General features: G+C 38.5%; 17 protein-coding genes, 3 long non-coding RNA genes, 5 other non-coding genes and 1 pseudogene across 34 annotated transcripts; 12 read left to right on the top strand and 14 right to left on the bottom strand.

Moving 5' to 3' along the window:
* Positions 1-22100: 22100 nt before the first annotated feature.
* caln2 (calneuron 2) lies at positions 22101-53607 on the top strand. Its single transcript, XM_020923152.2, has 5 exons — positions 22101-22218; positions 34456-34599; positions 37014-37126; positions 43893-44046; positions 53425-53607. The coding sequence occupies exons 1-5, from the start codon at positions 22101-22103 to the stop codon at positions 53550-53552; spliced, it is 657 nt and encodes a 218-aa protein (XP_020778811.1). The 3' UTR covers positions 53553-53607.
* An 8857-nt stretch (positions 53608-62464) lies between these two features.
* LOC129407422 (uncharacterized) lies at positions 62465-63297 on the bottom strand. Its single transcript, XR_008631530.1, has 4 exons — positions 63182-63297; positions 62862-62995; positions 62706-62781; positions 62465-62567 (listed from the first exon to the last, which is right to left on the bottom strand). It is a non-coding gene; the product is annotated as an uncharacterized LOC129407422 (long non-coding RNA).
* Positions 63298-63774: 477 nt separating this feature from the next.
* Positions 63775-68331, bottom strand: sdf2 (stromal cell-derived factor 2). Its single transcript, XM_020922803.2, has 3 exons — positions 68095-68331; positions 67293-67489; positions 63775-65141 (listed from the first exon to the last, which is right to left on the bottom strand). Exons 1-3 carry the CDS (start codon positions 68276-68278, stop codon positions 64848-64850), a joined length of 675 nt encoding a protein of 224 aa, XP_020778462.1. The 5' UTR covers positions 68279-68331; the 3' UTR covers positions 63775-64847.
* A 1601-nt stretch (positions 68332-69932) lies between these two features.
* On the top strand, positions 69933-85675 carry supt6h (SPT6 homolog, histone chaperone and transcription elongation factor). Of its 2 annotated transcripts, none has more exons than XM_020922802.2 (37): positions 69933-70071; positions 70831-70931; positions 70991-71158; positions 71472-71545; positions 71664-71844; positions 72145-72226; positions 72320-72575; positions 72694-72795; positions 72885-72998; positions 73186-73275; positions 73355-73497; positions 73702-73847; positions 73926-74033; positions 74200-74480; positions 75641-75795; positions 76449-76644; positions 76847-76986; positions 77069-77186; positions 77463-77539; positions 77613-77748; positions 77819-77956; positions 78232-78399; positions 78669-78796; positions 78875-79082; positions 79376-79523; positions 79609-79751; positions 80346-80486; positions 80608-80803; positions 81137-81282; positions 81383-81475; positions 81564-81677; positions 81888-82012; positions 82093-82205; positions 82274-82351; positions 83310-83485; positions 83728-83981; positions 84189-85675. In XM_020922802.2, the coding sequence occupies exons 2-37, from the start codon at positions 70835-70837 to the stop codon at positions 84376-84378; spliced, it is 5223 nt and encodes a 1740-aa protein (XP_020778461.1). In that variant the 5' UTR covers positions 69933-70071; positions 70831-70834; the 3' UTR covers positions 84379-85675. The 2 variants fall into 2 exon arrangements, with proteins under 2 accessions (XP_020778461.1, XP_055004341.1); XM_055148366.1 differs by having other exon boundaries at positions 70016-70153.
* A 400-nt stretch (positions 85676-86075) lies between these two features.
* rab34b (RAB34, member RAS oncogene family b) lies at positions 86076-89926 on the bottom strand. Its single transcript, XM_020923046.2, has 11 exons — positions 89816-89926; positions 89272-89357; positions 89117-89208; positions 88528-88593; positions 88165-88266; positions 87884-87948; positions 87763-87814; positions 87598-87679; positions 87147-87237; positions 86965-87072; positions 86076-86691 (listed from the first exon to the last, which is right to left on the bottom strand). The coding sequence occupies exons 2-11, from the start codon at positions 89317-89319 to the stop codon at positions 86642-86644; spliced, it is 756 nt and encodes a 251-aa protein (XP_020778705.2). The 5' UTR covers positions 89320-89357; positions 89816-89926; the 3' UTR covers positions 86076-86641.
* A 249-nt stretch (positions 89927-90175) lies between these two features.
* LOC110158634 (uncharacterized) lies at positions 90176-98054 on the top strand. Of its 3 annotated transcripts, none has more exons than XR_008631582.1 (8): positions 90176-90258; positions 90343-90427; positions 90617-90668; positions 90850-91235; positions 91421-91462; positions 91731-91776; positions 91961-91990; positions 93327-98054. It is a non-coding gene; the product is annotated as an uncharacterized LOC110158634 (long non-coding RNA). The 3 variants fall into 3 exon arrangements; XR_008631581.1 differs by lacking the exon at positions 93327-98054 and adding an exon at positions 92107-92529; XR_008631580.1 differs by lacking the exon at positions 93327-98054 and having other exon boundaries at positions 91961-92071.
* Positions 90467-90539, top strand: LOC129407564 (small nucleolar RNA SNORD49). Its single transcript, XR_008631608.1, has one exon. It is a non-coding gene; the product is annotated as a small nucleolar RNA SNORD49 (small nucleolar RNA).
* LOC129407572 (small nucleolar RNA SNORD65) lies at positions 90707-90780 on the top strand. Its single transcript, XR_008631615.1, has one exon. It is a non-coding gene; the product is annotated as a small nucleolar RNA SNORD65 (small nucleolar RNA).
* LOC129407571 (small nucleolar RNA SNORD65) lies at positions 91280-91353 on the top strand. Its single transcript, XR_008631614.1, has one exon. It is a non-coding gene; the product is annotated as a small nucleolar RNA SNORD65 (small nucleolar RNA).
* Positions 91584-91655, top strand: LOC129407566 (small nucleolar RNA SNORD49). Its single transcript, XR_008631609.1, has one exon. It is a non-coding gene; the product is annotated as a small nucleolar RNA SNORD49 (small nucleolar RNA).
* Positions 91819-91892, top strand: LOC129407570 (small nucleolar RNA SNORD65). Its single transcript, XR_008631613.1, has one exon. It is a non-coding gene; the product is annotated as a small nucleolar RNA SNORD65 (small nucleolar RNA).
* Positions 98055-104554: 6500 nt separating the features above from the next.
* LOC110158538 (calpain-1 catalytic subunit-like) lies at positions 104555-111990 on the top strand. The gene is made up of 22 exons (XM_055148842.1): positions 104555-104563; positions 104918-105155; positions 105457-105544; positions 105631-105743; positions 105951-106084; positions 106578-106773; positions 107094-107168; positions 107366-107451; positions 107555-107626; positions 107742-107890; positions 108034-108191; positions 108362-108373; positions 109137-109336; positions 109896-110037; positions 110566-110622; positions 110706-110763; positions 110832-110887; positions 110997-111068; positions 111189-111267; positions 111361-111477; positions 111679-111731; positions 111805-111990. The coding sequence occupies exons 2-22, from the start codon at positions 104919-104921 to the stop codon at positions 111829-111831; spliced, it is 2181 nt and encodes a 726-aa protein (XP_055004817.1). The 5' UTR covers positions 104555-104563; position 104918; the 3' UTR covers positions 111832-111990.
* Positions 111991-112237: 247 nt separating this feature from the next.
* nsrp1 (nuclear speckle splicing regulatory protein 1) lies at positions 112238-115556 on the bottom strand. 2 transcript variants are annotated; one of them, XM_055148948.1, is made up of 7 exons: positions 115453-115556; positions 114897-114987; positions 114769-114825; positions 114546-114674; positions 114199-114406; positions 113796-113898; positions 112238-113665 (listed from the first exon to the last, which is right to left on the bottom strand). In XM_055148948.1, the coding sequence occupies exons 1-7, from the start codon at positions 115470-115472 to the stop codon at positions 112726-112728; spliced, it is 1548 nt and encodes a 515-aa protein (XP_055004923.1). In that variant the 5' UTR covers positions 115473-115556; the 3' UTR covers positions 112238-112725. The 2 variants fall into 2 exon arrangements, with proteins under 2 accessions (XP_055004923.1, XP_055004922.1); XM_055148947.1 differs by lacking the exon at positions 115453-115556 and adding an exon at positions 115332-115350.
* A 1394-nt stretch (positions 115557-116950) lies between these two features.
* Positions 116951-121117, bottom strand: LOC110158537 (kelch-like protein 10). The gene is made up of 7 exons (XM_020923044.2): positions 120912-121117; positions 120576-120673; positions 119867-119985; positions 118882-119362; positions 118081-118704; positions 117800-117949; positions 116951-117336 (listed from the first exon to the last, which is right to left on the bottom strand). The coding sequence occupies exons 1-7, from the start codon at positions 121093-121095 to the stop codon at positions 116992-116994; spliced, it is 2001 nt and encodes a 666-aa protein (XP_020778703.2). The 5' UTR covers positions 121096-121117; the 3' UTR covers positions 116951-116991.
* An 821-nt stretch (positions 121118-121938) lies between these two features.
* ssh2b (slingshot protein phosphatase 2b) lies at positions 121939-141163 on the top strand. The gene is made up of 15 exons (XM_020922858.2): positions 121939-122194; positions 125681-125724; positions 134621-134733; positions 135044-135108; positions 135181-135302; positions 135643-135708; positions 135805-135870; positions 136421-136615; positions 137235-137328; positions 137453-137581; positions 137671-137717; positions 137815-137961; positions 138319-138519; positions 138764-139709; positions 139838-141163. Exons 1-15 carry the CDS (start codon positions 122132-122134, stop codon positions 140975-140977), a joined length of 3438 nt encoding a protein of 1145 aa, XP_020778517.1. The 5' UTR covers positions 121939-122131; the 3' UTR covers positions 140978-141163.
* Positions 141164-142722: 1559 nt separating this feature from the next.
* Positions 142723-159121, top strand: coro6 (coronin 6). Its single transcript, XM_055148668.1, has 11 exons — positions 142723-142872; positions 145268-145467; positions 150238-150360; positions 155186-155315; positions 155545-155723; positions 156054-156173; positions 156258-156362; positions 156456-156601; positions 156790-156847; positions 156926-157153; positions 157776-159121. The coding sequence occupies exons 2-11, from the start codon at positions 145270-145272 to the stop codon at positions 157896-157898; spliced, it is 1410 nt and encodes a 469-aa protein (XP_055004643.1). The 5' UTR covers positions 142723-142872; positions 145268-145269; the 3' UTR covers positions 157899-159121.
* On the bottom strand, positions 159116-177038 carry LOC110158445 (von Willebrand factor A domain-containing protein 7-like). 3 transcript variants are annotated; one of them, XM_055148667.1, is made up of 18 exons: positions 176890-177038; positions 172962-173007; positions 171998-172090; positions 171223-171423; positions 169102-169374; positions 168887-168980; positions 168611-168745; positions 167366-167552; positions 166188-166363; positions 165468-165580; positions 165280-165396; positions 164792-164983; positions 164243-164375; positions 163838-163981; positions 162083-162175; positions 161718-161968; positions 160933-161223; positions 159116-159997 (listed from the first exon to the last, which is right to left on the bottom strand). In XM_055148667.1, exons 4-18 carry the CDS (start codon positions 171406-171408, stop codon positions 159599-159601), a joined length of 2784 nt encoding a protein of 927 aa, XP_055004642.1. In that variant the 5' UTR covers positions 171409-171423; positions 171998-172090; positions 172962-173007; positions 176890-177038; the 3' UTR covers positions 159116-159598. The 3 variants fall into 3 exon arrangements, with proteins under 3 accessions (XP_055004642.1, XP_055004641.1, XP_055004640.1); XM_055148666.1 differs by having other exon boundaries at positions 171223-171426; positions 171998-172052; positions 176890-177037; XM_055148665.1 differs by having other exon boundaries at positions 171223-171426; positions 176890-177037.
* Positions 177039-186693: 9655 nt separating this feature from the next.
* LOC110158517 (von Willebrand factor A domain-containing protein 7-like) lies at positions 186694-192930 on the bottom strand. Its single transcript, XM_020923023.2, has 16 exons — positions 192923-192930; positions 191143-191314; positions 190786-191061; positions 190522-190615; positions 190315-190446; positions 190030-190216; positions 189782-189954; positions 189594-189706; positions 189387-189503; positions 189154-189309; positions 188881-189013; positions 188661-188798; positions 188488-188580; positions 188142-188407; positions 187743-188030; positions 186694-187370 (listed from the first exon to the last, which is right to left on the bottom strand). Exons 2-16 carry the CDS (start codon positions 191311-191313, stop codon positions 186936-186938), a joined length of 2772 nt encoding a protein of 923 aa, XP_020778682.2. The 5' UTR covers position 191314; positions 192923-192930; the 3' UTR covers positions 186694-186935.
* Positions 192931-199333: 6403 nt separating this feature from the next.
* On the bottom strand, positions 199334-208786 carry LOC110158435 (von Willebrand factor A domain-containing protein 7-like). Its single transcript, XM_055148865.1, has 18 exons — positions 208682-208786; positions 208214-208305; positions 207557-207789; positions 207224-207490; positions 207053-207146; positions 206848-206979; positions 204255-204447; positions 203849-204012; positions 202888-203000; positions 202670-202786; positions 202483-202601; positions 202069-202249; positions 201792-201924; positions 201343-201492; positions 200949-201041; positions 200600-200880; positions 200188-200478; positions 199334-199861 (listed from the first exon to the last, which is right to left on the bottom strand). The coding sequence occupies exons 3-18, from the start codon at positions 207734-207736 to the stop codon at positions 199334-199336; spliced, it is 3036 nt and encodes a 1011-aa protein (XP_055004840.1). The 5' UTR covers positions 207737-207789; positions 208214-208305; positions 208682-208786.
* A 6143-nt stretch (positions 208787-214929) lies between these two features.
* Positions 214930-222970, bottom strand: LOC110158433 (von Willebrand factor A domain-containing protein 7-like). Its single transcript, XM_020922920.2, has 17 exons — positions 222914-222970; positions 221412-221609; positions 221054-221323; positions 220850-220943; positions 220636-220764; positions 220343-220529; positions 220008-220180; positions 219817-219929; positions 219625-219741; positions 219378-219524; positions 219173-219296; positions 217715-217840; positions 217545-217637; positions 217103-217386; positions 216663-216968; positions 215460-216192; positions 214930-214940 (listed from the first exon to the last, which is right to left on the bottom strand). Exons 2-17 carry the CDS (start codon positions 221592-221594, stop codon positions 214930-214932), a joined length of 3090 nt encoding a protein of 1029 aa, XP_020778579.2. The 5' UTR covers positions 221595-221609; positions 222914-222970.
* Positions 222971-223747: 777 nt separating this feature from the next.
* Positions 223748-226633, top strand: LOC110158535 (protein ABHD15). Its single transcript, XM_055148864.1, has 3 exons — positions 223748-224389; positions 224570-224799; positions 225746-226633. The coding sequence occupies exons 1-3, from the start codon at positions 223748-223750 to the stop codon at positions 226377-226379; spliced, it is 1506 nt and encodes a 501-aa protein (XP_055004839.1). The 3' UTR covers positions 226380-226633.
* A 468-nt stretch (positions 226634-227101) lies between these two features.
* Positions 227102-243898, bottom strand: LOC110158434 (serine/threonine-protein kinase TAO1-like). Of its 4 annotated transcripts, none has more exons than XM_055148860.1 (21): positions 243294-243898; positions 237552-237808; positions 237376-237447; positions 237076-237177; positions 236953-236998; positions 236781-236877; positions 236580-236693; positions 236175-236266; positions 235981-236074; positions 235172-235253; positions 234388-234556; positions 233552-233763; positions 232551-232685; positions 231943-232179; positions 231343-231471; positions 231026-231109; positions 230824-230943; positions 230517-230756; positions 230237-230449; positions 229927-230109; positions 227102-229838 (listed from the first exon to the last, which is right to left on the bottom strand). In XM_055148860.1, the coding sequence occupies exons 2-21, from the start codon at positions 237681-237683 to the stop codon at positions 229413-229415; spliced, it is 2979 nt and encodes a 992-aa protein (XP_055004835.1). In that variant the 5' UTR covers positions 237684-237808; positions 243294-243898; the 3' UTR covers positions 227102-229412. The 4 variants fall into 4 exon arrangements, with proteins under 4 accessions (XP_055004835.1, XP_020778580.1, XP_055004838.1 ...); XM_020922921.2 differs by having other exon boundaries at positions 233552-233758; positions 234389-234556; positions 243294-243895; XM_055148863.1 differs by lacking the exon at positions 243294-243898 and adding an exon at positions 242683-242739.
* A 1330-nt stretch (positions 243899-245228) lies between these two features.
* On the bottom strand, positions 245229-255507 carry smg6 (SMG6 nonsense mediated mRNA decay factor). The gene is made up of 19 exons (XM_020923040.2): positions 255380-255507; positions 251947-254053; positions 250631-250823; positions 250445-250555; positions 250254-250360; positions 250061-250139; positions 249865-249975; positions 249577-249786; positions 249274-249335; positions 249023-249168; positions 248251-248364; positions 248022-248181; positions 247723-247942; positions 247478-247648; positions 247238-247402; positions 247011-247155; positions 246643-246884; positions 246475-246556; positions 245229-246392 (listed from the first exon to the last, which is right to left on the bottom strand). Exons 1-19 carry the CDS (start codon positions 255492-255494, stop codon positions 246262-246264), a joined length of 4671 nt encoding a protein of 1556 aa, XP_020778699.2. The 5' UTR covers positions 255495-255507; the 3' UTR covers positions 245229-246261.
* Positions 255508-266347: 10840 nt separating this feature from the next.
* LOC129407527 (uncharacterized) lies at positions 266348-271505 on the bottom strand. The gene is made up of 2 exons (XR_008631592.1): positions 270684-271505; positions 266348-267262 (listed from the first exon to the last, which is right to left on the bottom strand). It is a non-coding gene; the product is annotated as an uncharacterized LOC129407527 (long non-coding RNA).
* Positions 271506-273848: 2343 nt separating this feature from the next.
* Positions 273849-276103, bottom strand: LOC110158533 (kelch-like protein 10; annotated as a pseudogene).
* A 1986-nt stretch (positions 276104-278089) lies between these two features.
* On the bottom strand, positions 278090-279498 carry ovca2 (OVCA2 serine hydrolase domain containing). The gene is given in 3 exon segments (XM_020923148.2): positions 278090-278443; positions 278445-278791; positions 279227-279498. Coding segments are annotated over 3 exon segments (660 nt in total). The 5' UTR covers positions 279384-279498; the 3' UTR covers positions 278090-278287.
* Positions 279499-286923: the final 7425 nt, after the last annotated feature.

The following is a 286923-nucleotide window of genomic DNA, read 5'->3' on the forward strand; positions in this document are numbered from 1 at the left end:
CCAGTTTCTTTGAAACTATTACCTAAAGTGCAGAGGTTTTGTAGTGCCAGTGAAAAGTTGTAATCTATGGTGTGAGATCCTGTCATGATTAGATGTTGTATTTATTCATTTATGTGTAGAGCCATGAATCTGAACAATCAAATCATTACAGCTCTAGTGTGTCCTGTGAGGAGCTCTGTCAGATTCACCTCAAAGCTGTGGAGACATGGGCGATCTTGTCTGTATACATTATAACATGCATTGTATATTTACAGTTTTTGTCTTCTTTTTTTTATATATACTTACTTACTATGAACCAGATATTATGTCTTCTTAATGAAGACTGAGGTAACAACATTCTAACATGACTTAAAACTGACAAGAGTCAATTTTGTGTAATATATCACCATTAACAATATAAAATTGTTCAATGGTAGCTTATTACATCTTATTATGTAACACTAGCAATGCACCGATGTTCAAGCAAGCATAATTCTTCCACTTTGAAAGCCTAAACTATCATTGCCATTTTAAATAATAATCCCAGGTGACATGATTCATTTGTCAAGTTCTCCCTGTAAGCATTAAACAAACACAGCATAAACCCTGTCTGCAAAATTCAAATGAGACCTTTAATGGCCTATTATTAGATGTTTTGGTATATTTCCTGCCCCCTCCCTTGCTCTCTCTCCCTCCTGTCTGCGTCTTAATTTAAAAAATGCACAGTCTGTCATTTCAGGTTGTATTTCAGTCACGGCCTGGTTAGGGTAATGATGAGGGCCCAGCAGGCAGGATAGACGAGGATCTCTATTAGCGTGCAATAAGAGTGGTGACAGTGTAAACAGAGCAGAGAAAGCCCGGGTGTGAATGCGTGTGATTGCCTGCTATTGATTTACTGTAGGGGTCAGAGTCCATGTTAGCACGTCCCTTTTGGCGGTGGCGTAAACGGTTTCCTCTCGGTGACACCTGTCTTCCTGGAGCTCAGAGGTTGGTTGTTATGTATTGATAATAACTGGGAGGGATCATATTTCGGATTTGCAATAAACCTAGTGCTCAGGGTGAGGAGTATTAGTCAATGAGAAACAACTGCACTGTGAGCCTTGGGTAGCAGCAATGAACTCACTGCTGCTGAGTATCGGCAGGTTGAAAACAACAAGATACTACAAGAATTATTAAGGCTTCGCTCCACAGCACAGTAATAGAATGGTTAAAAAACACATGATTATGCAAACACATTCATTCTGCTTTATTTCATGGTAATATCCTACAAACACAAACACACACATTTGTATTTTCTTCTAAATCATTGTTTCCCAAAGACTGGGTCACAACCCTCAGGTGGGTCACAAGAGATTCTTTTTGGGTTGTCTCGTCACGATCTGCATGTAGGTCTGCAACATACAATTCTGATCTGTGACCTTATCGTCATTTTGGATGAGCACTTTGTCAGAATATCCTGTCCTCAGTAGGGCCAGTATTTCTGTACTTATTCCTTTCACTACTACATGTTTGAATTGGAATTTTCTGTGCTCACCAAAATGACGACAAAGCACAGAAACAGACTGAATGCTAAGAGTAATCTGAATGTTGCGCTCTCCTCCTGCACCCCGGACTGGAACGTGCTGCAAAAACGCAGACAAGCCCGCCTATCTCATTAGAAATGCTGAAATGTTAAGACATGTTTTGTGTAATTTCTAATCTTTTTGTAATTATTTTATTGACTATTTTGTTCCAATATTGCTGGTTCGATTGAATGTTGAAAAAAAAAAAAAAAAAAAAAAAAGGGCTACATTTAATGTTCAAATACACTTCTTATGGATCCTTTTATTTCTGGTTCTGTTACCGTTTTTCATTGGTTAAAACTTGAGTAAGACAAATTGTTCAGAGAGACACTATCATTCAGCCAACAATAAAATATCCTCATTAATGTTCAATAATGTTCAAATCCAGGTTTATTTTGTGATTTACAAATAATGTTTATTGACTTGGGTTTGCGGAGATTTGTAACTTTTAGTTACAAATCTTTTAGTTAGTCTTCTGTCACTGCTTCACTCCTGGAGAAACTGACTGGATCTTAAGTGAATGGTTGAGACCAAGGAGGGGGGCATATTTCTGACTATTGGAGCTTCTTATCCCCCTCTGTCTCACTCCTTCTCTCGCTTTCTTCTTTTCTCTCCATCCCTTTCTCCTCCATCCTCTCTTCAGGTGATCACAGTTTGGTGCAGTCCCATCCTGCTGTGCGTTGTCTGCTTGCACCGACCTCATGTGAACAACCACAAACTTCCATTTCAAGAGTTCAGTTATTTCTGTTGGCAGCGTTTGAACTACTTGATTCTCCAGCTGTGGATTCATTGTTGCTTCTCCTGTGTAAAACGTGATTAGTATGGGTGAGATGAAGCAGACCCGAATTCACAATGCAATTTATTCTGTCTTTCTCCTGATTTTACTTTTGAACCCCTTCGGCAACAGTTCACAAATGTAATTTTGTTTTGCTCCTGTGACCCAGATCCAGCTGCCTCTCAGGGCACCTCATGGAATTTGATATTATAAAATTGAGACGCACACAAGCAGCATCTAAGCAAAATCATTCCATTAAATATTTAGTGATTCTGTTGAAACAAGAAGAACAAAAAAAAACAACTAATTGAACATTTGTCAGTTTCAGTTTTACAGTTTTAACTTCTAATTAGAAAACTATTCCCTAACTTGATTTACAATTATTATATAGTTATTTTGTCAACAAACACACACTGTCCAATTTAAGCTCTTAATAATATAACTAACTAGTCACAGTAGTAGTAGAATAAAATGATCACGCATCTTAAGATATCAATTTAACTCATTTGACAAGTTGAAAACAAAAAAAACATTGAATGTTTTTTGCTGGCATGAATATTGTGGGATTGAATTCCAGCTTCAACAATTTACTTAATGTCTCTCCCCACTCTGCACCCTCATTTGACTGTGCACAGATGTTAGCCCAGACAATGGTATACCTCACCTTTGTTTCAATGATTACTAACTTTAATGGCAGAAGTGTGTGATAAGTGGGACAGTACGGTTGAAGTCCTTTAAAGTCGAAGTTAATTGGGCATGATATATTATGCAGTTTGAGTCCAATAATTAGGTTGGAATATTTTAATTAAGCAGTGTATGTGTCAAGTGGAATCACCGTCGTGGTTTGAAACAGCATTTCTGAGCAGGAGGGTTGCATTCAAAGAACATTGTACATGTACTTGAATATGTGTAGCCTGAAGTGTGAAATATTATAGTGTACTCCTTTTAGTTTAATCTATTAACAGTATTTCTGGCATATATTTGATCTTATTAATGCTTTCTGTCTTTCATTGTTGTACAACTTAACTCAAGTGAAATATGCAATGTGAATTTGACAATTGCTCAGTGTTTATTTGTATTTTTATTATAGTTACAAGTTGGAAGGCGGTGCATCAGTATGAGGTACAGAGCCCTTCACTAAATGAACACTTTCTTACCTCAAGGCCTTTGCCAAAATAAAAGAGTCAAATTAAATGAGACAACACCTGTGCAGAGACGCCGAGGATCACCTGTCCAGACAGTAGCACCACAGCTGGCTGGGCAAAACATCCACCCGGGACAGCAGATGGACTAGTGCAATAGGAGCATTAAGAAAATGGATAGCACCCTGAAAATGTTCCACAGTGAATGCTGAGATGCTACTGTGCCTTTCTTATGATAATCTGCAAACATTTAGATGAGATTAGTAAAGGATTAAGTTGATAAATAGACATTCTCCAGCATCGCGCTTGTTTTGACGGATCAAACTAATGTCCGGAAACACAAAGTCATTGACCTCATTCATATCTCTAATAGTTGTCAATGTCAAACAGTGGAGGAGTGTTTTGTGTTAAAGGTAATGGCCTCAATATCTCCATGAAGACAATCCAAGTGCCACTGAACAAACTGAAATCTCATTTAAAGTCATTGAGGTTACGCTGTTTGCAGATACGTGGCGCCAGCACTTCACCTTCACCCGTCCTGCCTGCGGCAGCAACTAGGAAGTCCTTCAGCACCATAGACAGAGCTACTACCCACTCATACATGAATATTAGTAGGTACACAAAAATGTACACACACGTGTGTGTGCACACACACACAAAACAATATTTCAGACGATATTTCTAGATTTTTGAAAACGTGTTCATGTTATAGGACTTTAGCATCACAGACTGGGTTCACAAAATGTTATAATACCAGTACAAGGGAAGGGAAAACTAGTACAAATTATGGATTAATATTTAAATAGCTTCTGTATTATTATTGCTAAAGTATGTATGTATATATGATTGTAAATGGTCCAATTTAAATGGTGTTTTACAGCCTCTATGACCAGAAGGGGAAGCTGGCATGAGTGAGTTGGCAATAATTACTCTAGTTACCATGTGGCAACACTGGACACTGGGCACACAAGCACCCCCCTCTGCTCATTCTAGAGGAAAAACTACAAAATGATTATTGGTAATTGTGTTAGACATACATCTATGCTGTTTGCGCATATGGCTCCTTAGCACCATGGACAGAGCAGTGAAGTCTACTTGGCAAGCTATTTTACATGAATAGTGTTACAGTGCAACACTGATGTCGTTTTGGCAGTAAGTCTAAGTGACTGTGTTAGAAGAAGACAGATCATGCACATGATCATGCATACTATGGGTGTGTACTGTGATACTTCTGTACCATAGACAGCCAACACAAAATCAATCTTTTGCCAACAGTGAAGTAAAGGTGGCATGAATATGAAATGTGAAATCCATTAATATATTAAGTTATGTGTTGATACATGTTTTGGATATGGATGTATATGAACCATGAAAACAAACACACACACAGTGAAAAGTGCAAATCAGACTAAATGGCCATAGTGTCCTTCAGCACCACAGACAGCTCACACAATAAACATGTCTCAGTTCTATTCAGTATGTTAAGGAAGGTTTCAGAGTCACAAACCGCAAGTGAGTGGGGGGGCACTGCTAAAATTATACTTAAGTTGAAATAAATTAACAAATAGATTCTATTGCCACATGACAGTTCATTACAGAGCAAACAACATCAACCCCTCTGAATCTTGAGTGAAACGAATCAACAATTTGATAATTCTTAGTGTGCATTTTGAGTAGGTTTCATGGCACATTTATGTAAGGTTATCCAGAACCATAGACAGCTCATACAAGACCTCTGCTGTTACATAAATCATCAGAGTAATAGGTCTTAATTACAGAATGTGCGTCTATTGATTACAATTACTACTGAATACAAGCAATCTAGTGGCTGCTTTCTTGCATAAAATCAACCAGGATAAAGTGAAGGGGCTATAGAAACAACTGAAACTATTGAAACTAGGCTTGAAAATCAGTTTAATTTATACATAAGAAAAAAAATATAGAAAAAAAAGGTGGATATGACTCTATATTCTCTACATTGTGTTCCAGATGGCTGATTTTGCAACTGATTTAAAACTGGTAACAAGATGTTTAAATGTAATTAGGTCTTATCTGGGATTTGTGTATTTTACATGCTCTGAAATCCCTTTATCTGCTCCATTAGCTCATGAAGTCAAATGTTCCAGTCCTACTTGTGTTATCCCTAATACCTCTTAGTGAGAAAACCATCCGCCCTCTATAGCCCAACACAAGCTTTATTCATGATGCGTTAACCCTTTAAAGTTAGCGGAAAGGGCAAAAAAGCTAACCACTTTTAATTATAAGTCTTCACAGCAGAGACAGCACTTTTCCGAGAGACAACGGTTTCATCAGTTCGTTTGAGCAGCCTCACAAGGTCCCACAGGCGAAGAACACACGATTCAGATATTGTATAATTAGTATATGAGGGGTGCTTGTAAATGGGGAGAGTACATAGGCTGCTGCAATCACTGGCAGAGAAAGGAAAAGACAGTTTGATCAGCTGATAATAAGAGCAGAGTCCTAAAGGAGAAAGATGACACATAAATGAGCAATGAAGCTATAGCCAGAGTTTAGGATGCCGCTAATGGTGAGGATTATGCATTATTTAATTCAAGTGTTGATGTCATTTTCTATGCCCATAATTGGTCATTAATGAACCTCCTTGAAGAAGAATGGCTGAGTATACACATACACACATATGATGGGCTCTAAGAATTTTGGTTTCTGTTGAATACTGAGAACATTAATTAACTAAATGCTGAAAAAGTGGGGTATCTATATATGGAGACTGTAATTAAATTTGCAATGTGGGAAGCTTTTCTTAGGGTTTAGAGAGAGAAAGCCCAACTGAAGATCTTTTGGTGAGTGCATCTGTTGTGTATAAAACTTGCAAGAGGATGACCATCTATGAGGGCAAAAGCAAGGAAAAATACACAGGTACACATGTGCCAGTGAACCAAGTATTTTTGTTTTTGTGTTTTTGATATTTTTGGGACTCTGCATGGGCATAGAACTAATCATTCCACCTGTGTCTTCTCTTTTACCTCCATTAGTGCTTTCAAGTACCACAAATAAATAAATTTGACCCCCTGAAAACCGTTCCATTAAGAGCTGGTTCCCACCCTCCGGTTTTGAACCTTTTGGCTACATCTATTTTTCAGCACCATGGACAGCTCATAACCAAAAGAAACTGTGCCGCTACAAAGGAATGGTCAGCTAATAATGAGCACTGGTAACATACACCTTTTTTTTAAATTTTTATTTATGGACACTTAAATTATGTGTATGTAATTTCAGCACCATGGACAGCTCACTGTAAACATACCACTACAGCTCCAGCAAGTATGTGATCATAATTGTTGTTACTAGTGATTTATAAGTAGGCGTAAGTGTTCTTAAGACATGCGTCTTACACGCTGTGGAAGTGGGAAAAAAAATCGTAATAAATCACAAATGGCACGGACAAGTATTTTATCCCTCAAAATAATTCTTTCACACAATTGATCGTTTGCAAACGGTTGCTAAATTATACCGAGTTTGATGAAGAGTAGTGGTTTCTTTGCTTCAAAAGTTGAAGCTACTTTTGCTTTAATGTATTTTTTAATGATGAAATGTCTGCATTTTGTGGTGACCCAAATACTCCCATCACCAGAATTCACTCTGAATTGTTTAACGCTCCATACGCCAATGGAACGTTCATATTTTTCGATTTTCTGAGTAAGCTTCTGTAGACGATACATTCAGATTTGGCACGCGGGGATCACATTACCCGAGGGACATGTTGCATCCCTAATTGCTCACACCTCCTCTCTCTCTCTCTCTCTCTCTCTCTCTCTCTCTCTCTCTCTCTCTCTCTCTCCCCCTCTCTCTCGCTATCTCTCCACTCTCTCTCGCGCGCACACCTGAACGCAGGGGAGAGAGGAGCGTTTCCCATTAACGCCGTGGTCCGACCGTCGCATATCCCACATCTACCGCCAGTGGCCCTCGCGCGTGGCCCCTCCCTTACCGGGACTGCACCGATATATGGGTTAACTCCGGGAAAAGCCGTGATAGTGTGTTTAATAGACGCTGGGAGTTTCCTTTCCTTTCGTGTGTTTTCTAAATGACTAATGCGCTCTCAGTCAAACCGGACATCATCACCTCCTCCGCCTTTTTCTTCTTGTTGGCTACTGCTCATATTCTTATGTGCTGTTGATTCGACATAGAAAACTCCACTCAAGCGGTGATTTATGCTTTATATAAGGCGAAGCAACAGAAGCGGATTTTGGGGAGCCAGACCCGTGGGCGGCTGGGTGGCGTCCGTCTGGGTGAGCTAAAAGAGGAGAATTTTAACCACTTAAACCCAAATAAAAAAAAAAAAAAAAAACAAGACATGACGTTTGAAAGTCAGGTATAGCCACACGCATGGACGTTTATACATGGACAGTCAGAACGGCTTCCACCTTTACCTCTCGGACCACTCTCCTCGTCTAACCAGTTGATATTTTTGGGGGGTGGCAAGTCGGTAAAAAGTGAGAAGCGCATGACACAGCGGTGAAGTCCTCGAGGCGCACACTGACTGAATGAGTCCATCTGTAGCCGCGGCTCGCACCCCCGTAAAGCCCCACAGCCCTGCACAGTTGACGCGGACTGCCCGATCAGCGCCTCGGCTGGTGCGTCTCGCCGAGTGAAATATCCGAGCAGCAGCGGAGGAGGAGGAGGCGGCAGGGGCGGCGAGGAGCAGGGCTTTTCACCGCAGCCAGGTAACGCATTGCCGCTACTGCACCTGTTGTGACCGGCGGAGGTGTGAGAAGGCGAGTGCGTGTGCGTAATTGTTATGCCTTTTGCCTACCTACCGCATGAACTCGATCTGTGTTTCAGTAATGGCTGACAACAGTACATTTGGTCATTTGCATTCATAAAACACTGAAATGCCACTGTGTGTTTTGTGCGCATTTGGTGTAAGGACATAACCCTTGTTGATCCGTTTGAATAAGCAGCGTTTGGCGAGACACTTCAAAGTCCCCTAATATGTGTTAAGAGCACTATTGTTGCCTGGACACAATGTGGCAAACGAGCTTATGAAGTGCAAATCTCTGCTGCCATTCTGCTTAAGCACCAGATAGACCTCCCCCAGTCAGTGTAGCTCACAAATACTACCCATTTGAGGGAAATTAAAATACATTTTATTGACTAAGGCCACAGAATTATTTTAAAACTGTAAAAGAACACTATGCCAAGTCTATACGGGGCTATCTGAGAGAGCCCTTGCTGTTACACGGCAGGTGTGCTGTGAGTGGGTGTGATATTGGTGATTATAGGTCCATATCTCACTGCTATAAGTGTAATGACACAGTAATTGGCTCAACACGCAGCAGGAGGCCCGGCTCTCCGTCATCATCGCTGTGATCCTGCATCAAGAGGCAATGTACTGACTATATGTGACATGTGACTTCATAAGCCATAAAATAACTGTTTAGGTTTGTCTAGCAGAGTAATTTTGTTAAAATAAATGTCTATCTACTTAAATAGCAAGTGTTGTTTGAAAAAATATATCATGTACATTAACCACATCTAAACACTTTTCTATAACCTTGGTCCTGATGACTTGGACAGAAATGGGACCCTCATCTTCAACAGGAAGTCATACAGTAACAAATGGGCAAATACTTTACAAGTTATTGCTTTTTTAAAATTTTTATTATTATTTTTTTTAACAATATTTAGGTATATCTGTTATACCTGTTGTAAGCCAATTATAATATATATTAGGTTTGCATTTAATTTATAACATATACATGCAATAATTACATACTATACTGAAATAAAGCTGATATCTGTGCCGACAAGATTAAGATTTAGATAAGATAAGCAGGTTGAGAATCACTTCGCAATTCTCAATATAATAAGATATGGAAATAAAAAAATATTGTATATGAATAATGTCCAACACTGGCCTCTAGTGGTATTTCCATCCCTTCAACTTAAAAAATAAATAAATAAATAAAATTAAATAAAATCTTTGATGAATTGCCTATGCAACTCTCTAAAAGGGATTTATGGGTAAAGTAAAATGTCAAATCCATTGTATGTCTATTATTCATCAGGTAGTTGACCACTTAGAACTCTACTTAGAAGTCTTACATTTACAGTGTTACAATGAAATTTGTATATTTTTAGTGTCTAGGAAGGGCATCTGGTCTAGATACTATGCCAAATTATATGGTGCTTGGTGACAGATGAGTCATGTTGCTGCACCAGATGGGAAAAGCGGAAAGGAAAGAAGGAAATGCTTATGCATAACTCATAATGACAAATTTTAAGATGTTTTATTGTCTAAATTTCAGTCAGTAATATCCAAAGTTTGGAGAAATCCCCAGTAATCCATAAAACCATTCCCCCTGCATTCTGTCCGCTGCAGCAGGGTGCACATTGCACGTTGATAAATGGAATCTGGACTGGTATCAAACCTCGATTGTGTTAACTCTCATTGCCAGATGCTCCGAAACTTCACCGCTATAAACCAATGTCCGACTCGGTGACACACGCACACATACACACACTGCCAAGATCCTCACACACCATTTGAGAGGGAGGCAGCGGTCTGTCTTTGTACAACTAGACAGCGCTAACGTCTCGGATATGTTTATGAGCTTGGGAGCAGCTGTGCGCTCCTCTCCTCTGCAGACATAGACTTCATGGGTGGCCAGTACTTTTCGACAAGCAACGCGAGCTCCTACTAAAACCATTTTTGGACTTTGTGAACCGTTCTGGGAGCATCACCGCTTCACTGATTTCAGATTTTAAGGTGCTGCGACCTGAAGCGACCTCTATGGATGTCCTGGAGGAGTTGTTTTTGGAGTCCAGATGTGCGGGGTAAGGGAGATGTGGGTAGCGGACGGCGGGTGGGGGTGTGTTGTGTGTGTGGTGCCGGTATGTCCAAGGTTACTGAAGCAATGTCACGCTGTCTGAGCTAATATGAAAGGACAGCGGGCTGTTTCAATCAATCTAATAACATGTGTGATTGGTTTAGCCACTAAATTTAATATTACCACATGTGCTGTCCTATTGTTGCTTGTGCGCGTTGATGTATTGAACGAGAAGTGACCTTTTTGCAAATGAAAATGTGTTGGATTTTCTCTATATAACTTGGAGGTGTTTAAATTGAAATATGACAGATTGCTATTGTGGTTACATGGCTGGTGGTGAGGTTGAGTTTCTGTTTGGCAGTGCTGCAACTCCAGTTTGATCCCCCAAAAACAAAAGAATGAATTAATTTGTAGCTTTATCTAGAAGAACCAGATCGTATTCAGGCGGTCTTGGATGAAGTTTAATCATCACAATTTGCATATTTGGATAAGCAGGCAACAATGTGAACATGCTACCTGTTAGAAGTTTTGCACAAAGCTGGGTACTGTTGTTTTATAATGTTTTTTTAATGATATCACTTTTGTTCATATGTGGTTTTTGGGAATAAAAAAAATATAAAGTTGTGACTGTTGGCTGTGCTGTGCTGCTAATGCGTTTGGGTCTGTGGGGACAGAGGGAGGTGAGGAAGCAACACCATCATCCTCTCTTTCTCACAGTTTGTATGGTGTGAGTTCAGTATCCTCTGACAGGGACACAAGCAGGACTACAAAAACGCCTGAATGCAAACGATTGAAAGAAGATAAAACAAGGAATGTAGTCCAGTCCTAAAGCAAATCAATGTAAAGACAACATATAGCTTTAGATTTAAATGCAAAAGTCAGTTACTGAAACAAAAACAAAGGGTACACATGAGAGAAAGCTTTTTGCAACAGTCTCAAGCCTGAATAAATAGATGGAAACACAAAAAAGCTAATGATCTTGTAACATGTAATATTTTGCCCTCAGTAGTTTTTTTTTTCATGTACAGAAAAAAAACCATAAAATAAAGAAATAATAATGACAATAAAAACTGTCCCTCCTCATAAAATGGTTCCACTGACTACTCATAACTCCCTCCTCCATTTGTGGACCTCCTTACTTGAGTAACTGTTTTTCAGCACCATCATCACAGAATATGACACACTTCAGTCACAAAGAAATAATCAGTTTAACAATGCTTAATAGAAAGAGAAATCCATTCCACTCTTTTCACTTATATGAACTTCAGTTGAGTGTATGACATTTCAGCACCATGGACAGCTCATTTCAAATGGTCTAGTATAGTGAAAACACTAAAAGCAAATAGCAGAAATATGTTATCACAATTGTTGTTACTAATGTGTTTGCTGAACAGAATTGCTATAGTGACCTTTCAGCAGAATGGCCAGGACACCAGCTCACACCAAAATCTAACTAAGTATGTGTTTAATTCTCATAAAAAGGGTTATCCTGAATATAAATCTTACACTATGTTATAAAGTTAATAAAAGATAAAAGAAAAACATGTAATAGTCAATTTAAGACTACATTTTATTTACCCTAAAACACTCCATTGCATCTAATGGATTCTGGGTTCCTGCTGCAGTCCCTCTCCCCCCTCCATGGCTTTGGTCCTTTGGCGTTTAATCTGCTGTGATCACCGTGGCATGGACTTTAAACTGGACTCCCTGGAGCCTCTCTGACCCCTGAGTTCAAACAGCAGCAGACTCACCTCTCTCATTCTCTGCTTTCATCTTTCCACCTCTCCTCCACCTCTCCTCCTACTCACTACCTGTCTACCTGTCCATCTGTATATCACTCTATAGCTGTCTACTGCAGTTGCCACGCTGGGTTTCATCACACTGAGTTTTTCTGCAAAAGTCTGTCCTTGTCAGCGCCAATATCAGTCCATTAAGATGACAGATGTTTTTTTTTTTCTTCCCAAATAAGATATACGATGCTGATAGTATATTGGGGATTTTGAACATTGCATTTTTTTGCATTCTTTTTGTTGAAATCTTTACTGACACTTTGTGGCTGAAGTCCATGTCTTTAGCTTCCTCTCACAATAGCACTTATTCAAAGACATAAACAAGAAATCATTTGATGTTTTACGCGTCCTGCAATTCTACTGGGAAAACATGTCAGCAATAATGCGGTGGTTTATGTATTTGTAATAATATATATTGACATTGTGTTTGGACGTTCTTCTGTCTTCCTTAAACCTTCACAGTGATATAAATTAAACTGAACCAAAAACAAAAAAGGGCCCTTTATTACAGGAGCAGAATAACTGAACTAAGTAAAACATTTTAAATAATGTTACAAAAGCTATTATGTACAACAGATAGATAGAAAGATAGATTCAAGGGAAATTCAAGTATAAGTGACAATGTAAATGTACAATAAATGAACAACAACAAGTAGCAAAAATGGGCAAAAATACAACATTTATAACCAGATGAGATATGTGTGTGAATTTGATTAGGTTCTGCTGGTTTTGGCGTGAAGCAAGTGTCTCTCATGGGAACAATTGCATGAGCAGATGGACTGTTAAAATGCGTTCCCGTGTTAATTTTGTATCATATGTCTTATTAATTTCTCTACTGATTCAATAATTGTTAGTTACATTTGTCAGAGTGCAAGAAATTGATGCGTTTCATCCCACTGCAGTCTATTAATTACATCTTAATCAACAATGTGGTCCTGAAATGTATGTATGTGTATCTATAATGCATTCATAATCATTTAGAAAGGAACTGCACGCACGGAAACCGGCATAGATATTTGCATATTCCCTACATGTTTGTCCCAATAATTGTACAAGCATGCATTCCTGTAGGCCCGTGAGCCAATCTAAAATCATTAAAATGCATATAAGGCAGTTGAAAAATAGAAAATGAGACCCAGATGGCCGTCTATAACCTCCCCATAGAAATATACACGCAAATGAAATGTAACAGGTACTCTGAAATTGTATCTCATTACATCAATACAGGCTGTCAGTGAACCGTGACACTATCATTATGTGACAGTTATAACTTCAGTCCCAGTCGAAGCTAGTCATTAAGTCTATTATTAAAATGGCATGCTGCTTCCTGTCTCCTAAATCAGCCCCTTGCAATTTTTGACAACATTTTTTGTCCTTGAATCTTCCTAAAAAGGACAGCAGGAATGTCTTTCAAATCTCACGCTGGGTACAATTATTTATAGAAGAGGTTTATTTTTATGTTATAAAATCTTGGTATTTTCATTGTTATTGATGATGGGATGTGAATGACACTTGCTGCTATTAAATCCACAGTCTCCACTACTCTTCTAGGTAAAGAGTCCATTCATTATGGCATTTCTAGAATGTTCCACAGCATGGCATTAAACTTATTTACCACCCCCCAACTTGCATTTATTTAAGCAGATATCACATAGTGCACCTGTAAGCTACTATAGATTAAAATGCATGGTTTGTTCTTTTCAGACATCTTGAGGTTGAAGCTGCATTATTTGATCTTGTCTTTCAATACTATAAGCCAACATGAAAAAAATACAAAAAAGTCTTTCATAACTCACTATATATCCTTTGAGAACATTTTATCATACCATTCTTGTCAAGCTATTCCCTGATTCACTGAAATTTTATTTCTTGTCCTTGAAAACTGCTAACTGCTGTCATCATTTATTTTGTGAGTCATATTTTAACACAGCAAACACGAAGCCGGTGGTCAGGGTCTAGTTTATTAATGCAGTTTATGTTTCGTTTAGCCTCAGATTGGCTGTTTCTAATAGATTTCCATCAGACTCTTCGAGATTATTAGAACTTGATGTGTGAAAACAGGGAGGCAGAATCACAGCAATCTGTGCTCTGTGATGTTGAAAGACATGTAATTTTCATTTAGTAAGAGCTTTTGGTCGAGCCTCACATCTCAGTAACAGCATGCTTCAGTCGCAATATCTATTCAGGTCTAGTAAAAGGAAGATTTTTGTTCAGAAAATTATGTTCACCAAAGCCAATTAACTTAATGATTTGTTGTGGACCACACACAGGCTTTTACAAAAAAAATGACATTTTGATGAGACCAAAATCTGTTTTAATCTAATTAAGACCTGGCTTAAAGTGGTTTTAGTCTTAGGGTGTGTTTACACTTGTCTTGATTTGGTCCTGGTTTGACCTCAGTTTAGTTCTGATCATAGACTGTATAAAGAAGCAGACTAAGGGAGTGTTCACTCCTATAAGCAGTTATAGCAGCAAATTTGGAGCCAGGTCTATATCAGGAATAGAAATGTACTTATGTTCAAAATAGTGAAATAAAAACACCTGGATCATGTAGAGTGGGTTAATACGAACATTAGAAAGCCAAAATGAAGATGCTCACTGCAGCAGTTACAGAGAGAGACGTGACATTTCTCAGTGTAAAGTCAATTGGAAACAAAGTCAATTGAGCCAGAAGCACCCCCATACTTACTTCCTATTTGGAACATCTGTGGTTCTGATGAAGATTTGTTTTGGTCCCATTCTAGTCCTGCATAGTCTTTGTTTAGTCGCACTCTAGTCCCATTTGTGAATGTGGTTTGTATTCGAGTGAGAATGCAGCCTTCGTTTGGATCTAGTTTAGTGTTATTCTGTTTTAACTCTGTTTTTAAACCTGCTTCTGACCCTAGCCCAATCGCATTTTGATGTATTGGTTTCATTTTTTTTATTTATTTTTTTTCTTACTTAGAATTTTGATGATTTATGAAATACTGTTACTTATTTTTCTTCCTTTGTTCGGTACCAAGCTGGTATGCACTTATAGTTTCTTAAAACAGACAGGTTCAATAAAGTGTGAAAAGATTAATGATTTATTTTCCATCTAGCAATGTTTTCTTTCCAGTGTCATTGTCTCATTCTGAGCACACCAATATTATATACTATTCCTTTCTCTGTTGGTAGAAATGACTGAACGTTGCTATGGTAACATCAATAGAAGTTTTGAGTTTGCCCAGAGGTTAGTATGCATCTATACACCTGCAATGATGTGAGGTTTTTGGCAATATTTAAGGAGAAAAGAGCTCTCTTAATGGTATCCCCAAGGTTTGTTTTGTGTGTTGTATTGTGTTTTTACATTTACATACAGTATATGGACTAACATGTATGATAGGAAAGGTAGGTCCCAGCCTTTTTCACAAATGGCATAAAACTGCAGTCCTCTCCACAGAAAATGACCAATGAGTAGATCATTTTGTAGACAGATATAACTCTGCTGGTGAGCATTTGATTGGAGTGCAGTAGGTAGAGGGTTATTCTGATCCTGTCTCTAGATACTCAGCCACAGTAATTTGTCTGTTTGTGATAGGAAGGGCATCTGGTACTCCCTTAATGGTTGGCGGTTCAATTTCCACTGCCAGCAACAGTCATTGTGCCCTTGGTCAATGTGTTGTGTTAAGAATGCTTAAAAAAAAAGATTAAACCAGGCGAATCTTATAGTTCCAGTAGATGCATTTTAAGCATAGACTGTGTATATAAACATAGCTGGTGAGTGAACATGGTGCACTTCTGGCTCAGTCAACTCTGTCTCCAACTCTTTACACTGAAAAGCTGCTGCTGAAAACCTCGTCATTTTGACCTTAGAATTTTCATATTAAAGGGACAATTCAGAAATTTTGACATAGAGCCTCATTTCCTAGTGAGCCAGAGTGCTGTAGATGTGTGGAGACACTTTTGAAATAATCCATTCAGTTCATGGCCATAGTTGGTCTGTCACTAAAAACAGTCTTACCCACTCCACAAAGCACCCGAGGCAAATCTATTATTACGCCAGACTGTCGATGTAAATGCCTGTGTCGATAGAATAATTTTAGAAGTAAAACCAACCTTGCATTTGAAGGAATTATGTCTGAGCAGCAGCAGCAAATTGTACTTCCTGATAGAAAGGTTGGCAGCGTCGGACTGATATCATCTAGCACCAGTGTTGTACCTGATCGCATTTATTGAACAATTTGAACGATGAACGATGAATGCTCATATGTTGGGTGAACGTGATCAGAATGCACTGTATTACTGCCTGATCAACAACTGTGAACGTGTTAATTCTGGTGTCTGTGAACGACATGCGCTTCTATTTACCTTTCGTTCAATAGAGTGCCAGATTTCTTTAGTGTTCCAGGCGAAAACCCGGCTAAACACACCATAAAGAGCCTTTACTATTTAGAGGAAAAACATTCAATCTGGCAACAGCCACCACCATCGCATTGCTGCATGAATCATTGAAACAAGACAAAACTCTTGGCTCTCTTCTGCGCATGGCTCCTGCAAAGAGCCACTGTCCTGTCTGGTACATGGACCAGTTTGATCTCATACTGAACAATGCACTTTTGGAGACAGAACCAATGGGACGGCAGATAGAGGAAACTCTGCTTCTGTCCTCTGGAGAAGGAAAGAGGCTTGTTTTTGTTAGTTTGGGGCAAATCTGAGGGCGGAACCTCATTGGTAAATAGTGCGTAAATGAATTTGTGGGTGCGACGGAGCTGCTCTGGTGTTTTGTCTAGTGCTGTAGGAGCGGCGCTGATGCTGTGTGTTTGTGTTGTGACCGTAGCCTTTTATTGTAGTTCTGACATTATTGTGAGCGGTGGATCAGGTTGTGCTGCTGCGTAAACTGCGCTTGGCTGTGCGTTGTGCTCTGCTAAACTTTGTGAACTGAACTTTGAACTAGTTCATGTAGAAAATTAACTTTCCCAACACCGCTTAGCACCAATCTTACTGGCAAAGTAAAATTCCACTGCTGCTGAGAAAATAGTCCCTCAACATGCGACAATTCATTCGATGTAAGATTAGTTTTATTTCAAACATTATTCTATCAACACAGACATTTACATTAATAGTCTGGTGTAATAATAGATTTGCTTCAGGTGCTTTGTGGAGTGGGTAAGAATTTTTTTTAGTAGCAGACCAACTATGGCCATTGACATGCACTAGCCTAGCACCAGCGACCTCTGGAAAAACAAGGACTGGATGGATTATTTCAAAAAGTGTCTCCACACATCTCCAACACTCTGGCTCACTAGGAAATTAGGCCCTAGGTCCAAAATTCCGAACTGCCCCTTCAACCAACTCTACATGATCCTGTTGTTTTTATTTTACTGGTTTGTCTGTAAATAAATTCCTATTCCTATTATGAAACTTGGCTCTAAATTTGCTCATCTAACTGCCAGCCGTGATGAGCTTCATTTGAATGGAGCCGAATGCTATGGGTGAAGTTACACTCACTTAGTCCACTTCTTTATGCAGTCTATGAGTCTGTCGTCCGATCTGTCTTGCTGTGGTGACCTGGGTAATTTGAATGTGCAGGTGGGACGACTTTAGGACCAGTGGCAGATGGGCCAAAGAATACTTTTCCTCTGAGTTTGGCACGTACACACTGCTTCTGTTTGCTCTCATCTGTCTCTACAGCACACACGCACACACACAACCATTTTCACATCTGATATCCCTCGCAGATCACTGAAACAGAGCTACTTCATCCCCAAGGCCCCTAACCTTTTAAACTGCCTTTTCCCTTGGCACCGCTCTCACCAAGGACTCAGATCTCAAATTTAAGAGGGGGGCGTTGATTAGTTTCAGCCTTGACAGAAAGGTGCAAACTTCTGTCCCTCTAGGTCACAGCAAAACAGCAAATGATCTATTAAGTTTGGTGCAGAGTTATGGCTGCAAGTTCCCAGTATCTGAAGTGATATAAAGTAGTTCTCACAGGAGGGTGCCATTGAAGAAGGTCACAGGAGTAATCAGAATCCACTGGTGCATGTAGAGATGTCAATTATGGTCAGTTATTTCATTAGTCAGACCATTATGAAATCACATGCATGGAATTATCTTAGTGTGACCAACAGGGGGAACATGTAAAGCACTTAGACACGGACTACACATACATAATCGCTTATTCCTTAATATATACAGCAGCGGCCCCATCCTAATTCTGTTTTCTCATCTGCTCGACTCCCTGATTCCTTGATTCCTCAGCTGTCAATCATGTGCACTGAGTCGAGAGAGCCAATTAGAAATGTCTCTCTTTTATATGACCCTCTCTCCACAACGGGCAGGATTTACTACTGAGGAATTGAGAAGTCAAGGAGACTAGGAGGCGAGGAGACGAGGAAACAGAATTGGGATGGGGCCAATATGAGTCAAAACTATAAACAGTAGCACCTGTACGACGTGATTGTAGAATACCATCTGTGTTTATGTAGCCTACAGGTGGGGAATAATAACACGCTATTGCTGTGTTGTGGTGGACACCAGGTGCAAGTCCTTCACCTGTGGGTTTCAATGGAGGCTTTTTCCATTCATTCAAATAAAGAAAATATCTTGAAATACATGAATTGTTAGATGAGTTTAATGGTTGTTACCTATGGTATAATGTTGTTTCCTCATCAAAACATACCTGGAGTTGTGTTTTGTTTCATTCACAAATGTTTAAAACACAAATTCTGTATATTTAGGCAGACTTCTTCTCTCAAACAGAAAACACCCTGTTCCACCTTGTGATGTCATGTGTTAATACAGGAAGTACGCCACTGTGTTTTTAAACTCCATACACCTTCACTGGAATCATTTGGATTTGCCTATGTCTACTGAACTATAGGAAAAAGCTAGTTGTTAACTTAAAAACTACCAGTTCATGACATCACAAGTTGGAACAGAGCAGTTTGAGCTTTGGAGATGAACACAGACTAATAAAAGAGGGTTACTCAAACATATGTGAATGAAACAAAACACAACTCCAGGTATGTTTTTGAGGAGCTAACAACATCATAACATTGCTTAAGGCTCAGAAGAGTCAATTTTGTGTAGTAGGGGACCTTTAAGGATGGCCCCTTGAGCTAATCCATCTCTTTCTATGAAGCAAAGCAAATATTTCTATAGAAACAACCAAGTGGCTTTCCAACAAAAAGGTACACAATGACAATATTAAGCAGAAAAGCAGTTACAGTATTCAAATAACCACAAAATTTGGGAGATTGTGACTACTACTATTTTAGCAAAGGCGCTTGTTGCAGATTTTGTTGGTTAAACTATTGGAGTTTCCTGTTCTCATTTTGTGTAGCGTTCCTGAAGCACTTTATTCAATGTTTATTAGAACAACTACTGGCTTTCTAATCAGTAAAACGACCATTGAATTGGATTTCATTTGCAGTCATTTGTTGCTCTCTCTAAAAATCAAACTCAAATCGACAAAAAGTAACCAAATTGTGCAAAAGCAGCATCAGTATTCCCATCTGGTCCATTTAAACCACGTACAATAAAATGTTACACCTTGCCTCTTACTGTGAATGCTTCAAGAAACATCCATATATATTATTTTCTTTTTCCTTCCACTCGCTCAGCACAGTGCTCCAGGGATCTCCTCTGCTGTCTCTATCTCTTCACCTCAGCTCACCTCAGCTCATTCCACACCAAAGGCATCAATACTGAAGACTTTTGACCAGAAAAAAAAAAAAAATCTGACAACTGATCTGTATCTATAAATGTGATGATGCCATAGATCTTTATCCCGGTGTTTTGTTAATGATGATGAAGAATAATGTGTCCAGATGGACCACAAAACGTTTCCTAAGGAGGAATGAACTCTGACTGTGGGAATGCAGATACAAAACAAAAAAACAAAAAAAAGATTGTTTTGGAACAGAAAAACAATAGGCATGAGCTATAAACAAAAATGATCTTAGAGACATTCAAGTGAGTCCATTTTTAAAATTAAGTTACAGAATGTGCATACAGTCTAAGAATAGTAACATTATATAACCATAATAATAAAAGACCACTTCCATACGGATAGAAGAGCACAAGAATGAATAAAACACATCAGATTTGTAAATGTATTTTTATGTAAGTCTTCTGAGTTGCCCTATGCCCACTTGGGATGGGGGACTTCACTTATTCACGGATTATTTTATTTATTGAGTTGTAAAACACAGATTCTTATGTGAAAGAGCTCATTTCTCCTGATTTGGTGGTGTCAGCTGCTTGTCTTCATAAAGATTCATTTTTAGTGTCATATTGAGGAACATTCTAAGTCAAGCAATACAATCCATGGTAACAAGCAGGTGGTGGATGCTCCAACTTTGTTTTTCTAGTGTAATCCTGTCCTTTCCTGGTGATGGTTTGGTTATGAGTTTAGTCTCACTCTGATCCCAGTTTTGATTGCCTGGCAAATTCAGAATGACTTCTCTCTGTATTTTATACAGGATATCAGTCTGGTCACCACACCCTCTGTTGTGTCTCGAGCCAGAACCAAATGTTAGTGCATGTGACGCATCTGAAATGAAGGAGCTCATTGGACACCCATCATTTTGGCTAAAATCACACTTTTCTCACCTCAGACAGAGTTTAGAGCTTTGCTCATTGATTACTGCAGAAATCTGTGATGTTTTTTCTATCCCCTATGATATATATATTTTTTCATTTTTCCCCTCATAAGCACCCAAATTTGTTTTGAAATGGACAGACCATGCATTGGTTAATCCACTTGTCAATCACGCCCATCTGAACTCAAGGAAATTCACCGGACACTCCGATCTTTGTAAAGTGTTGGAAAAGAATATTTTCTAGGTCCCAGGCAAAATTTTGTAGTGTGTGCAAAACTGAATGTATCCTTAATCTTTACGAATTATGTAGTAACGTAATTCAATTAGGTTATCTTAAAACCTTTTAACATATAAAGAAACATGCTTTTTGTATTATTATTTGCTCCCTTGTACATGTATTAAATAAACCTGGGTGGATAGGTCTCAGTAGGACAGGCTTTATTGATGGCCAATATTTGCTCTTCTTGACACAACACATGTCCGTAGATACAGCCCGATGAAGCGCTGACAGCTGCCCCATATCAAGACAGAAACCACAAGAAAGATCGCTCGATAAAACCTCATGATTGAACGGCCTGCTATTTATCTGAACAATAACAGTGGAATATATTTTTATGAGACAGCCTTGAATTATGGAGAGATTACATAATTTGTCAGTGTGGCACGAGGAGACAGCAGCAGATTCTCCAGAAATGAAAGGAAGAAAGACTGAGATACAATGTGCGGGTTTCTAAATGGGGCTTCAGACAGCACCAGGGATTTAACACACGCACATGGGCCTCACTTAGCATCCCAGTTAATGTAGAGACACTAACACTGTGTTACAGAGAGGACACTGTAAGGATGAAACATATTCAGTTTTAATGATGTTTAGGTGTATTGTCAAGGGATTAACACACTTCATTTAAGATACAAGACTGCTATATATGTATGGCACATAATAAAATTGTAAAATGTCATCTTATATGTAACTTACTCCTCATTCTGTTCCAGTGTTGCTATAATAAATCATTTGTCAGTACAAACAAGATTAGGTGTGTAAGTCTTAGCAATGAATATCCTCCCTGACTCAGCCCTGTCTTTTATATTGTGTCCATAGGGAAATTTGTTCTCTGCATTTAACCATTTCATTTGAAGTCACACGCAAACCTGTCAGTGGTGACCCATCTTAAGTAAGTCAGTGGGAAAAAATGTGCATTGTTATTTTCTACATTGTTTATTTTGTGCAATTTAAGTTATACTCTGTAGAGGCACTGTGTACACTTTCTAGGGGAAGGTCTGCCACTTGCCTGTCTCTATGAACAATAACAGCGTTGCCTGGAATGTTCCACAGTATGGCATTCTACTTATCCTGCATGCATTTGTACAGTGATTGTTTTTATGAGTCCCCCCCCAAAAAAAACAAAAAAAAAACAAAAAACTTGAAAAATATTGTTGGTGGACTCACCTTCATGTTTGTATTTTGTCTTTAGGGAGAAGATGCCGTTCCACCATGTGCGGGCGGGCCTGCTCTATCCAGACAACTACCTGAGCAACTCCCTGGCCGAGGGCAACGAATCCTTCCAGCTCACCAGTATCTCCACTGAGGAGCTGAAAGGTGAGTACACAGGTCTTTCCCCCCTCTCCCAAAAATACTGTCCTGTGTGAAGAAGTGAGAGGGAGGGAGGGAGGAAGTCATAGAAAAAGAAAAGAGAGAGAGAGGAGGGAGGGGGGTATGAAGTGGGAGGTACTGGCAATTAATGTTACATTGCTAGAACAATGCAGTTACAATGCAATTCTCATGGGGAGAGGTTTTCCCATTTAGCTGATCACTCAATGCTTGACTGGCTGCATTGCTTTCCAATTATGTTTCTAAGGAAATCAAATCAGCAGCATGACTTAAAACGACTTCAGGAGGTAAAGTATAGCTTAGGCACTGGTTGAGTAAAACAACAGTGTATTTAAAGTTTAAGCATATAGCTACATCTGTATTTGCATATCATTACTGTTCTTTTCTTTTCTTTTTTTTTTTTTTTTTTTTTTTGTCAAGCTGCTTGTCAATTTCTCATTAAAAACACATTAGATTGCAAACGATGAACAATGAAATCACACTGACCCTCTTCTAAGGCCATGTTTATCACCAGATGCTGCTACAAATATTTCAGACCCGTAATATTCTGCTCAGAACAAAACACACATCCATATTCAGGAAGGTTCTGTTTGTCTGAAAGAGCCTGTAGCTGAATTTTCCCATGTATTTGAGCAAATATTGTTTTACCCCAGTACAGATATATTGTATAAGCAGTTGTTGAGGTCAAAATAATTCCACTGTGCACTGTCTGCATCTAACTGGAAAGCATTGTATTATCCAATAGTCAGGAAGTGTGTGTTTGCATGTTAGTTGTCTTTAGCTTTACTCAGGGCAAAACTTTGGTCTCTGAGAGTTGTGAAAAGCACTAAGGAGGAGAAGTGAAGTGAGGGATAACTTTGGACCACTGCAACCCATTTAAAATGAACTAGTTTTCATGTTTTTAAGACAATAAAAATCAAGTACAGCGCCTTTTTTTTTCTATTGATCTCTAGATTTGAAAAGAAATAGCCTGAATTCTGAGTGCAGTATGATAGAAATGATTTGCGATGATCTGATGCACAAATGTGTTGGTGTCATACTCTCAGATGGAGGGAAGGAATGAGTAATCTTGTATTGATTTAAATGGACTCAAGAGTTCAAAAGGATTATTCACAAATGCACAAGCTCCATTATCTCGCTATGACCAACTGCTACAAACACTACATATTAAACATTCACCACTGCTCTGTATTAAATAATAATGCTATGAATGCTGCATGATCAGAAATGTTCAAGGATGGTTCTTGTTACATTTTTTCATTACTGTACACTTGATTTCTATAAAACGTACATTATGTAACTTTTTCTGGTAGGGAGCGTCCATGAAGATGTTACTGCTTTGCCTGGAGTGTTCACAGTTTCACATTAAGCATAAATACACAAACCTGACCTGTAACTTGGTCTGGTGGCATCACCTATTGTGTAGATAATAAGTTTAATTCCATGTGGTGGAACATTCTAGGCAATGACAATATCTCTACGAAGACAAGCAGGTGGCAGACTGTTCACAAAAAGCTATATAAAGAACATTTTCTTTTATTATGATGAAAGTGCTCGGGTGGTAAAGACAGAGCTTATCTAGTGTCTGTGTTGAGCTAGTTATCTTGTGTTTCTAACTGGAGTCGCTCTCTTGTGTTCAAATGTGCGGCCCATTGTCGTTTGCTCGAATGCACTTAAGTATGCAGTACTTTGTAGCATAAATCTTTTAATCCAGTGTCCCTTATGCTCGGCTCGCCTCAGCCTGGTGCATGCAGAGAGTGGAGGAAATGTCTCTTCAGCTCATCAGTCTGTTGTTGTTTTGAAGGACACGGCGAAGGTGGTTAAGATAGAGTTACATAAGCTTTCATTATGAAGCATTGGCACCAAAGCAACAAACGAACTACATGTTTGCTTTTTTCATGTATCTGGGATGGCCATGTCAAATGCACTCGCTCTGTGTGCACAGTCAATTGCACATTTGTATATGCTAATTACAATGTTTGCATATTTGGCAACGGTTTAAGCCAAATGGCCTGCCAGGCATAACCCCCTGCAATTATAAAGACTTGGGAATGACATAAAATCTACTAATTAAAAGAATTTATAGGAGCAAAGCAAAGTTTTAAGTAACAGTAGTTGTAAAATGTGATTAATAGTTTAGGATTAAAGAACACTTTCTGTAAGACCAGCTGTTGTTAATAGGTGTACTTCAGTGTCCCTGTAAATAAATTTGTAATCTGCATATTGGCAGGACTTTTTTTCCAGATCGTATTCCAGAATGCTTCATGAGTTCCTGGATGATTAAAGGGCCTTTATTTTCTGATCTACGTTTTAATATTGTTTCCTCATCAAAAACATACCAACCCTGCATATTTAGGCTGAGGCTACGTTTATATGATGACGCTCTGAACAGAAGACGCAAAAGTGGCGGCGCGTCTTCACTTTTTATTCCACGTTTAGACAAGATTTTAGATGAGCGTTTTTGGGAGGAAATCTGCGTGTATACAGTGACGCAAAAGTGTGTGGAATTCGATTGGGAATGCATGCCAGGCGGCTAGGTGGTGATTTTAGGCGGTGATGTATGTGACGTAAACGAGTACGCAAGGTGAGCAGATCAAACCAGAGTTTTGCATCTTGGGCAGCGTAGACTGAAACACTACAGCGGAGCATATTCAACTTTTCCACTCTGGAGGGTGGTTTCAGATTTGTGTATTTTTAAGACTCCAAAGCGTTGTCACCAGCACCTCCAATAAAATATTTTGTAGTTTTTACCTGCAAGCGTTCTTTTGTAAACAGGCCCTGAGTTCTTTTCTCACATGGAAAACACTCTGTTCCACCTTGTGATGTCATGTGGAAATATTGGAAGAACCCCACTGTGTTTTTAAATCATCAGAATCATTTGGATTATTTTATCCCTTGAATTGCCAATTTCTTCTGAACTAAAGGTAAATGGTAGCTGTTAACTTGAAAACTACTGCTTCATGACATCACAAGGTGAAACAGAACATTTTGAACTCTGGGGATGTGGACAGATTAATAATAAAGGGTTATTCAAACATGTATGAAAGAAACAAAACACAACTGCAGGTATGTTTTTGAGGAGGGAAAAACGTTATAAGAATGAATGTTATGTAATATGGGAATTTTAAGCCTTTACATGTATGGTGCATGTATAAAAATGGGAAAAATAGTATAGCCAGAGGAAACCTCAAAATATAAGAAGTGGTAGATATAGTAATTATAGCCATTCTAATGAGAGCCGTGATTAGACATTATTCCTTTCACTTCTTGTACCCACGGGGAGCACTAGATGGACAGACGATCGGTGGCAACGTGAGCCTCTCCTAATCCCCTTTACAGAGACGCCTTGGGTCGGTCGGTCTTGGATGATTTGTTCCAACAGATAGAAGACAGAAAGAGAGTTAATCACCATGGCGATTGGTCTTTCTCTGTTCTTTTCTCCTGAAGTTTTGAGGTGTTTCATCCATCACTGAAAGAGCTAGTCTGGTCCTGGGGGGGGGCTCTGTGGGTCCACACAAGGAGGCACGTTCATCACAGAGAGGCCCATTCGAATCAGCTCTCGTGCTGCATACAAATATTTTTCGCTGTGTTTTGGAGAGACAGAGAGCTTGATATTTCCACTTCCCCGACAGCCGCTCATTCACACTTTATTTAGCGAGAGGAGAAAATGAGAGCTCTGTAGTGGCACCAGCCTGGTTATCATCAGCCTCAGAGGAGATTCGGAGCATTGGATAGAAAAGAGGAGAGTGGACTTGTAACGCTTTGGTTTGTGAATATTACCAATCTTTATGTGAGGTGGAGAGTTAGAACTGCTCTGTTGGTCTCTCTGCAGATTTTAGCATTTTATTTTAGATTACACTCCATCCATCAAAACCATGATAAAGTACAATATTACCCGAATGTAACATAAGCATATCAATAACAACTTGTAGCCCAAACCCTCTAACACTTGTACAATGTAATGGATGGTGTATTGTATAACTTTTCTGGTTGTCCCCATGAAGCTTTGCCTGGAATATTTCACAGTTTGGCAAGCCTTAACCTTATCTATTTTGATGGAGGCAGCAGGTAGCCCCACAAGAATGAAAGACTCAGTTAAATTAAACCATTACTGATAATTTGCAGCTCTTGTCATCAATATTTTCTGGGGATGTGATGCTTATCTGTAAGCATTGCTCTATTTGAGCCTAGTTAGATTTTAATCTGATCTTTGCTTTAGTTGGACATTAGTTGGAACTACAACAGATGAGATTATTTGTGCTGTGAAACAAGTCAATCCCACAGAAAAGTCCCTCTCACCTTTTTGTTGAAAATCAAACACCTTAACAGGACCATGAGTGCTCGTATTGATCACAGGCTCCTGAAAATGTGCTGTTTAAATCAATTTTGTATTTTCTCTTGAGTTTTTGGACAATCTTAAAACGTATGTAGAACATTTCCAGCTTGATGTTACTTCAAAGTATCGATATACATAATAATATATATCCTCTCCCCTAATATGCCACTTCATAGACAGTGACGTGATTCACTGTCCAGTTTAATTGATTTCACTCAGGCACTATATGTCAGATCAGGCAGCATGGGTCAGTCTTCACCTCGCTATTCCTTTTTTGGACCAATTTTGCTTCAGACTGACCACTGGAAGAAAAAGTCCAGTTTTGGAGATGTTTGGACCTACTTGACAAGCCATCACAATTAGGCTCCCACCAAACTCAAATCCGTGTACAGTATTTGTCAGTTTTTCCTTCTTCTTACACATCAAGTCTGTGGACAAAATGTACACTTGCCGCTTTATATATTGCAGGTGCTGACGTGTGTTCTCCACCTCACCTGCATGTCACTATGTTATGGTTGATTTTTTTTTGTTAAAGGTACAATGCTCAAGTTGGAGAGTCCATCACTTGCTTGTCTCATGAAAATGTTATTGCTTATGTTACTGCACAGTATAAATGCATCCATCTGTCAATTATTTCCTCAGTCATTTTTATTGCCAAAAAATACTTGGTTGGGTGGTGTTAACTGCTAAGTTTTATACCATCTAAATCCAGGCAAAATAATAATATTTCCCTGGAGAAAAGAGAAGTTTAGTTTGGGACCCTTCAGCTAAAAACAAAAACAATTCCCTTTTAATTGTAATGATTATTCAGTAGCAAGAATGAGAATCAAGTTCTCAAGATCAGAGGACATTTAGAGGTCTGAACAAAGGGAATGAACTTTTCACGGGACTCTCCCAGAGCCCAGATAGCCCTATTACACTGTAAGAGATGTGATAAGAATAATAATGAAGCAGAGACGCAGATGAACTTCATGTAAAATTCATTGTTTTGAGTTCAGAAAAAAGGATTTAGGCAAAGTAAGATTTGTCCACCCTCTGTCTCCTCCCAATTATGTGACTGCAGAGGAGACTTGACACCATCGCCCACCAACAGAAACACACAGAGCAGAGTGGAGCTGTGAAAAGAGTAATAAAATCTGACTCTTCACTAGTGCTTCTCAAACTGTGGTGCAGGGATCAGTGGGGAGATCTTTTTCTCAGGATACTTTGGGAGTTTAAGGCTAGGTGTTGGTTATTAATATATAAAGTCCAGTTGTGGTTATGTTTATCTCATATCTGCTCTTATTTCACTTCACTTCACTGTTATCTTTATTTATGGAGGGAGAGCCCAGTGGCAGTAATACAGTCTCTTTTTCATGAGGACCCTGTCAATACAAACAACACAAATAACTGCACACATCCATTTAAACATGTGATTACAAATGTTTATTGCCACATTATAAAAATAGTAGTGCCAGTGTATCCAGTTTTACATGTCATTGAAATATATTCCATTTTGGGAACCCAAAGCTTTTTTTCCCCCCAACTCAGTTCTAGTGTGTCCAGTTTTTAGAAGTAGGCACTCATGACACTGTGTATTAGCTGTTCTTATATCAAAGTTTAAAGGGCCTGTATTATGCTGTATTCTGATCTTTGTTATAATATTGTTTCCTCATCAGAAACATACCTGGAGTTGAGTTTTGTTTCATTCACACATGTTTAACACACAAACCTGCATTTAGGCTGAGTTCTTCTCTTGAGCAGAAAACACTGTTCCAACTTGTGATGTCATGTGGTAATATAGTTGTGATCCACTGTGTTTTTAATCTTCATACACCTTCACTGGAATAATTTGGATGATTTCAACCCTGGAATTCAGTCTCTTCTGAACTGAAGGTAAAGGTACTGTTTAACTTGAACTCTACCACAACATGACATCACAAGGTAGAACACAGCATTTTGACTTTTGGAGACAAACTACTAATAAAGAGTTATTCAAACATGTGTGGTTGAAACAAAACACAACTCCAGGTATGTTTTTAAAGAGGTAACAACATTATGACATAGCTTAAAACTCAAGAATCCATTTTGTGCAATATACATCAAACAACTGAGCTTCAGGCGCCAGTCTATCAAGTCATGATTTATTTGGCTCTCTATCCCCCTCATCTGGTCACAATAGTTTTGACTTGATCACACTTTGTCACACTCACAATCTCAAGTCTGTCCCCATGCAGTCATCTTTGGTTTGAGACCTTTTGTCTTTGCTTAATGATCAGTTAGACATGATTTAAGACCAGTTTTTGCAGTCTCTATTCAGTCACTGGTGATTTACAGTAAGAGTGATTTAAACCTGTTTAGATTTATATAGTCCTCTTTAGTCCTGCTGTCAGACATTAGAAGCCTCTGTTGTATTATCAGAGCTGACACTGCAGAGGCGCACTGGCACTCAGTCTCACATACATTCATCTGGAGAAACTCAAACCCACCACCACCAGTGTTTGGAGGAACAATCTAACACCCACTTTACTTGGAGGCAGAGTATTAATTGTAAGCCACCAAACCCCCAGGACCTGATTTAGTCTCTGCTTTGTAATTAGTGTATTTAGCCCAGCTTTTTATCAGTCTGTTTTACTCCATGTTTTTGTTTGTTTTGTGTGCGGATAGGCTTGTTTTGGACTCATTAGTCTGAGAGAGATACTCCATGCAAATTCAAATATTTTCTGAACAGACATTGTGTGAATAACTTGTATTACAACAATGGGTTTGCTCACCTCTCCTCTTGTAGTAGAGCACACTGAGTGACTGACAGGTAATTAGGTGAGCACTGACTTGAGTGTTTTATAAAATTCTCTTGGGACCATATAGTCTGAATTGGACTTCTGTATTGATTGTTCTTATGTGCAGACCTCTATTTGTTTCATACTTGGACAGTTTCGGCTGTTTAAATCAGATGACCAGCTGACACTTCTGAGGAAAGTGGCAGAGTGCAGACAAAACTGCCAAGGTATGAGAAAAATAGAGGTCTGTACATAAGAATCTAAAGTATCTCTAGGGACCAATTCACTTCCTGTTTTTTTCTTCAAAATGTTAAAGTTAAAGTCATTAACACTGACCTCAGTGCAGTGCGTGTGGGGACATGTGAGGTGCAGGTCTGTGGAAAGAATCCACAAGAAGTCTATTTTTCTTGGACACCACAGAGGTCTGGTGCAGTTTCCAGGTCATTAGCATAAAACCTATGTGTGTGTTATCATGGGAATCCACATGAAACCACGCTGCTTTTGGCAAATATGCACCACAGCTGTCTTAGTTGATGTAACCAGCAATCTGTAAGGAATATCTTCAAAGTACCAGACAGACCAGCCTTACAGTCAGTATAAAATCCAACGTCCAGCTGGGTAAAAACGGCTTTGTAGGTCTATAAAAACAGCACTAATTAAATAGTACATTAAATAAATGTTTTATACTAAGAAACTTTTTGGATGGAGGGTCTGCCACCCATCACAATAACAATGCAAATTTTAATAAAACACTAAGTTCAATGCCATACTGTGGAATATTTCAGGCAAAGTAATAACATCTCCATAGAGACAAGCAGATTGCCCCCACACAATTAGCATTTTAAGTTTTACTACTTAAAATATATACTTTGGAATAGATTGAAAAAGAGGTTGTAAAACATTTATTTCAAATCAGCATTTCCTACTTGTGAGAGGATATATAGAAACAAGAAACAGGCTGAGAAAAAAAAAGGATCATTCATAAGTTTAATTTGTCTGATAACAGCTCTTCTAATGTAATCTCACACATCAATGCACATAATGCTCTAGAGTTATCTGGTATTTGCTGAAGGCACTTATTGAGTCTGAACCGCTTTTAATAGTTCCCATTTATTAAAATCAACAATAAAATGATGAAAGCACTGTTTGTAATCACATGCTGGATACAAGCATTAATCAAGTCATTAGCAACGGCTTTCCCTGTTTTACAATGGAAGCAAAAGCCATTAGTGTCTGTAGATGTGATGCATTGGCAGCAATAAGGAAATCAATGGAAATCAAAGGTTAAAGTGCTGTGCTATTGGAGCAGAGTTTGCCTTAATGGAAAATATTAAGTGTAGGAAGTATTTGAACTCTGAAGAGGCAAACAAGCTCACTATAAGACAAACTGAACAATGACAATTTATGTCACACTGGATTCAAACAAGAATTTAATCAAGGATGTCTACCATTTGATAAAAGCCAAGTATTACAAACTAAATAGCTTTACAGTTAGAAAAGACAGTACATGTACAGGAAATCATTATTGAAGTTGCTGCATAGCTGCCAAATGTAATGGTAAAAAAAAAAAAAGAGGTTATAAGACAACAGAAAACTGTGTTCAATAATTTTTATAACTTTAATATGTATCTCTATGGAGAATGTTCCAGAATATGGGTTTTAACTTTCTATGTCCATGGACTCATACAGGTAATGTGCCACCTCCAGAAAGATGCATACTGTATAAACCAAACTAAATAATCATTACATTTTGTAGTGTAGTTAAAATCTAAGGTTTAATTTTATAATTATACTTATTTATTTTAAGACCACTCAACCACCTCTGTATAGAAGCATTGCAGCTATCTTTACAATTTCCATGAGATGAGTATTCCATGATTTATAGCAAATTCTAAAAGGGACAATTTGATTAAATTGTGAAGTTCAGTTTGAAAATCAGTTGAAACTATGACCACCAGACTGTGGTGTTATTTTGGGCATGTTAATGGGCAGACTCAGTGGAAAATCATGGGAGAGAGAGAGAAAGAGAGAGAGAGAGAAAGAGAGAGATTCACCATGGAGCAAATGACCACAGCCAAAAATCTAATCTGGACTGTTCTTTTTGATGAGGTGAAGCCTGATATCACACAAGTATATTTGATACAAGTCATACAACTTTTGTAGGTAAATGCATTATGACTCTATTCAGAACATAAGGCTCTATCTCCAGGGGCTAAATGTGGCCCTCAGGCTCCTGCTAAATTGGTCTAAATAATCATAAGTACTTTTTACTGCAAATTGAAGTAATTTTACAATCGTAGCTTCAGTGACATTACATCACACTGTGATAACTAAATGTATACTTTCCAAGCCCGAGTAAAGGTGCAGTGGCTCTGTCCAGGTATAGTTAAATGCCTCCATTTTCTCAACTCAATGTACCACAACGGCCACCAGTCTGTGGTCCTCCACTTCAAACATGGTTCAATATTTGGACAGCCCTGCTCTATTTTCGCGAAGAGTAAAGCCCTGTTCTTTGTTCTGTAGCTAACGGGTCATTGTCAGGGAGTATAGTCAGAGGAAGAGGAAGAACATTATTGAATGCTCTGACTTAACTTCAGTAAGTTTTGTGTGACATTTTAAAAGTTCTTCACATTATTTTCTCATATAGATATTTTTTTCCCAATGCTCTAGTGCAATAATCAGCTACAAATACAGTCAGTGTGTAGCTAAATTATTAATAAAAAATAAATAAATCTCATAATATCTCTCAAGTTTACTGTGGTAGTATGTGTTTCTGTAGAGGGATTTGTAGTGTATTGTCAGTTCAATCTTAAACCGATGGAGGTTATAAGATGCTAAATGCTAAATGTAGCATTTGTTCATTCATTTGATATCTCACACTACTTTATATAACATTGACCCAACAGCTTATTGATTTTTAACATTGTTTTGCAGAGCTTTGACATTCAACCTGAGCTCTAATGCTTCTTCAAATGCAGTTTCTTGTATCACTAGTTTAGTATGAGTGTTATTTGTTGGGGTTTATGTTGCTGTTTAATTGTTCATGCCAGTGACCATCATCAATAGGACTTCTCTCATAAAGCATGGACTGAACATTTGTATCCACTTGTCATGTATTCTGGCAGCACTCTTAAATCACAGATAAACTGGTATTTTGGTCAAGTATGTGAACAAAGAGCTGCTGTCCTGCTCTGAACCCATGTTTGATAAATGCAGTAATAATAAGGCCGGAGGAAAGACAAACAAACAGATGATGGGAGCCCACAGTCACAGATAAATGGAGAGTGAAGAGCCTCTTTGTGCAAATAAGTAAACAACATCACAAAGAAAAATGATTTCAACAACAACCTCTGATTTTTATTACATGGATTTGTCACTGGCCCTGGCCCCTAAACTGCACAAGTAACCTTTGGCACAGTCACAGTCATGCTTATGCATTTATTTCAATCTTTTTAAAGTTTTAAAGGCTCAGGTGTTGCTACTTTAAAATAATATTACTAGAGGAGTAAAACTTTATCTCAGAAAATCAACTTTGCATCAGATTTTATTGTTGTTTCTTCTCATAATAAACACACATACACAAGTGCAAGTTTGAGAAATCCCACATTCCCTGGAGCTGAGTGTCTGTAAATCCACAAAACATAACAACAATAGCCAGGTCGGGCAAGAACGTGTATTCTCTTTTTCATACACTTTACAAAGTCCTATATTGCCCAGAATTGATTCTTGTGAGCTTTAATTTAAGCAATGTTAGAACATTGTCCCTTCAAACACATACTGTAACTGGAGTTGTGTTTTGTTTGTGATCCTCTGTACATTTCCAAAGCTCAAAATTCTCTGTTGTGATGCCAAAAAGCTGTAGTTTTCAAGTTATCAGCTACATTTTACCTTTTGTTCAGTAGTGACTGGCAATTCCAGGGCTGAAATGATCCAAATGTTTCTAGTGAAGGTGTATGAAGTTTAAGAACACAGTGGAGCACTTCTTGTATTACTGCATGACATCTTAAGGTGGAACAGAGTGTGAACAGTATTTTTTCCCTGAGAGAAGAACTCAGCTTAAATATGGAGGGTTTGTGTGAATGAAAACAAAACACTTCTGGCACGTTTTTGTTGAGGAAACAACATAATAAAAGAGATCAGAAAATAGCATAATCAAGAGAATTTAAACAGAAAGCTGGCTTACCACGACAACTGACATAATTACATAAAGATAAATTATGTTATCTTCAGTTCAGAAGCAAGGCCACACTTCACACTGTCCCTATACTATGTCCTACCAAAAGCTCCCTTCCTCTCTGCCTTTTTGTTAACAATTTTGTATGACTGTTTTTAATTCCCTGCTGTTTACAACTGTATTATTATATTTTGATTACTCTGCTCTCTGTTGCAACACACCATATGAGATTGCTTTTACACATTTCCATACTGCAGTAAATCATTTACCAGTTGACTCCTTTCAAAATCTGGGTAGCTAAAGCAACCCCACCAGGAAATGTTCTGTAAATGTGCCCAGCTTTACCTTTTATATAGGTTTGATCTTATTTTAAATGTATTTTTTTTTAAAAACAGATGCCTACAACTTCTGTCCATTTATTTGTTTGTGTGGGGTATTGTGCTCTTATCGCCAAGCAGAGAAATTGAAAATTCAATACTTATGCCACCACAAAGGCTGGTTCTGTGTTAACAAGTCTGTGTTCTTTGGCTTTCCTTTCTTTCCAAAAATATGGAGAATTTGTGAGTCAAACATTTACCCACAATGAATGAATGGCAGAGAAATTTCAAAAGCTGAAGGAAATGGATACATTTCAACATTGGCAGGGTCTGGAGCAACTCCTGTATCTACTTCAATTATAAACTACATATCCACATGTGAAGTCAACACAAGAAGCCCACATGTGTATATTATTCCCTCTATTTAAAAAAAAAAAAAAAAAAAAAAAAAATATATATATATATATATATATATATATATATAATATATATATATATATATATATATATATATATATATATATATATATAAATGGAACTGTGGTTACATTTCCAAAACATGCAGAAATATGTTGATATTTTATCTGAGTGTTTCTCATGACATGTGCTGTGATGCATGTGTTTGTGTGCATGTTGCAGAGATTCGTGAGGCGTTCAGGGTCCTGGATCGTGATGGGAATGGTTTCATCTCCAAACAGGAGCTGGGGATGGCCATGCGCTCGCTGGGATACATGCCCTCAGAGGTGGAGCTGGCCATCATCATGCAGCGGCTGGACATGGACGGTGAGAAACTCCCTCCTCAGTGTACCTCATGTTGACCTTTATGTTTTAGTTCAAAACTACACACATTTTTGTAAGACCAGTTTGTTTCAGTTTAAAGTTTCCCTGCAAAATAGAGGCGAGACCACAGGGACGTGTATATTCCTTGATCCCTCTTTCAAACACATTCTCATTTTCAGATCTTGAACAAAGATCTGAGGAGCTTCTTGTTCATGTTCATCCAAAAAGACAGACCAAAACTATGCCCATGATACAAATGCTAATGTGAAATACAGTACATTAAGTGATGCCAAATAGCAGTGTGAGTTTCCTCCAAATATCTCCACAAAGCACTTATGCAGCAGGTGGGCCCAGTCTCAGATAAATTCCCCAGAGACAGTGAGGCGCAACCTTTTGTCAAACGACACTTATAAATCTGCAGAGAGCAGCGATTACACAAACAGCTCCTGCATCACAACCTCATCTTATCTGCCTCCTCACTCAGCTCTGCATGGAGCTGTTGCACAAAGGTCACATAAAAAGGCTTTTTCCAGCTTAAACTCTCATCTGACTCAAAGGGTCCTATTAGTGATATTTTAGGTTTTCTGAGAAGAGAAAAAAAAAAAAAAACTTTTTCAATGTTACTTGTAGAATTGTTGTTGTACAATTGTTGCCAATTTAATATGGTGGTCCAAACAGAAGAGAAATTATTATTTTTGTATTAGTAAGGACAAATTTAGATCTGTGGTCCTGTTCACAGTAAGATTTTTTACAACAACAATAACAACAACTATAAATGGGTAAGATGCTTAATGTCATATTTCAGGCAAAATAAGTTGCAAGTGGTACAAGTAATAAAAGGTTACAAATGGTACCCACCATTAGAATTAGGGGTACTACTTGCAATTTTTTATTTATTTAACAGGGACATTTTTCAGAAGCACATATTAGGATATATTTAGGCTTATATCATAAGCCTAAAATGGTGAGTCAGATGCCATTATTATGAGGATGAACAATTTGATAGTAATTCCCTGCCTTTGTTTACTCCAGACTTTACAAAAGCTTGGTGCAATTAATTAGACGTGAGTGTCAGAGGAGACGCAACAGAGCATCAGCATGGAAGCAACTCCTCTGCACTATACAGTAATCAGCTATACAAGGTCAATACAACAAGGCCCAAATTACTGTACAAATGTAATTAAAAGATTAGACCGACTATTGCTAAATGCAGACAGTCATTAACGTGTTTAGGATGTGCTCCTGACAGAATCATTAGTAGAAGATTTATTCCTTAATTTTGCTGTACTTCTGTTTCGTTGTTGCTTTAAAACCTTTTAATCCAGGCTGAAATCTGGTTCAAATTAAGAAAGCCTGTTTTCTATATATGGTTCCTCTCAAACTCCACCCGTCTGTCTCTTCTCTTACACTCGTATTGCACCATGACGGACACATATCTGTCTGGGAGTCTCAGACAGTTGTTTTCATATGGTCCTCACCCAACAAAGTGCCTCATGATAAATAATTGTCTCTGACGCTTCTTTTTGCCAGCATAGAAGATTTACTTCAGTGCAATTTCTTTCTTTCAAATATCTGCTCTTATTGCACTGGACTATCTGGACTAGAAAGAATAACAATGAGGTGTAGCATCTTTAAGTTTAACCTGGTTTAGTCCTGATTTTGGTATGGTAATCATTCTCTGCTCTCTCTAATAACCAGATAACAAATAACAAATAACCAGATCTGACATTTTTAACATACAAAGTTATATCAGGCTATAATCATAAATCACATTGTACTTCATTGTGCAGTAACTGGTTCATGGTTCTCTGCATCTTGAGCATGTTGAGCGAGTGCTAATTTGGCGGGATGCTGGCTCCTGATTCCTATCTCCGACAACACAGAGCCCCTGAATACATAATGCAAACACTACTCGAGCCTGTTGAATTTGAATTGAGCAGTTATTTCACAATGAGACACGCACAGAGTCCTGGCTTCGATCAAAGGTGAATTCTTTCTCATAAGTGCCTGCTACGGTTGAACGCACCTGCATCTGTCCAAGTTTTTCTATCATTCGGTTGAGAAAATCAGCTTTCACTCCATACTGGGGCCCATGTTTGGGATAGAAAGCAAATCTGTGTAGAGTTTGGGCTGTGAAATGTTGTTTTGAAAATCATTTGAGTGTTACAAGGACCAACATAACTACTAAATATAAAACAGCTTCACACTCTATAACTGCATGATTGTCAGTTTGCTGCCATAACTTTTGCTCATTCATGCTTTGAGCCTAATACGTGTTCTTACATTGAAAATATATGGTCCTAGTTTATTATTCTTGTCTGTTTTCCCACAAAACATTTTCTATGGATCACAAGGAGAACACATAAACAATGTGAATGAAGTTTGAATGAATTTAATGCATTTACTGTTTATTTTAGGGGACGGGCAAGTGGATTTTGAGGAGTTCATGACAATACTTGGTCCCAAACTGCTCTCATCCGACAACAGAGAAGGTTTTCTGGGCAACACCATTGACAACATCTTCTGGCAGGTAAAAGGCATACTTTCTACTACACCAGTTAGCTGCGCCTAAGTTTCACAGTCCCGTGGTTTGATTGTGGAAACCTTATATTTCTCTTTTTTGGTATTCAAGACTCTTTTTTGAGCAATATTCATATACATTCCTCAAAAGTGTATGGCACTATACTTGAGTCACAGTTATGTCAAATTAATAGATAATATATTCTGCAATACAATGATGAAATAAATATGCTAAATAATGAATTGATACAACTCGTATGTTTACATGAAAAGGTAGTTTAAGGTCACTAACCCAGAATCATTCTCATTTGGCACAACAGAGACTAAATAAGCACATTTCAAGTATATATTCTGAAGCACAAACCCATCAAAAGTGCACACAAACACAGACTACTTTTGAACACATATCTAAATCCCCTCTCCAGACCCCGGTCTGCTTCTTCTGACAATACCTCTCTTTCCTTTTAGCTCAAAGAGCGAGTGCATGAGAGGCTTGTTAAGTGTGCTCCTGTATGGAGCAAATACAGACACTATTACCATAATAAAGATTCAGGGAGGCAGGGAAATGGGCATATACATGATTTAGGTTCTTTCAAGTGACCACATTTGGCCAGTTGGTTGATTAAGGCTTGTAGCTCATGGATATTCTTTTGAAGTTGTTTACTTCTGAAAATTGGTTGTTGGGTGCTCTCCAAAAAGATGTTTTTGCCTGGGAGGTAAGACATATGACAATAATAAAAAGTGCAGTTTCCGTTTACTTTGCATGGTGGAGTAAGGATGAGCACAGAAGAAGAAAGAGAGAGGAAATGTTGCAATGAGTCACTGAAAATGAGGAGGTGTGCAGGTTAAAATGTATTTGTATATGGATTGTATCGTGCACACATTTTGTGAATTCAAATCTGAGCAGACAATGGAGAGACAATAGTGGTTACATAGTGGCCAGGCCCATTCATGAAGTGGGTCTCTCCCATTCAGAGCTACCAAGAAGTGGAAAAATTGATGGAAAAATTTATTCTACTGCATAATTTTTAATTGTGTTTTTTTTTTTTTTAATTAATAACTGTAACTACAGAGGTTTTTAAGTCCATATTTACATAGCAAAACTTATTCAGCTTAGGCCTACACTTTTATTGGAGAATTCCACCAATATTTTTCTGTATTACACACAGACAATTTCAAGAGTAAATTATCCAAGTGTCAATTTATGTCCCTCAACAAAGAAAAGAGATTGGCCCAAACAGTTGTTTTATCTCAGCAGAGAATGGCTTTATCTCCAGGCGCTGCAGCTTCATTTGTAATGGAAGGCTGAATGCTTCTCTTTTTTCCAAATCTAATTTACAGACATCAGCAAAAATGTAGCGAGTGGAGTCAGGACTTTTTCAGACGCACATCTCAATCTCTCCATGCGTTCCCCTCAGACGAACAGGAAAACACTGATACACAGATATTTGAACAAAACAAACTGCACTCAACCATTAAGACAGTATTTATTCAGTGTAGGCAAAGATGCTAGCTCTCAATTCCCCCATGAATGAATGTGATGAGAGCCAAATACGCATTTAAAACTATGCAAACTTCATGATTTTCAAGTTTCAGCACAGTAACTAATTTTTTTTTCTGCCCTTCCTGCACTATAAACAAACTACTGTGCTCTCTCTCCTTGTATCTTACATCCCTCCACCACCCCTGTCTGGTCTATAAGGCTAAATATGAAATATTTACTAGTTTTTGCAAGTGAGAAGATTTGTGTAAACTACTGTATTACTCTGGTGTATTCAAATATACATTGTCTACAAGTAAAGAAAGATATCACAATGTCCAATTTTAAAGTCCTGCTGTTGTCACATATTATTCTTGATTTTATTTTATTTTTGGAATATAATTCAGCTACAATTCGGCTAATAATAGACAGAAAATTAAAACTCTTGCCTTTGCATTGATATAATAAGATCTGACTGATAAAATTCAATCCTGAATGTCATCACTTTTTACTAATTATACATTTTGATGATTAATTTTATAAAAGTCTTTTATATATATATGTGTGTGTGTGTGTTGTGGTTTTTTTTTTGTTTTTGTTTTTTTTACAACATTCAGCATAGTTTACCAGTTGTTTCCAATTAAAATGCATTAATACTCAGAGTGTCCTAACTGAAAGCTAATGACTCTCACACTATCACTGTCTCTTCTTTTTCCAGCAGTCCCTGAACTCATCGTCCATGCTTGCCTTTGAATGTTGTGTGTGTTTCTTTGAAGGAGATTTTAAATCACTGGAGATTATAACTGTCTATGACCTTCATGAATTGTTCTTTAGTGATTCTGCCTTTATGATCCTGTATCCTTATCTGGGCCACCCCCTCCTCTTCACCCCTTTGTCCAGCAGCCCACTTAACATTTCTATTGTGCAGCTAGGGCTTTACTGTTCAAAACAAAGCCCACACAAGGTTCTGCTATTGTTTCTTTTTTTCATTTTCCACTTGATGATGGCAAGCTACTACCCCTTACTGTATCTGACCTGAATCTTGAGTTAATGGCTTTCTGACCATCACCAAATAGTCTCTCACGCAACAATCACTCAGCTACAGAGGCTGAAGTGTCTGGGTACTTTGATTTATTTTCCTCAACACTCCAAATCAGGATAGGAACAGTAACTACAACAGAAATATACAGACTACTTTACAGGGGGCTCAAGGTTTGTTTTTATATTGTTATTATGCAACACTGTGCTAAAATGACTCATCTTAATGAGGGGAGAATGCAGACTGGATTATTAGTCCAGAAAGTCACGTAGTGCACATCTAATCAAAAATGTCTGGCCACCACAATTTTGGTGATATTTTCCACCTCATGCAGATTAAACTTCCTAGTGAAAAATGAATAAACAATAAAATGATATTCTGATATGGCATAGCATTCTTGTTTCTGTGCATGAGGTTTGTAAATGATTTGTCCATTTAATACTATTTCAGTATAAGATTAATAGTTGTCCTGATGTTATGTTTGATTCTAGATTTTGAGGTTTCGGGTCTTGTCGGCGTATTATTTGTATGTTTGCAAAGGTTTTGTACTAGCCCCCCACATTTTATTGACACTTTTGTTGTAAATGACACTTCAAAATTCATTAAGTAGACCAAACACCTTCCTTCACCTTTCAGAGCTTTTCAGAAATCAAACTGGATTGCTAACCGGCTGCTGTTCCTTTGTGACTTTTACTTTTTGCACAAACTGACAGGAACATTGTAGGTTTGGGGTGCTCCCATCCTGAGCTGTCATGTCATCTGTCCCAAAGTCCAAAGAGTCTTATTTCTAAGCATCCTTCAGGGCACACACAGAGCACTGGCTGCACAAAGGAAACTTAGCTTTTTATTGACACTGGTTGGGGCGTAAGTCTGCAGTGGAGCCAATGCATCTTTGTCGACACTTAAAGGGCCGCTTCTGTAACCTTTCTGGGGGACGTTGAGTGAGTGTTCATGGAAACTAGCAGGCAATCATCAGAGGTCTTACATCAGATTTGAGGAGAGACCTCCCCACTCAGAATAATAATAATTGTAAAAAAAATAGATTAGTTTCATGTCCTAGAAAGCATTTCAGGCACAAAAGTAACATCTCCATGAAGATAAGCAGGGGACAAACCAGACCACCAGAAAACTTGCATTGTGCACCTTTAAGAGTCTGATTCAAATATCGAATAAAGAAGAATAAAGTATATATTTTGTCAAAACTAACACTATTCCACCAGTAGGACACACTACACAAATTTCTAACCATGTTTGCAAATAATAATCCAGGACCACAAATCAAATAAATGTAATAGTCAAAATAAAATTGTTCCCAGTTGTCCATTTTTGCAGTGTGCTGTCAGACCTAAAACAGCAAAAGTCACCATGAAGCTGATTATTGTCCTTTACTGAAATAGGCATCTCTGTCCATAATAATGTTTTGCACAATCGTCTGTCATCGCTGTCCTCCATCTGGGTTTTCTGCTACTTTCTGATTTTTCATTACCTCAACGTAATGTCATCTTGCCCACTTTTATTTTTCTCTCTCCATTAAACCTCTATTTTGCTCAGAACAGGTCCATCTGCTTTGAAAAAAAAAACTAAACTATCACTGGATTGTATTTAAGGCTGCTTCAGAGACATTTAAGAGACACAGATGCTTACAGAGTTGCTTTATTATGATGCCATACTGTCACTTACAACATAAGTGTATGAGGGGGGAGTGAATTATAGCTGCTGTTAATGTATACTGTCAGACAAGTGGAAAATTCTTAGTAAGAAAAGGGGTTTGACATAGGGGATTGTTATTTAAAGTTGCACTCTGTATTTTTTTTTTTATCTCCATGTTTGATCGGACTCTTTACCCAGATTTTGTGTGGTCCAGTCTTAAACTATATACAAAAGAACAGAACAAGTTAATAATTGTTGTAACAGACAGTGCATCTCTTTGCTGTGAAATGCCCATGCCAATGCTTAAAGGGCCTATACCAAATTGATTCTTCTGAGTTTTAAACCATATTATAATGCTGTTACATCCTCAAAAACCTACCTGGAGTTGTATTTTGTTTCATTTTTATCTATATCCCCAAACCTCAAAATGCTCTGTCCCACCATGTGATGTCATGTAGTGGCATTTTCCAAGTTAAAGGTACCAAAGTTTGGCAGTTCCAGAATTGAAATCATCCAAATGATTCTAGTGAAAGCGTATGGAGTTTAAAAACACAGTGGCGCACTTCTGACCACATGACATCACAAGGTTGAACAGAGAGTTTTCTATGTGAGAGAAGAACTCAGCCTAAATATGCAGTGTTTGTGTGTTGAACATGTGAATGAAACAAAACAAGACGGGTAGTTTTGTGAGGAGGAAACAACATTATAACAGAAAATAGTATAATATGAGCTCTTTAAGTCATACTCTTACACGTGATTGTAGTGGACCAAACACAAACGCAAAAACAGGGTATAAAAATAAGTTTAAATTTCAATCAAGTAAAAAATATATATATAATTTAACAAAGGCTCAAATTAGGCAAATCATTAACAAAAAAAAAGCCAGGCCCAACTGGGGTAACTCAAATCAAACTGAACAGAACAAAACTAACCCAACCAGACAAAGGAACAGGGGTGTTTAATACTTGAGGACCAACTAAAGGAATTACACTAAATAATTAACTAAACTACTAACTTAATCAAAGTAACAAAAAGGTAAATAATTATAATACAGAAAATAATAAGTGATAATAAAGTGACCTTAACACAAAATAATAAACTTAGTAAAACTAACTAAATAGTGCTCCCCCCCTTTGCTGAGTCCTGATAGTCTCTCCCAAGGGTCCTCCGTTCGGTGCTCAAAAAAACCCCCAAAAAAACAAGTGTAAGTAAATCAGAATTATGTTAACTAAAATGTGTGCATTCAAATTAGTATATAAGTCTAAATAAAGGAACTAAATTATGTGTAATGTTTTTAACTTAATGTAAATGAAATTAAATTATACTGACACTATGAAGTGGTGGCAGAGTTATCCACCACAGTGATGATTGGATAACATCAGCATATAAGGTCATGTTCTTTGGGGTGGTCTTTGCGAGAACAATGTCAGTGTGGGCACAGGGGGAGGAGCTGTGCATCTCGGAGGGTCGTCCCTTCACACCGATGATGTTACTGGGGAAGGGCACACAGAAGAGGACAGCTCTTGGCACCTCAGCAGCAGATTGGTCTAAGCTTCATAAATCATTAAAAACATTCGCATACAACCTAATACATCCGTCTACAAGGCAGTGAGTGTTCAAGCTATTTCCATTTTAACGGGCCTGTGCTCTCCACACATTGTGCATGCATACATTTAAGGACCTATAGCCAAGCATGCAGCAGACTGGCATACTGATTTGAGCTCCAGAAATAGCAGCGCTGATGCATATGCAAACACACACTGATATCTCCCCTATTTGATCAACATGTTTAGTTAATGCAATCTTTACTTTGTTTTACGTGATTGTAATACTAATTTTGATTTCTTTTTATCCTAAAACTGAATTGAGTGTATTTGTTCAATTGGTGTTTGGTAAAAATTCTTTAGTGAATCACCATAAAGAAGAAATGTAACTTGTGCACAGGATATCAAAAGGGTTGACTGCTTTGGCTAGAATTTAAACTTAACTACTGCATTGTTCTACTTATTTTACACAATAATTAATTAATATTATAGTCCTATGGTAAATTAAACAATACTCTTTTCTCGTTTATGTGGTGGCAGTAATGTATAATAATATTTGGATAACACTGTAGTAGCACCATCAAAGCCCATACTGTCACTGCATTCCCAATACACACCACGTGGCTCTCAGTTACAATGTGTGTGGTTAGTTGCACTGAATTAGGGGAAACACAGAAAGATCCAAGAACCATAATTTCAGAAAACTCTAGCGTTGTTGTTTTGTTTCTGTCTGACAGTGCCTATGTTTACATGCACACCAGAAATCTCATTACTATCTGATTTCTGCGTTATCAGATTACTGAAATATCATGTAAACAGCCATCTAATGTGAGTAATCTGATTTTTTCAGCTTGTTCACATCTGTTCAGGTTGTGCCTGGGAAAACTGTGCATAAAAGGGCATGCTAATGTGGCAAAGACAAAAGAGAATGTTAGAAATGTACTTATTACTTCATCAATAGTCTGGACAACACTCAGATGTTTCTTGTCTTGTCACGCGAAGATTCAACATTACGTCGATGCCCCCTCTAACCACATGGTGTCTGGTCTATGTCACTTTTCAGTTTGACATGCAGCAGCTGTCTCTGGACGAGCTGAAGCAGGTTCTGTTCCACGCCTTCAGAGACCACCTGACCATGAAGGACATTGAGAACATCATCATCACAGAGGAGGAGAGCCTCAATGAGACGTCAGGGAACTGCCCAGAGTACGAAGGAGGTATGTGGAATCACAAAGAGTGAGTGAGTGAGGTGGGGTGAAGAGTTTTTGTATGGTATTGTCAGCCATACAATGAAGCAAGTAGGGTTTTTCAATCTTTTTTAACTTACTGACAGTATTAGGTTGAAATATTCCACTGTACACCACTTTCTAAAATATAAACAAATCACACCTTGGATTAAAAATAAAGTGGTACATGATGTAGCTATTATCCCTGCCACTGTCATAGCAATTAATTTGCTTGGTGCTTTTTATTAAATGCATTTGTGAATCAGTTAAATCATATTGGAGATTTTGTCAAGGCACACCTGGCAGTCCCTCAAGGCGCTGTTCTCGGGGACACCAGTTGAAAAGCAAGCAGTCATGACTAAGCCGGTAATTAAACATCCAGTATCTGATTTTCTAATGTAGTAAAACCTGCTTGAGAACAGTATATCGTAAAAGCAGCTGTTATTGCACCAAATCAGATCTCTATTAGGTGTCTGGATCTAAATATAAAATGTGTGTAAGGCAGGCAAATGTAGCAGAGATTAGCTAACAATGTGGTAGTAGATTTGAGGCTTCAGTTTTACATGAGACTGTCTCTGGAGTTAACTCATTCAGCACGTTATGGAGCGCATCCTTCATAATTTCTCCCAAGGTGTCAGTAACACCACTATTTGGTGTGATAGCATATTATGATGATTATTACCCTGACTGACATTTTTTTCTATTGTTCCAATTATTTAGCTTTGATTTTTGATAAATTCTCTGTCATTATAAAAATTATTATGTATGTGGCAGATTTTCGTGTGTTCAGCAACAGACATGAGACAATGACAGAGTTGAATGTAGCTCTGAGAGATAAAATTATAATTGCTTTGGTGGATACACATAAAGTAAGTAAGTAAGCTCGACACTACCTAATAAAAGTAGTGCATTTACTTGTATCAGAAAAAAGAAAGTGTGGTGATATTATGAGCTTTAGGCAAAGACAAAAGACACATTACTGGCAAATGGACACGTTAGCACAAATAGCTGCATGGCTATAGCCGCATAAACATTGTCACAGAGATCATTATTTATCACAATCTGAACATTAACGTATAATGTGATGACTATTATCATAAAGCTAAATGGGCATTGTGATTCTCCAAGGCTCAATTTCAAATGCTTTTACAGAGGTAACAATACAATAGCCAACAGCATTATCCAAAACTTATAAAAGTCTCTTAACAGTGACTTAATGCTCCAAAACACACTTAGAACAGCTTTATGGTTTCTTATAATGTACATTATACAATAGAAAATAGAAAAACGTGAACTGAGCTGGGGCTCTGATCATATTTACTCTGTATAAATATTGTAGAAATATAACATTAGTCAAAATAATTACTTTCTTTGTTGTAACTTTATTTTATGAAATGAAAACATGATGACAAAATGTTACAAGAGTAATAATGCATTAGGCTTTCATAGCACTTTTATAGGTGCTCAAACGCTCTTTACTATTTCATGCATTATTCATTCATACTCTCCCAGCACGTGCAACCAGTGTGGCAGGTGAACTGTCTTGCCCAGTGACACAACAACGCTGCAGTGGCTGGTGCTTTGAGGAGTTTCAGCACCATATATATATATATATATATATATATATATATATATATATATATATATATATATATATATATATATGTGTGTGTGTGTGTGTGTGTGTGTGTGTGTGTGTGTGTGTGTGTGTGTGTGTGTGTGTGTGTGTGTGTGTGTGTGTGTGTGTGTGTGCGTGCGTGTGTGTATATGTATACATACACTATAAGCACTCAACTGTACAAAAATGTTTTTTTACATATTACAATGTATGAATGAATGAAAATACATACACATATATGTGAAAATACATATATCTATCTATTTATCTATCTATATCTATCTATATATCTCTATCTATCTATCTATAGATAGATAGAGATATATGTATTTTCACTCATACATATGTGTATGTATTTTCACAGCTCCATGTTAAGCACAGTCTCCTGGAACACAAACTTTCTCTTTGAGCTTGAGTGACTGTTGTAAAACTAATTACCTCTCAAAGTCAAATGTTTCTTTATTTGACTAGTCATTTATTCAGCTTCGTTTAGCAGAATTAAAATGTTTTGTTAAGACTATGATGTGGCCGTCGAGCTGTTGACAAGTCGGAGCACAGTTTGAATAGGGCATTGTCTGTAGAAAGAGGCTGTGAAACGCAGCAGAACAGAAAAATGAATCAAATTAGTTAATAAGGGCAAAATGAATAAAGAAAAACTCAGACTAATGCAAAAATGATATGATCCTACAAGATGCCCTGGAAAATATCCAGTTGTCCTTGTTCAGTTCTGGTTTCTTATTTAGACCATTTATTTGTAGAGATAGATAAGTTTAATGCCATATTGTGGAACATTCTAGCAATAGCAGTGCGACAATAGCTTAGCTGGTAGAATATCTAACCACTGATCTGAAGGTTGGTGGTTTGAATTCCGCTCTTGACATAAACATTGGTTGAGCGGTCAGATCCACTGACCTACAGGTTGGCGGTGCGATTTCAGCTCCTACAGATGAATGCTGTTGTTGTGTCCTTGGCCAAGACACTTAACCCACCTCGCCCCTAGGGTTTGTGCACACTGGTGTATGAATGTGTATGTGAATGGGTGAGTGGGTTCTTGATGTGAAAGTAAATGTAAGGTGGAAAAGTGCTGTATAAAAAATGTGACCATTTACCATTAGCTGAAAGTTAACCAGAAAAGTGGCACAGTGGACCTTTAATTTTGTTGTGCATTTAGGACAGGTTTAGCCTTGAATTTCCCTCAGGATCCATAAAGTATCTCTCTCTCCCTTCCTCTCTCTCTCCCTCTCACCATTTGGTCCTGTGTGTAGTCCAGTTGTGGGTCTGACTTGGAACGGGTATGTTTATTTTCAGCAGTTTAATCCAGTCAATTTTGTAATACATTTAGGATCTTATCATGAAAAAAAGAAACCAGAAGAAGTGCAGACCTTTTGAACTACAACTTCTATAATCTTTTTTAGCTCATTAAAGTGGAAAAGCAAAATAATTCTGCAGCTATCATAAACAACATCATAGTCCATTAAGCATCACAATCCAAGAACATTGCTTTGAATTTCAATGTAATATTTATCAGAGCCGTGTAGCAGTTAAAAGATTAAAAACTGGAATCTGAATTAAATATGCTCGGCCCTGAAAATACCAAAATCATGGCTTTTCTACCTTGAGCAACCCTTGCTGATATTTCCGCAGTTAAAGTAGTATTATTTTTAAACAATGTATAGCAATGATTGTCAAATTGCAGGCTTTTATTATTATTTTTGGTTGATATTGTATCTAGTCTTAGCGTAGACCTGGTTCATATTTCATTATTGGTTTGTCTGCTGTTTTTGTCCTGGTTTACACTGTAGTCTGCTTGATGTAATCCATCATTTGTACAGGAGTGATCCATGGTAGAAAAAGTTTCAAAAGTGGCCATCTGGATAATGTTTTCTTGAAATTGAGATGTTTCAGCCAATTATTTGGAAGCTATTATCAATCTAAAAGTACTGATCTGAAGAGCTATACTGACAAATTTCTTAGAATTATTGGAATAAACAGAATAATTCTTGTTCCTCAGACTAGTACTTTCAGCTTGATAAAGGCTTTTACACGGTTATCTGAAATGCCTCAATTTTAAGAAAACATTGTCCAGATTTGAAACATTTTCTGCCATTCCCTAGCTTTAAATTTTGTCCTGAAATCTCTGGCAAGAGTTACTTTAGTCCAAGTGCAATTTTGTTCAGTCTCAGTTTATATGTTGTATTTTGAAGTCCTAGTGTACTATTGTTGAGAAATAATCTAGTTTGTGTGTCATTTCTTTAGTAAACAACCAAATATTTTTCACACTTGCTGTAAAAAGGCTCTGAAATGCTGTATATCTGATACCTATAGCGATAAGACTAGTATACCTAAAGGTGCAGAGTCAGACTGGACACCTCTCCCCAGGTGTTAGAGGACAGAGGTAAAAGAAACAAACTTATAATGAATCCAGAGGGAAAAGACCCAGGCTGGAGACAGGACAACCAAGAGTTTGGACGAGTGTAACTTTAAGCATTTAGTATTTCAGACACAGCAGATACTCAAATTCTAAATACCCTTAATCATTTTCTCATTGGTCACATTCAACTGTACAATATGATTTTTTTGTTTTACATTTAATTGAAAACAAATAAAAGTATGAACTCTGCTATTAACCACATGCTTTTTCTGACAGAGGATTGGCTGTAGACCACTCAGTTTAAAGGGCCCATATTACTATCACTATTTTCTGATCTTTATAACGTTCCCTCATCTCAAACATATGTGGAGTTTTGTTTCACTCACACATGTTTAACACACAAATCCTGCATATTTAGGCAAAGTTCTTTTCTCAAACAGAAAACACTCTATTCCACCTTGTCATGTGGTAATACAGGAAGTGTTCTGTTCTGCTTTCAAACACCTTACATCTTCATTAGATTTATTTGGATGATTTCAGCCCTGGAATTTTAAATCTCTATTGAACTAAAGGTAAGCTATTAACTTGAAAACTACCACATGACATCACAAGGTGGAACAGAGCAGTTTGAGCTTTGGAGATGTAGACAGACTAATAATAAAGGATTATTCAAACATGTGTGGATTAAACAAAACTGTCAGTACAATTTTCTTTATCTGGACAGTTGTAAAGGCAGCAGATTACGCACGTTCTCCAGCTCAGACACTTCATTCATGGAAATGCAGAGATACCCCTGTGGTTTGTACCAGATGTCTCTAGGGGTGTCCCTCTGCACCCACAGCGGAGGGGGGCAGGGGATACATCAGAATAATGCCTCCTCAGGCTGCTTCTCATGCACACATTTGACCTTTTCTGTAGAACAATGTGCATAGTATTTTTAGAGGTATTTAGATGCTCTCGAATTGCAAAAGAATAACAGTTGCTTTTTTTAAAGTGGAAATGAAAGAAATTATGTGCCAAAAAGGGAACAAAAATTTAATAGTGTATATGTAGGCTACAAGTAAATAAATAAATAAAATATATATACATATGTTATGCAGTGGGCAGGGTATGAGGAAAAGCAGTGCAAATATGAACATGGTAGCTTTGAGATGACATCAGGTCACGGTTCTCTACAGCTTTTGTTCTGTATTGTTTACTGGGGGAATGGAACTGTTGTTTGTTGGAGAAGCTCCTCTGTCCTTGTACTGTCTGGTGGAGACAAAATATACATGCCAACCATTGAATCCTGTGTTGCCAAATTAGTATTAGAATACAAAAATATGTTCTTCTGAAAATGTTTCACACAGACACACTCAAATGTGTAAATAAATAAATAAATCTTACTACTACTGGGTCACCAGTTGAATCTCCCTGAGTTCACATGCGCATGATTGACAGGAGGATTAACCAATCATAAACATATATGGTCCACCTGTATCCAAACAAAATATGTCTGTTTATGAGGATGGAGAAAATCACAGAGGACTCAAAAATATTACACAGGAGGACTGAAAAAATGAATGAAGGTGAGACTAAATAATGGGTGATCAATGAGCTCATTTGTTTGACATGCGTCTCTGATTGCACCATTGTATTTGAACTCAAGGCGTGATGGAGGATCAGACTAATCTATCTGTATAAAAATACAGCAATATTAGGATGGCTTTGAAGCTGGCTATAGTACATTTCTCAAGTAAATAAAATGTAGTCAAGATAAGAGAAAGTGTTGTTCCAAAAAGTGGTGAAACAAATTCTAAATAGTTTCTCTCCATGACTGATATGGGCCTAACTGCAATCTGTAAAACTAAAGCAAGAAGAAGCATTTGACAAAACATCTCTTTACTCTTTTCCAAATGTTTGTAGTTTTGAGGGATGCCTTATTCAGATGCATTCAATGAAACACAAAGCAGAGGAGGGGTACAGATCATCCTTTTCCTGCACTTAACCCAGCTGCCAGTTTCCCACAATCCTTCATGCCTCCTTCCCTCCTCTAGTGGGACCTTCTCTCCTCCCCTCTCTCCTCTCCTCTCTCCTTTCCTCTCTCCTCCTCAGAACCAGGCAGCTCAAACGTGATTTATTGATGCATCGTGTGATTTTAGCAGAGACACAGAGGGGCTGACAGCAGAGGAGAGGCCTGTGCTGTTGTCTTCACTGCAAGGATTATTGAAGGACACATCTGGCTCGGCTCCTATAACCACTTTTCTGAACATTAGGAGCGCTCAGCCTCAAAGTTAACTCATTCAAATCTACTTTTGAAGCAATAATCATTTTTATTTGTTCTGAAAATATTGTGTTATAGATTTTTACTTGGACGGATGTTTTACAAAGCAATGCCAAGAGTAAATGCTTTATTCGATGAACCACAGGGCCATTAAGCAGTATTGCCCCCTGTCTGCTGGAGTTAGTATGTCGATCAATCAAATCAGTTAATTCAGATTCACCTCAAAGGTCATAATTGTCTCATTATCATTCTTTATTTCCTATTATAAAGCAGCCTATATATGTTGCATGTTTTCCTTTTAGTTTTTTGCCTGTCTGGTAAATCCTTACTTTTCTAAAAGAAAAGGTTTCATAGTGCACCTTTAATATTCATACAAATCTCTTTGTCAAAGTAATACCTCTCTAATAACCACACTTTCTGCAAACCATATAGTAATATGGCCCCATTGGCAACACCTGTCCATCACTAGACCTTTCTTTACAAGTGTAAGAATGGGTTTTGTGTCTCTGGCGTGAACAGGGGAGGGCAGATGGTGACTCACCTGGAGCTAGGGTCTGGCTGTTAAAAAAGCAGTTTTTCCTTTCCACTCATGCCAAATGCTTACTCAAGTGGAATATTCTGGTTTACACCCTGAACTACAACTACAGCACGGTCAAAACCTCACACCCTTAAACTGTGCACTGGCATATTGCAATCTGGTTGTTATTTTTTGCCATGTAAAGTATAATAAAATTGTTTTGGGACAAATCTAGAGAAAAGACTGGGTCAGTTCTCTACAAAAAATTAAAAGGTTTTTGTACTTGGTTTTGATTTCTGGTTAACATAAATGCCCTTGTGCAGTACATTGTCAATGCAAAGTATTTGTTGGGTAATAAGTAATAGAAAAGCTACAGGGACACCACTTTCTGTCCAATCAGGAACATTGTTTGCTAAGAATGAGAAAACAACAACCACTATCCCTGACAGTTGATGACAATCATGCAGAAAGAACTGCATGAAACTATTCCAGGTAGTTGTTATGTGTCATGGGCAGAAAACACTAAGTGGGCGGGGTAACAGTTCAAACTAAAACATGTTTCTGACTCATTGTTGAAAATGAAGTACAACTAAATTTGTCAGTGTTTTTGCCCATTCAGTGTTGTCGGAAAGGCTAAAATGATGTGGTTTATATGAATCAGTTATACCAGTGTTTTTCAACCTTTTTTGAGCCACGGCACGTTTTTTACATTGGAAAAATCTTGCGGCACGCCACTAACCAAAATGTTACAAAAATGACACTATATAGTATATTTAATTACAATATAATTTCTACATTAATTTCTACTTACTCAGTGTGAGACCTGCGCCTGTTTAGATGAACACAAAGCTGATATCCTGGCAGGAATAGAAGAAAGACACACACGAAGCTCTTCATCAACAGCTCTCAGTCTCTCTCTGTTTTTAGTTTTTATAGCAGTTAAGCTTGAAAAGCTCTTCTTCTGGGTCAGAATCTTGTCCAGGGCCCATTTCGGAGTTCGCATTCGTCCATTTTAAAAACTTTTCCATGACACCATGCACATGCGTTACTAATTCTTTTAAAGCAGGGATGCTCACACTTTTTCAGCATGCGATCTACTTACAAAATGACCAAGTCATAAAGATCTACCTAATACAAAACCAAGCAAACTGCACTGAAACACTCTGTGCCCCTTTTTTGGACCCTCACCCACAGTTTGAGAACCCCTTCTTCCTCTGGCACTTTACACAAAACTGTGAAAAAAGTGAAGGAAGATTTTTAAACCTGTTTTTTAAAGTTCCAAACTGGAGTTTCATTCTTTTCTGGTTTTGCAGTGATATTTACCAGCCTCTGCACATTTATCAAACCAAACGCACATCGTGACAAACACAGATGCATTTGTGCACTTTTGTTAGACAAACTTCAGCCAAATGTGGCAGTAGGTCTGTTCTGTAGATCTGCTCTATGCTGTAGACCTGCTTTGTGCCAACACTGGAACACAAATTTAGACTGGTTTTTGCTTCACGTTTGGTCTTGCTCTTCTAATCCGCCGCACTGTGGGAGGGGCTTGTGTTCGCTCTACGCAGGAAGGAGCGAGAGCGTGAAAAGGCGAGGGGCGGCGTGCTGACGTGGGCAGATGGACAGGTAGGATGTTTAGGAAGTTTAATCTGCCCTGTGATGCATGCTGGTACACGAGGGCACACGCTGTTGCAGACGAGCCGTGCATAGGGAGCGTGTGTGTTTGTGATGTGCCGTAGAGTCTCTGCGGGCTGCACTGAGACGCCCCACACGCTCTGGCACACCTGTACAAGTTTATTACCAACAGCAGCGGCCGTAATGAAATATGATCGCACTTGTTGAGTGTCAGACCTTGAGTGAGAGACAAGACCGAGTCCAAACGCGAGTCCGAGACGAGACACGGCGATCTACCCACACGACCTTGGCGATCGACTGGTAAATCGGGATCGACATATTGAGCACCACTGGTTTAAAGGAACGAGGCAATTAGCTGCCTGTCGCCACCCGGACGAATATTAGATCACTCTGCCAGTCATTATATACTACACTGTACTACAGCACGGACACTCGACAATGACATAATATTTGCAGGTAATAATTAATACATATTTATTTAAAAAAAAGTGATATTGGATAATTTCTCACGGCACACCTGACGATCTCTCACGGCACACTAGTGTGCCGCGGCACAGTGGTTGAGAATCACTGAGTTATACGTATTATTTTAAGAGAAGTCTCTGACCTGGAGTAGTTAAACCCAAATACCTTGAGTGCGAAAAAGTGCAACTGATGCATCTCTATCTGAAATAAATATGTATTAAAGTGGGACTAAACACCTAAACTCCACCCACAGCCACAGTCTAAATAGTGCCTAGAAGTGCCATCCATCCATCCATCCATCCATTTTCTTCCGCTTATCCGGGGCCGGGTCGTGGGGGCAGCAGTCTAGAACTGCCTGGACGACTAAAAGGGAGAGGAAGGGGAAGATGTGATTGGACAAGTATTCAGTATTCAGTTTACTTGCAATTTAGTATTTAGTCTCAGATAAGATCTAAAAATGGAATATATAATGAAACTGTATTTTGTTCTTGCTTATTTTGCAGTCCATCCCAAGAAGAAGAACCGTCAAACGTGTGTGCGGAAGAGCTTGATCTGCGCCTTTGCCATGGCGTTCATCATCAGTGTCATGCTCATCGCGGCCAATCAGATGCTCCGAAACGGCATGGAGTAGTCCCCATAGTAACCACTTGCACTGTGAGCATAACTGGGACGGGACCTGCAGGAGCCATGAACCTCACCCCCTTGACTCTAAAACAGGCCAAAGCCCGTGCACTTGTCCAACCATCACTGCTGTTTATGTACACTTTGATTTGAACTTCAGCAGCATGTGAAGTCAGTCTGTTTGTGTTCAAGTTTTCTTTCTACAAGGTATAACATTGATGAGTTAGATCACGGTGGAAAAGTTGTTGTTTTTTTCAATAGTTCTGTATAAAGTAATTGCTGAAAATATTATCTGCATACATTTGGCAGTGTTAGTATGTTAGAAGAAAATGATTTGCTGAAAAAAAAGATTGCCTGAAAGATTTGAGAATCCTGATTTCTTTGGTTGGAGCTAGATATTTTGGAATTGTCCAAATGTTATGATCTATAGTGTATAGATATAGTTATGTTTTTGGTATTGATAAGATTTTGAAAATTTTTTGGTCAAAATCTATAATGAAATATTTCCATTGACAAAACATCTTCAAACTGACTAATTTGTTTTTTTGTTTTTTTCTTTCAACGTACATCCTGGCACATCCCATTCTATCCAGGTTTGAGACTGTAGACCTTTTAAACTGCCTATCACCTGAACAACTGAAACAACTAACTTTTCCACCATACGCAATTCATTGATGTAGCTTTGAAAGACAAATATTGTGATCTGAAATAGAAAATGACATTTTGTATAAATATAAGGGGTATAACTTGCTGTTTTTGCTGCAAAGACAGAGACCACCCTTTAACCTTGACTTTTACTCAAAACGTGTCTAACATCAGGTGCTTTGTGCTAATTTCCATAAATCGTGCACACAAACAATTACTCAGCCAAAACTAATCACAAACTGAATATGAGCTTTGAATGTTGAACACAGCGTCGTACTGCATTTGTAACCATCACACCACTTTTCTTTTGAATGTTTGCATCCTTGGATCTGCCCTCTAATAATCTCGGGGCATATGAATTTTTTATGTACAAGGAGCACAAGTTAAAACTCAGAGAGGGACCATTGGAGAATAATCAAATTGTCCCACAAATACATACAAATAGAAACGAGACATACTGTACAGTGCTGTGCCAAAGTTTAGGCAAAACGTGGAAAAAATGTTGAAGCAGTATGTACAATTGTGTCTTCAAACTTAAAGGTGCATAGTGTATCTTTTCTGGTGGAGGACTTGTCACCTGTTTATTTCTGTGGGTATGTTATTGTCATCTGCCTGGAATATTCCATAATAGGACATTATGACATTAAACATCTATACCTACTACATCTATTAAATTATAGCTGGTTTTATAGCTCAAAATACCTAGAAAAACAGGAAGCAGGATTGTCTCTCCAAAGATCTGACCTGTAACTTGGTCTGGTTTGGTTTCCATGAAGATAGAAAGGTTTAATACCGTACTGTGAAATATTCCAGACAAAGCAATAACTTTTCTTTGGAGACAAGCATTTGATAGACCCTCCACCAGAAAAGTTACACAATGCACCTTTAAATTGAAACTGGCGAAGAACACATCTAATTTCATGTGCCCAGTTTGATGCAGGATGGTATTAACAATTTTATACATCTTTAGCTATTGTTAAAAACAGTCATCTCGCTTTTTAATTATTATTATTATTATTTTTTATGTTTTTTTATTTATTTATTTATTTATTTTTGGACTATTGTGAGTATTACTGAACTTTAAAGGTGCACTGCATAACTTTTTCAGTGGAGGATCCGCCACCTGCTTATCTTCATGGAAATGCTATTTCTTTGTCTAGAATGTTCCTCAAATATAGATTACATAACAGGTCAGATCTATGGAGAGGCAAACCCATTCACAGAGAGAATTATTGTATTTTTGAACAATAGAAACACCAGTAATGAATGAATGCTAGATAGGTTTGTTTACTGTCATACCATGGAACATTTCAGGCAAAGCAATAACATCTCCATGGATACAAGCTGCTGACAGACCCCCCCACCAGAAAAGTAGCGCAATGAAGCTTTAAAACAACATCATCAACGCTTTGCCACTGTCGTGAGGTAGAGCCCGTGCCTTGGCGGGGGCTTTCCATGTGTTTTGTGTTTTTCTAGATTTTCATTCACCTAAACCCACTGGAAACTTTTGCACAGTACTCCATCCAATAAGTAATACTGACAGCGCTGTCCATATCAATCACCTCTAGTTTAATATATACTGGGTTATATTACGTGAAATGGTTTGGGGCAATGGGCTAAGGTAAATGACTGCATTTTAACTGTGGTGTGGGGGGTTTGTTTTATTTATATCCCCATTGCAATACTGCCCTTATGTGGTGAATATAGGCCACACGCACACACAAGCATGCCAGAGAACACACTGCCATAGTAAAGCATAGTAATGACACCATTCCTTTGGACCCCATTGTAAATATAGCTCTATTTAGCCTGTGTAATGTATTACTCCTCTTTACGACCGAATGTATAATGAGTAGAAACTAGTGAGATAACGTATTTCAGGGATATAAAGACTGACTGTTGGTGTTGGAGAATGGTGAAGGGCACCGTGTAGTGGCCACCAAAGGGACTGCCATTTTAATGATTGTATTGATAGTGTTTTTAGCTTCGATCAGAAAGGGTTGGACTGGTCACAAATAAATGAATGTTACTTATTAAAAAATATATTTAATGAGAGTAAAAAGTATATGATTAAAATAACCCAAGTGAGTATTTAAAATTGTATATTAAAGTATTAAAGTGTACATAATTGAATAGTGTTTTGAAACATGAAAAAGGAAATTTGATTCACACAATTCAAAAAGTCTTATTTTCTAAACTAAACAGGCCGTAGCAATTAGAGTTATTATAACACTATTGCTAAAATGTTTAATGTTGAAACTGAAATCTCAGCGGGACTGATTAATGGTTAAATAAAAGTAAAAAAAAAAAAAAAAAAAAAGATTTAACATAAAAGATATTGAAAAAGTGATAACTGCGTAACTGGCCCACCACTGGTTTTAATATTTGGTGGTTTGAGTGAAAAGTCCTAAGTTTGAGAGCTGAAGGTGACTGTGAGGAGCCTCCTGTGTGGAGAGCAGCAGCGTTTTACAGGGATGAACAAGTCTGGAGACCTGGGGGTTTATCACACTGCTCTGTTTTCACATAAAATAATAGAAATAGGACACAGTGACTGAAGAGCTGCACAATATTATGATCGTTTGTCTTCAAGAAAACTTTACAAAACGTACCTCACATTTGCATATCTGAGGTGAAGTAAAAATAGGCTGTTACAATTGTGAAAAAGCTTCCTGTGAATACAAATTGAGCACAGTTTGAGAAAAAGCACATTTTTTACCTTGCACCATTTAACATTCTCAAAAACAAAACCATATTCAGTTCAATCTGACTTATTACTGATATTTTACCAAGTACAATTTTACTTATACTAGAGCTTCTATTTGAAGATGGGGAGCAAAAACCAGTTTTTCCAATTGATACTTTGCAGTAACTGATCATGCTGGGGGTGTTCAGCATGTATCTCTTTGGTGGAATGTTCGGTTATGCAAATGCAGTTATCATGGAGACACAATGCACAAATTAACACAGTCAAAAAAGTTTTAAGATGAAAACTCAAGAACAAATACAAAATAGATGTAAACAACACATTTTTAGGAGCCTGTGAACAATATGAGCATTCATGGTTCTGTGTTTGATTTTGAACAACAAAAGATGAGGGGAAAAACTGTTGGCTAATTGTGACAGTGTTGTTATTTGAGAGCTTGCCTGTTGTAGTTCTAATTAAATTGGCTCTTTCTGATCAGATTGTGTTAATATAAAGATCATATCAAGGTCAAAATAAAGCTTCTGACAGAGTACTGCATTCAGATAGCATCATGCCCCCACATGAATGACATCAGCTACAAACTATCACTTGACACTTTGCTTCTTGTCATGAAATATCTGAAAAGTAAATTCATAAATGTTGAATCTGATCATTTTGGTGACATTTTAGTGACTATTTCCAATGCAACAACAGTCTAGAATAGTACAGAATGTGTGATGTCACCTTAAGCCCAGCAATATAGTAAATTCATAAATGTAGATTTGCCATATTCAATAATCTTGGAGTAAAATGCTTGTAAATGAGTTTGTAATATTGTGCAGCTCTGGTTAAAGTAGGTTATCAAAAGCACCAGAGACATTACCTGCAGTATAATGTAAATCCCTTATTGCACGGTGCTCCTTTTGAATATTAATATCTACAATGCATTTCTGTGTCCATCATTGTGTCTGTGCAGGCTTTTCACTGTCCAGGGCTGAGGGAAGAGGCACAAACGCAGAGGGCTTTCTTTAAAAAATAAAAACAAAACTAACCAAAAAAATATCTTTGTATAAGATCAAATACAACAGTGAGATGTAATATACTGTAAATTGCATGTTGTCGTTTCGATTTTCACGTCTGTAATCGGACAGGGAAAATCCATCTACTTTTTTCTTTGCGCTACCCGGACCTTGTATGTATCCTTCACTTTTTAATAGCCATTTTTTCTAGTTTTTACCAGCTAATTATCAAATCAGAGAAAAGCAGGAGAGGGCATTTTCATAAATATGCAAATATCAAATCACACAATTGTCACATGTCAGGTTGAAACTGACAATGAAAACACTAAGCTCTGTGTGTTACAATGTACATGAATGTCCACACTGTCCTGTATAGGCTGTATAATGTATGCTATCCTCATTATTGTATTTCACTGCACATTGACATCTGACCACTGGACCATGTCTCAGTCTATAACCTTTTAAAACCAGCATAGACCACTCCATCTTAACTACTCTCCACTGATTGTGTCATAATTACGTCCCTGCATAGTGCATGTACGGGAACTCATTTGACCTTTTGAAGTTTACATTCAAATACTGTATGTATATTTGGTTTTGTTTTTATTTCTTTTTATGACCCAAGTATGTTTTTACCTTGTAGATTGTATAAAATTTAAATTTAAAACTGATATGTACTACAACCTCGGCATGCTGCTTAGAAAAGGGGAATGAAAAGAGCAATAGTTAACAACTGAATGGATATTTAAAAATGCAAATAACAAAATTTAATCTGTTTAATCTAAAGTATATCCATATATGTTTATGCAATAAAAACTTGTTTTGATAAAAAAAAAAGGTATTGTATTTGTCTTTCATGATTACACTAATTATGGTGATGGCAATTAACTAAAGTAGAGTACTTCAAACTGCATTCATTTAGATAATCTGAAAAAGGGTTCACCATGAAAAGTAACATTCTGGAAGTAGATCTGACTAGTCAAATAAAAGTATTTAATACAGATTTTTTCTTATTTTAAGTACACATGTACACACACTACACTGAATTGTAACTAAACCATGAAACCTGGACTAGATCAAGACTAAATCAGGACTAGAAAAGGACCAAACCAAGTCTACATCAGGACTAAACCAGGATCAGACCAGAACAAGTGTAAATACCCCAATGAATTAATAATTTCCCAAAAACAGACAATAGGCAGATCCCAATTCCTTTGTTTAATTTACCAGGACATCATCTTATGTACGTCAGTAGAGTTATAATTGGACACAGAGAGGACCAGATCACATGTGTTGTCCTGCTGGCATGTTGTACGACAACACACACATTTCTCCAACTGAGTGACAACTTGAATTATTTACAATCAAGGCTCAGCAAATGCTATAATTTAGAAAGCATGGCATTTTTCTTCTCCAAAAAAAAAACCAAAAACTTAAAGATTTTCCTCAGCAAACACTCAATTAAATGCATCTTAAAACACTGGCACTGGGGGCAACATGTTGACATAGAAATTACTTGTTCAAACTTCACTTTTATCTCTCTTCTAACTCATATTTCTGTCATAACAATGCGGGAGAGGCAGATCCTTGGCGACAGTTGCTTTGCGTGCCACGAGCCCCCTTATCAGTCAGGACGAGGCAGGAGTTGTTGCTTTGCTTGTCAGATTTCATTACTGTGCTGGAGTTTGTATAAATACCAAATCTATAAATAGAGTGAGGGACTGATGCAAAGTTTCCAGGTCTCAGAATACTTAAGATCTCACAACACAAATGAGACAAATACATTTCACTTCAAAGTTGAGGGATGTCTTCAGCACATCCTGTCTGTTCAGAATGCCCTACAAATATGACATCTGCATCAACAGGAACCTCGTGGAACAGCAAATGAAAGAAAAAGCTCATACACCTCATAAGCAAACGTGCCCTGTAGATATTCAGTTTTATAAAAGTACAGTCATTGCTATGCTTGACTTCTGCCTAGAATGTTCCACAGCATGACATTAAGCTATCTCCATGGAAACAAGCGAGTAATGCCAACAAGTTACACATCAGATCTGTAACACTGAACAGGTAAACCCAGAGTAAGAAGGTATGTTTTTCAGGGTAGCTATAAGCAATATCACCAGATGTAATTGAGTAAATGCAAGATGTATGTTTTATGTAACATGCCCATGACGACAGGCAGGTGACCCCCCCAGGTCATAAAAGTTACATAAAGTATATACAGTGTTGGGAAAGTTACTTTTAAAATGTATTCCCCTACAGATTACAGATTACATACCCCAAAATGTAGTTTGTAACGTAATCCATTAAATTACTTAACGTAATCTGAATACTTTGGATTACTTGATTTGCTGTAGAGAAGCAAAGACTAAGATATCATAACATAAGATGTTTTGTCTGTTAAAAGACAATGAAAAGCCCAGACTTTACTTCACCGTATTAAAAATATTATTGAAAGAAGAGGGGGAGAGACGGTCCGCACAGCATGGTTTAGTCCTGTTAAATCCTATTTTAATCCTGTTTTAGTCTTGTTTTAGTCCTGTTTTAGTCTTGTTTTAGTCCTGGTTTAGACCTGGTTTAGTCTTGGTTTTAGACCTGTTTTAGACCTGGTTTAGACCTGGTTTAGATCTAGTTTAGATCTAGTTTAGACCTGGTTTCAGTCCTGGTTTAGTTCTGGTTTAGACCTGGTTTAGATCTAGTTTAGACCTGGTTTTAGTTCTGGTTTAGACCTGGTTTTAGTCCTGGTTTAGTCCTGTTTTAGACCTGGTTTTAGACCTAGTTTAGACCTGGTTTAGATCTGGTTTTAGACCTATTTTAGACATGGTTTAGATCTAGATTAGATGTAGTTTAGACCTGGTTTTAGTCCTGGTTTAGTCCTGGTTTAGACCTGGTTTAGATCTAGTTTAGACTTGGTTTAGTTTCTGGCAATGAGTGGAATTACCGAAAAAAAAAAAAAAAAGGGATATAGCCCAAAATGTGAAAACAGGAAAACGGGAAAATACCGCCGTGTAATCCATTTATTTCAACAAAGTAACTGTAATCCAATTACCACTCACTGAAACAGTAACCGAATACAGTTACTCATAATTTGTACTCTGATTACGTAACTCCGGTACATGTAATCTGTTACTCCCCAACACTGAGTATATATGACATAAGTTGCCGTTTTATATAAATAGCAACAGTAAAGCTAGCCCCAAAAGTTGTAACTGTAAGGTATAGTAAAGTTACAGTAGTCATACGCAGTAAAAGTTATGGTGCGGGTGACTGAACTTAAATTGAATAGTTTGTAGACACTTTCATACTATTCTTTGAAAAACAGTGTAGAGGTGTAACAGAGCAAGATCTGGAGGGTGGCCAGTTCAGCTCCCCAAACTGCATTCTTGCTGTGTCCCTGACTTAAAGTCTTCTTTGCCTTTGTCCAGCCGCAGGAAGGTTGGTACCACCTTTGCCTGAATGATAATGCAACATAATTACCCAGTGTCCATGCTAAGTTAAAGGCCCCTCCTGTTGAATGTGATGACGGTGCATTGCCTCTCGCTCATGCTAATTAGTCAGTGGATGCCAGTGACAAATGGTCGATGTGTCTATATAACAGCAGCTCATTTGAATCAGGATTAGTCTTCTGAGCTGACCAATAATGAAACAAAACACTGTTAAATGGACAAAAGGCATTATGCAAAGTGTAATGATCCAAGCAGGCATTTACAACTGGGTTTAGCTATAATCCGTTAAACTGTTTACGTTTTCAATCTCACACAAATACTGAAAGACAGTTTGATGCAATAGAAGAGGGTTCCATCCGGGACTTTAAGGTTAATTAACTTTCTAGGATTTAACGGTCAACAAACATTAATTACATCCCATAAAATTTTGGTAAAAGATGGATAATTAGGCTTACACGAAAGGTCATAATAGCATAATTTGCATCTATCTGCAAAATAGAACAGGGTGTACCAAAATTGTTGCAGCAACTAAAGCAACCTTTAAATGGTCAGATTACTGGATACCAAGTGATGGAATGTAACAAAGTAAAAGTAGAAAAGTACTTAAGTACTTACTTTGCTTAAGTATACATAAAGTATCTGTACTTTACCTTTTACAATACATTTGAGAGCAGGTGCATCTATACTTTTTACTTCACTATATTTTATATCTGGTCTGAAAAGTAAACAAGTGTTTTTTATGATTATAACACCTGCTGAGGAATTTATTTCTTGTAAATATTCATAGATTGAGCAAACAAAAATATACAAAGAAAAACAGCTATCTATTCAGTTCACTGAAAAAAAAGGTTGCTGGATTTGCATAAAAAAATTATGGAAAGCGGTTGCATGCAATAAAATTATGTTTAGCCTTTGAAACTTATTTTGATCCCCTTTACACATATTTTTCTCAGAACATGAATGTCACTTTTTCATGTTGATGAAATTTGATCAAATCATGCTGAATATGCATATTTATATTATGCTACCTTATTGTGAAATGTATAAGTATATATAATTTAATTAAATTTACCTAAATCTGTAAAATAATACAAAAACAGTCTTTAGTTTTCTACAGTTCTGTATTGTCTTAAGGGAATCAAACACAAAGAGAGCACAGGGACAGAGACACACAGTTTGGAGCTGGACAGTGTGAAGATTTATTCCAGTGAAGACGCTCTGGTCTCTGCCTGTGAACACAGGAATAAAATGATTACATTATGATGATCTACTCTGTTGTACATGCTTAAATATATTTAAAGTACCTATAATGGACCAGAACAGAATCAGAAGAACATTAGAACTGTATCTGCAGAAACAAAACTCACCATGTGCTGCTTTTCTTCCTCTAAATGCAGTAACAGGGAGGGCATCTGGTATAAAGTCTCCTAGTGCCACATCACCCTGTAGAAACACGATAACTGTTTCAATAGGAAGTATATTTTGAAAAAGTTGTTTAAAATCATTTTAGTTGAGTTACTTACTTTGTTCATCTGTGCTCTGTGTTTTGTTGGTTCTCAAACATCTTCCTTTTTTCTGAAACATCAGCTGTAACATTCATAAACTTCCCCACAGCTCCAGCAGAGCTCTGGATGTCACTTTTTGTTTGTAGACGACTCTGGAACAAACACATTGAAATCTTAGTACAACTGTCACACTCCTGTAGATGGACAGTCAAATATAATTTGTTTCATAGAAGCAGTCCTTACATTAACTCTAATTTCAAATAAAACACCACAAACATGTTTTAACAATGACGTCATTCTAGGCCGGAGAAGCACATAAAATCTTTAAAAAGTCTCACCTCCAGATCATAATCCTCCTGCTCCACACTGTGTGTCCTCTGCTCCTGGATCTGTCCTGTGTCCTGCTACATTTGAATTTTCCCTCCAAAAGTTTTGGGGAGAATTCCAGAGGGAGGAGCCTCACCAGAGATTATAATAGAGTCATGTTTCCTCAACCTGATAGAAACGTGCAGGTCTAACATCAGCCACAATCAAGCGATCTTTGTAAGATTTAAACATGCTGGACAGAGAAATGTAAAAAAGTCATGTTATTGTTGTCAAATTAGTTTTTGCAATTTGAGCAACCCCTCTTGGACCATTTTTTCAGAGTTGGTTCTGTTGAACAAAGGTCAGTACAAATCTTCAATGTCAAAATCAAAATCACTACATTTGAAGCATTATTAGATCTCAGACTTGAAATACTCAAATAGTTTCTATTCTTTAAATACATACACTTGAGCATTTTTTACTCTGGTATCTGTACTTAAGTATCAAAATTGAGTACTTCTTCCAGCACTAGCAGTGCATCATTATTAGTTATGGGGACTCTTGTTACTTCTGTGTAAATCCCTGCAAAGTAGTATTCTCTTAAAATACACACAACAGTACAACATTGTTCGTATGCATAAAAATCACTTTAATTCGAGGTATTTCTTTTATGTCGGTTGTTCATATAAAACTTGCAACACAAACAGCATTAATGTAAAACACTGTTGTCCAACATATTGTTTAAACAAATTCTGTAGTGAACAAAAATCTTGATGTGCTATGTCCTATGAAAAATACTGATATGCTAGGCTGCTTATTTGCTGTCTGGCTGAAAACAACAAAATAAAAAGTGGTAGAGTGGAATACATTTGAGCCAACCTTCTCTCCACATGAATACTGAAGCAATCGTTAGACAAAAACACAACACACAACAAGAATCGTAAGAAGACGCTCTGAATCAGTGAACAATTGGAGATAACCTGGTGTATTGGTCATAGTGTTAGTCCAGATGTGGCATACTGTATAAATACTGTCAAATACCCTGAAAAGTAAAGGGATAACTCCACTATATGCCTTACAATGAGCTCTGACTCTCTTTTCCAATACAATTACCAACATGTTGATGGTGGAAACCTGAATAGCTGACAGCATTTCTTTTGAGATTGTACATTTTGGCACTTTCTCCTCAGAGGATAGGTGTACAAATAAGAAAAAAATAATCATTTGGTTGAATTTGAAAATGAAATGGCTAAAGCATTTTATTTTAACAGTGAAATCAAATTACATGAAGAAGCTACAACTTAGAATTTGTGATAGTCGCAAACCTGAAGGACTTAAGTTTGTAAAGTCTGAAACAATCATAACTTCAGCTATAATTGCTTAGTGAACTGTACACTATTTGTACCTTAAATTTATATTATGTAACTTTTTTCTGGCAAAGCGATAACAACTCTATGGCAACAAGTAGTTGGCTGACCCACCAGAGAAGTTACATAGTCCATCTTTAATACAGTGACTTTTTTACAGTGGCTTGTTTTAAAAAAAAAAAAAAAAAAAAAAAAAAACATACAAAGGGTTGAGCATGAGGGTAAGGAGGCACAACTGAAGGCTGCTGGTGTAGTTGTAATAAAACTGGACAGAGCAGACCATTGGGGGCAGACAATGACAGTAATAGGTTGGGACAGTGTTAAACATCCACTAAAACTCAGTGTGGATGTGCTCCCCCCTGAACGCTGCACTGTCACTGGGCTTCATGAAGACTCCCTCCATGGCCTTCCACAGACTGTGCTGGCTGGGGCTGGACATGGCATGCACCTCCCTCTGTCCCTGGATGGGTCTCCCATACTGCTCGCCGGTCACGGAGAGCAGGGCATCTGTGGCTCTGTGCCTGAAGCGGACCGCTTCCTCTCTACCCCACACGCTGCCGCCACACTGCACGGTCCACTCATCCAGGTGGTCCCCCTCACCCTCCTCGCCGAACGCACTCACCTCCTGCACATAAGATTTACAATGTTACACACGGAAATGTATGCATGTTTTATAGGCCGGGGCCCAGGTCCTCCACCACAATTATTTTGCTACCGAGTGTGCACCTTACAAGTTCAGGGTCTTTTGTTTTAACTTGGCTCTGTTCGGTCTCAGGGCCCCCAAAACCCCCTTTGTGAGACCCAACTTGTGCAAAATGATATAAGTCTGTTAAAAATAGTGCTATAGTCACAGCCAGTGTCACAGAAACAGAACAAAGCTTACTGACATGATGAGGAATACAACAATATAACCTTATATATATATATATATATATATATATATATATATATATATATATATATATATATATATATATATATATATATATATATATATATATATATATATATAGTCTTTTTTAGACTGTATGTTATAGGAACTAGGAACTAGGACCAAAGCAGGTTCATTATCTCAAATGGCCATCCAGTTTTTGTCAAGAAAAAATATAACAGGCCCAAGCGTAGTGGTATCACCTCAGACAGGTTCAGTGGTATTATTCATTTTAGATTAATAGCGCTACCACACAAAAATAGTCAAATTTCTTCCTCCAAAGTTTGAACTCTGTAGAAATAACATGCATGCACATGTTTGCGAGAATTCATAAGAAATAATTTTAAATGTATGACAGTGGGCACAGCTGGCTTGAAGAAAGGGGGAAAGATCTGTTAATAGGAAGCACGTTTGGGTATGTTTTGCTTATCTAATAGCATGCAAATGAAACAAATCATTAACATTAAATGAATGTTAAGGGAAAAAAAATATACTGTAGTGATAGATATTCTCCATTTCTACTCAAGGGTGGAATGTTCCTGAAACCATTTGAAATATTATCCAGCTTGTACTGAACCTGTACTTGTACCAATGCTATTATGTATTGTAAATGATTCATTCTGAGTATTTCTAAAGCGTAATGAACAGAAACCCATTTCCAATGAGAAGTAGTCTGTGCCAAATAGTGCCAGGCTCTTAGAAAAGCTGCCCAGGCAGGCACACCAGCAAGGAATCAAGCTGTAGAGAGAAATATTAATCACTAAAATGTAACTCATAGGTTTATTTAAAAAAAGAAGAAGAAGGTCGGAGGAAGATTACAGAGCCTTTAAAAACATATGTGTGGAAATTTCTCTAATCAACCATCTACTGTATGAATTTCAAAAAAAATGTAACTTGGTATTCATAACTGAGACAGTTTAATGGTCAGATCTATGGAAGAGCCAGAATCCATGTTTTTAAGGTATTTTTGAGCTATAAAAAACCTGGAATTGCACAAATGCAAGGGAGATATGTTTAATGCCCTTGTGTGGAACATTCAAGGCAAGAAATACCTTCACTCTGTAGCAGACCGTCCACCTTAGAAGTTAGATAGTGCACCTTTAATAAGTTAGATGGCATTTATTGTGGACAAGTGTCAAAAATACACATTCATCATAGGAGTAGTAAGGCAAGTGTAGCAGTAGTGATAGTAGTTCTAGTTGTAGTAACATGTGTTGTTTTTTTTGTAATCACCTTTGGCACTAGTGTTGTGATTGTTGTGATCATTTTATTCAATGGCAACATTACGTGTAAGAATACATTTTGCATTAAAAGTTGTGTCTCCTTGAAACTTGAGCCATGCTCTAAAGTCATCTGTCTGTCTTTCTGTGTTAATTCAGTGGATCTTTGTGTCCTTGCTGAATCTGCACTAAACATGACTAAAGGATTTCTATTGTGGCTCTGACACAGAAACAGATCAGGAAGGCCCAGTAAATCATTAATGCATATTTACCACACCTGTTTGTACTTTTGATGGGGAAAAACAAAGAAACTGTAGTAATTCTGGACTATATGCCAACATTTACATGTACAGATTTTTTTTTCCTCACTCACAACAAAGAACATAAATAGAAGAACATTACTGAAGTCTGTGCCATTTTACACATACACAGAAAAATCACAGAAAAATGAATAATCTGAAAAATGTTTTTCTCAAAAAATCTGTGTAGTAATAATTACACTATTTTAATACTATTGTTTGCCTATATTTGTATAGTTGTGTGAGCATGTATTGAGCAACCATGACCATGAATAAGTTATGTTAATTTCTCTTATGATTTTTGTAGAAGTATGTCTGGTCCTCACCTGATTGGAGGAGAGAGGAGAGGCAAAGTAATGGCTGTGGAGGTTGCGTCCCGTGTTGACGTGAGTGAGGCGAATGGTTTGGCCACATTTGACCGGAGTTCCACGATGGCACACAGCGTCCCTCGTCCCACGAATACTCCAGTAACTGTTACTGTCCTCCACCGCTGTAACCCCGGTAACAGACTGCTGCCCACTACCTGCACACAAATATTTAAACAAAAAGAGGCATATTTAAGGACAAGGTACATTTTAATGTAGAGGACAAATTTCCCTACGGGGCTGTAGAGAAATTTGTCTTCTATATTTTACACATCCTTCAGTAATCTGCTTGATCATTTTTGAGTCAATAATAATTCTCAACCCATAAATTTAAATAACTATGTTAATGTTAGCCATGTTCACAAGTGATCTCTTTTAGATTGACTGCCATCCATTGTGATCTGATATAGTCATTATAATCAATTTCTTCAAAGGTTTGGAGAAGTTTGTCATGTCCAAAAGCTACTTTGGTTCTACAGTACTCGAAATACACGGCATTAAAATTCAGTGTTGTTAGCCGATATAGTTGTCATTTTTATTTATTTGCCTTGCTTGTTTTGATTTTAAAATGATTAATGTGCATTACTAAAATGTTTGACATTAGGATTGTGACGTCGTAGACAGGTCACATCCATCAGTTGTTCTAGACGCTCAGTCTGTCGCAAACAGTGACCCTTACACATACTACTACAGTGTACCATTGGAAAACAACCCTGAGTAAAAATACAATCATTAATGTAATGTAACGTGGTCCAAAACTCACCGGAGCCGTAGCGTACGTCGTGTGAATGGAGTCTCACGTTATGCTTTATGTTTAACAGCTTAATAACTGATCCACATGTCACAAAACTCAGCTCGGAGCCCAAACACAGACCTAATAGACACGATAAGATGAATATAATGGCTGACATTGAGGTATGAAGAATATTACATCTGAAAATGCCCATTCTTTGGCTGATCAGTGCCTCACAAATCTGCTCGATACCGCTACGTCATTGAAAAGGTGTTGTGCTGCTGCAAATAATTTGAAAACAGCACCGCCTATAGAGGCGGAGTGTTTACTGCACGCAGAAAAAAGCATATAAAGACTTTAATTCCATATTGCATTAGTTATATTTATTTATACAATAAACTGATATACCACCATGGGGAGTGTTGATTTGTGCGGAGTGTGTTTTATTTTTTATTTTATTTTGAAAATCCATTAAGCGCATCCTGGAAGCGCCTCAGCATCACGATGCAACACGAGGTAGATTTGCATTTGGTGCTATCCTATAGAAATGAGGGACTGTAGTCACAAGAACCCAGGTGGGTGCACTCATGATGATCATCATGTCATAAGTAGACCTCACAGATGCGAGATTACCGTGGTTGTGAGTTGATGGTCCATACAATATCCAATTTAAGATACTACAATACCCATTTTTATATTACTCCAGAGTTGTCATGTCAGTTATTTTGGCCTGATTAGGTCAGGGTTATGATGTTTAATTAATAGGCCCTAACCTTTAAAAAAATCCTATACATAGAGAGAATGACTTAAAGTGTGAAATCCAAAACAGAATAAAGCAGAGGACCCAAATAAAGTGGATTATTTAAAAATACTCATTGTCAATGGAAATGAAGATGTGGACTTTGAAGAATGTGACTCAGAAAAGAACAGGACATCCAAGAGAGACAATTAATATGTGCATAACAAAATATAAATATATATTTTAAAAATAGATGGATGGGACACAGAATACAGCTTTACAGATTGATGGGGAGATTGTGACAGAGAGATTCTTTTAAAACATCAGAACTTTTACTCAGGAAGGTAAAAGACCCCACAGCATTCAAAACAAGCCTAAAACTAAGCTCAGACAAATGTCAAAGTCTTTGTCTAATTTCTCTGAACCAACTGTAGTTTAATATAGATAAAACCAGAATAAAAAAAGTATTAACCAGTCTTCTGTAAAATGAATTCTACTGGTTGCAATGTGGTTTATATAGGGTACATTTTAAATATGAATTCCTTATTGCTTGGAAAATCACTTGTTATTTTGTGTATAAAATATTTACATCAAGTGCACGGTCTTCAGTTTCTCCTGGCTTATCAAAAATACAGACTACTAACTTTGAGTAATTGTATGTGTATACTGTTATAGGCTACTGTTTAATTTGATACTATTCAGATTACAGTTACTTTGCTAAAAAGGGAATATCCAACATTGTGGTATTTGATCATTAAAAAAATAAAATAAATAAATAAGTAAAAAATCATTCATTATTTATTCTCCAGTGTCTTCTCTAATTGGTGACAAATAATTAGGCTACATGATGAATGCTGCAACAAATTTAATAACCCTATTTTGCAGTTTGTTTTTGTTTTTTTTCCATTATATAATGTAACTGAGTATAAAGGTACCATAAGCATTCAGAATAAGTCTCTCAGATTGGACCAGTTGTATTTGTGTAGTAGGCTGTGTTAAAGGGATTTAAACCTTTCTTGATGTGTTTTTAAACATAGATTGTATAAAGAAGCATGGATAGGCCTGCCCTCTATGGTTTTGAAGCAGCGTTTGATTTATTTTATTTTGAAAACTCATCCACAGGAAATTCTATATGACCATCCCGGAAGTGGCCTCATGTTGCGCATCGCGGCCATTTTTACAAAAACCTCCTCGAAATGACAAAACACAACACAGGGACACATTAATTATTGTAAATATTAACTGGAAATACGGCTGCTGTAAGACCCGTAAGTCAAATGTATCCGTGATCCTTTGTGGTTTCTAGAAGGATAACAAAAGACCTGATAACGACTTAAATCTTGTTGTTTTGTGAGTGTTGTTGTTATTTCTGGTTATGCTAGTTGGGCTAGCGGACACGAAAATTACAGCGAGTTAAGGCCTGCTATCTGATCATCATCTGATCGTCATAAACGATTAATATTATATACGATGAGGGAGATAGGCGTTTAAGTTATTACAAGTTATCTGTAGTATTGCTAAGACGGTGGCCTTGCTCCCATTTCCAAAGCCTACCCGACCTAGCATTTTAAACACAGTTAGCCATGCGAGTCATGGCTAGAAACTAAAAATCCTTTTATTTTTACGAACAATGGCTTGGGCAAGTACGTTTTAATGTTTTATTTTAGCCTAATGAATGTATTGGTTGATGAGCTACCTATGTTGAGATTACTAACAGCTCCTATCTTCACAACAGAAGCACACAAAAAACAACAACGTGGGGAATATGGTAGTTTGGTCAAGCATGAAAAATAGCATTACATGTTATATTTACTGTGTAAGACTCAAGGCTTTGTCAGCTTTAGATGAATGTAAAACTTCCCACTTGTTTTTTTTGTGTGTGTGTGTCAGATTGTCTCTTATAGATCTGTATAATGCATTTTTTGTGTCCTGAAAATAATTTCGTATAATTGTAGAAAATAGTCAAAAGGAATCTAAAAAGCTGTCAATGAAGGCATTTTATTCACAAATTACTTTACATTTTATAGGAACATGTCTCACTTTATTGAAAGCGAGGCTGAGGAGTCAGAGGAAGAGTTTGAGGAGAAAGATTTGAAGCCGAAGAAAAGTCAAAGATTTGCCGAAGATGGTAAGACGTTATTTTTCATAGACATTTGCAGCATACATATGATGGATCTGCTTAAACAGACGATGAGGAGGAGGAGGAAGAGAATACCGAGGACCAGGATGAACAGGGAAACCTTCGAGGACTCATCGATGATGGAGATGAAGAGGAGGAGGAAGAAGTGGAGCGGAGCGCGAGTGGAGGAGGCAGTGACTCCGAGGATGAGGTCATGCATCGGCGGAAAAAACGTGGTGAGTTAGTTTTTCATTAAATTTTCAGAACTATTATTGATATATGTATTTTCTGGAAGTTATTGTGTTTCGGCTGCTTTTGCATATTTATTTTTTCTGTTACTGCAGTTGAGTAGTGTTAATACATTTAATTCTCATGTGCCTTGGTGAACGTAAAGCAAAAGTTTGTGTTATTACCCCACTAGTAAAAGGCATGATAGAAATGAATGACATGAATGACATAAGAGATTTGGAAATGACTTCAAATGAACCTGGACAAGAAAATGTAAAACATAAGTGCATTTAGATTATTTAAAATTGCCCCTCTTGACAGCTTATGATGACTACCTGGATGATGATGACCTTGACCTCATTGAAGAAAACTTGGGAGTTAAAGTCAAAAGAAGGGTAAGGACTTAGTATTTTGTAGAAATGTGTTAAATACTGCACGGTATTAGAATCCTCTGTAAATATCTACAAGTGATATAACAAGTAATGCTAATTGTGCGTATGTTATGTGTTACAGAAGAAGAAATATGACCGCGTGAAAATGATGGATGATGATGAGGATGATGATAAGGACATAATTGCTGATGAGATCTTTCATGGTGATGGAGATGGAGATGCTGAGCTTGAGGAGGGAGACGCTGTTGAGGAACCACTGCCACAGGCCGAGGATGAGGAGGGTGCAGAAGATGAAGAGTCAGGTGGGCATTTTGTTGTTTTTGGAAAAATAAGGATTCATTGACCTTGAACTTACTGAACAGCTTGCTGTTGAAAGCAAGAGCAGCAGTGGTAGTTAAGGGAGAAAAGTTGAATGAATGATTTTATCTCTTGTATCCCTCATAAATCCGACTTGTGTATATATATAAATGATGAATGACTAATTAAAAAACTAAGAAGTGGTTTATATAAATAAGTAAAGTAAATGTGATATGTAATTCTTGCTAATGCAATTTAAATAACTTGGACTTAGATAAACTTTACTGAGATGGTTTATCATTTAGATATTGATGACTTCATTGTGGATGATGATGGCCAACCTATCACAAAGAAGAGGGGAAAGAAGTTCTCTGGATACACAGATGCGTACGTGTCAATAATTTTGCAGTATTGCCCTAGTTGATAGTTATTTGCACATTTGAACAAATTATTAAGTAATAATTGTACCTCTTTTGACAGGGCTCTGCAGGAGGCCCAAGAGATTTTCGGTGGAGATTTTGATTTTGCTGATTTTGACGTTGATGCCTATGATCAGGGTGAGGAAGAGGAGGAAGACCAGGATGAAGAGGGCTGGGACCGTCCAAAGAAACAGACCAAGAGAAGATTAGGACGAAAGAGCATCTTTGAAATCTATGAGCCAAGTGAACTGGAGAGCAGCCACATGACTGACCAGGACAATGAGATTCGGACCACAGACATGCCCGAGCGCTTCCAGGTAAGGACAGCTTGTTCATGAGCAAAAGTATTTTTTATATGTCAATTTAAGTGGAAATGTGCTCTAATCAATATTCGATTTTTTTGGCTTAAATGTATTAAAATGTTTTCACCTCTAGTTAAGGGCAATTCCTGTTAAACCTGCTGAAGATGAAGAGTTAGAAGAGGAAGCAGAGTGGATTTTCAGACACGGCTTTTCAACCCTCACCATCTCTATGCAGGTGCAGCTTTAGATACGTGTTCATAATAACAGTATGTTTCTCTCTATGAGTCTCTTAATGAATGTACGTACCTTTTGTCTTCCAAATAGGAAAGCACAGATTATCTTGACAGAGGGACCACCACAAACTTCAGCAGAAAAGGCCCTAGCACAATAGCTAAAATTAAAGAGGCGCTCAACTTTATGAGGAATCAACAATTTGAGGTAATGTATGAAATAAATACAATTTGAGATTCAGTTTGATTACTGTATGCAGTAACATACAAAAAATAAAACATTTACCTTAATAGTCTTACAGCTTACACCGCAATTTTATATATTTGTTATTTGTTTGCATTGTATTTTTATTTTTCACTTAGAAACAATTAAAACTCTCTCTCCACTGTCTCAGGTTCCATTCATAGCATTTTACAGAAAAGAGTATGTGGAGCCTGAGTTGAACATCAATGACCTCTGGAAAGTGTGGCAATGGGATGAAAAGGTGAGTCTGTTTAGTTTTAACATCAAATTTCAATTTTTAAAACTTAATATTTGACCTTAAATATTTCTGAACCCTCCAGTGGACTCAGCTGAAGACCCGGAAGCAGAATTTGACTCGTCTGTTTCAGAAGATGCAATCATTTCAGTTTGAGCAGATCTCCGCTGACCCCGACAAACCTTTGGCTGACGGCATCCGACCACTGGACACAGCTGACATGGAGAGGTAACTGAACTCAAACATCCGTATTACTTTAGAATCATGTTAGATGAAAATTAAAGTCAAAAGAACATACCACATTGTTTAATTTGCTCAATCTTGCATCAGACAAGTGAACACTAGATCTGTGTTGTTAAATTTCAGTATTTTAACTGTTTCACTATTTTCTGTACTAGTGATTTCTTATGCGAATTGAAATATTATTTCCAGGTTAAAAGATGTTCAAACTCTGGAAGAGCTGGGTGATGTGTACAACCACTTTCTTCTTTATTACGGCCGTGATATCCCTAAAATGCAGAACGCAGCAAAAGCCAACAAGAAGAAGCTCAAAAAGATTAAAGAAGTAAACGAGGATGGTAGGCCAATCTCGAAAGACCAATACATTTTCAACATGGTTAAGTATTTTGTAAATTGTTTTTTTTTGTGGGCTGTAGGTGAGGAGGAGGAACTGGAGGTCGAAGAAGAAGAGGAGCAGAAAGGCCCAGATCTGAAACAGGCCTCTCGCCGAGACATGTACAGCATCTGTCAGAGCGTAGGACTGGGTGAGTAACAATTTTAAGAAAAATATTTAAGAAATTGTATTTGTAAATTACATGTGATGACAAATATAGACTTTTGTAATACATCACACAGCCATTTGAAACCAGTAAAATAAGATAAAGTGTGTTGTTTAATCTGTATTAAAGTTTTTTGTTTTTTTTCCTTCAGATGGGTTGGCAAAGAAGTTTGGTCTTACTCCTGAGCAGTTTGGTGAAAATCTCCGTGACAGTTACCAGCGTCACGAGACGGAGCAGTTTCCTGCGGAGCCGGTGGAGTTGGCCAAAGACTACGTGTGCAGCCAGTTCTCAAACCCTGAGGCTGTGCTGGAGGGGACCCGCTATATGGTGGCGATGCAGATCGCTCGGGAGCCTCTGGTGAGACACGTGCTCCGACAAACCTTCCAGGAGAGAGCCAAGATCAACATTAAACCCACCAAGAAAGGCAAAAAGGTAAAGGCTCTAACCAGTTAAATACTGCTGTAAATACACATGTAGCATTAGGGCTGTCGCGGTTAGGGAATTTCTCTTGCGGTGCGGTATAGCAGCTCAGCACCGCTGTATACAGCGACGATACTGCACCCACTCCCCCACCCCCCATCCCCTAGACTTACAACATTTTAAAACTCTCTCCGATGATGCGCCTGTTGTGCAGATGCATATGTACCTTGGTTGTTGTGCGGATATAGCGTGTGTAGCGTAGGAGAAGTAACATTTGGCTTTGGAACAAGTGCCGCTGCATCTCTCCAGCTCTCACTGTGGCAGCTCGGGTCAGAGTCCTGCACCAGGTCGGGTACCCACGGACTTAAGAGAGAGAGCCCCGAGCATGCGGAGCAGGTGCCCGCAAAGCGTGATCGGGCGACGGCTGCGCTTACGTCTGTGCGGCGCGGAGCTCTACGTGGGTCCTTTCCCCTGCGGTCACCCGATGGTCTACATGGGCGCACCTTAGTCCTGGGTTAGTCCTGGGTTAGTCCTGGGTTAGTCCTGGGTTAGTCCTGGGTTAGTCCTGGGTTAGTCCTGGTTATCACAAGCACGGGCAGTAACAGGTAGAATGTTAACGGGCAGGTGCGGGTCTCTAAAAATGGACCCGTGCATCCGTCTCTGGGTCGGGTCACGTTGGTCATGTGCGGTGATCGCAGTGGCCTAACATGCACTGTGTCTTGGTGCGTCTCTTAGTACCGCGGTGATTCATTTTTGCCGATATCGCGACAGCCCTATGTAGCATTATATATACCACAGCATTGGCAGCTTTTACTCTGCATCTTGTACACACATGAAAACCACCAGATCTGTTTCTTTCAGTCAATTAAGCATATATGATATTGCAACCAGGAATTTAGAGCTTACTTGTACCCAGGGTTTAGCTGAATCCATAAAATGTTATTTCTACTAGACTAAAATGTTCTTTCACTGTTTTACTTTGTGTTAATCTGGTGTTACTTTTTTGATGATAGTCTTTCTTTATGTTCCCCCTACATTTTTTTTTTCCCCTCACAAAATACTCTTTAAAATATAAATCATTAAATCAACAGCCCATCTCCAATTTCATATTTTTAGGTTGCTACACATCATATTTCTCAAGTTCATCTTTGACTTTTACCACCTTTTTGCAGGAAGTAGATGAAGCACATTTTGCCTACTCTTTCAAATATCTGAAAAACAAACCAGTGAAGGAGCTGAATGGGGATCAGTTTCTCAAAATGTGCCTGGCAGAGGACGAGGGGCTGCTCACCATTGATATTTGCATTGACCTCATTGGAGTTAAAGGGTAAAGTGTCTATTAAAATGGCTACAGAAAAATGTTCTAGCTCAATGCTATCTTCCCTTCTGCTAAAGAGAAACAAACAACAGTATTAATCCATCTAAAAAAATTGAATATCATGAAGAAGTTAAATAATTTTTCACTCATTTCAGAAAGCCAACCACATAGAGTCATGATGCATAGCGTGAGACTTGAAAGCTTCACTTTTTTAGATGGACTCGTATATATCAAGGGCATGGCTGAATTTTGAACGGATTTGAGAATTGTGTCTATCTTTTCGGCAGTTCTTACAATTTTACTTCAGTTAATACTGTAACCTTCATAAACACAAAATGTTTCTTAAAGGAACCTGAGGCATAGATGACTACTAAAACATATGCACATTTATTTCAACAAGCTTTATTTCAATTTACTTCAGGTTTCCCACTGTGACTGCCCTAATTTCACATATGCTGCAGTGATTTGATCGTCTATAGCTTGCATGTACCATGGTATATTATTTCTTGTATGTCTTTCTCTTTTGAAAATCTAAGCTTCGATGTTACTACAGCCAACATTAGTAGGGTAGCCCATGTGTGATTACTTTTTTGATTATTCCTATTTTTCTTTCTTGTACCATGTTGATGTCTGAATGCTTTTGCCTTTATTGTTTGATGCAGGTTTGCTGGAGACCAGACATACTTTGACGAGATCAAACAGTTTTACTACAGGGACGAGTTTAGTCACCAGGTGCAGGAGTGGAACAGGCAGCGGACCATGGCCATAGAGAGGGCGCTCAACCAGTTCCTCTATCCACAGATGTCCAAAGAGCTTAAGGCCAAACTCATCGCTGAGGCCAAAGAAAGCATCGTCAGGGTAAGAATACTCTGCATAATATGAATCAGTTTATTATTGTTTAAAAAATTACACAAGAAACCAGTTCTAACTTAGAATTGCGTTTGAAAACGTGAACATGCCAGTATTGCATTTGGAACTTGGACAGGACGAGGACTAGATTTGGACTCATATTCAAACTACTACTATATCCCAAACCGTACTAATGAGGTTTTATCTGCAGTCTTGTTGTCGACGGTTGTACAATTGGCTGAAGGTCGCCCCCTACAGGCCCGATCAACAAATTGAAGAAGACGACGACCTCATGGATGAGAGCCAGGGCAAAGGCATTAGGGTGATGGGAGTAGCATATGCACCCAGTCGGTATGTGTTTTTGTTTTCTGTTGCTGTTTTTGAGGTGAATATTCTTCTTTTTGGATCATAACTCCTTGATTTATATTGCCAGAGACACACCAGTATTTTGTGCACTTATTAATGGTGAGGGAGAGGTGGTAGACTTCCTGCGGCTGCCTTACTTCATGAAGAGGAGAAATGCCTTTCGGGATGATGAACGAGAAAAGAAGGTGCATAGCCTTTAAGCGTTAGGTTTTTACTGCTGTTTTTATGTCATTCAGTGCATGCATCTGTAAGTACATGTCTTAAATTGTTGGGTTTATGTCTGTGTTGTACTTGGTAACATGTAATACATAAAAATATGAATTTTGTAAAAAAAAAAAAAAAATATATATATATATATATATATATATATATATATATATATATATATATATATATTGATTTAAAGTTGTCAGTGTCAGTCTTAATTTTCCTTAATATGAATTTCTTTATTTTAATTTTAGGCTCACGACATGGAAAATCTGAAAAGGTTTTTATCGAGCAAAAAGCCTCATGTGGTAGCTGTAGCAGGGGAAAATAGGTACATTTTGGATTCTGTTACATTTTTTTGAACATTCTTTTAGAAATATTGCTAAACTATAATTTATTTGCAGAGATGCTCAAATGATCATGGAGGACATCAAAAGAGCCATCAGTGAGCTGGAACAGGAGTCGTCGCTGCCCACTGTTGGAGTGGAACTGGTGGACAATGAGCTTGCCACACTTTATATGAACAGCAAGAAATCAGAGGTGAAATCGTGTACAAAAATACCAAGTTAATCTCAATATAGATATGGCTGACTATCTTTCTTCATTATAGACGGACTTCAGAGATTACCCCCCATTACTGCGTCAGGCTGTGTCCATTGCCAGAAAGATCCAGGATCCTCTGGTGGAGTACGCTCAAGTCTGCAGCACTGATGAAGACATTCTCTGCCTCAAACTGCACCCCTATCAGGTTAGTAATAAAATACTTTGTTTGCTCTGGTTTTAGCAACAAACATTTTCTTGTTATTGTGTAATAATATACTTTTTATATTGATAGTAAGGTTATATGTCTGTACGATGTCCTACCGGGTATAATCTTCAGAATTATTCTGAGAACACAAATTCCAAATATTTATCTCCAAGCTTGGGCTGGATTGCTCTTGCGTAAAATGAGTGCATAAAAGCCAACTTCACCACCTATCACAGCAAACAATACAAGTAAAACTACACTGTCATCTTTCTCAGGAGCATGTGGTGAAGGAGGACTTGCTCAACGCACTCTACTGTGAGTTTATAAACCGAGCCAATGAGGTGGGTGTGGACGTGAACAGGGCCATTGCACACCCTCACACTCAGAGCCTGGTGCAGTACGTCTGTGGGCTGGGGCCAAGGAAGGGCTCCCATCTACTTAAGGTAAATACATATGACGCTTGTATAGTAATAATGAAGATAGCACTAATCTAATGCTGGTTGTCGAGGTACACATTTATATGATTAGGTAATACAGAATTTACTATTCAATGCAAAGTTCAATGTTTGGAGTTAGGCCTTTCATGTTAAAATGTAGACACTATAAAGTTACTATAAAGTCTGATTTAGAATTTCAGTTTTTCAATGATCTAGTTTAGTAAAAACTATAAATAGACTTTTTACTGACTCCGAGTATTTATGTTTTGTCTTAGATTTTAAAGCAGAACAACACTCGCCTTGAAAACAGAACCCAGCTTGTTACAATGTGTCACATGGGACCCAAAGTATTTATCAATTGTGCTGGTTTTATAAAAATTGACACTGCTTCATTGGGAGACAGGTAAGTTGAAGCTAAAAAGTTACACCACAAGCTCAGTTAGCTCAGTGTTTAAATAATCTTGTTGCCTAATTCCAACAGCACTGACTCCTACATAGAGGTGCTGGATGGGTCCCGTGTGCACCCGGAGACTTATGAATGGGCGCGTAAAATGGCGGTCGATGCCCTTGAGTATGATGAGTCTGCTGAAGACGCCAACCCTGCAGGAGCTTTGGAGGAAATTCTGGAAAACCCGGAGCGCCTCAAGGATCTGGACCTGGATGCTTTTGCTGAGGAGTTGGAGAGACAGGTCAGTGACTAAATATTGTTTGGTATTAAAACAAATAATCATAATGGAGTTTGTGTTAGCAATGTATAATAGACCTGAATATGCCACACTGTGCTGAAAAGAAAAAGAAAAGAAAAAAAACAACCAATGTATTGTTTACATAATTTTACATTTTATTTAATTTTTTAATTTTATTTTTACAAATGCGACTTGAATACATTGTTACCTTCCATAATAATTCCATGCAACCAAGGTGTACTTAATGTCAGCATCCCTGTACTATTTGTTGTAAAAACAAAGAATTTTCTGTTTAGGGTTATGGAAACAAGGGAATTACACTTTATGACATCCGTGCTGAGCTGAGCTGTCGGTATAAAGACCTGCGAGTCCCATACAGGGTCCCAAACACGGAGGAGGTTTTCAACATGCTCACCAAAGAGACTCCAGAGACCTTCTACATAGGTAAAATACTACCTGACCACAGAAGCCTAAAAGAAAACTGTTGTGTTTAAGTAAATGTGGGCTTTTCTGTATGTTGTTCTTGCAGGTAAACTGATCACGAGTATAGTGACCGGTATAGCTCATAGAAGACCTCAGGGGGAGAGCTATGACCAGGCCATCCGTAACGACGCAACCAGTCTGTGGCAGTGTCCTTTCTGTCAGCAGGACAATTTCCCAGAGCTCAGTGAGGTAAAATGGTTCTGATTAATACTTGTTTTCAGGAGTTATCACAGAAGGTTCTCAGCATCCATCCAACCTTGTCTTCTGTGTTCTCTCACTCCAGACTTCCCTTTCACTACATCTGCTCTTTAGGCCACCTTCTCATGTCTTCATCTAACTTTAGCTACAAAACATCTAGGTTATGATGTTTTTTGTAATCTCTCTACTCTCTCATAAACAATGATGTTCTACCCAGTTTTTTGATTTCTCTGTGTTCCTTACTGCTACTGTCTTAATTGTACCAAATATTTGGTAAATAGTAAACTAAGTAAATTATATTGTGTTTTGTAAAAGCAATCTTCTGCAACAAAATGAGACCACTATAGACTTTCTGCTTCCATGTACAAAGCATTTTATCAAAGGAAAACTTGGAGAAAGTTTGTGTATGTCACTGTGTTTCATAAATATGAAGACCAGCTATGTGGCACTAGCTTTTTGAAATTTATGTCAGTCAAGAGCAATGGTTAAAATTATAGCTACCTACTTCTTTTTTTCCTGGTTTGAGAATCTGGTATCTCAATTTTACTATTTCAAAGTTAACTTCCCTCGTCTTGTGTGGTCTAGGTTTGGAACCACTTTGACAGTGGCTCATGTCCTGGCCAGGCTATAGGAGTTCGATCCAGGCTTGATAATGGCGTCCAGGGATTTATACCCACTAAGTTTCTCAGTGATAAAGTAGTGAAGCATCCAGAGGAGAGAGTCAAGGTTGGTAAACTGTTGAAATCCATTATTAAAATTAGCTGCAATGTTGCAATGCCTTTCACTGGTTTGTCCCATAGTTTATGTCATAACCTTTAATTAAGATATACTGTTGCTCTTCCCATAGGTTGGCATGACGGTCCACTGCCGGATAATGAAAATTGACATAGAAAAGTTCAGTGTTGACCTCACGTGCCGCACCTCAGACTTAACGGATCGGGGTAACGAGTGGAAACTTCCAAAAGACACCTACTATGACTTTGACACAGAAACCGAGGACCAGAAACTAGAGGAGGAGCTTAAGAAGAAGCAGCAGAGGACACGTAAGCACTGGGCCTCAGACTCAATGAAAATACATTTATAATTGAGAGACTACGTTGCAAAATAGACTAGCAATTTATTTAATTCTATGACAAATGCACTGGCCTAGACCATTTTCCCTTACACATCAGATTCATTTTGTTGATGCAGGGATGCAATTAAATATAAAGTAATATTTTGTATAAAGGCCTAAACAAACTTTGAAAAATCAAGTCAAGCAAATTATTTGTAAGTGGATGAATAAACCAAATTTAAAAGTAAAAATACTGGGAATCTGTTCATCAATTCCCCCCAAATATTTTATATAATTTTATATGAATTTCTGTTCTCTATAGCCTATATAAAGCGTGTGATTGCCCACCCCAACTTCCACAACATCAGCTTCAGTCAGGCGGAGAAGATGATGGAGACTTTGGACCAGGGAGATCTGATCATCAGACCAAGCAGTAAAGGTGAAAACCACCTCACAGTCACCTGGAAGGTATGGGGATCATTAGTAACACGTGAAAACAATTTATAGATACTAATGTAAAAAAAAAAAAAAAAAACATTACAAATATATGTTTTGTGGTGTTATACAGGTGGCCGACAACATCTACCAGCATGTGGATGTGAGAGAAGAGGGCAAAGAAAATGCATTCAGTTTAGGGCATACACTCTGGATTAACAATGAAGTAAGATTTCCCATGTAATTTTATAATGATGTGAAGTGCTATAGATTATATACTAAATATCCACAAATGCCGTTTGTATTGTTTATAGGAGTTTGAAGACCTGGATGAAATCACAGCTCGTTACATTCAGCCAATGGCATCCTTTGCTCGGGACCTGTTGGGGCATAAATATTTTCAAGACTGCAATGGTGGCAGTAAAGAGGTATGTTTAAACCTGTTTTAAGTATTTTACTATGCTTTTTTTTTCTTTAGCTTTTAACCTTGCTATATTCATTCTCAATATGTTTTAATTCAAATGCTTAATGTATTTTAAGAAGCTGAAATTTTGCATAATTAAGACAATTGTGAGTATTTGCAGCCCAATGTTGCCTTGAGTGTAAACACTATGTCTTTTTTTTTTTATTACTGACAGAAAATGGAGGAAATTTTGGTCAAGTCAAAGAGGGAGAAACCTACGTTCATTCCTTACTTTGTTTCGGCCTGTAAAGATTTACCTGGGAAGTTTTTATTGGGGTATCAGCCACGAGGAAAACCAAGGTACCAAACTAAAGCCTCTTGGGAAGTTTGGGCTGGTGTAAAGTTTAACATTATTAACTGTTGTTTCAATGTTTGAACAGAATTGAGTATGTAACCATTACACCAGATGGTTTCCGCTACCGTTCACAAATATTCCCCTCTGTGAATGGGCTTTTCCGATGGTTTAAGGACCACTATCAGGAGCCTGTGCCAGGTATTTTCATAAGACTTATTTTATACACAGTGTTGGGGAATAAAAACTAAACTTCAGTCATTTTTAAGGCATAACGCCAAGCAACAGCAGTCGAACAAGGACGCCTGCCTCTCTGACCACGACGCCAGCTAATATCAACATTGCAGGTTTGTCCCTTCACGTCATCATTTATAAGTATTGTTAAGCTGAACCATTTTTAGTCAAGTCTGTGTAATCCTTCAGTCATCCAGGCATGATCCATAGCAATAGAAAAATTCTGTCTAAACTTTTGCTATTTTAGTTAAGCTTAAGCTGATGATCATAATATAGATTTCTCAAAATGTTAACTTAAAACTCCTAAATATCTTCTTATTGTGTGTATGGCAAAAATAACACTTGTGCTTAACTTAAATCAGTGCATTTCACATTTAGGTATTTCTTATTGGTTTTTAAATACTGAATTGACCCCTTTTCTGACATAGGACAGTATGAAAGAGTATAAGGAGTTTCTTAAAAAGATGCAACTTAAAAGGGTCCTTAAGCTATTTTCTGATCTGTTATAATGTTCCCTCATCAAAAACATACCCAGAGTTGTATTTTGTTTCATTTGCACATGTTTAACAAAATCCCTGCATATTTAGGCTTCTCTCAAAATGGAAATCCACCTTGTGATGTCATGTGGTAATGCAGGATGTGTACCACTGTGTAGCTAAACTCCATACACCTTCACTAGAATCATTTGGATGATTTCAGCTCTGGAATTGCCAATCTGTACTGAAAAGAAGGCAAAAAGTAGACATTAACGTTGAAACAAACGGTTCACGATATTACAAAGTGGAACAGAGCATTTTGAGCTTTGGAGATGTAAACAGACTTATAATAAAGGGTTACTCAAACATGTGTGAATGAAACAAAACACAACTCCAGGTATGTTTTTGGTGAGGTCACAACATAACATGGCTTAAAGCTCACAAGAAACAACTTTTGTGTAATGTAGGACATTTAATATGCAATTGCTAACATTGTAGAATGATAAACTTTAAAAATATTTCCATACTATTGTGTATGTGTATGTGTATGTGTATGTGACACTCACAAACACCATTAATACCTCTCTCCCCGTAGACTTGACAAGAGCAGTCAATGCCCTGCCACGCAACATGACATCCCAGATGTTCAATGCCATTGCTGCGGTAACGGGTCAGACACAGAACCCAAACTCGACTCCAGCTCAGTGGGGGTCCAGTCAGTATGGCTATGGAGGCAGCACTGGCGGAGGGGGAAGCTCGTCCGCATACCATGTGAGTACAGACACATTTATAAATACAGCCATTCGCTTATACTAGTAACACGATTATGTAGAGTAGGTGCTGTATTTTGGAAAGCAACTACATTTACCCTTGCTTAATAAATTTCAGTTTGTTATTTAAAAAAAAAAAAATAATAATAATAATAAATATGTATAATATAATAAATATAATTAAAGGGAAGAAATCAAAAATAATGATGGATGTATGACTGTAATCCAAACTCCTCGGTGCAGGTATTTGCCACGCCGCAGCAGCCGATGGCGACGCCTATGATGACACCCAGTTACTCGTACACCACGCCCAGTCAGCAGCAGATCATGGGCACGCCCCAGTACCCCAGCTCCACCCCACAATCCTCGCATCATCATGGAGGTCACATGACGCACCACAGTCACCATGGACACCACAGCAGTCATCATGGACACTCTTCTGGCACGCCATCCTCATCCACCTCTTCCAGGGGGCGCACTCCACAGCAGCAGCCAAAGTATGTCCACTTCTGAGTATTAAAGTAACAGTGTATAATGCTAGATTGTTAAACACACATCTTTGCCCCTTTTGGTGAATCTGTCATTTTTGTTTATTTATTTAATACCAGAAGGTATACGTTTACACAATTTTTGCTAATAGAGTATGAATTAAAAAAAACATTATCCAGAATCCATCCTAATTTTGTTACATGCTTTTCCTGCAGGTCAAGCAGCAGTTCTGCAGCCGTGGACTGGGGTAAAGTGGCCGAGCAGTGGCTCAAAGAGAAAGAAGCTGAGGGTCGGAAGAAGGCGCAGAGGATGACGCCGCGGCCCTCGCCCAGCCCCATGATCGAGAGCACCCCAATGTCTTTGGCTGGAGATGCCACTCCTCTGCTGGATGAGATGGACCGATAGGACACAGAGGGGGGCACAATGCACCCCCATCCCAACCTCATTTGTGAACAGCTGATTTACTGGACTAATGTGATCTCATTCACTTCAGAGAGGGCTCAGAGCCCTGCATACCCTCGAGCTCTTCTAAAATTATTTTATCAGTTCCTCAGTATCATGGTTAATCTCAAGCTGTCCTTCCACTAACCTTCAGCCCAACCGGTCGGCATAGTATTTTTTGAGGAAAAAAAACGATGTATATCAGTCAGTACATGACACAAACATTTGAACAAACAGCAGTTACTCTAAGGAAATGGACCTACAGATGCTGACAGCTGTTTATTCTCTTTATTTTGGTTTTAGTTGGTTTCAAGAATGGGTTGTGACAAAGACACATTATGTCCCACCATTTTATTTTGGAGTTGGTGGGTTTGTGAGCAGATGCCAACATAGTGCTTTGCCAAACTGGTCAGGAGTTTTGTATGGATTGCGTCAGAATGAATAAAGACTGTATATTTCAGTTGAACTTGAGCCTGCACTCCTCACATCTGTTAAACACACAGCACTACATTCACATACATAAAGCAGATGCATGGGATGATTTCAAAACTTAAAAAGATTCAGGCTGAACCTGTAAACCCAGCTCTGAACATAAGCCAGTGGTAGTTGAATTAACACCGCTGCATTAGAGGAGGTTAACTCTGGCTTTTGTAGATAGACTAATGCATCCTTTATCTTTGGACACAACTGTGTTCCTCACTAGAGCTAATGATGTTTTAAATAAATGTGCATTTTACAAGCATTTGTGTTTTTAAGTATTTTATTTTATAAAATCTGAGACAAATTACTTCAAATATCATTGGCATTTTATCCACGTTAACTGGGTTTGAGTAACACTGACAGAGTCGAGTATTTCAACAGTAATAGGTTGCTCCTGCCTTTTATCAATATGAAACACAAATGTTGATCTGTCTCAAAAACTACTGAAAAAGTTAATATTAAAAAGCGTAAAAAAAAAGGCCTTTCAGCTCTTTTAACACTGTCGCTGGAGTTTGTGGTATCACAAATGCGTCCTTTATTTTCTGTAATCCACAGAAGAGGTCTCTCATTTAGCTGAGTTCAATGCATCTTGATCCTTCTAATATGCATATTGTTTGACATAAGGTGTTGGAGTAAACCTTTTTGATTTCTGGCCATATAAAGATGTTGCTTTTTTCCATCCAGACTGTGACTGGTTTGTCAGCAGCACTGGTGACCTGGTGGTGACGCTGTTGGCAACCTTTTACTATCTGTGACCCTTTAATAAAGTGTTCCTAAGTGAGCTCTTGACTCTTGTAATCATTTGGGGAGACATCAGTATCCCAAATATATCAGGTTACTGGTCCTTGAATGTATTTTTATTATATTACTGGTATACATATTTTTCTTTTTAATCCAGCATTGCCTATTAACTTATTTGTCTACAGCCCAAACTCTACCCAATCAATCCCTCCCTTTTTCAGGATCATGTGAGAGGCAGTGTCAGAGAGAAATGCATTGTGGGTATAACCGCGGTCATGAGAGTCGGCGTATGCGTCACATTAGCAGCAGCAGAAAAGCACAGAAGACACATGATGAGAGAAAAGTAAAGATAACACATTTTGCATGGGGCTGCAAGTTCAAACCGTGACAGAAAGATTAGACCATTTTAATATGATTTTTGAGATAAACGAAGGCTTTTGTGTAGTCCAGTTCATATAATTACATGCTAGGTAGTAGTAAACTGTTTAGTTGAGTTTCTTTGGTCTTATTTGGGTCATATGTTGAATTTATTATCATTTTGTGCATACAACATCAACAATAACATCTCATTTAGCTCTGGCAGTTAAGTGGTTTGGTCATGGTATATGCTAAAATGAAGTTAGATAAACCCTGATTTAATTTAGTTTAATCATGGCTTTAACCAGGTACAGTAAATAGTCCCAGTTTATTTCCTGTTTACTCTGTAATGCTGTATTAAAGATTGCACATTGACTGACTGAGACACACATTTCTGAGTTAAAACTTGGTGTGACTGTTTGAAAATTACAGCTGTAGTGCAGCACAGAGCAGTGGTTGTTGAGGGCCTGGTCAGTTGACACAGATTCCAAAGAGGACACGCTGGTGGAGCATCTTGTTTTTGTTGCGTGTTTATGGGCTGATGTCAGACATGGCCAAATTACATTCCTCTAAGGACAAGTGCAGAACAGTGAGTCTGTAGTACTTTTCCCATGAGATTTTTGAGAACTCCACAGTCCACAGCTCTTCATTAGCAGCAACTTAATTTCCTCTTGGGATTGTCTGGGTTGTCTGTGATTTCTGCAACAAAATACAGTCAAAATGGATTGTGCATATTTAAAAAAATACATAATTCTAGTTAAAAATACTTAAATAGCTTTGCTTTTTTTCTCTCTCTCTCTCTCTGCATTATTCTGTCACGGAAGACAGCCACCCCCTAACACAGATTGCTTAACCCAAAGACACAATTTGAGGCATGATGATAGTAAAGCCATTCATCATAATAAAAATAGCATATTGGAGGATACATACAGTATGCCCTTTAGAAAGTTTTTAAACATTTAAAATACTTACTGATAATGTCCCCGTAGGGCTTTGACCCATTTTTCTCGAATTCAGACAAAACATTGGCCTCAAATGTCAAAGAAGCCACTCTGAAGAACAAATCCTTCACTCCATCTCCTGAAATAGACATTTGAATTCAAAGAGATGAACAGGGAACACTGCATAAATGTAAATGTGATTTGGGCTCTCACCAGACTTGGCAGACACGGCCCAATACTCCGCCTTGATTTCCTCTGAGAGTCTGATGGCTTCTCTCTCAATCTTCTCCAGCTGATCCGGAGACTGGCACAAACAGAATTACTACATAAACAATAGGGTCTATCACTGACTTGTTTTTATATAGATGGTTAGTAGTCAATGCCTTGACTTAGTTAAGACTTTAATCCTTGTTTATAGGGCTGCAATGGCACAATTTCCACAAAATTTGGTCCTTATTTTTAGTATTTTGGTTTACATAATGTTCCTACACCTGTAAAACACTATAATCTATAAATAAATGGGTGGATTGTTTTTAGGTGTTGTTTTTAGGCTAGAGCATCGTGAAATTTGTATAAATAATAAATAAATATTATGGAAGCCTTACTGATATGTAAAAATCAAAATTGTATTGTAAATAGTACAGTAAAATACAGTATATCTTACGCTGAGGTCCTTCTTGGTGCCAACCAGGAACAGTAAAACACTAGAGGGGTCATTTTCCTTCATGGAGTCCTCCAGCCACTGTCTACTCACAAACCCACAGTGTTAATGTACATCTAATATCTTTTTAATGCCCCTGCTGTACTGCAATGAGGTGATCCTTCTTACCTGGCATGTGCTAAAGAGGTAGTGCTGCTCAAGTCAAAAACCACTATAATGGCTGTGAAAGCACACATTAGTTAAGCTACATCTATTTCAATAGGAATACATTTAATAGTAAGCTCTTTACCTTGCGCTCCTCTGTAGTATGTTGAGGCAATGCACTTGAATCTCTCTTGCCCGGCTGTGTCCCATCTACAACAACATTCAATTCAAAGTCCATTGTAAGAATAAGACTATATAGTATTGGGCTGGATTTATTCAATTATGTGTCTGTGGAGTTTGCATGGTCTGATTGCTGCATGGCTAATGAAGTGAGAAACCCACAGAAGAGATAACACATTATATTTATGGGTCTGTAAACACGTTTAGAACAGATTACACTCAAATCCAGTCAATCCAGTTACTCACAGTTGCAAACTGAAGGGGACTCCCAGCACCTCGAATCTCTCCATCTCAAAATCTACTCCAATGGTTGCTTTGTAGTTTTTATCAAACTCGCCTTTACAAAACCTCAAAGCAAAAACAGAGTAACATATATTACTGTAATATCAAAAGTCTCAAAATATTATTGCAAACTTTGTATAACATTTTTAAGAAGAATGAACTGAGTCAAATTTTTGACAATTCTTTTCTGATCTCTAGTAATTATTTATACTTTCACTTCTGATCATCACTTGTCTAATAGAAATAGAATGGGCAGCAGTCACTGTAGCTTGGGCACACATGTATCTTCATAACCAGGTGAGTTAATTGAGACAAATGGCCTCTTACCTGCTGATCAAGCATGTTTTACCGACCGCTACATCACCCACAACTATCACCTTGGCGATGTTAAAACTGTAAAAGTCAAAGTGTTTTTTTAATAGTTATTGTTTTACAATAACTCAACATATAGCAAACAGTGCAATGGATAAACTAAACAATAACAGTACAACATAAGAAACACAGATAAGAATAAAATTGGCCCTTAACTAATTTATACCCCACTCATGTCAGTAGAGTAACATTTATTGAACTTTAACCATTTATTGTTCAAGTTATTTAATACTCTGTGGTTCTTTATCTGTTTTAATAATGAAAGACAACTAGCTAAAAGCTTTACTTTTTATTTCCATTTAAACAATTAGGAGATCAGACTGTGGAAGGTCTGAATAACTTTAATAAAAAGTTGCATGGTCATATGTATTGAGAAAGCTTGCAATAAAAAGCTATACTTGTCTAATCTTTTCTTACCAAACGGCCAAAGCACAGTTTGTTTTTCTTCACCAACAATAGCAATGAAGCTATTAAGATTTCTTACAATAACTTTGTAACAATATCATACCACAAGTCAATCAATCAATACTCAGTGAAGTCTCACCTGATAGATCCAGGTTTCTGCACCTGACACACAGCTCTGACCTGAGGATGGAAACTGTCTTTGGTGTGCAGCGCCGCAGAGGGACTAAAGCACTGAGAGGGAGGGAAAGTTTGGGGATGAATATTCAAATAAATAAATAAAAACTTTTGTTGTACCTTTGGGAGCTGTGTGATGACACGGTTCTTCTTCACTGGAGGTAACATCGTGATGGTGTACACAGTCCCTAATCAGAACACATAGACTGCAGGGGAAAACTATATTTTACTTTGGAGTTGTTGAAGTGTTCAAAATGTGTCCTGTCAGTACTCAGTTGTTAAATTCAAAATAATGCAAGTAAAGTGTATTATGATGACAAAAAAAATAAAAAAAAAAAAAATCATGAAAAACACTAGAGCAAATGTGTCAACTAACCAATAATATGCAGTAGTTAGTAAACTATTATTATAATCATGAAATAAGTTACAATTTACAATAGGCCTATATATTTGCTTTGCTATAGGCCTATATATTACTTTGTTGATATTCACTGTAATAATGGACATAAATGCTGAGAAAGTAGCTGTCTGAAATCTGAGTGAACGCAAAATTAGTAACAGGCACCACTGAATAAAACTGATTAGTCTAACTAGGCCAAATTAAATTATGGTTAGAATGAATAAAACAGGCTTAGAGAAAGAGGACAACTCAAAATATCTTTACCTTGTTTACGTTAAATGGTGGTAAAACACTAGAGATTGTTGCACCTTGCAGCTGTCATCTCCGTAGTTCCGTGTACAAAACTTATCCTGAAAGTTGTGAGACCACCAGAGCCCAAACCAAAGATCCATCCATGGCCCAAACAGACACACCTCTGAGATTCCCCTTTGTATAAGTCAAACAACGCCATCTGCTGGACACTTATAATAACTAGAAGTAATTATAAGTCGTTTAATGCATTCATCAAAAATGTGTTTAACAGTTTCAGATTTTATGTATCTATTCTGTTGTCAGCTTTTTTTGTAATTTTATTTTATTTTTACTTGCTGGAGACGCTCGTCAGTTGAACAGTGACGTCATCAGTCCGCGACTTCAGTATAAAACTACACCGACCACGTTTTATTTCCCTTTTGCTTTCCGGTTTCTTGAAACGTGCGTGTGGAAATGTAAGTGCTATAAAGTATTATCGCGTTTATAATGTAGTATCTATTGCAACTCTGATTTTGTTCTGTTTTTGTTTTGTGCTACAGATTACTAACTACGGGATTGACAATTACTCATTTTAGGGCTTTTCTCAAGGCCGGATCTAAGCACTCTACCCAAGAATTTTGTCTGGTCAGTAGCTAAACACCAGTCACTAGTCACTATATGAATGCCTATGATGAAAACTGTGAATAGGAAGTGCCGTCTTATGCGATATCTGACGATGTTTCTCACTGCTCTGAGCTGCGCTTGATGTGGACCTGTGCTTAAGTGTTGGTAGAATGAATAGTATAGTTGTCTAACGTATTCTGTTCTCCGTAGGCACAACAATGATGACCAGTGATGATCGGTCAAAGACTGCGAAGTTGAAAGGGTGAGGTTTGAACTGTGTTCGTTCTTTAGGTTTTGCAGTAATGACGATATTCAAACTAAATAAGCTGGAATTACCGTCAGATGGCTAAGTGGTGATTTTTGGTTTTCTGAACTGAGTGAAGTCTTATTGATTTATCACATGCATTATACTATTGGTCTGAAACAAGCTGTATTTTTTGCAGGTACTTCTTGAAGCTGAATGATGGTAAAAAGACTCAGAACTTAAAATGGTAAGTGAATGGACTGTATGGAATGAGACCAGCAATACCTTTTCAATGTGTTAACAAATCTGATGTGTTGATTGTACAATATTGACCTAATTGTCTTATTGATGTCTATTAATAAATAACATTAAGAATTTGGCTTTGATTATATTCAGACAATAACTCTGAAACTCTGGAATAGGAAGTATCGTCTGTTCCGACTACTGGCGATGTTTCTAATCCGCTGTCCTGAGCCTTATTTGGGCAAAGTGTGAACCTCAAAATGATACTTTTGTCCTGTCCTAAAGCAAGTGTCTTCACCGGTCAAACTGTGTGGAATTTGGATCCAACCAGAAGTAATTCAGGTATAAACTATTGTCATTTTCTGTAAATTAACATGGCATGCATGTTGTGATGAGACCTAAACTAAATAAGCTGGAATTACCGTCAGATTGCTCAGTGGTGACTTTTGGTTTCCTGAACTCCAGAAATGACATGATGTACTTGACAAACTTTGCACTGTAAATCTGAAATCATTTTCTCTTTGCAGGTCTCTAGACTGAGTTCACAAGTGATGCTTTTGCATCAGCTGGTAAGATGTGTACTATAATCTGTTATTTTAATTGCAATTACTTGTCAACACTGCATCTGTACCACACGTGAGTTTGTTTAGCTAAGTTACGTTCTGTGTTTATTTGAACTTTAGTCATTTTGCCAGTGATGAAAGTCTGGAATAGGAAGTGCCGTCTGATGCGATAAATGACGATGTTTCTAATCCACTGTTCTGAGCCTCTTCTCATTTAACATTTACAACTGAAAAATCTATTGTCATGTCTTTTAAACTGTAGTCTCTTCTACAGATCCAGCATGTTTGGCTTTGGTTGACAAAGCACTTCTTCCATTAAGGTAGAGTATTTTAACTTCTCTTCTTCTTATCTTCTGTTGATTTTGTGATGAGACCTAAACTGAAAAAGCTGGAATTACCGTCAGATAGTTCAGTGGTGATACACGGTTTTCTGAAACATTGGCTATAGCAGTGTTATGTTTACTTAAATGATGGCAATTTGTAAATTTGTAATGCTTCTTTTAGGTTTTCTTGATGTCCTGCTGATAAAATGAGGTAAGAATTGATAACATAAGCACGTCACTTTGTTCTTTGGTCATGTAAAAGACTTTGAAAATAAATACAACTTCATGATTACTTTTGTCTGTTTTTATTATTTATTGTTTGCAAAGAATTTGCTAGGGAATAAATTGCTCAATGGAGAGGGACTTGTATATTTCTCTCAGGGTTCCCATGGCCATGGAAACTGAAAATGTCATTTTCCAGGCCTGGAAAAGTCATGGAATTTTAGTATCATTAACGCAGCTACAACTTTTATGATTATTTCCGAATGTATGTGCCTTTTTGTTTGAGAGACTACAATAAATGCATTAACTGTTCTTTGAATGTTAAACTGTAATACCATAACCATAAGGTGAGCAGAAAGGGTTAACATTTCATATTTAGCTGTAAAATTATACTAAATTCTACACGTTGGGTATCGCAAACTCATGGAAAATTCACTTGAGGTCATGAAAGTTGTGAAGTTTTGAAATTGTCAGTAGGAACTGTCATGGAAAAAATTATCTGTTGAAAATAAAGAATCCATTTGCGAAGCCCGATGAGTTTTTGGAATATAGATTATAGAAGGTTTATTCTTGTTACAGCAGATATGGATGGCCTAGGCCTGTTCTGGCCAAAGCCCAGCAGTATGTTCCTACTACCAGTGTTGGGGAGTAACAGATTACATGTACCGGAGTTACCCAATCAGAGTACAGATTATGAGTAACTATTCGGTTAGTTACTGTTTCAGTGAGTGCAAATGTCCGGGTTTTCAGTACGGTTCATTGGGGGCATTAAACTGAGCGTCTCTTGTAGCGTCTGTGACTCAGAAGGAGCGAGACACAAACAGTCTGTCAGTCTGCAACATACCGAAGCACAAATGCGCATTTAACAATGACTTGTACAAGAAATTCTCCGTTTTCCGTCCCGGTCGGGACAAGTGTGAGTCTATGTGCACAGGTTGTGAGGTGAGTACAGTGTCCATCGTTTATCGCGGGGTTACGTTCTAAAAATAATCCGCAATAGGTGAAATCCGCGAAGTAGTCTGCTTTATATTTTACAATTATTCTATCTGTGTTAAGGCTGTAAAACCCCTCACCACAAACTTTATACACTTTTCTCAGACAGGACAGGTGCAATCCTTTTTACTTCCTTCTTAAAACTTGTTGCTGCTGTCGTCCTTGTGTTATTTTCCTCCTTCTTTATGTAACAAACTGAAGATTCATTTATTCCGTAATGGAGCCCAACAGCACTACTTGCTGATTTACAATTATTTTCATTTCCTCCAGGAGCACACTGTACAAAGGTGTTTCTGGGGACCTCCCTGACCTGTCTGTTCTTTGTGTCGCAGAAGTGTACCAAGACTTCTCTACTGCTGATCGTCCCATGATTTGCAGCATGGGAATAAATGTTGACGTGCCCCTGGTGGACTCAGTTTTTGGCAAGGTGCAATTAGGAAGCCCGCTCTCTTATCAGCAGCCAGCAAAGGGGAAAGCTCAGACTTTCCATGGTGCTCCTTCTCCTCCATCATTGCCACTCCAGGACTACAGACTGCAACCGTCAGATTGCATGTTTGTGTGTTCTAGGAGACAGCAGCTTCATCTACAAAGTCTGGAGGTATCTCTGGATATGGCACATAAGATTGAACATGCAACTCAGGAACAGAGTTCGTCTTCTGAATGGCACAACCTTCAGAGACCACGGGTAACAGCTTCACGTTTTAGAGAAGTGTGCCACGTGGGAGAGGCCTCTGAAGAGTTGCTTGCCGAACGCATCCTAAAAGGTACACACCAGACAGGAGCGATGAAGAGAGGTTTGGAGTTGGAGGCAGATGCTATCTGGGAGTACTGCCAGATAAAGAGACTTGACTATTACAAATGTGGTTTTGTGGTGCACCCCGATGCACCATGGCTTGGTGCATCACCAGATGGCATTGTTTTTGACCCGTCAGAGCAGTTTGGCCTTGTTGAAATCAAATGTCCCAATATAAAGAGCTATGTGGACGCTCCCTACCTAAAGGTCATCTATGGAACGTTGAAGCTCAAGCTATCACACGCCTATTACTGGCAAATTCAGGTCCAACTGTTAATAACAGGCATGGGTTGGTGTGACTTTGTTGTCTCTGCACAGGATGACATGTTCATTCAAAGACTATACAGAGATGAAAGGGTGATGAATACCATAAAATGTAGGGTGGACATGTTTTACTTACATGTCTACATAAACAAATACCTCCAAGTATCATAAATTGTGCAGAGCTGAACGTTATGTGTGACATCACACTTCTGTGGTCCTCTTTATATTGAGTATGGTTTTAGAAGAACAATAGAAGTATTTCACACAGATTTTGAGAATTGTTAAATGTGTCATAATATGTGTTTAGTTATGCTATGCAGATTTTGATAACCTAATGATAATTTTTAAAAGACAATATTTAGACAGTATTGTAATTTTCAATTAATAGTCTTTGTTTACACCATCAGGTCTTGCTTGAATTGAATTTTGAAATTTCAATACTTTTGACAACCTAGACCAGGGGTGTCAAACTCATTTTGGTCCGGGGGCCGTATCCAACCTACTTTGATCCCAAAGGGGCCGGATGAGAAAACTCATGTCATATAAACCCAAAAATAGCAATAAGTTGAAATATTTGTGCAGAGAAACGCAAATCTATTACAGAAATCTTTTTTATTGATGGACTCTTTCTTTTACAAAATATTATAATATCATGAACAACCTGAAACTTTAAGAAAAATGCAATTTCAACACAATATTTTAACAATAACTTGCAGGAAAATAGGAATAAGTCAATTTTTCTGGGAAAATCCTGCACTCGATGTCCACTTTTCTCATTTTTGACATTTTGCTGATGAGGTTGTCACGGTCAACAGTCAAAACGATCGTCCTTTAACTCTTTCCCCCCTGGACGCCTACTAGGAACAACCCATACATATGTTACTAGGGCTACCCATAGAGCATAATTGCATAAAAGAAAACAGACTTCCACGAGTGATTATAAATGATTTTTTACACTCATGAACTTAATTGTAACACAGACATATTTGGTATCTCTGGAAACCTTAGACTCTGAACTATTCATTTATGGATGTTTAAATGTGATTCAACTCATTTATAGGTGTATAACAGCTCACTGAAAATGAGAGTTTACCTGGTCAGGTGCAAGCTCGAAAACAAAAAACTACATTCAGCATCTGATATCTGCATGTTCTGAGTACTATATTCATAAAAAAATAAAAAATATACTTTGTCAAAGTATTTAAACAGATTTCATATCACCAGATACAGTATAGCCAAGTGTACACCTGTTTTTACCTGTTGTTCACCTGTGTGCACCCAATAATTTTTTTTCCATTTAACTTATTCAACTCATTTAGCTTATTCAACTTATTTTATTTATTCAACTCATTTAGCTTATTCAACTAATTTAGCTTATTATAATATAATAATATAATAATAAAACTCTTCCCCGTCAGTGTGTGTCCAGTATTTGTCATCTTGGCTATTTTCTCGTGCGCAGAGCTCCGCATAAGCGTTTTTTTCTGTAGTGATTTTGTTATACATCGCATCTTGGAAAAAAAGACTGAAATATTTTAAAGGACTAGCCTGGGCAACATCCAGATTTCAGGGCAATTTTGGTTCATAATCGAGTATAAAGCTCAGATAGTTTGTTCGGATATCGCAGGACTCCACACAGACGCATCAGCGGCATTCTCACCTTCTCCCCCGAAAGTCCGTCGCTATCGCTGTTTTCCACTTTATAATCAACTTCAACATCATCACTTTGAAATCTATAAAAGTCACTTTCTCTAAACTTATCCATAAAATACGTCCGCTCCTCATTATTTCTAAAACTGTGCGCCGCAGCGCCGCGATCTTTCCATTGCACGTGTTTCGTGTTGTGTTTTTTCCGGAAGCTACCATCGTCACTATTTCGATTAACTTCGGAAAAAATCGGCGAAAACATACCCTTGAATCCTATTGGTCAGTCTAGTGTCGGTTGTAGTGGCCCCCACCTATCGCAGTCTCTGTTTAAATGTGAAAAACCGAGCCATTTCTAAAGGTCGTCAAATCTCGTCTTTAGTGATACAGCGGAGGTGTCAAAAGTCGTCATTAAGGAAACAGGGGGTCGTCAAATGTCGTCTTCATGGGGGAAAGAGTTAAGAGCGTTTGGAAAGAGACAAGTCTTCATTTGTGCTGCTCTGGTGGGAGGGGCCACGTACAGAGACGCTGGAGATGCTGCTACGCTAAGCAGAGCAGAAAATTAACAAGATTTTAATAGAAAATATAATTAAAATATTTTAGTAGAAAATCAGCCGAGGGCCAGATTAAAGGTCTTGGAGGGCCGGATCGGGCCCCTGGGCCTTATGTTTGACACCTGTGCTCTAGCAAGTTAAAAACAGAAAAATCACATCTGACATATGAACAACTTCTGGCTGCATTTTTTAAAGGTAAATCAGTTTTTTCAACATATTACATCATCTAACACGTTACTTAACAGAATTATGTCACTTGATGCAACAGAAAAACATTTTATAAGGGTCAAATAATTTTTTAAAAACATGCTTGACCAAACGGCTGAGATGTCACTCTATGGTAAAACTTGGCATGGAGTGACATCTCAACCATATGGTAACAGTTTGGTGAATTTATGCTAATTTCATAAAATGTTACTATTTTTGATGGAATTAAAACACTTCTGTTCATGCATTGTTGTTAATATGTTACAATTACAGTGTTATTATACTGAAATCATTATTAATAATTATATTCAATATGTGTAATAGCGGGATCCTGATTATCTGCCCAAACAAGTAGAGGTGATCGGCGACCTTTCCACTGAATTTATGGCTGAAGAGGAGATGCCCTCTGCAAGCACATCTGCTAAGAAGAAGGAAAAAAAAAAGGGAAAAACACCTTAAAAAAAAGTAATGGAAGAGCTGGATGAGGCCCCTGTGTCACCCCCATGCACAAAGAAGAAAAAAAATGGCTGAAAAGAAAGAAAAAGAATCCAGGAGAATCTGGAAGCATGTAGATATTGACGAATTCCAGGTTCCTGATTCAAGTTTCTGGGGTACAAGACCCTAGCCAAATAACAATGCTGGTACTTCCCCCTGTTTGAATACGCCCTTGACCTGTGCATTTCCAATTCTTGGTTTGTCTACAAGAGAGACTGTGACCTACTGAGTGAAAAAACAAAGCCTCTCAAAATGTTTCACCTGGCTGTGGCCCACAGTTTGAAATAAGTCAACAAGCCAGCACCGAGAGTTGGTCAGCCATCATCTGCTAGTCCACCACAAATGTCCTGTAAGAAGAAGTGCCTCCCCCCAAGACCCCCACGGCCACAACCAGACATACGCTACGACAACTATGGACATTGGCCACTTCACACTGACAACCAGGGACGGTGCAGCCTCTGCCCAAAGGATGTGTTAAGATGGAAATGTGAGAAGTGCAATGTTTTCCTGTGCTTGATCGGAGTGGGGGAATGCTTTGTAGCGTATCATCAAAAATAATGTGCCGAGGGTTACCATTGGTTACCATTATTTTGTTGGAGAGATTTGAATCCTTTTTGAATTTGTTCAATGCAAGAAAAGAAGTTTGAAGATTTTACACAGCACAACTGAGAAGTTGGACAGGTCCTCAGGAGTCCTTTTTTATTATTTTAAGACAAGGGAAATACATAAATGCCCCATATGTTTTTGAAAGTACTACTGTCACATACATGTTGGAATTTTATGTAGAAAATGGGAGAGAAGTTCGTTTGTTGGAATGAAATTTATTTGACATGAATTGTTTTCTGATATTTTTACATTTTCTACTTTCTTTTTTGTATTTGTAGGTATTAAATAATAATTTAATTGCTAATATACATTAATAATTATGTATCAGATACTTTTACCATAAAGCACCATCTCGACCATTTGGTAGACGCATATATTTTTAAAACTGGGGGGTCTATATATTTTTTTATTTTTTGTTATTAGTGACTCAATAACTTAAAAAGAAAAAAAATTTTACATTGTTTTTTTCTTGGAGTGAACATTAAAGGGTTAAGATCAGGCTAAAAGAGGCAGGTTTTACGCCGAAGCAACCCTCTCCATTTATCCAGGCTGGGGACTGGCACAGAGGGACACACACACAGCGCCCTCTGTGGCTGGATTAGACCCACCGCCCGTGTTCGAGTTAGTGTGTTAGTAAGTGCATGCAGACATACTCACTGTAAACAGCAGCCTTTGGACCTGTAAAGACTAGTTTAAAAGTTTAGTAAAACAGTTTAGAGCTGCAATGAGAAGAGGCAGAAGAGTTAAGGTTAGAATTGTCATTTCACAAGACAAGACCGAAACAATTTTACAACACGCACAATGGAAATATTAAGAAGAGATTTAAACTTTAACCCTGTAAACTTAATACAATGTTTAAACAGAAATGTCAACATATTTCAAACTGGTTAAAACAAACAGATCCTGTGCAAACCTGTGGAAGATTTAGATTAGGACACGACGACTAGACTTTCAGTTTAGTGTCAAGGTTAGGATCAGAGCCATCAAACTCCAAACCAGTCCAAATTTGGCCCATGTTTAGACCAGTTCAGAACAAACCAAATATAAAACATACACACAACCCAAAGATCAAGTCAGTTTTCAGACCTTTTTAACTCCAAATGAAACTGTTGAAAGGTTAGTTTACAATAAATAATTTCAGTTTCACCCAACCATAACATGTTTTACCAGCCTGTTTAAATCTGGCCCATATTTAGACCAGTTGAGGCACACACTAAAAACACACAAGGGCCCAAGCCCAAATGAAACCTGTGGAAATGATGATGTAAACATTGAATCTGGCCCACTCCACATTTAGACCAGATAAGACCAAGAGAGACCAGCAGTCTCTATAAAAGTGAGCCAACATTTAAATATGGCCCACTTTCAGACCAATTTAGGCCTAAAACTAAAGCCTTGGACTGTAACAAGGTCCTCAGCATATTCAGGCCTTGTTTTGAGATGATGATTCACACAGAAATGTCACGTACGTGAGTTAAAGTCACCTACCTGAGTTAAAGTCTGCATGAACAGACCAATGAATCCAGTGAAACCTGCAGCAGGGAAAGATCCCTGTAAGATTATGTCAGTCACGAATCAAACGTCAAAGCGTCAGAACTGTTACATTAAGACCACAAAAAAGTGACAGAACACAAGGGCCTCAGCCCTTGGACCAAGACTCAAGTCAAGATGAGTGGCTGAGCACTCAATCACAGCAAGAAGGTTCCTTTGTGTGCAGAATCTGCACGTGTATGGCAGTTGTTGCAGATGATTTTCATGCCTCACAGTTGCAAGACATGAAGTAGATTTAGCTTAGATTAACTATGAACTAATTAACAATGATAATAATAAACTGATACCTGCAGAAGAGTTAGAGGACACCACCCAAACCTGCAAACACAAAGGAAAATTAGAAACAAAATTACAAACTACATTTAGGGGAATACGTTTTAAAAGTAACTTTCCCAACACTGCCTACTACATCTCCCACCGTATCGCCCCCTATCTCCCATCTCTCCCCATCTCTCCCAATCTCTCCCAATGTTACAAAGCACCAAATTTATATAGCCTGAGATGACTAGAAGACATACATTTCAATGTGAGAAGGTGATGACTCCTACTGAGGTGTGGTCAGATGTGCTTGATCTGATTTGCTCCATATTCACCTGCATTTGTCACTTCCTGACAAGATTAGCAAGCAAAAGGGAACAGAAGTATTTACATTGAAGGGTCTTTCTAATAAGCCAAATGGGTTTTAGTTATAAGACCAAATGTGTTTCTAAAAGATAAACTAATCACTATTTTAATGTAAATCAATCATAATCAATATTTTCCTGTGGGGGTCTGGTCTCAGGTAGAAATCGCATTCATTTACACAAAGACAGAATGAGAGAAATCTTTCCACAATCTAAATTTCTATCACAGAACCCTGTTCTATAGTGTTCTCTCTTAAAAACTGAGTAGAAAGTGTCAACTGTGTTTGTACAAAACTACAGAATAAGTTTAAGGTGGATGTAGCTTGCATTAGTCACTGAAAGCTCTTATGGAATTGTGCCATGTTTTTGCTTACTATAATACTTCATAGGCAGGCCTGTTAATGTAATGTCAAAAATGACTGCACATAAGTGATAATACTTAAATGGAATTAGGTATCTTGTAAAATGTGTTCCAATTAAACTTAAATACAGGATGTGTCAGGATGATGCATGACATTGTCTTGTCTAAAGATACTAGACACTAATGTAACTTTAATAAAAGACAAGTGTTTATGTAACATTCTTTCATAAAAACAAGTGTTTTGTCAGAGAGATGGCACTAAATCCTGTTATGTAACATTTTCTCCGTGATTTCCCTACACTGAACATCTCCTGTTTGTGTCTGTGTCCCCCAGGCATCTACTTATAATTATTTGTCCAAACACGTTTAAGAATGCAGTGCTCTTACCCAACACCAACTTTAAGCTCATGATTTATGTCATTCTGCAGCCTCCTTACATATTTTAAGTGACCCATGAACTCATATTTGCATATTAACAGCTGAATCAATAAGTAGTTTATTTTTTATATTGTTTCAACTGAAAAGATTTGAACCTGTGTTTTTCTGTTTTATTTTCCTTAACTGGGAAAGATTTCAGGGAATAACAAAATATCTCAAAATGTGTACCAACTATCCATCCATCCATCCATTTTTGTCCGCTTATCCGGGGCCGGGTCGCGGGGGCAGCAGCCTAAGCAGGGACTCCCAGACTTCCTTCACCCCAGACACGTCCTCCAGCTCCTCCGGGGGGACCCCGAGGCGTTCCCAGGCCAGCCGAGAGACATAGTCCCTCCAGCATGTCCTGGGTCTTCCCCAGGGCCTCCTCCCGGTGGGACATGCCCGGAACACCTTCCGAGGGAGGCACCCAGGAGGCATCCGAAACAGATGCCCGAGCCACCTCAACTGGCTCCTCTCGACGTGGAGGAGCAGCGGCTCTACTCCGAGCTCCTCCCGTGTGACTAAGCTCCTCACCCTATCTCTAAGGGAGCGCCCAGCCACCCTGCGGAGGAAACCCATTTCAAGCGCTTGTATCCGCGATCTCGTCCTTTCGGTCACTACCCAGAGCTCATGACCATAGGTGAGAGTAGGAACGAAGACTGACCGGTAAATCGAGAGCTTCGCCTTTCGGCTCAGCTCCCTCTTCACCACAACGGTCCGATACAGCGACCACATCACTGCCGAAGCTGCACCGATCCGCCTGTCAATCTCACGTTCCGTCCTTCCCTCGCTCGTGAACAAGAGCCCGAGATACTTGAACTCCTCCACTTGAGGCAAAGACTCCCCACCCACCCGGAGAGGGCAAGCCACCTTTTTCCAGTCGAGAACCATGGCCTCAGACTTAGAAGAGCTGATCTTCATCCCAGCCGCTTCACACTCGGCTGCAAACCGCCCCAGTGCACATTGCAGGTCCTGGTTCGATGAAGCCAACAGGACAACATCATCCGCAAACAGCAGAGATGAGATCCTGTGGTCCCCAAACCGGACCCCCTTCGGCCCCTGACTGCGCCTAGAAATTCTGTCCATAAACACAATGAATAGAACCGGTGACAAAGGGCAGCCCTGGTGGAGTCCAACATGCACCGGGAACAGGTCTGACTTACTGCCGGCAATGCGAACACAGCTCCTGCTCCGGTCATACAGGGACCAGACAGCCCTTAGCAAAGGGCCCCGAACCCCATACTCCCAGAGCACCCCCCACAGGACACCACGAGGGACACGGTCGAATGCCTTCTCCAAGTCCACAAAGCACATGTGGACTGGTTGGGCAAACTCCCATGAACCCTCGAGCACCCGATGGAGAGTGTAGAGCTGGTCCAGTGTTCCACGGCCAGGACGAAAACCACACTGCCCTTCCTGGATCTGAGGTTCGACTATCAGCCGGATTCTCCTCTCCAGTACCCTGGCATAGACCTTACCGGGAAGGCTGAGGAGTGTGATCCCCCTATAGTTGGAGCACACCCTCCGGTCCCCCTTCTTATACAGAGGGACCACCACCCCGGTTTGCCAGTCCAGAGGTACTGTCCCCGACCGCGTGTCTTGGACACTCGGGTGAAGAGAGGGGCTGAGCTGTCAACTGATCACCACCTGGTTGTGAGTTGGGTTCACTGGCGGAGGAGGAAGCCGGAAAGACCTGGCAGGCCCAAGCGTGTAGTGAGGGTCTGTTGGGAACGTCTGGCGGAGCCCTCTGTCAGAGGGACTTTCAACTCGCACCTCCGGGAGGACTTCTCCCAGATTCAGGGGGAGGCTGGAGATATGGAGTCCGAGTGGGCTTCATTCTCGGCCTCTATTGTCGATGCGGCTGCTCGGAGCAACTATTTGATGTTAATTATCTTTTATGATTAAGTACATGCACATCACTAAAGTAATGGTAATTTTCTTCTTAAAATACATTCTTTAAAAATTAGATCGCACATGTGTTGTGTTGTGAAAAAACTGCACTGCTTACATATTTTCTTGCTCATATTTTCTAACAGCAAAAGCACTTCAAGCTTATTTATAAGGTGCGTGACATTCTTTCAGAACTATGTTTTCAAAACTATAAAATGTAATTTCAGGACTGGGTTTACAAGCACTTTTTTTTTTTTTCTTTAAACTTCAGAAAGTAAATAACTGCAACAGTCCTTTCATATGTGTAATCATTACATTACAGATGGAGTTGAAAAGTGAATCTTTCAACAAAGTCTATTTTAAGGGGATTATTTTCACATCCTGTAGATTGAGTTATTGGCAGTAAATGGGAGTATGCAAAGTAAGTTTTATTTGTAGAGCACAGTTTGTATATGGTGCAATTTAAAGTGCTTTACTAAACAAACAAACAAAAAAATCCCAAGTCATGCAAACAAAGACATAAATTCTAAATTTAACTTTAAAAGTGAAGAGTACATCTGCATTCATTCAGTGGTATGCACAATAGATTTGAACATAGTCTGATGGAAGTCATTCTCACATCTTTGGGGAGATCACTCCAGATTTTATGTACATCAGATTGAACTGCATATTTTCAATGTTATGCCTTTGTTTGGTATTGTTTGTAGTAGATGTGAGCCTTTTTACTATAGACCATCAAAAAAATGTATATGAAAAAGTTCAATATTCCTGGACACTCATTTCAGAAAGTTAAACTCATATATTATATAGACACATAGAGTGAAGCTTTTGAGCCTTTACGTCTTGGCATTTTGATGATTATGGCTTGTAGATACTGAAAACTCAAAATTCTCTGTTTCAGAAAATTAGAACAGTGTCAAAAAGTTCAGTGAAGTCATGGTGTCACACCCAAATCAGCTAATTGTCTGAAAACACCTGCAAAGGTTTTCTCAGTCTTTAAATGGTCTCTGTCTGGCTCAGTGGGCTACTCAATCATTGGGAAGGCTGCTGACAGGACAGATGTCCAGAAGACAGTCATTTACCCCCTCCACAAGGAGAAAGACTCAAAGGGACATTGCTAAAGAAGCTGGTTGTTCGGAGTGCTGTATCCAAGCATATTCATAAAAACTTGAGTGGAAGAAAAACATGCAGTAGGAAAAGGTGCACCTGGAAAAGGGATGACCACAACCTTGAGAGCATTATCAAGCAACATCCATTCAAGAATTTGGGGGAGCTATACACGGAGGCTGGAGTCAGTGCATTAAGCGCCATTATGCACAGGCGAAGCCTATATGGGGCATGAGTCAATGTCAGAGTCTTACCTGGGCTGTAGAGAAAAATAAGTTCAAAGCCCTCTTTTCAAATGAAAGTACATTTTAATTTTTTTTGGAAATCAAGGTCCCAGAGTCTGGAGGAAGAGTGGAGAGGCACAGAATCCATGTTGCTTGAAGTGCAGTGTGAAGTTTCCACAGTCAGTAATGATTTGGGCTGCCATGTTTGCTAGCATTGGTCCTCTGTGTTTTCTAAAGTCCACAGTCAACTCAGCCATACCATTTACCAGGACATTTTAGAGCACTTCATGCTTCCACCTGCTGACAAGCTTTATTGAGATGCTGATTTCATTTTCTAGCAGGACTTGGCACTTGATTGATCTGTAAACTCACCTGACCTGAACCCCATAGAGAATCTATGGGGTGTTGTTGATTAATTTTTTGAGATGGTCTGTATATTGAAATTTATATTTATTGGATGCTATTATTTAAATTTAAAATAACTGAAATCACTAGCTTTTCCTTCCCCTGTTCACATGTGCGCAGTCAGTAAGTCACAGTCACTCTGTAGATACTATATTCAGAACTTTTAGTCTGTGTACAAAAATGTATGCACAAAATGTGTATACCTTTTTACATGAACCTTTGCAGCAAGTTCAAACTTATGCAAACTTACATAAGTTTAGACTTAAGAGAAATGCCTCAAGCCAGTCCTACATCCTTGAGGCATATCTCACAGTAAAGTAGTGATTTACATTCTTCCTGTCACCCAGAGAAAGCTGTCTGTTTTGGAGGAGGGGTCTACCTGACTCTTCAAATAAAAGACTGTGCTTTGGACTGTTGCTTTGCTCCAGGTGAGTTTGGCAACAACCTCAAACCAACAGGTCAGAATTACCACTATTTTTTATTAGTTTGTATTTTGATACCGGGTGTAGTGCTTTGTGCTCTATATTGCGGTTGAGATGTAATTTTTGTCTTTAGTCTTTAAATGTTCATGGTTATTACTTTGTATTGTACAAGGCACGTATTGTTCATAGCTATCATTTACAAGAGACAGGTGTTAACATTGCAATTGCAAATATGTAGTTTACTCTACTCTACATTACTGTAACTCAGAAGTTCAGTGTCACGTCTCATGAGTGAAAAGTGACATTGACAGGGTTCAGTAAGGATACTCCTTACTGAACCCTGTGTGTTTTGTATTGTAGCATGTCTTCCCAGTGCACTTCTATTGTTAACCTGCGGTACCCCCCTGGAAGTGTGGGGAGTGCGTCTAACCCAGAGAAGTTCAATAGAAACCAGGACTATGAATCCCTCAAAAACTTCTATGTGAAACAGAAGAAGATGTTTGTTGACAAAACCTTTCCACCCAACAACATCTCACTGGGGAACCTTGAGGATTTTACATCTTCACAAGAAGCACAAGTCAGATGGTGCAGACCAAAAGTATGTATTCACAATGTTACCCTTGCACAGTGTTTCTCAAGCTGAGGTACATGTACTGCTGGTCACACATGGGGGCCCTCTGCAGTTTTGAGTATATTATTCTAATTTTAGACCTATTTTAGCCCTAATTTAGGCTTGAACAAGCCCAAGCTTAGAACTGGTGTATTTGAAGAGCTAATAGTTATTTTAGGTGGTACTTGATGTGAAAAGTACAGTATAGTTTTGGGGAATGTTTAGATTAATTTGAGATCATTTAAGATAATTTATACCTGAAACAATTGACATTTGCATTTATTTTTAGGAAATTATGGAGTTGCTCAGAATAAGTGGTGATCCAGTCTTCAGCAGCAATGGGAAATCTAGGTTTGACTTTGGCCAGGGCGTTGTGGGTAATGATGCAACTATAATGGAAGTAACTTAAGTATTTCAACTGTCATTCATAATATCTTAAATACATTTTGACTTTCTGTTGCAGGTAATTGTTGGTTTTTGGCTGCTATTTCTTCCCTTACTCTGAATAAAAAATTGATGGTGCAAGTTGTACCAAAGCAGTCCTTTGATGACTACGCTGGGATCTTTCACTTCAGGGTACATGTGTTAGTGTGTACATATATATATATATATATATATATATATATATATATATATATATATATATATATATATATATATATATATATATATATATATATATATATATATATATATATATATATATATATATATATATATATAAATGCTTTTTGTCCAATCCAGTCTGCTGGGGCTGTACTGAAGTATTGCATTATTTTCCAGTTCTGGAGGTTCGGTAAATGGGTTGATGTTGTCATTGATGATTATTTGCCCACCTATCAAAACCAATTCCTCTCTGTGCACTCAAAATCAACAAATGAGTTCTGGGTCCCTCTGATGGAGAAAGCCTACGCCAAGTGAGTACAAACTAATTTTAATCACCTTTTGATTTGTATAACATGACAACTGCAAGTGCAATGTTCATTGAGGCCTGGCGCTGAAGTCCTGGGTTGTCTGGAGTATATGATACAGCAGCCATAATAACTCTGAACAAACAAAAATGGTCTGTGGATTTGAAACAGTCTTTGTCTGGTTTCTTTTCCTCCTTTTTGCTGCTGTTTCTGCTTGCACTTGAGTGCAAAACAAATAAAGAGGACAAAACTAGACCATAAGAATTGTTGTGACAAGTATAAGATCTCTTGAAAATATTAAAGAAACTACTATAATTTTGTGTTGTTCTGTTTTCCAAAAAGTGTGACGCGTTTAATTATCAGTAGTGTTGTATCAAAATTGGTATTGAGTATTGAGTCGCGTTTTTAGTATCAAAATGGAGTATGATATTGTATATATTGTTTGATTGATATTGTAACAAAACTAATATGAACACTGCTCGTGTCCCTTGAATTGCAGAGTGTGTGGGTCGTATGCAGACATGACTGCTGGATATACCAGTGAGGCCTGTAAGGACATGACAGGGGGCTTAAGTCTGGACTTCCCACTTCAACAAGTGCATGATAATGACCACGATGCTCAGCTGTGGACCTCCCTGTTCCATGGCTCTGGGTGCAAATCCATGATGTGCTGCGGGACGCCCTCAGTAAACAATGTAAACATTCATGCACTTTAGTAAAAGCAACATTTCTTGAGTTATCCACTAACAGATGCTGTTGATGTTGATAAAGTAATTTGTATTCCCTTCAGGAGAAACATACACAAAAAAGGAGATATAAATAGGTAAAGAATGTTTGATGACTTAGGAGAAGTTAGAATTTGTAGAACAATGCAAAGATGAGGAGATGGATAGGCTGAGGTTGGACATGGGAGTCTTTGTCATGAATAATTATTAAAGCATTATGCTGCAAAAGCACACTACTTCTAGTCCATATGCACTTCCTATACAGAGCATTTACTGTGTTTCTTTTTCAGGGAAATATTGTCAACAGCATAAGGGCCAATGGTTTGGTCAACGCACATGCCTATTCTGTCACTAAAGTCACTGAGGTAACTACACTACAAAACACAAACAAAATCTAAATGCTAAGAAAAAATATTGATAAAATTATTATTATTATTATTATTATTATTATTATTTTATTTTAAACTGGAAAACAAAAATCTTGTCTCTACACATTGCTTTAACTTTATCCATAGAAAATACTTGTTATCAGTTATATTTAACGTGCCATTTATGCATACAGGTTTATCACAGGGGCTCCAAAGTTAAGCTGGTTCGTGTATTGAACCCTTGGGGCCAACAGGAGTGGAACGGAGACTGGAGTGACAAGTGAAATAAAAAATATATATACTCACAAATGTTTTTTCGACTTACAAATGACAATGCCTAACTCACTAACAAATAATACTACATTATTTTCTTATGACAACAGTTCTCCTCTGTGGAACCAAGTGAGTCGTGAGGATCGGGCCAAATGTGAAAAGGATGACAATGGAGAGTTCTGGTTTGTAGACATCAAAATAATATTAAGCAGTATCCTGTTCTTTTCAAAGCATCACTCTGGCAATAAATATCAAACTCTCAAACTCACTCTTTGTAACAACATTCTTTATGTCCAGGATTGAACTGGAGCAATTCTGCCATAACTTCAATGTTCTGACAATCTGTTGTGAGAACCCAAACTTCATGGACGGGGACCTGAGCTGTCAGTGGCAGCTGATGATACACGAGGGGGTCTGGGATACAGCTGGAGGCAACAAGGATTATAGTGAGTGTAATGAGCAATTAATAAATACATTAAATCAAAACTATTTTAGCTCTGCAACAATTACAACATTACAACAACATTATTATGAACTTAAACTTGTTTAAACTGTGTCGCATAATGAACCAGCCTCATCTTCCCTGTAGCTACCTTCTACACAAACCCTCAGTTTCGTATCCAGGTGGACATAAGGAATGAGGAAGAACAGTTTGACATGAACTGTTTTATTACTCTGATGCAAAAACCAGAGGAGAGAAACCGCAATAAGGCTCGGTACTTCCCAATCGGAGTAGACACATTCAAGGTTGGCATGAAGAACTAACTTTCCTGCTCTTACAATGACATTTTTTGTGACATGACTTGTGTTTGAAATTCATTCATTATCAATATAACATTTACACATGTAAATCACATATATAGAATTGGTTGTCTCATGTAGTATAATCTTATGTTTTCTTTTTCCTTGTCTAACAGATACCACCTGGGGTAAGTAAAAAAAAAAAAAAGTCAATTTCTACAATACAAACAATTAAATAATATAAGCTAAGTTAACTCACATGGATTCCAAAATCTTGTCAAAATGAGAAGACTTCCTTTTAAAGTTTTGTTATTATGTCCATGGGATCAATTCTTCCAGGAAATAATAGTTATAATTAATAATAATTAGACTTTAAATTTATGAGACAAATTCATAGCCTTCTACGTACTTCCCAGTCAGCTGGGCCAACATCCAGAGAACAGAGCAACACATGTGTTGATATAGTCCCTCATTTATCCACATGGTCAGTTTTCTCATTCTTTAATTCTGAAGGAAACCTGATCTAAAAGCTGGTTTTGGAGAGGGGACCAAAGCTGAACTTATCATTAAACTCGCTGACTTACTCACCTCAAGCCTCTGTCAACAGAGCACTTTGGAAACTATAATAATACATTTGCACTGACTGACTGTGTAAATAGTGTGTTAGTTTCTTGTTTTAATTGAACCAGTGTGATGCTTTCTGGAAATACATTTATTGGGTACTAGAAAAACTAGAATCTTACTCTTAACTAAACTACAACCCCAATAGTCAAATGATAAATAGAGGTGAATTTCAAGTTTACCCCTCCTTTTGTGACAGTATAAAACCCTTTTGCTAGAACAGCCTTTCCTTCAGAAATAATTAACACTAAAGAGTCAAAACATGGTGCTTAAAAACTGTGCTTGTAACACTTGGCAGTATTTTAATTGTTTGCAAAAACATAATTTTAGACCAGACCAGGACGCCTTGATAAGACTTTCTTCAGGCGAAACAGACCAATAGGACAGATACAATACAATACTCGAAGGGAGATCACCAACTGGTACAGCCTGAGTCCTGGAGAATATGTCCTCGTCCCGTCCACACTGAACCAGTACATGAAGACTGAGTTTGTCCTCTCCATCTTTACCAAGACCAACATGGAAATACAGTAAGAGATCCTGTTGATACCAGGCAATGTTGTTAGTTAAAGGTGCACTTTGTATCTTTTCTGGTGGTTGTGTATCTCCATGGAGTTGTTATATATGTCACACATAATGGCATGAAAATCATCTATTTCCATGGAGACAAGCAAGTAATGCCACCTTGCAAATTAAAGGTAAACCTGTAATTTAATAAATGTGTGATAGTGAGATAGTGTTGTAGTTTAATGCCATTAAGTAGTTTAATGCCATTCAGTGGAGTATTTCAGGCTGTAACATTTCCCTGGAGAAAAACAGATGGCAGAGGCCTTACAGAAAGTTACACAGTGTACCTTTTAAATGCCCAAATACAAGCACTTGACACACAAGTTTAGGTAAAGTCTTTTGCTCATGTTTAACTTCACTAGCCTCCCCTATACAAACACTAACACTTCATATACTAGCAATATCACATCCACAAAAATTTATTTAATCACTGCACTATATCCTCAATGTAGTATAAATACTTCTAAATGAAGAAACGTTTCCTCCATATGAATAAGTAAATTAAACATTATGTACTCTCAGCCCATTTGAAGGTGAGGATGAAGATGAGCATGACCATGACCATAACCATAATGGTGAGACAGAGGAGGATCACCAAATAGAGGAGGAGGGCGACGAGGAAGAGGAAGAAATAAATGAAGAGGATAATCTAATTCTTCCAGAGGTATAATCTATTTCTTAAATAATTTTGGTCTTTATGCTGCTATATCATACAGTCTATGTGCTATATGCTGCACCCTAAACTAGGCCTGTCACAATCATTTTTATATGTCTTTGAATATATAATCCATGAACAATAAATATATTTGGCTCAATATAACAACATTGCACAAATATACGGTATGTGTTTTTGTATTATATTTTTTGGAATTATTTCCTTAACTGCAGCTCATGTGTTACTTAAAATATGCAGTCATTTAACACTTAAAATATCACAAGGTCGCAGTTGTTTATTTATGGGTTTAAACTTCATTTATAGATGACATTTGAGAGCTTTTGACCAAATATAAATATATATATTTTATTTTGGATTGTTAATTGATATGGCAACTGTCGCAGGATTTTATCTGAAACTTATGAATAACTGTAGCGCAGTATGAATAGACAAGAATGTGACTGTATGGACATGTACAGATTAAAAGTGGTATGAAAAATGAAACTCAAATCAATGAAAATTATATTATTTCTTCAGATTCCCACTGTGGATGAAATCAGTGGAAGTGACATATTTTTCACATATGCTGACTGGGTTTGTCCACTTTCTATTATGAAATCCTTTGTAATTGTGGAACTTTATAGTTCTAAGATTGTTGTATTTCTGTTGTTGGACAGAGAGGAGAGCTCAATGCCCGGAAGCTCCAGAAACTCCTGAATGACCACTTTTCCCATGGCAAGTTGATAATATGAGAAAAAAAGAAAAAAGGCATAAATACTTATATATAACTGCTTTTGTTTAAGGAATACGGGAAAGGTTCAGCCGTGACACCTGCATGAACTTCATTGTACTTATGAATGTATCCAACACTACATTTATGCACTTTATAGTCTGCTTTATAGTTTTATTTATCATTTGTTTATATAGTTGACAAGTTTTATAAGTTGTTTGATTAATTTCTTGCAAAGACTGACCATCGAATGAGGATGATGAACTTTGAAGAATTCTCAGCACTATGGGAAAAGTTAACAAAATACAAGGTAATTCTGGACAATATATTAATAAATAAGAATAAAAGTCAAGTTAAATACATGCACTGAGGAGAATGTTGTTGAAAAATAAGTTTTAATAAATTCACTGATGAAATGCACTTTTTACAGCAAATCTTTTTGGATGCTGACGCTAATCACAATGGAGTCCTGAGTCAGGCTGAAGTCAACAAGGCGGCTCAAGCTGCAGGTGGGCGTATCAAAACTTACATTACATTTACACTTATGTTTATTGCCATAATTTTAAAAGACGTAACTTGTCAACGTTTATTTTGTGAACCAGGTGTGCACTTCAGTGATGGATGGGGAGATAAGGCAATGTTTCGTTTCAGCTTTGGCAGCTCCTCGATAGATCTGCAGAGTTTTTTAACTCTAATGATACGCATGGAGCATATGACAAGTTAGTTACGCACACACAAATCACTCTGTGTTGTCAAAAATAATGACATTCGGTTCTGGAGATTGCTCATAAGAGTTATTTTACATATCTGTAAATAAAGCATATATTTGTGTGATGTTCCAATTTTCTGATTAGTTTGTTTAAAATTGAATGTCCCGATCCTCAAAAAGTGCTCAAGAGTTATAAATTGTCTTTTTCCAGGTTTCTTCAACAGCCATGCCTCAGAGGACTCTCTTGTTATGACCATGGACGATGTAAGCACATGAAAGGTCTTTATCTGTTGATGACTTACTTCTACATAACTTATTTCTTTTTTTTTTTTTTTAGTGGTTCGAGAGTGCTATATTTTTTTGAACCTGATCAATCATCAGGGGACCAGGAAGAGTTCAAATGTATTGTCTTAAATAAACAGCCCAGACTTGCTTTTGATTCTTCTTGGATTCTTGTGAGATGAATTATTGTACATCAATAGAACATTTCCTGAACCACCATTTGACTTTAAATCATAGCTAAAAATAGGCAATTTATGGAAATGTAAAATAACATATCTGATAGAAATAAACTTTTTGCTTCACACTGGTCACTTTGTTTTGCCTCTACAGTACTCTAAATGGTAACTCTCTGATTATGGAAATCAACCCATGTCTTTTTCGCAACACTACACTAAAGGAAATGGGCTAGGGTAGCCTTATGTTCAATTTATATATGAAATACAAGTTTACAGTGAGGCTATATTTCTGGGAATATAACAAAATACATACCAGATTACATTTGTATTTATTTGCCACATATTTTTTTAATATAAAATACATTTACACATATTTACAAAATCAATTACATCCAAACTGCAAATTTTTTAAACAACCAAAAAAGGTTCAACAGATTTCTGGAGAAATTAGAAACTTGAAGAGATATTTCTGCACTTATAGGTTTCATTTTACAGTCCATTCATTTTCAAGAAATTTGCAGGCATGCTTTAGCCCAGTTTTGTATTGGAAAATATAAATTGCCCATCCCTCACTACAGTACAGTTCTACTTGTCTTTGCCATCACTAATTCATTACCTTTTTTCTCCTTCAACCCCTTTTGATAAATATGGAGCACTGTAGACCTAGGAACACTCATTCTACTTCAAGGCCAAATGTTTATTGTCTCTAATACAATATCCCACTTCCAGATACGAAGATGATCTGTCAGTGGTCATTTTGTTATGCAAGATCAGTTTACTCATGTCCGATAAGACCTGTTTCAGTCTTCCTCCTTCTCAATGTAGCTCTTACAGCCGGCCCGTGCCATTTGTCTCGCCAGATACCGCTCTCTTGCTGATCCCACACTTTGATCTGTGCTGCGTTTTGCAAACTTACTTTCCTTTTCCACCCCTTCACCCTCTTTTTCATCCTTCCTTTCATCCTTTTCTTTAAGGTTTTCCCTTGTTTCTTGATTGTTTGGGGAACTTTTTGATTCAGTTTGTTGACTGTTTTGGGGGCTTTTTGGTTCTATGTCTTGTCTCTTTTTTGGTTCAGTTTTAGCAGGCGTTTCTTTTTCTGTATCCTTCTTGTCCTTTTTATTGTCCCGATCTTTATCTTTTTGTTTGTCATTGTCCAAGTGCCTTCTCTTTTCCTTCTCTTCATTCTTATGGTGGTCTCGGGCTTTTGGACTTGTTTCTCTTTTATTGTGCTTATCCTCCCTCTCTCGCCCCCTGTCTCTCTCCTTCTCCCTGTCTCTCTCCCTGTCTCGCTCCCTCTCTCGCCCTCTGTCTCTTTCTTTATCCCTCTCCCTATCCCTTTCTTTGTCTCGCTCCCGATCTCTCTCTCTGTCCTTCTCTCTTTTCCTCTCTCGGTCTTTTCGTCTATCAGATTCATCACTGCGTCCTCCATGCCTGTCTCGCTCCCTTTCTCTATGCCTCTCCTCTCTCTCCTTCTCCCGGTGCCTATCCCTCTCTCTATCCCTTCCTTTATCTTGATCTCGGTGACTTTTTTTCCGCCTGTCGTCCTTGTCCTGGTTCCGGTCGTCTCCACTGCCCGACGAAGGGGACCTCTGTCTGTACTGGCGTTTTGAATGTGGCTTGTTAAACCCAAATTTCTGCTCTTGAATCTCTTCACTGTCACTGTCACTTTTGTCTTTGGGTGAAGGTGACCGGGCAGGCGATGTCATTTCAGTGTCTTCTGCAGGTTTGGAACTTTCGTTTCTAAAAAGGAAAATAAGACATTATGCTTACTTCCAGCAGATCCCTCGGAATACTGTGTAGATTGCAAGTGTTACAGTTTTACTGTAATGTTATTTACAGTGTTATCTAATTTACAGAAAGTTAGATTTACTTTTGTGCTAAATGATCCGGGACAGTCTCTTCTCCCACAGTTTGATTCAAAAGGTGCCGGTAGAAACCACTGAGGTCCTGCTGCTTCTTAACATCTAATGCCGCTGTAGAAACATTGGAACTGCATTGTTATAGTATAGGAGAGATAGATGTCATAAGGTTGTTTAAGGTCATTCAATTAAAACAAAAAATGCACTACTAATAAAAATACTTAGGTGATAAATATTGGTATATTTTGCACTATTGTTTGTTGGTGTATTTCTATTGATGGAGAAAAATCCAGTCTTTACAGGCAATTTTAAAAATATGCAATACAATACATAAAATTGGAATTAAAAAGTTTTATACCTCTACAAATTACACAAAAACACAAAATAAACATTAGTAACTAAGTATATTCATACCTTCTAGAGCTGCCTCTCTTTTCTCTCTCTCCTCCTCCTCTTTCCTCTCCAGAAGTTTTTGTTTGTATGCCGAGGTGACATACGCCTCTTTATCAGCAAACTGCTCCCCCTCTGCCTCACGTTCCTTCTGGATCTTCCTCTCCTCTCTCCGTTCTTGTTCTTTTTTTCGCTCTTCCACTGCTTTCATCAACTGGTGGATATATTTTGGCTGCAACAGAGGCAAAGGAAGAAGCAGACATGTTAAATGTTAGAAATGTGAACAGTCAAAAGAAGCGTCAAGTGTGTTAACAGTATGAGAAAAGCATGTTGATGTGACAGTGGAAGAAGCTGTAATAGATATGTCTTACTCTTTTATCTGTTCCTCCAAGTATTTTCTTATTACTTTCTTGTCTTTGTTTTTGAAGGTCATCATACACAGCATCATAATCATATACTGTACTGTCCTGATCTAGGGCCTTCTGCATCTCCAACCTTGTCTTCAGAAACACAACCACAACATTAAATGAAAAACTACATTGGTATAGGACATATTATACTGTATTTGAATTAAATATACATAGTTCAACTTACCTGCTTCATCATCTTCTTCTTCACTGCCTCTTTCTGTAATGTTTCACCAACTGATGTCTGTAACAAGCAAAAAGAGTGAATAAACCATTTTCAAACCCTGAAATTAAGATTTTACCCATGACACACACCTCATCATCAGAGTCATCTCCAAACACCGAGGGTCTGGGAAGTGCTGCGGTCTTGGACAATCCTTTCTTTTGAGGCAGGATAAGCCCATACCTGAGACAAGATGACATCTGTTTCCTTATATTATTTTTAGATTCGTTTGCTCTGTTTTTATTGCGTTTTGTCATTGCCAAAAATGTAAACACAGAATGAATGAATATGGTATGCGTTTGTTTTTATAAACATTTCACAATAATCCATAAGACTTTCACATTATTCCAGAGTATTTAAGAGGAAATACACACTTCCGTGGACTTTTGCAGAGGGTTTTGAATCAATACCAAAAAAATAAAAATAAAAAAAGAGAATGTTTTGCTGCGATAGCATGTCATTAGCACATCGCTACCATCCAAGCTAACATTACAGTATAGTTTTATGTAAAAGTTGTACTTTGGTACCTTACGAAATGCCAAAAACTTTTACAGATCATGCACCGCCATATATTCACTTAAATATATATGTAATGCGTCGATTAATGAGCTTATCCTACTGAAAACACGCAACTTGTTAGCCACTTACTGCTTTGAGGGTGCCGCCATCTTGCTTTTTGACTATGCTCAGACCACTCACTGCAGCAGATTCGGCACATCTATTTTTCAGTTTATATTTTGATATGGTTGATGTCCACAACTAAAGAAATTACACTGAGTAGGCATATAAAATGGAAAACTAACCATGGACTTTTGGTGTAATTCTAAATTAGTAAATAATAATACATGGCATAATAAGACAGCAGGTGGCGCTGTTTGTATTGCACACGTCTGTGGTTCCACAGTAATAAACGCTGTATTGCTTCAGTCAGTCCTTACCTAAACATGCCTGCAAATGTCTTGGTTGAGGAAAATTGCACCGAAAGTGAAAAGAAATTCAGAAATTATATTATCAAATACACTTATTTGAACAATTATGCTGAAATTTTTATTCAGCTCTTTTTGCAACCTAAAACACTTTTATAGGCAATATATACAGAATTATTCTGCACATCTCAGATTTTTGTGATAGTACAACATATGACACTTCGGTTTTTTAGAGTCTGCATAATTATGCCATGGTGATGACACCACATACAGGTGACATGAGCACCGGGATATTCTTGTACAGTCAAAAATTGCCCATTAAAAAGATCAATTAAAAACACATATGTTGTTGATCCTCAGTGGTGAATGCAAATGATGACTGCTCCCAAATACAGGTCTTAATGTGTCATAGCAAACAAAGGCATAATAAGCTACATAACCTTGAGAATGGAGCTCTGAAGCTAAGCACAGGTGGACCTGGTAAGAACTCTGATGGGAGACCGCTGAGAATACCAGATTTGTTAAAGGGGTCGCAGTGGCCCAAGAAGACAGCTCATTGTGACCTTAGGCAAGACACTTTGCCTACCTTACCTATGAATGTGATCTGTATGTGATTGGTGGTCAAATGGGACAATGGTGCAGACTGGCTGTCACTGGCCACTACTGAGTATGGAGGGAATAAGTAATGCTTGAAAGGTGATGTATTATTAACCCCATGCACAGGGACCCTTCAGTAGATCTGAGTCAGGATCCTGGTCAGGATTCAGGATATAAAGGTCTGCTTTATTTTACCTTAAGGAAAACTGGCCCTCTGTATTTGACAAATGTTTTAATGTCACTGGGGCAACCTGTCAAGAGTAGAGACCCAAGGCAGAGCTCAGGTCAGAACTACCTAGCTGGAGTCATACTGTGCATATTTTAGCTAGCTGGAGAATTTGACCCATAGTGTACTTTTAGACTGATGGGGAAACCAAAGCACCAAATGAAACCCAAGACAAGAATGAATAAGCCATGAAAATAAGTTAATACCAGAATTCAAGACCCTTTTTGTGAGAAAGTGCATTCAGATTTCACCCCTATGCAGTTACTGTAAAAGTCCCATGTTAAAATATACCAAACTTAATATATGTTTAGTTATTACCTTCTTAAAAAAAACTCAAAATACATAACATGAAGTACGCTTTGAGTAGTGAATGACTCGAAACAAAACAGAAAACAGGTCCTTTTGTAGAGGCTTATATTATATTATATTTGAATGATGCTAAAATGAAATCTCTTCTTCAGGAGCCTCTTCAACAGCGAACTTTAGGCTGGAGTAGTTGGCCATATTAGGAAGGTCGTGCACGATGCAGCAGCTCAGAGCAGAGCGGGACACTCTCATATCATCAATAATGGACCATACACCTGTCCTAATATCAAATCTCTCTACGCAAGGGATGGTCGTTAAGCCATTAAAGCCACCGATCACATAGAGCTCATTGTCCAGCACTGCGATCCCAAAGTTATAGCGTGGGTTAATCATGGACGGCAGGGGGTGCCACTGATGGGTCTCTGGGTTATAGGCCTCCACTGTGTTCAGGCAGGCATCCCCAGTGAAACCACCAACCTGCAGAGGAATGACACTATTAGTCATTTCAATCAATTTGTTATTTTTTATATTATTGTATCTCCTTTTAGATTACTTCATCCAACTGGCTGTTAGGATGCTGAACTATCTCTTCTACCCACCAGCGGCCAGGGAACTAGGTCTGCGTCTCCCCAAGAACAGAATCTCCCCAAAGAACACTAGGACTCAGACCCCCAAAAAGACTGTCTTGTGCCTTGCACTATATGCCTTTCGCACTTTTGCACTATTTACCATTTATTATTTATTTCTTACGAATGAGATAGTGAGAAACATCATTTCTATTCTTTGTATGATTTTATATGAAGAATTGACAATAAACTTCGAACTTGTACTTATTACTACAGTACTTGCAAATTAAAAGAAGTGAATTTACCCACAGATAATTACCCTGACTTATGTCAAAATATATTTGCAAATGTTCATAGTCTATGTACATACTCACAGCAAGGATATTCCCTGCATATGCAATGACACTGACACCTCTGCGTCGACTCCTCATGTCAGGGATCAAGGTCCACTGGTTGCTTCTAGGGTTGTAGCACTCAGCTGTGAACAGACACTCGGTCCCATTGAAGCCTCCACAAATGTAGATCTGCAGAGAGAAGACACGTGTGATATACGTTTTTATACTTACTTCATATATTTGATGTCTTCAGTATGTGTTTATGTAGAAATTTTTGACTGGTGCAAAAAGTGTGGGCGATAAATGTTCATGGTCTTCACCTTTCCATGTAGGGTGGCACTGCTTGCATTAGTCCTCTGATTGTGCATGGAAGCAATCATTGTCCACTGGTTAGTCTCGGGACTGTATCTTTCAGCTGTTTCCAGTCTCTCAGTCCCATCAAAACCTCCTATGGCATAAATAAACCCATCTAGCAACACCACACTCACATAACAGCGTCTTGAATGCATGGAGCCAACCTCCTGCCAGGACTCATGGGCCAGGTCATACTTGTGCACTGTGCAAAGCTGTTCAAAACCATCAAATCCCCCAATGACGTAGACACACCCATTTAGAAAGACCGTTCCGTGATATGCACGTGGAGTCTCATCCCTATTGATGTTAAAGATCCAGGCTTCAGAATAGCTGTCATAGATTTCAATGGCGTTTGTGGGACGGCTCATATTCCAGCCCCCCACGGCCATGAGCACTGCCTGGGGTACTCTGGGGCGCGTGTGGCAGTACAGGGATGAAGAGGGTCCGATGGGTAAGCAATGTCTTTTCATGGCCTGAATTTGTTGCATGGTTCTGATCAGGTACATTTTGCATTCACGACTTTGCCAGACAATCTCATTATCAATGACGTGGTCACTGAAGTACTCAGCCTCCATATAAGCCAAACGGATCTAAACAAGACAGGTTAATTACAAGCAGTACAAGTCAAGTACAAGCCAATATGTAGGAAGTTGAACCTATTTTAATAGCTCACTTTACAATGTTGTTACATGTCACTCACAAAAATTGACTACTTACTCCTAAAACTAAAGCTAAAAATAAATAGAAAAAAAAAAAAATCAACATACTTTTGGCAGGAGATCTTTCATGTGCGCCTGCCTGTCCTGTGGCGAGTGGTTGATCCAGAGCAGGATGGCCTCAAACACAGCCATCTCATGTCGCATATTCAGAAGGTCGTTTTCAATGAAACTCATCAGATCCTCCACTGAGAGCTGCAGGAAGCCGGAACAAGTCACCACCTCCCGGAAATGTGTCAGGATGTAGGAGAAGACCTTCTGTTTCAGCTCGGGATAGTAGTAGGTATTAGTTATGGACCAAGTGTTGAAGCAGGTCTGAGGGCTAAGGGACTCCTCTAGTGATTTACAGCAAGCCTGAGTGATCCCAGCCACACTGAAGAAATTGGCAGCGATGAAAAGGTCCTCAAAGTTGTTTTTGGTTATTCTGACAGCCCCAGTGTAGGCAAACTCTATTAAAGCTTGCATTATATTAGCTGACGTATTAGGGAAGTTGTAAATATTGATTGAATTGGACCCGGTGGTGAATAAAGATCTGAGGATCATAAGACAATTCAGGTTAAAAATATAAAGCACATGCACATATCAGTTATATTACATTACAAATGTTTGTCCAGCATTGAAGGCCAAGGCCATTGGCATAATGGAAACACCACACACAGTTTTGGAGATGTTTGGACCATCACCTATTCTCAAATTTTAATACTTGCTAAAATGGTCACTGTTGGTCATTTAATGCCAGTTTTACACATTTTGTTAAACAACTGTGAAAACCAGGCAAGAATACAATATTAGACAACAGGTTTAGAGCTTTCATTTTGTCCATCATCCCTAAGATATAATCAACACAGAAGCCAGGGTCATGTACTAAAATCGGTGAAGTAGCTTTTTTATTGTCAGACATTGACTACTCTGCTCTTTCTTATACCAGCATTTGAGAAAAAACTCCAAATATGCATTGTGTTAATAGCAGTTTGCACCATTTCTCTTAATCATAAGAGAATTAATGTTTCATGTCTTTCAACAAATGTATACTCACTTGAAGAAAGGGCTGCAGCCACACATGACCAGTTTGTGCACTTTAAATAGTGAGCCCTCCACCTGGATCACAGCATCACACAGGAGCTGATCCTGACGCAACTCCTCCATCACCATCATCTGGTCCGACATTGTAGAGTTTTGGGTTAGAAGTTGTATTTTTTGTATAGAGGTCATTTTTAACATGAGACCTGAATCTACAGTACACGATAAGAGTAAACAGCTTCCCATTAGACCTTCTTAATGAGTGCAACATCTGATGATATTTTTGTCACAGGAAATAACATTTGTCTCATAGATATTTTCATTGAAATCTCTTGAGGAAGTCCTGGTAAGTTTGCCTGTGAGCAGATGCGGCTGGAACAAAATGTCCGCCGGGGTGGGTCAGTATTTGAGGGTCTGAAAACGGGGAGGAAATCTTTACTCATGTGGTCTGGGATGACTCTGTCCTCCTGCCCAAAAACATGTAGGGATGGGATCTGAAGAGGGCTCTCGTAAAACCTCTCATGCTCCGTACAGGCACTGCGGAAACCAGCGACCAGGATGGCAAATCTGAAGTGAAAATCCGGCTCTAGGTTTTGTTTCTGGAGGGAGCAAAGCATGGCCACATACGCTGCTCCCTGACTGAAGCCCAGGATGTCATCGAAGGGTCCTTGGGTCTTTACAGCATCCCTCACAGTGGTCACGCTCTGGTCCAGCCCCAAACTCACCTTGCAGGTCTGCTGTGCACTGAAGCTATGTGCCGCCACATCAGAGAACCACCATCCTCTCTGCTCTATGCTCTCCACAAGAGGGCCTGGGCTGGTCTCTTTGTTTGTGGACACCAAAGAGAAACAATAACAAATGTTAAGAGGCATCAGGTCAAATAATTACATCGTTTTGATTTTACACGCTAAATTCTGAATCTTCAAAACTAGCTCTGAATTAATAAACTTGATTTAAATAGACAGAGAACAAGGAAACCACACTAATAAATGAATGAAGTTCATAAAACGCCAACAGTGTATTTTTTAAGTGTACAAATGCGTATCCTCCGTTGCACTGACCGTTGCCCGTGGCCGGGCTCTGCACGCTGAGCGGCGCCTCCATGAACACCAGCTCCTCGCTTTTCTTCAGCAGTTTCCGCAGGGCTCCGGTTTTCTCTCGGAAAGAGCCGCTGTTCTGCCGGTAACCGTGAATGCACAAATTACTACGATGATCAGGTCTGGTGAAGTTGTTGCTTTCAAACATCAATAGAATACTGTAGCGACCTACAAACTGTCGCAATGCTTTATGGGATTGTTTTTATTTGGGGCTATTGACAGGCAGTCATTTTCGGGGGGGAGCGTTCAGACCATGAGTTAGGCAGGAGTGTTTGAAATTTAAACCTGCTCTGTTGCTATTTTGCCGGTGTAATTAAAGCTGAAATGCAAGCTAACCTGTTCTCACGTTTTCATTTCGTAACCGCCGTTACAACACTTTAAATAACGATAATCAATTAAATATAATACAAATACATAAAAATATAGCCTCAAGCTATGTCATTTATTTTTATTTTTTTGTTTTTTTATTTATTTTTTTTAAGGCAAATGCTGCACTCTAGTGGTGAAAGGAAGGAGCTTGACGAGACCTTATTTTAATTAAAATTAGTTGCGAGCTCCTACAGTGTTTTCAAACAGCAGACCTAATAGTTAAACATTTGTATTTTAGCTGTGTGCCACTTGGCGTCTTGTTTTTACTTTTCACTAAACTTTCATGACGATTTTCCATTAAGTCTCATTATTTGATGCACCTTAAATTAGGGCGCAACTGTAGACCCGGCAAGTTGGTAAAATGTTATACCCAAGAACAAAACGTATGACCTGGGATCTGCTCACAGCTGGGATTGTTATTTTAAAATAAACTAAGACATAATTAAGGAATGGTGCATATTATTGTTTTCTTGACAAACCATGCCCTACGTTTTACAAATAAGCTTTATGGGGCAGACAAATGCTCTGTCTGGCCTGTAATATTGAATCATTTGTAAACCATCAGAATTGTTGACCTCCGGCACACACACAGTTAATCGGGATTGACCTGCTCGTAGTAACTACGCATGCGCAACAGACGTGACCAGAGGAAACAGCCGGGGAGTAGTCAAACAGACTGGAGCGACCAGAAAGGAGGAGGAAAACGCCGACAAAGACACACAGCCCGGAGTCGGTTGGAGTTTCTCCTCCACGGGACCAGTATGCTCGTCTCTGTGCCGTGGCTTGCTCTCAGGTGTCCGCTTCCCGGTCGATGAATGGCGCTGGTTACCGTGCAGCGTTCACCGACCCCCAGCACCAGCTCCAGCCCCTGTGTTTCGGTCAGTATCCACTTTATCAGCGCTCTATAAACCAGACCTCAATCCCAACATTGCACTGATATTTGGCTGATGTACACAATCGTTAAAATTTTGGTCTTTGCAGCGTTTTTAATCGGTGACTGGGTATCATAAAGTGCCTTGCTTTGTGGTCCTGCGCATGCGTGAATTGTGGCCGACTTTTTATTTGTAGTAAAATCAAACTATTTTAGTGGTAAAGGTTTGATTTCGTCCTTAATTGGTTAAGTATCCTGCAGTCTTCTGGGCTATTCTGTGCTTTGCTGCTGTAGAAGATTTCAGTTTGAAATTTTCCAAAATATCGTTGTGCTGTTTCCATAATGTTCATATTGCTGTATTTAGATTTTTTTTCCCCCCACTAAGATACCTAATTTCTGTTTTATTTAACTACTGCGACTTCATACATCATTCGTGTCAAACAAATAGCTATAAGTACTTCCGCTGTTAATAATCACCTTGTAACAGACATGAATGTGACTTCTCCTGTGTTATGTACGTAGTCTGGACATGCAAACATCCCAGTGAACGTGTGTTGTCTGTGACAGATTGTGCATAATGTTGAATACCAGTAATATCTGGTTTACGTGTCGATGTTTTTGCAAAAGGAAGCCGTGAAGGAGCTCATGCAAAACACTGGCAGGTGGTTTCCTGTTGCGGCTCTGTCTCTGCTGTTTTTCGTCTTTGTTTTTTTCAAATGGGAACTCCATCAGTGAGAGTCATAGGCTTACCCATTTAATGCATGTAGAAATATACACTGTGTTTCAGTTCAGCAAGTTTTGGATTTTGTTATTAGGACATTTTGGGATGTTTAAATAACTTGATAAAATCAATGATAGATATTTTCTTATAGACTTTCAGCAACACAAACAATTGGGCGATAAACTGAAAAAGATTTATAACATTGCTTTTGTTGTTATCTTATCTTAATGGAATATTTTGTTTTCAGAGTCATCTGAAATGTGGATATATGATCAGTTTAGCGCAAATTGAGGAACTGATCCGTCATGAAACAATTTTAACACCTTAATGATTATTTTTGCCATTTTAGCAACATTTCATATGTTTTACTCACACTTGCAGTGCCACTGTATTTGCTGCCTTTAATTAAACCAACATAAAATAAGCCAGTTTTCAATAGGCCTACCAGTGTCAGATGCAATACATTTTGAAGTACAAGAAAGACGCTTGAGCTCCTATTATATTAATTTGAATACAATGCAAATACACAGGGCAGTTCACTATAGTTTTCATAGTCAAAGCAATCATGGAGTGGGGAGATGTTTTGTATTTCTTCCAAATGATTTTTCCATTCGTTAAGCTCTCCTCTTTCCATCCTGCTTTTAAAGGTGTGCCTCAGTGCAGCAAGTGGTAATGACATTTCCCTCTTGTCTGTAAATAGAACTACCTCCATGTAAATTGTTGTTACAAGTATCAGTGTAATAATGACAATAATCATCTAATTCAGTGGCTGTGATTGTTAGTCTCCTTTTATAATGCCAGGTTTAGTTTAGTCAATTTAATCCTAACCTTAATAAAAGAGGAATATATCGGTGGACTGCAGTTTGGTTTAATTTAGCTTTCCAATGTATCCTGTTTTGTATTTGCTGAGTAATGTAATTCCTTCAAAGATGTTTTATATTTATTATATTTTATCTGAGGTGGCATTCCATGTAAAAACAAAGACGCTGTGAAATGAAACTGTACTGATCGAACCATGATTAATTATGACTCATTTCAGTTCAACAGTTTGCTTATGTAGGTGTTTTTTTGCCTTGTCACAGAAATCACAGAAAAAACTTTTCACACCAAAACCAAGTCTCGGGATGAACCAAGATTGTATTATATTTTTGAACCCCTAAACTCTTACACAGATCCAAACTGCAGTGTCATCAGAATAATCCATTATTATCCCTGCTATCTGTCCCACAATTTGGTTTGGGTCTGAGTGGTTGACCTTGTGTCCATAAGCACATTGTATAGATGGAGGAGAACCAGAACACAGTGGTAATCATAGAGAAGCTATAGAAGATATGTGGCTGGGTGAGGTGGCATGCCCAAAGATTTAATGTTTTCTTGTTAAACTGCAACCGTGTACATCTGCCACAGTGATGATAAGAGAGACGCAAGTCTGTTTCCTGGTTTTGGGGTCATATGATACTTCAAAATGTGCTTGTTCACTGACTCTGCCTCAAAGCCTCCCCAGTAAGGCTATAGTTTGACATTACATGCTAAATTATTTTATTAATATGGTCATTTTATACTGTAAAGTGAAAAACAATCATTGCGGCATCAGTCTCTTAATAGTCTCTCTATTAGTATCACAAGACTGAATTTTTGTTGATATTTTTGAGGGTCACTATTTGATTCTCAGTGAGAAGCTAATTGTTAATACCTATTACATTTGATTCACATTATTGGTTTATATATCCTAATGCTGCAAAAAAAATTATTTAATACAGTTTTAATTTGGTGCCATTTTCCATAGTGATTAAACTTAAATGTTTAAAAGTGTATACCTATCACAATAAAACATTTTGAAACACAATATATTGCTACAGAGATATACGATAAACAATAATTTAAAAACTATTTTATGCCATTGACACAATAATCAATAAATTTAAACTTTTGTTTAAATGGACAGTATCATTAAATTACATGAGCAGCATGAATAAATCACCAATTGAAGCAATGCTTAGCCATAGAAGTTACTTTTTCAATTCTCGGTAGCTCAAATCTTATTGTATTACAACAAAAATCTCCCCATTATTGCAAAGAAAATGTACACACGGTAAGTATTCAGCTCCAAAATGTATTGATCCAGCTTTCATATATTGAACAATAAGTCAGTAGTAGTTATTACCATGACAGGCACACTTAAATGCATCAAAATTTTTGAGCAACCCAACTCTTGAGTCTTGACCGAAACTTGTGAATGAAACTGCAGACATTCTCTGTTTAGTCTCTGGCACTCATAATTTTCATAGTCTTTGGAAACCACCTCTGATCTTTTCATATATGCAAAACACTTTGTCTGTGTAAAACATGATTGTAGTCGTATGCCAGACTGCAGTCAACATGTGTACGGCTTTGTGTATGAACTGGAAACAAAAAGGCCATTACAGAATTGGGGGCTGGTGTGCATTACTGATGTACTTAAAGATCCTATTTTGGAGCCAGTATGAGGGCCTGCATCTAATATTATCATGCCCTGTGACAGGATATCCCCCCTAGATATGCTGGTTAATGCAATAATTTAACATGTCACTGGATATATTTCTTTCTATAGAACTGCACAAAAACCTTACTTGTTTTCAAATACTAATCGATATTGAATAGGACATATGCTAATTCATAAAAAAAGTGAGTGATGATTTCATGAATGCTTGTGTTTAAAATGATATTTCACTTTAGAAGTATGACCATTATGCTCGTCAACCATTTCACATTGTATTTTGTTTTGTTTTTTAGGAGTCTGGCAGTGGGGAGGATGACCGTCGTTCACAGCCAAGAAGGTAAGGCAAAAGACCCCCTTATATTGTTCACTCACAGATTTTATGTTTTTTTATTTTTTCTTGTCCCATGCTTGTCGATTTACCTGGAGCTACATACTGTGCTTGTAATATATTATGTATATAGTGATGTTATAGACTGTTCGTGGTGTCCTGTGCCTGAGGTGCTGAGGTGGGGGCTGGAATCTGGCCCGTCTTGTTAGTTGGACCTTCTGTTACAACTCTTTCTGTACCTCAGTTCTCATCAACACTTCAGTTGTACTTCCTGCTGGGTTTCTTTTCTCTGCACCCAAACCAGCTTAGATCTTAAAAGGGACATGTCATGCAAAATGGGCTTTTGTGACCTTTAAGATATGGTTTAATGCTGTTACCTCATCATAAATATACCCAGAGTTCTGTTTTGTTTCATTCACACACGTTTGAGTAACCCTTTATTATTATTATTGTTAATGTATTATTGTTTACATCTCCCAAGCCCAAAATGCTCTGTTCCACCTTTATGATGTCATGAGTTTTTGAGTTAAGTTACCTTTTACCTTTTGTTCATTAGGGGCTGAAATCATCCACATGATTCTAGTGAAGGTGTATGAAGTTTAAAAACACAGTGGAGCACTTCTTGTATTGCCACATGACATCACAAGGTTGAGGTGGAGTGTTTTCTGTTTGAGAGAGGATGCCTATATATGCAGGGTTTATGTGAATGAAACAAAATGCATGTCCGGGTATGTTTGTGATGAGGAAGCAGCTTTGTAACAGATACAAAAATAGTGTATAGGCCCTTTAAACTTGTATCTGGTTGCTCTTGATGTAGCAGTATGAGAAAGCTCTGCGAAGCATATTCTGTCAGTTTTGTTGGTTGGTCAGTAGAGGGCGCCACACTACCTGCTTCACAAGATTAGTTGTACCTGAGGTGGAAAGATAGACATATCTTTGACCTACCTAAAAACTAAAAATAGTGTCCCTGTTTATCCCTTTTTAACTATTATAAAGTTATGAAGACATTTTGAAGTACATTCTTAAAAGTCTAAATATGACGGAACACATTAAAAACGGTAGTTAAATAGCTGTGTTACAAGACTGTGTACTGTATAAATTAACTATACAAGACTAGCTCATGCATTTGTTGAAGCATTGTCAGTTGTAGTTTAAAGTGCAGGCTTGGGGTGAGGGTTGGGCAGTGCTGGTCCCAGGACAGTCCTGAACCCCTCCTAAACCCGGTCCGTCTGGCCCTCAGAACTGTATGAACCCTGAGCCTGTCTGTATTTGTGCAGCTGGTATCAAAGCCCATATTCACACACTGAGGCTGGGAGCGTGTGGACTCAATGATAACAACTGAATTAGGGACTGTTTTGATTGATGGTAATATTATTGTACTGCTGAATTTAATAGAAGGTAAGATTGGGTCATTGTTTATTCATAATGTCTTTATTACATTAGAATCACCGTTTTTCAATTGCCTTTTCCCGTATACAGCAGTTTATATCTTATAATCATAAGATTGTAATGCAATTCTTATTTTTTCATTCAGAATTTAGGTTTTTATGTAATGTTTATTTCTACGTAGGTTGGTTTTAATAATCCAGTTCAGCAGATGGATTAATGGTTCAGAAGGGCCCTTTCACAATTAAATGTGTTGTATTGCAGAAACTTTTTAATATAACAACGCAATACTGAAAATCCAGTTACATGATAATCAAATTGATCATCAATCCATCAAATCAACTGTGAAAATCCAAATTTTTAAAAAACTGTCCAAAGGAGATATGCAGATTGTCATACTGGTTGGACTTGAAGTTACTGTAAAAATCCTATCTTGGTTCTCTTAGAGGTTACAATCACTATTCATTTTTGGAGCATAGAACATCATAGAAAAGCACTGATTCACAAAACGGTCATCATCACAGAATCAGACCACAGTTTTACACCCACCCCTTCAGTGCAGACATAGTTCTGTGTAACTTTAGCAGATCCTGACTCTTGGTTATGTAATTTTGATGATGCAGAGTTGTTTTTTCATTGTTGTTTGTTGCTTGTTTGACCTAATGGAAATGCGTCAGGAGTCTCAACCGTCACAGCGCTAACGTCACTCTCAGACACAGGTGGTGGTTCGAAGAGATGCCTAAGTCTCCTCCGCTGCTGATTAAAGACTATGTATGCAGACGTCACTGACACACAGTGAGGGGATCTGATAATGCTTTTGTTTTATAATGCACACAGTTAAGCTCCTCTGTTATTTATAGGTGGTCCTGGCAGATCAGATTTGACTTCTTTTGTGTATGAATATGCTCATAATGGAATAACAGACGATGATCAAATTAGTGCATGCTGTTGTAAATAAAGATGCAATTTCAAAACGTTATGAAATGGGTCAATTAATATGTGGTGGTGTTGTCCAAAAATCCAAAGATACTACATCAATAGAATTAATAAAACACACTGTCCAAAAATTGGTACATACAGTCCCTGACAAAAGTCTTGTCGCTTATCCATTTTGTAGAAACAAAAGCTTATAAACTGACTTTAAATTAATCGATTGGTTTTAGAAATGTCTCATATGAAAGCTAAAACCCTCCCAAATTATGCTCAATATACTAAAATAAATTTGCTTCACTGAAGAAAGATTGATCATTTAATGAACACAGAAAGGTCAGATTTTGGCAAGACAAAAGTTTTGTCGCCTACAGAAAATTGAACAAATAATTTACTTCAAATACAAAAATATGTTGCATAACGTCAGTGAATTAAGTAGTGGTGCTGTGAGATCCATATTTAATATCTTGTATGACTTCCATGAGCTTGAAGGACTGCATCCATGCGGTTCGACAATGATTCATACAATTTGTTGATGAAGTCATCAGGAATAGCAAAGAAAGCGTCTTACATGCCTCCCAGAGTTCATCAAGATTCTTTGGTTTTGCCTTCCATGCTTCCTCTTTCATTCTACCCCAGACTTGCTCAATGATGTTCATGTCTGGTGACTGGGCTGGCCAGTCCTGGAGCACCTTGATCTTCTTCACCTTGAGAAACTTTGATGTAGAGATAGAAATATGCGATGGAGCACCATCCTGCTGCAAAATTTGACCCCTTTTATGGTTGGGAATGTAAGAGGTAGCTAATACTTCTTGATATTTTAGGCTATTGATATTGCCTTCCAGTCTGCAAATGTCTCACACACCCCCATACTGGATGGAACCCCAGACCAGGATTTTTCCACCACCAAACTGGGTGAATCTTGGATCCATGCGGGCTCCAGTAGGTCTCCTGCAATATTTGCGGTGGCTGTGATGTAATTCAACCGAGGATTCATCTGAAAAATCCACCTTCTGCCACTTTTCCAGTGTCCATCCTTTTAGCAGGCTGTGGGCCTTGGGAAATGCCACACGTTTTTTTAATTGCCTTTTGTTTAGTGCTGGTTTCTGTGCACTGATTCGACCAGGGAGGCCATTTCGAGACAGAATTCTACAAACTGTTCTGGTTGACAGAGGGACTTGAGGTGACCAGGCCTGGTGGAGTCTGCTGCAGTGGAAAAGGGGCCTTGGATTTTCGAATCAACAAACGGTCCTCCCGAGCAGTTGTCTTGTGGGGTCTGCCGGATCTGGGCTTGTCAAAAATATCTCCAGTCATTTCAGATCTTTTTCTTATTCTTTGTACTTGACGCTGAGACACATTGAAGGTGTCAGCCACCTCAGCAGTGGATCCAGTCTTCAGCCTCTTGATAATTTACGCTTTGGTCTCAGGGTGGATCTTAGGCATGTTGTCAGAGGTCAAGTTGCAGTTGATGTGAAGGTCTGGTGTGCTGGGGTTCTTTTTATACACACCCACTAATTGATTGATCAGTAACTGATCACAGGTGAGGCTGTAATCTAGGATTGGGTGCATCATATGACAAGGCGACAAGACTTTTGTCTTGCCAAAATCTGACCTTTCTGTGTTCATTAAATGATCAATCTTTCTTCAGTGAAGCAAATTTATTTTAGTATATTGAGCATAATTTGGGAGGGTTTTAGCTTTCATATGAGACATTTCTAAAACCAATCGATTAATTTAAAGTCAGGTTATAAGCTTTTGTTTCTACAAAATGGATAAGCGACAAGACTTTTGTCAGGGACTGTAGTCATACAAGTGCAAGTATCTACTTTGATCTCTGCTGAAAGAAAATCACATAAACTAACAAAACTGGACCTTTCTTAAAAGGTCTCATTCAATATCTGCTATGACATTGTAAAATAAACATTTTATTATTATTATTATTATTTTAATAATTTAATATCCTTATTGTCATTCATAGTGAGTGCAGCTCTTTTAATGTAACAGATATAGTGCCTAAACCTGGATTCCGAAGCTCAAGAGTGAACATTAGAGTATTTGTTCAATTTGTTAGCTATAAGGCCTGTAACAAACATGTTGAATTTTTAGCCATGTTAAACTGATTTCATCTATGTTGGCTGCAATCCAAGGTGTGCCATTATTTTAGTAGCTAAGACATTTTATGCATAAACACATGTAGATCTATGCAGAGGTATGTGCTGAGTCCTACAGCGAGTTTTAAATTCCTCAAATGCCTTGTATTCATCTGTGTGCATGGCTGTCTCTCTAATGCCACTGTCTGTCTGTATTATAAATCCATTATAGTGGTTATGAAGTGGGTCCAGTAAAAACAGTGTGTAAACCTTGAGCTTTAGGTCAGGTTTGTTTGCATTTAATCAAGATTGAACTATATGCTGCGGTGAAATTTCACGGCTATATTAAACTGGAATGAACATACTTTGCTCACTATAGTAAACTTTTTCGTAGAGTTGCCTCATGTCTCGATTACCAATGACGAAGTAAACCAGCATAAAATTCTGAATAAAAAACTACAGAAGTCAAAGTCACCTTAACATTAGCACCGGTAGATACTACTTGACTGAACTATCCACACCTGGAAATAAGGTCTATATTTCAGCCTTTCTGCTATCAGGTTGTTTGTAAATAATGAAATGGCTCAATAAATGTAATAAATGTGTAGTAATGCCTACAGTAGCAGATAAACACCTCATTGTTTGTTATGATTTAGCATGACACTCTGGCCGGATCTTTACCTCTTTAAAATCAAACCCATAAACAGGAACCAGGAGGCCCCTCCCAGCAGCAGTCTGCCTTTTGATTTCACAACCTTTTTTCCGTTGTTGTGTTGTTGTTGTTGTTGTTGCTCAGTGTTACTGGCAGAAGAGCTAAATTAGGTGTCAGGTGTCTGTGTGGAGCACCGAGAAATTTCCCAGAAGGCCATGTTTCTGTGGCTGCCCCATACACACGTGATTCGAGTGTGCATGACCTCAGCTCGTAGTACAGGTACTCCTCTGTGGAGCTGCTGGGGTGAAATAAAGACTTATTACTACTTTTACCATGAGGGACTTTAGGCTACTGATAAATAAATGACAAACAATACAATCTTCTTAGTATGAACTGACCATAAGAACAACATTTGATAATTAAGGAAATTCTTGTTATTATTGTATCTTTGTTGTACTTTTTTAAACATGATCAAGGGATTCAATGGCTTGGGTTTCAAGCTACAGCAGCCATCTCTGTGGTCATAGAAATTAAGCAATTCAGATCAAAACATTACATCTTTTGAATGAGGAAAGGTCCTCTATTGGTTCTTATAAATCCTTGAAATCAATCAATGGAATTGATTGTCAGACAATCAATGGAATTGATTGTCTGAAACCCAGGTATATGCCATTGCAACATGTTGAAGTTTAACCTTTAACTTCTTAGGCTGCCATTTATAGGCTCTAGCTATAGCCATACAAATCCAGTCCTCTACAGTTTTAATACAAAATCTTGTTTCAGTTAAAGTGTCAGAACATCCTTAGAGGAAACCATGATCAGGTTGGTTTTGCAAGAGAAAAAATTGCAATAATTATTCCTTATTTCCTATTCTCACTTCCAAATATGATATGTGTTCCTATTTAAGGAAGGTACTTTCCCAGTAGGAGAGAGGGCAACTATGAGTCTGTCTTGAAAGAGAGTTGTGCAAACCGAGGGTCAAACAGTCAAGATGTTCTTTAAAACATGCAGCATGACAGTGACTGTAACATAACCAGTGGTCATACTTCTGCTGGATCAAAAATTTGATTTAATACAAGTATTAGGTCAAATATGGCCATTATCTATGGCAGGTCTGAAACTTGTTTAAATATTGTCCCTTATTTTCCCTTTTTGAGTGGTCTTCCTCTTGATTATAATGATTTGTGTAGGACTATTGTTCTTATGGCAGCACCTGTTGCCAAAAATGTCCTCCATTATCTATTTATCCACACCTGGACCAGATGTACAATTTGTAGAAGACTATTTTGTAATTTAGTTCATGGGTTGTTTAACAGATCGTTGGCACAAGTTGAAATCTTAAGCATTCAAAACTGCTAAATCAAACAAGATACCACTTTAGTGATTTCAAATAAGCCTTAATTTCAACTAAGCCCTGATGGAGACTAGTCATGGTTGAAACATGTTGGTTTTGGCCATCTAAATAAAGGCCTTTTAACTATACTTTTCCTTGTGCGATTTTTACTTCTTTGGAGTGCCTGGATTTTGTTGTGGCTTAAAGCCTTAATTAGCAGTTGACGTTGACGTTGCCATTGTTGTAATGATTGATGACTTGATGTCACTCCAAAGAATGGAGCAGTCCAGCTTTTTCATTTCTGATACTGATTGCAATCCTATGCTTTAAGTATCAATGTGAACATTATGAGACTTTTAGGGCCAACTACGACCAGTAAATAGTCACTATGGTCACTATAGCACTTTATGTCCATCCATCAGCTGAATTGATATTTGGAAACCAATACCTGCTCCAGGAATATTTTCTGGATATCAAAAACATTGCTCTACTTTATTATTCAAGATGTGAAGAATCTGGTTTTGATCATTTAGGTCCTAGGTTGACTATAAATAGTGTAATTGACAATTGGCCTACAAACTGTAATTATCATATTTAGGCTCAGACGAACTTTATTGATCCTCAAGGGTAATTACACAAGTTACAATGTGAGAACTGTTGTTAGTGGCAACCTGCAAAAAGAATGGCAATACAGTTCTAATAAAACTAATAAATAATAGGCTCTGTAGCAGAATATAATCCAATATAACCCTTACTTTGAAGTTGAAGTTAACCAGTTGCGGTTTGTTTATTAAGTTACATTTGCTGTCAGTGTTTAGAAGTTGACCCAGAGAGTTGTTTTCTTGTTGTCATGCGTCTGGCCCATTGGCACGTTGCCCATTGGACCTCGTGTGCGCTTGGCCCGCCCCCAGCGCAGTGCTTTTTGTGGATGAGACGCAACGCTCTGCAGAGAAATGGGACACAAGTCTGGACGCACCTGCCTCGTGTCGCACTTAACTGTAGCCCGAACATTTTCTTTCATTAGCTTTTGTGTGTGAAAAATTAGATTTACGTTTATAGAAAATTCTGGGCCTAAAGTGATGCTTTCTCTGGCTAAAATTTTGAAAGTTATAGCTTTAGTCTGCTATAACGAGCTCCATCCTTTTGGCTCCAGTGCAGCGATGCCTCCCGGTGTCGTGCCCGTCTCTCGGAGCGCTTCAGCCGGATGTTTCTGCGTCTCCTGCGGGGTTGGGAAGATGCCGTATTTTACCGACAACTCCGTATTTTCACAAGGGGAGATATACGAGCTGTAAGTTAATTGAGCGCGGTTGATCAAAACTGCGGATATAATAACATTTGTCAAGTGAAATTGCGGATATGCCATTTAAGCATTCCTTTGAGCATGTTTTTGTTTACCGACATCTCTTGTCTTCGCGCTGGTCGTTTGGTTGATGAGTTACACTGATGGCATCTAGTTTCCCATGATGATGCTTACGGATGTGAGTGACAGAACTGGCATGCACTTTTAGTAAGATGTTTCCACATTAAATGCTTTTATGTGCATCCGTTGTCTCTTTGTCATGTCTGAGAAGTTGGCACGCTGGTACACACTGTCCCCCTAAGTGGATTTGGTTGAGTCAGACTAAAGCTTTTGATTGGCCAAAACATTATGATCCACTGAGGAAGGAAGTGAAAACCTATTATTTTATTAACATTACTCACGTTAATAAGGACACAAAGAGCAACAAGTGACCAGTTGTTGCTCAAAGTTTACGTTAGATGCTGGAAAAAACTGTAAAGCTTTTTGTTACTTAGGAGGCATCTCTTAAGCTGCAGTCCTTCTGATGAACACTGCAGAATGGAGACATGTGTTACTCTAAGGGAAGAAAAGTGGCAAAAGAATAATACTTTTGAATATTTAAAAAGATTCAGTTCTGTCCCTACCAGTGTTTACAGGGAAGCCTAAATTCTGCAGCTCAAAGTTCTTTCGCCATGAACTCGGGCAGTTTTCAAAGCTGATCAAGTAAAACGTCAACATGGCACAAAAATTGAAGAAATGCTTTATGCATAGTCCAAGTTCATTATGTAACTATTGTTCTGAGCAGTCCATCCAAGCTGCTTTGTGCATGTCGCCCAATTGTAACGGGACAATGGCATAGTTTTCTACAATTAACACTTTACAATAAACTATTAAATTAATACATTCTCCATTACATGGAATGAGCAAAATGCATAGTGAAATTGTTATACTGCTGTTATTTCATAACTATGTCCAGTACAGTTAAGCCAGATGCATTATTGGACCTGGTTGGCTACCTCCAGCTTATAAGTGATGTAATTACTGTTTGCTTAAGAAGTTTGTCTTGGTTGTTGCTTTATGGATTAAGGAGCAATGGAAAAAGATTAGAGCTCCTTTATGAAGACCAAATCCTTTAGTTTATGTTGTGGTTTATCACTGTAGAACAGGCCACATGTTACATAGCCAGTGACTAGTAAAGGTATATAATATTTTCCCTTCTATTTTTTTCTGTTTAGCATCAGTGAAAGTTTCCTGACAGTCAAAGGAGCTGCTCTCTTCTTACCTCGAGGAAATGGCTCCTCTCCTTCAGCAGGCTCACGCTTTACACAACTCCGCAGCAAACATGCAGGTGAGCCATCTGGTCATATCAATTCAAATGGCAATATGGTCCTTATTATCAAAACACCCCACATTGTTATAACAAAGAAATGTTGTAGTAATCAATGTGAAATCTTCCATCTTTGTCAGTGTCACAGTCATAATAGGTCTTGTAACAACACATTTTATAACAACATGCAAATATCTTTCAAATCCACATCTCCAGCTCTAGACTTGTTGCTAAAATATTTGTACTTCGATATGATTATTTACAGTAGCATAGTGTTTAGTGTTTTCTATGACTTTCTGCTCATCGTTTTGTTTTTTTGTGTTTTTAACAGGAGACATTCAGCAGCATCTTCAAACTATGTTTACCCTCCTCAGACCAGAGGACAACATCAAACTGGTATTCAAACTTGCATTCACTAATTATGTCCAGTGCTTGGAGTTAAGAGGTTTATATTTTCCTGTTTGTTAGGCTGTCAGGTTGGAGAGTGTGCACCATCAGATCACTCGGTACATGGTTGTTGTGTCCACAAACGGACGCCAGGACACAGAGGAGAGTGTTGTGCTAGGGATGGACTTCAGCCCCATCGACAGGTGAGGAACCACTTACTTGGGCAGTGTTTCAAAACCAAAACTAAACATTGCTATTGCGATAAAGATATTGTGTTATTTTGATTTATACTGTTTCAGTTGAGCTGATAATCATAGACTGTATATATAAATGGACATAGTATGTTATTTTATATTTTGTTAATTTTTATATTGATCTAAAACATTTCAGCATTGTAGAGTCTGATATGAGTACTGGAGAGGGGAGTCATATTGTCATATTGCCGTTGTGTGTACCATGCTTATATACTTACATACATTAAACATGACTAAAAGTATGCATATTGTTTTGGTTTTAACCATTTACATTTTCATCTCTTTTCAGCTCATGCTCTGTAGGAATGGTGTTGCCTTTGTGGAGTGACACATTGATTCATCTGGATGGAGATGGGTAAGATGATATCAAATGTGTTTATTCAGCAATGGTAAAACTCTTGTAACATGTATAACCTTAGTCATGGCCCTCTTTGTGTCTTTTTGCTCACAGTGGTTTCAGTGTCTCGACTGATAACAAAATCCACGTCTTCAAACCTGTGTCAGTGCAGGCGATGTGGTGAGTCAGCTATTAAATGACCTACAGCTATTCTTATAATATTCATGGACTTTCACACTGATGCCTCATGTACTGAACAGTATGGCACAGTATAATATAGCACAAACGTAATAAGTAATATGGCCCATCACAATGACATAGGGAACTGCTTGTACTGGGAAATGTAATCTGTAGCAGTGAGACGTGTCAAAAATAAATGCTATTGTAATCCATTGTGTGACAAGTTTTGGGCTTGTTTACTACAGAAGTCTTTGATAAAGATTTATAACTGGGGTAAATTTAAAATTTTACTTGACTCAAATATACTTAGATGACTGTAATTTAGCAGTGCTTCAGAATTGGTTTAGTCCTGAGAAATTTGATGACATGGAAGAAGAAACACACTAATTAAAAATAGGTTTGTATTACGTATGATTGAATTAAATTCTCTGTAGCAATTTTGAAAATATAAGATTTTTAGATGAACCAGAAAGCTACATAGCTGAGCATGTTTGAAAATATTTTCGTTGTTTCTTTCATCTGTCTAATCAGTTATTCAATTTTAATCCAGGTCCGCTCTGCAATCCCTCCACAAAGCCTGTGAGGTGGCCCGCTGCCACAATTACTTCCCGGGCAGCCTGTTTCTCACATGGGTCAGCTATTACCAGAGCCGGGTGTCCTCTGATCAGGCGCGCATCAATGAGTGGAACGCCATGCAGGACGTCGAGTCTCACCGTGCCGATTCGCCTGTCCTCTTCTCAGATGTGTAAGATGTTGCTTTGTCTGGAATATTCTTAGTACGCCATTAAGCGTATTAATCTTGCATTCATTCAATTAAACTAGTTTTTCTTGCTCAAAAATACCTTGAAATACGTGCGTTCTTGCTGTGAGTGAGGTCACCTCTTCATATATCTGTAACTTAGCTTGGTGGTGTCACATGCTTATTTTTATGGAAATGCTGAATACCATATTGTGGCACATTCCATCCAAAGTGGTAACATCTCCATGGAGACAAGTAGCTTGTGGACCTTCCACCAGAAAGGTTACACTGCACCTTTTAATGCCATTTCATTCATCATATCAAAGCTATGATTTGATATAAATCATTCAGATTATGACGCAGATAAATTTAAGCTATAGTATATTTATAGTAAATTTAAGGGACATTTTAAGCTATAATTTTATCCCATTTTGAGAAGAACTTAAATATAAAATTTGCTCCCTAGCCTTAAAATCTGTATTAATTACTTTCTCTTACTTTCAAAATCAAATTGCTACATTGTTTGTTTCACATATACCCCCCCACACAATGTGCAATACTAATAATCTTAGTAATAATAGTACTTAATTTTGAAAAATGTATTTATTTATTGCTTTTTTGGCAGACCAACTGAACGAGAGCGGACAGAACGACAAATTAAGACCAGTTTGAGGGAAATCATGATGCAAAAGGATCTGGAAAATGTCACCAGCAAAGAGGTCAGATATGAAAACATACTCAATGTCAAATACAAAACATAAAGCTATCTATAAAGCCTCTATAATTTTGATACATGTTTTTACATTGTGTTTGAATTTGGTCTTTGTTTTTTGTTTGATTTAGATCCGAACAGAACTGGAAATGAGCATGACATGCAACCTCCGTGAGTTTAAGGAGTTCATCGACAATGAGATGATTATAATCCTGAGACAAATGGACAGTCCAACAGAAATATTTGACCATGTTTTCTTGGTGAGTTCAAATTTGTTAAGACACTAAATCTTGGGTGCAGGGTTTATTTGTTGAAAAGAGTTGAGTCAAATTGTTGTATGTTTCTACAGGGATCAGAGTGGAATGCATCCAATTTGGAGGAGTTGCAGAACAGTGGGTAAGTACAAAAACAATTCAGCCACAGTTACTAGCTTGTAAAATAAATGGGCTTTTCCTTAAATAGTTGACATGGTTCTCTGTATATTTTCTGACAGAGTTCAGTACATCCTGAATGTAACAAGAGAGATTGACAACTTCTTCCCCGGCTTGTTTGAATACCACAACATCCGTGTTTATGATGAGGAGGCCACTGACCTTCTGGCTTATTGGAATGACACATACAAGTTTATCGCAAGGGCCAAGTGAGTTTTTCATCTTTTAGTTTTTTTTTATTCTTCTTTCCAAGATTTCTAGTTCTTAAGTTGTTGAGTAGGATATAAGCATCAGATCTGTTTCCCAAATGTATTGGTTCTTTAAAACTGTGTTACTCCAGTATTCATCCAAATAACTTTTGATTGTAAAAAAATTTCTTTATGTAGAAAACTAAATCTAAACATTCCATGCCAGTGTTTTCATCAGTAAAATTATTCTTCAAGGTCATTTTTACTTTTTTCTAGTATCTAGTGGTAAAACTACCCTATGTAGTGCAATTAATCTGAAAATTTTCCTGTGGTCAAATACTAATGGTTTTCTAATGTCCTTGTTGCTGCCCCCTACAGGAAAGCTGGCTCCAAATGTCTGGTGCACTGTAAAATGGGGATAAGTCGCTCTGCTGCCACCGTGATCGCATATGCCATGAAAGAGTACGGCTGGGACCTGAGCAAGGCTTTTGATTATGTCAAAGAGCGACGAACTGTGACCAAACCCAATCCTTCGTTCATGAGGCAGCTAGAGGAGTATCAGGGCATTCTCGTGGCCAGGTAAGCATACACATGTAAACAAACATTACAAAATGATATATTCTTGTTAAAATAACTTGAATTCAGAAAAAGAATCTTGACTGGACTAAACTTGTATATATATTCTCCAAACTTCATTGTTTGCTAATAGAGACAAAACACAATACTGATAAATAATTAAAGTGAATGAAAAGTGTAGCCTCATGCTGAATTGAAATAACTGGATATAATGTAAATTAAATGTTTTCTGATTCCTTTATTGCAGCAAACAAAGGCACAACAAACTTTGGCGTTCTCACTCCGACAGTGACCTCTCTGAGCACCATGAACCTTTAGCCAAGTCTTTAGCTCAGCCCAACAGCCTGGGTCGCTCTGACCCCCATAACCAGACCCCCTCCTCCGGGCCGTCCGTCAAAGAGCTGCTGGAGTCTCTGGGAGCTCCACCCAACACTGTTAAACCTTCCTCCAGCCAGAAAGACCCCAAGTCCAAGCAGAGCTCCTCCTCTGCTGAAGGACTCCCCACTTTATCAACGCAATGCCTCCAAGTCCAGTCTCAGGCATCCCAAATGAGGCAGTCCTCCCCCTGCACCTCTCCATGTCCCCTATCTCCTCCCCTGTCCAATGGCATATGTGGTGGTGATGAGTGCCCGTCATCGCCTCCTCTGTCCCAGCCTAGAGCGGCCACAGTCATGCCCCCCTCCACAGGTGTATCCATGGTAGCTCAGTGTGTCCCTTTAGGCCAACCTCAGCCCCCTCCCCTGCTGCACAACTTGCCGCCCTCTCCCGCCCCGTCCCCCACCCTGCTCTGTGAAGAAGAGTTGGTCAAGGGGCAGGTGGTGTTGTGTCCCATGGTCAAACCGTTGCCAGTGTCAGTGCCTCAGCCTTTCGCCATTCGAACCCCCACCTCACAACTAGGACCCAACTGTGTGTCCGCGGCAGTGCCTGTCGAAAACACAGACTGTGAGCAACACTTGTGTGCGTTGTCTTTGGCGGCACACTCACCCCCCTCCAGTTTTATCAGTTTCCCCAGTGCCATTCCTCAGGACAACGAAGCGTTGTTCGTCCACAGTGGCGATCACATCAACTTCTTCAGTGCCAGAGAAAAGTTCAAGGGCATGACTAAAGATGGCAAGACTGCTGTGAAAAAAGAGGAACTGTCTGTGCCTCCGGATGTCGCAAGTAATGAAGACAAAGATGAAGTTAAGAAAAAGGTGAAATTTCTTCTTAACTTTCATTTTTAATTACACTTGCACAGTCCCTAGTGACGTCTGAACATGACATTTCTTAATGAGTCTTATCAATTGTTTAACATGCTTTTGCTTTTTCTAATACTTTTTAGGAAATGACTGTTCCTGTGCAGGCCACAGGACCAAAATCTGACCTGGATGTGAGCAGGTTGAAGCATGAAGATATTTTATCTCAAGAGGAAGCAGGTAATCCAAAAGAGGAAGTGAAACACAAAGAGGAGGAGGAGGCTGCCCCGCAGCTCTACAGTGACTGGACAAGAGGGTCTGTTAGGCGTGTTACACGGCAGCTCGAGCAGCGAATGAGACAGGAGCAAGAGGTGCCCTCCCCCTCCTCCTCCCCTCCCTCTCTTTCTGGAGGCTGGACCCAGCGGCGCATGGCCAGTGTCCCATCTGTGATGGGGTCAAGTGCGCAGGACACCTCTCTCTGTCCTGAGGTGACAGTGGTCAGCCCAGTGCAGGAGGAGCAGGAGGAGCAGGATGAGGAGGACACTGAGATGCACAGACTGGGTCAAAACGATAAAAGCACAAAAGGAGCCAAGGTCCTGCCTGCTGAGAGGTCTCTGTCTACCTCCAGTCACTACACTGCCCATTCACCCTTCTCCTCCGTGAACTTCCTGTGTCTGGAAGGCGTCACTGAGTTTGAGTCAGCCACAGACTGGGACTGTCCCGCTCTAGGAGGGGACATTATAATGAGGGAGACGTGGGAGACGCTTTGTGAGCTTGGGGCCTTTCTGCAGCAGGTGAGTGTGGGAGAGGCTTGTAAAGTACGACAAGCAGCTCAGGCTCGAAGCAGCAGCATCCAGAGGAGAGTCAGAGAGGTGGAGGCCAGGATACGACAGGCGGGACTGACCCCTCCCTCTCTCATGAAGCGCTCTGCCTCTTTGGCCAAGCTGGGCTGTCTGGAGCTACTGGCCAATGAACTGAGTGAATGGGAGCTGACCCGCTCCTGTGTGGCCCCTTCCTCCTGCACAGAGCCCACTGGCCACACAGTGGTCAGTGATGAATCCAAAAAACAGCGCGTTCACCACTCGCCCTCCTTATTCAGCCAGCACACTCCACCCCTTGAGACACGTGACACCCCTCCTGAATCTTCCCCCTCCACTAGCCTACCTGTGCCCTCTGAACAGGACACTCCAGGACCAAACCTCACCACAGCAAGGCAGCAGTACGGACGGACTCACCCCCTACGAAGGCTCAAAAAACGAACTGGCACCCTTTACCACACCATGTAAAACCTCTATGTCAAAATGTCTATGTGAGAGAATGGAGTGCAAAGTCACTGCAAAATAATAATATCTACATGAGTTAAACTACTGGAATTCAAAATATTGAATTTGTTTGAGTAGTTTAGGGGGAAGTAGAGTAAAGAAAATTGCACATGGAAGTTTTTATTCAGAAATTATATATATATATATATATATATATATATATATATATATATATATATATATATATATATATATATATATATATATATATATATATATATATATATATATATATAAAATTTTAACTAGTCCAAAAAAAAAAAAAAAGAATATTCTGAATTCAAGTCTGTTCAGCGCATTTAGTAATACATTTATTTTACAGTGCTGGCGTTGATCCGCAAAACTAACAAATGCCTCTTGCCTTAAGTTTGTTTGTCCCAGCAAATCTGCCAAGAGCCTCTGTGATGAATAATATCTATGTGGGTTAAGTGAATAGCATTAAAACACTGTGTACCATCTTTACCTGCAACAATCATTTTACATCTAGACATTTTTGGCCATTTTGGCAGAGGTCCAATTTTTATACTAATGCTGGTTTATCACTTAGTTGCTGTTATGTTTATTAGAATGTAGCCACTGTTTCATCTCTTCTTTTAAAGCAAAGTTGTAAAGTCACCCTGGACCCAATATTGCATTATAAGCAGCATATGAGCTATCTTTAAGAATGACATAACTGGACCATCAAATTTGGATTGTTTTTTTGTATGTGAGAAGTTGGGTAGCGAAGCATGCTGTTTGTCTTATATTTTTTGCTTTGACTGCACATTACCTCATAGTCTAAAAACCAAATCATGCCCACGCATTAGGTCTTGATTTCTGGAATGTCCATCTCAATCTGAAATATCTCTTCTCTTGGATGCCACTGAATCTATAAAATTGTATGTATTGCTGTTTGTGTGAGGGTGAGGGGAGTGAATTTATCGTATGTTTTGAGGATGTAAAGAGCTATATTGTGACATTTTAGGAGCTGTACGTTTTTTATATCTAGCCAGTGTCTGTGAGTGACTGTAGCACAACTTCTACCACGTGGGTGTAGTTTCTGTTTCTCTTTGTACACATTGGGGTGTGTGCCTCTGGCTGGTGAAGCTTCAGAGTTTTCTGTCATACATGCACTTTACTCCTTTTTTATGTTATTGTGGATTTTTATGTATGGTTGCTACTTTTGGGAGCATGCTTGGGTAGTAGCAAATGTTGGGTGTGTGTTTTAAACTATCATACTTGTAAATATTCTTTTATATCATGTGTCTCAACTGTGACCATTAAATAATGGAAATGATTGAACATAGGTTTTCTGTGTCTTATTGTGTGGCAAGAATGTTTCGCTAGATGGCATAGAAACCCACAGAAAGTTCAATGAAATATTTGAAAGCATATGTTATAGATGTACATCTGATACGTGGGTCTTACTAACCTCTATATGCCCAATTTAGCCAGCCAGTGCTAATTGTATTCTCCATTTTGGCGCACTTACCTTTGTGTACCTGTTCTACCGCCATAGGCCTTTCTGTTGAGCTCTTTAGGGTCATGACTGACCCCAGGGGCGCACGAGGGCCGTGTCACAGCGGTCCGCGTCACGTTTCCCTGCCCTGACCAAGCCTGTTCCAAAATAGCCCTCCTCCTTGCACCCTCCCATCCACACCCCCTCTGTCCCCCACTGTCCCGGGCCTCAAGCCTCTCTTTCCCTTCCGTGGAGCAGTGGTCCAGTGCGTCTCCTCTGTGCGTCTTGCACCAAATAATCGTTTAAAACGCTCTTCCAAATTGGGATTTACGCAAAGGAGTTTCGCAGACAGTTGAGCAGTGGTCTACGGTAGACCCATATACAGACGTCCAGGGAAGAGGGGGCTCCCCAAAAACCTGAGGTGAGATTTATGGTTCCTAACTTTTTGTCTGGTGCATTAAGGAGTGAGCTGCGTAACTTTACTGCAGTGCGATAGTCACCTCGAGCGCTAGGTAGGCCTAATATGATTCAGATGCGGCATACACACCGCAGACGGCATAGCAGATCTTGAGGCATGAGTGACAGCTGTGTTCCACTTTAGGGATCACGTACCGTTCTGCTCCATTCGTATTGCCCTCAGCTGTTGTTCTTTGTAATTTAAAAGCGAGGTTGTGTTGGCCATGGACATTGGCGCTGAAATATACAGTGCTTTCATTATTGCTACAGTGAGAGACTTGGCTGTATTTAGGAGCAGGCCGCCGGGTGGGAGGGGTCCTGGACGCTCAGGACAGCAGCGCACTTTGTCATGTCTATATTAGGAAAGTGGCAGTGTTATTCTAATGCGCTTCGTTCTCCAAAGCCCTGGCATAGATTCGAACGTAATACCTGCACATTGTTGTGCTTCGAGCAAGTTAATAATTTAACTGAATCATAACTTTATTAATAGTAAGTATTGCCATGATAACATAGTCTGCATTGTCTATAGCCAAGCCTTTACCAAACTAAACGAATAAGCGTAAAAATACGCTACACCGTTTATGGAGGCCTAGTGTTAAAACTGAGACGGCTGGCATCATATCAGAGATCATGTCCGGGATCTTGTCCAGCTTTGTCATTCCTGACCTGACTTTATTTTTTCCCCCAAATGCTACAACCATTACAATTAAATAAAAAAGGCCTAGATTATATTTTTCTCATGGTAAGTAAACTGCATGTTTATTTGGGGCTATTCTATGAGTTATAATTTGTCAATCTCCAAAAAACATCAAGTAGAACTATAGAGCCTCTACCGTAATTCTAAGTGGTTACTGCTTCCATATTATCATGTAGGCCTCACGACATGTACAAGACTTGAGGAAGCTTAGCTTTAGTTGGGAAAAACACGACTGACAGAGAAACAAATAGTAACTTATTTTACGCAAAATCATGTCCAAATTTTAACATTTAATTTGCCTATATTAATCTATGACGATTACCATGCTATGTAAACCAATGACGTTTGAAGTCCAAAACTCTTTAATCCAGTTTATGTTTTGCTTTTTCCTTTTGGCACCCAACAATCAAACAAAGCCTTGTATTTGTTGCAGCTTAATAGTGGACAGATATTTATGATGCTCACCCTGAATGCCCCACAGATTGGCTGCTCTAAAGCGTTGCTATGTGACATGACATAGGGCTTCCAGGAAAGTTCTTTCTTAATGTGAATAATTCATATAGACTATAAACCCTATAGAGAAATATAGGTTGTGTAGTCAGCAGGGGCAATATTTTAAAGTTATGATCATCCATGAGGTTTACCACATATTCAGTTTTTTAATTTTTTTCTATTCAATTTCTAATTATGTCAGTATTATTACATAATGTAATATCTACCAGTAACTATAGTTGATTTGATAGAATATTCAGTGCCAAAAGTGATGCTGCAAATGACTTATTTTACAGTCAGATTTATAACCAAAAATTTCTTTACTATTATGTAAACATATGGCTACATTGAGGTCCTTACAGCTGTCTGTTGTGTTGTGGGTCATATACAATGTATTTTATCAGCTGTGTCTCTTTGTGCCAGTAACTAAAGTTTGGCTTTCTCAAAGAGGGACAATCATCTATTAATATCCCTGTGTGAGACTTGTTCCAGCACTGGGCCTGTGTTTGGGGGATTAGAGTCTCTTTGGGCACTGCCTCGGACAGCAACGGGCAGCAACATGTGTAAACACTGTGCACCCTAGGCCCTGGCTAAAACTGATTTAGTTTAGTTTAGAACTGAAGATAGTAGATGTACTTAAAAGCAGCTCGTGGGCCTGGTAAAGTTTGCCACAACTTTGTTCTTTTGTAAAACACAAGTAATCCTCCAAAATAGAAAAAAAAGAAAACAAAACATGTCAGTGGTGTGAACTTCTGAAACAAAATATTTTCAGATATGGGTTTTGACATGTATTTGTTTTGAAAATCATACCATCCAAAAGGTACACATTTAAATAGTAGTCTATAAATCCGTTGTACAAGCAAAGTTGAGTGTTTTTCATTTCTTTCCTTTAGACTAAAAATCTTCATATAATTAAGGTGTATATAAAGGGGATAGGTAAGATTTACTTTATTGACCCATGCGTCCCTTGACAGTGCTGGGTAACCTTATTGCCTAGTGTGCATGTTTTATCTATCTCTACCAAGACCCTATCACAAAAAAGTACCCACTGGTGTTTTAGTTGTGAATTATAGGCCAATAGTGCAAATTTTGGTTTCTAGTCCTATCCTCTGCATCTAAGATCCAACAGGTTTAATCATACTGACATATATGCTCCATTTCCTTTCTGCAGCCATGAGTCGCAGCATTGTGCGGCAGAGTAAGTTTCGCCACGTCTTCGGGCAAGCGGTGAAGGCAGAGCAGGGCTTCGATGACATCAGAGTGTCAAAGGTCACATGGGACAGTTCGTTCTGTGCTGTCAACCCAAAGTTCCTGGCGGTGATCGTGGAGTCCAGCGGAGGAGGAGCCTTTCTGGTACTGCCTCTGTCCAAGGTAATAATGAAAGATAGGTCTTCTGTGGTCTGAATATTTTAAATTTTTTGATGAATATTTAGTTAGTATAATTCAGTTCTTTGATGTTGACTTTATAATATGTTATAATTGAGAATTTATGTTAAAATAATGATTATTTTGTCTCTTCAAAAAAACCTTATTGATCCACAAGGGACATTACACAGTCAATAATGCATTCCAATGTATGTATGTATGTATGTATGTATGTATGTATGTATGTATGTATGTATGTATGTATGTATGTAATGTAAAAAAAAAAAATCTAAATCAGAATTACTTTTATTTATCTTTAAGTAGAAATTATTTCTATTTAGCAGAACAATAGCATTATCAAAATAAAGTTAAGAACATTTTAATATTAGTAACATAAAAAGAATAAAAACAATAAGCCTTTGTGTACTAAACCCTCAGTAAGATAAAATACAGTCACGTTTTAACTTAAATTTTTAAAATATAACCTCATAACATATTTACATCTTTATAACAGATTTACAACAGGTATGAACACAATATAGCAAAAGGAGTTTAGTGAGACTTTTAAGTTCAGCACTTTGTTGAATAAGTTGTATTGAAATAGGAAAGGACTTGTCAAATAATGTACAAATATAGAAATTTGTATACAAGTAGAATAAAATAAGTGAATAAAAAGAGATAAAATGAGAAATGTCCTGCCTTCTTCTGTTCTCTGCATCATAATTTGATTTGGCACAAAGATATAACCCTTCCAAAGTCTTATAAGTTTACATAATTGCTTATATGCATACATACTATGTATTACATGTACATAGTATTTCAGACAGCTGCTTGTATTGGGTGTACTGGGTGACCTCGCTCTGATGACCTCTCCAGCATGGCCACTACATAGATGCATTCCAGGAACAAATTACTTATGACTGACACTTGTTTATGGTGTTTTTACTGTCTATTGCCTTTGTAATGTTAGTGTCACATTTTTCTACTTTACTACGAGTATTTACCATGAATAGTTGAGGTAACATTGAGACGCATTGGTAAAACTTGCTCTAGATTTCTGACTAAGCACTCCTTGTATTTGCAGGCAGCTGAACATTCTGTAGTGGTGGCTATAAGTAGCTATAGCACTGGGGAAGATGCAGTGACACTCTTAAGCCTTTCGACTGACTAGTTTCAAATACTGTATGAATTGTGTTTCCATTAACAGTGATAAGCTTCATCTGATGTTGATTTACTTGATACTTGCTTGTTACTATGATCATATCTCAATTGTTGTTTGGGAGTTATGAAAAAATAGTGTATCATTCACATAAAGATGCACTATGTAACTTTTCTGGTGCAGGATTCATTTCGATGGATGTCACTGCTCAGGAATGTTCCACAGTATGGCATTATAAACAGCTTTACCATACATTCATTCAATTACAAATGGTTTTATAGCTTAAAGATACCCAGAAAAACAGGCATTCTCATGGTGAGCAGCGTCGCCTCTTCACAGATCTGACCTGTAACTTGGTCTGGTTTGGTCTCCACGAAGATAGAAAGGTTTTATGCCATACGGTGAACATTCCAGACAAAGCAATAACATCTCCATGGAGAAAAGTATTTGCCTGATGCATCTTTAACAAACAAAAAAAAAGTAGTAGTAAATAAATAGTAAACAAAATAAAATAGTGTTATATTTCAAAATAGGATATAGAATTTGTGGACTACAGGCACAACACATTCCTGATTTTGTTAGTGCTGTTCAATATTTTTTTTTTCCCATCACTGTCAACTTGAAAAAGGAGTGATTCATTAGATATACATTTTCTATAAGTATTCTAGCCCTGGGTTACGTTTAGCTGATTGTATGTCAGGAGAGTCCTGCCCATAATGACTGAACCAGATGCGGTCACAGTGTCAGTTAAAGCAGGCAGTGGATTTAGATCAGACAGGCCCAAAGCTGTGAAGTCCCTCCAGCAAGTCAATGATGACATCTCCTTAAAATAAATGATGGACACTGTAAGACAACTCTAACCTGGTGACAACATTTTAATGTACAGCACGATTGCATTTAGCCTGACACTTTATCATGTTATCAAAGGCAGCACTGGTGACACGGCCTAATGGGATTGACAGAAGAGAGGTGGATTATATGAGGCCATCAAAAAGTCACTGTTTAGTCTGGATTTGATTTATTATTGATTTTCAATTGATTGGCTGTTATGGTGTTACCAGTAGGCACGCACCAATACCGAAGCTGAAAAATTTGCTGGATCGGGTATCGCTTCATGATATCGGTTAAGAGGATATCTCGGCCGGGCCTTTAATTAGATGTAATAAGACTATTTACAGACTGATTTTGGCCTAGAATGACTCATAATGTTTAATTTTTGTTTCATATGAAGCTGTTCACTAATTATTTGAAGGTTAAAAAACAGTTGCATAATACAGTTGGAGTTATTGTGTAGTCAGTTAACTATGTTGTAAGGAAATAAGTGGCATTTTCTCTCCCTACACTGGTATCGGTTAATGTCGGATATCGGCAGATCCTTAAAGTCATGGTCAAGGGTGCATTCCTAGTTGCCAGTATCACTCTGTCACCAGACTTTGTTGAAGGACATGTGGGCTCTTGGTCTCTGTGTGAGTGGTGTTTTGTATATTTTATTACCATAGAGTTCATTCTGGATGCCTTTCCTCTTCAACCCTTGCCATGATAATAAATAGTTTATTGGTATATTTGTTGGTAATTATGTTTATTTAGTCAGCATTTTTAGCTCTGCCTTATACACATGTACACATATATACATGTATTATTAGAAATTTAACCACATACGTTATTATAAACCTGTCTTTTAATCTGTACTGTAATGTTTAAATTTTTTACACAAAACTGACTCTTGTGAGCCATGTTAGAATGTTGTTTTCTCATCAAAAACATACCTGGAGTTGGTCCCAGTTTATTAGTCTGTCTACATCTTCAAAGCTCAAAATGCTCTGTTGCACCTTGTGATGTCAAGTAGTGGTAGTTTTTAAGTTAACAGCTACCTTTTACATTTTGATGAGTAGAGATTGGTAATACATGGCTGAAATTATCCAAATGATTCTAGTGAAGGTGTATGGAGTTTAAAAACACAGTGGAGCACTTCCTGTATTACCACATGACACAGTCAACAGTGTTTTCTGTTTGAGAGAAGAACTTGTGCAGGATCTGTGTGTTAAACATGTGTGAATGAAACAAAACACAACTCCAGGTATGTTTTTGATGAGGAAACAACGTTATAACATACATCAGAAAATGCTGTCATATAGGCCCTGTAAAGAGATGGAAAACAAACAAATACATCACTTTCTAGTTTTCATAAGCCACATTATCACAAAAATAAAACAGCCTTCGTACCATTGTGTTCATTGTTCCAGCTCCTTGTTATGACAGTGGTGAGTCATCTGTCTCACTGGGTTGGTAATTACTGAGTGCACTTTAGCAGCGTTTCTCTGTTCACTGGGAAAGGGACGTGATTCGACGAAGATGGTGGACAAACTATAAATACCCCCCATCCCCCGCGGCCCCCCCAGGACGTCCCGAAAAACTACCCTTTCAACGCCTCGTCACTCTGCTATTAATACACCTGCGAGTTTGGGACAGGGTCATAGCTCATGTCCGTCTGATGCAAACCTGAAAAAGAATAAATCAGTGTACATACAGTATTACAAGAAGTATATTTTTAAACACAGAAGAGTTCAATTGCAAAAACAGATATCTTCGTTTTGAAAACTGTCAAAAAGTATTTTTCTTTTTGTTATCATCTTCTACAGTTATTATCAATTCCATAAGGTTCTGCGACTTTTATCAAGGAGGGATGGAATAATATTTATATTGTGGTAAAATAAATTTAGATTTTGATAAACATTTCTATACAAAGAGAAAACTGTAAGCCTGCAATCACTTTTTAAAATGTAGACAATCTGTTTTTTGCATATGAAATCTTCAATATTATAACCTTCCCCTATAGATATATACCTGGATGTACTGTATGTATAGTATTGGGATTGTATTGTCTACTAACACTGTAGAAAAAATATTGGCTTCACTAAACTGCCATTACCAAAGTATTAAAATATCTTGTTTCTTGGGACAGGTATGTTGGAGAGAGAGTGCTATACCATTTGGTCTATTGTGTTCCCAGGCTGAAATATGTTTTGTATTATCTGTTGTTAAAGGTCCTATATCACGTAAAATTGACTCTTCTGAGATTTAAGTCATGTTTTAATGTTGTTGCCTCATCAAAAACATACCTGGATTTGTGTTTTTATTTCATTCATACATGTTTGAGTGACCCTTTGTTATTAGTCTGGCTACATCTCCAAAGTTTAGAATGCTCTGTTCCACACTGTGATGTCATGAAGCACTAGTTTTCAAGTTAACAGCTCCTTTTAGTTCAGTACAGAATGGCAATTCTAGGGCTGATATTATCCAGATGATTCTAGTAAAGCTGTATGGAGTTTTAAAACACAGTGGAGCACTTGCTATATTACCACAAGGTGTTTTCCATTTAAACAAAGAACTTACATAACGTGTTAAACATGAGTGAATGAAACAAAACATGACTCTGGGTATAATTAATGTGTGAACAACATTATCACATAGATGATGCTGGTCACAGGAGCCATGCTGATCTTTTAATAAAGGTGGGAAAAAAACAAACAAACTTCCTTTAATCCATAAATAAACAAGAAAAATAAATGTTTTGGAAATAAACTCTATAAACTGCAACCTCTGCCTTTGTTTTTCAGACAGGACGTGTGGATAAGAACTACCCCCTGGTCATCGGTCACTCTGGGCCTGTCCTGGACATTGACTGGTGTCCCCATGACGACAACATCCTGGCCAGCGGCTCTGAGGACTGCACTGCCATGGTAACACCAATCAGAAAGTGTGGTGATTCATAGGGCACAGTTTTGGGGGAACAATATCTGTCTGAGGGAATGAGTCAGTGGTTAAAGCTGTCTTCTATGTGTTTTTAATAGAATAGCTGTTCTATTTGCGTAATCTCTAAATGTTGCTAAATTAACTATATACCTTTTTTAGTGTTTGCTGTTTCCTGGAGTTGAGGTTGTTTCATGCATGTAGTCCTGCATATTTTGGCTGTGTGCTTGTCAAAAGGTGAGGTAATCCAGATAGTTCTGCACATTATAGTAGTTTAGTAGTTGTGATTGTCTGAATAAATCTAAGAAGGTACTTTGGCTTTAAAGTAATAGTGTTGCACCTTATATATATATTGTTGGCTTTAATTCTTTAATTGTATTTAACATTTTAGTTGATTTTGTTTAACCTGCTCAACATGGAAATTTGAATACTCTAGCAATACAACATGATAAACCAAGTTGCCCAATATATATTAAAAAATATATAGAAGCTGATGCTGCTGAAAAAATAGAAAAGGGTGGATGATTAGAGCATTTCCAAAACTGCAGCTCTTGTCATAAAAGATTAGTTAGATGTGTCATTACATGTTACTTATTTATTTCAATGCACAATTCATCATATTTTATTTGCATATAGTTATAAAATGTATCACATATCCACAGATCAGATTCAAACAACTTATACTTAAACGTGTATATACTTCAGTAGTTCTCAAACTGTCAATTTAGTCTACATTTCTGTCATCCTTTGCTTTAGACCTAGTTTGGAACGACTATATATAGCATGTGTAGTCCTTTTAGTCCTGCTTTAGCCCCAGTTTAGACCTATAATACTTCTTTTTTAGACCTGGTTTAGATCTGGTGGTACTTGGTTGTTGAAAAGTTTGAGAACCATTGAGAACCATTTGATATACATAAATATGCAGGAGTTTGTCGTACAGATTTAGTTTTGATGAACACTATACATGCGTACATACATTTGCTCCAGTGCCTTTAAGTGCAGCTGAAAGTATGCGGAGCTGAGCACAGGGCACGTATGAGCAGTATGACAATGCATAGTTCACACATTAGTCTCTCGGTGGGAGGGTGGACTGGGTACTGTAAGTTACAAATACTGTCACCAACACGAAGTCAAACGTGTCATTTCTGTTTTTGAATACTTCTGCAGTTTTAATTTGCACCTCTACATGCCGTGTGGCCATGGCCGTCTGTCAGAGTACAAATTATGAGTAACTCTGTTCAGTTACAGTTACTGTTTCAATGAGAGGTAATTGGATTACAATTACTTTGCTGAAATAAATGGATTACACAGCGGTATTTTCCTGTTTTCACATTTCGGGCTATGTCTCTTTTTTTTCTTTTTTTTTCTTGGTAATTCCACTCATTGCCGGACACTAAACCAGGTCTAACCAGGTCTAAAACCAGGTCTAAACTAGGTCTAAACCAGGACTAAGCCAGGACTTAACCAGGACTAAACAAGGACTAAACCAGGACAAAACAAGGACTAAACCAGGACTAAAACCAGGACTAAACCAGGACTAAAACCAGGTCTAAACCAGGACTAAACCAGGCCTAAAACCAGGTCTAAACCAGGACTAAGCAAGGACTAAACCAGGACTAAAACCAGGTCTAAACCAGGACTAAAGAAGGACTAAGCCAGACCAAGCCTCCTCTTCTATCAATAATATTTTATTTTTTTTACCAAACAAAACATCTCATGTGAAGATATCCTAGTCTTTGCTACTCTACAACAAATCAAGTAATCCAAAGTATTCAGATTACGTTACTCACCTTAAGTAACTTAATGGACTCTGTTACAAACTACATTTTGGGTTATGTATTCTGTAATCTGTAGGGGAATAGATTTTACATGGCCATACAGTTCTACAGTATTCCATCAAAGTAATCCATTTTGCATTTACTCTTTTACAGTCACTGTATTTCTCAAACATGTCTCTAAAAACACCGCTGTGAGCAGGGTTGCCACTTCACAGATCTTACATGTAACTTGGCCAGGTAGTGTAATACTTGTCTCCATGGGATTGGATAAATTTAATGCCATACTGTGGAACATTCCAGGCAAAGCAATAACATCTTCATGGAAATAAGAAGGTGGTGGATCCTCCCCCCGAAAAGTTATGTAATGCATCTTTAACGCAACAAAACAGAGACCTTCAGATTATCAGAGTACAAAAGTCAATAGCTAAAAAACAAATAAACAAAATGTGTATGTATGCATGTATTTACAAGCAATACTTGACCTGTGAACATCCACTATGCTGCCTAAACTATGAAATGCTATGGCAGATTTTGATCAGCAGAGGTCAGTGTTTGGCTAAAAGGTGATAACTATTCAGTAATTTTTGGCACAACTGTAAACATAAAATGTACAACAGTCTACAAGGCATTTAGAATATGTTAATGATGTTAATGACATTTGTGCCTTTTATCTGTAGTGTGCTGTCGTACTGTTCTGGTCCTTATTCTAAATGTCTGTCACATGTTTATCAGCTCAACACTATAACATATCTGCTGTATATGCCAAGGGCAGCTTTCACACTTCTTCAGAGGAGTCAGAGTGAGACGGGGAGATAGAAATGCTGCGTCTCTCGTGGCAACAGCTGCTGATGGTGTAATGTTTTGCTTATGAGGGTTTGGGCAACCACATGGAGGGCACTGGCAGCTGTCTATTCCAGAGCAGTTCCATGATGTCATAGTTTTATTCTGCTAAAATGTTGCATTATTACAAGCTGTTTATTTTGTGTTCTCTGGAATGGCAGTAGTTCAATTAGTAGTCAGTTGTCCAATGATCTGAAAGTTGGTTGTTAAAATCCCACTCTTGACATAAAACATCATTGGTTGAGCAGTGTCTGCATACACAGGTGTATGAATGTTTGTGTGAATGAGTAAGTGGTTCCTTGATGTAAAGTGCTTTGAGACTCGAAGGTGCTATATAAAATTTATGTATTACCATTTACCATAAATCTATATATACAGTGGAGCAAATAAGTATTTCATCCCTTTCTGATTTTGTAGGTTTATAAAAATTATATTAATTGATTAGCATTTCATTGTGTGAAATAAGTATTTGATCCCCTACCAACCATTAAGAGTTCTGGCTCCCACAGACCAGTTAGACACTCCTAATCAACTCGTCAAATGAATTAGACACCTTTTTAACTAGTCACCTCAAAAAAAAGACACCTGCCCACAGAATCAGTCACTCAATCAGACCCCAAACTCTCCAACATGGGAAACACCAAAGAGTTGTCAAAGGATGTCAGGGACAAGACTGTATACCTGCACAAGGCTGGAATGGACTACAAAACCATAAGCAAGAAGCTGGTGTTAAGGAGACAACTGTTGGTGCAATTGTTCGAAAATTTAAGAAATACAAAATAATCATCAGTTGACCTCGGTCTGGGGCTCCACACAAGATCTCACCTCATGGAGTTCACGAGAACAGTAAGAAATCAGCTTAAAACTACAATTAGCTCAAGGCAGACCACATTCACTAACAAAACCATTGGTAACACTTTACACCGCAGTGGATTAAAATCCTGCAGTGCTTGCAAAGTCCTCCTGCTTAAGAAGAATGCCTGAAGTTTGCCAGTGAACACCTGAATGATTTAGAGTGTGAGTGGGAGAAGGTGCTATGGTCAGATGAGACCAAAATTGAACTCTTTGGCCTTAACTCAACTTGCCGTGTTTGGAGGAAGAGAAATGCTGCCTATGACCCCAAGAACACCATCCCCACCATCAAGCATGGAGGTGGAAACAATATGCTTGGGGATGTTTTTCTGCCAAGAGCACAGAACAACTTCACTGCGTCAACAGGAGGGTGGATGGAGCCATGTACCGTTAAAATCTTCCTTCCTTTTGCCAGGAAACTGAAAATGCTTTGTGGATATATCTTCCAACAATACAATGACCCAAAACATACAGTCAAGGCAACGAAGGAGTGGCTCAAGAAGAAGCACATTAAGGTCATGGAGTGGCCCAGTCCGGTCTTAATCCTATAGAACCGATGGAGGAAGCTGAAGCTCCGAGTTGCCAAGCAACAGTCACAAAACCTTAATGATATGGAGATGATCTGCAAAGAAGAGTGAACCCAAATTCCTTCTTATATGTGCACAAACCTGGTCATCAGCTACAAAAAATATATATAAAATATAAATTTCACTTTATATATTTTCTTTAAGGGTATTTTCTGCATTTTCTTTTTGATATTCTATCTCTTAATGTTAATAAGTCTACTATTCAAATTATAGACTGTTCATAGGCAAACCTACAAAATCAGCAAGGGATCAAATACTTATTTCCTCCATCGTAGCTCCATATGTACTAACTGACAGAGTCCTGACTAGTGTTGATTGACAAAATGGTGTCATAGTTCACATGTAGGTGCAGTCGTTTCTCACTCTGGTTACAAGCTAAGAGAGATGTCCAAACTTCTATACATTTATCTATTAAATCAAGTCATTGACAATGGGTTGTCTTATCTTTGAGGGTGAACAATGAGCTGTATACCTATAAGAGCAGATATATAGAGTACAAAGTATCTACAAGTATATGCATAACATAGGCGTAATGTGTACTTCCACTTTTGGCTCTTCCTCTCCTCCAACTGCCGTGACACATGATCTGCTAACCCTATCAGACCATTCCTATCTCTCTATTTATCTATCATACACATAATCAGATACTAATAAGTCCTGCATATGTGAGTGCCGAAGTTCTTGTGGTAATTAATTTCACAAACTAATAACTTTTTTTTTTTTTTTTAAGTAATAAATGTTTCCTCTCTGTACTTCAGGTGTGGCAAATTCCAGATCATGCTCTGACCCGTCCCCTCTCAGAGCCTGTAGTGGTGCTGGAGGGTCATTCAAAACGTGTCGGGATTGTCACATGGCACCCAACAGCACGCAACATCCTTCTAACAGCAGGTAAAGTGTAAAAGTCTTGCATTTGTTCAATTACAGAAATCAGATCTGACCTGTAACTTCACATGTGGCATTACCTGCTTGTGTCCATGAACATAGATCAGTTTAAAGCCATACTATGGAGCATTCAAGGCAAAGCAATAACACCCCCATGGGGATAAGCAGAAAAGTTACACAGTTAAACACAATTTGTCGGCGATCTTTCAACTCTGTGTCTCGGCATCCCTCACAGGTAGTGACAACCTGATTATCATTTGGAATGTGGGCACTGGAGAGCCCCTCATCTCCATGGACGACCACCCAGACCTCATTTACAGCATCAGCTGGAACCGAAACGGCAGCTTGTTTTGTACGACCTGCAAAGACCGACGTCTCCGAGTGTGTGACCCACGCAAGAGAGAGGTGGTGGCGGTGAGTCAGGATTACATATAGGGGCAGAATATGTGTAGTATATATTACAGTTCAAATGTAGACTCTAGTTACACCTGTCAGTTCACTTCAGTCATTTTCTATGTAAACTTTGGTGTTTAAATCCTCCAGTAGATTGTTACTGTTACTACTTACTACTTATGCTGTAGCGTTGTCTGACATAAATGTGTTTAAAGTTACATTCAAATGTTTTTCTCACAAGGTTTGTCTATGTGCCTATGTGTATGTATATTCTGACATTCCTTGCACTTAATATTATTAGCACATATAAAACGGAAGCATTTTATACTACTTTTGTTGGCTGATCTTTAGGAACGTCTTGCTCCACATGAAGGCATCAGGCCGATGAGAGCCATTTTTACCAAAGACGGAAACATCTTCACAACAGGCTTCACCCGCATGAGTCAGAGGGAGCTGGGCCTCTGGGACCCGGTGAGAGTTTAATGGGAGGATCCATCAAAATATTTACATAAAAAAATACTTAACTATAGTTTTCATTGTGTTTCCCATTTTCAGACAAACTTTGAGGAGCCTATTGCACTATTGGAGCTGGACACAAGTAATGGTGTGTTGTTACCCTACTATGACCCGGACGCAAACATGGTCTACCTCTGTGGAAAGGTACAAATCAATACTTAATAATATACATACAATAAACATGGCAAATAATATTATCAATGTATATTTATTATATTATGTATATATTGTGCTCAGGGAGACAGCAGTATCCGTTACTTTGAGATCACAGAGGAGCCTCCGTATGTGCACTACCTCAACACCTTTAGCAGTAAAGAGCCACAGAGGGGTATGGGCTTCATGCCCAAGAGGGGGGTTGACGTTACCAAGTGTGAGATCGCCAGGTACAACACTGTAAACTGTTATGTTGCTATAATGTCACAAAACAGTAATTGTACTGTGATCATACCTTGATGGAGACATTTTCAGTCTCTGTCCCATTAGGAAATTTATAAACTGTAAAATTTTATCTTGCCAAATTTGCTGAATCACAGCCTAATTTTACAAATCTTTATTCTAAATGCCGTTCCAGGTTATTCAAGCTTCTTGATAAGAAGTGCGAGCCCATCACAATGACAGTGCCTAGAAAAGTAAGACTCCACTCTCCGCTTCTGTGTTTCTACATTGTGCACACATTCATTGTCTTACCTGTGTTTGCCTTGGGATAGTCTGACCTCTTCCAGGACGACCTGTACCCAGACACAGCGGGCCCAGAGCCTGCCATGGAGCCTGAGGAGTGGCTGGACGGGCGTGATGAGGATCCCATCCTGGTGTCTTTAAGGGAGGGCTACATCCCACCCAAAAGTCGAGAGCTCAAGGTGTCCAAGAAGAACGTGCTGGACTCTAGACCCACCACCAGGCGCAGCATGTCCACCTGTGACACCAACAGCCTGCCGGTAACTCTTTGACCTTTGACCTATAATTTCAATGTGACCTCTGCATGACCTCACTTAAACTCTTGCTTCAGTTGTACACATTTTCCTAGCTATGATCACAGATTTGTGATTGAAAAGTGAATGAAATACCAATGTAGTGCAAATGTTGATTCTACTATCTCATAGTTGCTCTCATACTCAACAAATAACATAATGAATATTGTACATAAACAAGTGCTATCCTGCAGCCCAACATGGTCTAAATTAATGTTTTAAAAGCACCATGCTTTGTTTGACTTATTATATAGAATGTACACAAAAAGAGAATGGATAATTCACTCAGAAATTAAATATGTAAAAAAGGATGTGGATTTTTATTTTAGGCACATAAATATAAAAAGGCACATGATATGCATAAACATATGTTTACATGTCTCAAAACAAAAGCAACCAAAAAGGTGTGTGCTGAAGCTACTCATATGTTTATTTACTTTTCAGTGTCACAACTTTTTTGAACTGCTTTCACTTCTGTCATCTTTACTGTTCTGTATCACACTGTTCTTGACCTATTCCTTCTTCCTCTTGTTGTTTCCTCTTCCTCCTTTCCCTCGCTCTCCTCTCTTTCTTTCCTCTGATGGTCCAGCCTCAGTTGCTCGAGCGATTGCTGGAGGAGCTACAAAACCTGAAGGCCACGGTTTTGTCTCAGGAAAAGAGAATCTGTGATCTGGAGAATAAGCTCTCGCAGTATACCAACGGCACAGCTTAGTGTGCACAACTGCTGTGAAAAACTATTTGGACTCTCTAAATGTTTATATTTTGGAAGTTGAGTTTTAATGTTTTCTATCAACAAACCATATTTTGATATTAAAGATGACTCAAGTAAATATACAGATTTAAATGATTATTGCATGGCCCACTGTGCATCCGAACCAATAACTAGTGAACAAGACAAAGCAGTGTGGCTCTCACCTCACAACAAGGAGGTTTAAATCCAAAACTGGGGCCTTTCTGTGTGGAGTTTGTATGTTCTGCCTGTGTCTTCATTTTCCTCCATTAACCTGTAACATGCACCATAAGCATTTCCAACAGCTTGGAAGTTCTGTCCAAGCCAAGCATAACATTAGATGGGTTCCAGACACTGCAACCTGACTGGTAGCAACTGTGGCATAGGTTAGGCTAAAAAAAATTGCTTACAGAGACAAAATACACTATAAAGTGTCTTGTACCGGTATTCCTAAACCACTAGTACACAAATCTCTATACATATTCTTATCTTTCTATATAGTATGCCTAGGTTGCTTTAAAACAATCATTATGAAGTTGTATTTTGTTTTTACTTGGGTTATATAATAAATAATAAGTTTGTTGATGCAAAAATGTTGAAGCACAACAAATATGCAAAAATATGAGAACTCACAAAGAGAACAAATACTTTTCCTCAGCACTGTGATACATAGTTGGAACTGGTCTGAATTCAGATTATTGTAGACACATATCACCCTTGCATAGACAAGGAACTCCTGATCTTCTGCACTGAAAGGTAAAGTATGTCTAAGAATGCTAAAAGTGGAACATTTTAAGATCATTTTATGTCTATGATGTTTTATATTGAGCATTTGTATCATCTTAATGTGCCTTTGATGCTGTGGGAATTGATCACATTTACAGTGTATTTATGAGCAAGTGAAGAGTGGGATGTGAGAGGAAAGAGGTGTCGCACATTTGAAGGATTTGTGTATGTTGGATTAAAGTCTACACTAACTTTTTATACATTTAAATAAAATGACAATGACAGAAAAATAGAAAAATGAAATTCCAAAAAGATTAACCATATTAAATAAAATATATGCTTTATTTCAGAAAGGAAGACCCAAGTTTTCAAAATGTAAATAGTTATGAAGGATTCAGGACAATTTTTAATCATGTCATTTGTTTTGTGTTCTGTACAATAGACACATTGACCACAATAAAGCAGTGTTTTTTAAACTCCTTTGCAATCTGATTATTGTATTTAGCAAATAACTCTTATGCTTTAGTTATATAAAAAAAATCTAATCTAAGAATACATTAAGTTTATTCTCATTCTGTAATTACTGTATTACAGTTTTTATATAAATTCATGTTATGGCATACATTTGTATCACAATTTATTTTTTTAGAAATATCCATTTTGGCACAACAATATACAAAAACAATAAGGCACACATACTTGTATTAGTAATGCTACGTTTTTTCTGTGTTTTTCAAACAGCAAGTGCAAAGGTTTGCAAAGTAAGAGTGCAGAGTAATACCAACAAACAATACATATTGTATTCCATCTTTATGAGAAAAAAAAGTTCAATTTAAAATTAATTTACAGTTAAAAAACATACTTTAATGGGACAATATTTCACAATGTATAAGGTATTTACTTATGTGGTTTTGTGCTCCGCTTTTTAAGGAATCAGCTTCATTTATTTTGGCTTTTTATTTTGTCACAGAAAAAAACAAAAGAATGAAGGTGGTGATAAAGAGTACAAAGGTTGTCGGAGTACTTTTGGTGGCCAAAGATGATGGAGAGGTTACAATGCTATTATAGGAAAAGGTACAAGTGTCAACATTCCCCACTCTGTCCACTACCAGTAACTGCATGGAGGGCGAGCAGCAGGAGGCACTGTAGGACACTTTGATGATGTTTGCATTTTGAGGGTCTGGACTCGTAGTGAGGGTCCCATTGCCCTCTTTCAGACTGACCCTCTCCACACCTGTCCCATCGGCGCCATCACTGACCTGTGCTGAGAATGACCACTGGTAAGAGCTGCAGTTTACAGAGCAGTTGGAGCTAATACTCAAGAGTTCACACACAGGAGCTGTGAAGTCTGTCACCTGGTGGAGCACAAGGACACAAACATGAGGCAAATTCTATTAGTGTTGCAGCAATAATTTACAATACAAGACTCATCAAAGGGGAACTTTTCTGGTAGAGGTGGTGTCATTTGGCCTGGTTGCTTCACATTCTTGTGGCGATAGATAAGTTCTAGACAAAGTGATAACATCTCCAGGGAGACGAGCAAATAGAATAAGGAAGATTACATCGTACTCCTTTGACATGTTATTATGGTCCTTATTCCTACAATTGTATTCAACTCATTAAAATAATATACAAACAAATCTTGTGTATGATTAACTGGTTGCTTTCAGACATGAGAATAAGGGGATGTCATTTTCAACATATTATAAAAATATCCACAATCCACAAAGGTTGGACCTAATCATTCCAGTCCTTCTTTTTGTAGGTCATCAGAATGTTTCAAGATATTCATCAAGGTGTGGAACAAAAACAATTGATTGGTTTCTGTCTGTTGTCATATTTTGAAACAAGTTTTCCTAGATATTTTCATGTAGCATGTAATTTTCCATCTTACAAAGGACTGTATTGTTTTTGTCATTCAACAACAGAAGTCTAAACCTACTGCAGTTGAGCTTAATAAAATAATATTCTACAGCACAGTTAACAGCAGTCTACGTTTACGCATTATGCACATAGCATTGATCAATTTTTTTACCTCTAGAATGCAGCGACTAACTTAATGTAAAATACATAAATTGCTAAGATTTTAGATTTTTACAAATGGTATTACAATTTTATTACAGTAGCTGTGGTATTAAACAAGCAGGGGCTTTGTGTTATGCAGATTTAACACAGATGAACTACGGATCTGCATTGTGCATTAAAAAACATAATGCATGGCTCCTAAATGTGCTTACATAATAAACCTTCTCATAGTGAATATCATTTCAGCGGATTATTGGTATCTTACTGTGTTGAAGACAGAGAAGCGCAGCACCACATAGTTATCGTCGCCTTTGGGGGTCTCGGCCTCTATGGTCAGCGTCACGTCACTGCCGGACGGGGTGTTGAGAGGAGCGGAGAGCGTCACTGTCCCATTTGTGCTGTTTCCACTCTCTATCACTAAAGTGCTCGGGTAAGTTGATGTAAAGCCCCGATTATTGGTAGCTCTGATGGTGATGTTGACCCCAACTTCACTAGTTGATATTGTAAAAGGCACAACAAAGGGGGTCCCTGGGGTCAAAAGGTCATTTGGAGTGGCCTAAAATAATGAAGCAAATGAAACAATAAATAATCTTTCCAAGTACCATTTTACAGACACAGAATATGAAAAAAATCTTTCAATATTCTTTATTATCCTGATAACAAAAATCTGCTTTTTTCAGTCCATCAGAAACATGCTTAAATGTGCCAGTAAATGATTTTGTTGAGGGTCAAATACAATATATCTCATATGATGCTATACGAATGGACTGCAGCCACAAAAGTGCAGAAGTATACTTGTATGTCCTTTTTAAGGGAGTAAATAGTCTCTTGTAAATTGTTATCAGTTTTGCATATAAATGATATATTCAACATGCTAATTTTGAATAGCTTGTTAAGCTGATGCTATGTCACCCACCTCTATGATGAACCATGTCTAGATCAAATCTTATATATGAAGCTGGAACAGGTATCGTAAGTCTACCCAAGGCTAAAAAAACTGTTAGTACAACCTGCACCTCAGATTGAGAACCACTATAATAAAATACCTACCGTAATGGTGAGATTGGAGGATGTGAAGCTGGTTGGTGACTGGCGTTGAAAAACAGAGGGGCCGTCTTTCCCTTTGACCTGCACTACAAACTGTCCTGATGGGATTGTGGCAAACCTGACGAGGAATGTCCCCTCTACAGCCTGTACCACTCCAGGGATTATGTTTGACCCCTGTGCCTCCACTAATACCACCTCTGTCACTGTCGCAGAGTCACTTCCAGTTAGGGTCACCACAAGGTAGCCCTCAACACCTAAACACAGTAAAATTACAATATATAAATAGGTCTGAACCAAAACATAATTTTGCTAGGCAATGTCTAGAATGGAACAGGATTATTAAAGCAAAAACATTTAGTTGTACATACCAGCTTTTGGGCGTGTCTCAAGGGTGTCATATCCACCAAAAAGTCCTTGGGAAGCTTGCACAAAGTCAACCAGGATGTCAATTGGGCTTTTACCTGACAGTATAAAGTTAGTTAGACAGATTAGTTATGGACTTTTTTCTTTCAACAAAATCTGTCAATTACCTGGGAACTCGCCAGTGGAACATTTTGTACTGTGCTATGAGCAGTTGTTCCGTTTCATTAAACACAATAAACAACATTCATGGGTTTCAGTTCTTTATAGACGCTAACTACTAGTACATTTGACCAGTGGCGGCTGGTCAAAGTGCAGGTTGTAGCTCAGGGTGAACAAAAATCAAGTGATTGGTCTTCATAAAAGTTTATCACACACCTGACCTATTGTGATTCAGCCTCTTGGCTCACTCCCACCTATAGCAGCAACTGAGGGCATGTTACTACTGTAGGCCAATGACTTTAAATGAAAGTGCATCTGAGGAACAGTTTTTCGGATGTAATCTGTCTTCCCTTCAGCGGGACCCTTCTGCCATGCAAGAAAAAGAAGCATTAAGTGTGTGCATATGGCTGCGGTGTATATCATATGACTCTTATTTTGATTCACACACTGGCTAATCGTGGCTACTTACTTTCACCTAAACTTCCACACAGGAGAGCGCGAGAAGAGACACCGCTCATCAGACCCAGAGTAGCAGACACACAGATGCAGAACCACTCGCGGGGCTGGAGCACATGCTTGCTGCTCTATCAGCCTTTATCAGGGCTACCTGGTCTACCTGGTGCCCTAATCCTAATATGGACTAGCCGTAACTTTCAGATTTAAGTGGGAAGTAGGATTAAGGCTAGTTTTATGACCAGCTGGTGCACTTGGTTCCTGGACCTCGCATCACAGACTTGATTGGACTGGGACTTGGACCAGGTTCATCTCTTTAGATAATATACTTTTGGAGACAGAGCCAATGGGACAGCAGATAGAGGATACACTCTGCTTCAGTCCTCTGGAAATCTGGGGATGGAGCCTAACAGAGCCTATATGAGTTTGTGAATGAGATGGAGCTGTGTTCTGCCGTGTGAGTCATAGGAGTGGCGCTGATGCTATGTGTTCGTGTTGTGACTGTAGCCTCTTACTGTACTTTTGCTAACGTTGGGGCTGGTTATGAGGGGTGGATCAGTTTGTGTTGTTGGTGCTGATTGTTGGGACTGGTTGTGAGTGGTGTGTCAGGTTATGTCATTGAGAATAGCTGTGAGCGGTGGATCAAGTTGTGCTGCTGCGTAAACATTGTGTTTGGGTGTGTGTTGTGTTCTAATTGTGATAACCAAACACTGTCAGCGTAGGACAGGTGGCTGATGAAATATAAGACAAATTATTTATATTCATTCAAGATGTGGTTCAGCCAATAGTGACCAAAATGACTGTCTGTTTCTGGCATTTGATATAATACTATATAGCCTATATATAATACATATATTTATAATATATATTTATAATTTTGGTCTAGGCGCCCTCCCCCAAAAAAATATACCACCAGCCGCCACTACTTTTGACCAATTATATTCCGATAAGAATGCAGGGGATATACAACTCTATAGGAGATCTATTGTTTTTAAAGAAATATCCAAATTACTATCCACAAATTCTACCATACAAGTCTAACCTGTCCTCCAGCTTTTAAACTGCAACTGAATGCAACCTTTTATAATAAATATACAACACCCCATGGTTAGCAGGTTTTGATATCATATGAAATTTTGAGTGCTGACCTATGACCTTCAGGGTGTAGGGGTTAGTTGAGGAAAGTTTGAGTTTCCATTCTCCTGTCTGCACTGTGAGCCTCAGCGTCTGGAAGTTTCCCACTGACTCTGAGGAAGTGACCAGGGACCCGGATGTGCCGATCTGGTTGAGGCCTAGAAATTTTAAGTATAAACAAAAAACACATGTGATAAGACTAGGTCAGATTTTAAAAACATGAATATCTCATTTAAATATTTGAATTAGGTTTTTTGGCATTTTACTTTTGCATTTGAAATAGATTTCTGGAATTCTACAAATGTTTTATACTGGACTAAAATTGTTAATGACAAATAAACAAATTGCAATTCTGTTAAAAATCCCATATGACACTTTGGATTATAGTAATTGAACACTAACTGAGGTGTGCTACTCACCTGACGGGCTTGTTAAAGTGTAGCTGATGCTGCTGCCTGTGGTGTAAACTATAACATTGGTCATGGTTTCATCCACAGTGAAAAGGAAGGTCTCTGTGACTCCAGGGCTACGGGCTGTTTGTAGGAGAGTCACCTGAAACAGACGAACTGATGAAAACAGGAAGATTTTGTAGTCACAAAGACTATAACAGTTTTCAAATGATTCCACAGAGACAACAAACAACAAAAATTAATAAAAAGTACTATTAATTAATTTAATCTTGCTAGTCCTATATAACTGGTCCAATTAAATAAAAACAAGACTAGAAATATAAAAAGTCAATCTTTTTATTATTTGGTCCCAATTATTTTGAGATTTCTAAGGTTGTGCCATCTATTTTATGCAAAAAATATATTCACTAAATTGATAATAGTTTAATAATAGGTTATTTTACATTAAATAGTGAGAACAAAGACGCATTTTTGTCCATAAAGGTGTTTAAACAAAGATTTCCTGCTTATTCAGATACATCCCAAAGTAAATTATTTTTATTTCTTTTTTTCTCTCACCACAGAGCTGATGGATGCCTCAGTGATGATGCTGGAGGCTGTTGAGAGGTCACTTTTGGAGACCTCTATGGCCAGCCCTCCTGAGGCCTGGGCCAAATCTTTGTACAACTGTGAGTCCATGGGTGCGAGCCGAGGGATGGGGCTGCGCCTGCGCCGATTGGTGGAGATGGAGTCTGTGATCAGGAAGTTCACCTAAACACCAATAATAATAAAAATAACATGATGAACAAAAACAAAGTCTTTGTTAAGAAGCACTGATCTGCACAAAAATGGCATGTGTTACAAAATGGTACTATACAAAATATGAAATGTATTGTGTATAATAATAGTGTAATTCTGTACGTATCATGTTAATAGTTTTTCATTTAAATAGTTTTAAATTAATACATTTTGAATAAATAATCTACATTATGCTTGTAATCAGCATAAAATAACCATACTTTACAAATAAAAAAAAAACAGCCTCATTAAACAACCTACCAACCTACCACAGTCTGGGTCCTCTCTATAAGTGCAATCACAGTGCTTTTTAAGTAAGTGTCTTTGGCTCCAGCGTCAGTGAAAAGGAATATTTCTGAGTTAAAGGGGGCTGTGGTTAAAGCCAGCTGCACAGAGAAAATAAGGATAAATTCAATATTATTTCAGTTAAATTCCAAGAATTTTGTTACCACGGCACCTGTAGTCCTGACAAACTCAGCTCTGGCTCATCTCCCCCTCCACTTGGCGACAAATCATTGATCACGCGCTTGAAAACTTGGGGATCAGTAGTTTTTGTCAGAGGTCCCACATCTAAAATGAAACCACAATATCAACAACCACATACTAACATAATGCATACAACAGATGGCACTAATCTTCAGTGTCAATGCATCTAACAGACGTGCATCAAGTTCAAATGTGAAAATAAGTGAACAATTAATAAGAGCTTTGAATCATGATTAAACTGTATTAAGTGATTAGGAAAAGCAGTTAAACCAGTACAACAGGGAGTCTGTTCCTTATGCTGATTAATGCTTTGCTTTCATAAGGTTGATAATCTTGTATTTAGAGCATGACTTATACATCAGTATATCGTATCGAATACATGCTCTAAGATTAGTTTGAAATAGATTTGTTAGGTTTTCAATCCAGATGTTTCTCTGACCATAACTCACTACATTCCCAACAATGCATTTTAGTAGGTTATAATATATGAATCATTATGCTTTTTCAATACAAAATTAATCTGAGCTGGAATAATGTCCATGCTTACTTTGTATTTGGAGTGCGCCACCTAGCAGGTTAGCTATGTCCATTTATATATACAGTGTATGGTTGCAGGGTTCAAGAGCAGGTAAATAGAAATATTTGTATTGACTTGCTGATGATTATTATATCATATATAACATTTGTGTACCTGGGTCACTGAATGGCACGAGGATGTACACTGAGGGCTCATTGTCCGTGCCCACTTCAGTGTTGATGATAGTGTTAGTAACCACCTTCACTGCCTCAATGTCATCACTCATACTTTTGGTTATGTCAATCACAAAACACAGAGCTTTACTGGACCCTTTGGAGATGCCCATCAACCTGAAACATGCAAAAGTACAGGTACACAAGACCTATTATGATTTTGTCTGCTACATAGTTATAATCAATGTCATGATTCATGTAATATAATAATTTATATTAAAATTGCAAGACTGATCTAAAACAAGTTAATAAAAGAAACAATTTCATTAACTTCTGCATTTGAAAACTATGGTGCCCAATGGGAGCAGACTTTGCCATAAACATCATTACAACAAACATTTGGCATCTCTGATGGATAGTTGCAGATCACCCTGGTGAGCAGCAGATTTCTTTCACTTGTACCAAAATGACTATCTGAAACAAATCCTACTTGTATCACTGGTTAAGAAAATACAATTAGAGAACAAAGTAAGTCCAGAAAATGGGCATATACCAGAAAGAGTGAAAATGCAAAGTGTTCTGCAACATGGCTTCTTGAAAAGAACTAATTGCTCAAACATACAACATACGACTTTGAGTGTAAATGGTGAGAGAAAACAACTATAATAGGGTTAGAGCTCTAAAAAGTAAATTTGACATAATAATTTTTGTGTTAAGTCTTTCTTTGGCTGGAATATTCCACAGTGTTATCTATTTTACATTTATTCAATTACTGATGCTTACCACCTGCTTGTCTCGGTAATCCCCACTAGAATGTGAATTGAATAGAATTGCACAATAGTTATGATTAGACAAACAAAAATAGATGACAACAGCATTTAATGTGTCAGAAAAATTTGTTAATTGCTCATAAATTGTCCCTTCATTTTGAATGGAATTTTCAGTGTTGATGACGTAGGTAGAGGTTTTATAACTCTATTACTACTTCCTGTTTTTGTACTTTTCTTCTCAACTTTTTTTTTCACAAACTGCTAATTGACTGAAGCTATGATAAATGTCTATGACCGGGACATCTCACCAAAACAAGTAATAAACAGAAAACACAAAAACCTGCACTCAAAAGGGTTAACATTAGGATCAGTCTCTGAGAAATAAATGTGTGTGTGTTTGAAGTATTACTGAAGAAATTCTTTGTCCCCTGCGGCCCCTCTGATGTCCTCGAGCAGTTGGCTGGTTGCAGCAATGGCCAGGTTAGCTGCCTGAGTGTGGAGGTGACCATGACTGGACCCAAATGTGTCTTTGTTAATTCCACCTTTTGGCTCAATCTTACTGGTTTGATCCACACTTCCTCCATGACTGCATTTACCTAAAACATATGACTACAAATTAAATTCTATTTTTATCAGGCCTGAACTGCTGCCAAACATGTCACATGATGTTACTAAATTGTAAATTCTGTTTAAATTCTCTTCTACCACAGTGTCTTTGCTGCAGTAACACTTCTATACTAACAGACTGCATTTGTTTAAAAAAAAGAGAGAGAGAGAGAAAGAAAACATTATTTTACCAAACATTTTAAAGCATATATAATTTTTGAGTGACATTAGAAAACACTAGAGCCTATACTGTCTGTTTGCCTGTCAGACAGTTCTGTGTTTGCACTATCAACAGCTGACACGGGGTAATAATAACTCATATGAGCGATGTGTGTCTGTCAGAGAGTGAAAAATGTATCCAAAAAAGACCTGAAACTGTAGCCCTCAGTTAAGAAGTAGGCCAAACGTTTTACATTGCATGTAGACACAGTGGAAATAAAAAATGCTCCCTGTCTCTGGATTAAATGCCAACACCCACAGGTCAGATTACATTTTTGCATTGCTGCAACCAGGAAATGCATGCAAAACAAGAGTTGGCAAGCAACATTTTAGATTCAAGGTACTATAGACTTATTTGCTATTGCCCCAGTAATCCAAAGATCAAGGATACATGCTTAGTATAACCTTGTATAACCCCATTTATGGTCATTGCTGTGCAAACGTCTGTTTCTATGTTTCAAATGGACATTCAGATCTGTTTGGCCCTATTGTGTTTTTGTCTTCTCCTCCCTGAGAGCCTCTTGTTCAAGCCCCATCCAAGTAAACAAAATTACAACAGTAATTTAGATTGAATTTTGAAGCAGCTGAATGGAAAAATAAACAGCATATAATCTTGGGCAGTTTAAAGAAAAGCTACACATAAAATATATGATTAGTTTGTAATTAAATGTAAAACACAATCCTCAGTATTTTTACAAACTATCATTAAATATGTAAAAAGCATTTCCCTTTTCACAACAAAAGCAGAATCCACTTCTCCCACATTACAGTAATATCTATTCATACATATGTGTAAGAATAATTTATACTACTTGAACAAGGCACTGACCTGGTGGTTTTGTTGAGACTATGGGTACGACACCAAAGTATCCAGATGTAAGAACTTTCTCTTCAATGATGTCCTCCAAAATGTTGTTCTTACAATCATCCCCATTACAGTTACGGCAGGTCGCTCTGGTAGGTGCTAAATAGAAAACACAAAACATTTTAAGTATTTTGATAGAGATCTGTCTTAGTTAAATATTGTCAAGAGAGTACGAGTGGATTTAAATGAACAGTATTTGTTTGAGCTGAGTAAATTTTTAATGAAGCTTTCTCATCTTACCTGCAATGTTTCCGATGCTGGTGTCTAACCTGATCAGATTCGCATTGGGGGCCGTGTTTCCTATTTCCACCCAGTTACTGTGACTGTAGAAGTCCTGGGTTCAAAAACATTTTGGTAAACATTATATAACAGCTCTTTATCATGTTGTTCTTAACTATAAAGTATAAAGTTTCTCTCTCTCTCTCTGTCTCTCTAATGTAACAATTACAACTTACCTGCAGTGGATGTAACATCTCTCCAAGCTTTTGTCTGGCTGCGTCATAGTTTTCCTGTTTGATGCTGGCTTTGACTGACTGTAACAACTCAGTGATGATCGCTCTTCCTCCAGTAAAACTCTCATCATCAAAGTGAAAGCTGGCATTCAGGGCATGTTGGATGTCTACCCGCACATTTCTGTAGGTGATCAGATAAACAGCCTGACGGAAAGACTTGGAGGACTGGGTAGATTTGCAGGCCAAAGCTACAGTCTCAAACGTGTAGGGCTCCGACTGGGGAAGATATTATTAGATTAAAGGATCTGATGTAAAAAGACGTGAATGATACAACTTAATCAAGCAGAAAATGAAAACAAATAGTTATGGTTAAGCGTGTATGTGTGTAAAAGTGTGTATGTATGAATAAGAGTGTAAGGTTTCAGCATCAGTAAATACAAATTACTAATTGTGTAGAGACTCTTAACAGTGTATTGGAGCTATGGAACTATGGAAATAATAACAGTACATATGCCTGTCTGTATAATTACAAGTATAAGTGGGAAGAGGAAGAGGTGGGGGGACCTTGTTATGTTTGTTAATAAGTTCTTCAAATTGGTGTTTAAGTCTCCCATTTATTCATGTGCCCAAAAACCCTTACCTTAAATGACAGTGTTTTCAATGTGCAGCTGTGCATGCATGCCTAGCTTTGTGAGGTGCATTAAAAGACAGTGTAGTGCATTAAAATAAGAGAGATTTGAGCGCATGAGAAGTGGGATATGTCCTTGTTTTGCCAAATTTGATATTGATTTTTAATTTTATTTTATTTTTTATGATTTATGATTGTTTTTATTTGTTGATTGACCGGCTTGCTTTTATCTTATATATGTTTTTGTAATTCATTCATTTATTTATTTGCAGTTTACTAGGTGTATTAATATGCCTCATCCCATCCCCATCAGCTCCCTAAAAGCAACAAACCCCATGGAATTATATGTTTTATGTATGTGAGATAATGTCATTTCTAGGGAGAAGGGGACAAAAAAAAAAAAGAGTTTATGTTTAGGTAGTTTGTAGAAAAAACATGATTGGAGTCCGGACAGAGAGGGTTCTCATCAGTGATTGATTACTGGTATTTTGGAGAGATTCTGTTGAGATATGATCCATGAGTAGATTTTCTCAATGTGAAACGTTTATGTGTTTTCTGTTTTTCCAGTTCATTCAAGGAAAGTCTTCTTGGCGATGACCAGAGTCACAAGAAGTTATTTTGTCTTTGGGACCAGGTATGTTGAGTTGAGAAATGTCGCCGAGTAAGCAGAGGGAGGGGCATAATGGTATGTCACTGCCCATGAATGCGGACAGAGATGTTAGAACCTTTTTCCACTACAGTTGGGTGGGTGTGCAGTGCTTCAGGGCATGAATGCAAGTGTCGGATGTATTCTCAGTTAGTACATGTGTTTACTGAGAATCCCATTTTAAACAACCTGTGACCAGTGTAGTGGGTTCAGTGTAGGCTCTTGTACTGAATTAGTTGGATGTTCTGGTTGCTGGTCATGGAATAGATATTCTGGATAACCTGAGTCCAGAAGCTGGCATTGGGACTGACTGATAAGTCTTGCTCCCATTTGTATGATGGGATTGAGAGTGAAATGAATCTGTACATTTTGGAGAGAAGTTTTTTAGTTGAGGTAATATTAATTCATTCTGATACCACTGGAGGAAGTTGCAAATTGATAGGAATACTTTTTTAGGCAAAATTGATTGCTGACTTAACTTAGAGGTATTCTAGAAACTGTTTGCTCCAAATGCCATAGAATTGTAAATGAAACGAGTTTACTGATGTTAAAAATGTGGTGTCTTTTTCTGTCCATGTGTAGAAATGTATAGTCTTTATATTGCTGGTTGAGTCCAGCTTATTCCATAGTGGGGTGAAACCAGATAGTACCAAGTTAGAGTTAGTGAGTTTGTAAAATTTCAGAAAATGCAATGATAAAGAAACTAAAAACAGCATGGATAAAGGTGCAATAATGTGACTATATAAAGAGGAAGAGATATGATTAAAGTAGGCCTATTGTATAAGCTACTATAAGGAAAATACAGCCATGTCCCACATTAAACAAAAGAAATAGCAGAGTTTAAACTTACAGGAAATGTAAAGTCTGTTCCTTCAGTTTGAGCCACAAAGCGGCAGGCTTGCAGTGTGGCATTTAGAATGGCCATCGATGTGATCTCCAGATGGTTGAGGGAATCCCCAGGCAGGATTGCAAAACTCTCAGCTCCAGGATTCAAGAGCAGAACCAGAGAAAATACTGCATACAGCAATACAGCCATCCTCCTCTCTCTATTCTTCTGTGCAACAGACACAAAATTCAGTAATAGGTTGGTGTCACATGATATCACTTTCATAGCATTATAAACATTATTATATTGAGGTGAAGAACAAGTCAGTATTCTGTGGTAGACTTTGCACTTTCACTTTCGAAAATACAATGCAAGTTAAATTATTAATTAAAACTGTGGTATAATGCAGAAAAATGTTTTGAATTACCACATGATTTTTTTTTTTTTAAATCCATCTCAGTCTCTAATCAAAAAGTGCTTAAGTGCAAAATGTATGGATTTTCTGTTAATCCCCCCAAAAAGTGAAACTCCAACAGTCTTACTGTTTAGACCCCTGCCCTCCATCTAAAATCATGACATTCAGTTAAAAAATATCATCAATACAACCTATTTACACTGGCATAGGTGCAATGATTGTAGCGTTTGAAGTGTGGCAGAGTATAAATAAAAGCAATGAAAATAGTTATCAGTCACTGCATTTAAACAACCAAGTATTCTAATACAGTAAAATGTATTTCATTACATTAACAGTCATAAATATTTAAGTTGGGTACATATGATCTTTAAATGTGCACTGTACCTGGTGTCTTGTAGAGGTCCAGCATCGCTATTGTGTCAACAGCTGTGTGTGTGCGCTATACAAAAGGGTGGAGCCACGTTGGACTTGTTTTACCTGTTATTAGGATTATTACACAGATGATGCAGTGATACAGACATACATGGCTACATTTCAATATGCGTGTTATGGAGGTCAAACCACAAACCAGTCAGTTATGGGCATGGGCCGGTCTACTTAAAATCGAGAATAAAGGTCATTAAAAATACAATACACAGTGTTTGTCCTGTGAAAATAAAAGGCTATTACATTCTATTGATTCTCCAAATGTAATATTGACTTTATGTGAGATGTTTTCCTCCTGTGTCCTCTCTCTGCAAATATATGTATAATATAGACAAGAACTTCATACAGACACTGAACAGGCGATGGACTTTCCTATAAAACCTCTACTCAATCAAAGCACTGCCCCTCCTTACTCATTCCTACAGCATAAGTCAGTTAGCTGTGTTGTTAGATGACATCTTAGGCTAAAGAGACAGAAAATTATTATTTGTCTCAGTGAGTAAAAGCCATCAGGGACCAAAGTGCTAAGTGGTTAAAACATTCTTTTCATAGCTTCCTAAACAGGCAATTGTCTTTGTATGAAGGCTCAAACCACATCTTTATTGCTGTTTCAGATGACTTCACATCATTCTGTTGGCCAATATTTAACCTCTTACATCAGACAGGCCTTTTTTTTTATTGGTTATGGATTATTATTATTATTATTATTATTATTATTATTATTATTATTATTATTATTATTATTATTATTATTATTATTATTAATGATAATAAGTCTATGTTTTTATTTGTAGATTAGCAACCCAAACTGATCTTAATGGCTATTTTATTTATTTTAGGGAGCCCTTTGAGATGCATCATTTCTTTTTGAACATGGATCCTTTTATTTTGTAAGGTAAGAAACATTAACTTACAACCTTACCTTTCCACAGCACAAAAGTCCGAATGGTCAAAAGTCAGTGAGACCCCTGAAAAGAATAGGCATAGACTTTGCAGATGAAAAGTGAACATATTAGCACGGCTGCAGAATCATGTGAATTACGTTTTTCACCATGACGGATATTACTTTCAGGTTGAGTAAGCCTAATGTATATCACAAGGGGGAGCCAGAACAGCACATTTACGCTGGAGGAGGACTCAGGTATCAGGAAGTGTAATTAGGCCCGAGCGCCAGAGGCTGGCGAAGGGCCTATTAGTATCGCAAAGCGATGCTCCAAGTGGCAGAAAAATGGAATGGCGCGACGTGACTCGCCCGTAGTGACCAGGGACCCTCACCATCACGTAGCAATGCGCCTGAGGTTTCCGAAAATGTATAGTTTGTCGGCCCAAAAAAAAAGCGGAACATTGTTCTCGCATCAGAATATTATTCTTTCTTTCTTTCTATCTTCTTTCTTATTATTATTTTTCTCTTAACCAACTCACCCATTTTTCACCCACTAAACAATAATAAAAAGTCCTGGAAATTTTGCCATCTGGTAAAACTCTCGCTTCTCTAACTTTTGGCTATTTTCATTTTCCAAACATAAATAAAATGGCTCGTCAGCGCCCCCAAACGACTCAAAAATGCATTAGGGAATACGAATGACACACAAAAAAAATTCACGTACAATCATGAAATTTGACACAGAAGTCGATCATGTCAAGACAAGGAAAAAATATTATTACGCCAACACCGTGCGCTCCACTAGGGGGCAGTAATATTGGCTGAAAGTTTGCTAAGCTTTTACGAACTCCTCCGAGGGCGTTCACCCGAACGAGCTCAAATTTGGTCCACATCATCTCAAGACGTGGAACATCAAAACTTATCCAAATTTTTCACACACGTCTTACTGAGCAGTGAAGCAACAAAAAATGCACACAATTTTGTAGATTTACAAATTGCTCCCATTTGCTCAAACGAACTCCAATTTCAATTAAATTTGAAACAGTTGCCCTGAAGCTACTTAACGTGAAAATTATTCATTTGGCGCATTAGCGCCCCCTACAGATTGAAACAAAATTTAATATGGAAGAAAATCATTTGTTCCCAAATAGTTGTTCAAAAATTTCTGAAATTTTGCACAAAATTCCATTTTGGCATCCTGATCCAAAAGTCAATGACACCAATGTCATATTTTTTATGGTGTTGCCATAGCGATGACATAAACTCTCCATTGGTAAAATCTACAAATTCTGGCACAAAACGTTGGGCCGATTTCACTCAAATTTGAATCGTTGATTGACACTCCAACCCTGAACAGATTTACATAAGAAAATCTCCAATGGGCACACTAGCGCCCCCTAGGGAAATTGCATGGTAGTGCAAACATTTACTTCGTTGTAGACATATAGAATTTGGTACACAGATTCATGACATGGTCTTGATAAAAAAAGTCAATGACGACCCCATGTCATTTCCCATCGTGTTGCCATGGTGACAGGCTGAACATCTGCCCTCGCCAAAAGGACGCCCAACAAAAACTTTGGCGTAGCCAAACCAAATTTGGTACACAGATGCATCATGGGAATAGGAACAAAAAAGTATATTACGCGGTTGCTAGGCAACCAACAGGAAGTCAGCCATATTGGATTGATGGTGCGACCTGTCCTCGTACTTAAACGAACTCGTCCTTGGGCGTTTGACCCAGACAGAATCATTCTGTATCATCTAGACAACTGGGATATTAAAAGTTGTTAAAAGCTTTTTAAAAAGGTCAAACGGTGTTGCCGTGGCAACGATGCAAATTTCTGGTTCGTTTTTGGGCTCACCATCAAACTCCAACGCCTGATAATTTGCGTAAACTTTGGCCGATTTCACTCAAATTTTAATTGTGAGTTCACACCTCAACCCTGAACAGATTGATGTAAGTAAAGTGGGTGCAATAGCGCCCCCTAGCGATTTGCACAAACTTTGGCCGATTTCACTAAAATTTTAATCGTGGGTTCACACCCCAACCCTGAACAGACTGATGTAAGAGAATACAAAAATGGGTGCAATAGCGCCCCCTAGAAAAATTGTTTGTAAAAATAAGGTTTTATTTGTCACAGATATACAACATTTGGTATCCACATTTGTGACATGGTCTCGATTAAAAAACTCAATGATGCTCACACCCCATTTACATTGTGTTGCCATGGCAACAAGCCAAAATTGTATCCTTGCCAATGGGACGTCCTTACACAAATGCTGGCATAGCCAAACCAAATTTGGTATCCAGATGCATCATGGCAATAAGAACAAAAATGTATATTGTGACCATGCCCCTTTACAAACCGGAAGTCCGCCATCTTGGATTTATTTTTATTTATTTTTTTGCCAAATTTTGAAAATTGCAGAGTTAGATTAAGATTTTTAGGGCTAGGGTTGGGGCTATGGTTAGGATTATGATTAGGGTAAGGTTTAAGTTTAGGCTTAAACCTTAAGTTTAGAGTCAATGTGAGGCACGGCGTTTGCGGGGCGAGGTGTTTGCGGGGCGCGACGTAAGCACGCGCGAGGGCCGATCATTGCCGCTTTCGGCTATATTGAGATATTAGTCCTGGCCTTCAAGAACTGTTGTCTGGCCAGGTTAAATGGCTTCTGGCTGGTCAGAGTGCAATGTCAGAAATGCTGGTTGGCTGTTCGAATTCTGAGCATGCCTGTGTTGCAGTATTTTCAGGATGGCTTGATATCCAAATGCAGCAGGTTGGTGGGCAGTTGGATTGGATTCAAAACGCTTTTGATATGCAATGTCCAGTGTATTGGTGCCAATCAATACAAGAGAGTCAGAATGCTTGACATCTGGTACAACAAGAGCTAGGTGTCCACTTCAATTTCTGAGCCCAAGAATTCTGTTGGAAAAGTTAGATTCAGTTCAATATATCCAAGATACGGTACAGCCTCACCATTTGCTCCTTCGACCTCCAACAGATTATTAAGAGGTTTGATTTCATGATCGGTCAAATAGCTGTTATAGAAAGAGTGTGGTACAGTAGTCACTTGTGAACCGCTGTCAAGTAGGCAGTTGAACACAGTTCCATTTATCTGCACTTGTCCTGTGCTCTTTGTACCAATGAGTCCTCTTGGTAGCAAATGTGGAGGTGGTGCATTATCTTTGGGACGTTGAGTTATGTCAGCTCCTGGAAGTCCCTTTGCAGAAGCTGCCACTAGTTTGACGTGTTCTGTTTGGCTTCCCAGGCTTGTTGCCTCTGACGTAATTGCTTTTTCTTCTGGTCAACAAGACTTGGGTTAGGCTTATTGGAACAGGAGGATGAGACATGGCCATCTTCACCACACTTGAAACAGTACCAGGGTTTTGGCTTGGTTGAGGCTTGGGATGGAGTGTGGCTGCTATTCTTTGGCTTATTTGGTTTTGGCTCAGACTTTGAATCAGAAGACTTTCTTGACAAGAGAGCAGACATTTGACGTTGCAGTTGTTGGATCTGTTTCTTTAAGTCTCTCAGTTCTTCACTTGTACTTGAATTTGCGCTGGCATTGGCGCAGGAACAGGCACTCTGAGATTGAAGATTTACTCGTTGTTTTGCAGAACCAATATGTTTTTTCATCAATGATTCTTTGACTATTTGGCGATCTTCTTCGGTTCTCAATGACAACAACAACTCTGAAAACGTTGGGGGATTATCTTTCTTTTGTTCAAGTTGCAATTTGGTTATGACTGAATTGTCCCAACATCCATGACAGAATTGTTTGAGTAAGTGTTTGTCTTTATCTGATGCTTGAATACCTCCTATTGCGGCGTATGTAGCCCAATGCTTATCCCACACGCCGCGGCGGGCTAAGCCACGGGGTAAAACACTGTGGACGCGTAACTCGGAACAAATGCATATACACGGTACTTGTTTGTCATAGTAGGCATACGCGTTAGAGCACTTACTTTAAAGCTGCTGCCATCCGTAGCCATGCACCGATACCTTCTATATGCAAATCTTTCCTGTTAAAATACGGTCAACAGAAAGTTGCTCCCCGTGCTCACCCCGCCACCATGATCCAAGGCCTTACACTCAGCAGGTGAGCGCACGCATATATAGGCCACACCACACCCACCGTGCCACCCCCAGACACCGCAATATAGTGCACATTAGTCACGTGAGGAAACCAATAGAACACCCACGAATGGCTCCTACATACCGGCCCCTAATTATTAACTAGTAATAATTACCCACCACCAACTACTTGTAGGAGACAGAAGAGAAACCATACTAAACCACAAAAAGAAATAGAGTCCATAGCGGTCACTGTTCTTCCGCTTCCTGCAGAAGGCAAACTTTCGTGATTGGTCTGTACAAAATACTCGACTTAGTTTTAATCCTCACAGTGCGCACAAGTCAATTTTTATCTGGAACAGCATCTAAAACTCTTGCTGTAATCCACGAGCCACGTGGTGCCATCTCATCCACGAGTATGACAAGGTCACCAGGCGTAAAATTCCTCCCAACATGATTCCATTTTTGGCGCTCTTGAAGACTAGGAAGATACTCTCTTAACCAACGCTTCCAAAAAAGATCCGACATATACTGTACTTGCTTCCAACGGCGACGGGCATATACATCGGCCTTCTCAAACAGACCAGGTGGCAATGATGGCTGTGACTTGAGGAGTAATAGATGGTTGGGGGTTAACGCCTCCAAATCCTTAGGGTCCGTGGATGCCTTTGTTATAGGACGGCTGTTAACAATCGCCTCTGCTTCACAAAACACAGTCACCAACCCTTCCTCATCCAGGGTCTGAGTCTTCAAGATGGAATTCAGGACTTTACGAACTGAACGGACTAATCTCTCCCAAGGGCCTCCATGGTGCGACGCGGCAGGGGTATTGAAAACCCACTTCACACCCTTTTGCAACAAGGTGATATTAACAAGAGTGTGGTTTAGCTTTTCCAAGGCCTCCCTCAATTCACATTCAGCGCCCACAAAGTTGGTACCATTATCTGAACGGATTTCCAGGACCTGACCACGTCTGGCAATGAACCTTCGCAAACCATTGATAAAGGAGTCCGTGTCTAGCGAAGACAGAACTTCAAGGTGTATAGCACGTATCGCCAGGCAAGTGAAAATGAGGCCATACCTCTTGACCATAGCACGACCACGCTTTACATCAAATGGCCCAAAACAATCTAGACCAACATGACTGAATGGAGGCTCGTCTGGGGTGATTCTACTAGAAGGCAAGTCAGCCATTTTTTGATTTCCAGGTGTAGCAGACAAACGGCGACAGACAATACATTTAGCCAGGATCTTTCTAATGGCAGCACACGCACCTGGAATCCAATACCTTTGACGCAGGTGAGAAAGCATATGGTTACGTCCACTATGACCAGTTCCTTGATGGATGTGACGAAGAATAAGATTAGAGATGTGCAGGTCTTTAGCCAAGATAACTGGGTGTTTAGTCTCAGCTGGCAAAGCAGCTCTACTAAGCCTCCCTCCAACCCTCATTAAACCATTGTCCAAAATGGGATTCAGCCTGTAGAGGTGGCTCGTCCTTTTGACACATTCTCCTTTGTCCAGATAAGCGAACTCTTCGGGATAGTTTCGTCTCTGACAAAAGTGAACAATGGCTTTCTCAGCTGCAACCATATCTTCCACTGACAGCAAGTCCTTAGACATTTTACTTTTAATATTTTCCATCTGGATCTTCAGTTCCTTCTCCAGTTGCGCAGGACTCAAGTCTGACCCCACAAGAGTCTCTCTCAACTGCTGCCTATGCTGCACCAAGGACAACAGCAAGTTTCTGAACTTGAGGAACCAACCAACAGCCCGCTTCAATCCGAGCCAGGAGGAAAAGTGACAGATGAGCTTGTCTACTGGAGTTTCCTGCTTGACCTGCACAGCATTCGTCAACACAACCTTAATCTCCGGGTCTCCAACAAGAGACTCTGCCACAGCCTCTGGGTTTGTCGGCCATTCGATTTCCGATCCTGAAAGGAAGTCAGGACCACAAAGCCAAACACCAGCTCTCAGGAAAGACTCAACTTTGACACCTCTAGAAACCAAATCTGCCGGGTTGTCCACTGTGTTCACATACCTCCACTGGGACATGTCGGAAAACTGGAGGATTTCAGACACTCTGTTGGCTACGAAGATTTTAAACCTCGAGGTCTCATTCTTGATGTATTTCAAAACAGAAGTGCTGTCCGTCCAACACTGATTCTTTGAGCTCCATTTGCAGCTCCCTTTTCCACAGCTTGTCCATCCTGCTAGCCACCACCGCAGCTGTCAACTCCATATGGGGGATGGTAACAGGTTTGAGTGGAGCCAAACGTGCCTTGCCCATCACAAATGTGCAGTAAACTCTGCCACTGATGTCACGGAGTAACAGATAGGTCACGGTTCCAAAACCCTCCTCACTTGCGTCCGCAAAGTGGTGAAGCTGTGCAGAAGCAAGATCACCAAAGTTCATAGGTTTCAGGCACCTACTGACCTCCCAGTGTTCAAGGAGATGCAAATCTTCCAGCCAGGCCAACCAATCTCTAGCCACTGAAGGAGGCAGAGGATCGTCCCACCCTAGACGTCTCCTTCAAAGATCTTGGACAAGTTTCTTGGCGGACAAAATGACAGGTGCTAAAAAACCAAGAGGATCGTAAACTGAACTGATGACTGACAGGATTCCTCTTCTCGTCAGCGGATGATTTTTGAGTGTGATCTTGAACTTAAACAAGTCAGACTGCACGCACCACTGCACGCCCAAAGCTCGCTCTATAGGCAAGACATCACTGTCTAAATCTAGATCTTTCACTTCTTTGGCTCTCTCTTCAGGAGGAATAGCAGAAAGAACTGAGCGCCGATTACTGACCCATTTTGTAAGCTTAAACCCACCTTTAGCACACAGAGCTCTAAGTTCTTGACATAAAGCCATTGCTTCCACTTCAGAGGCAACAGACACCAAGCAATCATCAACATAAAAATGGTGCAACAGAGTACTGACAGCCGCAGGACTGAAATGGTCACGATTATCCTCAGCACACCTCCGAAGAGCAAAAGAGGCACAGCTCGGAGAGGACGTTGCACCAAACAGATGTACTACCATTCGGTACTCCGCGAGCTCCTGACTGCAATATCCGTTAGGCCACCACAGGAATCTCAACAAATCACAGTCTTCAGCTGGCACCCGGACCTGGTGAAACATGGCCTCAACATCAGCCATAAGCACAACAGGTTCCTTACGAAATCTAGTGAGGACACCGACCAACAGACTAGTAAGGTCAGGACCCTGAAGAAGTTGGGAGTTCAAACAGGTGCCTTGAAAAGTGGCTCCGCAGTCAAAGACTACCCGCAGTTTTTTCTTTTGAGGGTGGTACACACCGTGGTGAGGTACGTACCACACCCTCCCATCATGACGAGCCAACTGGTCAGATGGAACTAGCTCAGCGTAACCACTGGCAAGCATCCCTGACGTGAACGTAACATAATCACGACGAAAAGACAAATCACAAAATCACAATAATCACAAAAGTCTGCACTCACACACAACACAGTGCTTTATTTTTATTTTCTTATTTACTTTTATTATTTTTTATTATTTTATAAGTTTTATTAAAACGGTACAAGTTGCTGAAAGAAATCTTATTCCCCCTAACTATCCACCGGCGCTAAGCTAACTCAACCCTAGTCTTCTGCACGTACTAGCGGTGGGTTGTTATGTACCTCGGATATACCGATAGACTGGAACCAGACAAACTGTCTCAGAACCAGAACTACGGCGGCACTCCCAAGCGCAATGCTTCACCCGCTTGACGCACAAGCGAAGCCCTAACCGGGTCCCAGAACAACGCGAAAGTGTTTCACCTTATGTGAAAGCACCACTGTAAGTGGCACGCAAACCACGAGAAATCTTTTACGTTCACAAACTCCGATTAAAATACGATGAAATCCAACAGAAAGCTTGTGCTGCTCCCGTGCTCACGCCTGCCGCAAACACATATGCATCCAAGCCTTACACTCAGCAGGTGAGCGCGCTCATATATAGGCCACACCACACCCACCGTGCCACCCCCAGACACCGCAGTATAGTGCACATTAGTCACGTGAGGAAACCAATAGAACACCCACGAATGGCTCCTACACCTCCTCTTTTAACCACCGTACTGAGTGTGAGATGTAATCGTTGGAGATAAGATGATGGCTGTTCTCCGGGATTTTGGAGCTTGTTTAGAAATTGAGCAAAAAGCTCCTCCCCATCTTGCACTGTGCCAAAAGCAGAATCCAGTATTCTGAGCAAAACTGCAGGTAATGTATCAGGCCCATGTCCTTTGATCAGATCTGCAGCAGGTGACAATAAACTTTCCACAATACGACGAGTGACGTGTAAGGCTGAAAGGCTAGGGTCAGCGAGTAACAGTTCAATCTGTGATCTCCATGCATCGTAATCCATTTCATTACTTGGTTTAGGGCTCTTTCCTGAAAATGAACGGAGTCTCAAAGAGGATGATACACTCGCATCACTACTACGGACAACATGTTCCACCACAACTCTTTGCACTTCTTGAGGATTGAGATCATTTCCGGACAGTGATATTCTTTGAGAAGGCATAAATGAATAACTTTGTCTTAATGATGCCTCTGGTTGGGAAACTGACCGGCGAGGGGGTACTGGTGGCGGTTCAGGTGGCTGAGCGGATAGCATGTCCACTGTCTCCTCTTCTCTTCCATCACCATCATTATTACTGTCATTATCATCATCATCATTATTAGTGTTACCATTATCATTGCTTGCTCCAGCCTGCTCCAAATGGCTGCCGATTTGATCCATCACTGACTTCAGAACATCTTCAAAACGTTTGCCAGAGCGATCTGCTATGCGTTTGAGATCAATAAGATAGTCAGTTTCAGGGCATGAGTTGCTGCCGCTCACTGTGGCTGCATATTCAGACGCAAGGGATGTGACACAAAATGTGCGGTCGGCCGATAAAGATACATAACTATATGGCAACAGTGGTTCTAATAGAGGCATTGCAGAATCATCTGTAAACTCAACGACCAGGTTTTTATAAAAGGAACTAGTCGGGTCATTAACATTCAAGACACGTTTGATGCTACCATAACTACGTAGGCAATCAACAATTTCGCTGTCCGCGTCGGTGTTGGTCACGCCAGTAACTAGAACGGATCGTGAAATATTAACGCCTGACTGAGTAATGAAATCTGCCTTTTTTTTTTTCTTTTTTTTTTCCCAAACCAAAAACACAAACTTCATTCACATACCATGGCTCCTGGACACAAGCTCGCCAATTGTAACGCGTAGTTGGCTAGGCGGTCTGACTGCAGTATTAAGTTGTTTCAGAAGAAGATTCTTTGAAGAGCCATAGGGTATGTGAATGAAAGAGCAGACACAAATTAAAGTTTATATGATAAATTGTATTATATTTTTTTAAGTTGGCAATAATAATTATATGAATATATGAATATAATATAGACTTATTTATACCTTGGATATATATATGTATTATTAATAAACAGATATAAACATTACAAACAAAACAAAAACAAAATCAATCAAACAAACAACTTCAGTTATTGTAAGAGTCCTGTGAGATCATATATTGTCTTTGGGGGTTTTAGTCCAGTAGTCGCATTGACTAAGGTTCAAAGTTTTTAAACGTTTTTCTTGAAGATAAGATCCAGAAAAAGTGTATGTCTAGTTCGATCTCCTACCACAAGGTGGGGTAGTCACAGCTCGCCATCACAGACTCAGGCTGAGGAGTTGAAGTTGTGTGGTTGTACCAAAGGGAAGGAGGAAAAAAAGACCTGACCGCTGAGCGGAGGGTTGAATACGTTGAAGTAGAAGTAGAAACAGTAGTAGTAGAGGTTGATATCTCGGCAATCACGGAGCACGCCGACTCCAGAGCACGACCAGCACACAGCCACAGTGAGCGGCAGCAGGAGCATCAGAGCAGAGATCAGCCCTTTCCGAACAATCATTAACAAAGAGCACAATGCACAACCTCTGCACCAGCCATCGGAGACACCAATGCCACAGTTTCAATACAACTTTGCAGACTGTCCCTTGACACCACAATGGAAAGAGAGAATAATATCAAAACTCAACAGGTACGCAGACGGCCACGCTCCTCTCCTCTTAATATTGACGCGATCTGCAATGGCGCTGGTGCTGCCGTGAGCCCAGCAGGAGCCACAGTACTGAGGGATGTGCTGGTTCCTTGTGACACTGGCGTAGTTCACCCCGTTGACGTTCCTCCAGTCCCAGGACTTGGGCAGTTCAGCCAGGTTCAAGATCTCATGAGGACGGGCTTCACTTTTCACCCCAAAATGTTCTCTTCTTGGCATTGGCTTGTAACACGTCGTATTCCATCTGTGTTTTCCTTCACTCGCTGCAGTTAAAATCAATAGGATAAAAATGACTAGCTTAGCCATGTTTGCAGATAGTATGCAGTAGAGCCCTAACTTGAAGCATAGATGTAGTTGATGCACTGAACAATGGTTTGAGCTGCCCAAGTCCACGGTGTAGGCATTATAAGGCATCACATTGAAATGTACTGTATTTGCAAGACGTTATAGGCCTATATATATATATATATATATATATATATATATATATATATAAAACGAAGCCTTTGAGTGAGCAAGGTGAAGTCACTTTAGGCCTATAGCTTAAATAACACAAGTAAAGATGCGCAAAAGTGTGGTAAAAAGGTAGTTTTGAAGATAAGATATTATAGCTGTCTACATGCTTTTAGACCTAGCCTACTGTGTAACCGTAAGTTAGCTTGCCTAACTCATATACTAATGAACTGTTAACGTTTTAACCTAAAAAGATGAGAGTGTAATGCTAGACCTTGGCTTGGCGTGGTGTGAAGCCATTATTTAACTTTACTAACGTTGTTCTTCTATTTTATGCCAATATTTTTCAAGTTGGCCTAATGTGTTGCCTATAGAAGAATTATTACCTGAGGAAGCACACTTCTGGACATCAAGAGAATAATAAGGTGTTTTCTCCCCGCATCCCACACCTAAGGCAAGTATCTTAACAGCCTGTTAAGGATGCTAAGGTGCATGAGGCACCGTTTCTGGTGGAGTTAGCCACTTTAATTTAATTGACTCCACAGAGATAGATTTGCCTGTATGATCTTCACCAGTATGGCATTAAACTTATCTATAGTGCATTTAAAAATTATATATATATATATATATATATATATATATATATATATATATATATATATATATATATATATATATATATATATATATACAGTGTTGGGGAGTAACGGATTACATGTACCGCCGTTACGTAATCAGAGTACAAATTATGAGTAACTGTATTCCGTTACAGTTACTGTTTCAATGAGTGGTAATTGGATTACAGTTACTTTGCTGAAATAAGTGGATTACAAGGCGGTATTTTCCTGTTTTCACATTTTGTGCTACATCCCATTTATTTATTTTTTTATTTCGGTAATTTCACTCATTGCCTGAAACCCAAACAGAACGCGCGCAATAAGAGCGATAGAAACGTCATGTTAAAGTTGGCGGTGTCAGTCACACAGTGGAAGCAGCAGTGCGTTGGTAAAAACGCATTTGTGTCTTGGAAATTCTTCTCCCGATGTGACATATATATATAAAAAAAACAAATATAAAATCGCCAACAACTTAAATGTGAAACCGGAGCTACTGGCACTGGTGAAAACAACCTGCATAGACTCAAAATATCTGCACTACTGTCCTATAGTGACCTGCCACATGAGGGGACACACACACACAAACACAAACACACACAAACACCTTCATCATCGTCATCAACCTGAGAACCCGCGGACCACGTCTCCTTCCGGAGTTACAGCGCGGACACCGACGTCTCGTGAGCCGCGTGTGGAACGTGTTTTCTCGCGTAAACCGCACTTCCTCCTGTGCGCCTCTAAACCAGAACTAACACCAGGACTAAACCAGGACTAAAGCAGGACTGAACCAGGTTTAAACTAGGACTAAACCACCACTAAACCAGAACTAAAGACCTGGTCTAGACCAGGTCTAAAAATCAGGACTAAACCAGGACTAAACCAGGACTAAACCAGGTCTAAACAACATGACACCTAACAGTAGGTTGACATAATTTAAGGTGATCTCATATAATTTCTCTATCAATAATATTTTTTAATATGGTGAAGGAAAGGCTGATCTTGTTACTGTCTTTTAACAGACAAAACCTCTTATATTAAGATGTCGTGGTCTTTGTTTCTCTACAGTAAACAGTTGCTTATTTTATTTTATTTTATTTTATTTTTTATACAATTGTGCAAGCTTGAACAAACTTGAAATGTTGGAGTCATGTGCTTGTCTCCATGGAGATTAATAAGTTTAGTGTCACAAGGAGTATTACTGGAAATGCAATAACATGCCAAGAACCTTTAATGAATCAATTATCAATCAAATGTATTTATTCCTATTCATGTAGGCCTAGGATTTATCACTAATTCTTTCTTCTATTTTGCAGTGAATTGAATTTAGTTGTCAGTCTATGGTTGTCATGCATCAGCTGTAGTCTGTAGCTTATATATTCATACACCTAATTTATTGCAGACTCAGACAGATTATAAAAACAAATAATAAGAGAGACTGGACTTTGTTCAATGTTCTTTCCCTTTATTGATTTATTTACGTCTGTACAAGAGGAAACAATCAGCTTGGCCGGTAAGGGTGTGACCATCTTTGACAATTACACATCATTCATGTCTAAGATAGGCGTGTATGTACCTATTTACAGCCTGGGTTTAGAATAATTAATCTAGGTGGTGCTGGAACTATTAGAATACTGTTCATTATGTAACCTTTTATTAAGTACAAGGATTAGAAGGCGTATCTGAATATTACTTCACTGTGGACAGAACTGCCATAACAAGTGAATTTCACTTCTGTGAGACTGCTAATCATAGACTAATAATATTAATATTTCATCATAACATACATATATATTTTTTTTTACATACTACAATCAAAATATTTGATTGATTATTACGCTATTTTCTGATCTCTGTTATAATGTTGTTTCCTTATCAAAAACATACCTGGAGTTGTGTTTTGTTTCATTCAGACATAAATATATTTACACAACATATTTAAGTTGTGTTTTTCTCTCAGACAGAAAACACTCTTTTCCACCTTATGATCCATCCATCCATTTTCTTCTGCTTATCTGGGGCTGGGTCGCGGGGGCAGCAGTCTAAGCAGGGACTCCCAGACTTCCTTCACACCAGACACTTCCTCCAGCTCCTCCAGGGGGACCCCGAGGCGTTCCCAGGCCAGCCGAGAGACGTAGTCCCTCCAGCGTGTCCTGGGTCTTCCCTGGGGCCTACCTTATAATGACATGTGGTAATACAATGACAGGTGCTCCACTGTGTTTTTAAACTCCTTCATTAAAAATCATTTGGATAATTTCATCCATAAAATTCCAAGTTTCCAGTAAACAAAAAGTAGGTGTTAACTTGAAAATTACTGCTTCATAACATCATAAGGTGAAAAAGAGCATTTAAGCCTTGGGCAAGTAGACAGATAAATAATAAAGGATTACTGTGTGAATGAATAAAACATAACTCAAGTATATTTTTGAGGAGCTAACAACATTCTAAAATGCCTTAAAGCTCACAAGGGGCAATTTTTGTCTACAGTAGGACCTACGTGTGTATGATGTGTATCAAATGTGAGACCTGTAAACACACCACAGGATATTTTCATAAAGCTTAGTATAAATAGCTTTATTAATTGTTTACATCTTATACACTACACATAAATAAAAACAACAGCAATGGAGCAGAAAATTAATGCTGAAATAAATATAGTAGAATATTATACATAAATAGCCTAGACCAAAATATACTACGTTTCACCATAGACTAATAAATACTTATTATTAAAACTAAATAAATAATCTTAATTTTGTTATCTCTTTCACTTTAGCATGACTTATTTTTCAATTGGTGAAATGAAACCCAAGCAGGCAGAGAATGAGACAAAGGAGAGAAGACTGCATGAGTTTGGGCGACTTTGACGCTGTTGTTTGAGCTCCGCCGTTAACAGTGTTGGGCTTCACTGTGGTTGTGGTTGTGGTTGTGGTGGCCAATTTTCTTTGGAAATTGCAGGTGCCTACATTACCCACACTATCCACTGCTACTATTTCTACTTCAGTTGAGCAGCAGGAGGCCTCATAGGTCACAGTTTTAGCATTTCCTGAAGCTAATCTGGAGGTCAGTGTCCCATCGCCCCGACGGATGTAGACGTTTTCCACTCCAGTGCCACCTGTGCCATCGCTGACCCTGGCATAGAGCTGCCACATGGATGTACCACAGCTCTGAGGACAGCTCGTCTGACTCAGAACCTCACAGACTGGGGAGCTGAAGTCCGTCACCTGTTCGGAAGAACAATGGCGCATTAAAATGAGGCAGGTCATTTGGCTTATTACTATTTTTGGATCATTTTATAAATATATCTTCTAACGTTAATGGAAACCTTAATACATTTTATAGCAAATTCAACATCCTTCACTTATTTTAACAATTCTTAAACCATGGTTAAGTTTATTTGGGATTTCATATTTTCGCTGAAATAATGTTGGATAACTAAATGTCAACGATCAGGTCAAAATGTGTTAATTTTACAATTTAACAGCAAATTCTATTACTTAATTTCTTAATTTTGATTTTAAACTACAAGCTATTTGGGATGTTGGGGTGTCACACAAATCTATACAATAAAAAGAGAAAGTATTATGCAAAATTACCTTTTTGAGCACAGTGAAACTCATGGTTGCATAGTTCATGTCTGTTTTTCCAGAATCCTCGGCTTGAATGGTGAGGGTGACTTCACTACCCGACTCTGCTGTAAGTGGAGCAGTGAGGATGACTGTCCCATCAGCTTTGCCTCCACTCAACCCAAGACTAGACGGGTAAACAACGCTGAATCCTTTGTCATTCGTAGCTGTAACTGTATAGACTCCTGCTTTGTCACTCGAAACAGTGAACGGTATCGAGATTGATGTACCTGGCTCAATAAGGCCATTCAGTTCATCCTAAAATTGGAGCATATTTACTCATTATTACTAAATATAATACATGTATAGATTTTTGCATGACATATTATTGAGTATGCCTGCAGTTATAAGGGAAGTTGTGGTACTTACAGCAGTCACAGAGAGAGAAGAGGTTTTGATTTTGCCTGATGATATCCGTTGAAAAGATGAAGCAGTAGCTTGGTCATTAGAGTTTGACCCCCTTACAAGCAGAGTACTTGTCTCTGTTGGCATAGGGTTAAACTCCACTAAGTATTCCTTGTTGCCCAGTTTAGTGACAGTGCCGTCAACCCTTCCTTTTGAGTTTAGCAAGGAAGCGCTGGTCACAGTGGCAGTCTCACTCCCAATCAATGTAAGCTCCATACTTCCCTTAGCATCTAAAATAAGACATTGGAAAACAATTACTATTAGATTTTGTTTTTAATGTAAGTGTTCATACATCCTGTATTGTATTTACCTGATTTTGGGCGACTCTCAGAAGCAACCTCTCCTCCCAGAGGACCTTGTGCTGGTCCCAAAAAGTCATAGATGAAGTCTAACGGACTGTCACCTAAAATAAAGTATAAAAAACATTTTTAGTATTGTAACATTTTATGCACAGATTTATTTCAAGCAGTTTTAAAGACTCACCGACAATCTTTGCTGTGTATGGGTTGTCTGACACAACCCTCATTTGCCAAATTCCAACTTGTTTATTCAGCTTGATTCTTCTGAAGTTTCCCACTGTTGTAGAAGAAGCAATCACGGGTGCACTCGTCTGAGATTGACCTAAACCAAAACACAATGAGGTGAAAAATTACATATATTTCTATTTTATAAAACATAGAAATTATTTTAAACAAATATATACCTGAAGGATTCACAAAGGTGACACTTGAAATGGCCCCAGTAATGTAAGCAATGACATTATTGGTTGTATCATCCACAATGAAAGTAAAATTTTCAGACTTTCCTGGTTTCCTCACTTCATCCAAAAGTGTGACCTAGAAAATGCATTAGAAACTGTTATTCATCAGTAAACAGTAAACACAATTTATCCTAATACTGTGTTATGAATCTTTTTGAACCTCTTGATTCTCTTATAAAAATAAATCGAATATTTCACAATTTTAACATTTCATACCGAAGAAGAGCCAGAGGAGTCAAGCACAATGTCAGTGGCAAGTGCAAGTTCACTCTTTGAGACTCTCAGCAACTGTCCACCTGAAGACTGAGCCACCTCTTCGTACAGTTCGAGATCAGCTAACGACTCAGGAACCCCCGTCATCAGAATGTTAACCTGAAATACGTAGAATGGCATAACTTAATTCTGTTTAATTACAACAATTTCAATCACATCACTCAAATGTTACTCACTGTAGACTTCTTTTGCTCAATCGAAGCCATGAGACTTTCTTTCAAATTTGTGTCCTTTGCGGAGGCATCAGTGAACAGAAATATGTCAGAGCCAGGTGGAGCACCATTTACAGCCATCTAAGAAGAACACAAGCAGCAGTTCAGTTTAACATGCATGCTGCGATGCAAGTATTGTTTCTGAAATTGATTTTTTTTTTCTTAATGTACCTGTAGTCCTGATAGAGTCACTTCAGGCCGATCGCCTCCACCTGATGCTGTCAGTGAATCAATGGCTATTTTGAACTCATTAGCATCAGTGGTTCTGAAAAGTGGCCCAACATCTGACAGAGAAAGACTGTGTTACATAACAAAAAATAATACAAATAGTATCAATTTAATTTAAAAATGTGTCTTACTTGGATCTTTGAAAGGGACCAATATGTAAACTGAAGGCTCTGGCTGCACTCCGGCTTGAACATTGCTTATAAGTGTGGAGGTGAGGCGTTGCACTGCTGCAATGTCCGCCGTCATGCTCCCGGTGGTGTCTACTACAAAGCACAGAGGCTTGCCAGACTTAGCTCCGAGCATCCTGACAAAGATCATCGGTTAAAGAAATATATTCAGCGCATACACTAAAACTAAGCATGTTTTCTAGGTTGCTTACTGTAAGAAAGCACTGTCTCCACCTGCTGCTCGTACATCCTCTAAGAGTTGAGAAGTGGCAGCTATCGCCATGTTTGCAGCTTTTTCATGGAGTTTACCATGACTGGAAGTTGGTGTGTCCTTATTTATGCCACCTTTAGGCTCAACAGTACTTGAACCATCCAAATCCCCACCATAGCTGCATTTTCCTTTAATTTATTGCAAATACAAATCATATTTTTATTTGTTGTGTCCTGTCTTTCAGTTAATCAAATGTTTATAGTCTGGGTATAGTTCAATAAAGTACCTGTGGGTTTGGAGGTGGATGGGCTAAGGGCAAAATAGCCAGAGGTCAGTAATTGTTCATTGATGATGTCGCTCAATATGTTGTTGTCGCAGTTGTTTCCAGTACAGCTACGGCAGGTGGCCCTCGTTCTGGCTAAAGAAGAATGCATTTGTATTTGATTTAAATTTCTTCAAGCATTTGAGTTGAATCTTTAATATTTTAATTTACCTGCAATAGTACCAACATTGCCATTTCCTTTCAAAAGATTAGCATTTGGGACCTCTTTGCCAAGTTCTATCCAGTTGCTATGGCTGTAAAAATCCTTCAAAGTAACAAAGATATAAAAATGTAAGCTCAGGTCACTTCAGTTTGTTTATTTGAGCAACATGCAAGTTGTATTACATTATGGTGCAATAGTGCATTTGTGCTCAAAAGGAATAGGAAGGAGTAGTATTTTATTATGTATTTTAAATATTGTAAATGTGAGCATACTTCTAGAGTGTGGCTGATTTTTCCAATTTGTTTCTGGGCTGCCTCGTAGTTGCCTTTCTTGTTGCTGGCCTTCACAGCCCCCAACCCTGCTACAATGATATCACGTCCTTCATTAAACATCTCGTTGTGAAAGTGATGACTTGGGGAGTTGTACAGAACACTTTTGTCCACTCGTATATTGTAGTTTTGGATTAACTTCATGTTTTGGTAGAATAACTTGATTGCATTCTGAGCATCACATGACTGAAGAACATTCTCCACTGTATAAGGCGTGGCCTACAATGACAAAAAACAAAGAGTTTGTTTTGCTGTCCCATAAAGCTAGACATAACATAGAAACTACATAAAAATACTTACCGGGGCAGTGAAGGTCCTGCCCTCAGACTGGGCTATGGAGCGGCACACTTCTACTGTGACGTTTAGAAATGCTCTCTGTGTGATCTCCTGGTGAGTAAATGTGGTCCCTCTGTTCACAACAAACCCAAGCACTGCCGTGGGCAGCAGCAGCACTATGAACCACCCGCTCATTCTATAAAATATACACAAACACACATAGTACTACAGTTCAAAACTGTTGTCATTTTAATATTTAGTTGTTGTTCAACCTTTCCTCTCCATGAATAACAGCTGACCTTTATGATGAACCGGTTGATTTTGTTGTTTAATCCTTTAATTAATTTAATTGTTCTTGAGCAGGACAGTATTTCCTAAAATAACACATAGAGGAAGTAGATGGAATGTGCAGAATTCAAATGGGACTCCGGTTGTCAAGAAAAAATAAGATAAAATTGAAACTCAATTGAACAAATACTGATACTGAAAAACATCACATAAATGGGAGAGATTTAGAAAGATATGCTGCGCTGTGCTTATGACCACATGGTAATATTAAAGATACTGAGAAAAAAAGATTTTCATTGTGGTATCAACATTTATAAAGAGCATTGAGCCTTTTCCTTAATATCAAAAGAGAGTTTGAAATTTTAGCATGGTTTCAACAATGCTGGAATACATATCATTTGAGAAATTTTGAAACTTTATGAAAAGATCACTGCTAGTTATTTGTTGTTGGCTTGAGGTGTTCATTAGTTTAGTCAGAGGCTGGACTAGATTAATCTGACAATTATTATAATTGGCCTTACTACTGCAGGACAGTCTGATTATTTGAATGATTAATAACTAATGAATTTACTGTACCCGCCTCTGTGAACATCATTATAAAAGACAAAAAGAGGTGGTAGCATGTCAAAGAAGTGCAAATGATTCAGAATGATTCATTATTTTTTATATATATATTTTTTTTTTGAGTGATCAGAAAATGCTTAGTCACAAAATCATTTTTTAGATCACACTGTTGCAAATAATGTCCCCAACTGTTGTTCACTCAGTATAGTAAAAAAGCTAATGATAGAACAATACAAACCACTGGATAAAGTTCACTGTCATAATTATTTTAGGCTTGTTACACAAAAGACCTAACTTAATAGAACAGACCCTGTGCTCATTACTTTCAACTGACTCAAAGTCTTTACTGAACGACGACCTAAGCATAATTATATATCTCTGCTTAATTTAGTCTATTTGAAATCTACAGATGATTAGAAAGAGTAATAAACACAATAAACAATAATGCACTCCTATTTTACTCTTTGAATGCTCATTATGATGTCCACTAAAGCTGTTTAGAAATAATTATTGCCGTTCTTCCTTCAACTGAAATTAAACACAACTAATCTACTATTCAAATCATCGTCAATTAATTTAGTAACTGAATATTTGTTATCTGGGCTAAACTTAGACTCCAATGGTACAGTATCCTCTTGCGAAGTTAATGTTGACTCAAGTATTCAAACAGAACTTTACATTTTCTAGAGTGAGGAGTTCATTCATTTGAAAAAAAAAAAAAAAAAAAAAAAACAGTTGAAAAAAATGCCTGTTGTGTTGTTTTTGTCTCTCATTATTCCAAAAGCAGGCTATATTTAAATCCTGTATCAAATACCCTGAATATTAATAATAAAAATAAAAAAGAAGAAGTTTTGACTTATTCCATAGTGACAATTGTTTCAGCAAAAATACAAGTAGAATAAAATAAAAAAGAGTTCATCTTAACAAAAGTACCAGTCATAGTGGCTCTTACCTGAATGTGTAGATGAGATGTAGTACGATAGACCACAATAGCAATATCCACTTTTATGAAGCACACTAAGGAGGAGCTGAGGTGGGGCCCGCTCAACCTGTCCATGTGTATGAGGATGCTTGTTACAGCGCACCTACGTGTGATGTGACGCTGTTAATGACTCTTATTGACATCACATTTAAAGCTTGTGCGATCATTATTCCAAGTATTGCCCAAGCTGTTTTTCTATGATCAATGAAAATGGAGAAAAACAATAATTTCCTGATACAAATTTTTGGGCAATACTGAAATGTGTTAAAACATGGCTTTACTTTAGTTATTAATTACAGTTTAACTAGTAGGCAAAGGTAAAATGACCCACAAAAGTGCAGAAATACACTTGATATTCAAATTGTGCATATATTTGATAATTTGTCCACCTCTATGTGTACATTAGTTAATATGCCAATCATTTTTTTCAATGGTTCTCAAACTTTTTAGATGAAATTGTCATAATAACAAGAACAGATATTCACTATCAACGATCTATTCATATCTGTTTGTTTTATTTATATTACTACATTTATATAAGGCCTAGATTCAATAATTTTGTAGGACACCATGTAAGAATCTACATTTATGACAGCATTTGAAGGTGTCAAGCCAATTTTTTACACTACATCAGAAATGCTGATCATCTTGGGACCTCCCTGAAATCATTCGGAGATCCCAATGTGGGTCCCGAGCTTCAGGCTGAGAACCACTGTTCCGTATTGAATTAAAAATATTCACAAATAAGCAAATGGCTTCCATCAAACATAGATTTACATTTAATTGGAAAGTGAAATTTTTTTCATTGATTAGTACCAGTGTAGTTTTGTCCTGATTTAAGCACTGACATTTTTCTTTCAGTTAACTAAGCAATGTCAGATCATTAAAATATTGGAAATATTGCTATAGCAAAATTAAACAGTTAAAGTAATTGAATATCCCATCTCATTCATTCATTTGAATCATTACATGAAAACCTGTCACAAATACTAATATGAAGAGATCTGCGTCAGGAAGTTTCGGCTGATCCAGCTGAAGCTAAAGTAGCGCAGCTTGAGGACATCTTAACAGAGAATACACACATCATTTACATATTCCCTGCTCTAAGTTTGAAACTCTTTATCTTTGTACAGATTTGCACATTTTATCACTGTCACCATAGTCCCTCCTTTGTTTGTTTGATCAAACAGAATTACATATGTACTACTACATATTATGTAAAGAAATAGAATTATATAAAACTTCATTGAACCACCCTCAGTGTAATTGTTGAAACTGGGCTTAGTCACCTCAGTACAATAAAACCTTAGGTTTAGTGTTTGAATGGCTCCCACAGTAATCGTGAACATAGAAATGCAGAACAATAGCTTTGGATCAGTGCACTTCTAATTATAAGGTGCGTCATTTTGCGACTGTGAGTAACTGTTCCTGTCCTCTGGAATGATAATTATGATCTTGATTCACATTTAACTGGAAGACATAGAGATCTGTAAATAATACTTGTGATTGTTCTGATGTCTGCTGCTACAGAAAATTTACTTCAAACTGCAGCTCTTATACCAAAACTTAAAGACCACTGTTTATTTATCTAGACCTGTAGCAAGTTAACCACACCAAGTTAAATGCCTTAGACCTACACCATATCATATGATTTAAGAAAAGGTGGAAGTTCTCAGAACTGAGGTTCGAGTTCAGCCCTTTTTCCTAACTATTGTTATTAAAAGGGTGATTTTACTATCTTCTTCTAATGGTAAATTAAAGGAATACTATAGTCTGACATATGCACTGTTACTTCAAAGTAATCACACCCAAGTTGAAATTATTCAAGTCCTAATCTTAAGTGATAAATAATTTTATGGTAAAGGAGACATGTTATCTAGAAGTGGCCTTTATGAGCTTTTAAGCATGTTATAATTTTTTTGCCTGTATCATTAACCTAGTCGTAGTTGCATTTAGAGATATGGATGTTTGAGTAATCTTTATTTTCCTGCATTCCCTATACATCCTCACTGCTTTGTACATGAGAGACATCCATAGTCCATCACTCAGGCGTTACAACACATACTTTAAAAGGGCAGGTAGTTGGTGATTCTTTTTGGCAGAGCCTTTGTTGGCCTTCTTTAATAATATAGAGTTACTGCAGTTGTCATCACACAATTTCACAGAAATTAATCCTGTTGGTCATAATTAAAATACATTTTATCTGAGTTTCAGAGATTGTGGATTATTCTTGTGCACTGTGATGTACACAATATCGAGGGCAGAAGAAAGCCCAGATTGATGGAAGTGAAATTCTGCAGCTAAATGGACTGGCAATGAAAAAAGACATACATTAATTATGATACGAGTGTATTACTTTGATATTGTTTTATTTGTATGATTAATTGTTGCATAACGTCTCAAAAGAGTAGTAGTAGAGCGTAGTTTGAAGAGAAATGACCCTATGCTTTTCGCAAAAAGCATAAATTAACTGGCTGCTTAGAAATGATATTAATGGAAAAATCACAAATTAAAGTCAGAACCAAAGTCAATTTTTTTATGTGTGTGTTTGTTAGACTGACATGAACGATTTATAGGTACCATGCCTTAAAATTAAGTATATTTTTTGCATATGTGACTTATTGTCTTTATAATACTCATGCCAGGTAAGGGTTGCTAATGTTTAATCTGATTAGTTTTAAGATCAATCACTGTTTATGATTAGACTTATAATTCCAGAGATATTCCAAAAGCAGACTCGTGGCAGTCATGGGCCAAATCTCACTTGCCAATATGGTGCCCCAATCAAATTTAGTCACATGGGGAGCAGGAGCTCTATTGGATGGACAAAAAATGAAATAATGCACAAAAATGTTTTCAAGTACAAAAGTAGTACAAACTAGAAAAGCACTCAGAGAGCGCAGACCTCCGCCAAGGACTACCCCCATTTTTTATATAAATTGCGATAAAATCAGTCTTCTGGATCAGATCCGGATCAGCCTTTGGAATATGAAAGAGGATCCCATTGTCCATCCCTGAGTCAAATTTCATGGGGTTTGGTCAATAATTAACCGAGATATTGAGAAACAAAATTTTTGGCCCCATTTACCACAATGTTAACTAAAATTTCAAAGTGATCCAGAATCCAGGATTTCTTCCGGATCACCCCCAAAATGAAATCAGTTCTTCCTTTTCACATTTCCAACAAATCCTGAAAATTTCATCAAAATCGGTCCATAACTTTTTGAGTTATGTTGCTAACAGACAAACAAACAAACAGACAAACAAACAAACAAACAAACAAACAGACAAACGCCGGCAAAAACATAACCTCCTTGGCGGAGGTAAATATACAATGTGGACATAAGATATATATCAGAGTATTGTCAGAATAAAGGGACAGTGGTTTTGATGTGTTCATGTGTCTAGCAGTGTTAAAGGCTCTGTACCTTTCCTAAAAACATGAAAAACAGGACTAATTTGCAATGGCCCAATTATCCTCACTTACTTTAGCATCCAAATGCTTTTCACAACTTTCAGAGAACTGAGTGGAGCATGGCAGTTCTGGTTAAGCTGACAACAACTAGGATGCTGACTGATAGTTAGATGATTAAACAATCCACAGCCGACTTATTTTGATTTTATTTTGCTTTTACAGTCTAGCTGTAGTGATCATGTACAGGTGTACAGTGTACTAATAACTAAAACTATTACTAAAAGTACAGATGTTGTCTTTGAGAAAAAAACAAAACAAAAACATTTTGTTCTTGTAAAGGTAGCCTACTTAAAGGCACAGGTGTCCTTAAATAATGGAAAGTTTTTAACTTGGGCCCAAATTCTATTGTTACTATTGTCTTGTATTTTATGTCCCAAGCACGCCTACTTTTATTTCTTTACATGCTTGAGGACCTATAAAGTTCTAAAGTGGGTGTTTCCTGTTGAATAACCTGTTTTCTGTTTTTAAATAAGGTATTATATATTGTTAAAAGCATTGTAATTTTTAATATAATGTATTAATATGTTGATTGTTCCATTATTTAAGGAATACCTGTTGCCTTTTAGTACCTGAATGCCCTGAATAAGATCTGTTGGGCTGAAAAGCGAAGGCATCTTATATTTGTAATCAAGGAATTTTAACTGGTCAATGTGCCTTGGCTTCTTCTGCCTATCAGTACTACTTCTTTAAGACAAGTTTTGGCTCTCTCTCAGTAAACGTGAACGTCCTTGAAGAGGTCATTTTTACAATTTAGCACACAATTCCTGACCCAGTAAAGCACTCATGTCCTTACCTGCCTTCTACAAGAGTAAAAAAAAAAAAAAACTAAAGTAATCCTTTCTTTGAATCATTTAAAATTTGTTGTCAAAATAAATTTGGCCCTTCAGCCTGTGCCTGTGCCTGTGCAGAGATGTTCAAATTATCTGTGTCCCCTGCGAATTCACCTTTGGGTGCTGGAGAAGAGGAAGGCTAATAACCTTCTGAGCAGCACCATACTGTGTACTATACTCAGCAGTCTTTATTGGTCCCTGGCAGTGACAGTTAATTTGAGCACTTGACTGGTGATGCACTTGTAGTGTATTTAGTTGTACCTGGAAAAAATGTCAGTAACAATAGTACTGATGTAACTGTATAATTACTACATCACACCTGTTCTATTTTTGATGTCTTTAATTACTGTTTACATGTAATTTCCTCTTTTATATATTTGGAGCATTCTCAGAAACTTGATGTTTTGTTCTGTTTTGTTCTCTATGTTTTGTGAAACAGCTTAGATGGTATGTATGCTACACACGGGGGGGGCGTAGGGGTGTGTGTGTGTGTGTGTGTGTGTGTGTGTATGTGTGTGGGGGTGTGTACGTAGGGGTGTGTGTGTGTGTGTGTGTGGGGGTGTGTGCGTAGGGGTGTGTGTGTGTGTGTGGAGGTGTGTGCGTAGGGGTGTGTGTGTGTATGTATGTGTGTGTGTGTGTGGAGGTGTGTGCGTAGGAGTGCGTGTGTGTGTGTGTGTGTGTAGGTGTGTGGGGGTGTGTGCGTAGGGGTGTGTGTGTGTGTGTGTGTGTGTGTGTGAGGTGTGTGCGTAGGGGTGTGTGTGTGTATGTGTGTGTGTGTGTGTGTGAGGTGTGTGCGTAGGAGTGCGTGTGTGTGTGTGTGTATGTGTGTGGGGGTGTGTGCGTAGGGGTGTGTGTGTGTGTGTGTGTGTGTGTGTGGTGTGTGTGATGTGTGTGGTGTGTGTGTGTGTGTGTGTGTGTGCGTAGGGTGTGTGTGTGTGTGTGTGTGTGTGTGTGTGTGTGTGTGTATGTGTGTGTGTATGTGTGTGTGTGTGTGTGCGTTTGTGTACGAGTTAATGAGTTTTAACAGGAAAAGAGTATTTATCAGGACCCCAGTGAGTAGATGATTAAACGTGTAGAAGCCATTGTCACAAGCCATTGTTATATTTTAGGTAAACTTGAGTGGATCTACTATTTTAGGGAGAACTATGGAGATAGTTTAAGCATACTTTGCACTTTATTTATTTATATAAACCCATAACTGCCATCTATGATCTGATGTGTTCTCAGGTTAAGGTACTAACCTGAGGAAAACATATCACAGAAGGGAACACCTAAGAGCACCCTGCAGGTCCAGTTTTGTTTTGCAGTGTTTGTTTTTTTAAGCAGGAGCGCATGCCAAACCCATTACCTTAAAATATGTATGCTGATATGTGTCGCTCTCTTGTGGTTCAAGTCAAGATATTTGAGAATGTTTACTAATATTTTTTTTTTTAATTAAAGATATACATAACCTGTAGGGAAACACCTAACCCCTTTGATATCATTCTTTGGCACATGCTTTCCAGTGTTTGCTTTGTTACATCAGGGTAGTTACCTGAGGGTCTGAAGATGGAATTAGCCACACTAATAATGGTTATAATCTTTATATATTTACATTTTAAATGTATAGATATATATAAATATGTGCTGTCCCTTTACAAATAAAATAAATAAATAATAATAAAAATACCAAGACATTTGATTATTTATTATGAATGTAACCAAAAGAAACGTAACAGTACATTTAAAATAGTAAACTCAGAACAAACAATCCGAATTGAATTACATAAAAAAAAAGAAAACAAAAAACAAACAAAAAAACAAAAACACACACACACCAGATGAATTTTAATGAAATACAGTTCATTTAACATTTCTTAACATCCAGTTTTTTAAAGTTTCATCATAGTTTAAAACATTTCATCAGTAATATATTACTGAATAATATTTACCTTCATTATTAATAGTTGATATCACATTCAGGATAAAAGACAGAAATACAAGGATGATCAAAACCAAATAATTCTTTATAATAATATGTGTAGTGAAAAAAAAAGGTAAGCAGTAAATCATTTTTTATCTTAATAATAATAATGTTTATTTAAGTTGAAAAGCAAGTAGGGCAATGATGAAACAGAGGAGAAAGGACTGGCTGACTTTTGGAGCCAAAGACAATGTAGTAGTAGTAGTAGTAGTAGTAGTAGTAGTAGTAGTAGTAGTAGTAGTAGTAGTAGTAGTAGTAGTAGTAGTAGTAGTAGTAGGAGTAGTAGTAGTAGTAGTAGTAGTAGTAGTAGTAGTAGTAGTTGTTGGTTCTGTTGTTGCTATGGCGCTGCTCGCCACTTGAGTTGTGAAAGAACAGGAACCTACGTTACCTACAGCATCCACAGCGACTATCTCCACTGCAGATGAACAGCAGGAAGCTTCATAGGACACAAGGGTGTCATTGGCATTTACAGTTGTGTTCAGAGTGCCGTTGCCTTGTCTGTGGTACACTCTGACAATACCAGTGCCATTTACCCCGTCACTCAGCCGAATGGAGAGCTGCCAAGTGGAGTTACTGCAGAGTTCTGTGCAATTGTCTTGTAAACTGAGCAGCTCACAAACTGGAGGAGACACATCTGTGACCTGGAAATGTAGAACAAATACTGAAGTTCATGATATCATACTATGAGATGGGGGACAAGACCCAGATTTTTCTATTGATAACATAGTATTTTCATTTTCAGGAATATTCCAGAAGTAAATTCACATGTTGAACCATATCATTCCTATTAGTGAGTACACCCAAGAACTTCTAGATGTTTAAAAATATTAATTTCATCTGCCCCTGCATCTATATTAAATATTATGGGCCTATAGAATGTTATAACGTAATCTGAAACCCAGCTAACAATTGTGCTAGATGTCAGGTCTTCTGCATTGTTTGAGCATATATTGTAGTTAGTAGTTACCTCTTTCAGGACAGTGGCAGTTAACACAACATAGTTGATGTCTCCATCTGGTGCTTGAGCCTCTATTGTCAGTGTGACTTCAGTACCAGACTCTGCATTCGTGGGAACTGAAAGTTGCAGTGTGCCAACAGCGCTGCTGCCGCTCTCCACCTCCAGAGTCCCAGGAAAAGACACACTGAAGCTTTGGTCGTTCGTGACTCTAATTCTAAAAGTTCCTCCTGAACCATTGGTGGAGACAGTAAAGTTCACAGACAGTATAGCACCTGGTTCAATGACGTCATTTTCTTCACTCTTAAAAAGAAGAAATTATGTTAAAATAACTTCATTGGCCATTTATAATTTATTACCATTTTAGCCCACAATTGTTTATAACATCATTAAAACTTGCATTCTTATTTTAATAGATACTTACAATAGTGATTAAAACAGACGAGGCTCTGGTGTTGGTAGTGGACTGTCGTTGGAAAGTCAGTGGGTGCACTGATCTGGTTGAACTTTTGCCATTCTGCCCCTTTACAACCACAGTAAACTCCTGGTAGGGGATTGTCTCAAACTGGACTAAGTATTCTCCATTGCCCTGACTAGTGACTGTGCCTTTCTCTTGTCCAGACCCGGATGAGTAAACAAGATCCACTTCTGTCACATTGGCTGTGTCACTCCCAAGTAGTGTTACTGTCATTGTGCCATTAGCTCCTACTCCAAAAGTTAAAAACATGCATTACTCTATTTGTATTCATCACATTCAGCAGCTACTTCTTTACCTGCTTTTGGACGATCTTCAATCGCAGTGTATCCCTCAAAAGGGCCTTCTGTTGGCTGCATAAAGCTGAAGAAAAAGTCAATGGGAGTCTTGGCTAAAATAAAACAAAATAAATATTACATAGTTAACAGCAGCATGCAAATAACTCTGTAGTGTACTGGGACTTGATACTGCTTGATTGGCCAGTGGGTCCTGAGAAAGTTATCAGACAGTAATTATTATGCAGTATGGGGAAAAAAAAAAAAAGATTTAGATATTGGTAATGTAAACCAAATATTGTATATGGCCTGGCACCAAAAAAAAAAAAAAAAAAGTATAAATTATACATAATAATGAGCAATGCCCAGGCCTGTATAACATTTACAATCATGTCCACAGTCATGTCTGTGTCCTACCTGTGATCTTCAGAGAGTAGGGGTTTGTTGAACCCATCCTAATTTCCCATGATCCCACTTCTATTTTCAACATTAAAGCTTGGAGGTTTCCAACAGCCACTGTTGAAGTGATGAGTGATCCATTTGTGGCAGTGCCCTCCTGAACCACACCTGAGAGCACAGAGGCCAAAAAGTGGTTTAGTGGGCATTCAAGTAGTGCTTGTTGTGTGGTAGTTTGTATTAATGCAAATACCCATTTATGTATTGACTTTTCTGTGTAACATTTTTTGTGTAGTATTCAAAGGGGCTCTGAGGTCATGTTTGGCCAATTGTGACATAAGTAAGTACAAGAAACACTAGGTTTAAAGGAGTGGGAGATGTTTGAGAAACTATTGATCACTGAGGAAAATAATTGCCCCCAGTCATGAACATCCACATTGAACTTCCTTTTTAATGAAAGTAGAAGTCACCTGTGGGGCTGATGAGAGTGAAGTCCTTGTTTGTCCCAGTTATGTAGATGGTGAGGTTTGTTACTGTGTCATCCACTGTGAAAGTGAAGTTTTCTAACTTTCCTGGGTTCCTGACGACCTGCAGAAGGGTCACCTTGGGGAGTGGACAATATTTTAATATCTTTTTAAAATTTGTGTCAATTATTGGGAAAAATTATATATATATATATATATATAATATATATATATATATATATATATATATATATATATATATATATATATATATATACCATACCACATTTGAGGTTGAAGTCTCCAAAACAGCATTGATAGCCTCCAGGAGCTGATTTTTTGTCACTTCCACAGCCTGGCCTCCTGAAGCAGCAGCCAGGTCCTTGTACACTTGACTTTCTGTAACTGCCAGTCGAGCAGCTCTCTGCTGCAGATTTCCATTGTTTGATCTACGCTGACGTAAACTTGAGAGAAAGTAGTTACCAAAAAGGTAATCAGCAAAGTAGTGTACATGTTTATTAGTATTAGTATGCTTAAAGTATTTTTGTTTTGAATATCATTTTGAATGCACTGTAATCGGTTGGTTTCCTTGGTTGGTATTAAATCACACTGTACTGTATTGTAACTGAATACTGGATTATCATTACTTCACCTCCCCAGATGGTTTTCAAATTAAAAAAATGTTGTATTTTCTTACTGTCTTACTCCTCCTGAAGCAAAAGCCAGGTCCTTGTACACTACACCTCTTTCCTGCTGATTCCCACTGTTTGATCTACGTCGACGTAAACTTGAGAAACTAGTTATCATAAAATTGACCTGAAAACAGCGATTGTTTATTTTTGACATCCATTACATTTTTAACAAACCTGAGCTAAAACACCTACCACAGAGCCTGTCCTTTCTATCAGTGCAGTCACTGTACTTTTCAGGTGAGAGTCTTTTGCTGCAGCATCAGTGAAGAGGTAAATCTCAGAGTCAAAGGGGGCACCTGTTAGAGCTAGCTGTACACAAAAGAGAAATAATTAATTAGTTAAAATTTTGTTGTATTTGTTTTATTGTAAATCACTTTAATATGTGAGGTATCAAAGAAACTAGACATCACCTGCAATCCAGAAAGAGACATTTCAGGTGCATCTCCACCACCGCTCGGAGTCAGTGCATTAATGGCATTTTTGAATTCATTTGCATCTGTAGTTCTTATAAGTGGACCAAAATCTAAAACCACAAAATAACAAAGAAAGAATGTCTGTGTAATCCAGGGGTCTCCAAACCTTTTTCCTCTGGTGACCTTAACAAAACAAAAATGCCAAATAGCTACTTATTTTAGCTGTTGCAAGAATCAGTCTTGGAACAGAATGCCTATAAAATATAAACCATTATCCATTTCTTAGTACACAAAACTGGGCATCAAAATGATAGATTTGGAATGGTAAATAATCAAATTTTACTTATTCATCCCAATACACATAATTCAGATTTCCCTTGGCGAGCTACTTGGAATGGGCTGGAGAGCTACTGGTAGCTCCTGAGCTATAGTTTGGAGACGCCTGGTGTAATCCTTCGGTTGTCCAGGGAGGGTGAGTGGCAAAAAAGGTTGAACTGGTTGTCAACTAGACACAACTCTTTAGAGTGATTTGGCCACTCAACTTACGATGGTTACTTATTTACAGTGAGAGTTACTTGCTCTCACTGTAAGTAAATAACCATTGTAAGTAAGGGCAAGGTGATGCAGGGTCATGATTTAGGAAAATATGACTCAGGTGACAGTTTTCAACTTTGCATACCTCAACAACATTATACTCTCTGTGAATAATTGATATGTGTGTTAGTTTCATTGTGGTTAGTTCGTTCATTCAGAGAGATTTAAGTGCTGCGTCAGAACTGAATAAGCCAGAGGTAAAAATAGATATAGATTTGAATGGTAAAACATATTCACTCTTAAGACTTTGTTTCAGGTGAAATAATTTAACCTTTTTTGTCTTAATATTAAGGATAATGATTGGTGGTTGCTTGTACTTTTACTGCTTATATTGCTTAAAAAAAAACAAGTCAGTAAAATTTACCTGGGTCATTAAAAGGCACGAGAATATAAAATGAAGGCTCATTCTTTGTTCCAACTCTTTTGTTTATTATTTCTGAAGTTACTTCTTTCACTGCTGCAATATCATCACCCATACTTCCCGTTGTGTCAATCACAAAACATAAAGCTTTTCCAGGGATGACTCCCCAACATTCTGTGGACAGAGGAACAAATAACACAGAAAAAAAAAAAAAAGAATATCATGAAAAAGTTAAATATTATATTATATCAACTCACGGCACATAGAAAGCTTCATGTGCCATGAGTCTATATAATATATGGGTACTTTCTGAAATAAGTATACTATCTTCTTTAATGCAAAGATGTTAGATGTTTTTAGATTTATATTTTGTGAGTTCTGTATACAATCATACTTAATTTAGTAGATAATGTACCGTAAAAACTCTTTGTCCCCTGCTGCATTGCGCACATCATCCAACAGCTCAGATGTGGCTGCTACAGCGACCATAGCAGCCTGATTGTGCAGGTGTCCATGACTCGAAGTTAAAGTGTCCTTGTTTATTCCACCTTTGGGTGTCATCAGTGCTGATACGTCTGGAAAATCACCATGACTGCATTTTCCTGTGAGTAACAAAATTTATAACTTTTTGTTATTGTTAAATAATAACCATAATAACCATAATTATTACCATATCATCATTATCATATTCACCAAAAATATCCAGCTCATTCACCAGGAGCTAACCCCCTCTTCTGCTCCATCGGCCTCTACATCTCCTGTCACTTCCAACCCCTTTCCATCATTTACCTGCCTTCTGTCAAGCAAATCTCTACTCTTGCCAGCTTGACCCACTCCCCACAGCCAGTGTCAAACCACCCTTCCATTTCTGGCTCCTTTCATCACCTATAAAATCCATGCCCCCTCCCTCACCTCTGGAACTATTCCCACTCCCCTCAAAGCTGCCTCTGTCACTTCCATTCTCAAAAAAAACTCCACACCCCCACCCTCCTCACTTATCAATTGTCTGGATCAAGATAAATCCTGGGTCACCTCAAACTTCCTCAAACTCAACAGTAATAAAACCAAACTTCTCCTTGTAGGCACCAAATTCACCCTAAGCAAGACTGATCCTCTCTCCATTTCCATTGACTGCACCTCCATCTTTCTCTCCCCTGAGGTTAAGAGTTCCGGTATCATCCTCTGTCCTTCCCTCACTCCCTTTCTTATTTATTTATTTGTAAAGGGACAGTACATATTAATGAACATTAAAAATGTAAATATGTAAAGATTATAGCCAGCGTGGCTAATTTCTTATTTGCTTCAGTCCCTTTGCAGGCTGATGTGAAATCATCTACAGGACAGGGAAAAGTAAAAAAAAAAAAAAAAAAAAAAAAAAAGGACAGGGGAAAGTACAACACCAATCACAGAAAAGTACATAAAACCAGCACACTCACTACACATACAAATTAATTTCAAACAGTTCATTTGAAGTTCAAAGTCAAGAGTTTAAGAATTAAACCAATGACCCCTCAGTATAAAATAATTATTTAGTTAAATATGGTGACATATTTGGCCATTGAACAACCACTGTTTTAAAGCTTTAGAAATGTTGCCATTGTTGAAAGTTCTCGTATATGAGCAGGCACTGTGTTCCATGTTTGACCTGCTTGATAAACAAAAGAAAGCTGTCCAAAAGTACTTTTCCTAAATGGCACAGAGCAGTCGCCTCTAGAGCTGCTCTTGCTGTGAGATTTGAATTTCTTTTCACAAACTCCTTTAGAAGAGGTGGAGCAAGATTATTATAAACTTCATATACCAAAATTAAATCTGAATATTTGATTGTGTTGTCCCAATTTCGAAATTTGTATTTGTCAAGTATTCTGCAATAGTGATCATTTGTGGGCTTTTTGTCTAATACCTTAAATGCTTTTTTATAGATAGTTTCAGCTTTTGCTTGTCAGAGTCCAACTAGTAATGCAATAATTTAGGTGTGGCACAATCATTGAATTTAAATTCATAATTGCCGAGTTTGACATTAGATTATTTCTTATATGATGAAAATTTTATAAATTAGATTTGATTTTATTCACTGTTCCTTTGACATGTTGTTTGAATGAAAATTGTGGGTCCAATGTGACCCCCAGACACTTCACTTCCAGTTTCAATTTTGTGGTCGGAAAGGCCCAGGTTGCATCCGGGGAAGAGGCTGCGCTTGAATATCCAGGTAATGCTGTGATGGCCAAGTTGGTTTTAATAAGTACTCAGGTTCGGTTGGATGTGCTGAGGAGAATAGGTCCAGCCATCTTGCACCTACGGCACAGCCTTGTCACCTCTGGCCTGGATTACTGCAATTGCCTTCTGTTTGGTCTTCTTCAAAACACTCTCTACAAACTTCAGTTGATCCAAAACACAGCTTCCCTCATCATCACACACACACCCTCCTTTAGCCACATCACACTCATCCTACAACAGCTCCACTTCCTCCTCATCACACATCACATTCAATACAAAATCCTGCTCCTCACATTCAAAGCCCTCCACAACCTCGCAACTCTATATCTCTCTGAGCTCCTCCACATTGCCACACCCTCCACTCCTTCTCCTCTCTCCAGTTCTTTGTTCCCTCTGCCCATCTTGTCACCATGGGGAGCAGAGCCTTTAGTCGCCCCTCTTCTCAGCTCTAGAACACTCTACTTCCTGATCTATGCAACGGTGACTCACTTCAATATTATTATTATTATTATTATTATTATTATTATTATTATTATTATTATTGGGACAGTAGGGAAAAAAAGGTATTTACTTCTTCCCACTCAATTTTGGACATAAACAAAATTAACTTTTTGTGGTATACATATATACATATGCATTTTTTTGTAGGCATGATTTATGTGTGACTGTCTGAATAAATATTCATTAATTAAATTGTAATCATAAAAATCATAATTACAATCATAGTTCTAAAAAATAATTTGATAAAAACATTCTTAACTTAATCTTTAAAGATAATGTTTGCTTACCTGGTGGCTTGCTTCTGAATGGATTAAGGAAGAAAAACCCTGATGTCAGGACTTTCTCTTCAAGGATATCTTCTAAAATATTGTTGGTGCAATCATTTCCAACACAGTCACGACAGGTTGCCCTTGTTTTGTCTTAAGAAGAACGTCAAAATAAAAGCTAGTTATAGGTTAGAATTTTTTTGTTCTTCTTTTCTTTTTACTTTACCTGCTATTTTGCCAATGCTATCCAGTTTCCTGATCACATTAGAATTTGGCCTGTCATTTCCAATTTCAATCCAGTTGCTGTGACTGTAGAAATCCTAAATAATTGAATGATTTTACATGTTATGTTATGGTTTATTTTGGAGGCAACACAATTTGAAAACCACACCATCACCTGTAAAGTATGTGATATTTCTCCAAGTTTAAATCTTGCAGACAGCATATTATCTTTCTTGATGCTGGCCTTTACAGCGTCTAATCCATCTGTGATTAGTTTTTTTCCTTCAATAAAATTTTCTTCATCAAAATGTCGCTTTGAGGATAGTACATATAAATCCACTGCTGCATTTCTGGATTTAATGATAAATATGTTTCTGCCATAAGCCCTTCCTGCTTCACGTGCTGCACATGCTTCAAGTACGCTTTCTGTGGTGAACGATGTCTGTAACAAAACATGTATTTGAGCTCATTTTATCATGGGTTTATACAGTTAATATGGAGATCGTACAGGAAAAGTGAAGCCCCGGCCCTCAGCTTCAGCCACAGCGCGACAGGCATGTGTAGTGACATTTAGGATGGCTCTCTGTGTGATCTCCTGATGACTCCATGATTTTCCACTCCCCAGGATTTTAAAACCAGGCGCTCCAGGGAGCAGGGAGATGAGCGCCAGTAAACACAAACCAGACATATTTTCACTTCGTTTTCATTTCATTTTCACTTAGCACTATGACTTCGGAGATTCTGTCAAAATATCACCAGATTGTTAGAAGCATGCAATAATATTATGTGGTTATAAGATTATTAAAATGATAAGTAAACAGCTAAATATTGTACATGTGTAAGTACTCTTAACACACCCATTATTATGGTGTGCAAGTGAACAAGATCACTGGATTTACATAATAGTTGTCCTTTCAGTTCAGTATAAAAATAATTAAATGTTGCATGATTGATAAATTTTGCATTTAGTCATCAAATAGGTATAATGGTAAGTAATTACTAAATTAATTCATAATTACAGTCTGCTAGGCTACTTTCCATTTACAAATAATCTGGCAGGTTGATGTAACTGTTACAACAACCTGCCATTACATTGTAACAGAACAAAATAAACAAATATTATATACACAAGTTAAATAAATGAGAATAAAGAACTGGTACTTACAACAACTGCAGATGTCTAAAACCGAATGATAGAGTCAGCACAAATATATACATCTGCTACAAAGTGTTGTTATGACAACCCACTGGTCAGACCTGTTGAACAGTTACGGTAAATTCTGTCAAAAGTCTGCCCTCATTCAAGTGTCCTTTTGTGATAAGTGTTCCCGTATGCTCATGTGATTAGATATTTTAGATATTTTTGTAAAATGAAGACAAGTTATTACATTGTCTCCTGAATGATATAAAAAGCTTAGTACGTTTACTGCATGATACAACCTTTTTAATTTACAAACTCACATTTATTCTAAATGTAAAAATATTTTGAATGTCATTTTGAATTCACTGTAATCAGTTGGTTTCCTGGGTTGGTATTAAATCACACTATACTGTATTGTAACTGAATACTGGATAATCATTACTTCGTCTCCCAGGATGGTTTTCAAATTAAACAAATGTTGAATTGTCTTACTATGCCCATCCTCAGCAATTGTAGTAACATAAAGACCGTTGCTCCCCTCCCCAATAATCTCAGATGACATTAACTAGAACCCTGTTGCTATACAGTCAAATGCAGGTCAAACTTATAAATGCACCCAAAAACTAAAATCATTCCAGTCAAACCAAAAACTTTTCTAAATTTGTTGACAGGAAATGTTAGTCACTTGTTCAATGTGTAATAGAAGGTCAAACATTTACCAGGTGTACTGTTTCTTTCTCTTTGCATTAGTGGTGAATATTGTTTTTTTTTACATTTGAGCTTTTGAGTGTCAAAATTATTGTTTATCATATATTTTCTGTAGCAATGCAAAAGAAGAATTGAATTGATTTTATACTTTTTAGCAATTACCGGTAAACTAAAATGCCATTTCAAAACCTGTCATGCATACACAAATGATAAATCATGACCAACACAGACCTTTTCATTGTTCACTGACTTAATGAGGTTAATGTGAAAGTATTTGCTTGCTTTCGTTTGATGGAACAATGGAATACATTCAACCCAGTCAAATCCACTTTATTTATATTGCACATTTTATAAAGATGACAGTTTCCAAAGTGCCGTACAGACAAATGAATACAATAATAATAAATGAATCATATTTAACCCTTGTATTGTGTTAGAAAGATACACGCGTCTTTAGTGTTACCGGGTCAAATTTGACCCGTGATTTAACTCAGCCTGAAAATACTTAAAAACACTAGATATCATCCAATATTGTTTTTCCCCTCATAACTAACTTAGTATGTGTTCATGTCCATGGAAACATTTTTTATTTTTTTTTTTATTTTTTGGCTGCACAGACCTTTTATCTTAAAATATACCACTCGTTTTTGATTACAAAAACTGCTTAAATTCACTAATTATATTTCCTATAGTGATAAAATTTGTAATTATATTATATAATTATACTATAATCATAATAATTTTATATATAATACATATAATATAAATCTAATTTATATAAGTATAATTATATTGGGTGTCAAGAGGCTTGGTGACCATGAACTGTCACTTTTTCTTGACTTGAAGACGTCTCTTTCAGTCTTTGTGACATCTGGGTTCTCCTCACCACATGTGTGCTCTTGTTCAGGGTCATACTGAACCTCATCCTCATCCACAGACGTATATATGAATGGACATAACTAACGCTGTAGCCACCGTGTTCCAAATAGAAAGTTCTCCAGGAGGCTCTTCCGGCTCCTTCTGACTCTGGCTCCAATTGACTTATGTTAGGATCTTGTCGTCCTTCTCTCTGTACCTGCTGCTGTGAACCTCGTCATTTTGGTCTTAAAATATACGTATTAACCTGCGACACATGATCCTGATTTTTTTTTTTTTTGGCTGTTTTGTCCGTCCAAAAAATCCTATTCATAACATATAACCTGACTCTAGATTCACTCCTGTAACCGTGAGCTTCATTTGAGCAGCTCCAAACGCTGTGGGTGACGTCACACTCACTTAGTCCACTTCTTTTATTGTCTGTGCCCTCATCCTCATCCTCAGATACATCTTCCTCAGCTTCACTTTCCTCTCTGTCTTCAGAATCACTGTCATGACCAAAAATCTGATCCAGCGCCTCATAAACAGTGAACCTGCTCATGTTGACTGATGCTGCAACAGATACAGCTGATAATATCTCACTAAAACCCTGTTTATATATGACAATGTTTATTTTAGATTCAAAATGTATCAATGTGCTGCAAAAAAGAGAAGAGTTCACGTGGGTGAAGACGACCTTTTTTTGTGTGTGTGTGTGTGTGTGTGTGTGTATGTGTGTGTGTGTGATGTGTGTGTGTGTGCGTGTGTGTGTGTATGTGTGTGTGTGTGTGTGTGTGTGTGTGTGTGTGTGTGTGTGTGTGTGTGGGACACACTGAGCCATATTTGGTCCACAGAGCAGCCTACAGCTTGTAAGTGATGCATAAAACAGCCACTATTCTCTGCCGGGTCATTTTTGACCCGTAACACCACAGATGTCACTTTTTTTTTCCAGACCTTTACAATTTACTAAAATGGTGAAAATTGATTTTGTTGCATTAAAATACTTGTGTCTGAGGATTAGATGAAGCCTCATTCCGGTACAAAAAAGCAAATGGCAGTTTTTACATACCTAAACTTGAAAACGGGTCAATTTTGACCCTAACACAATATAAGGGTTAAATGCAATAAATAAAAACTGTTAAAATGCATGAAGATAAAAATGATAAAACAATGAATAAAATCAAACAAATAAATTAAAGCTACAGAGGACCACACAACTCATGTGGTGTTAAAAGCCAGAGAGTAAATGTGGGTCTTAAAACGAGATTTAAACACTGCAGTGTGGGGGCTGTTCGAACGTGGAGGGGCGGAGTGTTCCAGAGCTTAGGGCCAACCACAGAGAAGGCCCTGTCCCCCCTGGTTTTATGTCTCTTCTTAGGCACAAAGAGCTGGAGCTGGCCCTTAGACCTCAGAGAGCGCACGGGGGAGTAAATCTGGATAAGGTCCGAGATGTGTTGTGGGATCAGTCCATTCAAGGATTTTAAAAACAGACAATACAATCTTAAAATCATTTCTAAATTGACCAGGAAGCCAGTACAAAGACACAACAATTGGTGTGATAGGTTCTTGTTTTTTTGTAATTTACTACTATTTGTCCAGTTTAGAGAAATGTGAGCCTAATTTGTTCTTTCAATTTCTGTCCCAGAATTGATAGAAAATCAGTTTATTTAAAAGATGTGTGATATATGGCATCAAATAAGCAGCAATACATATTTTTATGAACAATGGTGTAAACAAGCAGTCTCACAAGAAAAGTATAGTACAATTTCCTTCACAGTGTCAGAAAGCTTAGCGTCTTAGTCTTAGTTGGACACTTCCCAAGAAGGCTGATGATCAAACAGAGAAGAAAACACTGAACAAGCTTCTGAGACATAGAAGCTGATGAGATGGGACTTGTAGTTGTAGGTTTTTGTGTGGTAGGAGTTGCCTCTGTAGTTGTAGGTTTTTGTGTGGTAGGAGTTGTGTAGTTGTAGTTGTAGGTTTTTGTGTGGTAGGAGTTGTGTAGTTGTAGTTGTAGGTTTTTGTGTGGTAGGAGTTGCCTCTGTAGTTGTAGGTTTTTGTGTGATAAGAGTTGCCTCTGTAGTTGTAGGTTTTTGTGTGGTAGGAGTTGTGTAGTTGTAGTTGTAGGTTTTTGTGTGGATACAAATAGTGGACACACTCAAAAATTTGAAAAACAACTACAGTCCTGGAACTGACGGATTCCCAGGGGAATTCTATACATGTTTTATAGAGGAGATTGCACCATTACAAAAAAAAGAGTATTCAATTATGTTTTAGAATCGGGAAATGTACCAATATCATGGTCGGAAGCTCTCATCTCCATCTTGCACAAGGAGGGCAAAGATCCTGTGTTATGTGATGGTTATCGTCCTGTCAGTTTACTGTGTAATGATTAAAAAATATTAACAAGTATAATGGCAAATGGCGCTCACAATATCAGACGAACACTAAATCTTTTTTCATGTGCTAAGATGAGTTCAAAGACAAATATATTACTAAGTTTAGATGCACAAAAAGGATTTGACTGTGTAAAATGGAAATATTTATATCATGTGTTGTCAGTGCTTGGATTCCACCCAGTGTTTATAAACTGGGTTAAACTTATTTACGATGATCCAAAATCTAGAACTAGAGTGAATGGATGTTGCTCCAACTTTTTCTCTTTGAAAAGAGGTGTAAGGCAGGGCGAATGCTTAAGTCCACTATTATTTGCTTTAAGTATAGAACCTTTAGCTGAATATATTAGACAAAATCCAAATATTAAGGGAATTTGGGATGAAGGGGGAGTAGAATCAAAAATTTCACTTTTTGCTGATGATATCTCATGTATATAAGTGACCCAGCTATAACACTACCAACATTGAATAACATTCTGATTGAATATGGGGAACTTTCCGGTTATGTAATTAATGAATCTAAGTCAGTAACTATGAGTGTATCAGGTATATGTCCCTCTGAAACAAAAGAGAAGGTTAAATTCAAATGGACTGATGAAGGCTTTAAATATTTGGGCATTAATATTCCCAAGAACACGTCACATCTTTTTAAAGCTAATTATGAGAAAGTTATAAAAGAAAGAGGTGCAGATTTGAAACGTTGGGAAATCCTCCCGTTGACATTAATGGGTCAAATAGAAGTAATTAGAATTTATGTTTTGCCCACATTTTTGTTTTTGTTCCAATCCCAACCCATTCTGCTCTCTAAAGAAACGTTCGCAAAAATAGATAAACTCATATCACATTTTTTATGGAGAAATCAAAAACTAAGAATTTGGTACAAGCTACTTCAGAGCTGTAAAGAAAAGGGTGGCCTAAACTTGCCCAATATTAAAAAATACTATTGGGCATCACAACTAAGACCCCTAAAAATATGGACTGATAAGGATGATGAGACAGGATGGAGGGAAATAGAACAAAATTCATGACCAAAGGTTCCTCTAGAATCTTTACAATTTCTTACAAAGAAATTACTAAAGGATTTAAAAATAAAAAATTAATGGGTTAAAGGAACATTAAGAATATGGACTATAGTAAAAAGAAAATGAAATATGTCAGATTCAATCTGTAGAACCACTAAAATCGGTTTAAACCCAGACTTTACACCATCAATGGAAGGGGTATTTTGTAAATGGAAAAAGAAGGGACTGGAATATATCGGACATCTTTTCGAAGGGGAACACATGAAATCTTTTGAACAGTTAAAAAAGGAATTTGGTTTAAAAGTACAAGACTTCTATACATTTTTACAAATCATAAATCTTATGAAGCATAAGGATTGGAAGTATATTTGTAATGAACCTAATTATCTAGAAGAATTATTAATGACAAGTACATGTAACACTAAAAAACTCATTTCAAAAATATATAAAGCCCTACAGATTGACTCAGATGACAACAATATGGGCATTAAAGACAAATGGGAAAAGGAAAGAAATTTTACAATATTAGAGGAAAACTGGGAGAAATCATTTACAGATGGACATACAATGTTAAACAGTAGTTCATGGAGAGAGTTTGAATGGAAATCCAAGATGCAATATTTTATTGTCTCAACAAAGGTAACAAAATATAGTACAAAATCTGACAAATGCTGGAGGGGTTGTGGTCAGACAGGAGACTACACACACATATTATGGGACTGTCCCTTAAAGGTTGTATAGAGGATTTTCCAAGGAACGAGAAATCCAGCGACTTTGTCCTTTTTCAAATGTTGCGCATGCGTGAAACCACCCCCCCTCCCCTACAGCTCCCTACGTAGAAACGCCTCCTCCTGCCTCCTCGTTACGCCAGAAACAGGTTTGTTTACAGCCGGTGCGCTGCACATGACTTGTAAACAACTAACTACAGTGTTGGTTAGGCAAGGTGGAGAAGTGAGGAGCGGGGGGAAGAAAGCGGATCGGGCAGCGGGGAGAGGAGCAGAAAAGGGGAGCAGAGAGAAGGCTGCGCGGAGATTCAGTGCGAATGAACTAGCTACAACACGCAGCAGCAAGCGGACTCTTTCTTTGCCTTGAAAATTACGCTTTCAGACATAGGATATCGCTTTCGTGTCCTGAAAAACGTTTGACTAGCTCTTAGAAATAAAGTACGTTTTCATAATAAGCAGAAGTGACCTGTCCAGGAGTAATTTGTGGACCAATGCGTCAGTCTTTAGACCCTGCGTCTGCTTCAGTCGCGCCATCGCTGGAATGAATCTACAAGAATCACCTTAGTTTGGCTTCGCTGCTTTTCCCCTTGTCTTCTTCTTTCAGCGACCTCAAAAACGGACTTTCTTTTGCGGCTAAACTGCTCCTGGATTCTTGTCGCCATTGCAACAAACTTTGTGCTGAGAGGAAGATATAGGTCAAAAAAGCCGCTAAGAACCGTTGCGTTGGTGGAGTAAACAGCGTCTGTGCGGCTTGCGTCTGTGGACTGCGTGACAGGCGTACGTAAACCACGTAACCGGCAGGCGCGCAGGCAAGTCAGTTACGCTAGAAACGTAGGGAGATTGATTGACAGCCTGTCAGCTCACAGATAACGAGGCAGTGTCGTTATCTATTGGCAAATGTTTAGCCCCACCACGTCCAGAGTTGATGAATTTTTATTCTCTTTTTTTTGGTCATCATAATTACAAGGCTACTGCATCTCTATAATGCTATCATTGACAATTTGAAACAAAAAAAAAAATCCTCCATACAACCTTTAATCAGAGACTATTGGATCAATGTAAAAAAGAACATTGAAAGTATTTGTAAGGAAAAAATAAATTTAGATTAGTTATTTAAATTGAATATTGTACCAACCAGTATGTCTTCAAAAAATAGGAAAATTATTTTAATATTAAGTACATTAGCAAAAAAATAATAATAATTATAACGGTGTCCTGGCTAAAACCACAACCTCCTACTAAAGAAAACTGGTGGGAAAGGATTAAAGATGTGATGGAAATGGAAAGAGTAACAGCAAGGCTGCAATTTAATTGTAATACAAGAAACAAGATAATGTGTATCCTACATTTGGTGTGTGTATGGGTGTATGTGAGCGAGTGAATATGTATGAATGTGTATGTGTGTGTTTATTAATTCATAATTAATGTTATTTTTATTTATTTAGTTTGGTGAGGGGTCATTGCGGTGGCGGCAGTGGCGGCGGTGACGGCGGCAGCAGGGAAGACAAAATAAAAAAAATAAAAATAATAATAATAATAAAAAAAACAAATAAAAAAGATTCGCTTTTGTAGTTGTAGATTTTTGTGTGGGAGGAGTTGATTGTGTAGTTGTAGTTGTAGGTTTTTGTGTGGGAGGAGTTGATTGTGTAGTTGTAGTTGTAGGTTTTTGTGTGGGAGGAGTTGATTGTGTAGTTGTAGTTGTAGGTTTTTGTGTGGGAGGAGTTGATTGTGTAGTTGTAGTTGTAGGTTTTTGTGTGGGAGGAGTTGATTGTGTAGTTGTAGTTGTAGGTTTTTGTGTGGGAGGAGTTGATTGATTGTAGTTTAGTTGTAGGTTTTTGTGTGGGAGGAGTTGATTGTGTAGTTGTAGTTGTAGGTTTTTGTGTGGGAGGAGTTGATTGTGTAGTTGTAGTTGTAGGTTTTTGTGTGGGAGGAGTTGCTTGTGTAGTTGTAGTTGTAGGCCTTGTTGTCTTTGTTGTTGATTGCATAGTCGTTGATAGGGTAGGAGAAGTAGTTGTGGTCGTAGTACTCATTGAAGCATTGTACTTAAACTTCCCAACATTGCCCACACCATCCACAGCCAATATTTCAACCATAGGACTGCAGCAGGAGTCATTATAGGACACAACAGTTTCATTTCCAAGGGTTTCCCATCTCCTATTGCCTTCTTGTTCATAAATTGTTTCAATACGTGTGTTGTCAGTCACTCGAATTGAGTACTGGCAAATGGAACTGTTGACGTCTGGGCAATGTGGTTGAGGAGTGAGCAGCTCGAACTCAGGAGCCTGAATATCCATCACCTAAGAGAAGAATTAAGAGATTAAATTAAACCTTGGATTACATTCATACCATACTTCATACAACTGTACAACAACTCACCATTATGTAACAGACAACCCTATGAGCTGTTAAATGTCCATATCATCTTTGTACTGTTTTCCTTACAACCTCTTGCTGAGATATTTTTATTTCTCATTTCTATTTTATTTTATTTTTACTTGAACATATACATTTTTATAATCATTCCTAATTTGACACTAGTCTCTTGCTAGTTTTGCTACTTATTCAGAACTTATTATTGCAATTTATATTTTTTCCTCTTATTATAATATAACGTGTTGTGTGAACTTCTGTGTCTAAAGATACCTTCTATTAAAGATGCAATGGAACTACAGTGGACTAGTGATAGTGCTGTTGAACATTATGTAGCTAATAAATTAATGACAGTTAATTTCTACCAAAAAAGATACAAAGGTATGAAGTTATTTACATTTTTGATGACAGTATAAGTTGTCACTGCATAGTTGAATTCCAGGGCATCAGGAGCTACAGCCATCACAGTCTGTGTAACCTCAGTGGCAAACTCTGTGGTGTTGGGAATTATTGTTTGAACTGTGAAAGTAGCACTGCTCCCTTTTAACACCTTGATGGTAGGCGGGGAAATCATTTCAAAGTTTTGGGTATTTGTTGCACTGATGGTGAATTCTTCTTCTTTTTCCCCTTCTATTCGATGGTTTGAAATGGTGATATTTGCGACGTGAGTTGAGCCTGGTTCACTTACAGTGTCTTCTATACTCTATAAAGAACGAAGACAGCAGGTTTACATTCAATGTAGGTCTAAATTATGGTTTAATGGCTTTATTATTACTATGCTGCAAAGGAATATTTGTGCATTGAGTGAAAGTAGTCAAGTATATTAACTGTACTTACAGTGGTAACAGTGAAAAATGAGGCTTTGATGTTGACATTTGATTGCCGTTGGAAAATCCCTGAGGTGGATCTGGTCAGTCTAGAGCTAGAGCCTCTCTGCAGCTCCACTTGCACAGTAAACTCCTCAAATAGGAGTTCATCAAACTCAACTAAGTATTCATTATTTTCCTGTCCTGTAATGTTGCCTTTCACCTGTCCAGACCCAGATGACTTTACAAGATACACATCTTTCAGTGTTGTTGTGTCAGTCCCAAAGAGCACCACCATCAAGGTACCAGGGAGCACTATAGAAAAAGTAGTATGTTTGAGTGTGTATACATTTAAAATCAATTAATCATCACAAATTATTAGTGCATATTTAGTACATAGTGTAACAGTATTATAACCCGAAACCTAAATTGATTGTGTTTCTATTTTTCATCAAATTAGTATTAATACTTACTTGCTGATGGCTTGTGGATGTTGACTACATAGCCATCAGAGCGTACTTGTGATGGCTTCATAAAGCTAAAGAAGAAGTCATTTGAACTTTGAGCTTAAATGGAAAGAAAAGTAAACATCACAATCAAAATACATTTTGTAAAATATCCCCAAAGTCAATAAAACTCTTACCTGTGATCTTTAAGGTGTAAGGGTCTGAGGATGTTATCCTTATTTCCCACTGCCCCTCTTCAGTGCTCAACTTTAACTCCAAAAGGTTTCCCACCTGTGTTGTGGCCAGCGGTTCATTTAATGTTCCTAAAATATATCCATGATATTCATTCATCCAGGTAATTCAACACAGAAATAAGTGCTGTAGCAAACAATATGCTTTGCCTAACAAATTGTGATACCACCTACACTGCACATTAACCCATGAAATCCAACCTCCCTGAGCAACACCTGACCAGGCAAGTGCACAGACATTTTGAGGGGCAGATGCTCCACCAAAAAAAAAAAAAAAAAAAAGGCACTTTTCCATGTGGCTCAAAATGAACTTATCCAGTTTTTAAAGTAAACAAATCAGATTTTTTAGAAATAACTTTTAGGCATGACCCTGCTGATGTGTAGCAGCAAAACTTTGTGCATAGGTGTAAATGAGCTGAGGGAACAAGATGAATATTACAAAAAAGAGAGAGACCAAGCAAAAAAGGAACACCGCTGGGTCTCCTCCCCCCGAGAGATTTTTTATTAAATAAATCTAATTTCATGTAATCTGGGGTGTTTTAGGTGAGAAAATTCAATTTTTTTGTCTGATACAGAACAAAGGGCTCACTATTATAGCCAACTTCTCTCCAAAATTCAAAACGTATGTCATGAACTTCAGTTTTAGAAATACTGATCCACCTCCTGTGTCAGTGGTTCTGTGTGGAGCCCCAGCCCTCTGCTCCCTCCACGTTCTGTCCTGCTCTCCAGTGCACTGAGCGCACCCACTGTCTCTGAGCTGCAGCCTCACACTTGACTGTCGACAAACACTCCACACAAATTAACACAAAACTTTTGTCCACACACCTAGATCACGTGTTATGTTGCTTTTATGAGACAATTCAACAGATCTTTAAAAAGAAATGTGTCACGCTTTGCAGCGATAGATGGTGCTAATGAATCTACAGATGTATTATTATTTTTAACATTGTGAATATGAAGCAGATTGTAAAAAAATAAAAAGTGGCTAAAAGCTTAGATGGTGTAGAATGAACTAAACTGTTCTTTCAGTCTTTGATTTGGAGCTATGAGCTGTTTAAGGTGGACAGGTGGAGTCTGGAAGCTGGGACAGGACAGATCCACATGAGGAAGTGAGAGACAAAAGGAGAGAGAGAAAGAGAAACAGCAGAGGCTATTATGAAACTGAGTGTTTTAATAAACAAATTTAACACATCTGCTATCTTCATGGGGCAAATATTAAACCTAAAAATGTGCTGACCACGTGGCTGTTTAAGTCAAAGGAGCAGGTGCCTGGGCTCATGTGCACATTCTTGCACCTGACTGATTTTCTGTCTCTAGTGTATATTGAGCAAACCAGATTGCTAGTCAGGCTACATACAGGTATATACTTTAATTGAAAAGCGTTTTATTGAAGTAGCAGTTTACCAGAAGGGCTGATAAGTGTGAAGGTGTTTGTCCCAGTTATAGTAACACGGAGGTTGGTGTCGTTTTTTCCCACAGAGAAAGTGAAGTTTTCTGACTGGTTTCTGGTTGCTTGCAAAAGGGTCACCTAGAAGAGTAAACTGTAACAATTAAATGGGATAAAGGTGTTTTTGTTTGTTTTATGCTGTACATTTTCAGGCTATAATACCAAATTAGAGGAATGAGCATTTAAAAAGACTTGGATGACTGGATAAGAACTGTATTTTGACACTTTTACAAGTTGTCCTCCTGAAGCCTTAGCCACATCCGTGTAAATTGGTTCTTGTAGGTCTGTTTTACTTATTAAAAAATTTACCTGAAAGAAGATAAGACAGATATGAAACTGTTTATAACAATTTCAGTTACGCCTTTATTTCTTCATATTAAGGTGAAATTAAAAAGAGGCTTCTACTTACCACACACTGTTTTCTTTCTATTAGTGTGATTATTGAGTTTTTCAGCGTCTTATCTTTAGCAGTTGCATCAGTGAAGACATAAATCTCAGAGCCAAAAGGAACAGCATTGAGAGCCAGCTGCAGCATAGCAGTTTTAAATTGTGATTTTACTGTGTTGCAGAATGATACAAAAAAAATCACATTCTTAAATACCTGTAATCCTGATAGAGACAGTTCAGGCTCATCTCCACCACCAGATGCAGACAGTTTGTCAATAGCATTTTTAAATATCGATAGGTTTGGGGTCTTTATGACTGGTCCAAATTCTGATTCATAACAAAGTCACAAAGAATGTATCAAGTTTTAAAGACTTATTAACACTATTAAAAGTGAAATTACTTTACCTGGGTCATTAAAGGTGACAAGAACATAAACCGAAGGCTCGTTTGCAGTTCCCACGAGGTTGTTTATTATTGCCGACATAGAAAACTTGACTGCTTCAATGACAAATCCCATACTCCCTGTTGTGTCAATCACAAAACTTAAAGCTTTACCTGGGCTGACCCCCATCATCATACTGAGAGAAAGAAATTATCATAATTATTTATAAAGTATCATCTGACCCAAACAGTTGCATGTACTGAGCAAACTGTGTGGTATTCTACTCTAATGTATACTAAAAGGCTCAAGAGTTTTATTCAGTTTTCTTAGATATTTTGCACGGCGTACTGTTTCATACCGTAAAAAGTCTTTATGCCCAACTGCGGCAAGCACGTCATCCAGTAGCTCAGAGGTGGCGGCTGTTGCTACTTGTGCTGCTTTAATGTGCAGATGTCCATGGCTGGATTTCACACTGTCCTTGTTTATTCCACCTGTGGCATCGCTGTGCCTTGTATTGTCCTTACTATCTCCGTGGCTACATTTCCCTGTGAAAAGCATTTTGTAAAAAAATAATTCTACATATTTTTAAATAAAAATGCTATTAGGTGATATTTACTAAGCACTAGTATATGTAACTAGTACATAAGTTACCTGTTGGCTTGTTATTTAAGGGAAATGGGGAGAAGTAGGCAGAAGTCAAAAGGTTTTCCTTGAGAATATCTTCCAAAATGTTGTTGGTACAGTTTTCAGTGCAGTTACGGCAGGTTGGTCTGTTTTTGGCTAAAAAATTATAAAGTCATTTTCAGATGGTTTTCTAGAGGGGAGTTGTACTACTTAAGTGTCTTTTATAATTTTTGCTGCATACCTGCTGCAGTCTCCAATGTGGCATCTTTCTTAATCAAATTTTTGTTTGGCAAATCGTTGCCCATTTCTATCCAGTTGCTGTGACTATAGAAATCCTGTTAAGAGCCGTTAGTAGTCTGATTGTATCATATTCAAAATATCTATATTTAACTGATATAACAAATGTAACTGAAAATGAAATGTATTAGCCTGAAATAAATCTAACCTGTAAAGTGTGTAAAATTTCTCCAAGTTTAGATCTTGCTGCAGCATAGTTTCCTCTCTTGATGTTGGCTTTTACTGTGTACAATCCATCTGTAATCAGCTCCTTTCCTTTGTCAAAACTTTCATCGTCAAAATGGTGGCTTGCAGATAGGGCATAATCAACATTGACTAAAGCATTAAAACCCTTGATATAAAATTTATTTATGGCAAAGTTCCTGGCTGAACTTGTAGCTGCACATGCTTCAAGGAGAGACTCTGCTGTCAGTGTTGCCTGCAATTAAAAAAACAAAACAAAAAACAAAACCTTGGAATTGTTTCTACTTTACACGTTACAATGATTAAACAGTTAGATTGTTTACCGGAAATGTGAATTCCCTGCCCTCCTCCAGGGCCAGAGCATGGCAGGCCCGTGCGGTGACGTCTAAAATGGCCTGTTCAGTGATTTCCCAGTGACTCTTAGAATCACTGTCTTGATCCAGTTTGAATCCTCTAACTCCCGTTGTTATAAGCAACACACTCAATAACAACAGTCCAGACATCATGCTCCCACTTTTTTTCTGTGAAAACAATGGTAGACAGCCTATTCGTTATTATCTTCCTCAACCTAAAATAGTAGCATGATAAGAATGGAGCTAAAATAGTGTATAACACAAGTTTGAATCCTTTTTAAAGGAGGTTAGTCTCCAAAGCATGTCCACTAACCAGATACTAGTAGTGTTACATAATGTTGCAGAGTACACTGAAACATAGGATGGAGTATAAGGGTCATGTTAAAAAATATATTATTTTGCTGGCGTATTGAGAAAAAAGTCATAACATTTCTACATTATGTTACAATTTTATGAGAATAAAGTTATTATTATTATTTTTTTTTTATAATAAAGTCATAATTTTATGAGAATAAAGTTGTAATTGTACAAGAATGAAGTTGTAGTCATAGTAAAGATGTAACTTTATGAAGATCAACAGTTTGTAATTGATGCGTAGAAGCAGAGAGATGGCAGTTAAACAAAATTAAACTGAACGCAGACTGGAATAGACTGGCGCCGATTGCAGACCACATTTCTCATTTTGTTTGAATGACCAGCAATATAAAGTCCTACATCCATCGTACATAGGTTTTTATTTAAGCTTTTAAATCAAATAAGCCCTATTCTTTCATCAGCTTCCAATCCACTTTATTTCTATAACACATTTAATAAACAAAGACTGTTTCCAAAGTACTGCAGAAATGAGCAATCTAAAATTTAATACAATAAAAAGCATAAATAAAAACAATGGAGTAAAAACAAATGCATAAAACAGTAAAATATTACAGTAAATTTTACTCTGGTGGTGGCGAATTGCTCTTCTGCATTTTGTCATTCATGTCAGCGCCTAAATCTTGATAAAATCACGTCTTTACTTTGATTCCGACTTTATTCTTGTAAAATTAAAAGAGAACGACTTACCAAATGTAGCCATTATAAGATAAACTAACTTAGTTAGTTGTTTTTTTAGTCTTAGCCTTATTGTGTTGTTCCTTAGATAAACGCAATAAGAGAATACACTGTTCCTTTAATTTTTGTGAACTATACCACTGCAAAATTCAAAATAACCACTTTAATGCAGTGTTAATTCTATGTATACTGTGGTCCAAGGCAAGAAAAGTGATGTAAAGAAGACTTTTTTACCATAGTGTTATCTGAAAATGATGGAGGCTTTTGAGCATTTTCACTTAGATTTTACTCTTCCTTGAATTTGCATAAGATAATTTAAAAGTTTTAAATATTCTAAAAACATTCCAATGTAATAGCTATGACCATATCAATTAAATAATAATAATTAAAAAAACCAAACAAACTAACTAATAGCTACTTACTTTGGCTGGTGATGGCTGTTAGAATGATTCTATTGTTCACCTCAATTTGGGTCTAAACTGGGTGATGTCATAAGAGACTGGTTAAACTTGTTGAACAATTCAGTGGAAAAACATTGATATATAAAAAGAAAGAAACAAATAAGGGTGAGCACATACCATTCATTGCATTTGATTTTACAATCAGTGTTCACGAGTCCACACATTCACACATTATACGTCAAACTGAGAGATAAGCTGTTTGTAGGAAGTAGGAGCATGGTTAAATCTAAATGTTTTATATCTATTGTTTTCTCAAATTGGTCAGACAGTCAAAACAGATTGGGATTAAATACCTTAATGTATGATGTCATGTTATCTTGTGGTGCATCATTAAATAACATTTGGCTGCTGGTGGCTTTATGAAACTCTCAGGCAAACTGAAACTCAACTAACCATGGCAACCAAATGTATTATACTACTAAACACAAAAATATCTGTTAAAATTTGGATATACAGCACCTTTAATGCCTTCATTTCATCCCATACATACAATATTATGAATCAATATTATGTTTTTAATAATACAAGAAACATTAAGAAAATCTAATGTTAGTCCTACTAATGAGTAAAACTGGTAGACAGGAGAGGCCATGTGATTTATCTGTGGCAAAATTCATTACACTTAAAACAATAGCAATAGTTTGTAGCATGGGATAGAGAAATGCACACACCGAGGTCAAAGACTAGAGTTACTCTACGTAGTGTTTACTCAGATTCTGAACTTGTAGTAAATGATTTATTAAACAGACATTGTGAGATATCTTAATGTTGCCTCTTGATCTGGTGGATTTAAACATGACTTTGTTTTTGTGGGAGTGTCTGTTCTGCCTTCTGCCCTCTCTGTTGCTCTTAGGGCTGTTGGTTTTTGGGCGTCGGAGTTCTGTCAGTGCTTGGACGGGACGGACACTTGAAGCCGTGGGGTGGACTCTGTGGAGGGGATTCTGTCTGATCCTACACTTACCCTTGGACAAAGCCTCTCCTGTAAGTGTCTGCACTAAGACCCAGTTCATGTGTAAACCTAGTACTCTGGCCCAGTACCTGCTGCGTCACTGCACCGTTTTGTCCAGGACCACACTTGCCTCGTGGCCCAAAGGAGACCCCCACCTCCAGACTGTCCAGGCCCTGCTGTGTGGAGCACATGCACTAGGGCTACAATTTACTCGGGACCACTTGTTACTAAAAGATGGGGGCATAGTCGCTCTGGACTGGGCCATAGGGTCAGGAGTCAGTGATTCTGGTGTTAGGAGGAGTCCCTCGCCAGTCCTGCTGCTGCTCCCAGAACACTGGGGAGGTCTGAGTCCTCACCTAAAGTCCCTATGCCTTTCTGCCACTGCTCAGGGCTTTTATGTGGTGGTCTTTCACCATCGTGGGACAGCAGGCTGCCCACTGACCACCACCAGGCTCTCAGAGTTTGGAGACCCAGCTGACCTAGAGCAGGTACTGCTTCAACTTTAAAACTGGACTGTAATTGTTTTAGCATCACTCTGGTTTGCCATTTTTTCTTTCTTTTTTTTTTTTTTTTTTTTTTTTTTTTTTACCAAAATGGTTATTTGGTTTTGACTCATGTCATGACATGTGTCTCTGTGTATCTTGGCTGTCATGTGCCCTCTCTTCCAGGCGGTGGCATACATTCACAGTCGTTACCCATCCTCTGTGCTGTTGGCAGTCAGTGAGGGCTCTGGCTCTGGGACTCTTCTGTCATATTTAGGAGAGAGAGGCTCCAGTTCGCGCCTAACTGCTGCTGCTGCCATCTCTCCTGTCCTTCTTGGACAGGTGTGGTTTGAGACTGCCTTTCCCCCTCTGTACCACTGGGGGATGCTGTATCACCGCAAACAGCAGCTTCGCAGGTGATTTGTTAGCAAATATAACATTATAAAAACCTTCTAGTTGAGATTACATTAGATTACTAGAATTTGAAACTTTCTGCAACAAGTATTCATTTATGTCTCTGAGAGACGGCCCATGGACTGATGCTGCTACTATTGAACATTAGAGTTATAGTCAGTGTTGGGAAAGTTACTTTTAAAATGTATTCCCCTACAGATTACAGATTACATACTCCAAAATGTAGTTTGTAACGTAATCCATTAAATTACTTAAAGTGAGTAATGTAATCTGAATACTTTGGATTACTTGATTAGCTGTAGAGCAGCAAAGACGAGGAAATCTTCACATGTTCAGATGTTTTATCTGCTAAAGACAATAAAAAGCCAAGTCTTTACTTAACCGTATTAAAAATATTATTGATAGAAGAGGAGGAGACACGATCCACGCAGCCTGGTTTAGTCCTGTTGAATCCTGTTTTAGTCCTGTTTTAGACCTGGTTTAGATCTAATTTAGACCTGGTTTAGATCTAATTTAGACTTGGTTTTGATCTAGTTTAGACCTGGTTTTAGCCCCAGTTTAGATCTAGTTTAGACTGGTTTAGACCTGATTTTAGCCCTGTTTTAGACCTGGTTTTAGTCCTGGTTCAATCCTAATTTAGTCCTGGTTTAGTGTCCGGCAATGAGTGGAATTGCCAAAAAAAAAAGATATAGCCCAAAATGTGAAAACAGGAAAATACTGTCGTGTGATCCATTTATTTCAACAAAGTAACTGTAATCCAATTACCACTCACTGAAAAAGTAACTGTAACTGAATACAGTTACTCATAATTTGTACTCTGATTACGTAACTCAGGTACATGTAATCTGTTACTCCCCATCACTGGTTATAGTGCAGCGTTGTTGTCATAAAGGTAGTGTATGACTTCTTTAATTGAGCTAAAATCTATGATTGTCTTTTGTCTTTAAGATATGCAAGTTCTTTCAGAAGAATACTGGATGTGGATCATGTCCTCAAATCTTCATCCCTTAAAGAGTTTGAGGAGAGACTTTTCTGTAATCATCACCAGTATGAGGAGCCATGGGGACTGGCCCCCTCTGTGGCCTGGGAGCTGAAGGACCGCGCCCATCCCACTGAGGACTGGGGCAGTTACTGGGAGAGGAATGAGCCTCTAAGAGACGCTGATGAGGTGGCAATACCTGTGCTTTGTATCTGCAGCCAGGACGACCCACTGCTGCCCCCTGTCTGCGCTCTCCCTCTCAGCCTTTTCCAGAATAACCCTTACTTCATGCTGCTCATCACTGAGACAGGGGGGCACTGTGGGTTCACCATCCAAAACAGTAATAATCAGCCTGAAGACATGAACTGGAGCCATATTGCTGTTCTGGATTATTTCAGAGCTGTGGTGGATTTCCTGAAAGGAGGAGAGAAAGATGTAGGGTTTTGGATTGGCCCCACGGGAGAGCAGAGGAACCGCACCAACACTTTAGCATCTTTTAGAAAGAGGAAATTTGCTGGGATGAAGCGCCCCCAGAATCAAAACATTAACCAGAGTCTGAACGAAGCTGGAGAGTTCACATGGAAGAGATCATACACACGCTAAGAAAAAAAAAAAAAGACTACACAATTAGAAAATAAAAATACAACACTGTAAAAGGAATTTGAGTACACTTAAAGGTGCATTGTGTTACTTTTCTGGCGGAGGGTCAAATACATTTATCCATGCAGATGTTATCGCTTTGTCTGGAATGTTTCACAGTATGGTATTAAACCTTTCTATCCTCATGGTAAGCAAACCAGACCAAGTTACAGTCAGATCTGTGGGGAGGCAATCCCGCTCACAGTCAGAATGCCTGTTTTTCTAGGCACTTTTGAGCTATAAATGCACTTGTAATTTAATAAATGTAAAGTAGAGCTATGTAATGTCATCGTGGAGCATTCTAGGCCGAGCAATAACGGATCCACAACTAAAAAGTTACTCCGTCTATGTAACTTTGTAATAAATACTGTGGAAAAACATGCATTCAGTTCATGAATGGGGGGGGTCACCTCTCCACCAGACTGCACAGATGACTTGCTATTTGGCATGGTGGACATGGGCACATTTAATATCATACTGTGCAAAGCAAAGCAATAATGTTTCCATAGAGACAATCAAGCATACCCTCCATGACTCAAGTTACTTTCTAGTGTACCTTTAAAATGAAATGGAGTTTTGCTTTTTGTTGCTTTGCAGTGAACCACTGTATAATGTACTGCTTAAAACAAAGGTGTTTTGTGGAGGCTGAAGTATTTACCTTCTGTCAACAAAGCATACACGGACAATGAAATATTAAAATTACTTTATTACAGATGATTCTTTATCGAGTAGCCCTCTTCCAACCAAAAATAGTAGTTACAAACAAAATATTACATTTAACCCCTAATCTTTGTATCTGTAATTCTTTTATACATTTTAAATCACTAAAGTCATCTGTAGGAATAGCTTCTCTTTTCTTCTATGTGACATTCAGCTTTTTGCACAATCTATACAATTTAATACAGTTTAATACAGATGTCTGGACCAAGGAGAAGAACAGCAAGATCCACCAAGTGACGGAGAATAAAGGAATACTGATAGACTGTACACAAACGAGACCCCGCCTCTCATGGACTATCAGCCAATGGCAGCAGTCCCTCAGCGGTGAGGTCATCACAGTAGACTCTAGTCTGGTCAATCACTTGTGCAATGAGTGCAACTGATCCAGTTCAGAGTGGCCAAGGTCTAAAGCTAGACTCTGCCCTGACTGCAAAAAATAACGCCGGAGTACATGTAAACAAAAGAGAAGGGCATAAGCGGCCCGGCCCTCTGCAGCAACAAATGAAAATAATACAAACATTTCTGGCTTTCATAGGGCTATCTTTGGACAATGGCTAAATTGCTTTTTGACCAATTTCAATAGAAAAGGGATATGACCATGAGTAATTACATAAACTCCCCGTTAGGTTGTCAATATCCATTTAGCACATACAACTATTATATTAAACTAAAAATTTTAAAATACAATACACTGAGCAGTGTATACAAGCCAGAAAGAACTGCATTGACCCAAACATTTTGCTGTTGCTAAAATAACACATATTCAACCGTTTATAAAATGCAGCCACTGCTAAATCATAGGCTAAAACCTATCTCCAGTTTATGTGCAAAATCATCCTCACTCAACAAGTTATCAAAAATTGCCATTTATTCAAGGCAATCTAACTTAGGGTTGTGTTGTCAAATTTACAAAAAGAAAAACTAACACATTTCTGAACTCACAGTTGTAAGTTTGAGTGAGCTCCCAGTGTCTGTAAATGTTGGCTTAAAATCACACTGTGCCCATGTTAAAAGCTTTGATGTGTCCATTAGTTTCTTATTCTTTCAAGTTTAAAATATACAATATAGACAACATTTACATGTACATTCCACCTCCAAATATACAATGCATAACATCTGCATTTCACCAAACTTCCACCTTTATCAATACTCTATAAACCTCTTATAGATTCATTTACATTTACATCTGTATAGTTTCACGTGTAGAGGTGGGTAGGGGTGGAGGCCAGGGGTGAGATAGAGCGGGAGTCAGAGCAGGGGAGGGCACTGGGGCATGGCATTGGGGATCCAGCACCACCGGCACCATCCAGGGTCCCACTGCGCCACAGAATGTCCTGCCAGGAGAGGGCCAGTCCTCTTTGGCAATAGCATAAGCAGTCATCTCAAGTGCGGAGAAGGACAAGGGTGCTCCTAGTAAACTATTTTTCTAATTTCACATTTTGCTGTAGGTTTCATAGACTACCGAGTACTGGCTCTCTTCTGGACAGTGGAAACCCAAAAGCCGAGGTAATATAGCTTAATATTTAACTGTCTACATTCATTCTCACATTCCTGGCACAGTCGTTTTGAAGCACAGCAATAAGTTGGCAAAAAGCATATTTTATGGCATTGTCACATCTTCATCTTGCACAGCTTTAGCAGAATAATATCTAATACCAAAGCAAAGCAGAGATTAGCTGCTTGCTATTTCTCTCTGATCCTTGTTCAGCTCCTTACTTCAACCACATTTATGAACCAAGAGCATCTTTCAAATGTTTCAGTAATACTAAACTTTGAACAAGCAATAAAACACCACAACTTTACAATATAATCTAATTTATATCACTGCACTTCAAATACAGTATTACGTCTAGAAAAGTTGCAAGTGTACAGCATGGCTACACTACACTGGCATTATGGCAACATAGATGTACATGGCAAAAGAACAGCAAAAGCAATTTGAGCGAGTATTCAAACACTGGAACCTACAACAAACCAACTCAAGGCTTTCAGGTTTCCACAGCCTTGTACTCATATTTTCTGATGCAGACGATCAGGACAGGCAGCATTTAAGTGAAGGCAGCTAAAATTGTCTCCCATCATGTTACACTTGTATACATCTACTTGGGAATTTACTATGTCCAATATTTTAAGGAGGTACTTTTTGTATAACTTTGGCTTTTAATCAGGATTTACTATGAAACTTTAGTACTTTTAGTATAAAATAGTTAATGGTAAATATCTTTTTGTCCGTTAACTCGAACTGCATCATAAATGTCCTAAGAGTGGCAGGTGTGACTAAGTGTAGGACAGGTGGGACCCGTTGGAGATTTGGGAGGTGATGCTGGCGCTCCTGCTCATGGCCTGTTCACTCCTGCCCCCTGATGACGTCCTTCTCGCAGCCTGTGGGCTGCTCCTCACCCCAGCCCCGCCCCTCTGCCCACCACCGGGGGGATGTAGGCTCCAGGGAGGAGGCCCCCCTGAGAGTATGGGGTGTCCCCAGGGCTGCTGTGAGCTGGAGCCCCCTTGGTGTTGACTGTGGCCCCCTCCTCCAGCAGGCCAATGTGCCCCACCCTGTGCCCCGTGGTTACTCAGGACCATGTTACTGAAGCCCAGGCGCATGGACTCTGAGTCGAAGGCCTCGATCTCTCGCGCCTGCCGCTCCAACAGAGAGCGGATCCTCTCCAGGCGCTCATTCTGCAGTGCTTGCATCTCCTCCTCAATCTGAAACACACAGGGTTGCAGAACAGAACAACACAATTAAGAACAAGTCTATAGTCCACAGTTTGAAATGTCTTTTGTGCCTCCTCACCTTCTGTTCCAGTAGAGCCCGCCGCAGAGACACCCTCTGCTCCAGGTCGCGCCTCTCCTTGTCGTGCTGTGCGTCTGTCTGCATCTTGATCTTGCTCTGGTAGGCATTAAGCAGCTCCAGCTCCTGCTGCAGCTGCATTCTTAGGACCTGACACTCACCCTCCTGTGCCTCGTCCAAACGCAGCTATGACATACAAGGGTTTACCAGTCACTGGCCATACTGTACATAAATTTGGCAATAAAGTGTAAAATTACTGTACGTAAGTTTGGCAATAAAGGCTCTCATAGAGGTTTAGTGCTGCAGTACTTACAGCTTGTGAGGAGAGCATCTCATTGATAGAGTGGTCATATTGCTCTGCGAGGATGGCCAGTTTCCTGGTCTGCTCCTCTTTGAGCCTTTTGAGGACAGCCTTGTGCTCAGACTTGGGCGTGGTCTCCAGCAGGTGGTTCCTCAGGGCCTTGTACTGCCTGGTCTGGGTCTTGCATGTCTCCTGAAACTGCTTTTTGATCTGAAGTTCCTTGGACTGTTGGGACAGAGTGGTCTTAGATGTGTTGATACTTTGTGATTCTGACAGGAAAACAAACCAGTACCTTCAGGCTCTTGGGCTGCTGTCTGACCTCCATGACATGTTTGCGTCGCAGCTCTCTCTCCCTCCTCTTGTTGTACTCCAGTTGGTTGGTGAGCTCAGTCTGGTGCTGGGTGCGGATCAGCTCAGCCCGAGCTTTTTGGATTGTGCCCAAGTGTCTGAACTCCAGCTCCTGCATTGACTCGTGGTGCCGCAGCAACATGGCATGCTCCAGGTCTTTCTGTGTCTGCCGCTTGTTTAATTCCTTCAGAAATGACAGACAAATTAATCCAATGTAAATCGCAAATGATCATGTCATTCTTGGGATGTACCTCTCTGGCCAGGTCCTGTTCCACATTGTGTCTGTTGATGAGGATATGCCGTTTAAAGCGCCGGCACTCAAGTTCTAAATACTGACGCTGTTTCCTCAGTAGATTGGCCTCCTCCTCCGCCTGTGAACAAATTTCAAAATACAAAGTAAAGTCATACAGTGTAAACGAGAAAAAAAAAAAGTAATGAATTTAAATTTCAAACCTGGTAGTTCTGGATATTCTCTTTTTGCTTGGACAGCCACTCTTGTTTCTCCTTTTTGGGAGTAGATTGGTTCTCACTCAATTCCTGTAAACACACAATACCATTAAATGTATATTATTGCAGTTGTTTTTGGTTTTGTTGTTGTTTTTATTGCGATGTTTTCAATATTTGTGTAGTATTCTCATTTTGATACATTGCTTTTTTTTTTTTTAATTTAAAGTGCATTTACAAAATATGTACTTAATAATATTACAAACAAGTTTTTGCCTGTAATTATTATGGAAATGTATAGTTAGTTATAATAGTTTGTGTGGTACCTCTTTTAGCTGCTCTTTGCGCAGTTTGTACTCTCGTTTCTGAGATTCCAGGAAACTGCTCAACTCCTTCTTCTGTTGAACCTGGATGTGCTGCTGGAACTTCTTCTCCTCATTGGCAAAGGTCTTCAACTAAAATCATGTGATACACTGTTAAGGACTGCTGTAAGAATAGACCCGTTTAACAAGATTTCTGTCATTTCTAGAATGATGGAGAAAAAATGCAACACAATGCCCAGAGATATTTCAGTGCCACTTACAATAGAGTAAATGTGTAATGGAAATCATAACAGGGCAACTATGAGCAAGCACTGCCCTCCGCAAAAAGGAATAATAATTAATTAATTCAGTTTGCCTTCTGGATATTCAAAGACTATTTATAATGCATAATTAATTCACTCCATACTAAGTGGTGGTGGTAAGATGCTATTGTAGCCACAGTTGCCCTGGGGTAGACTGACAAGAGCAAGGCTGCCAATCTCTGACAGCAGCCTCTCTATCCACTTTTATGTATGTACTGGGGCCATCTTTGCTCCACTATCGCACCTGCTATGGTCTCCGATCCCAGTACAACCAGCCCTTTGCCTTCTGCTCCTTACACACCTCCTTTTCCAGTGCTGCCTGGTGTTTCTTGAGCAATTTCTCCATCTCTGAGCTGAAGTTGTTCCTTTGAGACTCCAGCTCTTTGTCCAGCCTCAGCCGGTGCTCGTCCATCTCTCCCTTCAGTTTGTTCTCCAGTGCCAACAGGTGCTTCTGGTGCAGCCGCCGCATTCGCTTGTACCCGGACATCTGCTCCCTGAGCTCAGAGTCCTGCTCGTGTTCCTGCATCTCACGGGTCACCTGGAAAGTGGATAGTAAGGGTCACGAAATTTGTTTAAAATATATGTAAGAATTGATTGTAAGTGATAACAGCAACACGAATAGGCTATACTTTGAACTGTATTTCCACCATCCAGGCCTCAGTACTTATACTTTCAAGGAAGTAAAGTAAATTAAGATCACATTGAGGATCCAAGAAGGTACATTGTTTACATTGCAAACTTAATCATTAAGTATTTATCAAGTGCCTATTTAACAGTGAGTCAGTCTGATCAAGTTTGGCACAAACTGGAAGTGGCTTAAGCACGGTAATAAAAACATAACTTCTTAATCTCTTTTAAGTTCACAATATTTCTTCAATGCTTCTAAAGCAGTAAACAGAGTATGCTCACGAGAGAAGCGGTGCGGATGGTGGCAAAGTGCTCCCTGTTGCGGTAGTGCTTCTTAGGGGCTGGGGTGGGCGTGTCCTGGGGCTCTGTGAGCTCTGTGCTTTCTGCCGGCTCCCCCGGGACACTCTTCTCCTCTTCCTGAAAAATCATTAGCCGCAAACATTAACATGGTCTGAGTGTTTAACAAGGCAAACAGTAGAATCACTACTAAAATGTGTTTCTTTTCCTCTCTTTCTTATCACAATTTTAGTCCAACCATTTTAACTGGAATTATCTTGATTTCCCTGATGGGAAATCAAATTAGTTTTAGAGTTAAAAGGTAAAAAAATTATGAAAGATTTGCATACGTTTTTATAGTGATAAGATATAATTATTTGCATTACATTGTCACAAATATGTCTACCTTATTTCTATATTAATTAGGGGTGTAACAGTACATGCAGTCGGGATGTTCGGTTCAGAAGATTGAGTAAAACTTCATGCTGGAACTGTTAGTGCTGTGCTTTACTTTTTGAAAAGCTTTGTTTACTGTTTACAAGGATTTTGTTTTTCTTTTTTAATAATATTTCAAATGTGTTGCTTATTTGAGAATATTTTATTTAACTTATTAGTATTACCACTTACTTACTTTATTTTATTTTCCTGTTTGCATTATGTTAAAACAAATTGTTGGTTTAATAAGACACACAAATAAACAACAGGCAAATGGTTTTGCATTTGTTCCCATACTGTACCGAAAACGAACTGAACCATGACCTCAAAACCGAGGCATGTACCAAACTGAGATTTTTGTGTAACCCTAAAATTAATTATACATGGGCTTTCATATTTTTATGCATGTTTCCAGTTTCAATGCATTTTAAACTTTATTTAATGTAATGCATGTTGTAAACTTTGATTGGTTATATTAAGAGTTTATTGCCAGGTAGTCAAATTTCACTCTTTGAAAACTCACAAGGTTGTATGCATGCTCTATAAATAATTCTACCCCATCTCTGACCCACCGGTTTAACGTGGATGACTGAGCTATTGGACATGACGGTGTGGTCTCCTTCAATGAGGTCCAGCTCGCTGCGGTTGTCCTGGGACGCCTCGTTCAGGCTGTTGACCGAGCTGCTCTGGGAACTGGCACTGATGGACATACTGGGGATGGACTGGTTACTGCCAACGCTGTTCACTGTCCCTGTTCTGCCACCTCCTGGCTCCATCTCCTGGGCCAACACACACAATAAACAATAGATTTATAATAATGTGGCACTTTAAAGTCATTCACAAAATGGCTTAGATATCAGGCATAACATTCTGGCCACCTTCCAAAAATGCAGGAATACACCATGAAAACTATATACAGTAATGCATAATTTATTCTAAGGCCACAAGACTAGCCTTTAATTCATCAGCCATTTGAGTTGTTAATTTAATACCCAATATAAAACCACTAGTTATATATATGTGTGTGTGTGTGTATGTATATATGTATATGTGTGTATATATATATATATATATATATATATATATATATATATATATATATATATATATATATATATATATATATATATATATATATATATATATATATATATATATATATATATATATATATAATATAATTCGATGGTTGCCTATTTTACTTAATATGCCAATGAAAGAAGAAGGTGTGAATCATATAGTATGAGATACAGCATGATTTATGCTTCAATTGTCACTGGACACCAGGAGGAATTGCAACTGGTCTCGGGAGCTAATGGTGATCTTAAATTAAACTAAACGAATCACAAACTGTTATGGTCAACTATTTGTCATTTTGACATTCTGTTTAGAAAACCAACTACTCCTACCTCATCCCCGTCTGTGGTTTCAGCCGTGGGGCCATTGTGTGCCTCCTGAAGAAGAATCTTCTTCATTTTGCGATACTGCAGGTTGTCTAGCTCTCGCACTGCATCCTTGGTCCTCTGAATCAGGTCCATCAGCACTGAGTCCGGACGCTCTCGCTGTAGAAACGCATGCTAGGGACACAAAACACATGGTTGAAAAGGTTTGTTCTCCCTCATTCAGGTTAGTTCATAAGATACCGACATAAAGTTTAGAACATCATTCGTATAAAGATTTAATGGAACTTTATGCCTATGACTGCAGTAAGCTGGTAGCAAGCCATGCTCTAATGGCACTTTATGTTCATCTGATGGCACATTTATGCTTTGTATTCCACAGGTTAAATTAATCCACTTGTTGATTTGAAATTCCACTCAGTCATCTAGGCTTTGGACTGGGTCAAAAAGAACATTTTCCCCAATCAAAATAAGATGTCAAAGGAACGTATTAATAATAATAATAATAATAATAATATTTTAGAGGTGCATAAATATTTAAGAACAGCGCTGTTTGTTGCAAAGGGACCATGTCCATTAGCAGCATCCACTAATGGTCTGCTGTTACACCATCGCCTCTAGGGTAATTACAGAAGCTCAGTCTACAAAAACTAAAGCTCTGTTGCTGTTGAATCTGGAAATAAAGTATTAGTGGCTCCAAACAGAATCTTAAGAGATAAAGGGTGCAAATACAAGACAAGCGATCTACTACAGGTCTACCTGAACCTGGCCAGGTTTGTTTTCAGTACTTACCCCCAGCATGTCATCAGAGTGCGGCCGGTCTTGGGGGATTTTCTGAAGGCAAGAGTCGATGAAGTTCCTAAAGTAGTCTGACCTGGAAGAGAAAATCAGAATACAATTAAAGTGACACAGGGAAACCTTATAGAGCTGACCAAAGGAACACATTTTTTATGGTTTCCAAGCAGGAGGCGGCCCTTTATAATTATTTTATATATCTATATATCTATCTATATATCTATCTCTCTCTCTCTCCCTCTCTCGTTCTCTCTCTATCTCGCTCTCTCTCTATCTCGCTCTCTCTCTCTCTATCTATATAATAAGGCTGGATTATAAGGCGCACTGTCATTAAATGGTCTATTTTCAAACTTTTTTCACAAATAAACCGCACTGGACTTTAAACAAAACACAACAGTTCGATGGGTCAGCCAGACTTTTTTTGGAGTGTTCACAGTGACTCTGGGCTTTGGTCAATTGTGACGCATAGGAAGGGTGCTGTCTACGACCGCTGGATTGTTGGCGTGTTCGCAGTGACTCAGTTGCTCAGTTGTGGCTCAGAAAGGCACATTGGACTCGCGTTTTTGGTTTGTTCCTTCGTTCCGTTCCTCGTCTGTGTGGAGTGATGAATGTGGCTGCGGGTGTGTTTCGCTGCGCGGTCGCTGTCTGCTCCGTGCGTGTTTACGTGCGCAAACACGCAATTTGGTGGTGCGGCTTTGTAGGCTTTGTAGTCGTGCTGGGACACCCGAGTGGATTCGTGTATAGGGCGATCTGGATTGTGGGGCACGCGGTCATTTTTTGATGGGGTATATTGAGTATTGACTCACCATTCGCTGGACTGCAGTGTGGGGCTCTCATTCTGTGCTATATGGTATAAGGCACTCATTGCATTCATGTTAAACAAGGGAGGTTTTCTTTCCGCTAGAGAAAACATACGAGAATGATTATATTAAAAATACAGCATAAATGAAAACTAGATTTGGTATGGATACTAATGGCTTCATTTTTATTTTATACTTGCCTAATTCTATACAGGTGATCCCCAAAGACCAGACATCCACCTTTCCATCATACTGACCCTCATCCATGGCCAAGATCACCTCTGGGGCCATCCTGGTTTAACAACAGAGGGAGTTTTACCAACACAATTGGACATGAAATAATAATGTTTAAATAGCATGAAAGTCAAATCCAATACTAATTGGTATGATGCATAGAGCCTCTTTGAGATACAATGTAGGAAGTTTAAATCCTGTTGCTTCAGTGCTCAGTGAAATCACAGCAGACATATTTGAATAGGAGCTGCCAGCCTTGTACTGTGGTGATATGCAAATGGACACTTTCCATACTTTCCATCTATGAATGCAGTATCGCCTGTCCTCCACATTTCACCAGAGAAGGTACATGTGTATCATTTAGCCCTTACCAATATGGCGTCCCCACAAAAGAGTTGGCAGGTGAGGCAATGGAGGCGGAGCCAAAATCTGCTAGTTTGACCTGTCCTGGTTCAGTCAGAAGGATGTTTCCAGCCTTCACATCTCTAAGGTGAAAATGAAAATGTTTTAGTTTTTTAAATATACCCATTACATGATTGGATGTGAAAAACAATTATTAAACTAGTTCTGACCTGTGGATCATGTTGTGTGAATGAAGGTAAGCGAGCCCCTGCAGAGCTCCATGAGTTATGGCCGCAATTTCTACTTCCTGTAAGGGCTTTTTATGAACTGTAAAATAAGATGGCGGTTGTTAAATTTGAGATTAATGTAAAAAGGATAAGAATAAACATGTGTTTCTCTCACCTTCTAGTAGATCTGAGGCTGAGCCAAGACAGTACTCCATGACCAGCTACAAACATACAAATAGTTCAAACAGTTTTACATAAAATATCAATAATTAAGCCCACTTAAAATCACAGGACATACCCATGCAGTGTGCTCCCGGAGGTAGCAGCCCTTGTACTCGATACTATTGGGATGCCGAATCTTCTGCAAAAACTTCACCTCCTTTATGATGTCTTGCCATTTCTGAGGGCCAAAATTACAACTTTTATGTACATTCTCAATTTTATTTTTGGGATGTATTTACAATAATGAGCACAATTACAGTGCTAGTGAACAATCCCTAAAACCCCCTAAGCATTCAGTGCAACAATTGTTGGTACTGCTTGAAATGTCCTTCACAACTGTTGCTATTGTTTTCTTTATATGGATGTGGAGTCTCACCTCATTAGACTGTTTCCCACTATAAGACATTTTCTTGATGGCCACCACCTCGTTGGTGCGCACATCCCGTGCCTAGAAATACAACAGTTATTTTGAGTGAAAAAAAATCTCCTAATTAACGTTTTCACCAGACTTGTATATATATTTTTTATTGATAATAAACATAAAGCCCATACAAAATATACAGCGCCAAAGCTGCCATGGCCGATCTCTCGGAGGTCAGAGAAAAGCTTCTCGGGGTCTTCTTTAAAGAACAGCTCCGCCACCTCAGGGTCCTTCAGACTTCCTGCCCTGACAGAGGAGGGCATTGTGGGTAATTTAGTCCCTTTACCCACTCCGAGTGGATGGGACTATCTGGGAGCTGAGTATCGCCAAAGCAGCTGAAGATTCATCTGCAGAAATTTGTGGGGCTTAGGAACCACCTCATCAGCGCCTGAAACAAAACAAGTCAATACTGTTAACAAAGTATGATCAACACATAAACATAACTGGGACTGCACATAACCACAAGAGATAAACATACTGGAATGTAATTATATGCACATACAATGATCTGTAGTCTATGGCACTGAAAAAATGTGATCAGTGACTTTTAAACTTCCAAACAACAAGTTAATTTAACAACCACTTTAGCAAAGGCAGCAGAATAAATATATACAGTCAAGAGAGGTAATAGTGAACAATATGAACATGATGGTCAACAGTGATACACAAAACTTCCCTATTCAGCCTCAACCTTTTAAAACAACGGCACAAATACAATTACACAACACTGCTAAATTGGTATAATTTAGTTTAATTTAATAGTGGATATTTTGTTTTATAGTACTTGAAAATCAAGAGATCCAGGTCCTGAAGAACAAGGACATCCAATGTCAGAAATGTAGTAGTGATTTAAAATATTTACAATAGGAAAGTTACTCACACCACACCTAAACCTTGAGAGCACGATTATTATACACACACACAAGCACGGCAAGGCCACATAGTTTCTCTGTATAGACACTGAATGAATCTGTCTGAATTCTTATCATCTACTATCTAAATGTTTTCACATGATTACACAACATTGGGCAGGGAAATGTTAAGTTGCTAGTTTACTTATTGTGTGATTCTATTTATTCTATATTCTGAGCTAGAGATGACTTAAATTGGGACCTTCGACATAGTTCCCATTTTTTTCATTTTCATTTTCCAGTATTTCAAACAAAAACAAATATAAAGGCCAAATTAAAACAATATACAATGAATGCATTTGTATGATGAAAGACTCATTGGAGTATCAAAAAAACCCCAAAACAAAATAGGACAGATACATTTGGATAACCCCCCCGGTAATAGTAACAGCTGTTCAAATACCACTCACTGATGCCCAAATAAAGCAGGTGACTCAACAGGTTTCTCCAGGAAGTCAAACCTTCACTCGCCCTCCAACCTGCTGTCGACAGGTGCACTTCAAAACATGTTAGTGGCACTTCCTGCAATATGACACCAGCCTTTGTCCAAATCACTGCATTCTGTTTACTATATGGCCCTGTTTAGCTGCTTCAGAGGACTTTTCAATATAATGCAGTCAAGTTATCAAAGTACAAAGTATTATCTAAAATATGTGCCCTGCATGTTAAAAAAGGTGTTGTTCTGTTCTAGAGGGTCTGCCACTTGCCTGTCTCCACAGATTTTTTTTTTGCTTTTGCCTGGAATCTTCACGGTAATTACTCCATAGACACAAGCAGCCAATTTTCATGTCTGTGATCTCGCTCATAGTACTAATGCATGATAATAATGTGTCTTAAAATAATATTGAGTTTTGTACTAAAACGTGGAACATGACAGGCAAAGCATTAATCTCTCTATCTCCATCATAATCTGTAAAAAATAGGCAAAACTTTGGCTAGAATAGGACTGCTAAACCTCTTACTAAGTCAAATCTTAACAAGTCTTAAAGATGTGAAGTATCTTTAGTGCTACAAGTGGGAACTGCTGCTATAAGAATTAGCATGTGCTTTCTGAATTTATTGAGGCTGTAATTAGGTCATGTGCTCTAAACAAGTGGATGTGTCGAGGCATGACACTCACAGGCATTTTACACTGGCACAGATCCAGGCGTGTAGCAGTCTATGTTTTGAAAATTTCAAATACATGTGTTCTACTTTCATGCTGTCCAGGATGTGTATTTGACTTGCCTGGATTTTCTGTCATATTTTAAATTGATTTGTTTTTTGTATTTGGTTTTTGTATTATACTCTTTTAAAGTTTTATTTATTAAGGTTGAACTGATTTCAAGAGGAACTTAGCAATACATTGTGGTATAAATGCTTTATGGCTAAAAGCTCATAACACAATTGTACAAAGGTTGTACATTTGAATAATAAACTGGTTATGTTTTTCTTAACAACAACAACACATTATCAAATGAACAAAAAAGAGTGGTGGGTGATACATTATGATTATGATCATGATTATGATTATGATTATTAGAAACAATAATCAATATTCAAACAACAATGACAATCTGTATTTTAATAATTTGCCTATCTTTACCAACAAGTAAACTTCTGATATTAGGAGAGAAAACAAACTTAATGTATTATTTCCATTGATTTCCTCATAAGGCCAAATGAAGAGGTTCACTGCTCACAGTCCAAGATGGATGCATGATAAATAATCAAATAGTCTATTGATCTGCTGTACTCAAAGTCAGGAGCCACTGCTTAAGCGGAGGTATATAGGAGACAAGGGGATGGGGTTGAGAACATATTTGAGAGACAAGACAATAAAACTACAAAATCTTAAAGAAAATAATGTAGAAAGTTTTCCAAATAAAAAAAATCAATTTGGGTTAATGGGCAAGGACAAATAATAATTAAATGCTTTACCAACAAGCTGCTAAATTACTATCACATATCATATCATATATGATCACTAAACAAATGAGTGCTTACTCCCGCAGACCTGAAACTGGAGCGAACAGCGTGAGATTTTTTCAGGTCTCTAATCTGTTTTTCTTCAATGTATTACACTGACTATACAAATAACAATTAAGATGACAGATGTAACATAGTAAGACAGCAGCATCATAATGCATATGTCAGCATACAGTCACTGTGAGAAGGTGGGTTAAATGCAAAGACCTTAGCTATTGGACAAAGGGTGAAAAAATACATATATGTAAATCATGATTTTTAGAGCCTAGACCACAATTCCAATTTCACCACAATTAATTTAGTCAGTATCTTTATCTGCCATTAAGGAGTAACTAAATCATCGGTTGCTTCTGAGAGTTCACACTTTCCTGTGATTAGTTCAATCTGCCTGTCACTCACTCAGAGCCTTAGAGAGACAGAACAATCAAAACAGTAGGCGGGGAAAACAGGGTATAGAATATAGCACCGCATTAAACAGATCATCACTGAATTGTGTTACGACAATCTCACCAAAATAGCAGGTCGTCTCAGGATGGAATCATGATTTATTGCCCTGTTTTCCAAGTTTACAGTGGACTAAACGGGAAATGAACTGAGAATTAGGCCTGTTATGATCACACATTTTGAAGCCCAATATATCACAATAAATCATATTGATAATCCCATTAAACCATTTCTAAATAGACAGTATCAATAAGAGGCATCAGCTGCAACAAATAAATAATAGAATAAACTAATAATTAGCCATAAAAGTGACTTATTTAATCCTGTACAACACAAATCTTATCATATTACAACAATAACAAAAAATCCCCCCATTACTGATAAATATTGAGCCCCAAGATATATAGTTCCAGCTTTCATAAACTGTATAAGTCGATATAGTAATTATCATGGCAGGCCTACTGGAAATACAGAAAAGAACTAAACCTGGCATATGACCTAAACATATAAAAAACATAAATGCAAGTGTTTGAACAAGTTATGGCGTTAAAAAAACATAAATGCAAACTTGGCAAAATACTTTCAGGTACTGAGAAAAAAATTCCCATGGGGGCTTGACAGTCCAGGTGCCTTAGTGATTATTTCAATAGCCTTACCTATCAGCAAGGCCAATAAATAGTGCTACTTGTTTTGTGTCTGAGATTCCCTCTGATAAACGATATAAGGTGCTGTGCTACTGAGCCAACAGTGGACACAAGCTGCAGGGAGACATGCAGTGGGTAGCAACAGAGCAGAAGGACAAGCTGTACTTGCCTTTAGGATGCAGACAAAATGATGCAGTAACAACGCAATGTTTACTGAAAATACAAGCCATAACACACTGCACAGCTAACACTAATACAGTGTGTAGGTGTGATGAAGTAGTCAGGAATTGACAAGCTACAAAATATACTGGCTGCTTTATTTCTAAGCAAGAGAAAATGGCTATTAATAATATTGACCAACACCCGTAGATTGGTACATGCACATTACTTTAAAGATAGATCAGACAAGCACCATTTCTTGTATGACATTTAGGAGTTAATAATATATTGGTTCGCTCTAATACAGTAAGGAAATATGTGTTCGAACCAATACATACTAAATCTATAATTCTATAATTGTCATGGGACTTTCTCTCTCAATTATATTCTTCTTAACAGCCATATTCATTGCTCAAAGGCCAGAAGGGCAATCAGCAAGTATTAGGTGCAAAAGACAGAGCCATTCTAAAGTTTAAGTTGAACGTGTGTCCAGGTCATCTTCTGTGTCATAAATTAAGTCACAGATAAGCCCAGAGGAGTAGCTTGCAGAATGATAGGCAGTGTTACGCAACATCAACACAGAAACTGAGGAATGCGCCTGGCCACTGCTCAAAAATGAGCCATCAGCAGCCAATGAACAGGAGCCTCTGGTCAGTTTCACTACAGCCACACGAGCACCGACCTGTCGGGCTTTTGAAGCCTAATGTCCAATACAGCACAAAACACATGCATTTCAATGGACACGGCACCTCCCTGACCAATGTCACCTACCGTCAATGGGATAGCTCTCCCCATGCGGTGATAAACCATACTGTCTACAAGAGAAAATCGAGGAAAATGTTGTTCTATGTACAAGTTTCAGTAGTCCATACTGGACAACAACAAAAATGAGGGAGTGGCACACTCCTGAACGATAGTTGCATAAAGCGGATTAGCAGCTAAGGCAGCAGGCTAACGTTTCTTTGGGTTAAGCAGTATTTTACCCCTAGTTATCCCAATTACAAAACACATTGACACAACATGTTGCTAGCATGGCTTTAAATGCTATAAATCGCATTTTTACTGATCCATATGCTGAAATAAAATGTCGTTACTGGTTAAAACTATGCAGGCTCCAATCTTTCGACACTACCCACCATTCAAGTTATGACAACAACTTTTGGTCAGCTATCGCTAGTGAACGGCAACTGTCACTACCCGATTTGTGTCGCCTCCCGATTTGCAATAAAATGTATCTGCGCATGCTCAGACTGGTCTGCCATATTGAGTACGGCAACACAACACGCACAAATAACACCAATCGATCTACCTTCTGTTCGAACACGCTGATAAATTCACGAACCGTAACTCCACATATTCATGTATGATTACATTAGGACAAGGGCAGTATGGCCACTACAATATATAAATACATATGAAATAAGAAAGACAGAGCAGGGACAGAATGTATTACAACGTAAAAAATGTTCATTTAGTGCCTATGCGACACAAAACAACTTGAACGTACACGTTAGTACCGTACATTGTGAGTTAACTGAAAAGGTAAACACTCAAATTAAACCTGCGGTTAATTTCCAGTTTATATGCTGTTACTTGTGGACATCAACATGCCTGACGCAAATTGGGCAGTGGCAGCAACAAGCACGGAGAACGAGCGTTCAAGCTAAACAAGCATCACAGCTTAAAGTAAATGAATAGTAATTCAAATAATAGAGTTAGCGCTTGGCCGATGTGGCGACAGGCTTACCTTGTTCAGACCCTGGTCTGGACGCTCGTTATAATAATCTGGTAAGGGCAAACACAACTGCCGCTAAATCACAGATGAGCCAGTGCAGTCTTGAGAATTCAAGGAGGCAACGACTTGCTAATGCTAATTTGCTAATCTTAACTGTACATTCGCTTCCAATACAAACTAATTTACCAAATTTCAGCCTCCATAAATGTGTTACTCCACTCGTCCTCTTAAATGCGTCATCTTTAGCGATGGATCAGAGGAATAATTACAGCTAAATCGGCCTTGAAGAGCACTGTCCAGGCTACACACTAGCCTGCTGTCACGGCGCTCCAGGCTGTTGGCTAATAGGGAGCCGCTGCTAATGTCAGGCAGAAAGTTTCTCTTCATAGGTTGGTCCCTAAAAATGGCGGCGAGGTGGTTCGTTTTCTTTTTATCACGGTAATAAGAAGTGCACAAATCCCCGAAGCAGAAATGTAGGCTATCAGTGCTGACGGTGTGGTTTTAAAAAGAGAAAATACATGTGAGGGAGAGACGTAGCGCCCGATATTATCCACAGCTGCACCCCACAAGCTTCTGTTGTTGCCCCCTCCTCCCCAATCTCGATCTGCTGCAAGCACTACGCGAGTTCCGTGGAGATTTGGCCAAGCTATACTGTGTGGCAGGTGAATGTTTATCATGCACTCCTGAACATAACTAAGTAATTGTGCGCTCTAACGTTCTTTCTGTCACTGAGCTCTTAACCTGATTAACAGTTTCAGTCCCAGCCTGGCCTTTTTCTATAAATAGCCAGCTATTGTCAGGTAAAATGTGTCAGCATTTAGGCCAAATTGTGATTTTTTTTTTTTTTTTTTTTTTTTTTTTTAGACGACTAAACACACCATTGATTCAACAGTACACTCCACGTCTTGGAGGTTTTACAGTAGTTTGACAATCAATATGGATAATGGGTCAATCATGTTTTTACGTAGATCATGGCAGACTAAAACACACGCTTGAAGTGTGTGTGTTTTATAACTATACATTTCCTGCCAGAATAACGCGTCTTTACAAGTGTGGAAAATCTTTTAGGCCACTGGGATATAAAGAATGATGGAAAGTGAACGTGCACAAGCAGATTAAGACAAATGCATTAAAATGAATTTATAGATTATAAAATAACATAACACATATACTACGGGATTATAATCTGTATATAATCTGTAGTGGGAAACTATACAGTGATATCTGTGGCATTGGCAGCAGAGAGGTTAAGGATGAGCATTCCATAACAAACTGTGGGTTTGGACCAACCAGAGAGTAGCATCAGGATTGAAGCTCCGGGATTGGTCAGCCGCAGCCCTGTTGTCATGATGATGGGAGTCAGTCCCTGGCTGTGTGGTCTGTATCCAGGCATAGAAGCACACTGGAGCCAAAGATATGGATGGGTATATAAGGGAATTTGATGTCCTCTTACACACGGACAGTATCAGTATGTATTTAAACAGCATTTTCATATTATGGGACATTTGCATATTATGATTGTGACATAGTTTCAGTATTTTAAAACAGGCAAAACAGAGATTAATACAATTGGTCCCCACTCTTCTATGAACAAGGTCCTTAACCAAAATATGATACAAATAAGAAAATTCAAAAGTGTTATCAGATTCTTGGATCATCTGGGGCAAACATATCCCCAAGGCCACCAAAAACTGCATACACAAACCATCAATTTCGCGCAATAACAAACCACCACATGAGGGCGCTACACGGATTCATTAACACAAAGCAGAGCTTTGCAGCTGTCTGTATATTCTACCTAGTGCAATGTGCAAATAAGACGTAAGATTGCATATAAAGATGTTGTCCTTAAGAAAAGCAGTGAAGTAGTATGCAAATTTCTAGTTTGTGAATTGTGTTTACTGACAATGGCAATACATTTCTGAAATGAAAAACTCAAATACTGTATATGCCAATATTTAAAATGTTTAATGAAGCACAATAAAAAGGTTGGTTTACAGCTGCACTCCCACAACCATTAACAGTTAAAACACTGTAGCAACACAAACTTACAGCAGGCAAAAGAAAATAAAAAAAATAACTTAAGATTTGGAGGACAATAAATGCACATTAAATGAGCCTATAGTACTGGCAGCACATCTAGTCAATTAGGATTTAGATTTTAATTGTAATGCCACATTTTAGTATTCAAACTAATCAAAGCAGAACCAAGATCTAAAAATGATCAAATTCTTGTGAAAAATCAACACAAGCAAGTTTGTGAATTTGAAAAAAAAAGAGGAAAAAAAAAAAAGCTTTGTGAAGGTCAGAGCAGATTGTATTCTTAGAGAGAAATCATAGTATAGGATCCTTTGTGATAAGTGCAACAAAAGAATCTCCATACTGCTAACTGACTTGACTGACTTGTGGTAACGAAAACAGGGTAGGAGTAATAAATTATTATAATTATCAACAGAAAGTAAATGGTTATTACCAAAATCAAACGTTGTATGAAACTGGATTCTAAATAAGAACTTCCAGTTTCAAGAGTTCTGTAAATTCCAGTTGTCTCCTCCTGTTCACTGAGCTGACCTTGTATGAGATTTGGGACGTGTTTATGTTGTTTGCTCTGCACCATAGCTCTGTCCCCCTCCTTTGCTCAGTCTCCTTTAATACTGCTAGCTCCTTTCTTACACACTAGCTAAGCAGACACTCATGTCTCACTGGACATAGGCACATCACTGCTCTCGCCCCTCTTTTTAAGTCAAGCCTTACCAAGACTTATCTGACCTTTTCTGGGGAAGCTCTCTGATCTTAACACAAATACACACAAAAGCCACCCTGCACTCACAACTTTTACTCCACAAGTGGTTCTCTTGCCTTCTCAACTCTTCCCTCTTCTCTGATTGCTCTTCTCTCTCTGCTTAAGTGTCTTCTCGTCCGACTGAGAAGCAAGCAGACTTTAGCGGTTGGGCTCCTCACAGTTTGTTGTTGACCCGGTTCAGCCCACTTTAGCCCAGCTCAGAAAGGCTGGGATGTCTCTCACTGGGACATTATGTGTTAAAGCTTTGACCCGAAGGTTACGGTCATCAGTGAGAAGGACAACCTCTCTCCGCAACCTCTGTGTCCCATCTGTGGAAAAAGGCAAACGAAATGAATACAACATTCAAATATTGTGTATTAAGAACAAAATCTGGACGCTAAAATAACACACTTTTCTTATCAGGCATAAAATCCTTTGCTTTGTCTTTGCAGTAATGAAGACAACAGGACAAAATGACATCATCATTGTTGCCCTGAAAGAGAGGGGAGATAGTTAGGGATAGGGAAGTATCTACAGAGAAACTGTATCTCAAAATTATTTGTCAAAACTTTCATGTACCTGTTGTCCAGATGTGTCCTCACTGCGAAAGGCAATTGACTCGAGCTGATTTCCACGGCTGGTGAGAGCTCGGAGGCAGGGCTCACGGGACTCAAAACCTTTCTCCAGAAAAAACACGGCAGCTTTGGCCTTCTCCTGCACCGCCTTTATGTGAGCACTTACATTAGAGTTTGAACGGCCACCGGACCCCACCCCTCCTGCATTGTCCTGCCCTTTGGCCAAACCATCCAGCTCAGTAATCACTGGAATAGAACATAAAACATAAGCATGGGTAAACACACAGTTCCTGCTCAGGGCCTAATCTTAGCAAGAGTGAGAGGCAGCACAGAAACATGCTAGGAAATATTATTGTTGTAATTTGGTCTCACCGATTAGTGGCACAACAATTATGTAAGTGCTGCTCTGGAGCAATTTCTTCAGTCCATCCAAATGATCAATGAATGCATTGGTGTCGGGAACCAAAAAGAAAGGCTGCACCTCCAGCTCCAATTGTCCTCTGGTCTGCAGCACAGCCTGGAAAAAAACGTTTACAGACAAATATTATACGTTTCATTTTGGTCATCATGATATATACATGCATGTAGATGTTTCATACCTGGATTTTATCCCTTCTTTTCTGTTCTTTGGCCAGTTTGTTCACCAGAGCGTGGCGTCGCGCCCTCAGCTGCTTAATGCCATTTTCACCATCATCGGCCTCTTCAATCTCATCTGCCTCTGACGCAGAGACAGAGGACTCTGCCTCCACAATCACATCATCCGCCTTGTGAACACATGGCAAACAAGCATTACAGAAAAGAGAGTTGTGCATTGTGAATGAGTAAGGGGTAAGTCTCACCTCTTTCTCTACTGGAAGAACGTGGCAATTTGTTAAATTTGTGCTTGGAGGAGGACATGCCACAGACACATATTTGCCCCCTTTAAAGGCCAGTAGAGGCTCTTCCTGTCCACACAAGGCTTCAAGGAAGTACTTCAGCACTGTTACTCTCTTACAGTCAGCTGCGATAGTCTGAAATGTGCAAGAAAAAAGCAATATTTGAGGAGTAAAAAAAATATTAGATTCAACAGAAGTAAGAGATTTACCATATCTGTCTGTTTGTCCGTGTAGCACGGTTCCTGTGGAGCAGCCAGTAGTGGCACAAACCCAGCGAGCAGTCTGTCCTCTTTGAGCTGCAGCAGGATGAGATCCTCATCGCCCTCCATCTCGTCAGAGTCCATTTTATACAGAGGTACCTCCTCATGGTCCACACGGGCCAGCACATTACACAGGTCAGCCAAGCACTGCCACACATCAGGGTTGGACCTGCATCAAGGAAAAAAAAAATACTATTCCCTTTAAAAAGCCTGAAAAGTGTCACCAGTCAAAATTTGTTCTAGCATACCCTGACTCTATGGTGCAGGGCGGGGGATTCCACTGATCCGGTTGTCCCAACATCCAGTCAGACCAGACTTTGATGCTGGGCAGGAGTTCTCGCAGGTCCATGGGAAATGTAGAGACCCTTACCATTGGCTCCTGTTTGTCATCTGCAGTGGAGATAGGGTCTGACGGGAAATAGTATGGTATGGTTATTTAAAATGTCTAAGCATGGTCAACAGTAATGCAGCTCTTACCAGTCAGGGTCCCTCTGAGAAGTTCAGTGCAGCGCTGCACCAAAAGAGCAAACATAGCCAGACCAAGGGCCGTACTCTGCTCCTGTAAAACAGACCGTGCCTCTTCTTCCTCCCCTGGGGGAAAAAAAAAAAAGAATTAAAAAGTTATTGCCAATTAACACTGCTTTGAATAACTTAGATTTTTTGTTTAAATCAACAATTTTGTTACATTTGTTTGTTAATTGAACTGAATATTAAGATAGCCAAATTCACAGAGAAAGTACAAGGTTATGCTTTATGTTTTCTTCACAGCCCCCTGGGCCCCATTTCACAATGCGCACTCAGTCCAGGCCAACTCAGAGTTTCAGAACAGGTTTGAACAGTACAGACCAGTCAGAGTTCATGGCTTTTTTCCTCATCTTAACTCAAGTTGAACAATGGATCCCAGAAAATAGTTTAAGTATGGCAACGGCAACCCAAAGTGGGCTGCTATCTTAAAGGAACGGGAAGTGATGTGATTGGATAAGTTATTTGATATTAAAATGGACTGTTAAGTTATGTATGAAATGGAAACATCAAAGTTGAATCTTCATCACTAATACTTGTTTTAATTGTCACCAGTACTTGTGTGAATCTGGATCTGTGGATCTGGTTATGTTCAGAAAATGAGTTACCATGGTGAATGGGTTAGGGTTTGACTTAATGCTCTTTTGAGAAACCGAAAACTCTGAGGTGACCTCTTTTCAGCGTTTGGGCTAAAGCTGCTTGTTGACAGGCCCTGGTCTCCATATACCTCTGCTGTGTGAGTTGTGGATGGTGAACATGTTGATGGTAATGATCTGCAGCAGGAGAGTGCTGCCCAGCACAGACGGGTTGTGCTGTAGCAGTGTCCTGAAGTCCTGCAGGACACGACAGGCCACTCCAGGGAAGGACTCCATCCTGCGGAGAAACAAATCCAAAACACATTAACCTTTTTGTCGTCACCATAAACTCCTCAATCAGATTCAATGAGTCATAGCAGCTCAAAGAGACAACCTCACTCACCCCACTTTAGTGAAGAGCTTCCCGTGTGCATGCAGGAAACTCAGAATGAACCTTTTATTCAGCTGCAAAGAAAGAGGAAGGACAAGGCATGACTAACCATCAGGCAGTTCTGTTCAGCTCTAAACAAGGAAACATGTCATCAGAAAACAGGAGACAAAATCAGACAACAACATTTCACAGCTCTGGAGACAAAAATAACCGTCCTTAGGAGTCTTGTTATCACTGTAAATATTTCCAAATAAAATTAATTTAGAAAGCACAGCACTGGTTAAAAAGAGCAATTAAAATCATATTAGGGCTTACATCACTGGTGCTGAGAGTGCCCATATCTCCATCCTGCTCAGAGTCTCTGCTGGATTCGCTGCCCCCACGCTGGGAAAGGCCAGGGGTCTGTGCTGTGGGTCGGATCCAGATCTCCACTCTGGCTCGGTCCTCTCTGCCTCGCCCTCTCACTGCGGGACCCCTAGAACCATCATCAGACTCCTGCTTCATCTTCCTCTCCATCTGCTCTGCCTGACATCAAAAAATGAAATGACCATAACTCACTTGGCAGTCCATTATTACAAATATTACTAAATGTTTAAATCTTACCTTGCGCTTAGATTCTTCAAATAAACTCATAAGGCTCTCCTTTGCTGTCAGAATAGGGTTAGAGGCTGCCAGGCTCCGCATGTAGTAATACACAGCATCCAACTTCCTTTTCTGTAATGCAATGTGCCATATTTAAAGGTTATGACAAATAAACAGCATTTATGCTACCATCTGAAAAAAATAAATCACCCCTTACAGTGTAGACAGCCAGAAGAGCTAATTGGTTATATGGCCTGCCATTTTTAGGAGCAATCTGCTGAGCCTTGAGATACCAGCTGGAGAAAATGGAAGAACAAAGTTTAAACCTCTCAAAAACCTAAATAACCTGACAACAAAATGTGTGTGAACATTTGAGGGTGCTTGGGTCACTTGTGTGACTGTGAGCGGACCTGCGAGCCTTGCCGTAGTTTGTACTGTCACTGGCCTGTTCTCTGTAACGTGCGATGTCGCCTTGACAGATCATACAGCGCTGGGCACTAATCAGAGCATACTTTACCTGAAAAATGCAAATATATCTTAGTTTAAAAATGAGCAAGAAAAGTGAGCTATGGATCTTAAATTTCATGCATTTAAATTTTACCATTTTACGCAGTGGTCTAGCTCTTATGGCCACACCGTCCATATAGTCTTCAAGTTTAAACTGGTACACAGTCTGCAGTTTCTGAAGAAGTGTATCAAAAAACAGTGCTCCCTAAAAACAATAAAAAGTAAAGCCACAAAGATATGTTTTTTTTAGATTGTTTTGAAATGAATTCATCTCTCTTACCTCATCCAGCAGAGTGAGCAGTGTGTTTCTGGTGCTCGGGTTGCTCTCATGGTTGGGGTCTTTAAGCAACTGGCGGAAGCGTTCGATAACTTGATAAAAGACATTCTTCCACAGAGCCTGGTCCACATTTTGAGAATCAGAGAACTCAATGTCTGATAAAATGACCTGTTCATAAAGGGACAGGAGGTCTGCCCTAAAGAACAAGAAGAAATACATTACACACATTAAAATACAGTTCAAATATAAACCTTAAACTGCAAATCTTATGAAAAGTACACTAAATGCAGCGACTACTACACTATGTCTGGAATGGGCAGTTTTGTATGAAGCAAGAGCAGACATGTGGTGACATATGACAATATGTGGAGTTAAGGTGGTGATGGGTGCAGCACTGACAAACCCCACCACTTCACTTAGCGAGAAGCACATTTTCATTTACAGGTTTTCACTGTTGAAAAATGGCTATTTGACAATAAAATACCCAGAGTAGGAATTTTAAAAAATAACTGTAATTACCTACAGACCTGTGAGCAGAGATAGGGGGAAGGTGAAAACAGTACTCAAACACACTCAAATGCAGGACAAAACTTGAGATAGATCGATATATCAACTGGCAGATATATCATGCAGATATTTGCACTTTTTAGTGTATTGGCCTTAAATCTCTAACAGATATTTTATTCTGATATTTTAGGTCAACCAGATACCTAAAAAGATGTTATAAACCTTTATTTCAATACTAGCGCAAAGGGGGCACTGAACAAAACATGACTACACTGCTCTCTTATCCAGCTTGTGGTAAAATAGGGTCGTGGATGAGTTTGTAATAGAAAAATATTAAAATTAGCACAACATATTGGACGTTAGCACTTCATATAGGACAGAAAATAGCTGAAAACCATAGTTGCAATCAGTTGAAATAAATAGGTATTGGTCATTCCCTAGATAAATTACTCAAACATGCATGGATTAATGGGAATGCAATTCTGAGTAAGTTAGTAAATGTTGAGTAAGTTAGTAAATGTTGATTTGAATATGTCCACCTCCCTTGATGCTTGTCATCATCATAAGTGAGAGTGTTTCTGTTTAATGCCGTTCAAGGTAAAAAACACAGAATAGGTTGCCTACTTATATATTCCAATCACAGTGAAGTGATTAAATAAACATGTTATGTTAAATAAAGTTATATAACAACTGCAAAGGTATTTGGTTTACTCTTCAAGGCGATTAATTAATTTAATAGAAACATTTATTGTATGGCCTGCCATTAAGTACTGTATAAAAAGAAAAACATAATGGAGAAATATTTGGCTCACCTGAGCTGACCCATGCGATCTAGTCCCTCCATGCTCAGCCTGTCTCGGGACAGTAGGTTACTGAGTTGGACCTCATGAGCGTCTGCAGCCCGCAGCAGGCGCCCCAGCTCCCCTCTGGCTTGTTGTTCTGCCTCTTCATACGACACATTACCTCCCGTACCAGGTTGCCCGTAACCTCCTCTGTACGGCCCCACAAACTGCCCCACTGCAGAACCAGTGTACATGCCATTGGCCATTTGGTAAGGTCCCATATAAGGATAGACATAACGCTGGTTGCTGGTAGCTGTAGGGTTGTTGGAGGACACAGGATAGCAGTAAGGATTATCAGAGTTTTGAAACTTATAATAAGCCATGGCTGCTGCCTGCTGGGATCGAATGTGCTCCCCCTGTTGTACTGGGGGACTACCTGCCACTTCATCATCTGTGTCGAGGAAGTGGAGCTGGCCGTAGCCTGTTCCTGTCTGAAAATACGCATGTTGCTGATGAGTTGAGTTCTGCTGTATGTTTGTAAGAGCTGGCTTTTGATCTGGGTTATTGGGGTCCCACAGTCTCCTCATCCCACCTCCCCTCCCCCCTCTGCTTCGAGATGCTGCTCCTCCACGAATCCCCCCAAAAAGTCTCTGTCCCACCTCAGCCGGCTGTGAGATGTCAGTGCGGGAGGGGAGCACCAGAATCCCTCCTCCTCTGCCGCGTGGAGCAATGACTTGTCTACGATATTGCGTCTCCACACCTTGTGATGCTACATTTGTTTGTGACACTTTAAGGACACCCCTACTTTCGTCTTTATTTCTGTTCAGTCTATTTCCATCTTCTCTCCATCTTCCCACACCTCTTTCAACATTTTTCCTCCTTCTGTCCTCTACTATGTCACTGGCCTCACTCCCATCTAGTGATTCAGTGTCAGATTCTCCGTTTGTTGTCCAGCTTTGCAAATGACTCCTTCGGCCTTCTTTGTTTAAAACTATGGTCTCTTTTGGATTATCTTTAGGCTTGGGCCGCCTCCTAGTCTCTGCCACTGCCCTGGGACCATCTAGACTAGTTACACTGCTGGCTGAGCTACTGCTGTATGTTCGATTTCGGGATCGCCTTATGTCAGATTTAGAGTAACGTTTTGAATTTGGAGTGGGCCTGTTTTGATCTGCTCTTTCTACAGGCCTGTTCTCAGGTAGCTCACTTTTAACTTTTTTGACAGTGTCTTGTGACTTGTCATTATGGAAACTGTCTCCTTTCTTACGAGGTTCTTTGGATTTGCGTTGTTTTTCCTCTCCAGCTCTATGTGTTTTGTCTTTGTCCAGTTCTCCTTTGTCGTTCTTCCTACGATTTGATTTCTTTTTAACATCTTCTTCTGATTTCTCAACACTTTTAGTTTTTTTAGTTTTATCCAATTGCTTTGCATTTTTAGAGTTGCCCTCCCCCTTCCCCTCCCCTCTCTCTCCTGATTTGCTTTTTTCCTTTACACTAAGATTTTCCACTTTGTTCAGCAGTTTTTCCATTGACGCCTCTGATGGTGAGGTCTTATTTTCAACAGTGGTCTCCATCACGGCTTTCTTTTGTGCTGAACTATTTTTATCTCCTTCCTTTTCTGATGTACTTGAATGTGGCTGTGATTCACTCTTTTTATTCACAGATTTGTCTTGCTCTCGAACATCCTTTCTTCGGCTGCCAGGTTGATAAAATTCTCTGTCCGGTTTTCGAGTCTTTTTTGGCGTCTTCGCAGCTCCGGCAAGTTCCTGTTGTTCCCCGTCATTATCAACGCAGTCCTTTTCCCGATTCTCTTCTGTTTTAGCGGGTGGTGGTGTTTTTTTAGAGTTCTGGGTGTTACTACCATCACCTCTCACTCGATCTTCCATTCTTTTGTTCGAAACAGCTCCTCCATCTGTGCTCTCCTGTCCATGTGCCATCTTTTCATTTGTTTTGAGCAGTTTTTGTGATTCTAGTGAAACATGGTCTGCATTTTGACAAGGGATAATCGGGTCACTTTCCTCGCTGTCCCTATGGCGCCTTCCTACTGATGGCTGATATCGCTGCAGATCTGGCCTCTTCCCTTCACGCTTCTTATGTGGGTTGTGCACCTTCTGCTGTTCCTCTGTTAGATTGTTTTCTTGTCCTACAAACAGGAAAGCAGAATGAGTTACATTTAAGTATGAAATGCAATTTATAAATATACATATATTTTTACTAAATAAATATAAAAGTTTGGTTTGAAAATAACAGAAAACAGGTAAATCTTTATTATAAAACATTCACAAGACACGAACACCTGTGCTGTAGTTGACTAACTAAAAGGGTCAATGGCAAACATTTGTAAAATTAAATATCAATATATCCTATACAAATCTAATATTACATCCAGGTAAACGTAAGTATTTATACAAGAAAAAAGGCTGGATGAACTCACCGTGTACTAAATTCTTATAATCCTAGCAAAATAATTAGTTGACAATGGGCTAAGACATCCTCAAACATTTAATACAATGGGTGTTAACTTGGAAGTTCATATAAATACTGCAGACCATCAACTACCACAACATTTAAATGTTAAATCTAATGTCTGGCTCAGGGAAACAATGGCATGTGCACTATGCACTAGTCAGAGCTGGGATTGACACGCTCATTTCAGGGATTGTGGATTGAACACTTCAGCCTCTGACTCAAGTCACTTGAATATGCAAATGTTACATAAAAGGAATTGTAGTAGACAACATTTTAGCCACTGTTGATCCTCTTATTTAGCAATTAATTTATTTACGTTTTATTTATAGCTATCATGAAGTGAATGTCAGTCACCTCATAGATTTGTAAACGTCGTATGTCCTAACACTTGGCCTGAATGAAGAGTAATTCAATGATTAACAGCCAAACAAACCACATAAAAACAAAAATCCACGTGCTTAATACAACACGACCGGATGAAAGTTGAATAATGAACATACTTTAAAGTAATAGCAGTTCATGTTTCAGAAAGTAATGCCGGTCAGATTATGGCTCAAATGGGCAGACACTTCTAAATCAATTGTATTTTCTAATCACGTTTAAAATGCATTATAAATCCTTTGTTTCAGGTTGAGATTATTCAATGTAATAACCCGAATGGTTAATGTTAATGACTAACGATAAAGAGGTTAGTTACTTTTCAATTGTGTTAAAATTTTAACGGGGGACGTCTTACTAGTTGTAATATTTGCAAACACGACCGCATTGAAATTTAATACAATGTCAAAAGTAGGCAAAAGCAGTTACAAAATGCAATTAGTTTGTTTCGTGGAAGCGGGAACGTGTAAAGAACAGAAAGCTAAGATGCTAACAACATTAGCACGACACAAACTTGAGAGACTCTTTGGTATACTTTAAGCTCACTCAAAAGTTAAAATTTTCAGATACCTGGACATTTAAACAGACCAATTCATTACAAATAGCTGATATTTCTTCTCACCTCTCTGACTACTGTTGATTTTGACAGAATTTGAGACTTCAGCACGGAGTTCCGCTGCAGAGATTCGCACTCTGTCGAGATCGTTCGCCATTTTTGCTTTCACTAAAACAAACATAACAACTACGGTGGCCGCCCTAGTCCATTTGAACCGCAGCGAGAGCAGTGTGGATTATGACTTCTGCACGAATCACGAATGCTTGTTATTTTTCATATGAATTATGGAAGTGTGCATAGTTATTCATTTGCGCCAGGGCATATCATAATTTGATTCTGTATCTTTATTTATATACCATTATAGTCTATTATAGCATTTTTAATTTGTATTATTCGTGGCATCTTTTGGGGCTTGAATGCTTGATTCATAAATAAATAAATTGCAGCAGATACATATTTTCTTCTTTGCTTAAGGATATATTTATGCAGTGAAGTGTGTTGTTATGCAATCGTTACGTAAAATTGGCCCATAGGCCGAGGCCTATTTAAACCAGGGGAAGGGAGCTTGAAAGTCCACATTACATAAAGAGACTGATGTATAGCCTACTGTATATCGTGTATGAGCAGTTTGGTGCAGTCACCACTGGGTGTCACAATTTCCCATGATAACTATTGGGGGTTAATTTGGCTCAACTGCAGCATGTCTTCAAATTGACTAAGAAAACTTGGGCTGATATTTACTAGGTTGCTCACAACTCCCATCAGTTAGACTATTTTTAGTGATGCAGTCAAAATGAATCATTAACTTTTCAGAAACCAATGAAGGCTATAGATTAGAATTTCATCTGTTAAAGCCCCAACAGGAGACTTTGGCTCATGAAAGTGGATGTGTGGGTTCACAGATTTTTCATTAGATCATAAAGTAAACACCTGATTCCCCCAGCAACTAAAAATTAAAGGGCCGGTGTCTCCAGTATGTAGCCCTTCCCACACTATTCTTTTATAGTAATGAAAGCAGTAAAATAAAAATATTTTACTGCTGAACAGTAATACATATCACCATCATGCAATTACCATCTACCTCTACTGTGAATTAACCAACAACTCTATTGGATGTCTTATCCAAAAGTTTCAATTTTAAATGGCCAACTGTGATGCTAATTAAAACAGCTTGAGGCACCTACACATAACTAGAGCTGTTGCATAAGTGGCATATGGATGTATGTAATAAGCATCACTCAAGGTAAAATAATACAGCTTGAAGATAAGGCTTTAACCAGCTACAGTAGAGTGAGAGTTGTAAAAATGGGTTTCGTGTCTGCAGTGGGGAAGAAGTGAGAGGAGGTGGGGGCTGCCGGAAGTGGTGGGCGTGTGTCTCCCCGGTGTATGTGTGAGAGAGAGACTGGAGACTTTTCTCTGATTGTCAGTGCTGCACCGCGATGCAGGTGAAGAGAGAAAGAGAGAGAGAGAGAGAGAGAGAGAGAGAAGGACAGGGGTGATGCAGGAGGAGACACCCTGAATACAGATGAGCAGAAACGCGGGGGAAGCAGGTGAATTTGTGATGTTGGGGGGTTTTCTCTGGCCCAATCGCACCACTATATCTCCAACCCCTCCCTTTTGGATCTCATTTTCACTTTGTCTTCCCCCCAGTGGCCCTTTAGAGGTGGGAGGCGATGACTTTTAGATGTGACTTGGAGGAGGAGGACAGATGGGGGACCACTGTCAGCACTGAGCGACAGAGACATAGCTGGGACAACTCGCTTAAGGGGGGACAGAACATGAATGCTCAGGTTGAAAAATGAACTGTGAAAAAAATGTAACTGACATATTAAAATGACATACACAGAATTTAGGGGCCAGTGGATCGTTTTAGGCATTAGGTGCTTGGAGAATGACTATGATTTTGACTGGTTTTAATGTATAATTCACCGAGCAAAGGCAGGGGAGGGATGAGCAGCAAGACAATATGTGTTAGGGAACATGCAGTGATGTGTCAGTGCAGTGGAGCCAGAGTGAGAACTGAATTTTAAACCAACATCTATGGACCAGTGGAAACAACTATGATTTGAACAACATGCAGTGTATGATAATAAATTACATAGAACAGGTATAGATGTCAATTACATGCTGATTACTTCAATATGTGCTCAGTAATGTGAAGATATGGAGTTGATACTGGAAACAGCCTCAAATGCAGATGTAAAAGCTGGTGCTGGTAAACCAAACTTCTTTATTATTTGGTGCATTATTCATTCACTTCTCAGTAACACTCCTATAGGAAAGGTGGATGCAGTCTCCCCCAAGAGCATGAGGGCAGTATGCACTTTTAATTATTGAGACCAGCAACCTTTTGGATAGTGGTCAGTATTCTTTAGCAATACTTATATTTTGTGGAAGTAGTTTAAACAACATTTACACTCTAATTTAAGATCTTAGATTATATCAAATATCCTTAACTGAGTATTAGTGAGTGACCTAGCTGAAATGAAGTTGTATAGCCTATAAAATGTCATATTCACCTTTGCAGGTAGACCCATTAATCTATGTTATATTGTGAAGCCTAAATATTATACTGTACATATCCAATACTTCATTGTACAAGACTCATAATAGGTTTGAATCTTCAGTGGGTGCAAAAGTAACAAATATAATTCTTCCACTTCAAAACAAAATTTTTGCAAAAATAAAGCCTTACAAACATATTTTCACACCAATGCTGTGTTACTTAATACACAAACAATTTGGCAGTTATAAAGCAAGGATTATGTATGTACATTTGGAAGATTACAGAAAATTCTGCATGCACACAAGTCTACTTTGAAAGTCAGCTTTCTTCTGCACAGTACTGTTCATCAACTCACTGGCTAGACATGTTTAGACATCTCCCCATTGTGTTTCATCATGTTGTGAAAGCCAGGCCCTGGACATGTGGTTCCTGTCAATCTGCACTACATTTATATCTCAGATTTTAGTCACACAAACGGAGACATACACCAGCAAATGTCCTGAGTCATCTCAGGCCTTCAGCTGGCACTGCACACACTACATTCAGCATATGACTTTGGATAATGTGGTAAAGTTGTTGTGACTCATTATGGCTGAGTGCATGTGAAAAATGGAAAATAATGACGCCTGACTTTGAGGCGAAGGGCAGCACATGCCGGCATCCTTCCAGCACAAGAGCAACGTAATGAAATCTGGAGTGAAATGTCGTCACAGGTAACTTGGTTTCATCTTATAGTATATGATGTGTATGGAAAAACAAAAGATGGAAAAAGTACTCAAGTAAAAGTAGATATTTGAAATGCGGAACGTATTACAATTGTTATGTGATTACAAAACCAGCACAAAAAATACCAGTTCTACTACCAGTGGTGTGAACTTGAAAGTCGTGACTTGAATGTAAGTCAGAATTGAGTCATAAACTTGAGACTTGACTTAATAAGACTGAGTTGAGACTAAACTAGAACCTCTAGCTACATTTTTATGTATTTTTAATTTTTTTTTTACTACGAATGGCCCCTGGCTGCTTACTCCTTATATTATCACTGTCGCTCCAACTACTATTGGCCAATACAGTTCTTTTAATCCAATTCAATACACTTTATTTGAATAACACTAGTGCAGCTTTCCAAAGCTCAGGAAAAAATACAATTAAAGAAAATATTCAATGTAATAATAATTATTATTACAAAATATTAAATTCAATATTTTTAACTCTACTAGGTCTACTCTTACTACACCATGTACTCTCATTAAGCAGTACATCTTTTCCAATAATCCATTATATTGGCCCTTATGTTACTACCCCTTGAAGATTCATTACATACCTTATTCCTCTCCTATTTGTCACTCCATATTTAGAATCTTTAAAATGTAAAAATGTCAATGTAAAGGATAGGGCAGTTTTACTCAATAATTATTATTCTTGAATTGAACTTGATTGATTAAAATAATGAATTGGCGAGTTTCTTTTCTCTCTGCCATAGTTGTAATGCACGTTCACAAAAGTTTGGAGTTGAAGCAGGTTCACATTGACTGTCTCGGTGTGGGCGTTTGTGGAGTTAGTGTGCCGCGTAGCTTTGCATTCTCACACATTTAGTTTTAGTTGGCAGGAGGACACCGCACCACCATCAGCTATGTGTGTGTGGGCGAGCAAGAGGGGTTCCTCTAATAAACGCCCACTCTCTCCCTCCTCCACCTCCTCTCCTCCTCCCTATAGCTTTGACAGCATCCTCATTAAGGAAGCACCAACTCTCCTCCTCTCTTCTTCTTTTTCTTCTATCTATCCCTCCCAACGTTTTGATTTGTTCATTCCAGTCTTGCCCTGTTCGTTGGCAATCAAAGGCAGAGAAAACACAAATGAGTGCGGGGAGGAGAGGGGGCAGGGGGGGGTGCAGGGATTTCAGTATGAGTCAGAGTGGTAGTTGGGAGGGTGGTGAAGGTAAGGTAGGCGGCTGTGAGGCAGTGCTATAGAGAAAGGGAGGGATGGATATTTTTTTTCTCTTTTTTGCTTGTATCTCGACTGCATTTTCAGCACAGAATACAGATGAGAAGATAGGGCCAGCAATTGGGCACAGCGGAGATATTTGCACAGAAATGCTTGTAGAAAAGATGGAGGTGGACGATCTGTAAATACAAAGGAATGTGTAACCTAAAATTATGCTAACAATGCCAAGGAGGATATTTGGAATGGTAGTGTGGTATTACAGCCACTGGGAGGCACAATTGAGAACTGATGGTGCCAACCCCAAGAACAGAAAAAGAAAGATCACTAAATGAAAACCTGTAAAAACTGTAAAAAATAAATCATGATATCTAAAGTTCAACAGAGACATGCAACCAGTACCTTTTGACCAGTCTCAAGTCTATATAGATCAACTGTAGAATCAGGTAGGCCGTAAGATTAAATAACAATACAAAACAAAACAAATTATCTTTCAGCTTCCATTCTGAATACCTTTGACCAATGAATTGACAATTGCTGTGGCAACTATGCTGAATTTCCATTACCTTTAAAGTCATTGATTGGGAAGGGCATCTGACACACCATTAAATAAGTACAGGAGACAGATTATTTGCAGGTAAAAGTAAAACCTAATAGAAAGAAACAGTAGTGAATGGCCTGGCTGATACAACACAAGATTAAAACTGGGCTTCATTCAGCAGTTCCATCGTTCATCTTCCATCTGCTTGCATATTCATGTGGGACATATGAGAAAATTACATTGTGTGCCCACCCCACTACCCTCCCCCCCGTCCCTCTGTCCAATACAAACTGTCATCCCATACGTCAGAGCGCGTTGACTTTGGTTGGAAGATACAGTAGCTCTGAGGCACAAAAACTGATGTATGATTCTCCTTGTACTTATAAGGCATGAATATGTAAGTAGATTTGGAGCCGCTGTGCTCTAGGAAATCCCCATAGACCTAGTGGGCTCCAAATGTTGACTGGTAAACTTGTGGATGATGAGGTCAATGCAGCGGCTGGGAGTGCGTCATTTTGAGAAAAGCAAAAAAAGATAAAATGGCATCAAGGCGATTTTGGGTGAATATTTTATGAAGCATTTGTAAGACGTGAAAGAGAACATCACCAGGAGAGAGTTTGTTCTGTAGTTAAATTATAATGCAGACAAATATGGTATCCTACTACCTGCAACTAAAAACATATTGCAGTAGATAGAGTAGATAAACATGAAGCATAGTAAATATAAATATGTCCAGTCCAGTTCACATGTATTTAAAAAAAAAAAAACATATATATTTTTTTACATATAGAACAAAAAACAGCCCATATTTGATCATAAATTTACAAGTGTATTTTTTTGCCAGTTACAAGTCTGGTGAAAATGGGTAGGAAGTGTAATATACAAGTATTACGAAATTACCTCAAATCAGAAGAGTGGTGGCATGTCTTTACTATTGTCCAAAAGAAAGGGAAGAAATGACTTTGACCCATATTCTGAAGGTCACTGGGATTTATTGTGTTAAAAATCTGTTAGAAGTCCTTTTCGTGATTGTAGTATATAGTTTAGTATAAAACACACACACACACACACACACACACACACACACACACACACACACACACACACACACACATATATATATATATATATATATGTATGTATGTATGTATGTATGTATGTATATGTATATGTATATGATGTTTGTATGCTATATTTCTATTCTAAATAAAGCACATAATAAGTCTTTCTTGTTAATAATGCTCAGTGCTGAATGAGGTTTCATGTAATGGTGACCTCCTCTCGTTTCGTCCTTAATGTTAGTTCTGATAGCGATTTGAATATTGCTCCATGCATTCCTTTTATGGTTGAACCACTGATTTATTATTTAGTGTGAGTTTTGCTTAATTCCTTTTTACTGAGCACATTGTGGGATGCCAAAGGGTCAGACAAGACGCGGGTCCCTGAACATTATGATGTTAATCGTGACCTTGACGTCCACGTACGGCTGTATTTACATAAAAGTATTTGTCACGTGAGCGCGGAGGTTGGAATGGACTGGACAGTTGAGCAGGTGGTTGCCACAAACTTTTAACTATAGCTACTGCCCGCAAAGAAATGAACACAACTATCCGTAGCTACTTTGCTATAAGTGTAGAATATTATAAGTATATCATAAGCATCTACACAAACACATTTATGTCAGAAATGACCACTGTGTTTAATTAATAAGTCTCTGCTGCTCGCGCCTACGTCTGTCTGACACGCATCTTTGCGCACAAGGGTCTCCCCCAAATTTCTACACGCACGACTCATGGCACCAGCCCCGAGAGCTGATGCTTTTCTTATCTATTCATCATAAATCACTAAATCAGCGGTGGGTTTTTGAATCGTGTCTTAATTACTGAGAGAGATGGCATGGAAAGCAATGCGCAACGTGAAGCATGGTCTCCCATTCTAAACAGCTGGAGTGAATCATCGGCTTGCCTTAACATCACGATTTGGCCATTTGGACATTTCTGGATTATTCTACCACATTGTCAAGTAAATTCAAATCTTGTAAGATTATTTATGATACATAATGGAGATGATTTGCAGAATGTAATGCATTACTTTTTTCATTTAGGTTACACAAACGTGCACGTCACTATTCTCATTAGTATTCAGTGGCTACAATTTCTCTTAAACAAATCCACTATAATGTAGGCTACATTTTTACTACCGTAGAAGTATTGCTAATTACTAGTATTACTCTGAAATTGCACCTCAAAAACTCTTCATTGCACAGTCATTCCCAATATTTTAGCAGGATATTATCTGGGTGTATTGGGTACATATAGAACAAACATGCTATTTTCAACGTGCTTTTTAGAGAAGCGCACAGTGATTCAGGCTATACTTTTCTTGCCCCTTTTATAAATAGCAGTGCGCCGTCTCAGTGACGTGGGATACGCACGTACATGTGTAGGTGAATCTTTGAATGAGCTCGAGCTCCCCTCCGCCCCTTCCCGCCTCTCTCCCTCCTCCACCCATCTCTCTACGAGTTACTACGGGATCTCTATAAAAAGCCTTGGGTTGATGGGAGAGCCCGGTCTGTGTAAGACTTTGGAGAAGAGGAGCCACAAGTCACATTCCCACCTCACTGTCCTTAAAGTTGAGCCAAAGGAAAGGCGTTTTCTTCTGAGGAGAGATCAAACCTGGGGACTTGCAATAGGTAAGTACATCTCAACTATATACTCGGGTTTACATTTGGGGGTCACCTCTTCTAATATGAAAGCGTGTTTCTGAAAAGAGGGTCTGGATCGTGATTCGACTGACACGGCTCCAGTCTTGGTGGAAGTTGCTGCAGTGTGAGTCATGTAGTCTCATGTGGGCAGCTACTGCAGCTTCAAAAAGAAAAGAAAAATGTTTTTATGTTCATTTTGTCTTTGAGATAAACAGAAGTCTTATTAGTAAAATATGTTAAATGTTGTAATTATGTAAAATTTTCATCAACTTACACCAAAGTTCTAAAGAAGACAGAGAGAACAAACTGTGCGTAACGGACTGTACCCTGAAGTGAAATGCGCAAATGTCACCATGCCGTGTTCTGTGAGGCGCGCGCTGGCACACGCACGTGCCTGTGGTGTGTGTTACTCTTGAGGGTGTGAGACTGAGTGTGTGTGTATAAGATTGGGCTCCTCACAAAACCCTTGGGGGCGCGTGGCACTGAGAGGTTTCCGGTGATAGTGATGACATTATTATAAGCATCACTTACTTCCGGTGGCACACTTGTCTTCATTTCTCCCCCCCTCTCTCTCTCGTGCACTTCCGGCTGGCGATTTGCTATAACTTTTTCTCTCAGTTGTGTGCGCGCCCGCGTGTGCGCGCTTGTGATGTCACTGACCAGTGAAGTAAATCCTTGCGTCACTCCGTGCGCACTTTGCAGATGATGCGCAGCCAGTCACCTACTGTAACCCACCACACACAAAGGCAAGAGCGAACACGCACACACGTAACGCACGCGCAGCACGCCGCTACAGTAGTGGTTGTGGATGGAAGGAAGAATAGATGGATTAGGGTTGCGGAGGTGTTAAAGGAGTTAGAGGGACTCGTGCACGCGGGCAGCACGAGGGAGGCAGTGGGTGGAGCAGTCAATGAAGCTCCTTGTTCATTCACAACTTGATTCTCGTTCGCTTTGATCAGGGCCACAATTACAGCAGGTGCAGGTGATTAATAGGGTAAAATGTAAAAGTATAGGCGACATCAAATTCATAAATGTAAACCCACGTAAACAGAAGCAAGGCTGAAGAACATGCATTGGGGAATTTCATAATTATTTTTATTTTATTTATTATTTTTTATTTCATCATATGCTCACCTAAAGGTCTCTCTGACTAGCTGCAGACTAAAGAAACTGTTCTAAATCTCTCCCCCTGCCTTGCCAAATAATTTGAATGTCCTTCTGGACCCTTTACACACAGCTTCGGTCAGTGGGATCGCTGGGACTCACGTATAACACGTCCAAGCCCCCGTGAACGTTGTCTGTGAGCCGGTGATGCTCGACCCACGCTCCAGAGCAGGTTTCCCCGGCGCCATGGAAACCGACCCAGACCGAGACACTGCCCACGCACTCTGATAAGCCAGGCTCCAGTACAGCACGGTGCACCATTGGTGTGTTAGCGGAGTGACGTCAAGTGGGCAGCCTTCAGCCCTCGAGTTGAGCACGTGACCTATGTCGAGAGCAGAAATGGCGCGAATCAGCTGACCAACATGGCATGTGCGTGTTCAGGTCCAAGACGTAATTCTGAGACCTCCGCCAAACTGGGTCGTACGTGGATGAACGGATGTGACGTCTTATGATCAAGTTCCCGAATATTAAAATAGAGTAATATGGAGGAGTATGTAATGTTAGCCCCAAATTCTTAGAAACGAGTTTAATTTGTGTTTGGTGTAGTAGTTGTCACTGCTGTTGTGACAACGGTCTTTTTCAGCACCACGGACAGCGCCAGATCTAAAAGCCACGCTGTTGCTGTCCCCGCTGTTGGTGCTGAATTTCATTTGCACAAACCAAATCTGAAATAGCCTGCACGTGTGTAGCTACTCACAATATGCAACAATTTAACATCCCATTCTTAAGACTAATTCCATCATAAGCTGTAGACAAGATTGGTGTTAATATTTTATTTCACTGAGAGAAAAAAAAAAAAAAAAAGACTCAAAACTACAACGTAATGATTTGAACAGAGTATGATTAAGAAGAAAAGAAAAACGTGCTTTGCGGTGATTGGGGTGTGCAGGTGGGGACTAGGTTGAATAAGGACATAAGGACACAATGGCTACCTACTACTGTGATTGCACTGATTGCAGTCTGTAATTGTCTGGTCTTGTCCTTGTAAGTTCACCAATCAAAGCTTTTAAGTTTCTTCTCAGAGCTACATCATTTTATTCTTCTTGAACTTATTTGGCCCCAAGAATCAAAACTTCTCCGGTTTGCCTCATATAGCGAGTCATAGTTAACAATATGAAGTTGTAATGTCATATCATTTCATACTGCTGTTCAAAGGTTTAAGCAACACACAGTGTAGACTGATAATGAGATGTGCGTCAAACAGTGATATTATTTCTAGTGTCACTCAGTTATTCAAATATGAAAAACTGGGTCAGACTCAACATAACAGTAGGTGGGCGAGGCTTCTGTCAGTCACATTCAAGGAATAAATATGTATTCGTTTCATAAATACAGAGATGATAAAATGTAGGAATTTAAAGCTCAGTTGTTAAGAAATCAATTTATTGACTAAACTATTGGTAAGTAGGTTGGCTGGGGAAAATACCAATAGAGTGTAGCACAAACTAATGTTGTTTTTGATGATTACTTAATACCTATATGTCATAAAGCAAAACACATGTATAAACACATATAGACATAGATCTAGGTCTCTTAAGGTTGCCATACCTAAATTGCATTTGCAATTTCAAGTCTAAACAATGCTGTCCAAGCCTTAATAAACATGTGAATAGAATTCATTGTATCTGGTGCCAGAACCATACATCTGAGGTATTATCTTGATGCTGTGAATTCAAGTATGCATCATGGCATTTGACAGTCATGTATATTGAACGCATATCAATTATTGATCAGACTTGAGCCAATAGTTCACTTCTACGTCATTGGGATTTCCATTATCCTCTGCGGTGATTGCATTAGGCTCATGTGAACTGTGCCAGACTGCATGGATGGATTCCTCTAACCTTAATCTCAATTCTTTATCCAGGTATTTGAGACTCTGTCCTTCTCTTCTCTGGGCCAGAGCATCAGCACCTTGGCTTTAGACTGCTTACTGCTTATAGAGTGACACAGTACAGTAACAGTCTACAGTCATGGCTACTGAAGCCTGGCAATGCACCAAGAGCCCTGCTGAGCCACAACAGGAATGTCCTACTCACACTAAGACAGAGGTGGGTAAATAAAAATCACATACTTACTTGGGTTATCTGAATAAACAACACTTTGTGAGTAGATTTACTGAAATGTGCTTTTAACTTACACCATCATTATTTTGAAACAAAATAGTGAGGCTGAATATGTTGTGAAGAAAATGTTTATTGTTTTTTCTTATAATTTTTTAAGGACGTAATTTTTATTTGGATTGATTTTTACAATTTAAGATACTATATTTTAACACCTCATACCACCAATCAATTTAAAGTAACTTGAACATTTGAAATGGAAAAGAACACCATTGGTAGTTGGTATACACCAGCAGTCTCTAACCCTTTTCCCCTTGTGAGCTTATATTTAAAAAACAAAAATGCCAGAAAGCTTCTAATTGGAGTATATATAAGCCACAGTAAGGATTAGATGGGGAAGAGTTAGATGCTTATATACCATAAACCACTATAGATGTATTAGTGCAAGTTAAGCATCAAAATTGTTTAATAATAATTAATAAAATTTTAGCACAATACGTAGAATTCTGAAATCCTTTGGTAAGCTACATAGAAGGGGGTGGAGAGCTACAGGTTGGAGACCCCTGCTATACACGCATTTATTTTAATCAACAGTCAAGACATTAGCGAAGTTCCACATCGTAAAAAGAAATAACAATGGGAATGTTCTAGTTTCAAACACTTTATCTATTGCACGTGCATACCTCAGTTCAACTGAATACGCTAAAATACAACAGAATACTTCAATATACAAACACTTAAAGTTTTACAACCCCTTGTGAAACATTTTAATCTCCACCCTTCCCCACCCCCAGATTCGGGGGTGCCCTGGGTCTGTGTGGGTGTGCATTGAGGGTGGGTGGGATGAGTGGGTGGGGTGTCCTTGCTGCGTGTCTCTGTGCTGCGTAGCATCGACTCACAGGAACTACACGGACCAATCAGATCCCTGTCTGCGGTCGGTGCAGTTTCCATGCCGACCTCCTCCACCGCTGTCTCCATGGCAACCGTGGCTTTAGATTGTTACTCTAGCAACTGCCACCACGGTAACAGTCTACAGCCATGGTCGTTAGGGGCAGGCATCGTCGGGAAGCAAACATGGAAGAAGAGGAAACTACATTAGATTATGTTTTTGGGATAGATTCTTGAACTTTCTGTGAAAAGTTGTGATAGAAATTAAACAAAAGGTGCAGTGATTGGTAAAGGTCAAAAAGGGGAATGGTATTTATGACAGCATATCAGAGGCAATGAGGTATTCTGCAACAGAATGAAGAAAAAAAAAATAGCAATACAGCTCAAACAGGCACAGAGCAAAAAACGACAAGCAAAAGAACAAAATACTTTTTTTTTACTCAAGAAACTGGGTACGAATATTTTAGTAGAACATAACAATGTAATGTATATCTATAATTTCTTATATTGTGACTACTTAAACAGTACATGAGTAGAATATTACAGTGAAAGGCAACTTAGTAATAAGTGATGAATAATATGTGATATCCAGTTATTACATGCTGTGCTTTGTGTTGATCATTTATTGTGTGTAATTGTCTTTTTCTAAGTGGACAACATTAAAATCTGAAAACCGAATGTGTCATAGTCTTGGTTATTGTCACGTCCTGAATGTTAAACGGGTGAGTCATACTTACACCTGTTCACTGTGTGTGTGGGCGCGTATTACTAGCGATGTGGGGACACAAAATTGTTTACTTAGTAACTTTATGGGGACAAGACAAAATGTTTTTAAAAAGTTGAGATATGGGTTAAGGATTAGGTTAAGGTTAGATAAGTAGTTAGGATCAGGTTTTAAAGAAATGAATGTAGGCAATCCAAAGTCCCCACAAAGTACAGAAAATCAACTGTGTATGTGGGTGAGGGTGCTCCATCCCACCCCCGCGGTGGGACATCCCAGGGGCAGCATTCACAGGGGCAAAGCTGCACACATGCACATATTAAAAAACACTGTATTCTACAAACGACATGGACTATTTGAACATGCACAATCTTATGTCTTGAGTTATTCTGCCCCCTAGAGGTGATAAACTATAATGCACGTTATTAACTGTAAAAATGACATACAAAATAAATCTTATCTATGTGCATGGGATTGTAATAGAACATACCATTCCATAATACTAAAAAAGTCAAAGCAAACAATAATAAGATCCAGGCCACCCTACAGCGTATGTTTTGTCAGGTTAAGATAAATGACACATGATAACATCTCCATACAGACCATGTTATCTTTTATCAAAGCCTTCAGAGATGTAAAGTCTTGATGCAAAGGTGAAGAGATCCGCTTAAAAGACAAGAATTATTTTTGTCTTGAACTGCTACAGACAACTGAGACCTGAATGAGGCGTTTAGCTTGATCATTTATGTGACTCTGAATCCAAAAGTCCTGGTCGTCTCTGCACCGTAAGAGTTTATGAGCTGAACAGAGACACACAGCACATAAACTCTTACTGTTCAGAGCAGACAGGAAGACAGCAATCTCAACTCTCGACAGGCTTCTATACTTCTCAAGTGCCTGTACAGTACTTTTACATTTTTACTTAATTTGGTGCTATAATACCTGTTGTAAATATAAATTATAGTTTCAGCCTATTACCACTGCACATTTATTATTTTGATGCCTAACTTTGTACACTAATAAATAGATAGTGGTTTATGTTTTATCTTTGTCAAAACTGTACCTCATTTAAGCCTGAAATATACTCAATTTCTTGAAACCGCTAAAGCAAGTAGCTCTCTGGCATTTTTGTTTTGTAAAGGTAGCTCACCAGAGAAAAAAGTCTGGAGACCCCTCATCTAGCATATATTTGTACAGGTGATTTTATTGTGAAAAATGCATAGAGAAACATACCTTTCTACTACATGAGTGAGGTTGCAGCTTCACAAATCTGACCAATAATTTTGTCCTGTGAGCTTGTTTCCAAGGACACGTACACATTTAATCCCATGCTGTGTGGACAATTCCAGACAAACAAAAAAGAAGCAGGTGATGGAACATTCACCAGATAAGTTTTATGGACCTCTTATTTAGGTCCGCTGTCATAGCAATAAACTATTTGATATACAATATTGTATCTTTGAATGAGAGAAGACCTCATAATGTTGCAGCTAATAGGAAACTGAAACCCAATACAATTTAAAAATATTCTAATTTAAGTAATACATTGACAAGGACATTTGCTTGAAAAATGTACTTGTTACCTGTTAGACAAGGTGTCACTCATAGCACTAGTGCTGTTACCAGAACATTTACACTACAACAAAAATCCAACTTGCCCAATTTTATGGCCTATCAAATCACTCCACACTCCTCCCTCATCTCTCTCTCTCTCTATTCTCAGTGTGATGACTAATATTTACCCCAGTGGTCTCCGGGAGGCACAGAGAAGCACAGCCAAACCACAACTTCCCCTTCAGAGGCAGCGTCCCGCCAAAACACATGACATAAGAGTGGACCGCCCCAAGCCAAACTCCAGGATGTGTCCCCGCCTCACCCCTGGTCCCCTCTCCCTCCCTCCTCAGCCCCTCTGTCAGTGCACCATGTGACCACAGGGTTTCCACACACTGCCTGTCTAACCATCCACTTCAGATTTAAACTGTATAATCAAACAATAAGACCGCAACTAAACAGCCAGAAAGACAAAGTTTACAGTCAAGCAGCCCAACATGTACTCCAGGGCAGGAAAAGGAAAAATGCAGAGAATTAGTACACAGTGCTGGAAGTAAACAGCAAAAAGGTGTGTATTATGACTAGTTTACCATGTACAAGAGCAATAAGGATACTTTGTACAATATTTGTAGCCTTAATAAAGTGTGAAGAAAGACATGTTTGATTGATATTTGTAATGAACAAATACTTTATTAAGAAAGATTCAAGCTTGAATACTTAATAAAGGGGTTAGGAGGGTAGGGTATTAATTAAGTAGTTATGCAGTAGTAGTAGTTATGTATTAGGAGAAGTAGTAGTTATGTAGTAGTAGTTATGTGGAAGTAGAAATAGTGGTAGGTATGTAGTAGTAACAGTAGTTATGTAGTAGAAGTAGTTTTTATTTCAGGGGTTAGGAAAGCATTGCAAACACAAATACTTGCCAGTGGCATATTACATTAAACTTCAAACTATAATTCTAGTACATGTCAATTCATATGCTTAATATATTCATTCATTTAGCAGTGTGATATAGACTGAGGAAATAATCATAATTCATCAACGCCTTTTGACATTTGAGAGCGAAAAGCTTTTCTATCTAACTCTATCTACCACTTGTCTGACTCATGAATGTGCAATCCTGAAACAAGAGCCAAAGTCAAGAGCAATTATGGATGAAATTTCAAATAAACAAAAGTTAAATGAGACCAGATGAGAAAAAGAAAGAAATGTCCATAAACGTTGCACTAAAGTGAAAGGGATTGGACTTTACAGCAGACTGAATCCCATTGATACATCACAAGTGACTACATACCTCCTTCCACATGGCACATCCCAAGAATCCTTCAGTAGCTGCGCCAAAAATGTGCAGCAGTTTAAAATGGACCAACAAAACAACCACAGACAAAGTTCTGGCCCGACATGAGGAACACAGTGTCCAAAACAAGAGACCACAGGAAGTGAGAGTCACACAGCAGACACACAGAAGGCAGCACCCGGGGTGCATGGAGAATCAGGAGCTACATTTAATCTTATATTATCTTACTATATTATTCTTATGAGGCTCTTTTCAAATTAATGTGACATTTAACAGTTCTTTTCTCAGAACTTTCCGTGTATTATTTTAAAAGTGCACTACTAGTTAGAGCACTTCCCTCTTGCATAAGTAACTCTAGTTCTTTTTATTTCAACATAATCCAAGTGTTTTGTAAACACCAAAATATGCACATCAGTTTGTACATTGTATCCATAAAAATGCGAATCAAGTCAGACCAAAACAATATTTTCAACAATCACTCTTATGCTTAAAAGTGCACTGTGCAACAAGATGTTATTATTATTCTCATAGGAATTACCTATGTAATTACCTGAAATGAACATTATATCATTGACATCAATACTTAATCGTTACATATTGACTACAAGAGGCATAATAGTTAATCTGCTCTAACAACATTGAGCAACACAGCCAAAACTGTAAAGACACTTCCTCTTTCCATAAATCATGTAATAGAGTCTATTACTAAGTGCAACCAGCAGCAACCAAAACAACAGCTGGGAATTGTTCATATGCTACTTTTACTGAAGATGATCTATTAGTTATAGTGACATAGATGGTTGAAGTCATTAATAGCAGTAATAGTTACTGCAAATAGCACTAACATTGGCAGCACCAGACACAGCAACTGTGGAAGTAGTCCTGATTCCATAACAAGAGGTCATAAAAGTGCAAAGTTGAATCAAAGGTTAAATCCAAAATTTCTCCCCCAGTTGGTAAGAAAAATAAAATAAAAATAAAATGTATCAGTAAAGCAAAAATAAAAACAAACAAACAAAAAATGTAATACATAAATACTGATGCCAAAAAGTGTTACATTCCAATATAAGCCTGGTTGTTAAAATCTTGTGGTCCATGGGATGACCAGGCTGCTTGGAGTTTATGTGCACATCCTTATATACTCACACGCAGCCTCTAAGCCCTGCCTACTCTTTCCGTTTCCCATGGCAACACATAACCAAAACACAGCTCCATCTGGATCCAGGACACACCCCCGTTTGCCCCTTTGCCCCGGTCCAATACAAGGAAAAACTGATGCTACCATTGCCGAGGAAAATGTTGAATGTAAGTCCCAGTCATTTTTAAGGCACAATTTTTGAATCCGTTGCCATGGCTCCTCCTACCAAGTGTCTCGGGTTGTTTTATTTCCCGTTGGTTGTGCAATAGCAGGATTCCAAAGAAGTAAGTCACTGCTGCTGTAAAACTTACTGGCAAGAAAGAAGTGATGTGTGTGTGTGTGTGTTTCAGTCTCTCCGTTCATCTCGGCCTTATCAAAACCATGTGTCAGGAATTCTGTGTTAAGGCCTACAGGGACAGAAGGGACGCGCCGGAGACCAAGGTGATCGGAAAGAGAATGGGAAAAAGGAGAAATGTCGAGAAGGGGAGCAAGTGCATAGCAAGAAAGTTTGTGCATTTGGCTCTCGTACCTGCATCTATTAAATCCATAGTTCAAATCCATATCCACACCCTGAGACAAATTATGGTAGTATTTTTTTTTACCAACTCACTTTCTACTAATTACAAAGAACTGTCAACTGAGTATTTATGTTATGTCAAATGATCTCACGAAACACAAACACACAAGACATGCACAATATGCAATAATAATTAATAATACAATCCTCAATAAGTAGTCCTCATGACACTTTAGCTTAAGATAAGAAAAGAAGAGTGTAATGGATGCTATCATCCACTGTTGTCTCCACAGCTTTGAAGTATGCAGAACAGCCAAAATAAGACTACAAAAAGATTTTTTTTTGTGTGTGTGTATATATATATATATATATATATATATATATATTATTTTTATATATATATTTTTTTTTTTTTTTTTTTTCCTATTAATTATTATAAACGAGTGCCATTAATTATACACAAAACAGCTTAAACTAACTAATCTTCAGGTACACATACTTATTTTTCATGGCAGCAAACCTCCACAGATGTTATATACTTCATGTCTAGTTACTGAGAAATGCCTTGATGACCATCCCACTGCAGCCACAAGAATTCACTCTTTCCTGACCCAAATAAACCAGTGTTGATGAAAGGAGGCTGAGGAGCAGAGCTGTGAATGACAGGTCACCCAAAGGAAAAGGAGTAAGGTGAAGAAGCTGAAATTGTTGGAGGTTCAGACACATCTGGAAACACTTGGAGATTCCCTGAACATGTTTGAGAACAGCTCGCTCCTCACACAGACACAGGGCTTGGGTGTAAACCTGTGTATGTGGAGAGGAGAGACCCTGTGACGAGCAGGGAGGTAGAACCCAAATATTTATTCACAAGAAAAATTATAATATAGTAATGTAATCTTATTCATAGTTCTAATGTTCTAAAACATGCCTGCAAATGTCTTGGTTGAGGAAAATATCTAGCACAAAAAGTGGAAAAAAAAATCTAGAAAAATTATATTGTTGTTTGTATACCCTTTAAAAATTACACTGCGATTGTATTCAGCTCAATTGCCTTTAATATACAGTATATATTTGTATTACTACTATAGGCATTATACAGAATTATTCTGTATGTCTCAGGTATGTATGTTTGTATGTCTTTTGTTTGTGATAGTACAACAGATGACACTCCTGTCCTTTAGAATCTATATAATTATGCCACGGTGGTGACGCCACATACAGGTGACATGAGCACCAGGATATTCTTGTACAGTCAAAAATAGCTCACACGTCACATCTGTTGTCTCTGTCCACAAGGTGATGTGATAAAGTTATCATCGAATCTGATTTCTCAAAGAGCTTCATTAAAAAAAGATCAAATAAAGACACATATGTTGTTGATCCTCAGTGGTGAATGCAAATGATGACTGCTCCCAAATACAGGTCTTAATGTGTCACAGCAAACAAAGGCATAATAAGCTACATAACTTTGAGAATGGAGCTCTGAAGCTAAGCACAGTTGGAACTGCTAAGAACTCTGATGGGAGACCGCTGAGAACACCAGATTAGGAAGGTCGTGCACGATGCAGCAGCTCAGAGCAGAGCGGGACACTCTCACATCATCAACAATGGACCGTACACCTGTCCTAATATCAAATCTCTCTATGCCAGGGGTGGTACTTAAGCCATTAAAGCCACCAACCATATAGACTTCATCGTCCAGTACTGCGATCCCAAAGTTACTGCGTGGGTTAATCATAGACAACAGGGGGCACCATTGATGGGTCTCTGGGTTATAGGCCTCCACTGTGTTCAGGCAGGCATCCCCAGTGAAACCACCAACCTGAAGAAGTACTATTAGTCATTTCAAGCAGTCAAGTCTCTTTTTAGATTACTATTATAATTATTATTACTACAGTACTTGCAAATTAAAAGAAGTGAATTTACTCACAGATAATTACCTTGACTTATGTCAAAATATATTTGCAAATGTTCATAGTCTATGTACATACTCACAGCAAGGATATTCCCTGCATATGCAATGACACTGACACCTCTGCGTCGACTCCTCATGTCAGGGATCAAGGTCCACTGGTTGCTTCTAGGGTTGTAGCACTCAGCTGTGAACAGACACTCGGTCCCATTGAAGCCTCCACAAATGTAGATCTGCAGAGAGAAGACACGTGTGATATACGTTTTTATACTTACTTCATATATTTGATGTCTTCAGTATGTGTTTATGTAGAAATTTTTGACTGGTGCAAAAAGTGTGGGCGATAAATGTTCATGGTCTTCACCTTTCCATGTAGGGTGGCACTGCTTGCATTAGTCCTCTGATTGTGCATGGAAGCAATCATTGTCCACTGGTTAGTCTCGGGACTGTATCTTTCAGCTGTTTCCAGTCTCTCAGTCCCATCAAAACCTCCTATGGCATAAATAAACCCATCTAGCAACACCACACTCACATAACAGCGTCTTGAATGCATGGAGCCAACCTCCTGCCAGGACTCATGGGCCAGGTCATACTTGTGCACTGTGCAAAGCTGTTCAAAACCATCAAATCCCCCAATGACGTAGACACACCCATTTAGAAAGACCGTTCCGTGATATGCACATGGAGTCTCATCCCTATTAACAATCTCATTATCAATGAAGTGGTAACTGAAGTACTCAGCATCCATATGAGATAAATGCAGCTAAACGACAGTATAAGTCAAGATGTAGTAAGTTGAACATATTTTAACAGCTCACTTTACAATGTTGTTGTTTCATGTCACACATAAATGTACTAGTTACTCCTCAAACAAAAATAAGTAGAAAAAAAATATCAACATAATTTTGGCAGGAGATCTTTCATGTGCGCCTGCCTGTCCTGTGGCGAGTGGCTGATCCAGAGCAGGATGGCCTCAATCACAACAACCTCATGTCGCATATTCAGAAGGTCGTTTTCAATGAAACTCATCAGATCCTCCATTGAGAGCTGCAGGAAGCCGGAACAAGTCTCCCCCTTCCGAAAATGTGTCAGGATCATATAAGGTCTGTGGTCAGAAGACCTTCTGTTTCAGCTCGGGATAGTAGTAGGTATTAGTGATGGACCAAGTGTTGAAACAGGTCTGAGGGCTAAGGGACTCCTCTAGTGATTTACAGCAAGCCTGAGTGATCCCAGTCGCACTGAAGAGATCGGCAGTGATGAAAAGGTCCTCAATGTTGTCTTTGATTATTCTGACAGCCCCTATGTAGGCAAACTCTATTAAAGCTTGCATTATATCAGCTCACATGTTAGGGATGTCAGGAATATTGTTGTCTGAAGTGGACCATGTAATGAATAAAGATCTGAGGATCATAAGACAATTCAGGTTAAAAATATAAAACACATGGCCATTTTAACATGGCTTTTGTTCTGAACAGTTTTGGAGATGCTTGGACCACCATCTATACTATACTAAACAATTGGGAAAACCAATTAAGAATATAATATTAGACAACAGGTTTAGAGCATTCAATTTGTCCATCATCCCCAAGATATAATCAACACAGAAGCCAGGGTCATATAACAATATCAGTGAAGTGCTGTAGTTTTTCACTGTCAGACAATGACAACTCTGCTCTTTCTTATAACAGCATGAGAAAAAAATCCTTCTCTAACTCCAAATATGCATTGGGTTAATAGCAGTTTGCACCCCTTCTCTTAATCAGATGAGAATTGATGTTTCATGTCTTTCAACAAATGTATACTCACTTGAAGAAAGGGCTGCAGCTGCACATGACCAGTTTGTGCACTTTAAATTGTGGATCACAGTGTCACACAGGGACTGATCCCAATACAGCTCCTCAATCGCCATCATCTGGTTCGACATTGTAGAGTGAGCAGTGAGTTAGTGAAAAGTGAGGTGTTTCTAAAGTATACATCAAGAACAGAGCAGCCTGTTTCCATAAAGCTACAGTCTATCATTTGCATATTTAAATGACATATTTTAAAATTTTGTTGGACCTTTCCATTGAGAAATTGTATTTTTTAGGATTTTTAAGTCTATTTGATGTATATTTATTTAGCCTGGGCAATTTTGCCTGAAAATAAAATTTAATTTTCAATTTTTTCCCCACTAAAAATGTTCCGCAAACTACAGAAAAAGTGAAAAAAATGTATTCAGTGATCAGTGGGGACTTTTATGAATGAGATAAAACAAACTATTGCATTAAACAAGCATCCTCAACATTTAATTTGACATCACTGATTTGTCAGCTCTGCATAGCCGTGTGTTAAACTCTGCTCCCCGTGACTGCAGTGAGCAGTCTCTGTATAAATATGACCATGCACTGTAAAAATCTAATAAATAGATCTTACGTGAAGAAATCTAGGAGACACTAAAAAATCTATTTCTTGTAAACAAATCTATATGAATTCCCATTCCTAATATTATATCACATTTTTATCAGCTGAAATTTTTGGATATCATTAACTGTCAAATGGGCCTGTCAAAAAAAAACAAATTTTGAAGCATGATATATTACTACAGAGAATATAAAGATAAATGATAATATTGAAACTATTTTATGCCTCTAACACAATAAAAATAAACCAGGATAAACATAGTGAACCTTTTCTAAATAGACAGAATCATTTAAAGGCCTGAACTGCAACATTAAGCGTTACTTAACCATAGAATTCAATTGTTCAACCCACAATTTTATTGTATTACAACTAAAATAACAGAAAAAACATTAATGCAAAGATAAAGAATAAATTTAATACTGAGCCCAAAAACATATAATTTCATTTCATACTAGCATATTGAATGACAAGATGACATAATACATATTGTAAGTTTTTTTTTTTTATATATTTATAGAGCGCTTTTCAAAGATTCATTCACACCATACCCAATGAAGGTAAGCTACTATTGTAGCCACAGCTGCCTTGGGGCATACTGACAGAAGAGCGGCTGCCAATCTGCGCCATTGCTCCATCCTACCACCACCATCACTCACACACCACTTTCATACTAGGCAATGTGGGTGAAGTGCCTTGCCTAAGGACACAACAGTTTTTGTGACTGGCAACCCACTGTGGCACCTGATTTTTCCAGTGGTCTCCAATCCAAGTACTAACCAGGCCCGGCCTTGATGAGGTTCTGAGATCGGACGAGATCAGGTTTTGACAAGTTGGTATGGCCATGTGACAGGCCTATTGTTAATTCTAAAAGGAAAACACAGTTGGCCTGTCACAATAAATAAAATAAATAAATAAAATCAGCTTATCACTGATGGAACAATTTTTGAGCTCAGTATTTACTGTGTATACCTTTTATTTGCACTAGTAATACACTTTTGTAGAATTTTAACGTTCAGTCAAATTATTCTAAAACACACTGTGAAAATTAAGCAACAACTTAAGTTTTTGCGTTTGCGATGTTGCAGTTTGTGTATTTTAATATGATTCTTTAGAAAAGGGTTTACTGCAGTTATCCTGCTTTTGGATTATTCTGTCAGTGACATAAAGTAGTTTCAGTATTATTGTTTATTGCAATACTTCCTGTAGCAAATATTGCAATTTAAAAATGACCCAAACAGGCCTAGATACTAACCAAACATGATTATCTTTCTTACTTTATTAAAACAATTTAGTAAAACAATTCTATAATATGTAATGGGAAAAAACTAAAGAAATATACTTATTGTCAAAATATTATATTTGATAACTTGGATACTTGGTGAGAATGGTTTCCTAACCATATACCTAGTCATGCATGCTAGTAATGGATAAATGAATACATTTTTGTCAAATAATTTATTTAGTCAGTGATGCAATCCTGAGAATAAGAATGCAGTTACCTGATTTTTGACATGAGACCTGAATCTACAGTACACGAAAACAAGAGCAAACAGCTTCCCATTAGACCTTGTTAATGAGTGCAACATCTGATGATATTTTTGTCACAGGAAATAACATTTGTCTCATAGATAATTTCATTGAAATCTCTTGAGGAAGTCCTGGTAAGTTTGCCTGTGAGCAGATGCGGCTGGAACAAAATGTCCGCCGGGGTGGGTCAGTATTTGAGGGTCTTTGAAAACGGGGAGGAGATCTTTACTCATGTGGTCTGGGATGACTCTGTCCTCCTGCCCAAACAACATGTAGGGATGGGATCTGAAGAGGGCTCTCGTAAAACCTCTCATGCTCCGTACAGGCACTGCGGAAACCAGCGACCAGGATGGCGAATCTGAAGTGAAAATCCGGCTCTAGGTTTTGTTCCTGGAGGGAGCAAAGCATGGCCACAAACGCTGCTCCCTGACTGAAGCCCAGGATGCCATCAAAGGGTCCTTGGGTCTTTACAGCATCCCTCACAGCGGTCACGCTCTGGTCCAGCCCCAAACTCACCTCACACTTCTGCTGTGCACTGAAGCTACGTGCCGCCACATCAGAGAACCACCATCCCCGAGGATTGCTCTCTGCAAGAGGGCCTGGGTTGATCTCTTTGTTTGGGGACACCAAAAAAAGAAATAATAACAAAGGTTCAGAGGCATCAGGTCGAATCGTTTTGATTTTACACGCCAAATTCTGAGTCTTCAAATCTAGCTCTCAATTAATAAACTTGATTTAAATAGACAGAGAACAAGGAAACCAGACTAATAAATGAATGAAGTTCATAAAAAAGCCTACAGTGTTTTTTTTTTATTTTTTTTTTTTACAAATGATTTACAAAGTACAAATGATTTCTCTTCTGATGGTAAGCATGGAACATTGTCTACAGGATTCATATTTTCATTCAAGTAAGACTGAATAATCAGGCTAATGGCATTACCGATAAATGTAAATGCCTGTAAACTACCAGGACGAAGAAGACGAACAGTATTACATAATCAAAAGGCATTATTTGCGGAGTCAGGTGTATCCTCCGTTGCACTGACCGTTGCCGGTGGCCGGGCTCTGCACGCTGAGCGGCGCCTCCATGAACACCAGCTCCACGCTCTTCTTCAGCAGTTTCCGCAGGGCTCCGGTTTTCTCTCGGAAAGAGCCGCTGTTCTGCCGGTAACCGTGAATGCACAAGATCCGCAGGGGTGCCATCGGAAAGGCTTTGCTAATGGACTCAACATTCACAACATTGACACAATATTAACAAATTACTACAACGATCAAGTCCGGTGAAGTTGTGAAGCACGGAAATACTTTTTCAACCGGAAGAAAAGTCAGCACTTCCGTTGCTGTCAAATATTAATACAATATTTTATAGAAATACATGCATAAAATTACAATAATCAATTAAATGTGATACAAATATGACTTCATGAACTATGTATAGCAGTAGGCTGTCACTTTTCTGAAAGAAAATGATGATTTATTATTATTTATTTTTATTTTTATTTTTATTCTTAAGGGAAATGCTGCACTCTAGTGGTGGAAATAAAGGATCTTGACGTGAACTTGTTTTAATTTAAATTAATTGTGGCCTCCTACATTGTATCACGCATGATGATGATGAATGGTTTGTGATAACCAAAATTTCCTGCTTGGTGGCTAACATTGCACAAGAAATGTTTTGTCAATGTTTAAATATTTATGTCCCATCAAACAGATCAAAATCAGTTGACTTAAGTCGTCATTATTTATCCAAAGTCTTTTGATCCCAACCAAATTTTACATCAAAAGTGTTCAAACAGAGCAGTGGCGGTCAGGTGGCACAGGGGATGTGGGAAATGAAAAACAAGTGTGGACAAGTCAAAGAAACACATCTTACTGACTTCATCTCACTGCTGATCAAAGCTTTGGGCTGGGGCAAAGAATCATTTGAGGTTTCAAAGCAGATGTGACGTTTTAGGCCTGTGTTTGAATATAGATGTTGCTGGAAGCTTTAAGAATTCCACTCTTTCCTTGTTGTTATAAGGAGGAGATTTAGCAGCAACATTCCTGTTCTGTTTTATTCACTCAAGGTTTAAGCCTAGCCTATTAAACCAGAACTACGTTAGGTCTGGAAGGGAGAACTAAACAAGGTTTACAACTAAAACCTCATAATTCAATAAAGATTGCACAGACCTATTTCATTCTTAAACAATCAGAAAAAAGCTATCTGCATACATCTTGAGGCCAACTCATATTTAAGCCCAATTCATTTAGGTACCACTATAATTATTACTATTTTATTATAGTTACTAGGCCTATTGTTATGGACTATAATTTGCCCCATAATATGGAAAAATGTAGTATTGCAACAATAAAATACGCTTAACAATAAAAACATATCTAATAATTATTGAATGGTGGTACATACCAACACTGGGGTTCTGCAGATATACTACTGCATATGTTAAGCAACTAGCAGGCCTACCATGACTAATTTCTAAACACTAACACAGAATAGATTATGTTGTTTCTTGTTTCAGTGTACGTATGTGTTAAATGAGGCATGTTTCTCTGCTGTGACAGGTGTGATCAGGGGGACGGGGGTCCTCCTCTGCTGCTGTCCCCTGGACTCAGCTCACACACATGGACACAGTTAGTTTTCTTTGATGACATTGTTTAGTTTTTGAAGGCGCTCTGTCAATTAGGTTTGGAGAAGGTCCTTTGTTTCTGGGAAGCTGTGTGGAGTTGCCTCTCGCAGTGACGCACATGCTAATTAAGGAGAGTGAAAAACACAGACCCAGGGGACAAGGCTGTGGTCCAGGAGAGAGGGAGGGAGAGAGACCTGCCTTTAACATTTCTCTTTGCATTAAGGACACACTCAATGAGGTACAGACTTTTTTTTAAATTAATTACCACCAACATTTGTTTTTCAGACAGTTTTTTAGTCCAATAAAATATTGGTCTGGTTTTGCAGGACTTAAGTCAGGTGGAAATGGGTTTAGGAAAGTTTTTGCCTATTTATATAAACCATTAATTAAATATAACATAATAACACAGATTAAACATACTGAATATGTATAGGTTTTTAAATGACATTAGCAAGTCAACACCAAACCAGCATACCTTTAGGCTACATGTCATCCCAGTTTCTTGCATATTTATTATTCAGCCATCATCTAGCACCTATAGAAAGCTAATATAATCAACATAATATTACTATGTGCAGAATTATTACATCCTGTCTATTTAACATGAGACCCTTTGAGTGGAAGGCAAGCTTTAGGCTGGGCCATGCCACAGTGAAGGGCACATCCTTCTATGAATATTGCACCAGACATGCCTTTGTCTTACTTACTGATTTAATTATACTATACTTTGCTCTGTATAAATATGACCATGCACTGTAAAAATCTAATAAATAGATCTTACGTGAAGAAATCTAGGAAACTGATTGCCTTGGTCTGTGAATCTAAAACTGAGTTTACAAGTAATTCCTCAGTGTAGTGTACAGTAAATTCCTCTTTCATCTAACTAGGCACAGCGAAGTTAAGTGTACTTTAGTTTTCATTCATAGAACACATGTGAAGCTGCCAACTAATCATTGAGTTACTCAAATCTGAAATATGTAGTAACCTTTACTTTAAGAGTAACTTCATCTTACTTGATAAAACCACCTCCATTTGCCTTGAAGTTAGACGAAAAACAGGTTCTGTTCTACAATAATGCCATTTAGAACAGAATCAGGTACACAGGGATTTGAATATTTATTAGTCTTTGAAAAAAACGTAGAAAAAATGTTGTTCATCTTAAGTTCAAACATGTGTAACCATAAAATAATATTGATTGGTTATTCAATACCAACTCAACCAAGGCAACTTGAGGCTCAAAAAATGTTGGAAGAAACAAAACAGGTGTACAGGTGTAATCTAGCAAAGACTGAATGAACAGAGGGAGGATATAGATGTCCCGGGATGATCAGGGAATGAATGGCTGCTGTAGATAACACAGGGAGGTAGCAAATGGAGAACAGGAACAGACTGGGAAATGAAACTGGACTCCTGGCAATAATGTCACTGTCACTGTTGAAGGTACTTGTCCCATTCAAGTTGACAAGCCATGTGCTTTTTTCACCCTGAAAGTAACTGATGCTTTACCACAATCATTAAGATCCACAAATTCATAGCTGTGAGTAAAGTAAACTATGCAAGTTAAACCTAGTGTTAGATTTTAGAGTGTGTGTATATTTTATCTTTACAGGGACACATCTGTCATACTGACCACAGTCAAATGCTTAACAATTAATTTTCAGTCACAGATAGCTTACTGCATAAAGCTTATATTTGCATAACAAATTCAAAGTTGTCATAACATTTTTTGATTACTACAAGAAGTTGGCAAAAGGTGAGATAAGGATTATCTGGTTGTTATTTTGTGTGTGTCCACATGGGGGCAGTAGTGTATCATTGATGATGCAGTTCAGCTGATCCAGTTTAGAGAAATGTGCAGCCAGCTTTCTACTGAGGAGGAGCGTGCTCAACTGCAATACATACTTCTACAGCTCAATTTAAAATTTGTACTTCCAATGACTTGTACTGCTACTTCACTTACTAGAAGACACATGAAAGTCATTGTACACCACTTTGAGTACAGCAGTCACTACTCCTATTACTCCTTCTCCTATGGGTTTGAGTACAAACCAACTAAATATGAACTAACGAACCTGTTGCCGACGCCACATCCAATAAGGAGGTTTCACTTCTACTTTACTACAGTGACTACTCCGTCAAAGACAGACTGAAACGACCTCTTGTTGGATGCACAATAAAATGTATATAAGATCCACATATATTTGATATTAAGTAGGCCAGCTGGGAGATGAATAAAGCTGTTTTCACTGTAGGCAGGTGAAGCTCCACAGTGAAGCCCCCCCCCCCCAGCAGCAGACATTACTGCAGCCCTGTCTGTCATCTCGAGGTCTGTGATATGGCGTGTATGTAAGGACACAGAGGATGACATTTGATTCATTTATAAAAGCGGAACAAACGCCTACCAAGATATTATATAAACTGAATATATGCTCAACTTTATCATCGACAGCCAAATCACTTACAGTATAGCTTCAATAAGTAGCTATTACGTTTATACTCAGAGATTTGGGGGTCTGAAGTAAGACTCCTTAACAGAGATGGCCACAAAAATAAGAGGGGACCATAACAGACAATGCCAGATTATATGTAGAGAACAATTCAGTGAGTGAAAGTATTATCTTACTTAAACAAAAAGTACCTGTAAAGTACCCATACCCAGTATGATATTACAACTTCTACTATTGCTTAAATTACAAGTGCTTACAACAACAAATTCTAGCAAATACTGGGACTACTATTTTACTTGTTAATTATCTTCACTTAAAATGTCCTTGTTGCGTCGTGAGGTGTTCAGGTACACTGCTGCAATCCAGATAAGACCACTTCAGAAACTGTCCGATAAAAGACAGTTTTTTGAGCCGTCGAGTCACAGATGTTATCAGTGTGCAGCGCAAAGATGACGGAGGAGCAGGAGTTGACAAGCCTGTGTGTATAAGATCTGAGCAATAATACCAACGACAGGGTGTGACAGGCCCTGATAAAACTCTTCAAACGTAAATTACTTGAATATTTACAATGTGTTTTGCTATGGCTCTGTCATCAACATCATTTAATATAATGCACTTTTTTCCTCAACACTTAAATGTGCTCAATGTAGATGCGCAGCTGGAGGGTCCGTCACCTGATTGTGTCCATGGAGATTATATTGCTTTGCCTAAAATTTTACCCACTGTGGCATTACATGTATCTGTCTAGCATTACTTCAGTTGGTGTTGTTTTTATAGTCAGATCTAACCAGTAACTTGGCCTGGACTTAATGAAAATAAATAAGTTAAATGCCATACTGTGGAACATTGCAGAGTAAGCAATAATAATAGATGCATCAACATTTTCAGACTTCTGGTCATTGTGCAGTGCATACTGGGAAGGATGATACAAAATGTTCACTGCAAACTCTGGATGATTTAGGCAGTCAAAGGTTACCTTTTTCATCCTTCCTGTGGATCAGTACTGCCCATCGTCTTCACCTTTCACTATTTTTCAATTCTGTTGGGAAAGGAAACAGTTTGAACAGAGGTTTGCAGTCACACAGACCTGATTCCCTTTTGCATTTATGGAGTTGGCAAACAAATTTCTCGAGCAGTTTTCCAGTGTTAGGACATCCAACAACCACACAATTACGATGTCCGAATCCCATAACTAAATTATGACAGTATCAGAACCAGAAACAAAAGTGATACGGTTCAAAAGACTAGAAAAGACTGGCTTTGTCAATAGACGCATCCCACTGGGAAAACAAACATGGTGGTTTGATGCTCACTTTTTCAGAAAATTCTTCCCAGTATGCACTGCACAATGATCCGAAGTGTGAAATTCTTGATGCATCTAATCCAAGAAGTTACAAAAAGTTACACAGTGCACCTTTAAAATCATATTAAAAGTGCAATGTGTAACCAAATGTTCCACAGTACAGCATTAAAGTCATCTATCACTTACACTGATTCAATTGGAGTTGTTTTTAGCTCAGAAATATTTTGAAAAGCATGGATCTGTACTGTGATCTGACCTGTAACTTGACCTGGGGTGTTACACATTTGTCTTTATGAAGATACATGGAGAAGATTAATGCCATACTGTGGAACATCTTGATGAAGACAAGCAAAGGCAAACTATTGTAGCAACGTTACATATTATACGATTTTCATTTGTAAGATTATAGTTTGTGTTTACTGCTTGTACTTAAAATACTTTGAACCACTTTGCTCTCCTGTTTATGCTGTTAGAAGAGCCCCAGTTTATATATAGTCAAAATATAGATAATAAAGTGCTATTCTCTGGGGAATAAAGACAATGTATTATCACTTTATGCCGATAATAGAGGAAATATGTGTTCACCTAAAATTGTACTGTATAGGTTGAGCCAGTGGGTGCTATTGTTTCACACATGGGTCTTTTAATAACTGCCTTCTCCACAAATGAGCTGGGAGCAGTTGCAGTATTGGTTAGAGAAAGAGAGAGAGAGGGGGGCTGTGAGGGGCTGTGAGACTGGGACCCATCACCACTCTCTCTGGGGACTAGACTCAAGAGAAAATCAGTAAACAGCAATAACAAGACCTCAGCAGACCTGGGACTGCCAACTACCGCCTGTTTCCATGCAAGAAAGCAGAGCAACAGTCCTAATGACAACACTCTTAACAATGACTGTGTTTTTGCTCTTCAGATTCAACTACTGAAGCCATGTGAGTCGGGATTGGCGATATGGTGATAAAGACTGAATTGTGATCTCATCTCTGTGACGAAATGGTATTTTGGTAAACTGGACTGTATCACAATTCCCAGTTTTTTTTGTTTAAAGGGCTCATTTTATGCTATTTATGTTGATCTATGGTATAATGTTGTTTCCTCATCACAAACATACCTGGAGTTGTTCTAACTGGCTAAATTAGGACTGTAGTAAACGAAGGCCATAGAAACCATGTATAAACCCAGCCTAACAACAGTAATTCTAACTAGATCCAACTAAGAGCACACTTCTGTTAACTTAAAGATCCTATATTACACAAAATGGACTTTTGTGAGTTTTGAGTTTTAAGTTAGACTATTGTTACCTCTTCAGAAACATACCTGGTTATATTACAAAGCAGTAGTTTTCAAGGTAACAGCCACATTTTACCTTTTGTTTAGCAATTTCAGGGCTGAAATCATCCAAATTATTTTCATGAAGTTATATGAAGTGTAAAAACACAGTGGAGCTGTGAAAAGTCCGGTGTACATGGGACTACATTACCCATGATGCACTTGTTGGTAGTGTAGTTTTGGAAAGCTCATGCCTCAAGTTCTGTGCAGTGTTGTGTAAGGAGCAGAGCCTCGTGCTCTCAAGCCCAGTTTATAGTTGTGTGTCAAATCGTCTGCGTCTGCGCCTTGAACCCTCTAAGAAATGTTCTAACTATGCGTGGAACCAACGCAGACAGCAAGAGAAAGCAACACAGACAATAAGGGCTGTGATTGGTCCTCTCTTCATCTGCTCTACATACATTTCCGGTACTCCACTTTTCTCACTTCATTTTGTATACACAAACTCAATTTCTAAATCCTAGCATTGTGGCGGTGAATTACTTCGCAACGCATAGCAAGTGGAGTTGCCTGTTCCATCTCACTGAGGAAAAATCTGTTAAAACGAATGATCAGTGCACGCTAAACGCACACAGTACCTTACAAGTGGTCCTTCGAGTGAGATTGTCTTTGGCTGAGTTAACAAGATGGCAATTTCACTACAAAAAGAAGAGACTCCTCAGGAGGAGAAACCACAGCATAGTCCTCGTCCACACAGAAGCAGGAGGCTTCTGGGACATCTGGAAGACCATGAACATGGCCTACCTGATCCTGATCCTACCTTTTAGATGAATGAGATAAGAAACAGTACAATAGATGGGAGAAAATGGAAAGTGCTTGGGACAGAATGCTGAGAACAATGAAAGAGATGCAAGTCACCATGAGGAAACCAGCGGTGAATTAACCAGGCATGTGGACAAACTGGAGTGAGACTGTAAGTCCTCCAGCCCTCTCATTCAGTACAGTAAGACTCCTGCATCAGACACAGCCACAGCCTGCAGGTCAGCCTAGTGTTTTTTGACCTGCGCCTCGACCTGCCCTACGACCTGCTCCTCCAGCTACCCATA

This window comes from Boleophthalmus pectinirostris, unplaced genomic scaffold (genome assembly GCF_026225935.1).
Source record: "Boleophthalmus pectinirostris isolate CB_2022bp ecotype Guang Dong unplaced genomic scaffold, ASM2622593v1 HiC_scaffold_12, whole genome shotgun sequence".
Lineage (NCBI taxonomy): Eukaryota > Metazoa > Chordata > Actinopteri > Gobiiformes > Gobiidae > Boleophthalmus > Boleophthalmus pectinirostris.

Excerpts from the sequence above, each read along its gene's own strand:
- caln2 (XM_020923152.2), top strand. The coding sequence starts at position 22,101 with ATGCCGTTCCACCATGTGCGGGCGGGCCTGCTCTATCCAGACAACTAC. Across the intron at positions 34,600-37,013 it reads GCAGCGGCTGGACATGGACG|GGGACGGGCAAGTGGATTTT; the intron begins GTGAGAAACTCC and ends TGTTTATTTTAG. Across the intron at positions 37,127-43,892 it reads TTGACAACATCTTCTGGCAG|TTTGACATGCAGCAGCTGTC; the intron begins GTAAAAGGCATA and ends GTCACTTTTCAG.
- LOC110158434 (XM_055148860.1), bottom strand. The coding sequence starts at position 237,683 with ATGCCCTCCTCTGTCAGGGCAGGAAGTCTGAAGGACCCTGAGGTGGCG. Across the intron at positions 237,178-237,375 it reads GTGGGAAACAGTCTAATGAG|AAATGGCAAGACATCATAAA; the intron begins GTGAGACTCCAC and ends TTTGGCCCTCAG. Across the intron at positions 230,757-230,823 it reads AACAGGACCTGGCCAGAGAG|GAATTAAACAAGCGGCAGAC; the intron begins GTACATCCCAAG and ends TCATTTCTGAAG.
- supt6h (XM_020922802.2), top strand. The coding sequence starts at position 70,835 with ATGTCTCACTTTATTGAAAGCGAGGCTGAGGAGTCAGAGGAAGAGTTT. Across the intron at positions 71,159-71,471 it reads GCATCGGCGGAAAAAACGTG|CTTATGATGACTACCTGGAT; the intron begins GTGAGTTAGTTT and ends CCCTCTTGACAG. Across the intron at positions 73,276-73,354 it reads TGTGGCAATGGGATGAAAAG|TGGACTCAGCTGAAGACCCG; the intron begins GTGAGTCTGTTT and ends TGAACCCTCCAG.
- LOC110158538 (XM_055148842.1), top strand. The coding sequence starts at position 104,919 with ATGTCTTCCCAGTGCACTTCTATTGTTAACCTGCGGTACCCCCCTGGA. Across the intron at positions 105,156-105,456 it reads TCAGATGGTGCAGACCAAAA|GAAATTATGGAGTTGCTCAG; the intron begins GTATGTATTCAC and ends ATTTATTTTTAG. Across the intron at positions 110,623-110,705 it reads TTTTCACATATGCTGACTGG|AGAGGAGAGCTCAATGCCCG; the intron begins GTTTGTCCACTT and ends GTTGTTGGACAG.
- rab34b (XM_020923046.2), bottom strand. The coding sequence starts at position 89,319 with ATGTTACCTCCAGTGAAGAAGAACCGTGTCATCACACAGCTCCCAAAG. Across the intron at positions 88,594-89,116 it reads CAGAAACCTGGATCTATCAG|TTTTAACATCGCCAAGGTGA; the intron begins GTGAGACTTCAC and ends TGACTTTTACAG. Across the intron at positions 87,073-87,146 it reads GGCCGTGTCTGCCAAGTCTG|GAGATGGAGTGAAGGATTTG; the intron begins GTGAGAGCCCAA and ends TGTCTATTTCAG.
- LOC110158435 (XM_055148865.1), bottom strand. The coding sequence starts at position 207,736 with ATGTCTGGTTTGTGTTTACTGGCGCTCATCTCCCTGCTCCCTGGAGCG. Across the intron at positions 206,980-207,052 it reads TAGCATTGGCAAAATAGCAG|ACAAAACAAGGGCAACCTGT; the intron begins GTAAAGTAAAAA and ends GTTCTTCTTAAG. Across the intron at positions 202,250-202,482 it reads GCTTCAGGAGGAGTAAGACA|TTTACGTCAGCGTAGATCAA; the intron begins GTAAGAAAATAC and ends CTTTCTCTCAAG.
- LOC110158537 (XM_020923044.2), bottom strand. The coding sequence starts at position 121,095 with ATGTTTGAAAGCAACAACTTCACCAGACCTGATCATCGTAGTAATTTG. Across the intron at positions 119,986-120,575 it reads GTGCACAGCAGACCTGCAAG|ATGATGGTGATGGAGGAGTT; the intron begins GTGAGTTTGGGG and ends ATGTCGGACCAG. Across the intron at positions 117,950-118,080 it reads GTGCCACCCTACATGGAAAG|ATCTACATTTGTGGAGGCTT; the intron begins GTGAAGACCATG and ends TTCTCTCTGCAG.
- smg6 (XM_020923040.2), bottom strand. The coding sequence starts at position 255,494 with ATGTTTGTTTTAGTGAAAGCAAAAATGGCGAACGATCTCGACAGAGTG. Across the intron at positions 250,140-250,253 it reads AACTACGGCAAGGCTCGCAG|CTGGTATCTCAAGGCTCAGC; the intron begins GTCCGCTCACAG and ends CATTTTCTCCAG. Across the intron at positions 249,336-249,576 it reads GCACTCTCAGCACCAGTGAT|CTGAATAAAAGGTTCATTCT; the intron begins GTAAGCCCTAAT and ends CTTTCTTTGCAG.
- nsrp1 (XM_055148948.1), bottom strand. The coding sequence starts at position 115,472 with ATGGCGGCACCCTCAAAGCA. Across the intron at positions 114,988-115,452 it reads ATGGCGGCACCCTCAAAGCA|GTATGGGCTTATCCTGCCTC; the intron begins GTAAGTGGCTAA and ends ATCTTGTCTCAG. Across the intron at positions 114,675-114,768 it reads AGAAGAAGATGATGAAGCAG|ACAAGGTTGGAGATGCAGAA; the intron begins GTAAGTTGAACT and ends GTGTTTCTGAAG.
- LOC110158433 (XM_020922920.2), bottom strand. The coding sequence starts at position 221,594 with ATGATGTCTGGACTGTTGTTATTGAGTGTGTTGCTTATAACAACGGGA. Across the intron at positions 220,944-221,053 it reads AAATTTTACACACTTTACAG|GATTTCTATAGTCACAGCAA; the intron begins GTTAGATTTATT and ends GGCTCTTAACAG. Across the intron at positions 219,525-219,624 it reads TAGAAAGAAAACAGTGTGTG|GTAAATTTTTTAATAAGTAA; the intron begins GTAAGTAGAAGC and ends ATCTTCTTTCAG.
- sdf2 (XM_020922803.2), bottom strand. The coding sequence starts at position 68,278 with ATGGGCATTTTCAGATGTAATATTCTTCATACCTCAATGTCAGCCATT. Across the intron at positions 67,490-68,094 it reads CGACGTACGCTACGGCTCCG|GTAGTGGGCAGCAGTCTGTT; the intron begins GTGAGTTTTGGA and ends ATTTGTGTGCAG. Across the intron at positions 65,142-67,292 it reads CTCCTCTCTCCTCCAATCAG|GAGGTGAGTGCGTTCGGCGA; the intron begins GTGAGGACCAGA and ends TCTTATGTGCAG.
- LOC110158445 (XM_055148667.1), bottom strand. The coding sequence starts at position 171,408 with ATGGCTGTATTGCTGTATGCAGTATTTTCTCTGGTTCTGCTCTTGAAT. Across the intron at positions 169,375-171,222 it reads GAACAGACTTTACATTTCCT|TCGGAGCCCTACACGTTTGA; the intron begins GTAAGTTTAAAC and ends TATCTTCCCCAG. Across the intron at positions 162,176-163,837 it reads CTACACCCTGAAGGTCATAG|GTAAAAGCCCAATTGACATC; the intron begins GTCAGCACTCAA and ends TTATACTGTCAG.
- coro6 (XM_055148668.1), top strand. The coding sequence starts at position 145,270 with ATGAGTCGCAGCATTGTGCGGCAGAGTAAGTTTCGCCACGTCTTCGGG. Across the intron at positions 155,724-156,053 it reads GCAAGAGAGAGGTGGTGGCG|GAACGTCTTGCTCCACATGA; the intron begins GTGAGTCAGGAT and ends GCTGATCTTTAG. Across the intron at positions 156,174-156,257 it reads AGCTGGGCCTCTGGGACCCG|ACAAACTTTGAGGAGCCTAT; the intron begins GTGAGAGTTTAA and ends TCCCATTTTCAG.
- LOC110158535 (XM_055148864.1), top strand. The coding sequence starts at position 223,748 with ATGACTTTGTTTTTGTGGGAGTGTCTGTTCTGCCTTCTGCCCTCTCTG. Across the intron at positions 224,390-224,569 it reads ACCCAGCTGACCTAGAGCAG|GCGGTGGCATACATTCACAG; the intron begins GTACTGCTTCAA and ends CCTCTCTTCCAG. Across the intron at positions 224,800-225,745 it reads CGCAAACAGCAGCTTCGCAG|ATATGCAAGTTCTTTCAGAA; the intron begins GTGATTTGTTAG and ends TTTGTCTTTAAG.
- LOC110158517 (XM_020923023.2), bottom strand. The coding sequence starts at position 191,313 with ATGAGCGGGTGGTTCATAGTGCTGCTGCTGCCCACGGCAGTGCTTGGG. Across the intron at positions 189,707-189,781 it reads GGTCCCTTTCAAAGATCCAA|ATGTTGGGCCACTTTTCAGA; the intron begins GTAAGACACATT and ends TTTCTCTGTCAG. Across the intron at positions 189,310-189,386 it reads TTGAGCAAAAGAAGTCTACA|GTTAACATTCTGATGACGGG; the intron begins GTGAGTAACATT and ends TACGTATTTCAG.
- ssh2b (XM_020922858.2), top strand. The coding sequence starts at position 122,132 with ATGGCGCTGGTTACCGTGCAGCGTTCACCGACCCCCAGCACCAGCTCC. Across the intron at positions 135,871-136,420 it reads GTGTCAGTGCAGGCGATGTG|GTCCGCTCTGCAATCCCTCC; the intron begins GTGAGTCAGCTA and ends ATTTTAATCCAG. Across the intron at positions 136,616-137,234 it reads CCTGTCCTCTTCTCAGATGT|ACCAACTGAACGAGAGCGGA; the intron begins GTAAGATGTTGC and ends CTTTTTTGGCAG.